This window comes from Mercenaria mercenaria, chromosome 3 (genome assembly GCF_021730395.1).
Source record: "Mercenaria mercenaria strain notata chromosome 3, MADL_Memer_1, whole genome shotgun sequence".
Taxonomy (NCBI): Eukaryota; Metazoa; Mollusca; class Bivalvia; order Venerida; family Veneridae; genus Mercenaria; species Mercenaria mercenaria.
Genome location: NC_069363.1, coordinates 56,423,802 through 56,674,654, shown reverse-complemented (window position 1 = coordinate 56,674,654; position 250,853 = coordinate 56,423,802). Strand labels below are relative to the sequence as shown.

At 35.8% G+C, this 250,853-nt stretch overlaps 6 protein-coding genes and 1 long non-coding RNA gene across 10 annotated transcripts; 3 read left to right on the top strand and 4 right to left on the bottom strand.

Moving 5' to 3' along the window:
• Positions 1-16,086: 16,086 nt before the first annotated feature.
• Positions 16,087-19,924, top strand: LOC123529156 (uncharacterized). Of its 2 annotated transcripts, XR_008370243.1 has the most exons (5): positions 16,087-17,675; positions 17,978-18,037; positions 18,841-18,900; positions 19,240-19,297; positions 19,519-19,924. It is a non-coding gene; the product is annotated as an uncharacterized LOC123529156 (long non-coding RNA). The 2 variants fall into 2 exon arrangements; XR_008370242.1 differs by having other exon boundaries at positions 16,106-18,037.
• An 11,030-nt stretch (positions 19,925-30,954) lies between these two features.
• On the top strand, positions 30,955-48,647 carry LOC123524693 (eukaryotic translation initiation factor 3 subunit E-B-like). Its single transcript, XM_045303054.2, has 11 exons — positions 30,955-31,112; positions 36,083-36,200; positions 39,630-39,672; positions 40,195-40,299; positions 40,751-40,876; positions 41,624-41,869; positions 45,137-45,238; positions 45,744-45,853; positions 46,744-46,846; positions 47,705-47,836; positions 48,357-48,647. Exons 1-11 carry the CDS (start codon positions 31,013-31,015, stop codon positions 48,381-48,383), a joined length of 1,212 nt encoding a protein of 403 aa, XP_045158989.2. The 5' UTR covers positions 30,955-31,012; the 3' UTR covers positions 48,384-48,647.
• Positions 48,648-65,678: 17,031 nt separating this feature from the next.
• LOC123523475 (catechol 1,2-dioxygenase-like) lies at positions 65,679-67,256 on the bottom strand. Its single transcript, XM_045301144.2, has one exon. The coding sequence runs from the start codon at positions 66,720-66,722 to the stop codon at positions 66,033-66,035; it is 690 nt and encodes a 229-aa protein (XP_045157079.2). The 5' UTR covers positions 66,723-67,256; the 3' UTR covers positions 65,679-66,032.
• Positions 67,257-79,715: 12,459 nt separating this feature from the next.
• LOC123558011 (E3 ubiquitin-protein ligase DZIP3-like) lies at positions 79,716-84,031 on the bottom strand. The gene is made up of 4 exons (XM_053539717.1): positions 83,575-84,031; positions 83,297-83,368; positions 80,486-80,909; positions 79,716-79,876 (listed from the first exon to the last, which is right to left on the bottom strand). Exons 1-4 carry the CDS (start codon positions 83,959-83,961, stop codon positions 79,716-79,718), a joined length of 1,044 nt encoding a protein of 347 aa, XP_053395692.1. The 5' UTR covers positions 83,962-84,031.
• Positions 84,032-131,128: 47,097 nt separating this feature from the next.
• LOC128556042 (E3 ubiquitin-protein ligase TRIM71-like) lies at positions 131,129-135,419 on the bottom strand. Its single transcript, XM_053539944.1, has 2 exons — positions 135,309-135,419; positions 131,129-133,348 (listed from the first exon to the last, which is right to left on the bottom strand). The coding sequence occupies exon 2, from the start codon at positions 133,341-133,343 to the stop codon at positions 131,403-131,405; it is 1,941 nt and encodes a 646-aa protein (XP_053395919.1). The 5' UTR covers positions 133,344-133,348; positions 135,309-135,419; the 3' UTR covers positions 131,129-131,402.
• A 7,731-nt stretch (positions 135,420-143,150) lies between these two features.
• Positions 143,151-230,273, top strand: LOC123524655 (protein zyg-11 homolog B-like). 3 transcript variants are annotated; one of them, XR_008370241.1, is made up of 14 exons: positions 143,151-143,270; positions 166,245-167,162; positions 188,378-188,489; positions 197,286-197,426; positions 200,503-200,679; positions 202,078-202,242; positions 203,515-203,656; positions 204,446-204,579; positions 207,981-208,048; positions 217,021-217,150; positions 221,770-221,822; positions 222,744-222,891; positions 223,211-223,308; positions 223,845-223,886. XR_008370241.1 is itself a non-coding variant. In XM_053538636.1 (13 exons), the coding sequence occupies exons 2-13, from the start codon at positions 166,264-166,266 to the stop codon at positions 224,012-224,014; spliced, it is 2,289 nt and encodes a 762-aa protein (XP_053394611.1). In that variant the 5' UTR covers positions 143,151-143,270; positions 166,245-166,263; the 3' UTR covers positions 224,015-230,273. The 3 variants fall into 3 exon arrangements, 1 of the variants encoding a protein (XP_053394611.1); XR_008370240.1 differs by having other exon boundaries at positions 222,744-223,308; positions 223,845-223,895; XM_053538636.1 differs by lacking the exon at positions 222,744-222,891 and having other exon boundaries at positions 223,845-230,273.
• Positions 230,274-232,382: 2,109 nt separating this feature from the next.
• LOC123524656 (proteasome subunit beta type-2-like) lies at positions 232,383-246,986 on the bottom strand. Its single transcript, XM_045302999.2, has 6 exons — positions 246,806-246,986; positions 240,633-240,755; positions 239,664-239,734; positions 237,281-237,443; positions 234,284-234,333; positions 232,383-233,267 (listed from the first exon to the last, which is right to left on the bottom strand). Exons 1-6 carry the CDS (start codon positions 246,894-246,896, stop codon positions 233,160-233,162), a joined length of 606 nt encoding a protein of 201 aa, XP_045158934.1. The 5' UTR covers positions 246,897-246,986; the 3' UTR covers positions 232,383-233,159.
• Between the last annotated feature and the right edge of the window lie 3,867 nt (positions 246,987-250,853).

Sequence of the window (250,853 nt, the reverse complement as noted above, 5' to 3'; positions counted from 1 at the left end):
TGAGCTAAAAATCTTACAGTTTAGATATGTGGTGCACACGAGTTTAAGCTATTTGCCCCAAAGTGTGACCTTGAGCTTGGTCATGGGTTGCGCGCTCTGCATGTCGTGTAGATGAAGTAATTGGTGAAGAACTTGATGGACAATAAAAGTTTAATGAAATTCATTCCAAAATGTGATTGGTAAAGATTTTCTATTATCTGACCAAATGACCTAGATTTTATGCCTAGGTGACAAAGTTTTGCAACTACCATTTAATTCATTTGACCAAACCTTCCAACAAGATTTCAGGTATATCAGACAACTGTTCCTGTAACTTTTTTAAGGATCCCCATTTGACAAAGTTTCATCATATAAAGAAAAACATTCTGACAAAATTTCATGTAGATCACTCAGACAATGTGGCCAGTGGATTGAAATCAGGTTTGTCCTACGATCTTATCCAGAGATGCATTTTTTTTATTATGGATTGCCAAGTTTCTAAAATAATCTTGATTTCTTATTAAAAGCAAACATTCTGACCAGGTTTCCTATGGATCATGTATGGTATCTGGAGTGCTAACAAGGTTTTTCTTTGACTTGACTAAGTGACCATTAAGACTAGCATCTACAGACCAAGTAAATGTCCTCTAGCCTATATACAAGATTTTTCTATTGCTTGAACAATTGATAACCAACGTTTTTCTAGATTTTTAAAGACAAACATTTGACAAGGTTTTATATTGTTCATGTAGAAAATTTGGTATCTTCAATGGTTCATGGATAAATAGTTTTTTTTATGATTTGAGTTAGTGGCCTTGTGCTTAACAGCTGATGACCTAGTTGTAAAATTGACCTAAACTTTGGTATGGACTGTTCTATATATACATGTAGATACAAGTACAAAGGGCTATAAATATTGGCTTCCTCAAATAATGCAACTGAAACTTGCAGGAACATATTTCTTTATAGCAGTTAACAGTACTACCACATTTTATACTACGAGAAATGACTATGGAAGGACGGCTGAAAAGATGGTCTGCCAAAGCCAAACTATATACTTCCGCCTTCGGCAGGGTATAACAAAAGAACCCATTATGAACTATGAAAAGGTTGTGTATGGAAAATGGTTGCCATCCTATCTTTATATACTGTCCCTATTTTTGTATTGTCATGTTATTCTCTTCCATGAATATCTCTGCCCATAATTTTTTGACTGTGGTGATTTTTCATTTGGAGGAACTGTTTCTCTAGAATCCGAAGACTGTTTGACACTGCTCAGTCAAAAAAAAACTTCAGAATGCCAAACATTTGAAAAGACATCAAAAAATATAAAATCATAAAAAATCGTATTATCATACTGTATATATACGTAAATATTTAATCAGTTTACAACTTTGAAATTCTATTTAAAATTTCCATTTAAACAACACAGTTATATTATTTGTATGGTGAAAAGCGCATATATTTAATTGAAAATGAAATTTGCCAAGATATTATGTCCATTAACATAGTGTCCAAGTTTAAGGATAGCACAGACCTTATGCAATATATATCAACAAGCCGCAATGCATTCATATCACAGCAAAAGAAAAGACCTAACCGCTTAACAAAAGCTGTCAGAGGACAGCAACGCTCGACTACTATGTTCAACAATCTTGTCAATTGAATATTGAAAACGAAAAAAGAGGCAAAATTTTGTAAAATTGCAAAACAGGGTTATGGAACCTGTGCAATGCATTTTCAGTTTTATAACAATGGAAATTTGTGTTAAGTTTCAATCCATGATTCCAACTAGTGGGTACGAAGAGACTAGTTTTAACTTTACATACAAAAACCCAAGAAACTGCAAAGTTGGAATAGGGGCATAATATTTTGAAAAATACAAAGTAGAGTTATGGAACCTGTGCACTGCATGTCAGATAAATCACAGTGACGTGTGTGAATTTCACATCCATTCCCTTGATGGGTACCGAGATACTGGCTTATGCATGGGTAAGTCCAAACAGCTCTACTATTCTTTGAATAGTCCAGCTAAAAAGATTGACAATTGTGGAATGTAATTTGCCAATAGAAAATTAAGCAAGGCCTTTTTACTAGCCAGATAGTTTTAACCCTGAATTCAGACTGACAGCCTGCACTATAATTCATTACCGGTATATTGTTTTTCACTGAAACATTTAGACTATTGTTTTGGTTTGCTCATTACCTGGTACTGATTCTCCAAAGGGTTATCAATGGTTTGTGCACTCACTCCACAACAGCATGCTTCTGTTTAAAGACATTACCCCTATAACCTATTGAAATAAAAAAATAATTTACAGGCATTGTTCCATATCATTAACAAAATTTTCATTGAAAACAGCCAAGTAGTGACCTAAACATCCTTCACATACACAATCATGAAAACTGTTGTTTTCAACTTAATTCAGCTAAAATACAGTGAAATAAAATGTTTGAAGTTATTTCTTATCACACTGATAATGTTAACAAACAGATAAATGCTTATTAATTTAAAGGTTTAGGAGTGTATCTTCAAAACACAGAAATTATTTGATAAAGGAACAACATCTTTACAATTAATCTACCTGACCATTACATGTTCTGCTGTGCTGTCCCATACGATGGATACCGTACTTAAAATATTCTCAACAAGAGGTCATGATGACCCTGTATTGTTCACCTGTTAAATATGCTAAATGCGATATATGTAAGGCCTGTGCCCTGTGGTTGTAGAAGATTTTAAGTTTACTACTACCTGGTACTTTATCTATGTGACCCCAGGGGTCATGATTTGAATAAACTTGTGATTTGAGCACTTGAACTAGTTTTTGACCCCACATGACCCAGGTTTGAACTTGACATAAAGGATCATCAAGATAAACATTCTGATCAACTTTCATGACAATAGGGTAATAAATGTTGCCCCTTGAATGTTATCAAGTGTTCCATTGATCCCAGTGTGTGACCTAGTTTTTTACCCCAAATGACCCTGTTTCAAACAATTGCCTGGCTTAAGGATCATCAAGATAAAAATTCTGACCAAGTGAATGAATGAAGATAGGGTCGTAAATGCTGCCTCTACAGTGTTAATAAGTCTTTCCTTTGAATGTGCAGGTGACCTAGTTTTGACCCCCACATGACCCGAAACTGGGTTAGGGATCATCAAGATAAACATTTTGAACAAGTTTAATGAATATATGGTCTTAAATGTGGACTCTAAAGTATAAACAAGCTTTTCCTTTGATTTGAATAAGTGACTTAGTTTTGAATCCACATCTTGGCCTTGGAATATTCAAGATAAACATTCTGACCAAGTTTCATGAAGATAAGGTCATAAATGTTGCCTCTACTGTGTTAACAAGCTTTTCCTTTGAGTGGTGACCTAGTTTTAGATCCCATATTACCCAGTTTCAAACTTGGCCTAGGGATCATCAAGATAAACATTCTTTCCAAGTTTCATGAAGATATGGTCATAAATATGGCCAAGCTTTTCCTTTGATTTGACTTAATTTTTTAACCCACATGACCCAGTTTCGAACTTGACCTAGAAATCATCAAGATTAAAATGATTGTGACCATGTTTCATGAAGAGAGCTCATAAATGTGGTCTCAAGATTGTTAACAAGCTTTTCCTTTGATTTGACTGGGTGACTTAGTTTTTGAACCCATATGACACAGTTTTTAACCTGGCCTAGAGATCATCAAGATCAACATTTTGTGCAAGTTTGTTTTGGGTTTAACGCCATTTTTTCAACAGTATTTCAGTCTTGTAACGACGGGCAGTTAACCTAACCAGTTTTTCTAGATTCTGTACCAGTACAAACTAGTTCTCCGCAAGTAACTGCCAACTTCCCCACATAAATCAGAGGTGTAGGACGAACGATCTTAGACACAATGTCTTCTATCAAATTGCCGCAAAGAAAATATGCCCCTCCTGAGGAACAAACTTACGACCCCAAGATCTGTAGACCAACGCATTACCTTCTGAGCTAAGCGGGCGTATCAAAAACCTTTATATGGCTAGAAGGGCCAAAATTTTAGAGGCATTAACTCTAGAACCAATGATGGAATCTAGTCGTTTTTTTTTTTTTTTTAAAAGAATTGAGATCTTATTTTGACAAGTTGTATATAAGTGTGGTTATAATTGAATGTAAAATGTCACTTCTATCGAGTTCATAAGGTAAAATTACAAATTTTGGTTCCTTCAAGGGCTGTTAGTCTGGAACCTATGATTGGACCTGACAGATTCATCATGGAATCTAAGATATATTGATGTGAAAAATATTTTGCAAGTTTGTATCAAATCAAAACATTAATGAAGTGACTATATGGCTGCAAAAGCAAAAATAGCAATTTTGGCCCTGTTCTAAGGGGTCATAACTTTGGAACCAATGATGGGGTCTGGCCAGTTTTCAAAACAAAGGAACCAAGATGTTATACTCACACAAATTATGTACGAGTTTAATTAAAATCAATTGCAAAAAAGTGGTTTTCTATCATGTTCAAAAGAAATTGTGGACAACGATGACAGACGAAGGGCGATCACAAAAGTTTACCTTGTCACTAGTGACAGATGAGCTAAAAAGTTGTTCCCTTATAAAAAATGAATACCATTTGTAAAGAAATAAAAATAAAACTATATTCCATCAAGTTTATGATGTGTAATTTCAGCAATGGGTGATTATTGCAAATGCATTGAAACAAAGATATGTAACAGTTCTTTATTATTGAATTTTCAAAGGTGCTGAACTGTTTGTAAGTGTGGCCCCTTTATGCTGCCCTTTTCCAGAATTCAAACTGTAAGCTGTCAGTTGTTGTGTCGAGTAACATACATGTTTTATAGGTTGTTCAATGGACAAGACAAGATACACATTTGACTTCTAAGTGTAACATTGACCTTGGAGCTAGGGGTCTGGGTCTTGTACATGGCACATCTTCTCATAAATAGGGAACATTTAAGCCAAGTAATTTCAAAATCCCTTCATCAATGGCAGAGTTATGGACTGGACAAGAAACAGACAATGTTTAACCTTTAACCTATAATTGTGACCTTGACCTTAGAACTAGGGGACTGACACTGACATGTCTCATTAAGGGAACATTTAAGCCAAGTTATTTTAAAATCCCTTGAGAATGTCAGAGTTATGGACCAGACACAAAACAGACCCCGTTGACCTTTGACTTCTGTGACCTTGACCCTTGGAGTATGGGCTGGGTCTTGTGCATGATACATTGTCTCATTATGGTAAACTTTTATGCCAAGTTATTCAAAAATCCCTTCATGGTTGGCAGAGTTATAGACTGCAGGGATATAAATTAGCAGGAGCCAAGTAGCCCATGGCCCCTTGATTTTGGGCTGGGCCCTAAATTGTTGAAGAAAATGCTCATATACCTAACGTTAAACAATTATTTTTGATAGTCGGCCTAAAAAACAAGAGCTGTCACAGGAGACAGCGCACTCTACTATTTCGCTGCTGGATAGTGAAACTGGGCAACATTTGTTGAAGCTGGAGCTGTCACTGGAGTGTTTAATGACTCCAACGTGGATGAAATATTGGATAATAGCTTGAGTCTGTGTCAAAAGAATTAAGTAATAAGAGAGATAAGGATCAAGTGTATCATAACATTAAATATTAAGTATAATTCTTAGCAAAAAGGGGGCGTAATTCATGAAATATTGGTGCAACAGTGATGCACCTTGTGTCATGTTAAATCAAATCCATTTTGTAATGACTTGAGATATAGTGAAAATGCATTGAAATTAACCTTTAAATCTAAGTAAAAGTGGCATAATTCATGAAAAATTGGTGCTAGAGTTATGAACCTTGTGTCATATGATGTGGGTGATAAGGTGGAACAACTATTTTAAGTTTGAATCAAATCCATTCAGTAATAACAAGAGTCAGAGTGAAAGTGCATCAAAACTTTAACCTAAAATTATAAGTAAAAAGGAGGGATAATTCATGAAATAATGGTGCAAGAGTTATGGCCATTGTGTAATATGATGTGACTGATGATGTTGAACAACTATTTTAAGTTTGAATCAAATCCATTTAGTAATAACTGAGATAAAGTGAAAATGCACCAAAACTTTAACCTGAAATTCTAAGTAAAAAGGGGGGATAATTCATGATATATTGGTGCAAGAGTTATGACCCTTGTGCCATATTATGTGGGTGATGATGAGGAACAACTATTTTAACTTTGAAATAAATCCATCAAGTAATAACAAAGATAAAGAGAAAGTGCATCAAAACTTTAACCAAAGTGCGGACGCGGAAGGATGCCGACGCCGGGTCGAGTAGGATAGCTCTCCATACTTCGTATAGTCGAGCTAAAAAAAGCTAGTTTATATCCCTAACTGGACACGAAACAGACCGTGTTAACTGTTGACCTCTAATTGTGACATTGTCCTTGGAGCTAGGGGTCTGAATCTTGCACATGACACATCATCTCATTATGGTGAACATTTATGCCAAGTTATTTCAAAATCCACGGGTGTTCACATTATACGCCCCGCTCTTCCAGAGACAGGCGTATAAAAAGCTGAAAACATAACACAAATTATGTCAGGCCCTATTTACCATAGAATAGTTTATGCTGCCAGGCCATCAGTCTTTGCGAGAGCACCTGTGACCTATCAAAAGTTCAGTCTTCATACACTGGCTGTAACATCTTTTCCTGAAAACACAAGCCAACAAATAATATTAAAAATAGAAGTACAACAACAGTAATAAACAAGAGCTGTCAGTGGACAGCGTGCTCGACTATTCTCAGTGCTTGATAGTATAATATAAGCTATGAGTAAAACTATAACATTACAATAAGCATATTCTAAGTCTAAAAGGGGCCATAATTCAGTCAAAATGCTTGATAGAGTTGCCTCCTCCTTTTTACAGACTGGGGTCATGATGGTAAACAAGTATGCAAAATATCAAAGCAATATCTCAATGGAATTTGAAAATATTTGGGGTGGTACGCAAACTTTAACATTTATTCTAAGTCGAAAAGGGGCCATAATTCAGTCAAAATGCTTGATAGAGTTGCCTCCTCCTTTTTACAGACTATTCTCAGTGCTTGATAGTATAATATAAGCTATGAGTAAAACTATAACATTACAATAAGCATATTCTAAGTCTAAAAGGGGCCATAATTCAGTCAAAATGCTTGATAGAGTTGCCTCCTCCTTTTTACAGACTGGGGTCATGATGGTAAACAAGTATGCAAAATATCAAAGCAATATCTCAATGGACTCTGAAAATATTTGGGGTGGTACGCAAACTTTAACATTAATTCCAAGTCAAAAAGGGGCCATAATTCAGTCAAAATGCTTGATAAGAGTTGCCTCCTCCTTTTTACATAGCTCGGTGTTTTTTCTTAACAAAATTGGTGTGCAGGTATTAGATACCCGCACGCTAGTTACCGCACTGTTGGATAGGAAAGTATGCCAGCGTGTATGGGCGTGTCTCTAACAGCAGACAGCGACGTGCATTTTATTGACTTTCTGCGCTCGCACTGGTTTATTTTACCTGAGCTTTACACATTTGTAAAGCAAGGATTTTAAGTACTCACTGAACTGCTGTATATGGCAATGTGGAACGCCTACTGAACTACCATATATGGATGGCTATGATACTAAACAGAAAGAACATCAAAACTCTCGGGTAAACGATTTATACTCGGGGGCTACGCCCCCTCGTACAAATCGTTTACCCTACGATACAAGGCGAATTTCACCTTAACTTAAAATCTTTTAACCAATAGTTTTTCAGGGGCATAAAATTGTCGTAAACACGAAGAACATTATCCACCAAGCTTTATGACTCTAATTAACCGTTCTCAGGACACTAGTCGGACAAGATTCACACTGATCTTGACCATTTATCTCATACCCCTATCATTTTGCTTACGACGACCGTGTCTAAAACTTTGAAGACTGTATATTTAACCATACTCTTGGTATTGGTAATACACTGTGATGTTCCCAGTGACCTTGCTCTACCACACATAGTAATTGTATTAATATTCACAAACATCCGTACCAGTTTGGTTGACTCCCATGTGCATCAACTGGTTTGGTAATAAGGTTTTGAGGATATGAAAATTCAAATAGCAATGTATATATTTCAGATAAAATTTGTTCTTAATGTATGTGATAAAATTAAATCTCTATTTGGTAATTTTGCCCTTATGGTCCTTTATACCCGTCGCGTCACATACTTCCATTAATGCAATGAAAACGGATCAAGGACTAACATAAGTATATCAACTATTATACTCATTAGCAATTACATAATTAAGCAGACATGTTTTTGTTTAGAAACAAATTAAAAGCCTAGATGTCCTTCTATATCTGTTTGACGTTACTTCAAACTATGTTTATACAGTCAAACCAAGTTATCACGGGCAGTTAAAATATAGATTTTCATCAGTCTCCAACAAAAAACTTGCAACATTCACATTAAAGTCAAACAATAAGCTTGAGCATTATAAAAGATTGCCATCCGCTCAAACACACGTTATTGAATTAAAAACTCGAACTTTATTTTGATAGAATAAATTCATGAGCAGTTTCGACTGCTGCGTGTCTCAAAGGATGACTTTCTGTAATGTTTTAATATAATACATTAAAATCAACGTATTACATATCTTAGGATAATACTTCGACCAAAATATGGTTGACTATGTCCAGTAATCTGCTAATAATAATTGAACTGTTTGTCAGAGCAAACGCTATTAGTTTAGTTAGTAATAAAAGAATATCATTTACTTTACAACTTGATAGGGGTGAAGATAATCATGTTGACTGGCTATCTTTCCAGAAAAAGGCAAAAAAATCATTGTAAGAGAATACTGACTAAATATACTAATTTATTTGTTTTATCTCCAGAAAGGTTTGCTGACAGGTACCGCAAGGCATTGCTACCATTTACGATAGACCGCCACACACCGCGTTACTTTATAGAATATATTAAATATCCGTCTTGATTGTTGCTGTTGTGCTGGTTGGTCGTTTTTGCTGATAAAAACCCTTACGATGTTTGACGAGATATCTTCGTTCAGCTTTATCATTAACTAAAACACTCATTAAAGACACAGAAAATCTGCAAAGGACCACTCGTCAATGCAGACTCTCACGAATGGTTGCAAGACAGTCCTTTCCGTTATCAAACGATATTTTATTTGGTGAATTGATATTCCTTCTCCATCGCATGCACAACGGTGTTTCCTGCGATTGCTATTGTTACAGTAAATATTTCTTATCTCCTTACCTTCAGTCTTGAATCCGACATTAAATTTACCGCTATTTAGCACAACTTTAACGTCACTTTTACCTCACACAAGGCGCGAGTACTGCCGATTGAACACGGTAAATGGAAACATCAAATATGCTTTTATTGGTACATTGAAATATGTTTCAAAGGAAAGTAAAGTACTCACAACTCATTATTACCTCCAACTTTCACAAACATAACAAAATAAACCTCACGAAATATCAGATGTTATCTATCAACATTGCAGGTCATGGAAGATTGGTCTGTTGATACATATATTATAGTCATATTTGATATGAACTGGCTGATAACATGTGAAGATTAAACGTAATTTCAATCCTAAAACATCTGGCTCAATAAGCGTTTTAACCGCTGACCGATATGCAAGAGGATTGCAAACAAACTATGTGTACCTGTATATATCAAACATACTATGATTATGTATAACGTATTGTCAAATTAAAAAAAAAAATGTTTAATGGTGTAGTGGTTTTAATGTCATTGTCAATTTCCAATATCAGTTTTCGCATGACATATCCAATACTCACAAGAGTAATTGTAGTTTAAAAGTTTGTAATCGTGCTAATTGTTCGATGCATGGAAACTTAGAAATAATGTAGGCACTGCAGACATTTACAACATCTGAGAGAAGAGAGAAACGCGCCCAGAACATGTTTCTTGACTGTGAAGAGTATAAAACTGTGCCTATTTCTTCCCTTGAACGTTTAAACAGTTAAAATTGGTGACATATAATTTACTTGTCCTCTTCATCACACAAATTTATAGGCCACTTGCTGATAACACATAAGGTTTCTGATAAGATTACGTTACTATAGTATTACTTTATATGTCAACAAATATGGTGGATAAAAGTCTGACATGATTAAATTGTTTTAAACTTGTTTCATTACAAACGGAATAAAATCATGATAATTAAGGTAGGTACATAGTTAGATTAAAAGTTCCTTTATTAAGGACAATTTAACCATTTTACTGACGTCGTTCTATTAAAGTACTGTTAATTATTTTTCACGAATCCTCAGTTGAATTACAGATGTTTTTTGTTGTCAAATTGTAATATACACCTCATCCAGGGATCAAACTAGCGGTCCCTCGATTGATAGTAGGTCGTGTTCAACATACAGTATCACACTGACAGAGTGGTTACTGAAATCATTATCAGAATATATCTTGGCATATACCTTTTTGTTAAACATTAATTATAAAACCATTACGCTTTAAAAAATGAAAAAAAGTGGTTAATAAATGTAACTGATAATTTATCTGACTTCAATCTTCACCTTTTCTGAAATGTTTTGAAATGTCGCTTGCGGACTTACTCTGAACAGTTTTGTTATCTATTCTAATACTATTACTTTCCTGATCGTTTTATTTTCTTCATAAATTCAGCATCATATCTTCCGTATTAGGCTTATGTGAAGGTATTGTGCTACATATAAAAACAGCTGCATATATGATGCACCCATTTACAAATAGTGTGTATTAGTATGTCACATGTTTTGTCTTGAATATATCTTTGTGACTAACAGATTCAATGCAAACTGGTATTACAACCGAACAATATTAAATGAGTAAAATATACTTACCAATGTTTGAGAAAGAAAGAGGCAAAACTACTTGTTTAAGTCTTTTGTATGAGGAAACTTCCCTCTTGGCTAGGGACAAAGGCCTGATCACGATAAACCTTGATCAGTATTAAACTTTGTATATAGATGTATCATCACTTTCGAGCTTAAAAACTGATTTGTTTCTGGACTGTATATGAAGCAACTGATGCCGAATGGATTTTCAAATGCACTCGATCCGGACGTGAAGCTACGAATTCACACGACCCATTTGCTGATTGTTTCTTATACATAATATACACGCTGGCATATGCATTGAAAGGAATAAATAAATGTATTATGGCCTATTTATTGTCATCATGTAATAAATGTAGATAAATGTGTGTATAAGAGTGTGTTCACGTGCGTATCTGCAAGTTATGTATATTTGTTTTGAAAGAACATGTTTTACAAGATGTGGGTTTTTAGCGTATCAAAGGTAATTATAGCTCGTGTCATTTTCGTCTTTCAGAAAGTACTAGAAAATATACGGGCACTCGGAGAAAATCCGTTTATTGAAGCTATATGGTTGTTTATCTTAGCATTGGTGACGGGACTGCTATCGCTATTTAAAGACAAACGACAAGGAAACGGTACATTTTTATTGTCATTCCCCTGTACTTCGTTTTACATTTTCTGGAACAGTTACTAACCTATTTTCTTTATATCTTTATCAACAGCTGATGGAAATGATGAAATATATATTATTGACATGTACGTTTTACAGTCAGTTTGGTGTACCATGTGACTTTTCATACGCCCGAAGGGACGAATTATGTTATACCCCTGGTGTCCGTCCGTACGTCCGTCCGTCCTTTAGCGATTTCGTCTCCGCCCTGTAACTCTTGAACCCCTTGAAGGATTTCAAAGAAACTTGACACAAACGTTCACCACACTGAGACGACGTGCAGAAGGCATGTTTTGGACGTCTCGCTTCAAGGTCAAATTCACATTTTGACCGCACTGTAACTCTTGAACTGCTTGAAGGATTTCAAAGATACTTGGCACAAATGTTCACCACACCAAGACGAAGTGCAGAGCGCATGTTTCGGATGACTCGCTCCAAGGTCAAGGTCATGCTAAGGGGTCAAATGTCATATATCACTTTGCTTTTTGTATATTGCTCTGTATTGCAGTGGTGCTCTTGTTTTTATTTGGCAGATCTCTTTTTTGTTCACTTACAATAAAATGAATTGAATTACTTCCCTTTTATTTTACTATAAATAGCTTATTTTGAAACTTTTTTTATTATTGGCCGTAGGGAAAAACCGAGACCACTTTTCTATGGTACAACATGGATGGTACCTCCAATTTTTAGGTGTATTTTAACATACCTGTACCTTGTAAAGATTTTTCTGTTGACTTAGATTTTATTTTTTTTTTGAATTTCCTCCCTTTGTTGTTCCTGCCCTTTGGGCTTTAAATTTTGCTCTCATCCTCGGATGTAACCCTTCGGGCGTATATTGCCCCTCTTGACGGAGTTCTTGTTTAGATTAATTAGCATTTTTTAAATATTAAAATACATATTATAATTTTGAAGTAAGGGATATTGAACTCTCTCTAAACAATGTGGGATAAAATTGAAGTAGCTATGTGTAAGTGAAGTCAAAAAGTTATATTGTTACAAAGAACAGCATCGCATAAACAGGACAAAAATCATTTAGCTTAATCATAAATGACTGTCTCTTGATACTTAACGTATTCTGTTTTCCTGGCGTTACACTTTGAATGGCAAGAGTTGTCTGAAAAAAAAGTAAATTTTATATCTAAGCCGTCCTCAAGCCTTGAATAACTCTGAAAAATGTTTAAAAACGACAACTACTGGAAAAAATATGGAAATTTCAGAAATTGGCTGATCACGGAGGCAGTCAGTTTAGTGTGTTTATGATGCCACTTACACACAACTAAATTCTTTATTTAGCAAGTAACCTTTTGAACAGATTATTTTAATACATTTCTTGAGCGTAAGATGCAAATCATGGTAATTTCTTTCATTATAGCTTGAAAAGGTAGAGAGATTTTTTTACAAAAATAAGTTAGAACATTTAAAAAAATTTGTACCCAAAAATTAATAAATCCGCCATTTTGGTTTTCTGGTTGCCATGGAAACAAATGGCCGCCATTATTATCAAATATTTAAATGCTCATAATTCCCTTTTAAGCCGGTTTTGAAAATTCTTTCACCTTTCTTAAATTAAATGATTCAAGAAGTACTAGGAGACTGAATTAACATAAGGACAACATTGCCTTTCTCTTTAACTTTAACGTTTTAGCGATGCGGGATTTATTATGTTTCAAATTTTTCTAAGAATAAAATGAAAAACTTAGAAAAGTTGAAAAGTAGGGAAGAGAGGGGTTGTTTTAGTTGTATATGTTTTAATTTTACCCATACGCTTTGTAAATGTTTTGACTTGAGAAGTTAGTGTGAAGTTATTTAGTAGCTAGTGGTAAAATGTAAAAATTCATACTTAACAATAATGGTTCTTTGCAAAATGATTTGTGTATAAACTATACATTTCAAAACTATTTCAGTCGAGATTTTAGAGACGAGCAAATTGGCCCCCTCGATTTCAGCTCCCAGAGATATTTTGGAAAAGTTAAAAGCGAAATGCCGTGCTACGAATACTCGAGTTGAATTTACAGATCAACGTATTAATGGGTCGCTACTTATTGTGATTTGTTTTAGCAATTATAGATTAGAGCACGATGTCGAATCATCTCTTCAAGCTATTCACGGTTAGAGGCAAGCTTTTTTACAACGACTTTCTCTTAACTGAAAAAAAGTATTTTATTCTTTCTACCCTATTATTTGAACGTGATTATAGGAATGAGACTCGATGAAAAAATCAGTCACTTTTAACGCCAAAAGAATAAATGACGGAAGGATTTCTTTTTGTTCTCGCATTTTTCATAGTCCTACAAGTAGGGATTTCGCTCTTGATTCTATTATCTAAATTACTTTATTCCATACGTACATTGTTGTAATGGTGCCACGGATTGTCCCAATTAGTATTTAAAAAACAAAGAAAAATATCAAACAGGGAATGCCACGTACCAAAAACGCAGCCTCCTCAAAACGAAACCCCCAGCACGCAGACGCGTGCACCACACACACACACACACACACACACACACACACACACACCCAAAGCCAACACATAAGGACAAAACGAACAACAAACACGCACACAAAGCCAACACATAAGACGAAACGAACAAACAAAGGAACACAGTGGGGCACCGCCTTGGAACGGTCAGTGGCAAAAACACCACTGGGGAGCTTAAACCGGTTTATGGTGCACCTAACCTCACTCTTACCCCCAAAGACATGGGACAGTGTAAATAAAAGTAATCGCCTCCAGGTGAATCTCTTACACACGTAATGGAAACAAAAAGGCATGGCATGTAAAACACAAAAATGCTCGTGTATAAATATATAAAAAATAAACCTTAAGGACCAAAAACGTATGTACTCAATGCCTTTTCAGAAGACAGAGCAACAAGAGAAACACCCTTAAGGGCCCGACGAAACAGGCCAGAAGACAAATATCAAAACAGTTCAGTCCTGGTAGGATTTAAAAACTGCTTATCATAGAGTCCTCCCCCTCTTCCGTCAGACGCAATCAAAGAGGGAAGCGTAGTGTCCAACTGTAAACGGGTTGAACACTAAACATGCGGTATGTCTCAAAACAGTTGGGTCGTAACCTCTTTAATAAAACGTTTGATAACCTTTCCAAATACATTTGGAAAATTACCGTGACCCAAGATCTTACGAAGTTTGTAAACCACATCCCCATAAAAAACGGGTTTAGAAATACCTTCTCGCAAAGTGTCTTTAAATTACTATTGAATTTTAAAACTAAATCAGAATTACGATAATAAAATTTAGCAAAATATTTGCGCAGTTTGTAATAACGGTAGCCTTGCTGAAGAAGTTTACCTGTAATATATTGATTACGTTCATTGAAATGCTTGACATGACTACACGCTCTGGCAAACCGAATTAATTGAGAAATATATACCCCATAAGATGTAGCCTGAGGTACATCCCCATCCAAATGGGAAAATTTACAATACTAAAATTAAAATCATCCATCTTGTCATAAATTTGGTATGTATAAAATTGTCATAAATAGAGAGATGTAAATCTAAAAATGAAGCATCAGTATCCGAATTGTTAGTTTTAATTAACTGAAGCTCCCTGGGATAAATAGTACCCACCAATTGACCAAAAAACGGATTATCCATATTAAGAATATCATCTAGATAGCGTGATGTATTATTAAATGCCGTTATAATATCTGCCTGCGTATCTGGAGAGAGGCTCAACATAAAGTCTCTTTCATAACAATATAAAAACAAATCTGCGACAACGGGTGCACAATTTGTTCCCATGGGAATACCAACAACTTGTCTAAAAACTGCATTCCCAAACCTGATGTAAATGTTGTTCAATAAAAAGGAAAGGGCTTTACAAACTTCGTCACAGGTCCACATTGTATAATGTTTAATAATATTGTTAGTAAAAAAAGCTTTATCAAAATTGCAAGCAATAAATGTAGCATTCTCTCTGGCAAAAGTCTTTTGAATTAGGGCAGTTAATTTGCCATTTATTAAGTTATGTGGTAAAGTGGTATATAAAGTAGAAAAATCGTATGTACTGACTGTAGATACCTTGTAATTATTAATTTTCAACTTATCCAGGATTTCACCAGAATTTAAAGCCATTATTTGGTATGTTCACTGTGACAAGTATTTAATATATGTATATTTCCCAGGAACGAAGCTATAACATAGAAAAAAGTTACAAGAAGAAAAAAAAATAGAGGATAAAAATATATTTCACTTGTGAGACACTATATCCTACATTTTTACTACTATGCACACTTGAAAACATTGTACTCGGTGTTTACTCTGTGAAAGATGTTTCAACAAAACACTGGAACAAACAGCTAGCCTCAATATGTTGTGTATAATGTCTCATATAACACGTTAAAATAGATAAAGTGATAGGTTGGCCAGCCTCGAACGGGTTTTAACCACTTTTTTATCGTTGCAAAGGTCTGTCCGTGAATTCACATTGCTCTTTATTTAACAATTTCACATATTAATACTGTTATTTTGTGTGTTTATGATGCTACGCCCACTTCTTATGTTTGACTGTATAATTTAAGGAGGTAGGTTACCTTCATATTTGTATGTGCGCATGTCCAACCGGAAGCTAACGTGACGATTTACGACGACGTTTACGACAAACTAAATGTGTTTGTATATTCATTCTTCTGAAAACAAATCCTGAACTTGTCTTCGATCTGATGCTTTATGGTTTAATAATGCAGAAATAATAAATAAATTGCCGCAGAAACGCTTCAAAACAATGTTGCCTTAAAATGACGTCATTGACGTCATGACGTTACGTGTCAGTTAACGCGCAAAATTAATAGCTTTTATCTTGAAAGTACGTAATTCTGTACAATTTCTTTATTTTAACTATTTTCAAATAACCATTATTTGCTGAAATATTTTTTATGAGTCTTTTGCTCTGAATAATAATCAATATTTTGCTTCTTTTATGTAGTTATATTGAAATGTTATGCGGAATGTAAGAAAATGGATGATGGCAACCAATGTTATTTGGAATATAGTTGGGTGAAAGGTTACTTGTTACGGCCATTTTCAAATAAAAAGTCTAGCAGTTTGATTTGTAATACCTATTTTTCAGGTTCCATTGATAATTTGTTACTTACATACTAAAACTAAGATCTAAAATTGTTCAAAGGCGTACGTAGGATTTATATAGGCAGATGGCCCCCGATTTTTGAAAAATAAAAAGATCGATGACAGTGTTAAAAATCGACAGTTTTCATTAAACAAAACTTTAAACTACCGAACTATGTCGTTTTTAATATTAACACATTCTCAGTATTGGTGTAAAATGAGTTCAAAGTACGAACGGTACTGGCATTTTGTGTTAAAATTGCTGAATTCGGCCATTTCAGACTCAAAATTCGCTTATTAGCAACCCTTGCTCCGGTTAACAATTTATAACAGCTATTAAAATTGTTAATTCCATTTAATATTTTCCTAACCAGAAACCGGAGCAAGGGTTGCTAATAAACGAATTTTGGAAAAAACGATAATATTTGTTTGGCCTTTTTCACGTATACGAGTAGCCTCCCTTGAAGCTAGGTGCTCGTTGCCAGGCAATATTATAGGTGGCGCCACTGTCAACATGTGGATGTGAAAACGAAAGTAGATTATTTATCGTGGAATAATTACAATTGTTTACCCTTCTACGTGGAATTTATATGGAAAGTAGATTAAATGCCATTTTGTTGTGTTAAATAAACCAAAAGAGTATTCATTCGATTCTCTTTCAATGGAAAGCAAGCAGAATTATTGACACACGAGTGTCACAACGATACAGTTATCTGTGACAGTGACACACAATAACTTGCAGTAGTGATTAGAGATATTCAACATTTCTGTATTTTCGAATGATTATTTTCAACACTTGATTATTAAATTTGACATCGTTAGAGCTTCGGACATACATAGTAACCGGACGATGTTTATGAAGTCCACAACAATAATGACATAATTTCATAAAAAGTTAAAATAAATGGACTGGGAAGGGATGTCTGTTAATTTATCACGCTTAAAACGGTGATGTTTTGGTCATAACTGTCCACCTTGATAAGACTGCAAAAGAAAAAAAAATCTACTGACATGTAGTGTTTACATTTTGCATTATTTTTCTGATTTGTTTATAACAGTAGATTCAACCTGATGAAAGGTGTGTAGACTCTACTCATTGAATTGCATACATGATCACTATATGAATATTTCATATTTACTGAATGTAATGAAGCAGTAATTTGACAAATACAAGCAAGCAGATATTGTTCACTGATTATTAAAATATGGAATATTTTTTTCTGATGTCCTTCACAAATGAGACAAACCCTTCAGGTATAAAAGAATGCTTCACTGTCTGCTTCATTGTCAACAGAATATGATTGAAATTGTAAAGGTCTTATCAACATTATTATTGTGATGTCTTGCACTAATCAGTATTTGTTTTGTATCATATTTCAGGTAATGGTATGAATTGAGATGATTTATTTAGTTACCTTCAACTGGTCAGTGGTCAACAAGGTATGTCTTTTTGATAATTGTAAAATTTTCATTACACAATTTTTCTTATGATATAGGCTTTCCAAGTTAATCTCCACAGTTCTTTAACCATCTATATACTTTGTTTCTACTGAAGGCATAAACACTTTAAAATAATTATTCTATATTCTGTATATCCAGGGTTGCAGTGTATTACAAGGTTCTTTTGAAATTTCATTGACCTGTATTTTCTAGAATAAAAGGAAATGTTTGTCATATTTATGCAAGAGTAACACCAGATCAACTATAAGACCCAAGATATAGTAGTGGTGTTATGACTTCTGCTCTCATGACACATTCTATACAGTGAAAGAGCAGCTGCTGTGGAATGCCAGTCTGATACATGTACCTGTCAGGACATTACCTTTTAATTCAAGAAAATTGCTTTGAAATTCATTTTGTGACTTTATATCTATAAACCTGAGGCCATATTCATAAAGCTTCTAAGATTATTTTCATTTAAGATATTCAATATTTTCTTGTATTTTCATCTTGTTCTATATTTTCATCTAAGATTGAATGTAAAATTTTATTTGATGAATATTAAAAGATGTTCAGTCAGTTTTTGCAAAACTGTTAATAATATTGCTATGAATTTGCCTTTGTAGTGTGATGAATGCTGGTTATATGAAGGCATTGTTTTTATTCTAAGCATTGAAAGTGTTAGAGACTTGAAGTTGAAATATTTTCTGAAACATTATTGATTATGACCTCTGTAATTAAATTAACACACAATTATGCATATTGGTTATGTCATTAATTATTCTTTGACTTTTTTATTTCAGATAGTATTACTGTGTGTCTTGAAACATTGAATGCCCCAAAACAACCAGTATGATAAGAAGGTAATTTAGAACTCTTCCTTGCCTTTCACAAAACACAAAACCTGTAACTGTGGAATTGAATTGAATTACCTAAGGAAGATCTGATAAATAAAACTTCCAAATACTAATTATGCTCTGATGTACACACAGATTGTACCTTGCATTTTTGTTTTTTGTAAAGATGAGAAGATAGTACAGGTATATATTTGTTTCTGAACAAGATTCAGAATCAATTTTCTATAAACTATGACAAAAGCAGACAGATTTCAATATATGTCCTAACAAAATTCAATATTTCAGTAACTCCTTTTCAAAAGGATATATTAAAAATTTATCAAGTTGCTTTATATTACATTACAGGCCAGAATATACAGCTTCCCAAAATGTTGAAAGACTAAGCTGTTTTTTCTAAGGACTTGTGAGTATTTTGATTTCTCTTTTTAACCCTATGATTGAATATTTCATTTCAATTAGTGATGGCACTTTTTCCAATAATTTGCATCTACCTTTCAACATGTTTACAAGGGACAGCAAAATAGAGATGTATCTTTTCTTAAAATTTTAGCATTTAACATTTTTTACACAGAAAGCAAAATATTTTAAATACTTTGAAAATTATTTTTATTTCTTTTATTCTAGGTATACTATCTAGGTTGAAATTAGCCATGGACAATGAATTTGGAGGTGCATGCTGGAGCATCAGAAATTACAGACTTGGAATAAATATTTGCATAATATACAAGTAACATTAACTGAAAAATGACTAATGTTTATGTTAATAAAGTGCAATATCCATGCTTGTAACATTTGCATGGGGGTAATAGTTACAGTGTTGAAAGAGACTGCCAGTGTTACATTTCAATCTAAGTTACAGTGTGGATGCTAATTCTAAATTCTTGATAGTCAAGTGTTTTTAGTAACTTATGGATACTAATTATTTATCAAACTGTTTAATTTATCACATTCCTACATCATTATTTTACATAAAATGTTTGTGGTTATATAATATATGTTTATATGGTAATAAATTTTGTTTCTGTGTAAATATCTTTGTTTTTGAAAAATGATAATGAAACATTCAGTGACCATCTTCTGTCAACAAGTTATTATAAATGCAACACAACTGATGAAAAGTTATCCAATTACTTTTCACAGGTTAATATTGAATAGCAGAATACACATAACATTGTGTAGTTTTCCTAACTAGTATCTGAGGCCATTATAAATTAATTGCTAGATTAAATTTTCTTCACAAGGGTAAGAATTTTTTTTTTCAGATATATTTTATTTTTGTTTAATGAAGAGTTAAATAGAAATAATGACATGTAATAGTTATTTTTGTCAAATAGATTTGATTATAAGGAATAACAACTGAAAGAAAATAATTTATTACATTCTTTATAGAAGTTTTCCATACTAAAAATGGTAAGGGGAGGCATAAAAATAGTGGGAGTGGATGATAATCTATCAATTAATATAGTATGGCCTTACATATATAAATCAATAAATATTTACTGGCAATAGTATTGATTAGGTATGATGCAGCTATATGTTAAATATATATATTTTTTTTTAAATGCTGCTTTGTTATGAGAAAATAAGCTGATATATACAGTCTAGAGCCTTCTAGTAAGCTGCATAATCATGCTTGGAACTAGCTCCATGTGTCCTTTCTTTTGAAATCATAAACTTTACTTCATATAAAATAGCCAAGTATCACAATTATATGAATGTGTACACAACTGAAAAAGCATTGCATTCATTTTCTTAAGTAATAGTTAGCATTTGGTTATTACTCATATTTGGCTTTCAATAACTGGAAAGGGAAATCAATAAAAGGAATTTATGATATACACAAAATATGGAGAAGACTGAAAGCAGTAACTGATCATTGCAATAATAGCAGAATACTTTAGCTTATGATTGTCAAAATTCATTGTAGACTAATAGATGAACTGTTTCTTTAAGGTGCCAGTAGGTTAAATGTCAATATCACAGTGACCCTATATAAGACTGAAATATTTTATTATCAAAAGCTGAATGATACTTAATTTTGCCCATTGTCATCAGGCTTTAAATGTAACAGATGAATAATTTGGGGTCAGTAGATCAAAGATAAAGGTCACAGTGACAATTAGATAAACAGTGATTCAGGTTATATAAGCTTGAGAACACTTTGATATACTATGTGCAGTAGATGACCACTATAATAATTTGGCACAAAGGTCAAAGTTCAAATTCAAACCATACTGAAAATAAATGTAAGTTACATGCCCAGTCACCACTGACAGGCCATCATGGGAGACATATAATTTTGTCTTTTTTTTTCTGTTGCCATTATGAGACCAGCTCTTCAATTGGCTCTCTTCGAACTTGTGCAGTTTCTACTTATTTTTCTCCAGTAATAGTACCTTAACCTTTGAAACCTACATTTTCTCTTCTGTTGCCATGGCAATGAATTTTTTTTATACCTTTTTCGCATGCAAAACAAAGTGAGTGGATTTAAATCCATTTTATCACTGCTAACAGTTTTATCTTTATAATTAAGTTGTGACAACAAATGATGAAAACTTACCTTATCCTACGGAAACATTATTAAACAGATTACCACATGACCTGTTACCATGGCAACTGAAAGGCTATTTTTTGTTTTCTTTACAGGAGCATTATGAATTGTCAGTTGTAACAATGATCAGCCCATAAATGTCCAAAAATCAAAATATTGAAGCCATAACATGCAAAAAGGTTAAAAAATGCTAAATTTTAGCCCCGTTGCCATGGCAGCTGAAAGGCTATTTTCTGTTTTCTTTACAGGAGCATTGTGAATTATCAATTGTAACAGTGATCAGCCCATAAATGTCCAAAAATCAAAATATTGAAGCCATAACATGCAAAAAAGTTAAAAAATGCTAAATTTTAGCCATGTTGCCATGGCAACCAACAGTAAAAGTACACCTTTTTTATTCACAAATATACCAGACCAAGAATTCTTCCTCTGAACATGATTTTAAATCATACTTTGAAACGTTAACAAAAATAAAACAATAAAATATTGTTTTTTAAGAAATTTTTAGTTTCAGGATTCCAAAGAGTTATTTCCCTTAGTTAGAACCGTTTCTATGACAATTCTGTTATCGGGTTATACATGTTTGAATAGCCTGATGGGTTAACATTAATATTTTAATTAAACATTTGTAACAGTAATCATTTATTATTTTGTTGTTTTCAATTTATTTAAGTATACCCCCAAGACACGCTAATGCTTTCTTTCACAACAGCACATAATGCAAACATTAAATTTTCCATAAACAATTGTCCTTGCAGATTTTAATGTTTATTTTTGGAAAATACATGCATTTAGGTAAAAAAGGGCATATACTTTATCATCATTTTCGTGGGGGCCAAAATCGGCCCAAATCCTACGTACCCCTTTCAGTAGAAAATTGTGGTTTCTTGAATTGAATTGATGTTACCATGGAAACGAAGCCCGTGACCTATGTATCTAAATGTAAAATTCAAAAGCGTTGGCACTGGTCTATTTAAGAAACACAGCTTCGATTTTTTATTTTCATTTCAACAATATCCATGAGAATAATAGCAGCACGCTGAACGATTTTTTCCATGAAAAATGGCAGACGATGGGTACTACTGTACGTATTCTAAGCTGTGAAATTTGTTTGAATAAATGCAAATAACACGAAAATGTTTCCTACGTTAGAAATAGTATGTTTTAAAGCTACATCAACTAGAAAGATAATCTTATTCAATATTTTTTAAAGAAATTACGACAAACAGCAAGATATAAGCTATTTTAAACATCTCTGTTGCCATGGTTACTTTAAAATTTAAGAAAAATAGGGTACCATGAAAAGTGCTTGGTATTTTGCTAATAATATTACCCAAATATTTCATGTTGGTCATTAACAGAATGGCACTGAAGCCGTCGAAAACCCCTATTTTTTATACATAGTTGTTTAAAAATGAGAGAAAATGCGTTACCATGGAAACACGAGCCCCGCGACATATACATTTTAAGCTTATATTAGAAAGATAACGTGCATACCAGTAAAATTATCAATTATGCAGACTTCTACGGATATCAATGAAACTAAAATACACTGAAAAGTGTTAAATATCCGTATTTTCCTTCTTCTTTCAATATGAAATACCTTTGGAGGGTCATGTTCTTCAAACCTGGATAAAAATTGAACTTTAAGGGACAGAGACAAACGAAATTGAGATTGTAGCAGTTAAAACTTCATATTACATGAAATACAAAAACATGCTGCGGTTCAACTAATTTGAATTTACCCTTGTAACAAGGTATCCTACCTCCTTAACGCATAGGTTTCAAAAAGTTCTGTGTTGACGAATACATAAGGAATAATTTGTCTTTACGTTCTTATTTCGTCTGTTCATAGTTTCAAGGAGTGTGTAGATGTTTTATTCTAAACCAGATATAACATTGATCTGCTAGTTTCAATTTAATACTATATATTTTTTTTCAGACACATCTTACGAAAATGTCGCTCTTGTAGTTGTGCATGGAAAGAGAAAAGATCTCTCAGTTTATGGTTCGTCTAAAGATGTACTGATTTGTAACGAAGAGTTCAGAAACCTCGGAGAAGTTGTCGACTGGTACTTGACTAGAAAAGATTACGATGTTGAAAACCGGGCTATCCAAGATTTACATTCGTTTATAGTTAAGAGAATGATGTGAAAGTAAACAATATTATCGAACTAAAATTGCAGATCAAGTTTTAAAACCTGTGATCACTCTGGTTTTTCGGGAGATACATTAATAAAAACTGAAAAGAAAATGAGCGCAATTACCAGCATTTGATCATGTCAAATAGAGGGAGGGAACACCTGAAGACAAGTACAATTGAATTGAAACCCCTCTTACTTTTAATCATCCTTGAAAAGTTATGAAAAATTGAATATTCCCATTTGCCATTTTAAAGTTTATGAGGTTATATTCATTTTTTTAGAAATATATGTATTTATCGACAGAACATTATTTTAAAAGAAATTTATAGCACCATCTTTTTGGTTTTAAATACATTTCATATTACTTTAATTTGCTGAATATTAAAAAAAAACTATTTTGTTGTTCAGCAACTCCTGCACTGCAGATATGCTGCAAATGCAAACCCATCAGATAATGCAAATTCAGTATGTACTTCAAACATACTTTCCAGTTTGTAATCATTTCAATTTGAACAGCTACATGTATGAAGTACGTTTCAAATATTAGAATTATGCTGTAAATATGCTTAATGTTTATATAATTATACAATAGCTATGGGATTTTTAGGTAGGAATCTCGACACACTGACAGAAGCACCAAATTTTCAATTATAGTACAACTTAAGAATTATGTTTTAAAGTTAACTGCATTGATATTTATGCACATTTCAGTAGACCGCCAAATATATGGCATTATACCTAGAATATGATTTCAGTTCTAGAAAAATGGTTTAAATCGTTAAGACAAAACATAAAAGACGGTCATTATTATGTAATTTGTATTTTAGCACTCCTCAAATTGACCGCTTTATTAAAAGATTGAAATGTATGGCATAATTAAGCTTGACATCTACGCGAATGAGACCTGCAAGTTTTTGTTTTACTTTAAAGACACATCTGACAGCTTCCTTTATGTATATAGGCAAAAATTTTCCTACGGACAGAATTCCCTTAAACTTTGTATACTGACTGAGAATTAAGATTAAAACGGAAATATATATTAAAAATCATAGGTACCGTTGGTTGATCTTGAATTATCTGCCCTTGAAAATAGAATTTTCCGTATTTTCCGACTTACAAAGGGTAGACAATTCATGACCAAGGCTGGGTACCTACATGTATGATTTGCTTTATTTCATATTTCTGTTTTTTATTTGATTCTCTGTCAGTAAACACAGTTTAAAGAAGAAATTCTGTCCGTAAGAAAAGTTTACCCCATGTCAATATAGACACTGTGGCAAATGTCCTTGACTATGAACATGACAAAATGATACCTCAAAGTTCTGGTCTTTCCCATGGACCGAATTTCTTTAAACTTTTTAAACTGAATGCAAATGATGACTAAAACAGAAATATAAATTAAAATGCACAGTTTGCTTGCTTTAATCTTGAATTGAATTATCTGCCCTTGAAAATTAGATTTTCAAAGTTGATTCTCAGTCAGTACACAAAAACAAAGAAAAATATCAAACAGGGAATGCCACGCACCAAAAGCGCAGCCTCCTCAAAACGAACCCCCCAGCACGCAAACGCGTGCACCACACACACACACACACACACTCAAAGCTTACACATCAGGACAAAACGAACAACACACACACACACACTCAAGACCAACACATAAGGACAAGACGAACAATAAGCATACACACACGCGCGCACACAAAGTCAACACACAAGGACAAAACGAACAAACAAAGGAACACAGTGGGGCACCGCCTTGGAACGGTCAGTGGCAAAAAAACACCACTGGGGAGCTTAAACCGGTTTATGGTGCGCACCCAACCTCACTCTTACCCCCACCATGTTCCAAAGACATGGGACAGTGTAAATAAAAGTAATCCCCTCCAGGTGAATCTCTAACACACGTAATGGAAACAAAAAGGCATGGCATGTAAAACACAAAAATGCTCGTGTATAAATATATAAAAAGCAAACCTTAAGAACCAAAAACGTATGTACTCGATGCCTTTTCAGAAGACAGAGCAACAAGAGAAACACCCTTAAGGGCCCGACGAAACAGGCCAGAAGACAAATATCAAAACAGTTCAGTCCTGGTAAGATTTAAAAACTGCTCATCATAGAGTCCTCCCCCTCTTCCGTCAGACGCAATCAAAGAGGGAAGCGTAGTGTCCAACTGTAAACGGGTTGAACACTAAACATGCGGTATGTTTCAAAACAGTTGGGTCGTAACCTCTTTTAATAAAACGTTTGATAATCTTTCCAAATACATTTGGAAAATTACCATGACCCAAGATCTTACGAAGTTTGTAAACCACATCCCCATAAAAACGGGTTTAGAAATACCTTCTCGCAGAAGTGTCTTTAAATTACTATTGAATTTTAAAACTAAATCAGAATTACGATAATAAAATTTAGTAAAATATTTACGCAATTTGTAATAACGGTAGCCTTGCTGAAGAAGTTTACTTGTAATATATTGATTACGTTCATTGAAATGTTTGACATGACTACACGCTCTGGCAAACCGAATTAATTGAGAAATATATCTTTTTTTAAGTTTTATGGCCCCTTTTGTATTTAGAAAATATCAGATTACTTGGTTAATTTTTTATGTTTAGGTCAACTTTTCTCCCAAACTGCAAAGCTATTGCTTTGAAACTTGGAATACTTGTTCACCATCATAAGCTGACCCTGTACAGCAAGAAACAAACTCCATCTTGCTTTTTGCAAGATTTATTGCCCCTTTTGGACTTAGAAAATCAGTTTTCTGGTTAAGTTTATGTTTAGGTCAGCTTTTATCCTAAACTATCAAAGCTTTTGCTTTAAAACTTGCAACACTTGTTCACCATCATAAGTTGACCCTGTACAGCAAGAAACATAACTCCATCCTGCTTTTTGCAAGATTTATGGCCCTTTTGGACTTAGAAAATATCAGATTTCTTGGTTAAGTTTTATGTTTAGGTCAACTTTTTCTCTTAAACTATCAAAGCTATTGCTTTGAAACTTGCAACACTTGTTCACCATCATAAGCTGACCCTGTACAGCAAGCAGCGTAACTCCATCCTGATTTTTGCAATAATTATTGCCCCTTTTGGACTTAGAAAATCATTTTCTTGGTTGAGTATTATGTTTAAGTCAACTTTTCTCATAAACTATCAAAGCTATTGCTTTAAAACTTGCAACAGTTTTTCACCATCATAAGTGGACACTGTACATCAAGAAACATAACTCTATCCTGCTTTTTGCAAGAATGATGGCCCTTTTTAGACTTAGAAAATCATGGGTAGGACAATATTTCTATTACACAAAAAAAAATCAGATGAGCGTCAGCACCCGCAAGGCGGTGCTCTTGTTAACACTTACGATTATGTGGGAGCTCTTTTTATTTAAAATACGCTGATAACGTGTCAAAATTTGACATGTGTTCAGGCAATTATATGAAAAAATCTTGTGAATGTAATCAACCTGTCATAATTTGATACAATGTGTGTGTAAAACATCCCTTCACACAATTGTTTACAAATTGGATATAATTATTGAAAAAGATATAATCGTCAATGGCAATCAACTAAAATCAAAACATTAAAATATCGGACGTAGATAACAAGGCCCGATAAAGGTAGATGAGTAAATTGAATAAATGAAATACATTGTATATTTATAATAAATACATTATAGATGATAAATTTAACAATTAAGTACTTCTTTATACTGTTAAAAAATTAATGTTAAAATAAAATGTTGACCGCGATGGTCCCTCGCGCGTGAACACTGCGAATCCTCGCGGCCGTCCACCGCGAACCGCTGTGTTCATGACCGCGAGGGCCGACGGGTGTCCGGCCATCGCAACTGAACACCCGAAAAATTTTTTACCCGCGAGGGTCGAAGGGTTTTTGAAGGTGCCGCGCTAGCTGTACTGTATACGATCGCAAATTCGACAAATAATAGCAATTTGTACGCCGTAATTGGAAGCTTTTATCAAAATCTTGTTTTTCTCGGGACTGATAAATAAAAATGTTAAACTAATTTTTAGCTCACCTGTCACAAAGTGACAAGGTGAGCTTTTGTGATCGCGCGGTGTCCGTCGTCCGTCGTCCGTGCGTCAGTGCGTCCGTGCGTCCGTGCGTCCGTAAACTTTTGCTTGTGACCACTCTAGAGGTCACATTTTTCATGGGATCTTTATGAAAGTTGGCCAGAATGTTCATCTTGATGATATCTAGGTCAAGTTCGAAACTGGGTCACGTGCCATCAAAAACTAGGTCAGTAGGTCTAAAAATAGAAAAACCTTGTGACCTCTCTAGAGGCCATATATTTCACAAGATCTTCATGAAAATTGGTCAGAACGTTCAACTTGATGATATCTAGGTCAAGTTCGAAACTGGGTCACGTGCCGTCAAAAACTAGGTCAGTAGGTCTAAAAATAGAAAAACCTTGTGACCTCTCTAGAGGTCATAATATTTCACAAGATCTTCATGAAAATTGGTCAGAACGTTCACCTTGATGATATCTAGGTCAAGTTTCGAAACTGGGTCACGTGCCATCAAAAACTAGGTCAGTAGGTCTAAAAATAGAAAAACCTTGTGACCTCTATAGAGGCCATATATTTCGCAAGATCTTCATGAAAATTGGTCAGAACGTTCACCTTGATGATATCTAGGTCAAGTTCGAAACTGGATCACGTGCCTTCAAAAACTAGGTCAGTAGGTCTAAAAATAGAAAAACCTTGTGACCTCTCTAGAGGCCATATATTTCACAAGATCGTCTTGAAAATTGGTCAGAACGTTCACCTTGATGATATTTAGGTCAAGTTCGAAACTGGGTCACGTGCCTTAAAAAACTAGGTCAGTAGGTCAAATAATAGAAAAACCTTGTGACCTCTCTAAAGGCCATGTTTTTCATGGGATCTGTATGAAAGTTGGTCTGAATGTTCGTCTTGATGATATCTAGGTCAAGTTCGAAACTGGGTCACGTGCGGTCAAAAACTAGGTCAGTAGGTCTAAAAATAGAAAAACCTTGTGACCTCTCTAGAGGCGATATATTTCATGAGATCTTCATGAAAATTGGTCAGAATGTTCACCTTGATGATATCTAGGTCAAGTTCGAAAGTGGTCACATGCCTTCAAAAACTAGGTCAGTAGGTCAATATAACAGAAAAACCTTGTGACCTCTCTAGAGGCCATATTTTTCATGGGATCTGTATTAAAGTTGGTCTGAATGTTCATCTTGATGATATCTAGGTCAAGTTCGAAAGTGGGTCACGTGCCATCAAAAACTAGGTCAGTAGGTCAAATAATAGAAAAACCTTGTGACCTCTCTAAAGGCCATATTTTTCATGGGATCTGTATGAAAGTTGGTCTGAATGTTCATCTTGATGATATCTAGGACAAGTTTGAAACAGGTCATGTGCGGTCAAAAACTAGGTCAGTAGGTCAAAAATAGGCCAGTAGGTATAAAAATAGAAAAACCTTGTGACCTCTCTAGAGGCCATATTTTTCATGAGATTTCATGAAAATTAGTGAGAATGTTCACCTTGAAGTTCAAAACAGGGTCACGTACCTTCGAAAACTAGATCAATAGGTCAAATAATAGAAAAACCTTGTGACCTCTCTAGAGGCCATATTTTTCATGGGATCTGTAATGAAAGTTGGTCTGAATGTTCATCTGATGATATCTAGGTCAAGTTTGAAACAGGGTCATGTGCGGTCAATAGAGACCATATTTTTCAATGGATCTTCATGAAAATTGGTCAGAATTTTTATCTTGATAATATCTAGGTAAAGTTCAAAACTGGGTCACATGAGCTCAAAAACTAGGTCACTACGTCAGATAATAGAAAAAACGACGTCATACTCAAAACTGGGTCATGTGGGAAGAGGTGAGCGATTCAGGACCATCATGGTCCTCTTGTTTCTTTAGTATTTAAGACATGTATGGATTGTGCTTAAGCCTTATGAATTGTTGAATTAGTTTTACTGCTTGAGTAAATAAATAACGGTAACCGGACCTCTAGACCCGGAGTCTGGAGATCCGGTAATCAATATACATGTACTGTTATGTATTGTAATACTAGTGTACAAGGAATTGCTGTTAAAAATTATGATTAGTTGTCATAAAGTTGCCATTATTACGTTTATTTTTGTAAATATTTTATGTATAATTAGCGTCACTCGGGTTTGAGGCATATTGAATATGAAATTTTAACAGCGATTTCCGGTAGTCACCGTTATTTATTTACTCAAGTAGTAAAAGGAATTCAACAATTCATGTAAATACAATTCTCAGTATTCATATGATTACCTGATATCTAGCCTGCCATGTACGGGTTGTCTAGAGGTCCAGTAACCGACCTCTAGACTCATAACAGGACCTCTAGACTTTGAGTTTAGAGGTCCAGTTACCGGATCCCTAGTCACTTCCTATGAAATAGGCAAAGCCTCAAAGCGTCAGCTCAAATTATGAATTCAGGATTAGCTAAAAAATATATATTTACAAAGAAACTATTCACTTCTCAAAAAGAAAGTGAATATTTGCTAGACCCATTTCACTTGAAAGGGCAAGTTTACATTTAGCGTCATCATACCTGTTACAGCGAATATCATACATTGCAAAATTTAAGGAAGCGGCGTCATGTTGACGTCATTTCCTATCCGCCGATTAGAGGATGGGCAGCTATAAAATATCAGATCATAAATTAAGCCATCCCATTATGCCAAATGTGTCAGGCTAACACCAAATATTTCCACTACCAGCACCAGTCACCCCCAAAACCCTTGAGTATCACACCTGCAGCTGCTGCCCCATCTGCAGCTAGTAGTAACTCTGCATCAGTTTCTTTTTTCCCCAACTCTAATTTACGACACATTTTCCCCATTTTACTGGAACTGGTACCAGCCCAAAAATCTGGGGGAAAAAATCCCTGGTATTTATTTAAATTCTGTTTTTTTTTCTTTTTTATGTAAGAAGCTACTTTCTTAGCATTTTGCATGCATTCTGCTTTTAGACTTCTTTTATACATCATTTCAAGAAGCAGGTGTTTCTGGCATAAATCTTAATACTATGATGAAAATTTTACAAGAATAATGTGTAAAGTCTGTGCAGGTTACTGTCAATTTTAGATGAAAAATAAGCTACAATGTTAAAAGATTTTTATTTCATTATACTCAAACTACATGTATGTCAACAGAAATAACTTTAATGTAAGTTTGTCATTTGTACTAGTCTATACTTCAGTGTTTTACTATTGTGTTTATAGTTTACAGCTTGAGTACCCAGGCTCACTGCTCCATAGTCATTTTCCATATATTATATGTTTACATTGATGGAAACCATGTCTAGGCATTATACTCAACCTCTTTTGACCTCAAAATGATTGGTATTTTACAGTGTTTCATTTATTCTACAGCTGTACGATGAGAAGGAAATGTTGAAAGGAAAACTGGATCTTCTGAGCAACACTAACATGGTGGATTTTGCTATGGATGTCCATAAAACATTGTATCCAGATCAGGAAGTTCCAGCAAGTCAGTAAAATTTGTTGTTTTTTTTGCTCCCCCCAGAGCTCCAGATAAGATTTTAGGTTAAAGGGTATTTTACCCCCTAGTTTTTTTTTTCAAAGGGTATTTTACTCCTAGATGTTTTTTCAAAAGGGTATTTTAGAATTCTAAATGGTTTTTCAGAATTCGAAATCATTTAAAAGGGTAATAATGGTAACTGTTTGTATAATTTTCTGATATTCATGTGCTCCGCTGAAGTGCCTTTGTCGACCAATGCTGTTTTCCTGAATATCTTGAGCCTTCATTCAAATAGTTTTAACATTTAGTTTACTGCATACATTACATCTTACACTACATCTTAATTTCAGTTACTGACCACTGCGATATATCAACAGCCAGTGATACTTTGACTGTCAATGTTTTTTTCAGAAACACCAACATGTATGTGCTTCGGCTTTTTCAACAGTTACCCATTATATATCATAGATCACGTGCTTAGCGATAGGCATTGTCCGAGTCATCTCTTGTCACACACTAATATACTTGAAGAAGAAAATGGCATTATTTTACGATATCGTTTGCGTTTGCTTTTATGAGACACCATTTTGTTTGTTGTACTCGATTACAAAAAGGATGTGCTTGATTTACGATAAAATTGGATTACGCTCTTAAATCGAGTAAAATACGTATCCCGTTTTTTCAATGCGTATCAGTACGCTTAGGTTTGATTTTAAATGCGTTTTTTGTAAATTTCAAAACGTATTTACGCAAATATGCATCTTATCTGGAGCTTTGCCCCCCCCCATGAGTGGTGGAGGCATATAGATTTGGTCTTGTCTGTGCGTCCGTCCGTCCGAGGTTCGTTACGCGCCTAGCTCAAAAAGTATTTGATATAAATTGATGAAACATTGCATGAGTCTTTATCATGATATGAACTTGTGCACCTCCTATTTTTCGTCTGGCTCCACCCCCTATTTTCCGAGTTATGGCCCCTGAAATAGTCAAAAATGCACATTTTCACCTTGTGACGCGCCTAGCTCAAAAAATATTTGATGTAAATTGATGAAACCTTGCATGAGTCTTTATCAATGATATGAACTTGGGCACCTCCTATTTTTTTATCTGGCTCCGCCCCTATTTTCAGAGATATGGCCCCTGAAATAGTCAAAAATGCACATTTTCACCTTGTGACACGCCTAGCTCAAAAAGTATTTGATATAGATCATGAAACCTTGCATAAGTACTTAATTCATGATATATGCATGTGCACCTCCTATTTTTTATTTTGGTCCGCCCCTATTTCAGAGTTATGGCCCCTGAAATAGTCAAAAATGTACATTTTCATCTTGTGATGCACCTAGCTCAAAAAGTATTTAATATAAATGTGTGAAAACTTGCATAAGTCTTTATCATGATATAAACTTGCACACCTTTTATTTTTTGGCTGGCTCCACCCCCTATTTTAAAGTTATGGGCCCTGAAATAGTATAAAAATGCACATTTTCACCTAATTATGTGCCTAGCTCAAAAAGTATTTGATGTAAATTCATGAAACTTTGTTTGAGTCTTGATGTGTCCTTGCACACTTGGCATTCTTCCTGAGAATCTTCGCATTTATTACAGAGTTATGGCCCTTGAAATAGCCAAAATTGTGGATTTTTTGTTCTTAATGATGTCACTGAGCTAAATTTATATACACAAATATAGCCTTATTATAGTTAATATAACATAAATATACAAGTAGCAATGTTACAATTCTCATAGTATAAATGAGCCGTGCCATGAGAAAACCAACTAAGGGGTTTGCGACCAGCATGGATCCAGACCAGCCTGCGCATCCGCGCAGTCTGGTCAGGCTCCATGCTGTTCGCTTTTAAAGCCTATTGGAATTGGAGAAACTGTAACGAACAGCATGGAGCCTGACCCAACTGCCGGATGCGCAGGCTGGTCTGGATCCAAAGCTGGTCGCAAACCCACTATGTTGGTTTTCTCATGGCATTTGGGTCAAATATTTCTGTATTGTAATTCCCATAGCAATGTTATTTTTCATGTTAGGGCCCAGCTGTCTTCTGCTGTACACAAAAACACTGAGGTGTTCATTTCATTACACAAGCAAGGGGAAAACTTATAATAATTTTAGCTCACCTGTCACAAAAGTGACAAGGGGAGCTTTTGTGATCACCAAACGTCCGTCGTCCGTCGTCCCTCCGTCCGTGCGTTAGTCCGTCCGTCCCTAAACTTTTGCTTGTGACCACTCTAGAGGTCACATTTTTTGTGGGATCTTTATGAAAGTTGGTCAAAGTTCATCTTGAATTATCTAGGTCAAGTTCGAAAGTGGGTCACGTGCCATCAAAAAAAATAGGTCAGTAGGTCTAAAAAAAGAAAAACCTTGTGACCTCTCTAGAGGGCCAAAATATTTCCCCCAAAACTTCATGAAAATTAGTCAGAATGTCATCTTGATGATATCTAGGTCAAGTTCGAAACTGGGTCACGTGCCATCAAAAACTAGTCAATAGGTCTAAAAAAGAAAAACCTTGTGACCTCTCTAGAGGCCATATATTACCCAAGATCTTCATGAAAAAATTTGGGCAGAATGTTTTACCTTGATGATATCTAGATCAAGTTCGAAACTGGGTCACGTGCCTTCCCAAAAAATAGGTCACTAGATCTAAAAATAGAAAAAACTTGTGACCTCTCTAAGGCCATATATTTCATGAGATCTTCATGAAAATTGGTCAGAATGTTCACCTTGATGATATTAAGGTCAAGTTTGAAAGTGGGTCACGTGCCATCAAAAACTAGGTCAGTAGGTCAAATAATAGAAAAACCTTGTGACCTCTCTAGAGGCCATATTTTTCATGGGATCTGTATGAAAATTGGTCAGAATGTTCATCTTGATGATATCTAGGTCAAGTTCGAAAGTGGGTCACGTGCCATCAAAAACTAGGTCAGTAGGTCAAATAATAGAAAAACCTTGTGACCTCTCTAGAGGCCATATTTTTCATGGGATCTGTATGAAAATTGGTCAGAATGTTCATCTTGATGATATCTAGGTCAAGTTCGAAAGTGGGTCACGTGCCATCAAAAACTAGGTCAGTAGGTCAAATAATAGAAAAACCTTGTGACCTCTCTAAAGGCCATATTTTTCATGGGATCTGTAGGAAAGTTGGTCTGAATGTTCATCTTGATGATATCTAGGTCAAGTTTGAAACAGGGTCATGTGCGGTCAAAAACTAGGTCAGTAGGTCTAAAAATAGAAATACCTTGTGACCTCTCTAGAGGCCATACTTATGAATGGATCTCTATAAAAATTGGTCAGAATGTTCATCTTGATGATATGTAGGTCAAGTTCGAAAGTGGGTCACGTGCCTTCAAAAAGTAGGTCAGTAGGTCAAATAATGAAAAAAACGTGACCTCTCTAGAGGCCATATTTTTCATGGGATCTGTATGAAAGTTGGTCTGAATGTTAATCTTGATGATGTATAGGTCAAGTTTGAAACTGGGTCAACTGCGATCAAAAACTAGGTCAGTAGGTCTTGAAATAGAAAAACCTTGTGACCTCTCTAGAGGCCATACCCTTGAATGGATCTTCATGAAAATTGGTCAGAGTGTTCACCTTGATGATATCTAGGTCAAGTTTGAAACTGGGTCACGTGCCTTAAAAAACTAGGTCAGTAGGTCAGATAATAAAAAAAACCTTGTGACCTCTTTAGAGGCCATACCTTTCATGGGATCTGTATGAAAGTTGATCTGAATGTTCATCTTGATGATATCTTGGTCAAGTTTGAAACTGGGTCAACTGCGGTCAAAAACTAGGTCAGTAGGTCTAAAATTATTAAAATCTTTTGACCCTCTCTAGAGGCCATATTTTTTCAATGGATCTTCATGAAAATTGATCTGAATGTTCACCTTGATGATATCTAGGTCAGTTTTCAAAACTGGTCACGTGCGATCAAAAACTAGGCCAGTAGATATAAAAATAGAGAAAACCTTGTGACCTCTCTAAAGGCCATATTTTTCACGAGATCTTCATGAAAATTTGTGAGAATGTTCACCTTGATGATATCTAGGTAAAGTTCAAAACAGGGTCACGTATCTTCGAAAACTAGGTCCATAGGTCAAATAATAGAAAAACCTTGTGACCTCTCTAGAGACCATATTTTTCAATGGATCTTCATGAAAATTGGTCAGAATTTTTATCTTGATAATATCTAGGTCAAGTTCAAAACTGGGTCACATGAGCTCAAAAACTAGGTCACTATGTCAAATAATAGAAAAAACGACGTCATTCTCAAAACTGGATCGTGTGGGAAGAGGTGAGCGATTCAGGACCATCATGGTCCTCTTGTTTGTACATGCCATGAAGTGTAACTTCTCCAGTGTTAACTAATTCACTCTTACTTTCATACCATTGAGCAATGCTAGGGTGAAATAGCTGCCTTGTACCTAGGGCTGTCATTGATTGGGTCTTAGGCGTATCGACGATACCGATATATCAGAAGACAAATATCGACGATACATCGATATATTGATATTTAAGTTAGGTTAACAGCCTATTTGTTCATATGCATACAATATACCTTCCTGTGAATGCTATTTTAAGTTTTATTGCCTACTTTCCATATTTCTGTTTGATTGTGTTGTATTTGTATTTATGAAATAAAAGAAATACATAAAAATTAATAAAATCTTTCATTTTTATTTTGCCTTCACTCCTTTTTTGCATTTATCCAAATTTACAACTTTGTGAACTTTAGTTGTTTTTTAGGGTCTGAGTGTTTTTTTGGGTAGTTTTTTCTCTCTGTAAAATATCGATTTTTGAAAATGGGAATCGATAATCGATCGACAAAAAAATATCGTTGATACATCGATATCGTTTCTATCGATGACAGCCCTACTTGTACCACAGTCTTTTAAAGGGCTGTAGAAGGGCTTGTGTTGTATGAGTTTTGAATTTATTGTTTTAATGTTCAAGAAAAAAATGTATTACTTTTCAGCATTCTTTGCAAAGAGAGGAAATGTAGTGACACAGCTAAAGTCTTTGCAAGCAGAGACAGAATTGATCACAAAAATCTTTGAAGATCCAGAGGTGATGAGACAAATGCAAAGTTCAAGGTAAAGTACATATACTGCAGGCCTTTTTTGCATTCTGAATGCTAACAAAGAAGCAAAACTAGTATACTGTAGAATAGCAAAAAAAACCTCAAAACTTAAAAAATCATAAAAAATGGGAACTTTAACTTAAGACATGGAGAAAAAACATGCTTTTTAGCTCGACTATTCATAGAATAGTGAGCTATTGCACTCGCCCATGCGTCGGCATCGGCGTCTGCGTCCGCGTCCGCGTCCCGATTTTGGTTAAGGTTTTGTATGTAAGCTGGTATCTCAGTAACCACTTGTGGGAATGGATTGAAACTTCACACACTTATTCACTGTGACAAACTGACTTACATTGCACAGGTTCCATAACTCTATTTTGCTTTTTTACAAAATTATGCCCCTTTTTCGACTTAGAAATTTTTGGTTAAGGTTTTGTATGTAAGCTGGTAACTCAGTAACCACTTGTGGGAATGGATTGAAACTTCACACACTTATTCACTGTGATGAACTGATCTACATTGCAACAGGTTCCATAACTCTATTTTGCTTTTTTACAAAATTATGCCCCTTTTTTCGACTTAGAAATTTTTGGTTAAGGTTTTGTATGTAAGCTGGTATCTCAGTACTTACTAATGGGAATGGATTGAAACTTCACATACTTGTTCACTATCATGATCTGACATGCACTAAGCAAGTCCCATAACTCTACTCTCTTTTTTTTCAAAATTATGCCCCTTTTTCGACTTAGCAGTTTTTGGTTAAATTTTTGTATGTAATCTGATATCTCAGTATCCACTAATTGGAATGGATTGAAACTTCACACACTTGTTCACTGTCATGATCTAACATGCACTGTGAAGGTCCCATAACTCTACTTGGCATTTTTACAAAATTATGCCCCTTTGACTTAGCAGTTTTTTGTTAAGTTTTTGTATGTAAGCTGGTATCTCAGTATCCACAAATTGGAAAGGATTGAAACTTCACACACTTGTTCACTGTCATGATATGACATGCAGTACAGAGGTTCAATACCTCTACTTTGCATTTTACAAAGTTATGCCCCTTTTTCAACTTTTGTATTCATTCAATTGACAAGGCTGTTGAATAGTCGAGCGTTGCTGTCCTCCGACAGCTCTTGTTTGGTTTGGGACAACTTCCTTTTATCAGAGATAACTTTACAGGTGGGAAAAGCCCGGTCACACATTAAAGCGGAATCCACCTAAAAACCGGAATACACTTTGCATAACCGGAATACACCTGTATTTTTTAATTAAAAGGTATTTTTGAAGTGTTTTAGAAATAATTCAATCATATTATTTATCATAAATAATTAACATGTCAAAGGAAAATAAAATACGTTCACGCAAAATGATTTTATACGAGATAGAAGTTCTGCGTCCGCATCGGAAATTTCCATAACCTTTTATAATTAAAGAAATACGGGTGTATATTAGACAATTTTAGGACTTGGAAATTCATTCACGAATGCGCGAATTTTCAATGCGCACGCCGATTTTCAATCATGTACAAGACGTAATGCGCAAAAGTATTTTAATATCCTTTTGAAAATTAATTATTTATGATAAATATGTTTGAATTCAGTCATAAACCACTTCAAAAATACCATTTGTTGAAGAAATACGGGTGTATTTTGGTTATGGTAATTTCCCAAGCGGTCGCCAAATTTCAATCACGTATAAATCGTTCTGTGTTAGGTATTTTATTTTCATTTTATAAACTTATTATTTACATTAAACATGAATGATTTCTAAAAAAAAAACAGGAAAAAAAACACTACAAAATACCATTTATTAATAAAATACGGGTGTAGTACGGTTGTGGAAATTTCCGGCGCGGTCGCCGCACTTCAGTCTCATATAAAATCATTTTGGGTGAACGGATTTTATTTTCCTTTGGTATGTTAATTATTTATGATAAATATGATTGAATTATATCTAAAACACTTCAAAAATCCGTTTAAATTAAAAAATACAGGTGTATTCCGGTTATGCAAAGTGTATTCCGGTGTATTCCGGTTTTTAGGTGGATTCCGGTTTAATGTGTGACCCGGAAAAGCCTAATACAAATGTACTGTTAAACTTTAATATTTTGTGGACTAAATTTTGTTGGTTTCATGGTAGCCTCAACTTTATTAAATCTGATGAGCGATCAGGATATGCATTTTATCTTAAATATTTGAAACCTGCAAGTTAATGTCACTGCAAAATAATGCATAGTCTAAAGCCAAACCACAGAATGAGAGATATGTATATAATTGATATAACAGTAATCGTGAAAATTGCTGAAGAAATGACTAACATGAATTCACATACTTCCATGAATGATGATGGAGTAATTTGAGCCATGCCATGAGAAAACCAACAAGGTGGGCTTGCGACCAGCATGGATCCAAACCCACTATGCTATGTTCGCTTTCAAAGCCTAATGGAATTAGAGAAACTGTTAGCGAACAGCATGGATCCTGACCAGACTGCACGGATGCGCAGGCTGGTCTGGATCCATGCTGGTTGCAAAGCCACTATGTTGGTTTTCCCATGGCGCGGCTCATTTAAAGTTTCAGGCAGTAATATAATTGAATAAACTAATAAGTGTTGTTCACCAACTCTGGCTGTTCTACATGACAAGACTACTGATAGATCTTATTAATTACTTGTAGATAGCCATAAATATCTACAGTAAATGAAAAGAGTGCACACAAGACAAGAATATAGTGATTGCAAAAAAGTGTAGTTAGATTATTTTATTAAAGACACTGACCTCCAGATCTGGCTTAAATAATCTTTCTTTCAAATTGAAGTTTGATCATTTTATGAACATTAGAATATGAGTTCTGCTTCAAATCAAGAAAAAAAGATGACTGGGTCGGGAATCGAACTCCGGACTGCTGAAGCAATAAAGACTTTTGCCCGTCGCCATAACAAATAGCACTGTGGTGGAATTAGTGAATTATGATTTCAAAATATAGATATTCATAATCGAGGCAGTTTACCTGGAGTAAAGCATCAAACGCTTTGTAATACAATTTTTATCGTAAAAAAGAATTAAAAACAGCAAATTCTCATGTGTTTCCATAACATATAGTTTGTCAGGAATTAAGTTTTAAAGCCTTGAGAAATGTAGCATTTATTTCCAGATATCTAAAAAATATTTTTTTTGTTGTTGTCGAACTATCTGGAAGCCAGTCCCTTTAAGAATTTTATATGTGGGTTTTGTTTATTCTGATTTTGGTCAAACTTAGAAGAAGAAAATTTGTGTTTCTTATATTTTCCGTGGTTTTTCTTATCAGTTCAGCTTCTGATTTGTTTTTGTTTTAAAAGGGAGAATGGCATGACCTCTGTGTGTTTAAAAGGGGAAGTAATGATGTAGATGGTCTGTGAGACTGACCAGGTCAAAGTATGTTGATGTATGTGTCTTTTATTTCAGAGATGGAAGACAGCTGTCTGATTACTTATACAAAGAACACGGGGTATGTTAAATTTGTTCATTCAAAACAAGGTAAAGCTACTGATACACACTTACAAGATTAAAGCACTTTTAGTGATGTAGAATGACTGACTTAGCAGAAAGATCCTGACATTCCGTGTAGTAGTCTAATGTTTGACCTTCAGTTTGGCTGTATGTCTTTCACAGTCTGATCTTACATTCTCATATCATCATATCATCAGTTACATGAAGACAAGAACTGAAATTTATCAGTAGAATGAAAAAACAATATTAAACTCAAGATAGTCACAGAAAAAATATTCAGCTGGTTTTGCTATTTATGGCTGCTTCAAGTTTCATTTTTGTGTACTACACACTGTTTAAAGACTGCGGGTACAAAACATGCAAGAGTAGAATAAACTTGTCTTTGATCAGTGATACTGACCATGAAAATAACTTTTAGATATGCATTAATGAAGAAATAATTAACTAAATCCTGATAATATTTTTCACTACAGAATTTTGTATTAATTTACAGTTTATTTGCAGTTTTTCTTTGTTTCAGTTTAAAGCAGAAATGATTGATACTCTGTACAACTATGCCAAGTTTCAGTATGAATGTGGTAATTATTCTGCAGCAGCTGAATATCTCTACTTTGTTAGAATCCTGGTACGTACCTCTTGTCCATTAGGATCCTAGTCTGTACCTCAAGTGTGTTAGAATCGCGCTATATACAATGTACCACTTGTTCATTAGAATCATAGTATTTACCTTTTGTTTGTTAGAATCCTAGAACATACTTCTTGTTTGTTAGAATTGCAGTATGTTTCGTCTAGAACTGATTTTTTCGTGGAGTCTTTGTTGAGTTACAGAGTCCCTTTTTGGCTTATTTTTGATGCTTAACCAGAATCTTGGGTTTCTTGAAAAATTCTGGAACTATGTTGTAAATATGCCGACTTAACAGCGTGGAAAAATACATGTTCTTTGCTGTGTATTTCAGGAATTTATTAAATAATAAGTATTTAAAAGATATTTCGAAAGTATCTTCAGAGTCCTGCATGATTTCATGTTCTCTTGTGATACATATAAAAGTAACAGATTAAATAATTGCTTTTTTCAGCTACCACCAAATGACAGAAATTACTTGAATGCATTATGGGGGAAGTTAGCTTCTGAGATTCTCATGCAAAACTGGGACACAGCGCTAGAAGATCTGAACAGACTCAAAGAAGTGATAGAGGCAAATGTAAGTTATCTATTTATGTAGTACTGGTACACGTTTTAGATTCCTGAGAAAGCTCAAAAAGTCAAATCTGTACGTTATTTTTAGTGTCCAGAGCATAACTTATTAACCATTCAAGGTATTGACTTCAAACTTGGGATGCAGGTAGGTGGTGATGAGGCGATGTGCAGAATGCATGAACCTGGGTGGTAGGTCAAAGGTCAAGGTCAAATTTGCCCATCATATTTTTTGGCCAGAGCATAACCTAAAAACAATAAAAGGTATTGACTTGAAATTTGGAAGATACGCAGGTGGTGATAAGACATTATGCTGCAACAATCTACATTTACAGCTCCCCCCCCCCCACCACCCCTCCCCCCCACCCCCCACCCCCCACCTTCATGCTTCCCACCAAAAAAGGAGCTGACAAAGCTCTTGTTTGGGAGGAGGGAGAGTGATGAGGGTTATATATTTGTTTATTATGCACAGTGCAGTCTTGAGGTCAATGAAGACTAGAACCACACAAATATACTGTTAAAGTATTACATATATGTTTGTTTCTAATAAGCTTTATTGTGGCTAATCCCTTTTCAAAATTTACAATAGAAATTCATAGCTGGTTAAGAGTTATACCGATATAACATACTTACTGAGGTTTTTGTAATGTTTGGTGAATAGCCAGTGTTTATACAGACCTTGAAGTTTTTGAATTGCGTGAATTTTTTCCTTGAAAGTCTGTCATAATCTTGAATATACCTGTTTTCATTGCAGACATTTGGAAGTGCTTTGTTATCCCTGCAACAACGTACCTGGCTGATCCACTGGAGTTTGTTTGTATTCTTCAATCATCCAAAAGGTCGTGACCTGATCATTGACATGTTTCTGTACTCACAACTGTATCTGAATGCTATACAGACCATGTGCCCTCACATACTCCGATACCTGACTACAGCTGTCATTACTAACAAAACTAGACGAAGAACTGTTCTCAAAGATCTGGTCAAAGTTATCCAGCAGGTTTGTATAGAGTGATTGTAGTTCACTTAAACATTTGTAACTGAAAACATGGGATCGTCGTACACAGTCATGTTATTATAGTTTCATTATGTTTTGTGTAGGACAGTAACATCAGTTTATTTATATGAATCCTGTTAACTTACTCAGAAGCCTCAGGGCCTCCGTGGCCGAGTGGTTAAGGTCGCTGACTTCAAATCACTTGCTCTTCACCAATGTGGGTTGAAGCCTCACTCAGGGCATTGAACTCTTCATGTGAGGAAGCCATCCAGCTGGCTTACGGAAGGTTGGTGGTTCTAACCAGGTGCCCGCTCATCATGAAATAATGTACGGAGGGGCACCTTGGGTCTTCCTCCACCATCAAAGCTGGGAAGTCGCCATATGATCTGTAATTGTGTCGGTGCGACGTTAAACCCAACAAAAACAAACAAAATACTCAGAAGCCTCAGTTACTGTAGATGGGTTAGAATGATAATTATTCTATTTTCTCCAGTAAAGTAGCAGTTCTGTGAAGGTGGATAATATTACTGTTCACCATCAAAATTCTCATCACATTCAGTTTTAAAGATTATTGTGTAGAAAATAACACTTGTAAGAAAGGAAAAGAAGATGTTTTTTAGCTCACCTGTCACAAAGTGACAAGGTGAGCTTTTGTGATCGCGCGGTGTCCGTCGTCCGTGCGTGCGTCTGTGCGTCCGTAAACTTTTGCTTGTGACCACTCTAGAGGTCACATTTTTCATGGGATCTTTATGAAAGTTGGTCAGAATGTTCATCTTGATGATATCTAGGTCAAGTTCGAAACTGGGTCACGTGCCATCAAAAACTAGGTCAGTAGGTCTAAAAATAGAAGAACCTTGTGACCTCTCTAGAGGCCATATATTTCACAAGATCTTCATGAAAATTGGTCAGAATGTTCACCTTGATGATATCTAGGTCAAGTTCGAAACTGGGTCATGTGCCGTCAAAAACTAGGTCAGTAGGTCTAAAAATAGAAAAACATTCTGACCTCTTTAGAGGCCATATACTTCAAAAGATCTTCATGAAAATTGGTCAGGACATTCACCTTGATGATATCTAGGTCAAGTTCGAAACTGGGTCAGAATGTTCATCTTGATGATATCTAGGTCAAGTTCGAAACTGGGTCATGTGCCTTCAAAAACTAGGTCAGTAGGTCAAATAATAGAAAAACTTTGTGACCTCTCTAAAGGCCATATTTTTCATGGGATCTGTATGAAAATTGGTCTGAATGTTCATCTTGATGATATCTAGGTCAAGTTCGAAACTGGGTCGCGTGCGGTCAAAAACTAGGTCAGTAGGTCTAAAAATAGAAAAACCTTGTGACCTCTCTAGAGGCCATATATTTCATGAGATCTTCCTGAAAATTGGTCAGAATGTTCATCTTGATGATATCTAGGTCAGTTTTGAAAGTGGGTCACATGCTGTCAAAAACTAGGTCAGTAGGTCAAATAATAGAAAAACCTTGTGACGTCTCTAGAGGCCATACTTTTCATGGGATCAATATGAAAGTTTGTCTGAATGTTCATCTTGATGATATCTAGGTCAAGTTCGAAACTGGGTCACGTGCCATCAAAAACTAGGTCAGTTGGTCAAATAATAGAAAAACCTTGTGACCTCTCTAAAGGCCATATTTTTTATGGGATCTGTATGAAAATTGGTCTGAATGTTCATCTTGATGATATCTAGTTCAAGTTCGAAACAGTGTCATGTGCAGTCAAAAAGTAGGTCAGTAGGTCTAAAAATAGAAAAACCTTGTGACCTCTCTAGAGGCCATATATTTCATGAGATCTTCCTGAAAATTGGTCAGAATGTTCATCTTGATGATATCTAGGTCAGTTTTGAAAGTGGGTCACATGCTGTCAAAAACTAGGTCAGTAGGTCAAATAATAGAAAAACCTTGTGACGTCTCTAGAGGCCATATTTTTCATGGGATCTATATGAAAGTTGGTCTGAATGTTCATCTTGATGATATCTAGGTCAAGTTCGAAACTGGGTCACGTGCCATCAAAAACTAGGTCAGTTGGTCAAATAATAGAAAAACCTTGTGACCTCTCTAAAGGCCATATTTTTTATGGGATCTGTATGAAAATTGGTGTGAATGTACATCTTGATGATATCTAGGTCAAGTTCGAAACAGTGTCATGTGCGGTCAAAAACTAGGACAGTAGGTCTAAAAATAGAAAAACCTTGTGATCTCTCTAGAGGCCATACTTGTGAATGGATCTCCATGAAAATTGGTCAGAATGTTCACCTTGATGATATCTAGATAAAATTTGAAACTGGGTCAACTGCGGTCAAAAACTAGGTCAGTAGGTCAAATAATAAAAAAACCTTGTGACCTCTCTAGAGGCCACACTTTTCATGGGATCTGTATGAAAGTTGGTCTGAATGTTCATCTTGATGATATCTAGATCAAGTTTCAAACTGGGTCAACTGCGGTCAAAAACAAGGTCAGTAGGTCTAAAATTATTAAAATCTTTTGACCTCTCTAGAGGCCATATTTTTCAATGGATCTTCATGAAACTTGATCTGAATGTTCACCTTGATGATATCTAGGTCAGTTTCGAAACTCGGTCACGTGCGGTCAAAAACTAGGCCAGTAGGTATAAAAATAGAAAAACCTTGTGACCTCTCTAGAGGCCATACTTTCCATGAGATCTTTATGAAAATTAGTGAGAATGTTCACCTTGATGATATCTAGGTAAAGTTCAAAACAGGGTCACGTACCTTCGAAAACTAGGTCAGTAGGTCAAATAATAGAAAAACGTTGTGACCTTTCTAGAGACCATATTTTTCAATGGATCTTTATGAAAATTGGTCAGAATTTTTATCTTGATAATATTTAGGTCAAGTTCAAAACTGGGTCACATGAGCTCAAAAACTAGGTCACTATGTCAAATAATAGAAAAAATGACTTCATACTCAAAACTGGGTCATGTGGGAAGAGGTGAGCGATTCAGGGCCATCATGGTCCTCTTGTTTTTTTTTTCTTAAATATGAGAAATGTAGAAAGATTTTAATTTAACTTTTTAGATTACTGATGTATTGAAAATGAATTTAATAATTTAAAAAAAACTCTTCATTTTACGTAACAGAAACCTTGTCATATAGTTACAAGAAGATTTATTTTGACATCAGGTCTGCAGCACGGTCATTAAAATGTGGTACAAATTGACAATAACAAAAATAAATGGAATATGTACAGGAGTAATAGTCTATGTCAGTCACGCCTTAGTTTAATAACTATTACAGGAGTCGTACACCTACAAAGATCCTATCACAGAGTTTGTAGAATGTCTGTATGTCCATTTTGACTTTGATGGAGCCCAGAAAAAGCTGAGAGAATGTGAATCAGTGAGTACAGCTTTATTGCATCTTAAAATTTTCTCTTTATTATTCAAAATGTTTTAAAAGTGAGACAACAGATTTGTAATGGAGCTTAAAACTAAGGCAAGTCTGCTAAAATCGCTAACCAGTTAAATTTTAGAAGTTCCATTTTGTGACCAGTTTGTTAACTTTAGAAAAACACTTTAATTCCAATCAAGGGTCCTAGAGTTTGACCCCATGACAAGGGCAAATGTTGAAAATTGATCTGACAGAAAAACAAGCCGAAGTCGTTTTAGTGTAGGTAGTATGTCAGAAAGTTCTGGAGAACTAGCTCTGGAAAAATAGAGACTTTTGGATCAAGAAACCAGTTGCAATGTTTTGTAGATTACCCATCATTAATTCAAAATTGCTTGAACTTATTCTTCTTGTTTCTAAGTTTTATGGAAAAGTTACTGAAATATACTAGTTTTTGCTAGAATATCTTTAAATGGAACAGTTTATAGATATTTATACTCAAAATGAAATGTTTCAGGTGCTGATGAATGATTTCTTCTTGGTGGCGTGTTTAGAAGATTTCATAGAGAATGCAAGATTGTTGATATTTGAGACTTTCTGTAGAATACATGAGTGCATCAGTATCAAGTAAGATTTACATACTCCATTTATTGAAGGTTTGCAGTATTTTGCAAGCTTTGACATATTTTCCGCTGATCAAAACCTTTGTGTGTGCATTTGATATATTCTTAAAAAATGACTCACAAGACAAGTGTATTATATTTTACAAAGAGATTATGAACACAAGGAGAAACCTCGCCGCTGGCTCCAAGATTACAAAACTGACCACCTGCCCGCTTAGGTCAATAGGGAGAGCGCAGATCTATGAATCTCTGGGTCGTGAGTTCGATCCTCGGTTAGGGTGAATTTTCTCTGTGACGATTTGATGGAAGGCATTGTGTCTGAAATCATTCGTCCTCCACCTCTGATTCATGTGGGCAAGTTGGCAGTTACTTGCAGAGAACAGGTTTGTACTGGTACAGAATCCAGGACAAATTGATACGTTAACTGCTCCCCCTCCCCCCCCCCACCCCCCATTACATAACTGAAATACTGTTATAAATGGCATTAAACCCAACACAACCAAACAAAACTGACCAGTCTCAGAATGGTCAATTTTCAGTTTGTACTCGGAAACAGCCAATCAGATCTGGAGTTTAGAGACTGGTCTCCTAATTAAGTTTTATAATCTTAATCCCAGGGGAAAATTTTATAATCTTAATCCCAGGGGAAAATAACACAAGCCATAGGTAAAAAATTAGCCAAGGACTTAAAATGAATCCTTGCTAAAAAAAAATGATCTTCAGATTTTTGAACAATATAAATATCCAAATACGAATTCTTTCCAAGAAAAAGATGTCTTCAAATTTTGCACAGTATTATCAGTATTCAGAATGTTTTGTTTTTTTGTAGAGGAGGTATGTAGAACACTTTTGATATCTATTGATAGTACTTACACTGATACTTGTATATTGCAGCATGTTGGCTAGCAAGTTAAACATGACTCCTGAAGATGCTGAAAGATGGATTGTAAACTTGATACGGAACGCTCGCTTAGATGCTAAAATAGATTCAAAACTGGTATGTCCAAATAGAAGTGTTTGAAGAAAAATGTACTTGTATTTTGTCTTTGAAATAATTGAAGGTTATGTTGTTCTGTCCAATTCCTATTCAAGTAAATACCAGCTGTCTTTATCATGTGGCACCCTGTCTCTTTTGAGATGTCCAACTTTAATTGGTCATTCTTTATAAGTCATACCATTGTCAGTCTGACATGATTTCAGTTAAATTGAAATATTAACCCTTACCCTGCTAAATTTCTATAAAGAACTTGTCTGTCTTTCAATTTGGACAGTACCATTAACTGTTAAAAGGGGTGCTTACCAAAAGATACTGACTTAATGGCAAACAGTGCCTGCACATCCAAGCAGTCTGATCATGATCTACACTGGTCACAAAGGCAGCATCAATTGTGTCCAGTATGATAAGGGTTGAACATAAACAATAAAAGTCATGATGGAACAGAGTGCACTACAAACATTTAAATGTAACTAAAGCTTGTTTAATACTGGTACTTATGCCTAGATTTGCATCTGTTTTGAACATGATTACTTTTAAATCATTTAAGTTCATGGCTTTGGTCAAAATGGTTATTTCCTAGAGATACAATTTCATGAATTGTAAATTCTGAATATATATCAAATAAATGGGAATTTTACATGTTCTGTAGGATTAAATTTTGTGTATTAACTGAACCAAGAAATCCATGAATATTCATGATTTCATAGTACTTATTGATGTTAAACTGAAGTGTACATATATGTTAAAGAGCAGTTTTGAATTTAGTATTATGTAAAGTAGTTTTCCCACAATTATAACATGGTATTATATACTAATTTACTATAGTGCGATATTTAAACCTAGGTATTGTGTTTTCAGGGACACGTCGTCATGGGAACACAGGCAGTGTCGCCATACCAGCAGGTTATAGAGAAAACTAAAAACCTGGCATTCAGGTCCCAGGTGCTGGCAATGAATATAGAGAAAAAAATAAGTGCTAAAAATACTGAGGTATTACTTGATTTATTCAACGGTCTGTAACCATTTGAATATAAAGTGACAACTGTTCTGATGTTGACAGAATATGAAAATCGTTGCTTTAATTATTATTATACTTTTAAGCTTGATTATTTGAAGAATAGGTAGAGCTTTTGGACTGTCTTGTGTGTCGGTGTCGGTTTCCAGAGTTTGTTTAAGATTTGTATGTAAGGTGGTATCTTAGTTACAATTTTTGTGAATGAATCGAAACTTAACACAATTGTTAACAATTTGGGAAAAGTGATATCAATCTCTGGCTATGTCCTGGGTCTATATCATATTTTTTCAGGCTGATAAAACTTTGAACATAAAAGGCAATACTTCTTTATGATATTACTTGTTGGCTTTAGATCAAAACATACTGCATGTATGATCAGTTTTATAATTTTACATAACTCTTAAGAGAAAATACATTACTACATTCTTCTGCACTATGTTAAAGACATAAATGTTGGACACTGTTATATGTAACAAATTGTCTTCTTGCTTTCAGGTTCCACAGTGGGGAGCACAGGAGTAGTTGTCACAGCGTTCAGCTAATACCCGTCCTTAAAAGTGGTCGAATCCCATCCTTTGAGGTCATATTAAGTGCTGAAAACATTCAAACTTTGATAGGAAAGAAATATTATAATGCCAAAACCGTGCTTATACTGTGAAAACTGTTTTTCTAAATTACATTCTGGAATTGACCCAACATATATTTATTTATTGCAGATAAACTTGTTTGTATTGTATAATTATTATCAAAGGAAAACAGTAGAATTAAATTTTAAGTACAAGAAAAGATGCGTCTGTTTAATGTTTAAGGGGAGATAAATGTGTGTATCATAAGTTGATTTATAGTCATCAGTGGTTACCCATTTAGGTGTCTCTATTATATTGGAGGAGATAGAAGGCTTCCACACACAATTCAGCCTCCATGTATACTTTTTGAATAGCCAGATATATATTTAAAATCCTGATGGTAGCTATATAATTGTCTTCATATGGAAAAACTTGGAGGCATATTGTGTATGAAGTTTCTGTTGTTCTGTTGCTCTTTCTTGTAAAGTTACATCCAGAACTTCGAAAGGGAACTTTGTATGCATCATCAGTATGAAGTGGACATTTACACATTCGATATTTTTAGCTCACCTGTCACTTAGTGACAAGGTGAGCTTTTGTGATCATGCAGCGTCCGTCGTCCGTCCGTCCGTAAACTTTTGCTTGTGACCACTCTAGAGGTTAAATTTTTTGTGGGATCTTTATGAAAGTTGGTCAGAATGTTCATCTTGATGATATCTAGGTCAAGTTCGAAACTGGGTCACGTGCCATCAAAAACTAGGTCAGTAGGTCTAAAAATAGAAAAACCATGTGACCTCTCTAGAGGCCATATATTTCACAAGATCTTCCTGAAAATTGGTCAGAATGTTCACCTTGATGATATCTAGGTCAGGTTTGAAACTGGGTCACGTGCCATCAAAAACTAGGTCAGTAGGTCTAAAAATAGAAAAACTTTGTGACCTCTCTAGAGGCCATATATTTCAATGGATCTTCATGAAAATTGGTCAGAACGTTCATCTTGATGATATCTAGGTCAAGTTCGAAACTGGGTCACATGCCATCAAAAACTAGGTCAGTAGGTCAAATAATAGAAAAACCTTGTGACCTCTCTAGAGGCCATATTTTTCATGGGATCTGTATGAAAGTTGGTCTGAATGTTCATCTTGATGATATCTAGGTCAAGTTCGAAACTGGGTCACGTGCGGTCAAAAACTAGGTCAGTAGGTCTAAAAATAGAAAAACCTTGTGACCTCTCTAGAGGCCATATATTTCATGAGATCTTCATGAAAGTTGGTCAGAATGTTCACCTTGATGATATCTAGGTCAAGTTTGAAACTGGGTCATGTGCGGTCAAAAACTAGGTCAGTAGGTCAAATAATAGAAAAACCTTGTGACCTCTCTAGAGGCCATATTTTTCATGGAATCTGTATGAAAGTTGGTCTGAATGTTCATCTTGATGCTATCTAGGTCAAGTTCGAAACTAGGTCATGTGCGGTCAAAAACTAGGTCAGTAGGTCTAAAAATAGAAAAACCTTGTCACCTCTCTAGAGGCCATACTTATGAATGGATCTCCATACAAATCGGTCAGAATGTTCATCTTGATGCTATCTAGGTCAAGTTTGAAACTGGGTCACGTGCCGTAAAAAACTAGGTCAGTAGGTCAAATAATAAAAAAACCTTGTGACCTCTCTAGAGGCCATACTTTTCAAGGGATCTGTATGAAAGTTGGTCTGAATGTTCATCTTGATGATATCTAGGTCAAGTTTGAAACTGGGTCAGCTGCGGTTAAAAACTAGGTCAGTAGGTCTAAAATTATTAAAATCTTTTGACCTCTCTAGAGGCCATATTTTTCAATGGATCTTCATGAAAGTTGATCTGAATGTTCACCTTGATGATATCTAGGTCAGTTTTGAAACTGGGTCATGTGCGGTCAAAAACTAGACCAGTAGGTATAAAAATAGAAAAACCTTGTGACCTCTCTAAAGGCCATATTTTTCATGAGATCTTCATGAAAATTAGTGAGAATGTTCACCTTGATTATATCTAGGTAAAATTCAAAACAGGGTCACATACCTTTGAAAACTAGGTCAATAGGTCAAATAATAGAAAAACCTTGTGACCTCTCTAGAGACCATATTTTTCAATGGATCTTCATGAAAATTGGTCAGAATTTTTATCTTGATAATATCTAGGTCAAGTTCAAAACTGGGTCACATGAGCTCAACAACTAGGTCACTATGTCAAATAATAGAAAAAAACGACGTCGTACTCAAAACTGGGTCATGTGGGAAGAGGTGAGCGATTCAGGACCATCATGGTCCTCTTGTTTTCTGTAGTTATGGTTCATTTTATATGCCTGTGAAAACTGGGCATATGTGATCACCTGTTGCAGAGGGTGGCATTCACTGAAGTTATCTGCTCTAAAACTTTGAACAGTTCTTACACAAACTTACAATATCTTATGGGCATAATATCTATGCCATATTCATAAACTAGATGGCTTGTCCCAGATGGTCTAGAGTTATGACCCTTAAATTTCTAAAAATTGTGAAAACTGACAGTGTCAGCTGTCTAACTAGAGTAGTTTTAATCCATTGTTCAACAGACTGGATCACCATGTTAATGGACATTATGTCTTGACCAACTTTGATAATCAGTAAGATCCAAGTCTCTGGATTTATGGCCTTTGAGTTGCTCAAAATCTGAAAAATTATCTGTCCCTGCTCTCTAACTTGAGCAGTTCTTTTCCATTAGACCATAGTGTTTATGGGATGGTATCTCAGTCAAGTTATAACCAAATTTTTATGGAGTTATGTCTCTAATTTGTTTGAGCAAAATATGTTGAACAAGTTCTGGAGTTATTTCCCTTGAATTACTTTGAATTGAGGTGCCCACTTAATAAGCAGTTCTAATCCAGTGTTCACCAAACATAGAATGCGTATGGGCATACTATCTTGGCCAAGTTTGTTAACCATGTGGATATTTGTCACATTGAAATTAGTTGAGATTAAAAAATTGACAACTAGGCTGCTCAATAAACATTTTTAACATCAAAAGTGATTTGGTGTACTTGGCATATAGTGTGACAGTTTGCTATTCTTGTTTGGACAGTTACATTTCTGAAAAGAGACTTGAACTTGTCCTGTAGTCTTTATCCAACTGAAATTAAAGTCATCAACATTTAAGTGGACATGTTCATATTGTTGTGACTTAAGTGTCGGAAATTGATTGTTGGAGACCTGGAAAGCATAATTACAGTGTTTGAACTGTCCATCACACTTTCTTGTCTACACAACTTCTACTGTTCCCATACAGTTGAGATGAAACTTTGTACGCATCATAAACATAAAGTTGACATGTGCCTATTTTCAAGACTTTCATGTACGAAGTTATTTTTAGCTCACCTGTCACAAAGTGACAAGGTGAGCTTTTGTGATCGCGCAGTGTCCGTCGTCAGTGCGTCCATGCTTGCGTCCGTAAACTTTTGCTTGTGACCACTCTAGAGGTCACATTTTTCATGGGATCTTTATGAAAGTTGGTCAGAATATTCATCTTGATGATATCTAGGTCAAGTTCGAAACTGGGTCACGTGCCATCAAAAACTAGGTCAGTAGGTCTAAAAATAGAAAAACCTTGTGACCTCTCTAGAGGCCATATATTTCACAAGATCTTCATGAAAATTGGTCAGAACGTTCACCTTGATGATATCTAGGTCAGGTTCGAAACTGGGTCATGTGCATTCAAAAACTAGGTCAGTAGGTCAAATAAAAGAAAAACCTTTTGACCTCTCTAAAGGCCATATTTTTCATGGGATCTGTATGAAAGTTGGTCCGAGTGTTCATCTTGATGATATCTAGGTCAAGTTCGAAAGTGGGTCACGTGCCATCAAAAACTAAGTCAGTAGGTCAAATAATAGAAAAACCTTGTGACCTCTCTTGAGGCCATATTTTTCATGGGATCTGTATGAAAGTTGGTCTGAATATTCATCTTGATGATATCTAGGTCAAATACGAAAGTGGGTCACATGCCTTCAAAAACTAGGTCAGTAGGTCAAATAATAGAAAAACCTTGTGACCTCTCTAAAGGCTGTATTTTTCATGGGATCTGTATGAAAATTGGTCTGAATGTTCATCTTGATGATATCTAGGTCACTTTCGAAACTGGGTCAACTGCGATCAAAAACTAGGTCAGTAGTTCTAAAAATAGAAAAACCTTGTGACCACTCTAGAGGCCATACTTGTGAATGGATCTTCATGAAAATTGGTTAGAATGTTCACCTTGATGATATCTAGGTCAAGTTTGAAACTGGGTCACATGCCTTAAAAATCTAGGTCAGTAGGTCAAATAATAAAAAAAAAACCTTGTGACCTCTCCAGAGGCCATATTTATCATGGGAACTGTATGAAAGTTGGTCTGAATGTTCATCTTGATGATATCTAGGTCAGGTTTGAAACTGGGTCAACTGCGTTAAAAAACTAGGTCAGTAGGTCTAAAATTGTTAAAATATTTTGACCTCTCTAGAGGCCATATTTTTCAATGGATCTTCATGAAAATTAATCTGAATGTTCACCTTGATGATATCTAGGTCAGTTTCGAAACCGGGTCACGTGCGGTCAAAAACTAGGCCAGTAGGTATAAAAATAGAAAAACCTTGTGACCTCTGTAGAGGCCATATTTTTCATGAGATCTTCATGAAAACTAGTGAGAATGTTCACCTTGATGATATCTAGATAAAGTTCAAAACAGGGTCACGTACCTTCGAAAACTAGGTCAGTAGGTCAAATAATAGAAAAACCTTGTTACCTCTCTAGAGACCATATTTTTCAATGGATCTTCATGAAAATTGGTCAGAATTTTTATCTTGATAATACCTAGGTCAAGTTCAAAACTAGGTCACTATGTCAAATAATAGAAAAAACGATGTCATACTCAAAACTGGGTCATGTGGGAAGAGGTGAGCGATTCAGGACCATCATGGTCCTCTTGTTTCTGGAGTTATGGTCCTTTTGGTATACTTTTATCAATATGAAGTGGACATGCACATATTTTTCAGGATTTTCATGTCGTATAATTTTTACTGGGTTATTTCCCCTTCTTTGGACATAGAAGTATTACATCAGACCATTTTGTACTCAACTCCTACAGTTTCCATGTGAATGAAATGAGCCGCACCATGAGAAAATCAACATAGTGGGTTTGCGACCAGCATGGATCCAGACCAGCCTGCGCATCCGCGCACTCTGGTCAGGATCCATGCTGTTCGCTAATGGTTTCTCTAATTACAGTAGGCTTTAAAAGTGAACAGCATGGATCCTGACCAGACTGCGCGGATGCGCAGGCTGGTCTGGATCCTTGCTGGTCGCATACCCACTATGTTGGTTTTCTCATGGCACGGCTCAAATGAAGCTTTGTATACTTCATCAACATGAAATGGACATTAGCAATGATTGAGGTTGCTGACTTCAAATCATTTGCACCTCAACAATAGGGGCTCGAAATCACACTTGGGGTGTAGAATTTTTCATGTGAGGAAGCCATCTAGCTGGCTTACGGAAGATTGGTGGTTCTACCAAGCTGCTTGCCCTTGATGAAATAATGCCCAGAGGGGCACCTGGAGTCTTCATTTACCATCAAAAGTTGCCATATGACATAAATAGTATAAACATCACTCTAAACTCAACAAAAACAAATCAAAATATTGCAACAACATCAGAACATTGTGAACTCAATGCTTACACTTTCCATCCAATTGAAACTTTGTATACATCATAAACATGAATTGGACATGTGCATATTATCCCCATAAGGACTGCAAGAGTCTGTCGTCTAGATCTAAAGCCAAGAACAATCTTAGGAGGTCTAAGATTTTAGGTAGTTTTTTATGTCCTGTCAATAACTGTTTTATACATTGATGGATATCTAGTGAACTTGGCTGTTTTAAAGATAATGCAAGACTTTCTCACAAAAGTTTAGGTCACACTACTGAGTTCAAATTTTGTGTGCCATTTTTGTTATGCCGTCTATAACTTTTGAGCTCAAATATATTCAGAGAATAGGGAAGGCTGTTGTACTTGCCTGTGTTTGCTTTCTTCCAAGTTTTAAGGCATATGCATTAATATCACAGTATTGTCTCACCTTTTGCCACAGTATCGTCTCACCTTTTGCCACACATATCAACAAACCTACCGCCCGCCCGCTTAGCTCAGTAGGTAGAGCGTTGGTCTACGGATCGCGGGGTCGTGAGTTCGATCCTCGGGCGGGGCGTATGTTCTCCGTGACTATTTGATAAACGACATTGTGTCTAAAATCATTAGTCCTCCACCTCTGATTCATGTGGGGAAGTTGGCAGTTACTTGCGGAGAACAGGTTTGTACTGGTACAGAATCCAGGAACACTGGTTAGGTTAACTGCCCACCGTTACATGACTGAAATACTGTTGGAAAACGGCATTAAACCCAAAACAAACAAACAACAAACCTACCATTAGGGTAAGTCTTGGTGAGGAGCAGACATTTTTATGCACCCCCACCCCACTTCTAAGAAGAGGGGTTTATTGTTTTACTCATTGTTGGTGGATCTGCAGACCATTCGGTTTCGGCTCAATAACTATAGAATGCTTGGTCTCAAAATGGTCAAACATAATGGTATGTTTGTCTGTGGTTATTAAATGACCCCTATTGTTTTGAGGGTTAGTAGCACAAAAGGTCAAGTTCTTATTAACCTTGAGACTGAAAACAATTCCCACTAAGTAACTTCATAGGATGATTGCCTATGGTCAGTAGATGAATTATATTTTTAGCTCACCTGAGCAATGCTCAGGTGAGTTTTTTCTGATCGCTCAAGTCCGGCGTCTGTCGTCTGTCATCCGTCGTCTGTCAACATTTAGCTTGTGTATGCGATAGAGGCTGTATTTTTCAATTAATCTTCATGAATGTTGGTCAGAATGATAACCTTGATGAAATCTAGGCCAAGTTCGGAAATGGGTCATCTCGGGTCAAACACTAGGTCACTAGGTCAAATCAAAGAAAAACCTTGTGTATGCGGTAGAGGCTGTATTTTTCAATTAATCTTCATGAATGTTGGTCAGAATGATAACCTTGATGAAATCTAGGCCGAGTTCAAAAATGGGTCATCTCGGGTCAAAAACTAGGTCACTAGGTCAAATCAAAGAAAAACCTTGTGTATGCGATAGAGGCTGTATTTTTCAATTGATCTTCATGAATATTGGTCAGAATGATTGCCTTGATGAATTCTAGGCCGAGTTCGAAAATGGGTCATCTCAGGTCAAAAACTAGGTCACTAGGTCAAATCAAAGAAAAACCTTGTGTATGCGATAGAGGCTGTGTTTTTCAATTATTCTTCATGAATATTGGTCAGAATGATAACCTTGATGAAATCTAGGCCGAGTTCGAAAATGGGACATCTCGGGTCAAAAACTAGGTCACTAGGTCAAATCAAAGAAAAACTATGTGTATGCGATAGAGGCGGTATTTTTCAATTGATCTTCATGAATGTTGGTCAGAATGATTACCTTGATGAAAGCTAGGCCGAGTTCGAAAATGGGTCATCTGGGGTCAAAAACTAGGTCACTAGGTCAAATCAAGGAAAAACCTTGTGTATGCGATAGAGGCTGTATTTTTCAACTGATCTTCATGAAATTTAGCCAGAATGATTACCTTGATAAAATCTAGGCCGAGTTCGAAAATGGGTCATCTGGGATCAAAAACTAGGTCACTAGGTCAAATCGAAGAAAAACATTGTGTATGCAATAGAGGATGTATTTTTCAATTGATCTTCATGAAATTTGGTCAGAGTGATTGCCTTGATGAAATCTAGGTCGAGCTTAAATATGGGTTATCTGAGATCAAAAACTAGGTCACTAGGTCAAATTAAAGAAAAATCTTGTGTATGCGATAGAGACTGTTTTTTTCAATTGATTTTTATGAAATTTGGTCAGGATGATGGCCTTAATGAAATCTAGGTCGAATTTGAATATGGGTCATCTGAGGTCAAAAACTAGGTCACTTGGTCAAATCAAAGAAAAAACTTGTGTATGTGATAGAGGCTGTATTTTTCAATTGATCTTCATGAATTTTGGTCTGAATGATTGCCTTGATAAAATCTAGGTCGAATTTGAACATGGGTCATCTAGGGTCAAAAACTAGGTCATATCTAAGAAAATGCTTGTTTTATCGCAAGAGACCAATTTTTTGGTCCAATCTTAATGAAAATTGGTCAGAATATTTGTTTCCATGAAATCACTAGGTCAAACATGTTTTACACTGTTATGGTGTGTTTCTTAGGTGAGCGACCTAGGGCCATCTTGACCCTCTTGTTTTAGGGTTTAGTGGGTCAAAGATCAAGGTCACAATGACCTTGAGACTGAAAATGGTCTCAACTCAAAACATAAAGAATGCTTTGGCCTACTGTACATAAACATCGTAAGATGATTGCCTCTGGTGAGCAGATGACCTCTATTGTTTTGGGGCTACTAGGTCAAAGTTCAAGGTCACATGACCTTGAGACCCTCAGTAACTTGTGACCCTTTTGCCTACAACCTTCAAACCTCATAGGATGATTGCCTGTTCAGTGGATGACCTCGACAGATTTTGGACTCAGAAGGTCAAAGGTCACAGTGAACTTGAGATACATCACAGTTTCAGCTCAGTAAGCTCAATAACGCTTTGGCCTACAGTTCACAAACTTTGTAGGATAAATGTCTGTGGTCAGTAGGTGACCATTACTCTTTCCTTTCAGTATGGCAAATGGCAAAGTCGTAGTGACCACTAGACTGAGAATAGGACATGCCACCATGCAATAAATAAATTGTACATAATATATTTTTCACAGATGAACAGTATTCTAAAAGGAATTTTTGTGCACACTAAAAAAGTCTTGTCCAGCTGATCTGTCAGTATTAATCAAGTTTTCATAATTATATGGCTGTTTATCCATGTAAAATATAAACGAATAAAGCTAATACACATCATGAGACCATAAATATTGTCACCATGTCATAATGCGAAGCTACGACACAAGATGTCTAGCAATCGAGATAACGTTGATCACAAGACATTTTATCTTGACAGCTTGTCAATCTTAATTCGAGCGCTCGACATTGACGCTGGATTCCGACGGGACTCATGCCAACAGGCTTATATCGCAAGTTTTACATAGACTTATATAGGGAAAAAAGTTTGAAAATCTTCTTGTCTGAAACCACAACTCTTAGACCTTTGATATTTGGTTTATAGCATTGTCTTATGGTCCTCAACCAAAATTGTTCAAATTATACCCCTGGGATGAAAAGAGGCCCTGCCCTGGGTGTCCCAAGTTTTATATAGACTTATATAGGAAAAAGCTGTAAAAATCTTCTTGTCAGAAACCATACAACCTAGGCTTTTGATATTTGGTATGATGCATTGTCTAGTAGTCCTATACCAAAATTGTTTAAATTATGCCCCTGGGGCTAAAAGAGGCCCCGTCCTGGGGTCACTTAGTTATTATGTGAGTTAAATAGGAAAAATACTTAAAAAATCATCTGATCCTATTTCCAAGACTATTTAATTATAATTACCTGATGACCCCAAGTAATATGATGTCACTTGATTGTGACCTTGACCTACTGACCTACTTTCTTGTTTTTTAAGATACAGCATCGTAAAACTGAATTTCATTGACCATGAATGTGACCTACTGACTTTCTTAATATTTTACCATCAGTTTTACATTTGAAACATGTAGCTCATATTACTCAGGTGAGCGATCCAGGGTCATCATGACCCTATTGTTTAATTGATCTTCATGAATTTTGGTCAGAATGATAAGCTTGATGAAATCTAGGCCAAGTTTAAAAAATGGGTCATCTGGTGTCAAAAACTAGGTCACTAGGTCAAATTAAAGAAAAACTATGTGTATGCGATAGAGGCTGTATTTTTAGCTCACCTGAGCAATGCTCAGGTGAGTTTTTCTGATCGCTCGATGTCCGGCGTCTGTCGTCCGTCGTCTGTCGTCTGTCGTCTGTCGTCTGTCAACATTTAGCTTGTGTATGCAATAGAGGCTGTATTTTTCAATTAATCTTCATGAATATTGGTCAGAATGATAACCTTGATGAAATCTAGGCCGAGTTCGAAAATGGGTCATCTCGGGTCAAAAACTAGGTCACTAGGTCAAATCAAAGAAAAACCTTGTGTATGCGATAGAGGCTGTATTTTTCATTTAATCTTCATGAATATTGGTCAGAATGATAACTTTGATGAAATCTAGGCCGAGTTCGAAAATGGGTCATCTCGGGTCAAAAACTAGGTCACTAGGTCAAATCAAAGAAAAACCTTGTGTATGCGATAGAGGCGGTATTTTTCAATTAATCTTCATGAATATTGGTCAGAATGATAACCTTGATGAAATCTAAGCCGAGTTCGAAAATGGGTCATCTCGGATCAAAAACTAGGTCACTAGGTCAAATCAAAGAAAAACCTTGTGTATGCGATAGAGGCTGTATTTTTCAATTCTTCTTCATGAATATTGGTCAGAATGATAACCTTGATGAAATCTAGGCCGAGTTCTAAAATGGGACATCTGGGGTCAAAAACTAGGTCACTAGGTCAAATCAAAGAAAAACCTTGTGTATGCGATAGAGGCTGTATTTTTCAATTCATCTTCATGAATTTTGGTCAGAATGATTGCCTTGATGAAATCTAGGCCGAGTTCGTAAATGGGTCATCTCGGGTCAAAAACTAGGTCACTAGGTCAAATCAAAGAAAAACCTTGTGTATGCGATAGAGGCGGTATTTTTCAATTGATCTTCATGAATTTTGGTCAGAATGATTGCCTTGATGAAATCTAGGCCAAGTTCGAAAATGGGTCATCTCGGGTCAAAAACTAGGTCACTAGGTTAAATCAAAGAAAAACCTTGTGTATGCGATAGAGGCGGTATTTTTCAATTGATCTTCATGAATTTTGGTCAGAATGATAACCTTGAAGAAATCTAGGCCGAGTTCGAAAATGGGTCATCTGGGGTCAAAAACTAGGTCACTAGGTCATATCACGTAAAAACCTTGTGTATGCAATAGAGGCGGTACTTTTCAATTGATCTTCATGAATTTTGGTCAGAATGATTACCTTGATGAAAGTTAGACCAAGTTCGAAAATGGGTCATCTCGGGTCAAAAACTAGGTCACTAGGTCAAATCAAAGAAAAACCTTGTGTATGCAATAGAGGCGGTATTTTTCAACTGATCTTCATGAAATTTAGCCAGAATGATTACCTTGATAAAATCTAGGCCGAGTTCGAAAATGGGTCATCTCGGATGAAAAACTAGGTCACTAGGTCAAATCGAAGAAAAACATTGTGTATGCAATAGAGGATGTATTTTTCAATTGATCTTCATGAAATTTGGTCAGAGTGATTGCCTTGATGAAATCTAGGTCGATTTTGAATATGGGTTATCTCAGGTCAAAAATTAGGTCACTAGGTCAAATTAAAGAAAAATCTTGTGTATGCGATAGAGACTGTTTTTTTCAATTGATTTTTATGAAATTTGGTCAGGTTGATTGCCTTAATAAAATCTAGGTCGAATTTGAATATGGGTCATCTGAGGTCAAAAACTAGGTCACTTGGTCAAATCAAAGAAAAAACATCTGTATGTGATAGAGGCTGTATTTTTCAGTTGATCTTCATGAATTTTGGTCAGAATGATTGCCTTGATAAAATCTAGGTCGAGTTTGAACATGGGTCATCTAGGGTCAAAAACTAGGTCATATCTAAGAAAATGCTTGTTTTATCGCAAGAGACCAATTTTTTGGTCCAATCTTAATGAAAATTGGTCAGAATATTTGTTTCCATGAAATCACTAGGTCAAACATGTTTTACACTGTTATGGAGTGTTTCTTAGGTGAGCGACCTAGGGCCATCTTGGCCCTCTTGTTCAATTGATCTTCATGAATTTTGGTCAGAATGATTACCTTGATGAAATCTAGGCCGAGTTCGAAAATGGGTCATCTGGGGTCAAAAACTAGGTCACTAGGTCAAATCAAAGAAAAACATTGTATATGCAATAGAGGCTGTATTTTTCCACTGATCTTCATGAAATTTTGTCAGAATGATTACCTTGATGAAATCTAGGCCATTTTCGAAAATGGGTCATCTGTGGTCAAAAACTAGGTCACTAGGTCAAATTAAAGAAAAACCTTGTATATGCGATAGAGGCTGTATTTTTCAATTGATCTTCATGAATTTTGGTCAGAACGATTGCCTTGATAAAATTTAGGTCAAGTTTGAATATGGGTCATCTTGGATCAAAAACTAGGTCATATCAAAGAAAAAGCTTGTGTATGCAATAGGGACTGCATTATATACTGAATCTTCATGAAATTTGATCAGAATGTTTGTCTGGATGAAATCTAGGTCAAGTTTGAATATGGGTTATCTGGGGTCAAAAATTAGGTCACCCAGTCAAATTAAAGAAAAACCTTGTGTAGGCAATAGGGGCTGCATATTACACTGGATATTTATAAAATTTAGTCAGAATGATTGCCTTGATGAAATCCAGGAGGATTATGATATGGGTCATCTGGGATCAAAAGCTAGGTCACTAGGTCAAATCAAAGAAAAACATTGTGTATGCCATAGAGGCTGTATTTTTCAATTGATCTTCATGCATTTTGGTCAGAATGATTTGATGAAATCTAAGTCAAGTTCGAATGTGGGTCATCTTGGATCAAAAACTAGATCACTAAGTCAAATCAAAGAAAAACATTGTGTATGCCATAGAGGCTGTATTTTTCAATTGATCTTCATGCATTTTAGTCAGAATGATTTGATGAAATCTAAGTAAAGTTCGAATGTGGGTCATCTTGGATCAAAAACTAGATCACTAAGTCAAATCAAAGAAAAATCTTGTGTATGCAGTAGGGGCTGCATTTTACACCAGATGTTCATGACATTTGATCAGTATTTGTTTGGATGAAATCAAGGTTGAGTTTGAATAACGGTTATCTAGGGTCAAAAACTAGGTCACCCGGTCAAATTAAAGAAAAACCTTGTGTATGCAATAGGGGCTGCATTTTACACTGGATATTCATAAAATTTAGTCAGAATGATTGCCTTGATGAAATCTAGGCCAAGTTCAAATATGGGTCATCTGGGAAACATGTTTACACTGTTATGATGTGTTTCTCAGGTGAGCGACCTAGGGCCATCTTGGCCCTCTTGTTGTTTAATACATCCAGTCAGAAAATGATCATACACATTGATTTTTTCCGTACGATCTGGTACAGGAGTAGGTGGATTTATTTTATAAATTATGCAACTTTTCCCAAAGATCTAGCAATACACTTCAGGTGTATTTAGGAATTGTAAGAACCACTGCATATTAAACTGAGTAATCTAATAAGACAAATTGTACGCTGATTTTGAATATGTCCACAAGAACACTAAACCGCGGACATCGCCATAATTATTGTGAATAGTTCGGCGTCTTTTTGCATTGGAAAAGTTACAATTGTTAACAATTTTGACCCAAAAGGTGAATTTCTTCTCTGAAATAAGAAATTAAAGATACACTTGTTTTCGAGTGAATGTTAATGCACATGTACCTCTAAAATGATGTTGGACAAACTTTACTTCCAGTTTGTTAAAGACATGTAGCTAAATATCTCCGTGCATCTCTGACAGTTAAATCAATGGGTACGTTGAATGTAATTTTAGATAAATATAGACCAACAGAAAATTAACAAAAACTACATTTGATCAAAATAATAACTACCTAATTATAGCTGGGTTTTGCACTGGAAATGAAAATGAGATATGATTAATATATAATATAATTTTATATATGTTAAAACTTTTTTTTTTACAATTTTACTACCCGCCGCTGCGCATTGTCGCCGGCAGAAATTCAGTGCATTAAAATCATATGGAATCTTGCGAATGTTATTCAAAATAAGTCCTGTGTCCAGTAAACCATAAACAGCCTTAAGATTAAAGGTATAACTAAGATCGTATATTGTCGCATATATAGATGACTAAAAATTATCCATTGTTCGTGAAGTAACTAAATTTTCCAAACTTTCGCATATTTATTTTGATGTTTTTCTTTTTTATCAATTCTAAAATAGTCCATCCATTGATCATAAATTGTTGGCGACGCAGTTTTGAGTTTTTAACACGGTCTTATCCCGGGTGACCCAGTTTCGAAGCACAGGTGGAATCTAGGTATCCAGGATACAGTATGGGACCATGAACCATTATACACTCAAATATATTTCAGTGATAATGTTTTCTGGGAAAAACGTTGCCAAAAAGTCATTTTGGATTATTTTTTTTTGCCCCTGTGACAATGAAACATTAATTGGGGGAAAAATCAAAATGACTTATTGGCAATGTTTTTCTTAGAAAACATTATCATTGTAATATATATTTAAGACTAGTATATGGCTCATGGTCCCATATGTATCCTAGATACGTAACTTCCTTCGAAACTGGGTCACCATGGATCAGATGGTAGGTCAATGTGACACATCTTGGAAAATAGAGGCCACAATTTCTGTTCTATCTGATTTAAATAAAATGTGGTCAGGATGTTTGTCTTTATAAAATCTATGACAGTTTTGAAACTGGCTCATCTTTGTAAAAACATTAGGTCAGTGTGTCTCATAAAACATCATTAACACTTTGACTTGGTGTTGCCCATCTAGAATTCTTGTATGGATATTCCAATAACTTGGCACAACTGTTACCATAGAAAGAGAACTACGGACGTGTCGTGTTTAAGACTAAGACCCTTATCCCAAATTCTTATTAGCATTTAGATAAATTAGCATTCATAGCTTTGGACTTATATATGAAATAAAGAGTTCTGTTACACGCTGTACAGACTTTCGCTTTGTCAACGGGAACAGTGGCACTCGGATGAGCGATATGGACCATCATGACATTTTGCTTGTCGACTTAATAGAGATGAAAATCCTGAAATTATATGAAGCTCTGTATTTAAAATTTAAGCAGCAAATTTCGCATACTATAGTACATAGAGCTGTTAGACATTGTCATTGTTTTTTGGCCTCTTGAACTGTTTATATAATAAGTTCATTGAATATCAACGTACATGCTAACAGGTTGTACAATATGTTATTTCGCACCCAAACTTAGTGTTGTATGTAAACAGCAAATTGGATACTGTTAATCTGCAAATATCATACAATCAGAATAAATTGGTTTTCTAAATATGAAGGTAGCTAGCTTGGATATCTTATTTAGAAAAACAGCATGCAGAATCCTGTTATATAACACATTATTTGTTGCAAATTGTCGCGTTTCGTTTGGTGGACGATGTATACGGTTAAATACTGCAAGCTGAAAAAGAAACATTTTCTATGCCCCCCCCCCCCCCCCCCCAAAAAAAAAAAGTGGGACATGTAATGGTGTATAGAATCAACGTTTTGAATCTTTATAAATGATGTGCAAAATTCCATTTTTTTTCGAAGTTTTAACTTGTTTTGGATGCAAACAAAATACTCTAATGCATTGGTGGCATTTGTTATTTGTAAGAAGTTCCTGTAACGAACAGTTAAAGATATCCAGTGAGCATAATTATTTTTAGATACTAAATTTGAATCTTAATTAAAGAATCCTCTTCAAATGAATTTTACTTGACTCATTATAATTGAGCCGCACCATGAGAAAGCCAATATAGTGCGTTTGCGACCAGCATGGATCCAGACCAGCCTGCGCATCCCCGCAGTCTGGTCAGGATCCATACTGTTCGCTTTCAAAGCCTATTGCAATTAGAGAAACTGTTAGCGAACAGCATGGATCCAGACCAGCCTGCGCGGATGCGCAGGCTGGTCTGGATCCATGCTGGTCGCAAATGCACTATGTTGGTTTTCTCATGGTGCGGCTCAATTATAAATTGTGTTTCATAGCTACGTTCACAATTAAATGTCATGTGAAACAGTTCTTTGTTTTAAAAACTTCTAGTTGTTCAGTGCTTATACGCATTTTTAGTTACATATACATGTATTAGGTGTGTACTATTTTAAATCTAAAACACATTTTACTGTTTATATACACACAAACATGTTAATTTTATGTTTAAGTTGATACTATGAAGTAATTGTTCATATTTTAAAATATGAATTTCGGTCTAACATATCTTTAATTAAGTTCTTGGGACTGGTGAATGATGTCAGAAAATGTTTAATGTGAATTATTTTGTGTAACAAAAGGCACGTTGTTTAGAAATATAACCGTTTCAAATGCAGCAAAAGACTAAATAAAATATACCGGGTAACCCGGATCTTCAAAAGTAACATAGAAGATTTAATCAAAAACATTCCTTAATGTAGTTTTGTTTAAGTTTTATCAAGCATTTTGAAAGTACAAGTATGGAAAATCGGAATAATCCATAAAACGTTTATCATATCCTCCTTAAAATGCAAAAAGTTGATATTTTGAGTTGCCAAAAAAAGCATCATTGACTTTTTTTTCTCTTTCAAACATTTTTTTTTGTTTGCAAAATGTTTCTTATATGATGGTGGTCACTGTAAGGTGTATGCAAAATAATGTTGTTTTGTTTTTGTTGTTTTTTTTGTGGCGGCACGCGATACGTTGTGGAATGAGGTACGACCACCAGAAAAAGCAAGTACATGTAGTAGAAAAACTACAATTTTCTTTGATAATAGGCTGAATTTTGAACGGTACATAATTATATAAGAGGACTTAAAGGACTGTATTGAAAACATTCTTTACTACACATTACATGCTAATGTGATTTACAGAGGCCGTTAGGAAGAAATGCAAAAATTGATTCCAAACGTCATAAAATTGCTGGAAACCATTCCTTTACTTTGAAACGTCGTAAGGAAATGTATGCAGATTGCAACTGAAAATGACACATCGAGTCACGGATACATTACATTATCAGCTTTCAACATTTTTGTCCACAATACAGAATGTTAAGTTTTATTTTGTGCCGCCACTTGCGAAAAGACCAGTCATTTTAACTTATTCTTTGTACATATCTTTTGTTTAACGTCGGGCAACAGGCATGAAGGCAAGCAGTAACCATTATTAAACATCCTTGGCCACTTACCAAGCGGCCATTGGAACGGATCCACCAGCGGTTCGAACCTTCGATTTCCCGTTCACGAAGCGGATTCCTAAACCACTACAGACCACTCTATACTGTTTACATGTGGATGTGTTTGCAATTATGAAAACGGCGTCAACTTACCACAGATGTTCCCTTTAATAAATAAAATTAATAAAAACATTTACACAAGTCATATTTATTGTTTTCACCTTAAAATACGACAATAAGAAATATTTAGATAGTTCCGAAGAGCTTGTAAAGCACGCACTAGAATTACAGAGCATCATATACAGTGTCACATGTTATACATCCGTCTCGTATTTCCCGTATAGTCATTTTTCCGTATGTTGCATTTTATTTCATTTTTTTGTGTGTGTCGTATGGTGACTAATGCCACAATCCACGTGCAGCAAAATCCTTCACAAATATTAATGTTTCCCGTTAGCTTACAAATGAGCTTAATGTTAAAATACACTAAAAACCTTTAAAGAAATTGTATTAACTCACGACATACTTCTTTGAATTACCTTTGTGTTATTTGCCAGTCTCAGCAATGTCCATCAATTCCATTGCAGAATCATCAATATCCGGCACAACCAACACATCACCACCACGCTTCAAGACGATATCAAAATGGGCTATGCTAAAACAAAACTTTCCTGTTTTGTCCGGACACATTTCCCTGGGCTCAACAATAAGGTCCGAGCGATCAGATGAGCACGCTGTGCACGAGTCATTCCGTCCTAAATTTGGATCACCTGCAAAATACATTTGCGTTACTAAAATATCGTAACCTGGCTTCAGAACGCGGAAATGGATATGCGCAGGTCGAAATAATCCTCCTTCAGGATCCGTAGAGTAAGTACCCGGATGAAGTGATAAAAATGCATAATGGCCGCCATTTTCAGAGAAAAAGTATCCTCGGCAGTTATCCCTGAATAAATAATGCCCTTCGTGATCCGCTTGCCATACTTCGATTCGAGCTCCACTGAGCGGTTGACAGGATTCGTCCATTACCCGCCCCTCAACTAAAAGATGACGCTGATCATGGTACGCTGGATCTCTGTCACATATCTGTCGTCTGCGCGGCGGATTGGGAAAGTAGTACGGACCAAGAACGTCCGGTGTCGTTGCTTTGCAAGACTGGATTCGTTGCTTTGCACAGTTTATGTTTACCAATGATGTCAGTAATACTAATGCAATATAAATCAATTTGTTTTCCATTGCAGCAATTTACAACTTAATTATACAATCCTTGTATCTTCTATTACTGTTTTAATAGCGTACGATTTCTTTATTTTTAGCTTCTTGTTGACAAATAAAAATGAATATTTTTAATAGATGTTTATTTGCACGCACAATCTGTATCAAATGTTCTTAAAGAAATTCCCTATATTCCAAAAGGACCGGGCAAATTATTCAGTTTGTAAGCACATCTGAAATTGGCATCCAACGCCTTAATCCCGTTCAAGATCAGTCTGTCGAAAAATGTAAATAGGCTCTTGCTTCCACGACAACGTCAAACGCTAAAACTGATTGGCTTGGTATGTCCAATTCTCTGTGCAAATTATTCTCGGCAGACGGCTTCGTCAAGCGTTTCAACATTAACAAATCATACACATCGACGATTTCCAGAAAATAAGATTCTTGAATTCTTAGCGTTCGACTTTTATTCCTTCTTATTCAAAGTCCTGCGGAGAACTAATTATATAAAACATCAACTAAATTTCCAGGCGAAATAAATTTGTTTGCTCTATGTATCATGTGTCCGTAAGTCGTATGCGGATTCCACGAGAGGTAATTACATATCATTTTACAATAATTAGTTGGCGGCTATGTTCCCGCATGTTTGCTAATGAGGAAATGTGAAGAATATAGTAAACAACCATCCCTGGTTTTTATCATTTTTTTTTAAAAAGTACTCAGTAACTTACTATAACATGTAATACATGAGGTCTGCTTATGGCAAACTTCACGGACTGTTATAAAACAGATTTAAAAATTATGAATTGCACTAGATCGAAAACAAATCTTCGAAACGATGATGGAGAAACAACGCCTATTTTTTTTTCAGACGTTCTACAGTTTATCCTTTCGAAAAAATTATATTTTCAAGTCTAATTTGAGATCTCGCTGGAAGAATCCAGATGCCTTAGTTCTAGACGAGCAGTGCCAGAACTCTCTCCGCTATATGCGATAGCAAAAATGGTAGAGCGACAATTAGGCCATTCAAAAAGTTGAACCCGGACCCAATTTTTAACAAGGCAAGTTATATACCAAAATGTTCGTAAAGGTCTGAAGTTTATCAGGTTGCCGGCATTAATAGGCATAAATGGTTCCAAAATGGCGTCCAAGATGGCCGTCACAAAACTAATGATGACTACAATGTTTAAACAAACCATCATGTCTACATTTTCATACGAATTTTGATTTTTTTTCTGTTTAATATTTTACTACATGTCAGACTTTATGAGTAACTTTTTAACATAAATTGCCTAAAAATATTATGCAGATTGAAGGTCAAGAGGTCAAATAATCATAAAACACAAATATCGGATAGATAAAAGTATATACTTAGCATATGATTTCAGGACAATTTTCAGACTTCAAAAGTATTTATGCTAAAACATGTCCGTTAGTTCATTCTCGGTGAACAGTAATCAGAGTACCGTGAATGCTACTAGGTAACTACTCAGTAAGCAGTACTCAGAGTACCGTGAAAACTACTGAGTGAGCAGTACTCATGGTAATGTGAACTCTATACTCAGAGAGCAGTACTCACAGTACCGTGAACACTAGTCAGTGAGCAGTACTCACAATACCATGAAAACTACTGAGTAAGCAGTACTCATGGTAATGTGAACACTATACTCAGAGAGCAGTACTCACAGTACCGTGAACACTACTCAGTGAGCAGTACTCACGGTAATGTGAACACTACTCTGTGAGCAGTTCTTACAGCACCGTGAACACTATTCAGTGAGCAGTACTCACAGTACCGTAAATAATACTCAATGAGCAGTACACACGGTAAAGTGAACACTACCCAGTGAGCAGTACTCACAGTACCGTGAATACTACTCAGTAAGCAGTACTCATGGTAATGTGAACACTACTCAGTGAGCAGTACTCACGGTGCCGTGAACACTACCCAGTGAGCAGTACTCACAGTGCAGTATCGTGAACACTACCCAGTAAGTAGTACTAACAGTGCTGTGAACACTACTAGATGATCAATGTTCTGTGAAAAGTACTCAGAGCTGTGATCACTCCACACTGATCATTAGCAATGATCACTAAGAGATTGTAACCCCAGCACACGTAGAGTCCTTCCCACTGAACATTTCTCACCAGACTAAAAAGGGACACCGTTGTAAAAAAAATGTGACCGTGCGACCACATACACGCATCACAGGATCGATGCCTCTTTCTCTAACGAAAAAGGGCGACATTTTTGTCAACCTACCATATCCACATTTGGGACAGGTTATCAGTCAACTATTAAACATGGGGTTTGAAGAAATAGTTTACATACCGAATATGATTATATATTATTTTGGAAAATATGACGATGTTTAATTTTTTCATCTGCTGTAAAACTGATTTATTAGATTTTTAATTATTTCAATGGCATCGTCGAAACGTTTTAAAAACGTTTCATAATGTTCTATCAAGGTGCATATATTTCAAGTTATGCAAAAATATACTCTATTTTTGTATGCAAATCTTTGCTTGAGGCAATATGCGCACAATAACTGAATAGCATTGAAAACCTGTCTATGGATAATACGACATTATCCGTGTCTATGATAACAAATATAAATAAATGTACCGTGCCATGGGAAAACCAACATAGTGGGTGTGCGACCAGCATGGATCCAGACCAGCCTGCGCATCCGCGCAGTCTGGTCAGGATCCATGCTGTTCGCTAACAGTTTCTCCAATTCCAATAGGCTTTAAAAGCGAACAGCATGGAGCCTGACCAGACTGCGCGGATGCGCAGGCTGGTCTGGATCCATGCTGGTCGCACACCCACTATGTTGGTTTTCCCATGGCACGGCTCAAATGTACTAATATAAAAGAATTTAGAACAATTGCCGTATGAACCAAATATTGTGCTATTGTTACTCTTATTGTTGTAGATACTGTGTTTTTACATTTATACAGAAGGCCAAATTAGAAATAAGTTGTATGTATACTATGTACTCTTAATATGTCACCTTCTTAAAATAAAGTTATTATTATTATTATTTTATTATTATTATTATTATTATTATTATTATATGTAACTTCTGATGTTCTGACCTCATAATGGATAAAAAAATCACTATCCTTGGGGGAATACAAAACATAAAATAGAACTAGAAACTGACCACAACATTTGTTTTTCATACCTGCATAACTTCAGGAAGATGTATGTAATAGCAAGAGCATTGAAACTCGAGGGTAAACGGTTTGTACGAGGGGGCGTATCCCCCGAGTATAAATCGTTTACCCGAGAGTTTTAATGTTCTTTCTGTTTTGTATCATAGCCATCCATATATGGTAGTTCAGTAGGCGTTCCACATTGCCATATACAGCAGTTCAGTCACTCTCTTGCACACCGGTTACATTAGCATTCAGTATGGTGAGGAACGAACGACAACTCTGCTTGGAGATTGGTTGCAGAGGTGTATGGTGAGGAACGAACGACAACTCTGCTTGGAGATTGCAGTTCAGTGAATACTTAAAATCCTTGCTTTACAAATGTGTAAAGTTCAGGTAAAATAAACCAATGCGAGCGCAGAAAATCAATAAAATGCACTTCGCTGTCTGCTGTTAGAGACACGCCCATACACGCTGGCATACTTTCCTATCTAACAGTGCGGTAACTAGCGTGCGGGTATTTAATACCTGCACACTTTTAGTTACCGCACCCTGCGCTCAGTGTATACGATTTACCTGCACCAAATTTGTTAAGAAAAAACACCGAGCTATGATACAACATTACTTGACTCATCCGCATATGAAAATGGGCCGCCGCTATTTTCGAATCACTCGCTACTCGTTATTCTGAGTTCTATGTTAAAGGTTTGCTAAGTTATAGATAGAATTTATGAAGTGAATTCTTAATGAAAAAAGAAACCGATAGGGAGGGAGAGTGACGAATTCTCTTCGTGGACTCTCTGACGTTGTGTGAAATCTACATTTGACCGATCAGAATGGCGGGGTCAATCCTGTTAATTTAATTGACGTTTACAAATCACGTGAACTGTATCGGATTCTCCGCCTACCTTTGACAGACACCTCGGAGTAACAAAAATGTGTCGGCTTCCTTTGAAATACGATATATGCTCCAGGCCCGGATCCAGGGCCCGGCCGAGGGGGCCCGTGCCCCCCCCCCCCAGTCGGCCGAGAAGTGACTTGTACTCAACAAAGATAAGATGCGCCTCAAAATTTAGACCCAGAAATGCACCAGAGGCCACTGTTATACCTGTAGTTCAAAATTTTCAAGGGGGAGATCCACCTGAGCCCCCAATCAAGACGGGAGTATCAAACTCCTCCAATACCTTAAAATTTAGACCTAAAATGCACCAGAGGCCACCATTGTATGCATCACACCCTATTACCTGATGTCCACCACGCCGAGGGATGCGGCTGCCACAGAGGTAGGAAATCAATAACGATGAGTAGTCGTGTTAGTCTTTTGAGCTGTATTTTGTCATTTCGACTTTCCATGAAAATATTCTGGTGCAAGCATATGTGCAAATGCCTTAACATATTATATAATTAATCCTGGTCGCCAACTTTGTGAAATAAAGAAGTATTCAGCTGTTTAAATTGGACGTTTATTAAAATTGATACGAAAATCATATTCAATGGCCCAATTCGAAGAGTTTACAAAATATTTTGATCGAATTTACCTCGCACGTCCAACGACCAATCATCTGGGGATAATCCTGGCAAGTTTCAAGTCTGTTTGTACGTCTACACCGACGTTATGACCCTCCAAAGGGACCCGGGTACAGTCACATATGATAAACTTTACCGCAGAGGGCATTTTTAAATGATGCCCATCCCACCGAGGAGTCAAAATATAGGATACCGTTTACGGCAGAGGGGAATTTGGTGTAAAAACGTCTATTTTGGCTGTTTGTTTCGCTTTTTAGTCTTGGGAGGTCATGGAATCATTTGCAGTATGCATTGTTTATATACTTATGTTTAATAATTGGCGATTTTCAATGGCGAACACCGCTGTAACACAGTGTTAATCAGTCTAAATTGTATTTCTATCTATCTCCGACATTGTATACTATCTGCTACATGTATAGATTGGTTCTGCTGCTGTAAATGTTCATTTTGTAAATTTATTTTTATTTCAATTTCTTTTATGATGAAATATACAGAAATAATGATATCTTAAGTCATGATACTTGCGTTCTTGCAGGATTCAGTGTTGAAGTTACAGTTAATATTAGATATTAAATCGTTTTGCATTTATTATATACAGCTTTCATTTAAATACACATCAGATCATATAGTTAAACACAGTTTGTCGAGTAGTATATTTAAGCATATATATTTGAAATGCATGAGAATTGTTTTAAAAAAAGCTAAGACACTGATTTGCAGCTTACGCTAGAGTGATTGACCATTTAAGTACATGGAACTGGAATAAGATGAAAACAATTGGAAATCTGGATATAGGACAGAAAATATATACCGCCGTGATTTCAAATGAAGATGAAATATTCATTCCTAGTGACCAGCGTGTGGGCATGTATTGAATTTATAGGGCAAAATATCAAAATTAAATACATCTTTAAAGTTTTCAAGAGAGATCGATCAGAATGAAATCTTCATTTCAGATAGTAACTCGGTAATAACAGATGGTTCAGTTATTTCCATTGCATTTTGATAGATCTCTCTTGACGTGACAATTAACTAAATAGTCAATCACTCCAGTGTTAACTTCAAAATCATTGTTACAGTAATAACACGTGTACGCATTCATCTTTGGTTCTGAAAATGAATGCAAAATAAATTGTTTAGAACATTTCTGTAAACGATTAATGAATAACAGCTTTATTTAAAACCGATCTCTTGACTTAGGCCACTGACAACAAATATATTTAAATTTTCTAGCCTAACGGATCTATCATGTAGAACTATGATACTATCAGTAGCCTCTTAGTATGAAAGCTTGATAATGCAAAACAATTTAATGTTAACCTATATTCAACACTGAAACCAGCAAGAACGCAAGTACCAGGACTTAGGATTTCATTGCTGGCAGCAAATGTCTGTATATTATGATAAAAAAGAAACAAAAGTGATTTTACAAAACGAAGACTTTCAGTGGTAAAACAACTCTATACATGTACAGTATCAGATTGTATGCAATGTATATACAATCTAGACTGATTGCAAAAACGATTTATCATTTAATATAAACCGTAAATTTAACACTGAATCCAGCAAGAACGCAAGTACCGATACCATCAGGACTTACGATATCATTATTTCTGTGTATTTCATTATAAAAGAAATTGAAACAAAATTGAGTTTACAAAACGAAGACTTATAGTAGCAAAACAACGTCGGAGATAGATAGAAGTTCAATCTAGACTGATTAACACCGTGTTACAGCGGTGTCCGCCATTGAAAATCGCCCATTATTAAACATAAGTATAAACAATGCATACTGCAAATAATTCCATGACCTCCAAGGTCTCAAAAGCAAAACAAACAGCCAAAATAGACATTTTTACACAAAGTTTCCCTCTGTCGTAAACGATATCCTATATTTTGACTCATCGGCGGGATGGGCATCATTTAAAAATGCCCTCTGCGGTAAAGTTTATCATACGTGACTGTACCGGGGTCCCTTTTGAGGGTCATAACGTCGGTGTAGACGTACGGACAGACTTGAAACTTGCCAAGATTATCCCCAGATGATTGGTCGTTTGACGTGTGAGGTAAACCCGATCAAAATATTTTGTAAACTCTTCGAATTGGGCCGTTGAATATGATTTTCGCATCAATTTTAATAAACGTCCAATTTAAACAGCTGAATACTTCTTTATTTCGCAAAGTTGGCGACCAGGATTAATCATATAATATGTTTAGGCATTTACATATATGCCTGCACCAGAATATCTTCATGGAAAGTCGAAATGAAAAAATACAGCGCAAAAAACTAACACCACTATTCACCGTTATTGATTTCCTACCTCTGTGGCAGTCGCATCCCTCGGCGTGGTGGACATCAGGTAATAGGGTGTGTGCATGCACTTCAAAAAAATACAGGGGGAGTCAATCTGATCCGCACCTGACCCCTGAATCCCTACCTAACATGGGCAAAGGCGCCCCCTCGAAAACCTTGCGCCTCGGCTTTGATGTCTTCGTCCAAGTCTGATCCCCTCCCCCCTCCCCCCAGTCAAAAATTTCTGGATCCGGCCCTGTGCTCTTATTTAGTAAGTAATTTTCTAGACACATTGTTTCAGCGACCTCGACTGATGCTAAACAGGGAAATAATGATTGTAACATAATCATTACATGAGCCGCGCCATGAGAAAACCAACATAGTGCGTTTTCGACCAGCATGGACGAACTAAAATTAAGGGAAAAAAATTGGATCCTCAGGTAAGACAGTTAATGACATATCTGTTTTAAACTCAAGGCTTTCTGTATAACACATTGTCTGATCAAAATATGTTTATCGTGGAAGTATTCAATTGTGTTTATTTTATATTTGAGAGGTCCTTCTGCCATGCCCAAAAAAGCGCAAAAAACATCTAGTAAAAATTGGACAACAAATGGTGTTGTTAGTTTGTCTAAACATCTTTGGAAAATATAATAATTTTAATTGTCGAAACAGATAAAACAGAACTGATAATAAAGTTTATGAAAACATAAGGAAAGTTTGAAATTTTGAAGTATTTTATCACGCACCTCAGGATTTCACTCTTCCTGAGTTCAGGTTATAAAACGTGAACTCGTGAAATACAAAATTATGAACCTTATGTTTCACATTTTATACCTTCAATGTTATCATAAAATATAATAAAACGTGAATCCTTAAAGCAGAAAAAATGTAACTTCAAAATTTCACACTACAAGACATCATGGTATTTTAAATTTCTTAAAACATGAAATCAAGAAGTTTGAAATCTTGAAGTATGAAGTCATGAACTTCACGACTTAACACTTCATAATGTTCAAAATTTCACAAAACGTAAAATGAGAAAAGTATGAACTTATGAACTTCATTATTTCATACCTTTAGGCTTCATAATTCTTTAACTTCTAATTAGAATCGTAAAATCTGAAATCGTTACCTATTAAATCCTAAATTTTATGATTTCACACATGGCGACTTCATGATTCCTTAAATATCATTAACTTAAGGTTTCTGTCAACGGTGGAAGAAGTGCACCGTTGCCCCTCGGGCACGACCTTGCATTGAACTCAATGGCCTCAATACAGACAGATCCTCTATATCTCTGGCAGAGATTCAAATCCACAGTTCCGTGCTACAAGTGCTTCAATGACAGCGACGTTAAGTAACTCAATATGAACGCCAAACCTTTCTAGAAAAATGCTGAATTAAGCTAGAAGATGCTTTTGCAAAAAAGCGCATGTCTCCCCCAATGCAAAGTGGTATAGGCAAGAAGTCAACAGGGGTCAGGAGTGAAAGTAAAAGAGACACTGATGGTTGGCTGCAATAGGGATCATCTACTTGGCATGTCCAGTCATCCCGCTAAGTTTCAACACTCTTGGCCTAGTGGTTCTCAAGTCACTGTTCAGGCTCCTGTGATCTTGACCTTTGATCAAGTGACCCCAAAATAAATAGCGGTTATCTACTCTGCATGTCAAATCATCCTATTAAGTTTCAACATTCTAGGTCAAGTGGTTCTAAAGTTATTTTCCGGAAATGATTTCACATGACCAAGCCCCTGTGACCTTGACCTTTAATAGACTGTTCCCAAAATCGATAGGCGTCATGTACTCTGCATGAGCAATCATCCTATGAAGTTTCAACATTCTGGATTAGGTGGTTCTCAAGTTACTGACCGGACATTGTTTTCCATGTTCGGACCCCTGACACCTTGACCTTTAATAGAGTGACCCCAAAATTAATTGGGGTCATTTACTCTGCATGTCCAATTATCCTATAAAGTTGTAACATTCTGGGTCAAGAGGTTCTCAAGTTATTGATCAGAAACGGTTTTCCATGTTCAGGCCCCTGTGACCTTCACCTTTAACAGAGTAATCCCAAACTCGATAGTGGTCATCTACTCTGCATGACCAATCATCCTATTAAGTTTCAACATTCTGGGTCAAGTTGTTCTCAAGTTACTGACCGGAAATGTTTTTCAATGTTCAGGCCTCTGTGACCTTGACCTTTAACAAAATGACACCAAGATCAATATGGGTTATCTACTTTGCATGACCAATCATCCTATTAAGTTTCAACATTCTGGGTCAAGTTGTTCTCAAGTTACTGACCGGAAATGTTTTTCAATGTTCAGGCCCCTGTGACCTTGACCTTTAACAAAATGACCCCAAGATCAATATGGGTCATCTACTTTGCATGTACAATCATCCTATGAAGTTTCAACATTCTGGTCAAGTGGTACTCAAGTTATTGATTGGAAATGGTTTTTAATGTTCAGGCCCCTGTGACCTTGACCTTTAACAGAGTGACCCTAAAAACAAAAGGGATCATCTACTCTACATGACCAATCATTCTATGAAGTTTCAACATTCTGGGGTCAAGTGGTTCTCTAGTTATTGATCGGAAATGGTTTTCAATGTTCAGGTCCCTGTGACCTTGACCTTTTACGGAGTAACCTCAAAAACAATAGGAGTCATCTATTCTTCATGATCAATCATCCTATTAAGTTTCAGCATTCTGGGTCAAGTGGTTCTCTAGTTATTGATCGGAAATTGTTTTCAATGTTCAGGCCCCTGTGACCTTGACCTTTGACGGAGTAATCCCAAAATTAATAGGGGTCATCTACTCTTCATGGCCAATCATCCTGTTAAGTTTCAACATTCTGCGTCAAGTGGTTCTCTAGTTATTGATCGGAAATTGTTTTCAATGTTCAGGCCCCTGTGACCTTGACCTTTGACGGAGTAATCCCAAAATTAATAGGTGTCATCTACTCTTCATGGCCAATCATCCTATTAAGTTTCAACATTCTGGGTCAAGTGGTTCTCTAGTTATTGGTCGGAAATTGTTTTCAATGTTCAGGCCCCTATGACCTTGACCTTTGACGGAGTAATCCCAAAATTAATAGGAGTCATCTACTCTTCATGGCCAATCATCCTATTAAGTTTCAACATTCTGGGTCAAGTGGTTCTCTAGTTATTGATCGGAAATTGTTTTCAATGTTCAGGCCCCTGTGACCTTGACCTTTGACGGAGTAATCCCAAAATTAATAGGAGTCATCTACTCTTCATGGCCAATCATCCTATTAAGTTTCAACATTCTGGGTCAAGTGGTTCTCTAGTTATTGATCGGAAATTGTTTTCAATGTTCAGGCCCCTATGACCTTGACCTTTGACGGAGTAATCCCAAAATTAATAGGAGTCATCTACTCTTCATGGCCAATCATCCTATTAAGTTCAACATTCTGGGTCAAGTGGTTCTCTAGTTATTGATCGGAAATTGTTTTCAATGTTCTGGCCCCTGTGACCTTGACCTTTGACGGAGTAATCCCAAAATTAATAGGGGTCATTCACTCTTCATGGCCAATCATCCTATTAAGTTTCAACATTCTGGATCAAGTGGTTCTCTAGTTATTGATCGGAAATTGTTTTCAATGTTCAGGCCCCTGTGACCTTGACCTTTGACGTAGTAATCCCAAAATTAATAGGGGTCATCTACTCTTCATGGCCAATCATCCTATTAAGTTTCAGCATTCTGAGTCAAGTGGTTCTCTAGTTATTGATCGGAAATTGTTTTCAATGTTCAGGCCCCTGTGACCTTGACCTTTGACGGAGTAATCCCAAAATTAATAGGGGTCATCTACTCTTCATGGCCAATCATCCTATTAAGTTTCAACATTCTGGGTCAAGTGGTTCTCTAGTTATTGATCGGAAATTGTTTTCAATGTTCAGGCCCTGTGACCTTGACCTTTGACGGAGTAATCCCAAAATTAATAGGAGTCATCTACTCTTCATGGCCAATCATCCTATTAAGTTTCAACATTCTGGGTCAAGTGGTTCTCTAGTTATTGATCGGAAATTGTTTTCAATGTTCAGGCCCCTGTGACCTTGACCTTTGACGGAGTAACCCCAAAATTAATAGGAGTCATCTACTCTTCATGGCCAATCATCCTATTAAGTTTCAACATTCTGGGTCAAGTGGTTCTCTAGTTATTGATCGGAAATTGTTTTCAATGTTCAGGCCCCTATGACCTTGACCTTTGACGGAGTAATCCCAAAATTAATAGGAGTCATCTACTCTTCATGGCCAATCATCCTATTAAGTTTCAACATTCTGGGTCAAGTGGTTCTCTAGTTATTGATCGGAAATGGTTTTCAATGTTCTGGCCCCTGTGACCTTGACCTTTGACGGAGTAATCCCAAAATTAATAGGGGTCATCTACTCTTCATGGCCAATCATCCTATTAAGTTTCAACATCCTGGATCAAGTGGTTCTCTAGTTATTGATCGGAAATTGTTTTCAATGTTCAGGCCCCTGTGACCTTGACCTTTGACGGAGTAATCCCAAAATTAATAGGGGTCATCTACTCTTCATGGCCAATCATCCTATTAAGTTTCAGCATTCTGGGTCAAGTGGTTCTCTAGTTATTGATCGGAAATTGTTTTCAATGTTCAGGACCCTGTGACCTTGACCTTTGACGGAGTAATCCCAAAATTAATAGGGGTCATCTACTCTTCATGGCCAATCATCCTATTAAGTTTCAACATTCTGGGTCAAGTGGTTCTCTAGTTATTGATCGGAAATTGTTTTCAATGTTCAGGCCCCTGTGACCTTGACCTTTGACGGAGTAATCCCAAAATTAATAGGAGTCATCTACTCTTCATGGCCAATCATCCTATAAGTTTCAACATTCTGGGTCAAGTGGTTCTCTAGTTATTGATCGGAAATTGTTTTCAATGTTCAGGCCCTGTGACCTTGACCTTTGACGGAGTAACCCCAAAATTAATAGGGGTCATCTACTCTTCATGGCCAATCATCCTATTAAGTTTCAACATTCTGGGTCAAGTGGTTCTCTAGTTATTGATCGGAAATTGTTTTCAATGTTCAGGCCCCTATGACCTTGACCTTTGACGGAGTAATCCCAAAATTAATAGGAGTCATCTACTCTTCATGGCCAATCATCCTATTAAGTTCAACATTCTGGGTCAAGTGGTTCTCTAGTTATTGATCGGAAATTGTTTTCAATGTTCTGGCCCCTGTGACCTTGACCTTTGACGGAGTAATCCCAAAATTAATAGGGGTCATCTACTCTTCATGGCCAATCATCCTATTAAGTTTCAACATTCTGGATCAAGTGGTTCTCTAGTTATTGATCGGAAATTGTTTTCAATGTTCAGGCCCCTGTGACCTTGACCTTTGACGGAGTAATCCCAAAATTAATAGGGGTCATCTACTCTTCATGGCCAATCATCCTATTAAGTTTCAACATTCTGGGTCAAGTGGTTCTCTAGTTACTGATCGGAAATTGTTTTCAATGTTCAGGCCCCTGTGACCTTGACCTTTGACGGAGTAATCCCAAAATTAATAGGGGTCATCTACTCTTCATGGCCAATCATCCTATTGAGTTTCAACATTCTGGGTCAAGTGGTTCCCTAGATATTGATCGGAAATTGTTTTCAATGTTCAGGCCCCGAGGACCTTAACCTTTGACAGAGTGACCACAAAAACAATACTAGCAGCCCTACAACCCTATGAAGGTTGAAGGTTCTAGGTCAAATGGTTCTCCAGTTATTGCTCGGAAATGAAGTGTGACGTACGGACGGACGGACGGACGGAAGGACCGGACGGACGGTCAGGGCAAAAACAATATGTCTCCCCCAGAGGTGGGGGGAGACATAATTATACTTTCTTTACAGTATTAGATCATGTATACATACATATAGAGAGAGCAATCATCAATTTGCAACGTCATAATTTTTTTAATTGGTAAATAAATTATGCACTAAAATATGTGCATTGTTTTTGAGCTTTTTCTATGATCTGGCCTTATTTAGTTGCAATCAGAAGCTAAACCAGAGGGACTCTCTACATACAGTGATACAATTATATTTTATAGAATGATCTAAAGCTAAATTACTTTTCTCTTCCCGGCGCCTGTCTCTTCTCTCGAAAAATCTTTGTATGAAGTTCGACGCCTTTCCAACTGCTTTCTTTGATCCTCCTGGAAAATTTCATCAAAAGATTGTAGTATTATTATATTTACTTTAACTTACTCCCTTTTTTGGAAAGAAACAGAATCTCGCTCTTTCAGATTAACATTTTTTATTCTAATATGGAATGAACAGTACAGTAAAACAGAGAGATAAAGGAAGTGATAAAGCAGCATAATGAGTATTAATAGATTCAATATTTCTTATTCGTACAGTATAGATGTAGATAAACTTCAAAAATGTTTAAACGTTAGTTTGTTACATGTATCATTATTTTTTTACTGAAAAGCAGCTGCTAATGCACCTGTCAATATTTTGCCCGCCCAAGGGGGCGGCGGGCTGACCCAGGGGAATTTGACATTTCAAAAAAATTGTTGTCTAAATCCCCACCCTAGAGACAACCTTTTTTGTCTAAATCCCACTCTAGAGCCTTGTTGGTACATCAAATGTTTGTCTAATTCCCGCCTGTCGGGAATGGCCTTCTGTCTAAAGTCCCGTGTATGCCCGCCGCTCCCCCGGGTGGGCAAAATAATGACAGGTGCATAAGTCCTTTATTAAGACTTACAAAAATATCTGTACCTTAAAAAATGTTTAAAGAAATATTAAAAATAAGGCTTTACCTTGAGCTCTCTTTTCATTTTCCAGTTCATCAATTTTTTCTTGAACAGCATCAACTTTTTCTGCAACATCATGTACCTCTTCTTTTACGTTGTCCACCTTCTCTTTGACTGCATGGACGTCTTCTTTTACGTTGTCCACCTTCTCTTTGACTGCATGAACGTCTTCTTTTACGTTGTCCACCTTCTCTTTGACTGCATGAACGTCTTCTTTTACGTTGCCAACCTCGTGTTTTACTTCTTGTACGTCTTTCTTTACAAGTTGCACTTCACTTTCTAATCCTTTCTCAAATTTTCGCCACTTCTTAATTTCCCCATCAATTCTTTTTTCAGCCTCTTCATCCAGAGGACTATTTTTGTATGCATTAAATTGTTGTTGTAGATTTTGAACAGGATTTTGAACGCATGTATTCAGTCGATTGAGTACCTACAGTAAGATAAGAATCAGATGCATTCCTTTACAAAATTTTGACATGACATTAATTGCTAAACGGTTGGCGTGATATTCCACATGCTGAATCGCATAGTTTAACAACTTATTTGTACGATTTAAATACGTTTGACAAAATAATGTGTCGTACCTATGATTCTGACACGATCCGCTGCAATTGCTATATAAATTCAGCGGTGACGTCATACATGTTTGACATAAAGTACTGTAAGACGTCATAATGATGTGAGGTCAAATTAAAGTTAATTGTAACTCGTAACACAGGGTCAACTCGCCTAATTTGATGATTATGTTTATAATAAGTTTGCGAGCTATTAGATTACTTATTTATAAATACTTCTCAAAATTCTGATAAAAAAGAAACAAATATCTGATGATCTATACGTTCCACCACAGGGGGTAAATTCAATTGTAACAATACATGACCCGAATGACGTATTACGCTGAGAATGTAGTACTGTAAAATGCGAATTATTTGCGTTGTTAGAATCGAAATAATAAACATGTCCCAATAATATTATCAATTGATAAAACATGGGCAGTCGTTTGGATGCGAATAATTAAATCACTTGTGCTACGCACTCGTGATTTAATTATTAGATCTACGCATCTTAGCTCCTACCCATATTTTATTATCTACCTGATAAAATATAGGAACAGATTATTATTTCTTAAGTAACTAAGTTGTCTGTATTTTAGCTCATGCTTGAGAGTTAGTAAGTCGTGCGTATGCTTTAGTAGGCCTAACTCATATGAATATAATGAGTTACTAAGCCATACGTACTTTTTCATATTATTGTGTATAGGCCTACTTCATATTTTATTGAAATGTCTGTCTCATGGATGTTGAATACTCTTAAATTTAAAAGCTTGCATGTCAAAAGTGTAGCAGATGATGATTATTTACCGCATTAATTACGACACACTAATTGTATTTTGCAATCATTTCTTTTGACAGTTAAGCCTTTGCGCAGTTATTGTTGGCTTCAGTAATCGCGGCAAAAATTAAACCTTGGAGCATGACAACAGGAAGCAGCCGGTTTCATAGACTGAAGATAGCTGAAAAGTTATGCATTGTTTCCTCACATGTTGTTACATGAAAAAAAATCATTAATCCTGTAATTTAGATGCCTCGATTTTATTGAAAGTTAAAGAAAGAAGATCAAGCGATACATAATGATCGGAACGCGGGTCTTGAGAGTATTATGACGTCAATTTTGACGTCAAATTGCTGCATGACATCATATAAGGATGTACTAGCATTTGATTCAGGAAATTTGCCACACTGAAATAAGCTGCTTAGAATATTTCTTTTCAACAAACTTTATGCCGAAAATAATAACTGAATAATCAAAATATGGCTTATAATGTACTACCTTTCACAACAGATTGTACTTGTTGCAAATAGATAATCTCTCTAATATTTGGCGAACATTTGCCTTAGTCTGATGTAAGGTTGGGTTGGGGTCGATTATTTCAAAAATCTATTTAAGTTCATGTTTACTTCTGATACTTTTCTGACTGACAAATAATAATAATAAGGTACAATTTATACAAAATATTCAAGATAGCCATTTATGTTATTTAGGAAGTATAATTTAGATCTAATGCAGAAAAGAAATAAAATCATCAGAATGAAACCAGTTTTAAAAGCATGTCATTTCTTTCTGAATATATCTCTTAGATGTACAGTTACCCATGTATTCTTTCCATTTTGAAGCATTTTTATGTGTCATTCAAACAGCATGTTTTGTGGACTAAAAGCATTTTTTTCATTGTAAAATGTTGGAAGTGCATTTATGTCAACGTGTAAGATGGAAGAGATTTGTAAGTGACATTTATGCTTTCATCATACTGATAGAGCCATATGTTCATAGTAATCTGTAAGACCTGAAATCCTTATAACATCAAATAGGATATAGTCTATTTTATAAAGTATCTCCGTCTTTTTTTTTTACACTTGACGAGATAAAATCAACCACTTGAACTATAACTATAACGTTTGTATGCTAACTTTCTAAACTATGACACTTTTTTCTAATTTGAAGATCAAGGTGTTAAACTTTATGTACCAACAGAGCTTTCGTCTTTAAGATTTATGCCTAATGCCATGCATAATTTGCATAGCATTATGCGACATGAAGCATAAATTTTAAAACTACTATGAAAACTGTTAAAGGCGTTGCTTTGTTTCATTGAACAGCGAAAACAATACAGATCATCTGCTGACCATAGGCATTCACCCTATGAAGTTTGACTGCAACAGACTAAAACCTCCCTAGATATTGAACTGAAAAAGTGCAAAATTATCTGATGATTTAATTCACATATTTACATTTGTTAACGTAAAATCTTAGTATTACCTGCTCAATTTCCAACCATTTGTGCGTGAAGGTGTTCTGCGTGATACTAGTCGTAGAGGAAATGTGAGCTATCTAGAAGAAACAAAAATGTATAGATAATCTATAACTGTAAAATGAAGTTTTCATGTAACTTCACTAACAAACAAATTGAGATTCGTGTTTAATCAACATAATGTTAGATATTTGAGAATTGATGTAGGAAATTAATCTGAGTGATCTTCTATTTCACAGATTAAGAACTTTTCTTGCATTTGAAAGGTTATAATAGTCATACTCACTTCATTTCTGAACATTCTCAATCGGCATATATCTGCTTCTAGTGAAGTATCTCCTGCCTGTGGTATCGCATTCCAAGCAAAATGTTTATTTAAACCGCAACATTTCAGGTTCCGTAGCAAACATATAGACAGAGTGATATCAAAGTCAGCTGAAGTTGGGGACTGACCGCTCTGTGGATACAGCAAATCAAATTGTGTCCGGGTTATTGTTTTACTCGCCCTAAGACGATTTATTGTGGCCTTTTCGTTATGAAGAAGAATATTAAGTTGAACATTTGCGCTCTTCTCATCAAATATATTCCTAACGACTGTAGTCCCTCCATCTATAATCAATGTTTGGAGTCGGAAGAGGTAAACTCGATTTTGTGATACTTGTGCTGTCGCCATATTCAAAATCCTTCAAACTGACATCTCATCAAACGAAGGTATGTTGCACCAAACCTGTGGAAATAAGTTTAAGTAGTTTGACTAATTTACAAAAAGATATTTGCAAACTATTCTGTTCATACATTTATATTTGTAAGCTATTATGCTTATATACTATTACTTGAAAACTATTGTTTATACATTGCTAGTTGTAAGTTATTATGTTGATACAATAATATTTGCAAGGTATTGCGCTCGTATATGATATCTGTAAGCTATTATTCTCGTACCGCACATTGATATGTGCAAGCTATTATGCTCGTTCACTGATATGTGTAAGCTATCATTTTTGTATTGAACATTGATATTTGCAAGCTATTATGCTTATATACTATTACTTGACTATTGTTTATACATTGCTAGTTGTAAGTTACTATGTTGATACAATAATATTTGCAAGGTATTAAGCTCGTATATGATATCTGTAAGCTATTATTCTCGTACCGCACATTGATATGTGCAAGCTATTATGCTCGTTCACTGATAAGTATAAGCTATCATTTTTATACTGAACATTGATATTTGCAAGCTATTATGCTCGTACATTGATATCTGTAAGCTATATTCTTGTACTGTTCATTGATATTTGCAAGTCACTTTGTTCTTGCATTGATATCTGTAAGCTATTATTCTCGTACTGAACATTAATATTTGTAAGCTATCATGCTCGTTCATTGATATCTGTAAGCTATATTCTTGTACTGTTCATTGATATTTGCAAGCCACTATGTTCATACATGATATCTGTAAGCTATTATTCTCGTACTGTTCATTGATATTTTCAATTTATCATGATTGAATATTGATTTGTGTAAGCTAATATTGTCGTACTGTAAATAGATATTTGCAAGTTATTATGCTCGTGCATTGATATTAGTAAGGTATTACACTCGTATATTGATATCTATAAGATATCGTACAATTCATTGATATTTGCAAGCTATTATTCTCCTTTGTTAATATGTGTAAGCTATCATTATCGTACTTACGTTGATGTTTGCAAGCCAAGCAATTATTCTCGTTCATTGATATTCGAAAGCTATTTTGCTCATACATTGATATCTATAAGGTATTATGCTTATGTATTGCTAGTTTAATCTTTAATGCTGATGCATTAATATTTGTAAGGTATTACGCTCGTATGTTGATATCTATAAGATATCGTACAATTCATTGATATTTGCAAGCTATTATTCTCCTTTGTTAATATGTGTAAGCTATTATTATCGTACTTACATTGATGTTTGCAAGCCAAGCTATTATTCTCGTTCATTGATATTCGTAAGCTATTTTGCTCATACATTGATATCTATAAGGTATTACGCTTTTGTATTGCTAGTTTAATCTTTTATGCTGATACCTTAATATTTGTAAGGTATTACGCTCGTATGTTGATATCTATAAGATATCGTACAATTCATTGATATTTGCAAGCTATTATTCTCCTTTGTTAATATGTGTAAGCTATTATTATCGTACTTACATTGATGTTTGCAAGCCAAGCTATTATTCTCGTTCATTGATATTCGTAAGCTATTTTGCTCATACATTGATATCTATAAGGTATTACGCTTTTGTATTGCTAGTTTAATCTTTTATGCTGATACCTTAATATTTGTAAGGTATTACGCTCGTATGTTGATATCTATAAGATATCGTACAATTCATTGATATTTGCAAGCTATTATTTTCCTTTGTTAATATGTGTAAGCTATTATTATCGTACTTACGTTGATGTTTGCAAGCCAAGCAATTATTCTCGTTCATTGATATTCGAAAGCTATTTTGCTCATACATTGATATCTATAAGGTATTATGCTTATGTATTGCTAGTTTAATCTTTAATGCTGATGCATTAATATTTGTAAGGTATTACGCTCGTATGTTGATATCTATAAGATATCGTACAATTCATTGATATTTGCAAGCTATTATTCTCCTTTGTTAATATGTGTAAGCTATTATTATCGTACTTACATTGATGTTTGCAAGCCAAGCTATTATTCTCGTTCATTGATATTCGTAAGCTATTTTGCTCATACATTGATATCTATAAGGTATTACGCTTTTGTATTGCTAGTTTAATCTTTTATGCTGATACCTTAATATTTGTAAGGTATTACGCTCGTATGTTGATATCTATAAGATATCGTACAATTCATTGATATTTGCAAGCTATTATTCTCCTTTGTTAATATGTGTAAGCTATTATTATCGTACTTACATTGATGTTTGCAAGCCAAGCTATTATTCTCGTTCATTGATATTCGTAAGCTATTTTGCTCATACATTGATATCTATAAGGTATTACGCTTTTGTATTGCTAGTTTAATCTTTTATGCTGATACCTTAATATTTGTAAGGTATTACGCTCGTATATTGATATATTGTTATCTCTAAGCTATTTCCCCTTACTAACCATTGATGTTTGCGAGCAACTATGCTCGTTCTTTGATTTGTGTTAGCTTTTATTAGCTCTCCTGAGTCAAAGGCTCATTGTGAGCTTTTAAGACCGGTAAATGTCCGTCGTCGGTCGTGTGTCCGTCAACATTTTCTAAAAAATCTTCTTCTTGAAAACCACTGGGCAGAATTACACCAAACTTCACAGGAATGATCCTTGGGTGGCCCCCTTTCAAAATTGTTCAAAGAATTGAATTCCATGCAGAACTCTGGTTGCCATGACAACCGAAATGAAAAACTTTAAAAAATCTTCTTGTCCAAAACCACAGGGCCTAGGGCTTTGATATCTAGTGTAGCATCATCTAATAGTCCTCTACCAAAATTGTTCAAATTATCCCTCTAGGGTCAAATATGGCCCCGCCCCGAGGGTCACATTGTTTATATAGACTTATATAGGGAAAACTTTGAAAATATTCTTGTACAAAACCACACCGCCTAGGGCTTTGATATTTGGTATGTAGCATCATCTAGTGGTCCTCTGCCAAGATTGTTCAAACGATCCCTCCTAGGGTGAAATATGGCTCCGCCCCGGGGGCCCCAAGTTTTACACAGACTTATATATGAAAAAAGTTTAAAAGTCTTCTTGCCTGAAACCACAAGACTTAGACCTTTGATATTTTGTTTGTAGCATCATCATATGGTCCTGAACCAGAATTGTTCAAATTGTACCCCTGGGATGAAAAGAGGGGGTCCCAAGTTTTATATAGACTTATATAGGAAATAACTTTAAAAAATTTCTTTTCTGAAACCACACGACGTAGGCCTTTGATACTTGGTACGATGCATTGCCTAGAAGTCCTCTACGAAAATTGTTCAAATTATGCCCCTTGGCTTAAAACAGGACATGCCCCGAGGCCACTTAATTATTATATGAGTTATATCGGAAACAATACTTAAAAGATTATCTGATCCTATTTCCAAGACTGTTTAATTACAATTACCTAATCACCCTAAGTAATATGATGTCACTTGACTCTGACCTTGACCTACTGACCTACTTTCTTCTTTTTTAAGATACAGCCTTTAAATTAGGATGACATACACAGTTTTGCACACCGATCGTAAAACTGAATTTCATTGACCATGAATGTGACCTACTGACTTTCTTAATATTTTAGCATCAGTTTGACATGTGAAACATGTAGCTCATATTACTCGGGTGAGCGATCCAGGGTCATCATGACCCTCTTGTTCTCGTACTGTTCATTTATATGTGTAAGGTAATATACTTGTTCATTGATACTGGCAAGCTATTATACTCATATATAGAAGTTTGTAAGCTATTATGCTCGTACATTGCAGCCATTCCAGAAAATATTTCATCTGATAAAAGAACAATGTTCTATTGCAGCCATTCCAGACAATATCTGATCTGATATATTAAAGTAAACATGCCCTATTGTAACCATTCAAGACAATATCTGATCTGATATATTGAAGCAAACATGCCCTATTGCAGCCATTATGCTCAAACATTGATACCTGCAAGTTATCATGCCCGTAAAGTGGTACATTGAAATTTGTAGGCAGTTATGCTCATACATTGAAATGTATGAGCTATCATACTCATACCTTGATATTTGTAAGCTATAATGCTCATATATAATTGATATTTATTAGCATTACGCTTATATACTGGTAATTGCAAGCAGTTATTCTTTGCAACCTATTATGCTCTTTTATTGATATTTGCAAGCTATTATGCTTTTAACGTGAAATTTGTAAGCTATTTTGCTCAAACATTGAAATTTTTAAACAGTTTTGCTCATACATTGGAAATTGTAAGCTATTTTGCTCAAACATTGGAAATTGTAAGCTATTTTGCACATACTTTGATATTTGTAAGCTATGGTGTTTAAGTATTGATATTTTTAAGTAATTGTGCTTGTATATTGGTATTTGCAAGCTATTATGCTCATAAAGTGATATTTGTAAGCTTTTATGCTGATACATTGATATTTGTAAGCTATTATGTACAGGTACTGAAATTTTTAGCTATTTTGCTCGTTCATTGATGTATAGATTTTTGCATTGCCTAGAAGTCCTCTACGAAAATTGTTCAAATTATGCCCCTTGGCTTAAAACAGGACATGCCCCGAGGCCACTTAATTATTATATGAGTTATATCGGAAACAATACTTAAAAGATTATCTGATCCTATTTCCAAGACTGTTTAATTACAATTACCTGATCACCCTAAGTAATATTCTTACATTTAGTTGCATTAAAGTTATTTCCCCTTTATGCAGTTACGCCATTTTCTTCAAATGTTTACCAAATTACATGCTAAAAAAATCGATTTATTTCACTGAAAAACATACTAATTTGTTTGATAACATCAATCTACATTATTTTGGTAAGGGTAAATACTTATAGATGCATGTCACTTATCTGTTTTCTCTGTCCAAATTATCAGCATTTGCATACGAAAGTTGGTGGGGTAAGAAATTTACGAGTTGTTTTCAGAACAGTTTCGATTTTCAAATTTTCCAATCATTTCATAGACTAATGTTAATGCACGTTAATCTCCATTTCAGACCTTAATTGAGACTTTGTTTCAACAAATTTAATGTGTTATGAAAGTTTAAAGTTAGAAAAAGGGCTGTACATAAGACATAATCTGATAATGCTCGACTTTTCTGAATCAGAGCTTTGCCAGTAAAAGGGGCATAATAGTCAGAAGCTTTGAAAGTAACAGAGCTATTGGTCATTATATGAAACTTAATTAAAAATATTCTATGTTAAAAAGGGACATAACTCTGTCTAGATTCAGACTGAAGAGTATGGTTTCTCCTGGTTTAGATTTGACAGTAAATAACTATTCTAATCAAGAGCTTTAATATCTAGAGACATTTGATGTATCAAAAACTTTGTAAAGTCAGCTAAAAATGCTACATTTTCATGGCAGTAAATATTCAAGTCACATATGTATGTGATAAGTATGGTGTAAGGGGATGCATTGTTGTTTATTACATATTTTCTAAGAGCATTGTCAAAAGCACGCATTTGATTACAGTGTACTGTATGACAATGTTATTACCCTTTTTTCACGAGTTCGCTTTGTTGTGCGTCTGCGGGTCAGATTTTCTCAATCCCTGGGGACTTACTTTTTAATTTGAAAGGGTTGTACATTCTATTTTAAGGTTTTTATCAGTCAGTCGAGAGCCAAATGAAGACAAATATATTTCTTCGCTCTTCGCTCGCTCCTGATTTTCTCAAAAACCAAAAAAAAATATTTAAATTATTTTTTCGCTCGCCGCCTCAATTTTTTCAGAAAAAAATCCGATGAACAACTTATCAATTTGGTGTGGCCTTATCTGAAGTATCCATGCATGAATGAAAAAAGCTGCAGACAGGATAAAAAAGTAATCTAAAATATTTCACATTTTCATTTTCAAGAAAGATTAATGGTGACTTTTTATTTCCACTCGGGGTCAGGGTGTTGTGCATGGCATATCGTCTCATTCAGGGAATATCTGTGCCAAGTAATATTAAAATCCCTTAATTTATGATAACGGTAAAGACCGGAAAAGAAAAATTCTTGACCTTGTCCGTTGAACTAGGGGTCTCACATTGCCTTAGTATGGAAAAAATTTAATGCAAATTTGTATTAAAATCCTGCAATATATTATAAATTATGGCTCGTAAAGAAAGCAAACTCCAAGTTTGTCCTTGACATTTGGCTAGGATTCTTTGTATTGTACACGACACGTTGTTTTTAGAGAAAACTTGCGGTAAGTAATTTTGTGATATCTCTGAAAATGGTAGAGCTCTGGACCACACAGGAAACAGACCTTGTTAGTGCAGTATCAACGTATAGCTCCATATGCGACCTTTGCCTTTAGCCAGATGTCTGCACTTTGTCTTGACATATTATCTTATATTGAAAGTGATTTCAAAATTCCTTCATAGATCTAGATGAGTTACAGATCAGACAGGAAAACATCTTGATGACCTTTGACCTCAGTGTAAAAATGCTGTTTGAGGTCAGGGTTTTGCGTATGGCACGTTGCCTTGTCACGGGGAAAGTATGTCCCCCTTGTTTGGTGACAGATATATAAATCGGTCTCGAAATTACTTATTGACGGACGGAATGACGTACCGAAAACGAAACTGGTTTTCAACCAGAAGGGGGATTACAAAGTACATTAAATACCGCATAAAATTCATTAACATGCGCATATATTGCCTGTACTATGTATCAATTGTTTCATTAAAAATTTATTTTGCATTCACATGGTTTGATGGAGATCGTGCCAAAGTAACATAGTCAATGTAGTCTTTATTTATGTTGATCCGTATCGATAAAAGTTTTTATTTAATGTAGAAAATGAAATGTTCAGTTAGTAATAATATGTAATGTCCATTCTCAGGGCAACGTCATGTGACGTTTCAGCCGGGTTTCTTCTCTTTCGCTAAAACATTACTTGCCACTTACATCTTTCTAAACCTGCGTTTTCTTAATTCGGACAAAAATTAATGCAACACGTTTAATAGCGTCCAGTTAATAACGTCAGATGAAACGTTACGTCATAAGATTTTAGCAGGCATATTGTTTTGGTCATTGTTTTGATATAAAGCTCTGAAGTAAGCATTTACGTTTTGTGTTTTGAAAAGAGAATCATGGATAGTAACAATTATCATGTTCCTTATGACCAAAATGACAAAATTCAGAAGAAAAAAATATTATATCAGTGGTAATGTCCATAACTATATCACAGAAGAATTGTGGTTCGTACATCAGAAAACAGTCGTCAAGACACGTAATGAAAATAATCAAGCTATATGACAGATAAGCGCAGCACAGTTAAGTGTTTCATCAATATTACAAGAATATTATATGATTTTTTGTTTGTTTTGCTGTTCGTAGGTTAGTGTTGAAAATGCATTTAATGCCCATGTGTATAACGAATAGTTTTGAGTAATTTATTTGACATGCAAACGTCATGATCACGGCCGATCGCTTTAGAAATAGAAACGATAAATAGATATTGCACAATTTACACATTCAATTCAATTTTTCTTATCTGCATACTTTAAAATGTCAACAAATTGGAACCAGAAATGAAAATTTAAGAGTCCTTTTGCTGATGTTTATAAACACGCCTCCCGATGATGGCGTAAAACGAAACGTTCAAGTGATAAAATTATATCAATAAACGTTGATAAATACCTACAACACTAAAGCATGAAAAATGAATGTATTTTTTTTGCGGATTGGCGGGGGGGGGGGGGGGGGGGGGTCAGCGGGTGTGACCGGGTGAGGGTATAAAACTTCACGTGTTGATTATAAATATTGATGGACAATTAAAAAATAAAAAAAAAGATAAGAGGGGATGCATGATCGGGGTGGTGGGCATGACTGGGTAGAGGAGTGAGGTGCGGGGGGGGGGGGGGGGGGACGAAACAACTTTGTATGTTGATAAATATTCATGGAAGGTTTGAAAAAAGAAATAATAAAAAAGGAATCAATGTTTGGAGGGGGGTTGTGCGACCAAGGCAAGGTGTTGACCAGGTGTTGGTACACAACTTCACATGTTTATAATAAATATTCATGGAAAAGAATGAAAGAAGTTTAATGAAATTTTACCAATTGGTTGGTTTGTTATGTACAAATCTGCGGTTTTCTAAACAATTAAAGAGCAATAACTCTAAGGAAAATTGACCAATTAAAAAAAATATAAAAACTTGACGGGCATCATCGCAGTATGTTGGTTCATGTTTATTTCAAGTTTTATGAAATTCTACTTGCTAAGTACTGAGAAATGGCGGACGGACGCATGGACAGGAGGACGCATGCACGGACGAAAGAAGAACGCCACTTCCGATTTTATCAGCAGGGGATAATAAGTTGAACCGTAAAAAATTATTGTATTTCATGTAAGTTAATGCTTTAGCTGCTACACTCGCAAGTTCGTTTATCTCTGTCCCTTTTAGTTCATGTTTTATCCATGTTTGACGTACATAACCCTCCAAAGACATCTTATACTGACGGAAGAAAAATACGGACGATTAAAAGTTTTCAATGTTTTTATCAGTTTCACTGTTATCCGTAGAAATCTGCGTTGATAATTTTATTAGTATGGTTAGCTTTCTATAATATGAATAAAATGTATACGTCGCGGAGCTCGCGTTTCTATGGTAAAGCGTTTTTTTTCTCTAACAACAATGTATGTTAGCAGGATTTGACATGTCACGACATCAGGGCAATTCTGTTACTAAACAAGATGGAATGTTAGGGACATATAATCAGCCGAAAACTCAACACTTTACATTGTACCCAATTTATCTTAACAGTTAAAAAACTGGAAACAGAGCTGTTTGAAATATCTTTTATCTTGCTGATCTGTCCTAATTTCTTTGAAAAGATTAAATGAAATTACCTTTCTCGTTAAATGTAGCTCCAAAATTTATTATTATTATCATTATTATTTCTAGATTAGTAATATGTTCGTGTTATTTGCATTTACCTAAACAAAGTTTAACCTTTAACCTGCTTGCGGCAAGATATTTTAGTTTATGTTCCTTTTGTAATTCTTTTGATTATAAGGGAGCGGTCGTTATAATCAGGGGATGGGGGTTACGAATATTCAAAATTTGTACCATTATAAACAAGAAATATCTTTAAAAAAGATGGTCAGCGAATTGTATTAAGACAAGAAGTTTATGAGGTTTTCATATCATTTGTGTTATTCTATCATCTATCTAACATTTTGAAAATAGCAAAACTAAACACAACACTTGAACAATTTAAATGTTCTCTTTTAATATTTCACAAAGGTCTCGTAACGGTGCAATATTGTTTCGTTTTTGTTTTTTTTCTATGTCGAATAATTACAGCAGTGGTCTTGAAGTCACTTCTCTACCTAGAAGACATTACTCGATCGGCTAATCACACCCTCATTCATGTGATACACAGACCGTATTCAGCTCTCCCTGTAAATTGATATATATTAGTATTTAAACAGGTTTCTGTTATTTTTATTAAACTTACTTATCATTTTAGATATATCAATATTCTAAATATACTGAGCGAAGCGTAGCTTTAAAACTGTAAACAGCGTCATTAAACACTCCTTGTCTGACATTTCACTTAGCGCTGCACACTCAGGAGAGTGAAAAACAAGAACAATCTTTAACAAGAAATATCTTTAAAAATGATAGTCGGCGAATTGTAATAAGGAAAGAAGTTTATCAATTTTTTTATCTAACATTCATCTTTCATCTAACATTTTTCAAATTGCAAAACTAAACACCGCACTTTAACAATTTAAATGGTTCTCTTTTAATTTTTCGCAAAGGTTTCGTAGGGTTGCAATTTTGTTTCGTTTATCCTTAGACGAATAATTACAGCAGTAGTTTGATGAAGATTCATGAAGCGGTTCATGAGAAGAGGTCATTAAACGTGTTTATATTTTTAGCTAAATTGGTCCCTATTCCCATTTGTAACAAAATAGCAGGAGACTTTACGATATTGTTACACATCGAGTTTGATAAAAATCCATTACATTTTAGTGGTTAATGCGAAGAAAGGCATATCTACTTTTAGCTATAGTGGTCCCTAATAGGGCCCAAGTTCCTATATAAATAAGTTTGGAAGAGGACCCTATAATGATGCTCCAGACCAAGTATGACAAAGATCCACCAAGCTGTTCATGAGACGCTGTATAAAGGCATTTCTAGTTTTAGCTCTAGCAGCCCCTAAAAGGGGTCAAATGTCCCAGCTGAACAAAGTTGGCTGCGGGCCTAATAAAGATGCTACAAATCAAGTTTGATTAGAATACATGAGAAAAAATCAAAGGATTTTTTTATTTATTATTTTTATTTATTTCTAAAATAGGCCAACTGATCCCGCTTTAACAAATGCATATTCGCTATTCGTGAATCTTTGGACAATGACGTCACACCTATAAAAAAAGTGAAGGTCAAGCAAAACATACAAATTGTAATTATTTCAATATTTCTGTTTCATAAGCAAAGTTTGACCGTAGTCATATCACATACTAGAGGCTATTGGTACTTTGCGAAACGGAACGAAACGAAACGAAACGGAACGAAGGGCACCATATGGGGGGAAATAAGAAATCAAATTTAAATTTTAAAAATCAAAATATTATAGTAAATTACATGAACCCTGTATAAACATCAGTTGTTGAATGATGTATAATGTCCGATGAAACTAATGATATGCAAAACATCAAGTATGAAACATGTTTTGTCTTGTTTCGTTCCGTTACGCAAAGTACCATTACCCACACAGGTATTGGTATTTTGCGAAACGGAACGAAACAAACATTAAAAGGGGTTAGATATATCGGTGAAAAGGAATAAAACCCTATCTTTTCTTTGATATACATTCATAGTAGTTAAAAGCATAACACTGAATGATTATAAATGCATACATCTGTTAACAAGCGCAATAGTATTTGATCTAGAGCAACCCTATATGATGTACCGGATATATATAAAGTCTTGTAAACATAAACTGTCGAATGATGTATAATGTCCGATGAAACTCATGATACGCAAAACATAAAGAAATGAAATAGATTTTGTCTTGTTTCGTTCCGTTTCGCAAAGTACTAATACCCACACAGGTATTGGTACTTTGCGAAACGGAACGAAACGAGAAAATTTTAATTTATTTACATGAAATATTTCAGGAATTCATGTCTAATAATCGTTTATGTTTGCGTGTACAATAATGGTCAAGCCTGGATCTGCAAGTCATTATTTTCAAGTAATTGGCGACTGCTTAACAAAGCCATATCCGGAAATCACTGGTACCATGCAACCAACTATAACTATGTACATAACCTATGTACCTTCATAGATGCATGTACCATTAAAAGATACATAGACATGCAATAGAGCCGGACATATGAAATACTCACTTATGGTTGTATGCATGTATAATTGCCGAGCCTGGATCTGCAAAATTAAGTCGCTTTTTTATGTTTAGAGATAATAGGACAGTTTGTATGTTTGTAAAGGAAATACTTTTTGCATATTTCCTTGCACGTAACTGCGTGTTATAAAATCTGATTCTCCTTCAAACTTTTTTTTTGATTTGTAGTTGTCAGCATCTTTAATTACATAATACATATATATAACCAAATTAGCATTTCCTCTCTCGTTTCGTTCCGTTTCGCAAAGTACCAATACCCACACAGGTATTGGTACTTTGCGAAACGGAACGAAACAAGAAAAGTTTAATTTGTTTACATGAAATATCTCAGGAATTCATATCTAATACTAGTAATCGTTTATGTTTACATGAACAATAATGGTCGAGCCTGGATCTGCAAGTCATTATTTTTCAAGTAATTGGCGACAGCTTAACAAAGCCATATCCGGAAATCACTGGTACCATGCAACGCACTATAATTAAGTGCATACCTACGTACCTTCATAGATACATGTACCATTAAAAGATACTTGACATGCAATAGAGCCGTACATATCAAATAATCATTTATGGTTGTTTGTATGTATAATTGCCGAGCCTGGATCTGCAAGTCGCCTTTTTATGTTTAGAGATGATAGGAGAATTTGTATGTTTGTGAAGGGAATACGTTTTACATGTAACTGCGTGTTATAAAATCTGATTCTCCTTCTAACTATTTTTTTTTAATTTGTAGTTGTCAGCATCTTTAATAACATAATACATATATATAACCAAATTAGCCTTTCCTCTCTCGTTTCGTTCCGTTTCGCAAAGTACCAATACCCACACAGGTATTGGTACTTTGCGAAACGGAACGAAACGAGAGAAATTTATTTACACGAAATATTTCAGGAATATTGGATAATTTATTTACATTTGTATATTTGTATAACTGTCGAACTTGGATCTGCAAGTTATTTTTTTATGTGTGAAGATTACAGGAGAATTTTCATGTTCCTGAAAGGAATATTTTTCGTATATTTCCTTGCATGTAACAGCGTGTAATGAAATTTGATTCTCCTTCTATTTATTTTTTAATTCTTAGTTGTCAGCATCTTGAATTACATAATCGTATCTAACCAAATTAGCTTTTTCTATCTCGTTTCGTTCCGTTTCGCAAAGTACCAATACCCACACAGGTATTGGTACTTTGCGAAACGGAACGAAACAAGACATTTTTTATTTATTTACATGATATATTTCAGCAATATCGGATAATCATTTACGTGTATAAGTTTGTATAACTGTCGAGCTTGGATCTGCAAGTTATCTGCAAGTTATCTTTTTATGTGTGGAAATTACAGACTTGTATGTTCGTGAAGGGAATACTTTTCGTATATTTCCTTGCATCCTTTATTTTTTAGTTCTTAGCTGTCAGCATCTTTTTATGTGTGAAGATTACAGGAGAATTTGTATGTTCGTAAAGGGAATACTTTTCGCATATTTCCTTGCATCTCCTTGCATCCTTGCATGTAACAAAATTTGATGCTCCTTCTATTTATTCTTAAGTTCTTACTTGTCAGAATCTTGAATTAAATGATGCATATATAACCAAATTAGCTTTTTCTATCTCGTTTCGTTCCGTTTCGCAAAGTACCAATACCCACACAGGTATTGGTACTTTGCGAAACGGAACGAAACGAGAAAATTTTAATATATTTACATGAAATATTTCAGGAATACATATCTAATAATCGTTTATGCTTGCATGTACAATAATGGTCGAGTCTAGATCTGCAAGTCATTGTTTTTCAAGTAATTGGCGACAGCTTAACCAAAACCATATCCGGAAATTACTTGTACCATACAGCACACTATATCTATGTACATACCTATGTACCTTCATAGATACATGTAGGCCTATCCTCATAAGATACCTCGACCTGCAATAGAGCCGCACATATCAAATAATCATTTATAGTTGTATGTATGTATAATTGCCGAGCCTGAATCTGCAAGTCTCCTTTTTATGTTTAGAGATGATAGGAGAAGTTGTATGTTTGTGAAGGGAATACTTTTTGCATATTTCCTTGCATATAACTGCGTGTTATAAAATTTGATTCTCCTTCTAACTATTTTTTTTAATTTGTATAATATATATATATAGTTGTCAGCATCTTTAATAACACATATACATATATATAACCAAATTGGCCTTTCCTCTCTCGTTTCGTTCCGTTTCGCAAAGTACCAATACCCACACAGGTATTGGTACTTTGCGAAACGGAACGAAACGAGAGAATTTTAATTTATTTACATGAAATATTTCAGGAATTCATATCGTTGTTTGTCAGTATAGTAAACCGTTTAAAGCTGTGTCAAAAGGTACAATCGCAAGATGGATCAGATACTAGATAGTGCAGGAATTGACACTAATCTGTTTAAATCTCACTGCATGAGATCTGCAGATCTCATGCTTCACGAATAAATGTTCCCATAAGTACTATAATGAGAACAGCAGGATGGTCAAAATAATTAACATTTAGGAAGTATTATAAAAAGCCTATCACAAATGATATGTCTTTTACAGACGCTGTACTGAATAAAGAAGTTCTTATATTATTAAGTCCATAATATTAAATGAAATGAGGCCATAAGGGCTAATGTGTCATATTTAAAGGTTCAAGCAATTTATTTTATGTCTGTGAACAGCGAATTTTAAGATCTGTTTCATATTATAAGCAGTTACCGTCATAATAATACTTCATGAAATATATTCATGTAGTAATCATAGTCAACACTTTGTATTTAGAAATAAAAGTAGTTTAGTCACAGCATTATTGTATTATATTTTTTAGCTGGATGTCCTCTAAAAGTCTCACATGTGGCGCTATGTGATTAAGTGGGAAGAAATGAAATTGATAAATTATACGATGCTTGATGAAGTATGATTTCAATTTCATGAAATCACACTTAAGCACATAGGTGTCACATACCCACCCATCCCAAACCCCGTATTAAATAAGCAACATGCTAGAATTCGACTACAAACATTTTGTGACATCCAACAATTTGCGCTGAAGCCTGAGCCTTCATCACTACCTAGCCATCTCACATGTGACACCTATGTGCTTAAGTGTGATTTCATGAAATTGAAATTATACTTCAGCAAACATCGTATAATTTATCAATTAAAGCAGAATTTGGAAAAAAAAAATTCATATTTCCTTGCATGTAACTGTAATAAGATTTAATAATTTTAATTATAATTTTCTCTTTCGTTTCGTTCCGTTTCGCAAAGTACCAATACCCACACAGGTATTGGTACTTTGCGAAACGGAACGGAACGAGAGAGAAAAAGATCATTAAAAATTAATTAAATTTTAACCGAAAGAGAAATCTTAATATATTTTCATGAAATATTTCAGGAATTCATATTTAATAATCGTTTATGCTTGCATGTACAATAATGGTCGAGCTTGGATCTGCAAGTAATTATTTTTCAGGAATTGGCGACAGCTTAACAACACCATACAGGAAACTACTGGTCTATAAAACCACACTATACCTATGCACAAATCTACGTACCTTTATAGATACATGTACCTTTATAAGATACCTCTACAAACAATAGAGCCGGACATATCGAATAATCATTTATGGTTGTATGTATGTATAATTGACGAGCCTGGATCAGCAAGTCGCCTTTTTCTGTTTTGAGATTTTAGGAGAATTTGGGAATATTTTTTTTTTCATATTTCCTTGCATGTAACTGCGTGTAATAAAACTTATTTATTTTGATTAGAATTTTCTCTTTCGTTTCGTTCCGTTTCGCAAAGTACCAATACCCACACAGGTATTGGTACTTTGCGAAACGGAACGAAACGAGAGAAAAAATAATAATTACGGAATGAGAAATTTTAATATATTTTCATGATATATTTCAGGAATTCATATCTAATAATCGTTTATGCTTGCATATACAAGTACTTTGCGAAACGGAACGAAACAAGAGATAAAAAGATAATTAAAATAATTAAGTTTTAACGGAATGAGAGATTTTAGTATATTTTCATGAAATATTTCAGGAATTCATATTTAATAATCCTTTATGCTTGCATGTACAATAATGGTCGAGCTTGGATCTGCAAGTCATTATTTTGCAGGAATTGGTGACAGCTTAACAACACCATACAGGAAATTACTGGTACCCCAAAACATACTATACCTATGCACAAACCTACGTACCTTCATAAATACATGTACCTTTATAAGATACCTCTACAAACAATAGAGCCGGACATATCGAATAATCATTTATGGTATTATGTATGTATAATTGACGAGCCTTGATCTGCAATTCGCCTTTTTATGTTTTGAGATTATAGGAGAATTTGGGAATTTTTTTTTGCATATTTCCTTGCATGTAACTGCGTGTAATAAAATTTAATTATTTTAATTATAATTTTCTCTTTCATTTCGTTCCGTTTCGCAAAGTACCAATACCCACACAAGTATTGGTACTTTGCGAAACGGAACGAAACGAGAGAAAAAATAATAATTACGGAATGAGAAATTTTAATATATTTTCATGATATATTTCAGGAATTCATATCTAATAATCGTTTATGCTTGCATATACAAGAATGGTCGAGCTTTTAACCGTACAGGATATTACTGGTGCCCCAAAACACACTATAACTGCACAAACCTACGTACCTTCATAGATACATGTACCTTTATAAGATACTTCGACATGCAATAGAGCCGGTGTAATGAAGTATTTCGACCCCCATAGAATAACGACCCCCCGGTCATTACTCTATAGAAAATGTGACTCCTTTCCTGTAAAATATTGACTCCCTTATAAAAACTGACTCCCTTTGAAAACTCTATAGAATAACGACCCCCGGTCATTATTCTATAGAAAAACTGACCCCTCCGAGTAAAATACTGACTCCCTAAAGATGACTCCTTCGAATCTCATAGAATAACGACCCCGGTTATTATTCTATAGAAAAAGTGACACCTTCCATGTAAAATACTCACTGCCGAAATTACTACATTCGAACTCTCATACAATATTGATTCCGGACATTATTCTATTTAAAAAAGTTACTCTTTCCGTGTAAAACACCGGCTCCTAAAAATACTTTCGACGATAATATCTATTAAAAAGTGATCCCCAACAAACCTAACGGACACTTTTTACTAGATCTACAACTCTAATACCCTCCATTGCCAATAGTTAACATTTTGATTGTACAACTACTACTGGTGCCACTACTTCTATTGCTATTACTACATGTACTTCTTCTACTACTACTACTACTACTACTACTTCTACTACTACTACTACAACTGCTACTACTGATACTACTATACCTGCTTCCACTAATACGTCTTGTACATCTACCTTTTCTTCTCCTGCTGCTGTTGTTGCTGTCACTTATTCCTCTGCTGCTGCTGCTGCTACTACTGCAACTGCCACTACCACTGCCACTACTACTACTACTACTACTACTACTGCTACTACTACTACTACTACTACTTTCTATTGTTGCCGCTACCGTACTTTACTGCCACTGCTAAGTATTGCAACTTCTATTAATACTAAGTTCTATGCTAGCAGTTTCTTGTGCAGTTTTTTTCTGAAGAATTACATCATACCGAAGTTTGCAGGGATTATTGACACTGGTGTGTTTTGTGAACGTATTGTGAATTGTTATTTTCCTGAAAAAAAATGTATACACCAAGATGCAGCGTCTAGAAATAGAATCCCTTTTCCCGTTGCGGAATGCTCTGATTTCTGTGTCAAGTGATGGTATCTGGAGCTAATGGTCAAACGGAAGGACGGACGGACGGACAAGGGCAAATCTATATGCCCCTCTCTCCCGAGTGGGGGCATAAAATGCAGAAATTAGGCCTTAGATACATGAGTTATCACTAAATTTGACCAAATGACCGGGGGTCGTTTTTTTATGGGAGTCAATATTCTTCGTGAGGTTCAGTTTACTTCACGTGGGGGAGTCATAGTACTATGATCTGGAGGTCATAATACTATGACCGGGGGGTCACTTTTTCTAGAGAATAATGACCGGGGGGTCATTATTCTATGGGGGTCGAAATACTTCATTATACCGGACATATCGGCTAATCATTTATGGTTGTATGTATGTATAATTGCCGAGCCTGGATCTGCACGTCGCTTTTTTAGCTCGACTATTCAAAGAAAAGTAGAGCTATTGGACTCGCCCGTGCGTCGGCGTCCTTTCCGATTTGGTTAAGTTCTTTTTTTTGTATGTAAGCTGGTATCTCAGTAACCACTTGTGGGAATGGATTTAAACTTCACACACTTATTCACTGTGATAAAATGACTTACACTGCACAGGTTCCATAACTCTATTTTGCTTTTTTACAAAATTATGCCCCTTTTTCGACTTAGAAATTTTTGGTTAAGGTTTGGTATGTAAACTGGTATCTCAGTACCCACTAATGGGAATAGATTGAAACTTCACACACTTGTTCACTGTCATCATCTGACATGCAATAAGCAGGTCCCATAACTCTACTTTGCATTTTTTTCAAAATTATGCCCCTTTTTCACATAGCAGTTTTTGGTTAAGTTTTTGTATGTAAGCTGGTATCTCAGTATCCACTAATGGGAATGGATTGAAACTTTACACACTTATTCACTACCTGTCATGATCTGACATGCACTGTGCAGATCCCATAACTCTATTTTACATTTTTTTAAATTATGCCCCTTTTTCGACTTAGCAGTTTTTGCTTAAATTCTTATAATGAAGCTGGTATCTCAGTACCCACTAATGGGAATGGATTGAAACTTCACACAAATTTCCACTGTCATGAGATGATAAGCACTGTGCAGGTTTCATAACTGTGTTTCCCATTTTTACAATATTATGCCCCTTTTTTGACTTTTATATTCATTCAATTGGTAAGGCTGTTGAATAGTCGAGCGTTGATGTCCTCCGACAGCTCTTGTTATATTTTGAAATTATAGGAGAATTTGTATGTTTGTGAAGTAATGAAGTAGATAAAGACCAAACACGCTGTCAATTTCAAAATTTACTATAGTTTCAACGTTTCAGCCACATGCCTTCTTCCAGGAATAATGATAATAATGTTTGTGAAGGGAATACTTTTTGCATATTTCCTTGCATGTAAGTTCTGCGTGTAATAGAATTTGATTCTCCTATTTTCTTTTAGTTTGTAGTTGTCAGCATCTTTAATTACATTATATATTTATGTTTAACCAATTAACATTTTATCTCTGGTTTCGTTCCGTTTCGCAAAGTACCAATACCTGTGTGGGAATTGGTACTTTGCGAAACGGAACGAAACCAGAGAGGAAAGGCTAAGTTTGTTATAGGCATGTATAATTTATGTAATGAAAGATGCTTACAACTACTGTAAAAACTAAAAAGATAAAAGGAGAAACAAATTTTATTACACGCAGTTACATGCAAGACAATATGCAAAAAGTATTTCCTTCACAAACATACAAATTCTCATATATCAAATCTCAAAACATAAAAAGGCGACTTGCAGATCCAGACTCGGCAATTATACATACATACAAATATGAATAATTATTCGGTATGTCCGGCTATATTGCATGTCCATGTATTTTATGAAGGTATATGTGTAGGTATGTACATAGTTACAGTGTGTTGCATGAAACCAGTAATTTCAGAATATAGCTTTGTTAAGTCGACGCCAATTATTTGAAAAACAACGACTTACAAATCCAGGCTCAACCATTATTGTACATGCAAGCAATAAACGATATATAGATATGAATTCATGAAATATTTCATGTAAATATATCAAAAATTTCTCGTTCCGTTTCGTTTCGCAAAGTACCAATACCTGTGTGGGTATTAGTATTTTGCGAAACGGAACGAAACGAGATCGGAAAAGTTAATTTGGTTATATATGCATTATGTAATTCAAGATGCTGACAATTAAGAATTAAAAAATAAATAGAAGGAGAACCAAATTTCATTACATGCAAGGAAATGTGCAAAATGTATTCCCTTCACGAACAAATTCTGTAATTTTCACAAGTAAAAGGGTAATTTGCAGATCAAGGCTTGGAAGTTAAACATACAAACACACATAAATGATTATCCTTGGAAGAGTCTACCGATATTTCTGAAATACTTTATGTAAATGAATTAAATTTTTCTCGTTTCGTTTCGTTTCGCAAAGTACCAATACCTGTGTGGGTATTGGTACTTTGCGAAACGGAACGAAAGAGAGAGGAAAGGCTAAGTTTGTTATAGACATGTATAATTTATGTAATTAAAGATGCTGACAACTACTGTAACAAATAAAAAGATAAAGTTTGTTATAACTTATATAATTTATTTTATAAAGATGTTGACAACTACAACTAAAAGATAAAAGGAGAATCAAATTTTATTACACGCAGTTACATGCAAAACAATATGCAAAAAGTATTTCCTTCACAAACATACAAATACTCGTACAATCTCAAAACATAAAAAAGGCAACTTGCAGATCCAGACTCGGCAATTATATAAACATACAAACATAAATGATTATTCGGTATGTCCGGCTATATTGCATACCTATGTACTTCACGAAAGTTCATATATATATGTGTGTGTAGGTATGTACATAGTTACAGTGTGATGCAGTAATTTCCGATTATTGCTTTGTTAAGTTGTCGCTAATGGGAACCAAATTCATTACAAGCAGTTACTTGCAAGACAATATGCAAAAAATATTCCCTTCTCGAACATACAAATTCTCCTGTAATCTTCATACTTAAAAGGATAACTTGCAGATCCAGGATCGACATTTATACATACATACACAAACGATTATTAGATATGAATTCCTGAAATATTTCATGCAAGTAGATTAAAATTTTCTCGTTTCGTTCCGTTTCGCAAAGTACCAATACCTGTGTGGGTAATGGTATTTTGCGTAACGGAACGAAACAAGACAAAACCTGTTTAATACTTAATGTTTTGCGTATCAGGAGTTTCATTTGATATTATACATCATTCCAAAACTGATGTTTATACAAGGTTCATGTAATTAAATATTATATATTGATTTTTATTATTTAAATTTGATTTTTTAATTCCCCCCATATAGTGCCCCTCGTTCCGTTTCGTTTCGTTTCGTTTCGTTTCGCAAAGTACCAATAGCCCATACTATTTAACTGTATGCAACCTACCTTCATTTCAGTGTAATGAGATTCATTCATTATATAGCATATATATATAATGAAACAGATTTCAGCTGAGTTCAATATTTGCATACCATACTAAAGAAAAATATTCATATATAATAAATCAGTTAAATAATCTATAACAAATATATCAAAGCAAACAAGTACTCATTTTAATATGCAATCTGAATAAGTCAAAAAAGCAAGAAACCTTTTCATCTACAGACGACAATTGTAACAAGGAAATTTTTTTAAAAAGCACTTCTCTACATAAAAGACTCTTATCACACCCTTATTCATGTGATACGCAGACCGTATTCAGCTCTTTCTTTAATTTGATATATGTTGGTATTTGAACAGGTTTTTATCATATTTATTAAACTTACTTATCATTTTGAGATATATCAATATTCTTGCTAAATGTACTGAGCCAAAGTTAGCTTTAAAACTGTGAACAGCGTCGTTTAGAATAAACGCTTTGTCTACATTTCATTCAGCGTAGCACAATCAACAGAGTGAAAGAAATTGACACTCTCGTCCAATCAGGCAGAGTGTTGCATAAATCTTCCATCTTGATAAATTATCTATAATGCATTATCAAGTAGTTTGATTTGCAAACTGAAGTCACGTGGCATAGGTAACGAAAACGAATTTAGACGGCGTCGCCGAAAAAAGATTGTCGCTAATTGTAGTAAGACAAGAAGTATATGAGGTTTACAAATCGTGTCATTCTATCATCTATCTAACATTTTGCAAATAGCAAAACCAAACACTACACTTAACAATGTGAATGGTTCTCTCTTTAAAATGTTCCCAAAAGTTTCCTAGATGTGCAATTTTGTTTCGTTATTCTACGAGAAATAATTACAGCAGCGGTCTGGAAGGCACTTCTCTACATAGAAGACTCTAATCACACCCTTATTCATGTGATACGCACACCGTATTCAGCCCCTTCTGTAAATTGATATCTGCTGGTATTTGAACAGGTTTTTATCATATTTATTAAACTTACTTATCATTCTTTAGATATATCAATATTCTTGCTAAATATACAGTGCGAAACTTAGCTTTAAAACTGTGAACAGCGTCATTTAGCATAAATGCTTTGTCTACATTTCACCCAGCGTAGCACAATCAGCAGAGTGAAACAAATAGACACTTTCGTCCAATCAGGCAGAGTGCTGCATAAATCGTTCATTTTGATAAATTATCTATAATACGTTATCGAGTAGTCTGATTTGCAAACTGTAATCACGTGGCATGGTCACGAATTCGTTCTTAATACGGCATTCGCCGAAAAAAAATCCAGTTGCTGCGTCTACGTGTATGTACACGACCCGCTTAGCTCGAATATACTTTAATATAATTCTACATGTATCTTTCTGAATTAGCGCACTCTTTTCTTTCTAGTGAACTCTTCTCTTGCTATTTAACACAGCTGGACATAACTGTAGGAAAAAGAGTATATTTTTATCTAATTCATCTTTCACAGTCAATTTAATAAGTTACTTTCTACTTTTCGTTGCTGTCGTTGTGATACTATTGACTACGGAATCCTGTTAGTGCCATGTGAAATGTCGTCTGTCGCCCCTCAAAGGCGACGCAAGATGTTGCGATTGACATCGCGGCAATGCGATACGACACACGACAATACGACATGACGCGCGACAATGCGATAGGACAGTCGTCAAAGTGACTTTGAGTGGCGACGGACGATATTTCACATGGCACTAACAAGATTCCGTAATTGACTCATTCAAATTGATGTGTCGTCGCCAAGCTCTTTAGCCATGAAATATCACTCTTCCGTAAAATATACACCCCATTCGGTGAAAACTGACATGATGTCCGTGGAGCATTTACAATCATTTCAGAAATGCTTAAGCCGTTGTATGAAACATCAATAAAATTAATTTGCTTCTAAAATATCCTTGACAATGTTTTAACATATGTTCGTTAATATCTTCTCTGTATTAGTTTATACCTGTAAATTTGTATCAATTGTCTGATCACAACGACACAAAGCTCCAGTAGCACAACTTTGTTCGATATGGAAATTATGGTAAAATGTGTCCTGGCCTCTTCTACCATTAGAGAATGCATTTAATATGATGATCGCGATTTCTCTGACATAGACTGATTTTGCATCTTGGCAGAGAGATTGAAATATAGCCGCGTAAGTAGGGACACAATTGATCGCGCTAAAATCAGATACGAAACGATTATTGTTGCAAAAGCTATAGGCACAAAAAAACGCCCTTAATACTAACTAGAAGTGTTATAATGATAATTCTTTTAGGAAACAAGAGCACCGCAGTGCTGAGCAATATACGCCAAAAGGTATGACATGTGACTAATAAGTGTGACCTAGACCTTGAAGCCAGTCATCCGAAACATGCATCCTGCGTGTCGCCTCAATGTGGTGAACATTTGTGCCAAGTGTCTTTAAAATCCTTCAAGCAGTTCAAGAGTTACAGAGCGGACACGAAACAAGAGTCATATTTGTGAGCATCTGTGTCAATTTCATCGAGATCCTTAGATGGGTTCAAGAGTTATTACAGAGCGGACACGGAATAGCTTACGGACGGACAGACGGACACCGGCGTCATAATATAATACGCCCCCCCCCCACACCTTTCGGACGAAGTAAAAGCTTGTTGTTTTTTTTGTCAAGACAGGCAATAGCAAATATTAATTGCTGAAAGTGGCCAATGCTCTGTGGGTAAAAAATTACAAACGGCGATCCAAAATGTCTTAAATATTTCCAATATGATTAATTTCGGCAATAAACACAGAACTTTTGTCGATGAAACGAATATATTGCAATTCAGTTTTCGGACGGAAAAGTTAACATACAATAACTTCCCTCTACAGCTAAATTCTTTAGGGAAAAATGATACTCATCCTTCAGGCTGGTACTTAAAGGACCATGATAATCAAGATCTTATTTGGAAGTCCATACCTATGTCATTGCATGTTATCTACGTTGGTTGATTCTGGGTCCTTCGGCGGAAAGCAAGAACGACAATTTTAATATGTCAAGGACAGTCATGTTCCCACCTCGTCACAGAATCTTATGTGTTCGACCCTTACATGTATGCATAATCCACAAACTTACTGCAACTTCATGGTTATAACTAATAACATTAGCAGGTTGCAGCTGATGTAATTAACATTAAAGATCAAGGAATATAGAACTAAAATACTTCTTACACGGGTTATATATTTATGTAGACTACTCTTAGCCCAGTAGAATCAGTCAGCTAATAGTAACCATTCTCTAATTAGATTGTCTATATTCCAAGACACTTTGTTAATGTTCGCCATATTGCTGTTGAAAATTATGATTGTTTAAACATCTGCATTGGTGGGGGTACATATTCATGACAAAATCACACAATTCTGCGAAGATCCTTATCCATAACATACCAATTGTTTTTTTTTTCGAAAATCTCCATTTATTTCTTAAGTTCAGTTTTAAACTACACAGATATTCGCTCACAAGCACGTCTCTCCAAAAAAAAACAAGGAAATTCATTGATGCAAGCATCAAAGACGCCGCCATGTGTTGTGTCTGAAGTACATTTATTGCAGTATGAGAAATCACCTAATCATTACTTTATTAGTCTGACTGGCTACAAGTTATCCACATTAGCACATAAAACAATATATATGTTATAAACTGTTTAAAACATGAAGAATAAACATGATAGAAAAGTATTACCATGCAATATAAATCCTCTACTTGCAGTGACATTGACATTGCGAGTAGGTGGTCCCTTTACATGCAAAACTAAAGTAATTATTTCACTAACTAAGGTCAGCACCTGTGAAAAGTTCTTATATGCAGGAGCGTGTGTTATGAAGTTTCACAGAAATGCAGTTTGTTGGGAAATGAGGAAATGTTGAAAGATAATTATTTCAAAGTTGTGGTTCACAGAAATCATTATTTTTATTATCATGTAATGTAATGAGTGTTTTCTATTTACTGATGAAGTTTCATGGACCTTAGTCACCTACATTATAGATTTCAGAATGCAGATTATACACAGCATTTTACTGTTTCCGTTGCCAAAACAACCAAAAATTTTGTCCAAGAAAAGAATGATATAACATGAGTAATATCTATATTGCTCCTATTCACAAAGCATGAATCTTTCTTATATAATTTTGGAATATCATAGAATTTATTTTTTTTCGGACGAACGATAAACTTGAAGTCCTCGTTGAACCGTAAGGTTACTAGGAATATGTCAGTGTCTAGATTCAAATATAATATTACAAGAAATTTAGCAAGCATAATAACCCACTGCCAAAGTGTAGAAAATATGTCAATGAAAATGTTTTTTTAAGTCAGGAATGGACAGATACAAAAACTATCTATTAAAGTAAAAAAAAAGAAAAAAGAAGCAAGTAACAAGATATAATACAACCACAGCAACTGACTAGTCATACAAAATCAATGAAAATATAAATTCAAGAAGGAATTCTATTTTAAAGTCACTGATGCTTTGATAGGTTTTTGATATTTCGATCTAACCACATTTAAAGAAGTATTAACTTGTCACTGACAAATTCAGCCAAATGATCTTTAACCTATTGCACACCTTAGTTGACAGTTTATATCTGTAATCAATGAGTATATGACACATAAGCAAAAAAAGAAAGAAAAAAACAAACAAAAAACAAATAGAAATAGGAATTTGCAAAATGTGCGCATTCTGAAATTACCACTGTACCTATCAACAAAGAAAATAAGACAAAAGGTTAAAAATAGGTTAACAGCGGCACTTTCTTCGTTCATTTCAACATATATATGCTTATTTATTTCTTTATTTAGTTTGTTAATGCGTTTTTTTTTTTCAAGGAATTTTATACAGGCAAATTGTAATTTTCCGTATTTTTATTTTTTAATATTCTCTTCGAAGTTTACTGTAAAATACATGAACGCTCCCTTGTCCAGGCGATTCACGCGTTGCAGTATGGTATATCTGCGGTGTGTTCTATTCATAGAAAATGAGATAGGTAAGTAGGTCATGCTAAGATCAGAATAGAAAACTTGACTTACAGAGTAACCTCCCTTATCAATCAATCGGATCAACATTTTGACGAAATTGTAAATAAAAAAGTATTTTCTGTTCTACAAATAAGGAGAGGAAAGACAGATAACATTGTTTTAAATCACATAATAAATTGCATTACATACATTTTTTATGTTTTCTTTTTGCCATTTTTTGTTTATTCACTAAAATCTATTGTGCAATATCGCTGATCCTTTTACCAACTATTCACTGTGTTCAGTTTATCACTCCGAAACTATTCATTACCATCTTTACAGGGTCCGAAATAAAAGTGTATCCCATATACTCGACGCCGCCTTCTGGGCGGCGTCGAACAAACCATAAAGCATTTGTTAAGACCGTTAATCTTATATCTGATTTTTCTAGTAGTAGCTTTGAACTACTTTACTTTACAAAACATCAGAAATTATTAGTTTACGAACAATATCTGGACACATTCTATGTTCAATACATGTTTTACTGTCCTGTCCTATAGAATTGGATAATTAAAGTATTCTAAAGGAGTTGCCCTCCTTAAAAATTGAATATCATTTGTAAAGAAATAAATGTTAACAATTGTAATAAACTATGTTTTACTTAGTTAAGTTTAAAACACTGGTAAATTGTTGCGAAGACATGTAACAGCTTTTTTAAAATGGTGAGTTTCTGGAATTCAATACATATAGTAGTAAAAGGGCAATGGTTCTGTAGAATAATATACATGTTTCATATGCTGTTTATTTTTCATGTAAAATAATGCTTTCTTTCTATGATTTGGTAATGTTTATTTTTTTCCGAAAGACGGACCCATAAGAATGGTTAATGAAACATGACCACTAACCTAATCAATAATAAATAATAAAAAATCCGAAACGCGAAAGGAATAGGTCTGCATGGTGCTTACAAAATGAAAACAAAATTCCTCACATGTTTATAAACCTAACTATGGTTAAGAAACCAGCATGGGAGCCGTCTGGTCTATCGCGTAATGGCGGGCAGGTACTTGACCACTAATTTTTTCACTTTGCATGTGCCAAAAAGGTCTTAATTAAAGTTGGTTTCTGTTTGAATTGTATTGTGGATGTATTTATGACATTTTGGTAGCAAAATTATATTTGATGAAGTGGATCTCCGTTTTAGTATGTGTAGTACTTCCAGGTCACAGCAGTGTGATTTTGATGTGATTTTACAGTAAGCAAATGTAACAAGAGAAAACTCTCTGAGAAGATATATGACCATTACTTTTTTTCTAGACTTTATATCATGCAGTTATATCAAAACTCTTTAAAATGAGGTGAGGATTTGGTCTCTAAAATGGGTCTAGTTTTGTTTGGTAGCTCATTAAAAATGTTATTGTAATTTATAACATATAGGGAATACTATTTACGCTAGTTTGATTTTAAATATCTGTATTATGGGTATAGCATAAAACTGCAGAAAAAAAATACACGATTTCTTTGTCCTTTTTTGTCAACACCAATATTGATCACTAATTTAAATATTTGTCATTCTGATTTAAATTATCTCTAAAATACTACGATTACCATATTGCGATCATGTATTTTAGTCAGATTGTAATATGAGCCATGCCATGTGAAAACCAACATAGTGGGTTTGCGATCAGCATGGATCCAGACCGGCCTGCGCATCCGCGCAGTCTGGTCAGGATCCATGCTGTTCGCTAACAGTTTCTCTAATTCCAATAGGCTTTGAAAGCGATTCCAATAGGCTTTGAACAACTATGTTGGTTTTCTCATGACGCGGCTCATATATGCTTTACTGCGGTTAGATACGCGCTAAATATACTTGTTCTGAAACAAAATTATATTTTGGGTAATCCCCACATTTTCCCATTAGTCAGTATAGCAGATCATTTTAGCTGTAACTTGATATGCAAACTAAGTGTATGCATTAAAATGCGATTAAAAACAGGGGCAGATATCTTGGAAGACCCAGTGACCCTTTGGAGCGGCAAGATTCCACAACAGTTAACTACAATGGTTCAAAATAAAGGCATATGCATATTATTGTTTTAATTAAACAAGAACTTGAGCATGAACATGTTTTTATGTATAATTCATTGTAGAACTGCATTGTATAATTTTTGTCGTAGGCATTGTTTAGACAATTGTAAGGAAACTGTTAATGTGAACATACTGAATTTTGTTTTGTTACGGTTCTACGTGTAGGTTGCACAAATTATTTCTAATATAGATTATATCGAGCAGAACGTTTCAGATCTTTTCTCGTGCATTGAAATGTTATCTCGTGCGCACGACTTGTTACCTCGTTTAAATGACATGTCATCTCGTGCGCTTGACATCTTATCTCTCACACACAACATCTTATTCCGTGCGCTTAACATCTTATCTCTCACACACAACATCTTATTCCGTGCACTCGACATCTTATCTCTCACACACGACATCTTATTCCGTGCACTCGACAGGTAAAAAACAGGTGAAAATTTTTCGGCAGATAAAAACTTGAATATAAATAATATTTCAAATCAGTACGGTTGGATTTTGATCGTATTTATTGGACTATTATGTGATTAAGGCTTGTTTTGTAATTTATGGGGAAAGGAATTAGAAATAGGAAAGATAAACGAAAGTGAGAACAATGACTCGATATGCAAAGCGGGACGTTTCACAAAATCACCGAAGGGAGTAAATGTTAGTGACATTCTTAGTCAAGCAAACCAGGTACTATTTTCTGACGATAATGAGTCTAGTACATTAGATAAAAGTAACTTATTTGAGGAGGTTTCAAGCCCTGAGATCGAGCATATTAACAGTAAAACCCTTAACCCCACCTCCCAAATATCACAAGACCCATTCAAAATGGCGAGTAGTGAGAGTAATAGTGGCTCGATGAAAAAGTCCAACGAACCTTCGAACGCTAACATTATGAACTGCTTATCACTTATTGAGACTAAACTCAGCAGCATGGATACCAGAATGAGCAATATGGAAAAACGGTTAGATACTTTGGAAACTCTGGAGCAGAAGGTTAACGCTTTCGACGGGGAGTTGAAAAAAAATTGGGTTTATATACATGAAGGTCGTAAAACTTCTGACGAAAGACTGTCCAAGGTGGAGGAGAAAACAGACAGTGTCGATTTTGCAGTGGGGCTAGTAAACGATAAAATTGTAAATCTGGAAAAGGAAAATTCTAGTCTTAAAGAATTGGTCGTGTACCTGCAATCACAATCGATGCGGAATAACCTAATTTTTGTAAATATTCCTGAGGCCCGGCAAAATGAAACAGAAAATTGTGAATTAAAAGTTAGAGAATTTATTGAAAAACAGTTGAAGGTCGCAAAAGATGTGGTGGACAAAATGTCATTTGAGAGAGTGCATCGTATAGGTCCGAAGGAAAACGGGAGACATCGCAAAATTGTTGCAAAATTCAGAGATTATCCAGAAAAGGAGTATGTGCGTAAGCAGTGAAAAGCTCTTGAAGGAACGCCATACTACATACACGAACAATTTCCCAAGGATATTGTTGATAAACGAAAAAAGTTATTCCCAGAGATGAAGGCGGCAAGACGGGAAGGGAAAACGGCATGGGTTGCATACGATACCCTATATATTGATGGGAAAAAGGTGGACGCATAGGAATACGACGGAGGTGAGCTGCATATCCTTTCATGGAATGTCCACGGTCTTTCGCGTGATAAAAGGGGCAGTGACGACTTTGTAAATATTATCCACAAGAATGATATTGTTTTCCTATATGAAACATGGACGAGTGCAAATAGTGATGTATCTTTAAACGGGTTCGTTTCGCATAATTTCCACCGTAAATTTCAACATCGGAACGCAAGAAGGGCTAGCGGTGGGATAGTTCTATATTATAGGGACCACCTTAAAGATGGAATTGAGGTTATTAGAAACCATTGTGATACTATAATTTGGATTAAACTTGACCGCCGTTTCTTTCAATTAGAAACAGATATTTACCTTTGTGGAACATACATATGGGGTGAAAATTCTCCAGCTTACAATATCACAAATGTTGAGTTATTCGATAATTTGGAAAATGATATAAACTGTTTTGAAAGTATAGGATCTGTATATGTGATGGGCGATTTTAATAGTCGTGTAGGGGCAAAAAGTGATTTCATTGTTTCTGATCGCAATAATTTTGACGCTGATGATCCCGAATATGTTCCCGATGTACCCATCAGTCGAGCCTCACTTGATAATAATTGTAACGGTCACGGTGAAAAACTTCTTGACCTTTGTAAATCTTCATGCATGAGAATTCTTAACGGTAGAATCGGCGACGATCACAGATTGGGTGCCTATACATTTGTGTCAACGCACGGGAATTCCGTTATCGATTATGTTCTTACAAAAGAAAGTAATTTTTCCAATATTGCACATTTTAGTATTGAATCGTTGAATGAATAGAGTGATCACACCCTTATTACCTTTTCAATTTTTAATAAAGTAAAGGGTCCCGATTACAAAGCGTATAATGAGGTCAAGGTCAAATGTATGTGGAACAGTGCTTTAAGAGACAATTTCCGATCGGGGCTTATTGCTAAGTTGCCAGAGTTTAATAGACTTATAAACGATATTGACTTGTCACAGCGTGCCTCGATTGAAGATGTGATGAGTTACTTTACAACAGCAGTCCGAGAAGTTGCCGATCCTTTGTTTTAAAAACATTTTAGGCGTAAAACACTTTCCCAGTTTAGTGACACTTCTGGTATAAGAAATAAAGTGGTTTGATCAAGACTGCTTAAATGCCAAAATGGTTTATTTAGATGCGCTTAGAGTATTTAATAATTGCAGATCAACAGACAGTAGAGTATATCTGTGTGAACGTAAAAAGGAATATAAAGACATTTGTCGAAAAAAGAAAAGGGTCTTTGAAATTAAACGAATCGACGAAATAGAAAATTTGAGAAAATGCAAACCAAAGCAATTTTGGAAGTATTTTAAAAGCAATAAGAAACAGAAAGAAAATGACATTTCAGTTGAGCAATTTTGTGACTTTTTTTCCTCTTTAGAAAGTTATTTGTTTCAAGTTAGAAATGATGAAGCTGAGAATTTCTGTAATGAACATAATTTTGATGACAGTAATTGTTGTTTTGAAGAACTTGACACGCCTATTACGGTTGCAGAAATTTTGGCTGCTATAAAATCTTTGAAAACAGGCAAATCAGTAGGGTCTGACTCCCTGCTGAACGAATATTTCATTGAATGTACTGATATATCAGTTATGTTCACATTTATGTGATATTTTTAATGCAATCCTGGAGTCTGGCTATTTTCCGGAACAATGGACTCAAGGTTTTATCATACATGTTCATAAAAAGGGCGATATCAATTGTGCAAATAATTATAGAGGCATAACTTTGCTGAGCTGCATGTCAAAGCTCTTTACAGTTATACTGAATAAAAGAATTGAAGCATTTTGTAGCAGTAACGGTAAAATTTCAGACGCTCAATTTGGATTTAGGAAAGGTCGATGTACTGTTGATGCCATGTTTTTATTACTGTCAGTTATTCAAAGATATTTAAACGAGAACAAACGTTTATATGTATGCTTTGTGGATTTGAAAAAAATGTTTTGACAGCATTTATAGAAATGCATTATGGTATAAACTGTACAAAACTGGTATTCAGGGGAAGTTATTACGAGTGATTAAAGATATGTACAGCAAAGTAAAATCATGTGTAAAGCAATGCAATACATACTCAGATTATTTTGAATGCGCAATCGGCTTGCGTCAAGGGGAGATAACCTCACCTGTATTATTTTCTCTATTTATAGAAGACCTAGAGTTATTCCTACAAGATAATGTTGATTCTGGGCTTCTTATAGATGACATCGTATTAATAGTGTTACTGTTTGCTGATGACATGGCCATTTTAGGCAACAGCCCGGAAGATCTGCAACATAGTTTAGATCTTTTATACACTTACTGCACTACTTGGGGCTTAGAAGTTAATACTGACAAAACTAAAATCGTGGTTTTTAGAAAAAGAGGAGGTTTACTCCCAAATGAATGCTGGTCCTATAATGGCCATGTTATCCAAGTTACCAATGATTTTAACTATCTTGGAACAATATTTAATCATACTGGCAACTTTTTGTTGAATCAGGAACATTTAATCGGTAATACTTTAAAAGCTCTATATACTTTGCTATTCAACTGTAGTAAGATTAGAATTAAACCTAAAATACTATATCAATTGTTTGATGCTTTTGTAGGATCAATACTTTGCTACGGCGCCGAAATATGGGGATTTTCCAAATCCAAACCAATAGAAAGAGTTCACATAAAATTTTGCAAGAGACTGCTTAAAGTTAGACAAAATACTTGTACCGCCGGGGTATATGGTGAACTTGGACGGTACCCAATGTATGTGTTGAGACACTTTAAAATCATAAAGTACTGGTGCAAATTAATAAAGACTGATAACATTTTATTACAAACAATGTATAAGCAAGGAGTTGAGGATTGTGAAAAGGGTCGTATTAACTGGGTATCGAAAGTTAAGAACCTATTGAATGAATATGGTTTCACGTATGTTTTTTATGATCATAACAACTTAAATGTTCAGGTGTTTCAGTCTTTGTTTAAACAGCGTGTTATTCATTGTTTTATTCAGCAGTGGCATGTGTCTGTTGAAAGTAGTCCTGTTCTGGAAACATATAAGTATTTTAAGAAGCAATTTAAATATGAAGATTATTTAGATGTATTAAATTGCGGCTCTAGACTAAATTTATCGCACCTTCGATTATCGTCTCTTTCGCTTAGAATCCAAACTGGCCGTTTCGGCAGAAACAGAATAGTAAGACATGAAAGATATTGTTTATGTTGTAATTCTCGTGATATTGAAGACGAGTTTCATTTTATTTGTATCTGTCCTTGTTTTGCTGATCTTAGAAAGAAGTATATTAAGAAATACTATTACCATAGACCATCTATGTTTAAGTTTATTGAACTAATGGAAAGTACAAATAAGACTATATTAAGAAAATTAGCAAAGTATCTTAGCGTCGCATCAACCGTTAGACGTTCTCTAATAAATGTTGAAACATAATTTATGTTCATCCTCTGCATATATTAATTGATATTAGGTATAAATAATTTGTCTTGTAACACGTGATTTGATTTTTACGTTGTATTATTATTGTATACACTATGTGTATTTGATTATGACGATGTACTATGTACAAGTCTAATAAAATATATGTTCTGTTCTGTTCATCTTATTCCGTGCAACAGCCATCTTATTTCGCACTGAAGACATCTTATCTACAGGGCTTAACAATTTATTCCAAGCATGAGGCACATATAGCATAAATAAATAGATCACTATTGAACATTTTCTGATCTTGTTTGAAAAAAAGATTAACTGAAATATACTGTAACCTTCAAGAACGATCATTACGATGAATATAGCATTCTCGTTATAAATATTAAGAAAAATATCGAAAACTAATTTTAGGTATATAAGATTAATGAGCACGTTTAAAATTTATAACTGATTTACATATCACATAAATGTAAATATAAACAAAACTAAAACAATGAGTATAACAGAAAAAGAAATCAATTAATTTGCAGTACTACAGCCTATTCATATAAAGTCACATTTAAAGTCCAATTACCATTTAGACAACTGTCCATAACATCAATAAAATATGAACATCTTTTCTATGATTTTAAAATATGGTATTACACCCCACCACAGGGAAAAGCATTCTAAGCTTTTATACCCTTACTCTTACGCATTAAGATTATGTGCAAAATGTGATTAGATAATATCTAATTTCACAAAATGCAGAAAAGACTAAGTATGAATGAATAATCTTGTGTGTCGAAATTTTATATTAGCAATACTGTCAACTGACCATCTCATTATTTTAGAAATCAATCAATTATTATCCGAGGTAGTTATTTGCGCACATAATGCATTTTGACAAATCCTTTTAAATAAGTAGGCAATGAAACTAGACGAGATATGAACGCAGGCACACTCACCGCGGGTGGCTTTTTACTTCCATAAATGCAGTTTTGTTAACTGTGTCTACTGGAAGTTTTAGTCTTGGTTAGGAAAATTAAACTAGATGAAAGTTATATTTATCGGGCTTGAAACTTATGTAATAGGGTTAATTCCCATTGACTGAGATTTGAAACGTTCAAATCCATTGTTGAGTTGTTTTATAAATGTCTTCAGGTATTCGCGAATTCAAAACACTAAAAAAACACTTTCACTTTGTATGAAGATGTTTAATTTTAACACCAGTGTTTAAACCGTAGATGTTTATGAGTACGAATTTCTTACGCTTTTACAAAAACAAAATGCAAACAAATACATGTATTAATTTATAACTTAACTATAGCAATCTTAAATTTTTTTAAAACTTTTTAAACACTCCCAGGCCAGGTTTCAAGTCATATAGATCGTTACCGCGTATATACCCTATTAGCGTATCGGTTTTATGTAAAAAGCAGATTTCTTGCTCAATTAGATATAGCACAGGGTGTTTCATAATATCTGTTATCATTTCGCTGTTTTACATTTTTCAAAATATGGAATTTACTTTTAAAGTTACTAAGCGATAGTAGATATAATAAAGTTTTATTTGATACATAACATCAGCAGGTTTACTTAAATTGCTCATCCCAATGTTCCTTGAAAGGAAAGGTTCTGTTGTACAATATGAACATCATTCTATACTTCATATTTTATTACACACATCATGTTTACTATTGGTAGATTTAGCATTGGTAGTATGCTTGATTACAATATAGATTCTATGGAAATAGTTTGTTTGCTATGTGTTTCATAAATTAAATCGTCTAGCTTAAAAGATGTCAATTAAGAATTCTAACACGATCCGATTTATTTTCCTGTCAAACAAAGAAGACTGAAAACAGTTAATTATTATACAACAATTCACTGTTCTGACGTCACAGTTATTACGTCATACCGTCAAACGGCATAGCAGCGCCCTGGAAAAGAAACCGATTGAAAACGGGCAAATATTTAATGATTACCGTCAAGGGTGTGCTTTAAAGTCCTTTGTAACAAGTTAGAATCGAAATAATATATCCTATTATATTATATGTTGTTCAGATGCGTATTATTATATCACTCGTGCTGCGCCCTCGTGCTAAAATTCCGTCATATCTGAACTCCAAACAATGATTTCAGTGTGCCCATACCACGTGACTTTGACGTCATTTTATGGCTAAGACGGCAAGCCAAATTCCGTCGATTCGATTCTTCAAAGTGGCGTAAGTTCTTTATTTCTTGATCAAATATGACCAAATCAAGCGCAGGCTAAGGAAAAAAGTGAGTACTTCACTCACAAGTAAACGGTTTTATCAACAGATGAACAGTTTTGGCCTGAAAACGGGAAAACTGTTTTGTTTAGAGAAAATGAGCATGGTAAGACGGCAAGCAAGGGCCCTTTTTGACAGAAAAACGGATGATTGTACACATCAGAGGTGTCGCACGTATTACCGATTCACAGGAATTTAATGCCGCTCTGTTGGAGGCCTTAATTGACAAAAATGTAGCCGAATTATTTAAAAAGTTTTTAAAAATCCAAAATATGCTAAGACGCAAGTCCGCTAAGACGGCAAGTCATTTTTATAGTAATATCGTCTATGGAGTCGCACTTCTCTATAAGTGGTCACTGATGTTTACCAATAGTAGATCATTCTACTTCTTGTCAAAACTATAGGTAAACATCAAAGAACCGTTATATAAGTGAAGCCATATGATGTTTTGAACTACCTTATATGCCTTTTTTTTTTTTTTTTTTTTTTGTACAGTTGCTAAATTGTGAGGCTTAATAGATAAATTAAACGAGAATTATGATTTGCTCTAGCAGGATTGGCATATAAGTGGAACTGTTCTAGAAAGGTTAAGAATTCAAAAGCTACACATGTATACCATCTTGGATGTACCTCTGCGTGTCGGTCTTTAAGATTAAAGTATGTTAAAGCGGTTCGAAAACTAAAGAACAAATATACAGTATGCAGCAGGCAACAACAAATAATACACATTTTTGACCTAATCAATACTACTTTATATGTTCACAAGTCTGTTGTACATATGTTGAGTGAATGTTTTCTTGACAAATCGTTACGTATTAAAAATAAGGCTACTTATTAAGAACAGCCATTCTGTCGACTTCCACAAATCAAAAACACAATTTTCAGATATATAGAATAATGATTTGACAAATAAGAATCTTATGCTTAACTCAGTCTATAAGCTAGAAGACATGCTTTAAAAAGTATTTCTATGTAGCTGTGTTCAAAGTATTGAGTAGAATAGAAAAATCTTGTTTTTTTCCCACAAAATTTAACACGATATCACATATTAAAATAGAAATGGAAACTCCACAGGTCGCTCAACACAACAAAAACGAAAATGTTGCAGGCTAGGTTTGATTGAGCCTGTTCGTGGATGGTAGTGGAAATGCATGCTACCGTCCACGCCCTCTAGCCCCGCTTGACCAGAGCTCAACATTTACACATGCTAAAAGTACAAAAGCAATAAGAGACATCCGCAGATGTATTCAAACGATGATGAACATGGAACCTTCACGTGATACACGTGTTGAGGCGTGTAATTCCATGAAGAGAGGCGTTTGGTCCCCAGATAAAATAAAGGGTTTGCCCCAAACGAGAAAACAATGGGCAGAACTAAACAAACTAGAATTTAGGAAGGGATCTGAGGTTATGGAACCTGCGTTTCACAGGAACAGTCAAAAGACAAAATTAAAAAGCAGACACCATATCCAAGGGGTGATTAAACAATACCCAAGGCTATGAAAGCGGGAGTATTTGAACCACCCACAAATACACCAACTTTCACAATTCTTGGAGAAAGGGTTGTATAATTCTACACATTCTGCAAAATCAACTACTTGTTTAGCCGAGCCTAATAAAATAAAATGTACTGATGTCACGACTTAACGACCTGTGAAGTTTCCACTTTTTTCTATTTTAAGTAATCTTGACACCAAACATAAAAAATGTTGCAACCCTACTTCTTTTAATTCATGGGTTGTTGTCTTTAAACTCCACTACCTTGTTAAAATGTTTGTACAAACGACCGACCCTGCTTCAACAACAGTAGAAGTCAGTGGGGTCCGCCAAACTGGAAACTACCCCAAGATCCTGCTGTTTCGACTTCCGTGCAGTTTTGAGATAAGAAAAAGAACCATACACATGAAAATCATCGGGAGAAGACGCAAATGCCCCGTTGATATGCTTTGATTCAATTTTGCTTAAAAGAAATCAAACAGTTTCATTTATCGGGCACACATACTTAGAAACTTCACATCAGGCAAACATCAACATTTGATATACTAAGATAAGATTTATTAATTGAGTCGGAAAGTCAAATTACAAGTAACATTAGCTCTGATGAGATTTTTAACCGACTAGGAATTCTCGTTATGTACTGTTATGATTCTATTTTGCTTCATAATCTATTTTAAAAACTCTGTAGCTTTTACTCTGTTTTATTAACGTTTATCAAAATGACAACTTTCGTGTAAATTTTTCAATTCAGTAACAATTATAATAATCCGGGACTGATGTAATGTGTTAAAAGTCATAGTAAAGTACCCCTAACATCTAAATGATTCAGTATTTGCAAGGAATGTCAATTTTATCTTGTAAGTATTAATATAGGTTATTACATTAAATATCGAGACAAATAGGTAAGTTAACCAAACGTGTACTTGCATCACGACCATTTTCCTTAAAGCCCTGCTCCCGTCCTACCTTTTAACTTGAATTGTCACTGAAAAAGCATGAAAATCCTGGCTATGAACAGTGACGTCTGTCAAAATAGAGTCTATTGTATATGAAATTCTATATGAAATACCTGTGGTTTTGCGTGCTAAAGGTTGGCACGTGGCCGTTAACTGTTACCTATTGTAATCATGGGTTGCATACACACAAAAGAAATGTGAATAGCCGCGGAGCAGGGCTTTTACCTGTAACGTGTAGCTTTCCATGTAACAGTGGAGCACTGTAGCAATTAATATACTACATATATAATTATTTATAAAAAGGAAATCTTAAACAAATATTTTGACTCAGCCTTACAGAGATTTTAAAACGATAAAGCAAAATGTTAAATAATAACTAATATGAATCAGTCGTTATAAAAGCTGTACAAAAATAAGGGTAAAATAAGAATAAAGGGAAGTAATTCAGAAAGAAAATCTATTTTTAAATTAAATAAAGCAGTTTATCATTTAACTTACTCATACACAGTGATTTCCCTTGTCATTCGAATCAGGACAGGTAGAAAAAATCGCATACAGATCTATATCCTATACAACTTGAAAAAATGATTCAGATCAAAATTATGCTGTTTTATTACTGACGAGTGCATTATGTATTAAGGATAAACTAGAGAAATCTTTCTTATACGTTTTGAACTATTTTTTTCATGGCATATTTTTATGCGCTTCGGTCCACGTCTGAGGTTTTTCTGAATTGTTTTTAAAGGAATACACCTTCGCTTTTCAACTTAGTCGTGCTCGATGGATCAACAGACTTAAAAACATAATTTAATACGAAATGACGCATTCTTTAACCTTATTGTATTTACATATGTATGAAAATATCAACCGACTGTAGAACAATGTTCAGAAAACATCAATAAGAATATCTGTCGATTAGCCCGAAAAAACGGGCAAAAATCTTACTGCGGATTAATCTGTCTTTCAGTGAAAATGGTTAGGCTGATATTTTTGCAAGTTCTGGAATACGGTATATTATAGGTCTCAACCACTTCGTGGGTTCAACCTAAAAATCAATTTAACAACATCCGATGATGTATTCATCCGGCAATGCAGATGGTAATTTCAATGATAGTGTGTAATTCCACCAAAACGGTGTATGGTCCAAAGTTAATTAAAATAATTGTTTTACCTTAATGAGAAAACAGTGAGGATAAACCGTTCATATCTCTTTTGCCCAGCACTAGTGATTTAAGGAGAAGATGAAAGATGATCAATGAATGTCACTGAACTTTTATGTAAGTGTTCATTGAAGGTTCCATGTTCACCGCCGTTTGAATACATCTGCGGATGTCTCTAAATTGCTTTTGTACTTTTAGCATGTGTAAATGTTGAGTTCTGCTCAACCCGGGGCTAGAGGGCGTGGACGGTAGCATGCATTTCCACTGCCGTCCATGAACAGGCTCAGTCAAACCGAGCCTGCAACATTTTCGTTTTTGTCGTATTGGGCGATCTGTAAAGTTTCCACTTTTCTCTATTTTATTTCACAAGCATTGATAAAACATAGTCAAAATGTTATTGACGGACGGATTGATAGAAGGATGGACGGCCTGTAACCACGGAAGTTTTGAATTACGTAAGTTGGTGCAACCAGGTATATCTAATAAAAATGACTTGCCGTCTTAGCGGACTTGCCGTCTTAGCATATTTTGGATTTTTAAAAAGTTTTTAAAAATTCGGCTACATTTTTGTCAATTAAGGCCTCCCACAGAGCCAGCATTAAATTCCTGTGAATCGGTAATACGTGCGACTTCTTTGATGTGTACAGTCATCCGTTTTTCTGTCAAAAAGGGCTCTTGCTTGCCGTCTTACCATGCTCATTTTCTCTAAACAAAACAGTTTTCCCGTTTTCAGGCCAAAACTGTTCATCTGTTGATAAAACCGTTTACTTGTGAGTGAAGTACTCACTTTTTTCCTTAGCCTGCACTTTATTTGGTCATATTTGATCAAGAAATAAAGAACTTACGCCACTTCGGAGAATCGAATCGACGGAATTTGGCTTGCCGTCTTAGCCATAAAATGACGTCAAAGTCACGTGGTATGGGCACACTGGATTTATTCAGCGAAAAACACTAAATGAGATATAATATTTCTTAAATTATATATCTCATCCAGTGATCAAGGTCATTTTCCGTAAGGGTTTCATATTATACGGAAAGATAGAGACACTTCCTGGTTGATAGTACTTTTTTGTCCCTGTGTCTATCAGCCTCTCCAATTAATTCATTTTATGCAAAACGTGGTGGAAATTAACATGTTGAAAAAAAAAGCTGTTGGCGAGTAGCTTGAAATAAAATGCAGTTGTTGCTTTTGGAAGATTCTTTCGATTGACGCCATTTGATGTAAATAACACCTGATCAGTTGAGGTCACCCATGGTATTGTCACCGGTCGAAAAAAATATGCAGTCAGTCCGGGGCTCGAACCCGGGACCCACGCTTACAGGGCGAGTGCTCTACCAATTGAGTTAATAGGCTGCCTGACACATCTTCTCCCCTTACGTGACCAAGTCCGTACCGTGTCATACACCCTCACAAATTGGAAATTCGTCCTCGAGGTACATAATAATGCAAGCGTCGTATGACTGACCAAGCAAGCATGCCACGGTCCCAAGTTGGGCGCCAAATGTCACAGATCGAAAAAAATGTGCAGTCGAACCCGGGACCCCTCGCATACACAGGGCGAGTACTCTACCGACTGAGCTAACCGGCTGCCTGACACACCTTCTCCCCTAACGTGAGCAAGTCCGCACCGTGACAGTATTATGCATTAATCTTGTCTATATGAAAATGCAATGTAAGTAAAGTTGTTTTATGCACATACATAATGAACGTAAATATTGGTTTGGAATAAACATATAGCCCTGTATTTGTAATTCGACTTTCAAAACTTTATTTCGCCCAAGAAATTCAAAGTTCCTTTTTTCAGAATTGAGTTTAATAAAAAGGTTTCAATTTATTACTCAAAGTAGAAGTTACAACATATGTACATATCAAATCATTGCAAGGTTTGCAAATAAAACGTAAACTTTGAAATGTCAAACTTGAACTTCAGAAATTGATTTTTCATAACAATGCTTTCCACTGAATAGCTAGAATAGTTAGTTTGATAACCATATATGGAGTTATTTTGTTTGATCCGTGGGTCATAAAAAACCGTCTGCCTTGAAAGGCGATATTGTCGTTCAAGGTCTGTCGACTTTGTTCAGCAATCTGTTATGTCGGTCAATAGCTATCTTATGTCGGTCAATAGCTATACATAGCTAATGTTGTCTGTATATTAACACCGACTTTAAATAAAATTTGTATCTTGTATCTTGTATCTGTACAAAATTGATATACCGTAAGTGCAAATATACTCGTTCAAATTCGAAGATCTTCACTTACATAGAACTGATGAAAAACGTATATCTAATTTTGATAAATACCTGGCGAAATTAACACTTTTGTTAAAAGTATTTGTAAAATATACTCAACAAGTTTTCTAATCTGTTATTTCACCTCTATCACATTTTGACAAAATCAAATAAAACTGGACACATTGAGTACTTAAATCTTGACCCGGCAATCATGAATATTTCGAATATTTCGGTAATCTAATCTAATGTCCGAACCTAAATAGCGTTAAAACTACGAAAATATGCATTTCTTAGCTGACATTATGCCAGATATGCAAATATCTATAAGGACAAAAACGTCCAGCTGCCTATAACGGGGTTGTGAGTTTGAGGCGGTAAAATTTCTACACTAACCATGACATTTTTATTCATTTATTTAAAGTAATGCACAGTGTTCAACAATATTCTATCTACTTGTCAGTGAACCATTCTAGAAATCTTCAAAACATCGTAGCTCTTAAGACAAACTATTTGATAGAAGAACTAGCTGCTTCAAGCCAATGAAAACAGTCATTTTCAGGTCGATGATGAATACATGTGAATGTGGTAGAAGCTATCTCGAACCGACGTACAATCTACTTGATAACAGAACTAGCTACTTCATGCCAATGAAGATCTTTGTGATGACGGAACAGTCGATTTCAGGCCGATAATGAATACATATAAATGAGGTAGAAGTTGTCAAATAAATTGGACGTCGGTTTGGGATTGCATGTCCCTTAATCACATATATTCATTACTTTTTTGTCCTCATATAGATTCATTATCTGCTTTTGTTTGCGTGACAGACGTTATTGTGATTTAAGGTAATTCTCACCAACCTGCTTATCATATATTGAAATTGATCTACATGGAACATAACAATACTTATATTGCTATTTTTAATATTTGCAATTAACGTAATTTCTAATATATCAGGCCTTTACTTTCAGCTATAGATTTAATAAAACTTTCTCTTTCTACAATTAAAAACTATATCAATTACAAGAGGAATTATTTAGACACAATTTTAAATTCCGTAAATCTCTTTTTTCAGATTTAACACAAGTACTTATTTAATCCGATATCTTAATCGACAGACCATATAATAAATAATAGCTGTATACAGCAATGGCATATTTCAAGGACATCATAAAAATTGAAAACAAAACATGCGAGTCATGCACTATTTGCTATTGTAAGCATAGTTGATATTTGTTCCATAAGTATGTTACAGGTACAAATGTATGGAGACAATCTGGTTCATTGTTTTGATGTTCGTTTCTTAATCTTACTTTCTTTCTATGCTTCATTGATGTTCAAACTTTTTTTCTCCGAAAAATGTACCTAACTCATAAGAATGCTTCGTGAATCATAAACACTAACATAATAAATAATGACAAATCATCGCAAAATGTACAAACAACAAAACATTGTCTGAATTCATTATCAATCTAATACTCGTGACAATTGGTTTCGTATAATTTACATGGAAATTAAAAATCAGACGTGTATTTTAGGAAAACCCCATTTTACTTTCAAGCTATATTAATACAAGGTTTTCGGGTTTAATTAAAAGAAAGAAGTTGAGTCTACTGTTTCCAAACATTTTATAGGCAGCATGCTCTTATATGGTGGCAGATTCCTTGTTTTCCATAATCTCGCTGAATATCTGTATAATGAATTATTGAATAAAAGATCCCAATACATTGAAATATAACACGGGTTATGGCGACCCTTATCTTGATGACATTTAAAGCCAAGTACATTTATCTCTGAAATCTTTAAGGTCTTCTGAAATATAATACATGTAATTTAGGCACCCATGATACTATTGAATGAAAAATATTATAAAGAAAGCCAATTATAAAGAAAGACCATAATTATCTCATTGTGAATTGGTTTTTAAATACAAAAGGTACTTGTATATCGCATGACTTTGTATCAGTTTTATTACCTCTGTATTATACTTAACTTCAAATGATTTCTGTTAGATTATATTTTCTACAACAATGTAATAACAATAAGATATACCTATGATACTTGAAAAAGTAGAATAATCATTACGAGAGACAAATTACGTCTGTAGTGTTATACTACTCGGTCTAATGTCCTATTCAAAAGTTTTTAAAGTTGAAAATGCAACTTTACCGATTTTCTCAAAAATATTAAATCAAATTGTGACATTGTTTTATATATGTAAAGTTTCTACAGTTAGGATAGACAATACATTGTATATAATTTTGATATTTCACATGCTCAAGAATATTACAAAATAAGCAATCAGATAGCAGGATAATGAAATAAGTGGCAAAAAAGTATCTTTTATAATACTGTAAGACAACTGGTGAATTTCAATGCTTGTTAAATCAATTAATTTTATAAATCAGTTGCTTTCCAAAATTACTTATAAAGAACATGTACAGAACACATTCCGGCTATAACAAACACATTTTTGTCCTGAGGAGTTCGCTATAAGCGGAGATTAATGTGTATGGAAATGTATATTTAAGTAGCAAACTTAAATAAATAAACTTACAGTTTCTTCAGTCATGTATACAAACAGAGATAAAATAACATATTGTATCAAACCGTAGTGTACTGATACTATAAAATAATATGTTTTACACGGGTGTTTCATGCAATATAAATGTCATACCCTTATTGTCGACAAACATATTACATGCCAGGTGGACGGATAGCTCAGTGGTTTGCACACTGGCCTTCCAATCCTGCGGTCGGGGTTCGATCCCCGGCAGCTACTCGGGAATTTTCAGAAACGCTTTTCAGTGTTTCCCACCCAGCTAGAGGTGTACTGGTCAGGAACCCAGGCAATCCTTGCGTGTATCAGTGCTATACACTGGGCACGTTAAAGAACCAGGCTGTCTATTCGCAACGAGCTAGGCTAAGTTAGCCGGACAAGCCTGTATCTGATTTCTAATCTCTCTGTGGGGGCTTTGTCTCACTCTGTCCCTCTGGTCAGATCGCTCTGTGTCTGTACTAGTAGAGGATGATTTCGCGCCCTGTGTGGCTGCAGTTGCTGTTAAGCTGAACGTGTTTATCATGAAAAGGGCGCTATATAAATCTGGTATAATAATAATGCCGTTGGGCATTTTGTTCTAGACACATTTTAGTAAGTGATGGTGTTCCTTTCTTTATATTTTGTTTTCAATCATACATATATACAATGAATGTTTTACAAACCCGAAAGCAATCTGGACTATCTGGTAATTTATCACTGCATGGTGTTTATTCTCGATATCGATCGACATAAATAAATCCAGTTTTCCGGTATTCCCCACCAATAAACACCCGTTCCCGATTTTACGGTGAGGAGTATCGGCCATTACGCTGTATAGCGGTAGTGTTAAATATTATCCCTTTTTCAAGGTTTAAACAAAGAATATGAACAAAAAGTATTGCAGATTATCATAAAACATTGTTGCCATTAATATTTAGCAAAAATATCCTCAAAATTTAATTTATTTTTGAAATTTTATCTTTTATTCTACACTGTCGCTTCCGTTGCTCGATACCAAAGGTGTGAAATTATTCGCATTTTTCGAGGTTAACAAATTATTTTTGCAAAAATGTTTTTTCCGAGGTCGTAAAATACTATTTTCATTGTGAGAAAGTAAGAATTTTCCTAAAACCTTATCTTTTGGCAAAAATAATCGCTGATATTGTACACGGTCCGTATATCGGCTAATCTCGCAGCCCCACTGGCCCTGTTTACGGAAATACCGGAACACGGGATTTGTCCTATAATGTCGATATGGTCGATAGATGGAAACAAAAATTATCACATGTTTATAAACATCATGCAAGGCCCAGTTGTTCGAAACTTTAATCAGCTGTTAAACTAACCGCCCGTTAAGTTCGATTCAAAATATTAGGCATGATGGAAACAACAAGAATGATGGTTTAATTTTACTGTAAAAACATTTTAGTTTTGATGATTTTTAGATTATGTTTTAATTAGTCTTATAAAATGTAACTCTAAAAGTTAATCGACCATTTGCTTAATCGCCTGTTAAAGTTTTGAACAAATGGGCACTGATCTATCTCTCAAACAATAACTATCACATAGATATCAGATTTAATTGTTTGAAATTTGGGCCTACATAACTTACTTGGCGTGATTTATGCAAATGTTGCATGATTGAATAACATTATTTTTATCTTTTATCTGCTTATATCATGGGGTGGAGGTATTTGTTATCTGCTGTTTTTTCCACATGCTACAGTCCAATTTATACAGGTATGGCATGGTAGTATTACAAACATGCCAAAGCTAGAATATTATTCAAGATTTAAAACGCTGTTTATGTTTGAACCATATCTCACAAATGTTGATACACAATCACAGAGACAAATAATAGTATTTACATGCTAAATCCGAGGAACAATTGCTAATTTCAAAATTAAAAGCTAATTAAAACTGGTCACAGGATCTTGGGGACTATCTATCTATCTATCTATCTATCTATCTTCCATAACCGTCAAACCCCTTGCGGGGACGTAGACGTTTTGCGCGTCAAAATCATAAAGAGAAAGAATATAGTGAAAAAAAATAGAGTGGAAGAAACTTAAAAATAACTTTGGTGAAATAAAAAGGTTAAAACTTGAGTTTGTCATGATAACTAGGGCGAGACATGTTCAAGGCTGCAAACTGCGACACTGAACTGCTCTAGGATGGGGAGGTGGGCGACACTGGTGGGGGGGGGGGGGGGGTTGGAGTTGGTTCCAATGGTACACAGTTCTCGGAAAATAAGAAAACTTGTAATAGTCAGTGGTTGCAGTAATTAATTAACCTATAACTTAGGGAGTGGCCATAGCAGACACATCGGGTCATTGGGGTAAGGTAATGTACGATTGGGATGGCAACCAGATCATGATGGATCTTATAGAAGAGTGATAACCTAGAATCTATACGCCTTAAATCCAGTCGACGAAAGTCTAGGGAGTGTGTAGCATATCTGTTACACTAGAAGTACGGCCGTAGTCAGTCTTATTTCTTCCTTTTTTGACAAGTGTTGTTTTATATGCTTTTTCAATTCACTGAATGAGTCAAAAGTGATGTTTACACACTCTCCTCTCGAGCAAAGTGGAGAAACATTCTGATTCAATTCCACCATCAAAGTGACACTTTGATGAGCAACTGTGTGGGTTCTAGAAATATGGACTTTCAACGAAGTAAAAAGGGTAAAATTGCGAGAACACCCATCAACAGGACACTCGAACACTACATTTGGCTGACTTCGGTGGAATTTACAGTGTGATAAAAATTTTGAAACCGACTCATTTTCACAGTCACAAATACTACACTTAAACACAGAAGCTGGCATGATTTGTACTTTAGTGTAATGAGCATTAACTGATTAATTAACCAGTACTGCCACGAGAGCAATCCGTGGACAAAATTCATAAAAATACTGTGCTAAAAATGTAGAAGCATGCCTAAACTAAAATATGTTGTTAGTGAAAAGGTACACTGGGTCTGCTTCTATTGTGGTATGGCATTTTCCGGGAAATGACATCACTTTCTTGCATTTCATGTGTCCTGGAATTCCATGGAAAGGGTACATACATCGTTAATGTGAAAATACAGCATTTAGGGAGTCAACGGCCATTATTGCTATCCAGGGACTGCTCTCGTGCCAGTATGTGTCATCTGATCATTAGCCATCAAAAATATTTACTGAACCTGGGTGCACACATTAAAAAAATACACAAAAACGGAATGCTGAAATTGGTTGAAAGATTGTGGGTGGGGTAAATATTATACTGGGTTCAATATTTACAAAAACCAATAACCTTCAGCAAGTAAAAGGAATGGCATTTAAAATGTAAACTTGCAACTTTGTTCTTTTTAAATAACAGATCAGCCGAAGTGAAAATAAACACCTTAGCTAGATTTTTGTTGTAAACACGTTTCTCGACTATTACAACATGGACGCTTTACAATCCCAGTGTGCAACGCAAATCAACGGTCTGTACCGTACAATTAGGTACGGATAATACCCGTAAGTCATAGCTGTAAGAGACAATAAATTTAACGCTAAATATTTACAGTGCAATCAAAATCCAGACAGATGCACCAGTATGTGACTGTCTTAAAATAGTTTTTTCCATTTAAACTTGCATTTTTCAAACTGTTTTGCAATAGGATGGCGACCGCGCTATCAGAGCATACACGCCGTTCTAACGGTCTTATACCGTAATCATATACTACGGTCGGTACCCGTTACTATTTAACCGTAAAACCCATTGAATTTTACGGTATTTTTTTACAGTGTACCTTTATGCCACTGTACATTTAATATAAGAAAAGATACATTTACATTTAAAAACTTAATTTGAAACTGAGTGATGTGATATATTGTTTTTTTTCTGAACTTATTTCTGCTTATGATGAAAAGGGCTGGAAAGGCTAGGTATCTTGTATAATGTAAAATGTTCTACTGATATTATCTACACGAATATAATGATAAAATCCATATATTAATTTTGACTACCGTCTTTTCAGTGTCTTAAAAACATTTTGATTTTACCAATACTTAATCTAAGCGACCATTTCAAATATACTGAATATTGTACATGTTGAGATATCCTCCCTTCCCCGAGACTAACAAACATCCGTTACCATCGGTTGTCATGCACCTTGGCCTGTCCAGGTAGTCCATCCGGGTCTCGTGCTCGAACATAAATTCTCCCTGGGGATTCAGTACAATTATCCTGCTTCTGCTAAAGTCTGACACATAGATATTATCGAAATGGTCACAACAGATACTACCGGGCAGCCATGCAGATTTTCCCATCTTCGCCTTGATTTTGAATTCCTTAATTGTCTTCCCTTGATCGTCCATTATAATCACGCAGTTTGAAAGCCAATCAGAGACGATGATATGACCTTTGCTGTTGCTTGTTATGAAGACTGGATTTCTGATCTTGGAACCTTTTGCTGGAACAACGTCATGTACCAGTTCCCCTCGTAAATCAAACATCAGGAAAGATGCTGTTTTGTTATTTACCACTATAAAGTTCTGGTCTGACAATGCGGCAACTGGGTACGATGAACCTGTACTCTCTAGTGATATTTTCTTTTTGATAGTTCTATCATTTGTGTACAAATGCAATGACATTGTATCAGTGACGCCGATGACGTCACAGCAAATGGCAAGTCCGGATGGTTTGACATTGGCCACTGTTTCTGTGTAATGACCCATTCGTGTAAAAATCTTTACTTTTCTGTTTTCTTGGTCACCTACGACGAAATGGTCTTCGTACAAGAAACCAAGCCCTGTTGCCCGGCACTCAAAGCTGTCTTCACGGGGAACTGTCGTGTTAATGCGTCTAATAAGCTGGAATCCAGTGACATGTCTTGCTCCGAACTTGAGGGGAGCTTCCGGTTTTCGAGAAAACCCCTTCGACAAAGTTAAATCGAATAATCCAATGCGGTCAACGGTCAGGAATACGTTTCTGAATCTTATATCAGGAGCATGCCATTTCATCGCGAGATCACTGACATTTTTTGACTGCAGCGCCATCAAACGACGACGAATGGGTTTCTCTTGATATAATACTTCTACGTCCTTTCCATTTTTAACGATTTCATTGCAGAAAGACACGTTACCAGCAAAAATGTCGGACAGGGTCTTGATCTGTTCTTTTCGCGCGGCACAGGCATCTCTTTGGTCATCCATAGTTTGCTTCAAACCTTTCAGTATTTCTGTCTTCTCCTTTTCGATTTGATCCATTAGTTTCTTAACCGTCTTTTCCACACCCTCGATAAGATCTTTTTCACGTTTGTTGATGTCATTTACTGTACTATCGACGTTTTCTGCAATTTGTTTCAGGGCCTGAATCTTCTGCTCGACATTGATGATCATGTTTGCAATAGCTTTGCGTCTAGATGCCTGTGAATCTTTGGCGGTAGCACATGTATGTCCAACGTGATCTTCCAATTGACATTCCCGGCAGATAGGCAATGAACAAGATTCGCAGTAATACTTCACTGATTCACCGTCATGAGTTTTACAAGTTATTATCTGTTTTTGTCGCATGTCTTTATCTCGTCTGCCATCTTGAAGCTCAGAAAGAGACTCGACTTGATGGTCCATAGTCATGCGCGTTAACGTATGTGCGTTCCCACAATCCTCGCAAAGAAAGTCCCCGCAGCTTAGACATTTTAATATAGCAAAATTGTCTTTCTTTTGAAACTCGCATATTTTACATTTGATGTCTTTTGATGTTTTTGCCTTGTAAACAGAAACTAAGCCATTCAGAAAATAGTTCGGTTGAAATTCATCCACGCCGTTGTCCGGTTTTTCAATGTCGTCATCACATTGTGGGCACTTGAAGACACGCTGGGATATGTTTTGTGTGTAACTGGTACTAAGGCACGTCTTGCAGAGTGAGTGTAAGCACGGTAGAAGGATTGGATCAGTTAGCACATCTTTACATGCAGGGCAGACATATTCTTCAACATCTTCATGCGGCTGGACGCTAGCAGACATTTTGACTGAAAAAGAATGAAAGTTGTATTTTTGTTACTATCAAAAAATAACTGGAGACACCGTGCTACCAAATATGAAGTTGGCTACAAAAATGAAATACCGAAATCGGCTGTTCGTGTATGTTATGATTTATCTAGTAAGTCCTTGTTAATCATTGTGCATTATTGTATTGAAACTTCAAGTTTCTTTGCAATTCATTGATTGTACATTATTGATAGGATTGTGTAAGATAAGACCCATATGTACATTGTGTATAAATACAGACCCAAAACACTTTTATCAAAAAATGTTCAGATAATGAGATCTTAATACGTTATTTATAAACGTTTAAGTGAGCCATTTTAAACAAATAGTTAGTAACCGTTTCAGTTCAAAACGTTGTGACGGAATCCATGCTCGCACATATTAGGATTTAAACCATCGTAAAAGCTGACTTAAACATATCTGTACGTTTACTGAAATAGTGCCATAACTTTAAAAGTACAAAAAATCCCTGTAAATATTACCTGGATACAAATCCGTCAAAAACACCTTGCCACCATTATAATTACGGTATCTTGTGTACTGATATGTCATTTTAGAAAATATCTGTATTTTCTGTATTTACTGACTAAAATTACTGTTATTTCAACTGCATTTCATTTACTCAAGCATTTATAAATATCTTCAGTGTTTCGTTGAATAAGTAATCGTATTAATGCATTCTCTGATCAAATATCTAAACTAGTTTTACTAATCCGTTTAAATATTCGATATTATAAATACAAATACGGTGGAACTTTTGACTGACATGGTCAAAAGAGCTTTGTTTTATCCGTCCTATACTCAGTAGAGACTACTTATTTCTTTTATTTACGCCTTTTGCTAACCTATTGATGTTCCTGAATATACTCGCAAAAGTGATTTTCCCTAAATAAATGAGAATCACATCAATCAATCAGATATGGAGAACGGTTACTGAAGAAAGAAAATTCAGTAGTCTGACTGAACATTCTTTTCGGCTATATTTCTAAGTTCAACATACCTAATTATTTTCCCCTTACATATTCTATATCAAATGGACAATGTTCACAGAGCTGTAATACATGGCTAGTCCCGTTTCAGACTACAAATCCTTATATATCATTTTGAAGATGATATAAAATGCAGAGAAACGAAAGGATCATTATCTTCTAAGAGAGATTTTTCCTGTACTTTCTTCACATCAAAATCACACTGCTGTGGCGTGGTATTACAACTCATATTAAAAATTTTACTTCACCAAATACCACCTCTCTAAATTTCTACCCAAATGTCAAAAAAAAAACATCTAATTTAGACATCTGTGATCACTCTAGGTGAAAAAAATAATGTTAAATAACTTGTCCGACATGCCCCGCGCTGGTAATTTTAGTTTTTTAAGCCTATACGAAAAACTGTGTCGATTTCATTTATTATAGTACCAATCATTTAAATGCACGAAAAAATACAAAGTTCCAGCTTCATAAAATCAGTTTTCAATGTCTGGTGGAATTTTCAGGTGTCACTGCGTTAACTTTCCTCCAGTGTAGCTGCTCTTTTTTCCACTGTTTTATCAATTTTTACTCTAATCTGCAAGCAAATGTACCCATTCTCACCTTTGACAACAATAAATATGCAAAATATAGTATGAATTTAAAAATTTATCCAAAACAGTGAAAATGCTATTTTTCTTTAAACACTTTTTGCAACAAAATAATTATTGTAAAGAAATGTTCCTTTTCAAACTCGAACCAAAATAAGTCATTTATATCTATCAATATCTGCACAAATGTCAATTTTAGCCCATGTCTTCTTATACATCTCTATTAAAAAAAACTACCCTCTGCTTACCTTCAAGCCGTTCGGGCTGATAATTGGTTATAAATAAAAATAATATATATGAACTATATTGTTGATCAGCCTTTTTCCAATCAAATGCTGACAGAAATAGGAAAATAAACTTACCTTAATTCAAAACATTCACAAGAACACTAAAATTCAACAATTTTTCGTACGAAGACTCCTATGACTCCTAAATTCATGATCAACAGTCACACTTACAGCAAATCAAATGCCAAATAGTTACAAGATAATTGTGAAATGCAAGCGATATATTAGAATTTTTTGACTGATAACACTGTATATAATGAAAAGGAACGGCAATGATATCTGCTTAAATTAAAGATACGAAGCTATAACTGTTTACATTTCTTAGAGAGTATACGTATTCTACTGTTAATGAACTATATATAGACTTTATCAACTGTTTAACTTAAAAATGACCAAAAACAGGTTACAGCGTATTTCAGTTTATATATGAGCCGTGCCATGAGAAAACCAACATAGTGGGTTTGCGACCAGCACGGATCCAGACCAGCCTGCGCATCCGCGCAGACTGGTCAGGATCCATGCTGTTCGCTAACAGTTTCTCTAATTGCAATAGGCTTTGAAAGCGAACAGCATGGATCCTGACCAGACTGCGCGGATGCGCAGGCTGGTCTGGATCCATGCTGGTCGCAAAGCCACTATGTTGGTTTTCCCATGGCGCGGCTCATATTTCATTCGCATTCAAATATCATGGCATCAGGATACAGTGAGACGCATGTGTGTCTCTCTCCTAAGACAGGCAGCTGCTCCTGTTCGGGATAACTTCAGAACCACCTATTTGGCAATCTTAATGAAGCTTTAGTTTCTGTTATAAACTTTTTTTACCTATTTCCTACCTACCATTTTTGCATATCATCAAAGCTATTAGGCATTGGCCAAGTTTATTTTATAGCGATATCTATTTAGTTAAAGAGACAGGTGAATTTATTCTTGAAGAGTTATCTCTGCTCTGCGTTTTTCTAGGAAGATGGGTTTTTGGTTGCGGGTTTACCCGCTACCAAAGTTAAGTGTAATTCTGACAATCATATGGGAGACCGGGGATAGTTGTTACATTTTTCATATTTTATATTGTATTGGATGAATTATTTAACCGATTTTGTCCAGCTTATAATCTTTGTAACGCTCATTCATTGCAATTTTAAAATTTGTACTCTTAATTCTAAAACGAAGAATATTTCTATCCGATAAAGATAGTTGTATCATGTTGGTGAAATGTAACAACTTACCCCACCGTTGGGGTAAATTGTTACTGCGTCTGGGGCAAATTGTTACAATAAGCAATTTTACAATTTTACAAAGAATTTACATTTTTACAACACAACAGTAAACATACAATGCTTTCCAATCTGTTTATAACATGTATAACACAGCATTTTCATTTCACAAATGAATCGTTTCATAGAGCCTTGGAAATTAAACAAAACCTTGCGAATTTCAAACCGTACAGGTCCATACTCCCTTTTTTCAGCATTAATGCAAGCCTGAATAATGCTATAGGCCCCTACTATTTACCGAAACTGCTTCTTGTATTTTTTTGTATCTATTTGCATGTATATAGGCAATACAATATGGTTAAATCAAAACATCTCTTCCATTTCTCCATCATATTCACAATGATGACAAATAGGACGATGTTTACATCTGTTTACATTTTTCTTTTGTTTTGTTGCTTTATGTTCTTTAGTTTTGAGTACTTGTTTTGTTCATTTTTAGAAAATTTTCAACAGTTTCATTCTTATTTTACTATGTTAGCACTCCTTTCGGGCGTATCTGTCAGAAGAGCTCTTTTACATTCTTTCGCCATCCAGCAGTCATTCTAAATTGGCATTTCTTATCTGGAGAAAACGCAGGACTGTTGTAGTTGTTCGCTGCTCTTAGTGCACTATTAGATTTTATTGACGCCACTGTAATGTTCATTTCTATTCACACCAACCAGGACAAGATATATATATCTCCACTGTATACGACATCTTCATAGACAAATTGCAATAATATTTTTATCGCCAGAGGAGCTCTTATGGTTTAAGATGGCAGAGGTGCCAAGGCAGCTACACAAAGTCGACAATATAAGGTATACAGCGTTTAATATCGTCAGTTACATTTTGGCCACTTGAAAAATCTATAAAGTAACTGTATTAGACCTTCCTGTTTGAGACAAGGGAAACCAGAACACTACTGTCATAGTAAATGCTTGATTGAACCAGGAAGCTGCTTATGGGGATGGACTTTTAAAACTAACAAACACGCATAATCTGTGACTTTATATGATGCGTCATCACTTCAATATTTGCAATGTAACAACCTACCCCATGTAACAACTATCCCCGGTCTCCCCTACAGCATCTTTATTTGATTCCAAAGGATGTTCATGTGCTACACAAAATAGTCCCATTCATGAACAATGCGGATTAATTATCAATGATCAAGCAGTTCTGATTCAATCTGTATACATTCATAAATTGTTTAAGATTAGGCCTATATAAGATCTATCAATGATAAGGTTTTCCAGCCCATAGTTACATCACAAGCTAGGTCAGACAGAGTTCATCTTAGATATGAGGCACATTTGTATTTGTTTTTCAATCATGTATATTTATAGATTGCTATTTAAATAGAAAATAAATCTAGCAAAACCCGCAACCACCAGACATCTCAAGGCTTTGATTTTCTTTGTTATAGATACAACATAAGATAATGAAGTATCATTCAGGCTTTGACTTATAGCTCTATTCAAAATAAAGATATCTCTTTGACTTACACGTAGGCCTATACTCTAACTTAAAATGTATCTTTTTTATAAAACTGCTGTCTCACTCTAACGACGTTTTGTTTAAGAAATAATATAGATCTATCTCATCGGTGATTTGTCGCTGAATAAATCACTGTTTGGAGTTCAGATGCGTAGGGAATTATATCACGAGGGCGACGCATCTGAACGACAAACAGTGATTTATTCAAGAGCAAATCACTGAATGAGATATATTATTTCGATTCTAACACGTTATCAAGAACTTTTAAGTACACCCTTGTCGGCATGCATTAAATATTTGCCCGTTTTCAGTCGGGTTCTTTTCCAGCGCGCCGCTACACCGCTTGACGCTATGACGTAATAGTTGTGACGTCAGAACAGTGAATTGTTGTTTAATAATTCACTGTTTCCAGCCTTCTTTGTTTAATAGGAAAATGAATCGGATCGTGTTAGAATTTCTCTTAAACAAAATATTACGAAGAATTAAACTCAAGCGCGATGTGACGGGGTAGGCAACAACAATAGTAAATATCGATGACCGATATTGATATTGCGATACCGGTGTTTAAAGCCGCCAGGTACATGTATTGTCAATTCAGTTGACTGGCGTGTTAAATTTCAAATATAATAAAGGTAGATGGTTTCGTAAGAAATTTAACATGTCTGATTGGAATGGCGTTTCACTTCAGTTACAAACGACATAAAAGTCGGGACATAAGAAGAAAGACAAGTTTTGTTTTGCTAAAACAACACTTAATATAACGGTTACTTGAATCATAGTAAGATGAAATTTAATACTTCTTTAATAAAAATACAATCCATTCCTTATTATCAAAAGAAAAAAATATTTGCAACAAGCCATAATTTCGTTTCATAATAAACATTTTATGTATTTTTATTTCAAAAGAATTTTTAAAACACACATGTAGAAAATTATAAATAACAAGAATTTGTCTAAATAACTTACTTTCTTGTGAAAAATATTGTACATGTACAAAGTTATACAAATATAACATATTCTCATTGTATGACACAAATACCCTACGTTTAAAATACCATTTTAACTTTATAAACATGATGTATGGGCCAACAGAATTATTTGCGTATCACTGTTATATTATATATAATTTTAAACTTTCCAGCCCTTTTATATCAACTGCTATCTCATTTGTCAAGACATCTTCATCTTCTGCCTCTCTTTATTTGTTAGCTTTCAAACATAAAGAGACATCACTTTTATCACTTTACTTTAGAAATATATTTCAAACGGTTTTCTTATAATTGTAGCTGTTTCAATATACAATGCTACAAAGATATCTCTTAAACTAATAGCCTTAAAATGTAAAGATTTAAATAATTCCCGTAGTCACAGAATAAATAGTAAAAAAAAATCTGTAAGACGATCCATTGGGGGCATAGAATGCAACCAAGCTAAATGACATCAGACTCGGTTTGATTGAGTCTGTTCATGAGGGGTAATTAAATGTGCAACACCTCTCATGTCCCCTAGCATCGGCTTCAGTGGAATTCTATCATAGTCAAATTGAATTCACTCCATGATCCGAGATGCTTAGGAAATATAACAACACTGAGTCGAAGTACGTAGAGAGTTTTGCAACCGCCACACGTCGCAAAAAAACCTGCTGTTGTGATAGTTAATGCAATCTGTTAGAGATCCTTTGGAAGCATACAAACCGTTAAGAAAAATCATATCATACTCGGTTTGATAGAGTCTTGTTTATGGAAGGCAGTTGAATGTGCAACATTCCTCACGCCCCCTAGCAACGGCTTAAGCGGAACTCTATTATAGTAAAACTGAATGGACTCCATGATCCCAAAAGAACAAACATATGAGCGACGTCATGAGAAAACCAACATAGTGGCTTTTCTACCAGCATGAATCCAGACCAGCCTGCGCATCCGCGCAGTCTGGTCAGGGTCCATGCTGTTCGCTTTCAAAGCCTATTGCAATTACAGAAACCGTTAGCGAACAGCATGGATCCTGACCAGACTGCCATGACATGATCCTACGCTGATAAATGGAAGCGAGGATACTTAATTATATAGTAAACTAGTGCGGCTTTTTAGAGAGGATCGAGATTAAGCAAAATCGACACACGACAGCCAACCATGCAGTCACGTGCATTTTCATTCTCATAAACAAATAGTCATTTATATACTAGGCGGTGGTCGTACATAAGTTATTTTTGATGTGAGCCGCTAAGTACACAAAATCTGTTATGTACCTTTTTACTGTTTCATTACTGACTAATATTACGAGCTTTTACAAATTTCTCCAATGCATTTCATGATATCGATTTATTTTTACTTTTTGTTGCTCTAACTAACAAGATACAATGTATATAAAATAAAAACTTTTTTACAAATTAAAAGAATACAGATGCCAGATGATTATATTAGTTCTTTCGATAAAGCAACCGGTCCAGATAACATCGAACCTCTAAGAATTAATTCATCAATATTTCCAGTATTGCAACTTATTTTTCAGAAATCACTTGATACTGAAATTCTTGCTAAACAATGACTCATATTTTGTTATATAATAAGTCTAAAATCGCAAACTGACACGAACAGTTCGACTTGTGAATATTTTCTATATTGCAGTTATAGAAAATGTTAGCGAACAGCATGGATCCTGACCAGACTGCGTGGATACCTGCTATGTTGGTGTTCTCATGGCACGGCTCATACATTTTTGAAAGAACATTACGAACTGAACATGTTGCGCTGACGGTCATCAAGTTGCACTGACGTCACGGGGATACGCGTGAAGCTAAATGTGTAAATTGTTGTAAAACAACTGAAAAGACATATGGCATAACATAAAAAGAAACTTCGTCTTTTTACACGTAAGATTGAAAATATCAATACGTCGTGAACACCATTGTGCATCCTGATACTTGTCATACAATGACAGGACTGAATAAAAAATATTATGCACATTCAAGATATTTGTTAAAAGATGTACATTATTTCTGACATTCTAGATATATGCTAAAAAATACATTTATGGTCAGAGACCACCAATTCAAAAGAGTACAGGGAAGTTACTGGGAATTAGTTAAAAAAGTGTATACCTGGGAATAAGGTAGCGTCTGTGCTTTCTGATTGGTAAGTCATGTAAACAAACACAAGAAGTGATTTTTTTTTTTCAAAATGAAATATTTTTACTGCATTTACAATATTTCATTATACATTTTGACGAAATTTGCTACGTTTTATGTGTATTGAAAAAAGTTTCTTCAAATGAATTTCTCCCGCCATGAAAACGATGTAAACAGGGGGTTATCTTATAGATAGATAGGTAGATTTATTGCTACATAACAATATCACAATATTCTATTTACATATAAAACATTACTATAAAATACTGACACTGGCCAAACATTGCACTATTAAGCAAGTTAAGTTAAAATTATCACAATTACGTTATCATAGATACATCAATCCAGCCCTATTACATTTTTCCAAAGATTTATGCTAAATTTTCCATGAATTGTTATGCAAAGGATAGCCCATAAAGTCATAAGACTTATTTCCAATGGAGTCCTTGTGCAAAAAAATACAAAAAAATACAACAAAACTGTTCAAAGGACAAGGTCAAGAATGGCGGCACATTTAGAAAATTACAAAGTGAAGCAATGAGTTTAGGACTGCATTGATAATACTATAAAAACATTATAATAAAATCTCTAAGACTAAATATATGTAGTTATTGATCTGAACTATACAATCCCAGAAAATATTTTTTTACCTCAATTTTAAATTGATGATACCTTTTATGGGATTTTATGACTTCAGGAAGGTTATTCCATACATTTATACTATTATAGTAAAATGTTGCTGCTGATGTAGAATTCACCATAGGTACAAAGAAATTGAAATACTTTTTCTGGTCTTGTATGAATGCAGATCAGCAACCCTATTAAAATTTTCTGACAGGTATGATGGACATTTTCCATGCACAATCTTGTGAACATGGTTCAGACTTAACTGTTTAACTCTGTCCTCAATCTTAAGAATGCCTAAATTCTTAAAATCTGAAGAGACGTTCTAGGCAAATAATTTAAAATAAATCTGACAACTTTATTCTGGGTTGTTTGCAGCCCAGTTTTGAGCTTCTTATTAATACTATTGTACCATGCTGAACAGGCATAATCAAACTGACATTGAATTAATGAATTACATAATGTTTTTCTCATACTTTGATTTAACACTTTGCTTTGTCTATAAAGAAATTTTAATCTACAGTTTACTTTCTATATAATGTCATTTATACAAGTTTCACCAGAAAGATCGCTGCCTAATACATGTCCTAAATACTTTACAGAATTTTGGGACTTGATTACTTTATCATAACAATTTACATTAAATTCATCTATCTTTTATAGTTTTCTTTTGCTGCCAAATAAAATACAGTCTGTTTTCCCAAGATGTAAAGACACTTTATTATCTACAAGCCATTTGCTACATGATTCCAATTCCTGGCCTAATTTACACTAGATACTTGATATATTTCTATGTGAGTAGATAATAGCACTGTCATCAGCATATAATAAAAGTTTACAGTCTTTGCTAATACTAATAGGCATGTCATTGACATAGCATACAAACATAAGGGGTCCCAAAATACTACCTTGGGGAACACCACAGATAATATTTTCTTCATTCACGAAAATTACTTAAATAAAGTATCACTATTCATATGTTTTTCGTCCGATATTTTGGTGGAACTAAGCTATAGTTCTTGATAAAAATGTGATTGTATACACATGGAATATACATATATATATATGGAAGGCCATACACGCCGTAATGGAAGTCTGTGGGAAACAATTGGTGTTCTATAACCTTATTTCTAAAGTTCACAAATTATGCGACGCCAGCCAAGAGCGTCACCCTTATCGAAAATATTTGAAAGAACAATTTAGGCGGAAAAGACCGACATTACCGAACATGACTGGGTTTTCTGGTCGAATAGGCAGCGTTTTATTTTATACTATTTTTTACCTTTATTTTTTTATTTATTGTTAAAATCAATATGCATAAATAATTCGATAATTCACAATAATAAACGTATGGCAAACGCTTTCCGATTATGCAAAGCTCTTTCCGCGGAAAGGGCCTTTTACCGCCACGACGATGGAGATCTTTCATCTTTCACATTCGTACTTATGTTAACTTCCTGTAAAAATCCAAGATGTCAACATATTTTGACTTTCGTTCCTGATTGCTCGTAAATTAGTTGATATATTGTGTTTAATTGTTCGGTAAGTTGTATAGTGTGTCGTGTATTTGCAGTAAAATGCCATTCAAATCATATGAAAACTGCCTGTTTTACCAGATATGTGCAAATCGACCGTTGGACGTGAAGTTTGTTTTTTTATTCCATCTCGTGCTAAAGCAACGCTCAGTTTTAAAAACATACATTTCGTGTATGTTTGCTCTACAGTAAAGTATGTATCCACTGCGTGGTACACTTAAAAGCCCCACCAGCAGGGCTCAAATTTTGCACTCGCTAAATGGAGTAGTAAAGAAAACCCACCTGTAAAAGAAAATAACAAACGTCCATACGGACTCTGACACCCGAACATCTTTGTAAGTGGAAATTAACCCATCATCTACCAAAGCAAGGCTGTGAAGTGGTCCTACAAAGCCTACTATCAACAGCAACCTCCCTTTACTTATTCGAGCTATCAGATCTCCTGATGACACTCCAGCAAAAAACCTGCATTGTCCGTCATTCACCTTCTGACATATTTAATGTAAACCTAAAAAAATACAAAGGTCCCTACTGGGAATTTTCCCAATTCGACAGTGTTTTTTTTGCCTACAATTGCCCAATCAAAAGCATGGGCTTCCAAAAGAACAAAAATTCATTTCCGACCAAGTAATCTGTAAAAATTTCCTAAAGGTGTTTTCCCAATAAGAATGAACTTGTGAAAGTGGACTAAAACGATCAAATAATTCACAAATTCAGTAGATTAAATTCAATGGTATTTTCGACAATATATTGTTGCCGGATTTGATGTTGCGTTTGTTTCATAAAACGGGTGACGGATTTTGTATGCGAATTCAGATTAACATTGTCAGGGTTGCTAATTTTTTGAATGGTTCCGATAATGAGGAAAAAACTTGAATAATCTAGAACCTTACCATAAACTTTACCGAAAAGATGTCACATAATTCCAAATATTATAAATTAATAAGAAAATAAAACTTAAACACGCCATCGGTACTCCTGACATTCAAACATCTTTTGGTAAAGTTAAAGAGAAATTAAATTCAAATCAAACATCAGATAAGCAAAGAGATCTGTCCAAGAAATCTGAGTCCCCACAAAATGACCCTCAGAAATCAACAGAAGCTCATGGTGACCTTAAGCTATCTGAGCCATCAGATCCTGTGACATCAGAAAATAACCTGTCTGTCCTGTCTGTTCAACCTCAGTGCATATTTGAATGAAATAAATTTACCTTAAAATAAAACTTTTCAAAATGATTTCTTTATTAAGGTTTGTTAATTTTTCCCAGTTTTGAAGTTTATTGCGCTAAAAATTCCCAATTGAAAAGGCATGGGCTGTTGCCAAAAAAAGTAAAAAAATCACTGCCGGACCTCGTGATCTGTAGGCAGACACTCTAACCACGTCGCTAAAGGGTTAACCCAACAGCAAGGCTGTTGGAAGTGGCCTATAAACCTACTATCACTACAGTAGATTTCACAGAATGCGAGTAGATAAAAATGTCAAACGAATATTTTTACGAGTACAAATAATAGTTGAAATTGCCGGGATTTTTGTTGTTTGCAGATTCTATTTCGTTTTCGATTGAGAACGAAGCAGTGACAGGGTTTTTGTCACATGCAAAATACAGAAAACACATTGTCTTACGTTGGTGAGTCATTTTTGTTGAATGGTTTACCGTATAATGAGACAAAGAGATCTTTCCGATAATAAATCTAGAACGCAGTCTACCATACTACTTTGTACCTAAGAACGATCAGTACTTACTTACAATTGGGTACCAAAATTCGTGTAGCCGTAATTGCGGCCAAAAGTCAGATTGATGCGTTCAGAATTATTTTGAGCGACATTTTGAAAATCAGTGTGTTAAAACGCACAAATTTGTGCGTCAAGGAAAACCGTGTAAACAATATTAATGCTGTAACACAATTTTTAAGGATATTGTAACATTTTTAATTGAAAGTCTAAATTTGCAAGTAGATTTTCAGATTTAGCAAGTAAGAAAAAAAGCTACTTGCTAGAATTTGCAAGTGGTCAAAAAAGTTAATTTGAGTCTGACCAGTGCCAGTCAATGGGAGATGTATATCATTTCGACGCAGCAATGTTTCGATGCCATATTTGATTTGGCCTCGTATTCAGTTATTGGGAATTTCCATTACGTCATTACATTTGCATTTGTCGGTGTCACCAGCACCTGTCAATCATGCTAAAATAAAGCCTGATGCTGATTGCTAGATTAATTTTGTTGCGTTTGTGTAAGAATGTTAAAAATAAATGTGTTTCTCTTATTACCATTTCTTTGACTCTCAGTCATAAGCATATTTGCAATTTAGGCCGATTAGTTTTGTATAATTCCTCTGTTCTATTTTTATCAGGTCACGAGGCATCCGAGCAATAAGGTCATCATTGTGATTAGAAATCCACTATTAAGTATGGTGTAATCGCTACAGTAAATTATTGATGTTTCAAAGCACATGACAAACATCGTGATTTAGATTTGATACAATTAACAAAACTAAAAACAGTTATATTTCAATTTATTATTGACTCGCATTGTATAAATTGAGCAAGTATACTGCAAAACTCATTAAAATAAAAAAAATGATCCGGGTTGAATGAATTAAGATTAAAGATAATGGAATTTTTGTTTACGAAAATATAGATTTCTATATCTCTTCTTCTTCTTCTCGTTCGCGACTACACTGTCAGACCAGTAGCCTCGATGAAACTTGTGGTTTGCCGCAGATCCTACATGCCTCCATACAGTTTCTGGTGGATTGAGGTATCTATCGACCAAGTCGCAGCTCGCTCCTGGTCATGCCTTTTACATCTCTGAAGTATATGCTCCTGAGCGGAGCCTGACCATCATCACTTGTTCAGACTGATGAAGGAGATGAAAAGCATAGATCTTCCTCCATCCTTGATCTCGTTAGTGCTTTGATGATGGTGACTATCTCCTTGTAACTCACAGGTTCTGTTGGTTGTTCTGACTGAGCTCCTAGCTTAGCCAGTTTGTCTGCCTCTTCATTGCCTGCAAGTCCACAATGGGATGGAATCCACTGAAATGCTACTTTGCAGGTTATACTCAGGCTCTGCATTCTCCTGGCTGGCTGCGGAGCTTTATTGTTGATCAGAGGTTCCATGACAGACAGTGCATCTGTGAGAAAGATGACTGAGGAGCTTTCTTCTGCCGAGTCTTCAGCCATTGAGATGGCCTTCATGAGTGCTTCAGTCTCTGCCTTGTAATTGCTGCAGTGTTTTCCTGTTGCTGCATGTAGTGTTTCTCTCTTGCCAGATGGGTATTGAATGAAAACTTCTGCTCCTCCATCTTTGACGGCGCATGTGGCTGTATAGACCTTAGTCCATGATTCCGGAGGATAGTCTTTGTTGATCATAGCAAGTGTGAGGCTCTTCCGAATGCCTTCATCCTCTTGCTTCCCGCGGTCAAGACAAGGAACAGCAAGTCTCACAGTCACTGAGGACAGATCATTCGCCAGTGGGTTTATAATGTCTTCACTACCTAGGGGAGTCGTTGGTATGCTCAGCTCAGTTTTGAACTCTCGGTTGAGTTTCTTTGCCTCATGAACGAGTTGGTTAGTTTTGGCAGTAATGGACCAGGCAGTTGAGCTATACTCTAAATGGGGTCTCACTGTTCCCTGATATACTGTCTTGAGTATTTGCTCCCCGCGTTGTTCCAGCAAGTTTGTGCATCATGGTAAGCTTCCTACAGGCCTTTCTTTCTGTTTGACTTATGAGGGGCTTCCAGGTTAGCCGTTTGTCAAAGGTCACTCCAAGGTATTTTGCCTCGTCTGCTTCAATCAGCGAAGTATTTCCCATCTTGATTTTACCCGCCCTCTGCTTTGACGACAGGGAGAATAGTGTGGTGGATGATTTCTCTGTATTGTCTTCAGCTCAAGCTGAAAGCTTGTTGATGGCTTCTTACATCCTGTATGTGGCTGTAGTGGCATGTTCTTCCTTACACCATAACACCAGATCGTCAGCATAGAGAGCAGCTTTAACTCCTTTCGGTAGTTTAGACACCAGATCATTGATGAAAACAAGAAGAGTGTAGGTGATAAGACTCTGCCTTGTGGGACACCATGACGCAACAGGAACTTCCTACTGCTGGCATGTTCTAAACTGACTCTTGCTCTCCTGTTGTGGAGGTATGACTTAATCCACCTCAGCATGTGACCTCCTACTCCAGTCCTCATCAGTTTGGCGAGGAGTCCATCAGTCAAGACTTTGTCAAACGCTCTCTGCAGATCAATCCATGCTGTAAGCACGACTTTCTGCTCTTAGAAGGCGTTCTCTATCTCTTGCGATAGATAAGTGGTCTGGTCCTCAGTGGAGCGGAATTGTCTGAAGCCAGCTTGTTGCATTGCAAATAGGTTGTTAGTCTCCATGTACCACTTCAGGCGTGCATTCACAATCCTCTCCATGGTCTTTGCAACACAGCTGCTTAGGCTGATTGGGCGATAGCTTGCAGCCTTCTTTGGATCCTTCCCTTTCTTGTGGATGGGGATCATGACTGCCTCTTTCCATATCTGTGGAAGCAGTCCTTGTGTCCAGCTGTAGTTGTAAATTTCCAGGAGTTTGTAAATTGCTGCAGTGCCTAGATGGGTTAGCATTTCATTTGTGACTCCATCTGGTCCAGGAGACTTCTTTGTCTTCAACTGCTTAAGAGCTGTCTGTAGCTCATGCAGTTTAAGACTCTGCTTCATGCATTCTGGTGTCACTTGGCTTGTCTGCCTATCCCTTTTTTCTCTTAGGGCTTTCCTTTGCCGTTCCCTGTTGATGGGGATGTTGGAAACATCTTTGTAGTTAGAGGCAAAAGTGTTTGCCACTTGTTTACCCGTCAACAGTTCACCATTCTCTTCCAAAGTTACTGAGCCTCTTCCTGTTTCTTCATCATTCAGCTGTCTCGTCAATCTCAACAGCTTTTGGCCATCTCACTCTAGGTTGAGCGAGGCTGTTTTGTTTCTCCAGCTCTTCCTCTGTGCTTCCCGTTTGTGCCTGAGGAATTCGGCCTTGGCTCGCTGTAGAGATAGGTTACTTTCTTGTAAGGGATTGTTTTCTGCTTCCTCCCTGGCTTCTGATAACTTTGCCTGTAGATTCTCCAACTCGTCACTCCAGTAGGGCTTATAGTCCTTTCTTGCTTCCCTTGGAATGGCGCTGTAAGCAGCCTTAAGTATACTGGCGTTGAAGTCTTTGACAACCAGGTTGATGTCTCTACCTTCCCCATCTTTTATATGACTCAAAAATTGTTGAAAAAGACGTTAAACCCGAACACACACACTCTGATGTCTTTACAGAGCTCATCACTCAGACTTTGGTAAAAGGTCCACCTGGCCTTCTTGTAGTTCCATCTGGGGATGTTAGGTGAAGTAGAGGCTATACGGTCCATAGTAAGTTGGACTGGGCGATGATCGCTACCTCCAGTTTGTTCATCGACTTCCCGCTTGACATGTCCATGTATGTCATCAGTACATAAAGCAAGATCAGGGGTTGATGTCGTTTGCCAGCTTCTGGAGTAAAAAGTTGGGAGGATCATCTGGCTTGTTGATGAGGTTTAGCTTGTTATCATCTTGCCAGGTCTCCACTTCCTCTCCATGTTTATCCAGCTGGTCATATCCCCAGCTTTGTGAGTGACTGTTTAAGTCTCCTACAATGAACCTGGTTTCATCAGTTGTAACTTTGTCAAGGGACAGAACATTTGTCACTTGGAGAGTAATTATTATATTCACAAGTTTCAAGTTGAACTCGTTCTTTCTGAGGCTCAGAACTTGGAACTTTGAGTCATCCATATGCGTGTTGGTCTGGACAGCGCTGATGTTGTTCCTGACCAATGTCATGATGCCTCCTTTTCGTCTGCCAATTCTGTCACAGCGAAAACACTGGTATCCTCTGACTTTGAAGGATTTCTCTGGCTGTAGGTGAGTTTCTTGAATGCAACAGACATTGATGTCTTTCTCATGGAGGATATGCTCAAGTTCAGCTTTCTTGTTGAAGACACCCTCCGCATTCCAATGCATCAGCCTGAAAGGTTGATGCGGATTGGTTCTTCTCCATGGTATGTTCCTCCTTCTCTTTGCATGTTGTGGATTGAAGGAGGGACCCCCAGTAGCTGTGGGTGGACTCTGTCGAGGCTCAGAGCCCGGCACTGAATTCTATATCTCCTAAACAACATTTCATTCTATAGATGTATGTCATATAGATTGATATTTGCTGTTATGACTACTAAAGTGCATTGAGGAAAGCTTTTTCACAATTTTCGATGTACTGGTTACACGAGGAGTGAAAATAAACAAACCAATCAAGTGCGTTGTTTCATTGTACTCCCGTTTCTGCCATATTTGTTTACCTGCATATGTCCAGAAGCTGTTTTAGAAAATATTGACAGAAAGTTAATCGTATAAATATATCAGAATGATGAAAGATGCATGAAATATAAGAAAACCAGGGCTTGAGCTAGGGGGCAACCTGAGTGAAATAGTCGCTTTAGAGCTCCCCACTTCACTCTAATCTAACGTCAAAGTGAAATTCAAGTAGCCCGATTCTTTATTCACACTCCGTTAATTATTCACTACCAGTCTGTTGACACTTGACTCGAATACACTTGGCACACCGAGAAGTGCAAAGGCGACTATGGTCTCTGACACTTGTTTTGTAAATTGATTGTTGATAAATTAAACATAAGGAATTTATATTACAGTAACTTATACATTCAAAAAGTATCTTACCTTGAATGATGTCCTTAAATCCATGTAATTTTAATCAAATTGTATTTAACTCGTATTTAACCCAGACTTTAGAAACACATCACTGACACTTAACTTAAACTTAAAAATAACTTAACTGAAATCATCTAGGGTCAAAAACTAGGTCACCAGGTCAAATCAAAGGAAAAGCTTTTTAACACTCTAAAGGTCACAATTTTGGCCCAATCTTAATGAAACTTGGTCAGAATGTTACCTCGATAAAGTCTTGGATGAGTTTGATATTGGGTCATCTTGGGTCAAAAACTAGGTTTCCAGGTCAAATCAAAGGAAAAGCTTGTTAACACTCTAGAGGCCACATTTATAACTATATCTTCATGAAACTTGGTCAGAATGTTAATCTTGATGATCTCAAGGTCCAGTTTGAATCTGGGTCATGTAGGATCAAAAATTAGGTCACCAGGTCAAATCAAAGGAAAAGCTTGTTTACACTGTAGAGGCCACATTTATGGCCATATCTTAATGAATCTGGGTCAGAATGTTAATCTTGAGGCTCTATAGGTCAAGTTCAAATCTGGGTCAAGTGGGATAAAAAACTAGGTCACTAGTTCAAATCAAAGAAAAAGCTTGTTACCACTCTAGAGGCCACATTTATGACTGTATCTTCATGAAACTTAGTCAGAATGTTAATCTTGATGATCTTTAGGTCAAATTCGAACCTGGGTCATGTCAGGTCAAAAACTAGGTCACCGGGTCAAATCAAAGGTAAAGCTTGTGAACACTGTAGAGGCCACATTTATGACTGTATCTTCATGAAACTTGGTCAGAATGGTAATTTTGATGATTTCAAGGTCCAGTTTGAATCTGGGTCATGTAGGATCAAAAACTAGGTCACCAGGTCACATCAAAGGAAAAGCTAGTTTACACTGTAGAGGCCACATTTATGACCATATCTTAATGAAACTTGGTCAGAATGTTAAGTTCAAGTTAAGGTCAAGTTCAAATCTTGGTCAGGTGGGGTCAAAAACTAGGTCACTAGGTCAAATCAAAGGAAAAGCTTGTCAACACTGTAGAGGCCACATTTATGACTGTATCTTCATGAAACTTGGTCAGAATGGTAATCTTGATGATCTCAAGGTCCAGTTTGAAGCTGGATCATGTAGGGTAAAAAATTAGGTCACTAGGTCAAATTAAAAGAAGAGCTAGTTTACACTTTAGAGGCCACATTTATGACCATATCTTAATGAAACTTGGTCAGAATGTTAATCTTGATGATCTTTAGGTCAATAGGTCAGGTGAGCGATACAGGGCGTTCATGGCCCTCTTTTTTTTGATGTGTGCTCACACTAGTGGAGCTTGATGTGTTTTTGCTGAGCCAATTTTAAGAGACTGAAATTAACTTTTTTGAAATTGTATTTATAATTAAAGGGTTTTTGGTTTGGGCAGTGATTAGGAAAGACTGAAAAAATACTTTGAATTACAGTTCAATCACATTAGATTCACAAGTATAAAAAATTAGATTCGCAAGGATAAGAAAACAGATTCATTTATATTTTCAGTGGAACTGTCATTTACTTTAATTTAATAGACTTAAACAAAGACAAGAAATTATTTCAGGGCTTTTTTTTAGGAGTTGGGGAAGACGCTGGGCGCTGGTCAAATGGGGAAAAATCACACGAAAGAGGCCAATTTGGGGAAAATTCACAATATTATATCCATCATGTAATACTGCTTTTACAGTGTATATACATTAGTCATTAGATTTTTTACAGCAATTCAGATTTTAAGTTATCCTATTTCAGGGATCAATTTAATTTTTCCCCCACTAACAATGCAGTGCCATTTTGTCCGCTAGCAACATGGTTGGTTCCACTTGGTTATTTGGTTTCATAATAAATGTTCAGCTCTGTTTCCAACGTTTTCACGGTTCGGACAGGCCGGGACTTTTTAGTTTCGGAAGAACAAACCAAAGTACTCAATGATTCTTTGGACTTTGGCTGGACGTGGAAGTTTTAAGTTCTTTTAGGTCACTGCCCATGGTGTCGCTAGAATTTTAAATATCCCTTGTCCTTTTTCGCCTAAAGAAACTTGTGATTTTCCTCTCAATTTTCGCATTTTCGAATCACTGACCAAAACGAAAGTAAATTTCATCTAGACGCTTGCTTAGATATCTGAAAATTTCATTTATAATAGCGACAAGCATCTACAAGCGGTCACATGTTTATCGGTAAAATAACTACCCCAAAGGAGCTTTCAGAGAGCAAAGGACATTTTGAGCGAATTCGTTGATAATCAAACGTGATCGCGAAAATATTTGAGTGCCATGATTTCCTACTCGCATTTTTTTATTCTCACTTTAATTTCGCGAGTTAGTGACCGCTAAATTCGATCCCTGAAACATAAGAATTGGAGATAGATTTGGAAAAATTGATTTTTTGGGGGAAAATTGATCTTTTGGGGACAAATTTTCTGAGGGGAAGACGCCGACTATCAGTGTCACTTTCTTAGTAAATAAAAAAACCTGTATTTAAACACACTTGTAAGTATTATTTAGCTTCTTTTTTCGACTTACATGTCATGGCACTAAAATCTCTCCTATTTCCCTAAAAATCTTCACTTCTCCCTAAAACCTCTTCACTTCTCCCTAATCTTAGCTGAGGGAGGTGACTTCTCCCTAAAATCTTAGCCTAGCTAACAAGTGAAAAGTTTTAATTATTTTCATTTAATGACTGTGGGCATTCATAGGTGAGTCGTTACTGTGTACTCCAGGATAAACATTGGATTGGACAACTTTAGCTAAACAATTTCAGCTTTAGAGACGTTTATATGCTGTTATCGATATTTGAGCTGAAACGAACACTGTATTGCAACCCAACCAGACATCGTGCCAAAAGTCTGCCACGCTATAATTTAATCAAATCAAATGCCACAAACTCACCTTTTACTAAAATTACTTTAGTATTTTAAACTTAAAAACGGTCACCATCCCCACTAGAGGAAATAACATCGTTGACCTCTTTCTCACAAACATGCCCACTCAAGTGCATAACACCACAACTCTACCCCCATCACAACATAGTCTTTCATGAGATAAAGGTTAAAGAACAGAGGCCGCCCTATACAATAGGTCATTGAAATGAAATGCTACAAGAAAGCAAACTGGAATGGCCTAAAAAAAAAAAAATTTGAAACGTTTTCAAAGCACTTTCTCCCAGCAAATCTGGAATGGCCTCAAAAAACATTGAAACGTTTTCAAAGCACTTTCTCCCAGCAAATCTGGAATGGCCTCAAAAAACATTGAAACGTTTTCAAAGCACTTTCTTCCAGCAAATCATACAGATCCCAATACTGCCTGGTCATCATTTAAGGGTGAGTAAAACCATCCATGGAAAATATTAACTGTTTTGATCCAGGGGCCACCAGGGCTCCTAACTTTTCAAATTTAGGGGCCCAGAACAATTTTTAGGGGACCAACATATTGAAAGTATTTTTAGCTCACCTGAGCCAAAGGCTTATGGTGAGCTTTTGTGACCGATCAATGACCATCATCAGTCGTGCGACGTCTGTCGGTCAACATTTTCTAAAAAAATCTTCTTCTTGAAAACCTCTGGGCAGAATTACACCAAACTTCACAGGAATGATCCTTGGGTGCCCCCCTTTCAAAACTGTTCAAAGAATTGAATTCCATGCAGATTGCAAATTGGCAACCAAAAGGAAAAACTTTAAAAATCTTCTTGTCCAAAACTGCAAGGCGTAGAGCCTTGATATTTGGCGTGTAACATCATCTAATGGTCCTCTAGTAAGATTGTTCAAATTGTGCCCCTGGGGTGAAAAGAGGCCCCGCTCTGGGGGTCACAAGTTTTACATAGACTTATATAGGGAAAAACTTTAAAAATCTTCTTGTCTAAAACCACAAGACCTAGGCCTTTTGATATTTGGTATGTAGCATTGCCTTGTGGTCCTCTACCAAAATTGTTCAAATTATAACCCTGGGGTGAAAAGAGGCCCTGCCCCGGGTATGGTGTCAAGTGTTACATAGACTTATACAGAAAAAACTTTAAAAATCTTCTTGTCTGAAACTGCAAGGCCTAGGCTTTTGAGATTTGGTTTGTTGCATTGCCTTGTGGTCCTCTACCAAAATTGCTCAAATTATGCCCCTAGATTGAAAAGAGGCCCTGTCCCGGGGGGGTCTGACTCTCAAGTTTTACATAGACTTATATAGGAAAAAACTTTAAAAATCTTCTTGCCTGAAACTGCAAAGCCTAGGCTTTTGATATTTGGTATGTTGCCTTGCCTAGTGTTCCGCTACCAAAATTGTTCAAATTATGCCTCTGGGGTGAAAAGAGGTCCAGCCCTAGGGGTCCCAAATTTAACATAGACATATGTTTATACGGAAAAAAATCTTCTTGTCTGAAAGTTCAAAGCCTAGGCCTTTGATATTTGGTATGTAGCATTGCCTAGTGGATCTCTAACAAGATTGTTCAAATTATGCCACTGGGGTGAAGAGGCCCCGCCCTGGGGGTCACTTGTTATAATGAGTTTTATAGGAATAAATACTTCAAAAATTATCGGATCATATTACCTGATGACCCCAAGTGATTAGGGGTCACTTGACTGTGACCTTGACCTACATCCATGTTTTTTAAGATACAGCCTTGAAAATTGGATGACATGTACACTTTTTGCACACCAATTGTAAAACTGACTCTCAGTGACCATGAATGTGACCTACTGACCTATTTCAAAAAGCTTTACAAACTTTAACCTCTCGTTGTAAAGCCATTTAAGCCTCTGTATTTACACTGTTATCGTATACCATGATGAAATGAATATTTTAAATCAATGAATTTAAAAAATAAATGAACTTCTGTTTTATTTTACCCAAATTCAGCAATATTTTATTTAATGATACAGTGTTGAAACCTAGCGTAATCTAAACGAGCCAAGTTGCTGATTCCTGCAAATCAGCAAGTCGTGTCCAAGGTCAACATATCCCAATATATTGAATTGTAAAATTATTATTAATGAAAATGACAAGATATTTCTTTAATGTGACTAACTTAGTACCTTTTAAAAATGGGGATCAGTTGTAAAATGTATACAGTTTGGTGTTCTGGTTAAAGTTTTGCATTCAAGTTACTATATCCAAAACTGGTGTAGATACTGGATTGAACTCTATAGATATTTTAACATTTATGGTAATAATTAGTATTCCTGCTTCTGGGACAACAATTCAAGAAGTCGAGCATTGGCTGTCTTATGAACAGCTCTCGTATGTTTTTAGCTCACCTGTCACATAGTGACAGGGTGAGCTTTTGTGATTGCCCTTCGTCCGTTGTCCGTCCGTCGTCCATCCACAATTTCTTGTCTGCACGATAGAGATTTCATTTATGATTTTATTTTAACCAAACTTGTACACAACTTGTATCACCATAAGATCTCGGTTCCTTTCTTGAACTGGCCAGATCCCATTATGGGTTCCAGAGTTATGTCCCCTGAAAGGGCCAAAATTAGCTATTTTGACCTTGTCTGCACAATAGCAGTTTCATTTATGATTTGATTTTTACCAAACTTGCTCACAACTTGTATCACCATAAGATCTCGGTTCCTTTCTTGAACTGGCCAGATTTGATTATGGGTTCCAGAGTAATGGCCCCTGAAAAGGCCTAAATTGGCTATTTTGACCTTGTCTGCACAATTGCAGCTTCATTTATGATTTGATTTTTACCAAACTGGCATACAACTTGTATCACCATAAGATCTTGGTTCCTTTCTTGAACTGGCGAGATTCGATTATGGTTCCAGAGTTATGGCCCCTGAAAGGGCCAAAATTAGCTATTTTGACCTTGTCTGCACATAGCAGCTTTATTTATGATTTGATTTTAACCAAACTGCAACAACTGGTATCAACATAAGATCTTGGTTCCTTTCTTGAACTGGCGAGATTCGATTATGGTTCCAGAGTTATTGCCCCTGAAAGGCCAAATGTAGCTATTTTGACCTTGTCTGCACAATAGCAGCTTCATTTATGATTTGATTTTAACAAACTTGCACAGAACTTGATCACACAAGATCTTGGATCCTTCTTGACTGCCAGAATTCTTCATGGATTCCAAGTTTAGGCCCCTTAAAGTTCAAAAATTGGTATTTTGGCTTATGCAGCCGATATAGAACTTCATTTATGGTATTTATTTATACAAACTTCAAAATAACTTCACAACAATAATTCTTGGATTCCATGACAATATCATATCCAACGTAGGTTCAAGTTATTTATACTGATTACCTCCCTATTGTAACAAAATGGATTTATATCAGAAGTACTAAGTACTTATTAAATTTCATATTGTCATTAGTGACTGACCAATCAGGGTAGATAACTATGACTGATTTATGTCAAATTACCTCCCTTTATTTCAAATTAAAATGGTATATCTCCGTAACTAATGAAGATACTGATCTGAAATTTCATTTATGTCAACAGATTTATTTGGCAGATCCTTCTTTTCTTCACTTACAATAATTTTTTTTTTTAATTACTTCCCTTTTACGTTACTATAAATAGCTTATTTTTAGTAACTTTTTTATTATTGGCCGTAGGGAAAAGCCGAGACCACTTTTCTTTGGTACAACATGGATGGTACCTCCAATATGTAGGTGTATTTTGACATATCTGTACCTTGTATGAATTTTTTTTTCTTTTTGGTTAAATTTCTTCCCTTTGTTGTTACTGTCCTTTGGACTTAGATATTTTTTCTGAGGACCTTCTTGTCCTCAAGTGCAATGATAACAGGTGAGCGATATAGGGCCATCATGGCCCTCTTGTTGTTATTTCTTTTGATGAACAGAAGTCATAATTAAAATGATGGAAATCAAGTTACTAACAAAAAGTTGTGTTATAGAAATTCTCATTTGAATTTTTTGTCATTTTCCATTTATCATGCAAATTTGCCAATTTTCAGACAATCAAAATCAATTGTAGTGAGATTTTCTAGCTAAATCATCTTAACAAGCATATAAAAATCTACAGGAAGCAAATAAATTTGATAAACGTTTTAATTAGAGTTGTACTTTGAAACATTTCTTGATGGTCTACACATGGAGACTGCATCTGTTTTGAAATACTGTTTGGTTCACCATATTATAAATGTTTTTATGCCCCACTTCGAAGAAGGAAGGGTATATTGTTTTGCAGATGTCGGTCGGTCTGTCGGTCGGTCTGTATGTAGACCAATCCGTTTCCGAATGATAACTCAAGAATGCTTGGGCCTAGGATCATGAAAGTTGATAGGAAGGTTGGTCATCACCATCAGATGACCCCTTTGAGGTCTGTATGTCAAAGGTCAAGGTCACATTGACCCTGAACAGTTAAAAAACTTTCCGGATGATAACTCAAGAATGCTTGGGCCTAGGATCATGAAAATTGATCAGGGTTCTCACTACCAATTTGAAGTTTCAGTCCTGGGACTCCCAAAGCTGAAAAAGTTGCAGTCCCAACTACTGACTAGACTGACGGACAGACTTAAACTTTCGCCAAAACACAGGCCTCTATCGTACTGTCAAATTAAGTAAATTAAGTGTAGACTGACAGACATTTTGTAATCACAATTCTTCACCCAAATATTGTTAAGGTGAGATAAAAAGGTAAATGTAAAATAGGTAAAATGTTGTAAAAATTAATGTAGCACAAAATCACCCCTGGACCCCCCACCCCCACTGTTTCTGGTCTTCCTGGATGAAGTCCTCCTGTGAAATTATCAAGGTGGACAAAATCCCCCTTGTGAAAATACCAAGTTGGACAAAATCCCTCGTGATAATTTGTTTCTTTACCTTTTCATTTCAGGAAATGGAAAATGTATATAAACATACAGTGAAAAGAAAATATATGAACAATTACACTTTTACAGTAAACCTCACTTATAAGGAACTCGGATATAAGGAACACTCGGTTATAAGGAACAGTTTTCAATTCCCCGATCTAATTCCTTCTTTATTCAATGTAAAAATCCTCGGTTATAGGGAACTCGGTTATAAGGAACACTCGGTTATAAGGAACACCTTTTCCAGCCCCAAAGTACGAAATTCAATGGAAAACACATCGGTTATAGCGAACAGACATAAAGAATAAAAATAATTGAAAACCGGAAATAAACAGCAGAACCGCTGATGACGTCAGGGTAACGCCAGCCCTAGCTCGCTCTCATTTCTATGATATTCATGGATACGATAAAAAGAAAATATATAATAGCATCATTAATATTTACCAAATACTAGAAGATAGTAGACTTAGATTATGTACTAGAGCTACATGTATATTAGTGTATTTCATGTTACAATAGTGAACGAAAATCAGTCACGGTCACGGTCATACTATCCTAAACAAAAGTGCTAATTACGGGTGATTAACAATGGCAAACAGTCCAGTTTACCAAATTTCCAATTGTAAAACATAGATTGACAGTAGGAAACTATAGGTATAATTTACACTTTAATCGGTATGTATGGCGCAACAGTTTTCTAGTCGCAATACACTGTATGCCATCAACACCCTACTTTTGAATCTTAATGGGTAGTCTGATTTAACATTTTTGTAATAAAAAATTGAACATATATTTTATATTAGTATTGGTGCCTATTCACACAACATACAGTTGAGCAAGGTAAGGGGAGTAACTGCAACATATCTTATAGTCATAATGAAGCGCTCTCTTAAAACAGAAAATAGAAATAACCGATAAAAAATAAACACAAATTACGGTCATTCTTACCGATGTACATTTTGGATTAGGGTTTAACACCATATTTGAACAGTATCGATCTCAGCCATATTCATGCAGACCTTACCTTACCATCCCTCCAGGTTACAAGGAACTAGTTCGCTATACGGATATAAGGAACCTCGGTTATAAGGAACAATTTTTAGAGGTCCCAAGCTGTTCCTTATAAGCGAGGTTTACTGTATTTTGATACTTATTAAAAGCATAACGTTAAAACATTCGGTCTAAAATACATTAAGAATGCACAGTATGTCTATGATCAACATATTAATAAATGCTTCTTCAGTAACATCAGCGATTTTGCAGAAAAATAATCACGTTACTAAGACCGACATCGACAGCATCTTAAAATTACTCGGACACTCATAATTAAGCCTAATTATCACTTTTTCTAAAAACATCTTGAAAACTGCCTGGCAATTAGTACGTGAGAAAACAATCGAAGTTACTTCAAACACCACGTAATCCGTCGTTAACATTTTTGAATTAGAAATTGTCACCTATGCAATCATGCCGACAATCACATGTATTCGAGTTGATCATGCATATGCCGCCTGTCTCGCAGTGTATTGGAAACGGGTAATGCTGATCAAAGAGCTATAAAAATAAATAGATCGGCAACTTGAAAGGCATATAGAGCAAATCTCTCCAACATCCCGTGACAACTGAATGAGATCTCGTTGTAAGCGTCGGCAAACGCTTTTAAATAAGGTTACTTTCGGATCGATTGTTTATAATGATAATCGTGCTCTTTTAATGTTATTAGTATTTCCTACACGGGGAACGAATGAATTTATGATTGGAAGTCTAAGAAATCAACAGTTTTCGTTTGAAAAAAGGACTCGATTGGGTTTATTACGTGCCGGGCGTACCGCCAATTTTATACTTCAGTAAGCGTCTGTTGATTTGATCATGATTGATCAAGTCGGCAAACGCTTTGAAATAAGATAACGCTCTAACATGAGATGACACAGGATTATCCCCAGTTGCCATTCTGTGTATTTTTAGTTCTTTGCGCTGATTGACTATATGCGGCTATCGGTGACAAGCGAGTAACTCCGCCCACATGTTTTGCTCTCGAGTCAAACCTTGTGTATTCGCAGATTTACCTAATCAATTAATTTTTATTGCGTCTCACTGCAGAAACGTGCGTCTGGGGACTCCCAAGCTGCAATAAACATGCGTATACCGGGACCAATTATGCGTACAGGGATGCTGATTTCGGCGTTTCCGAGAACCCTGTTGATAGGGAGGTTGGTCATGACCAGCAGATGACCCCTATTGATTTTGAGGTCAGTATGTCAAAGATCAAGGTCACTGACCAGGAACAGTTAAACGGTTTCCGGATGATAACTCAAGATTGCTTGGGCCTAGGATCGTGAAAGTTGATAGGGAGGTTGGTCATCACCAGCAGATGACCCCTATTGATTTTGAGATCAGTAGGTCAAAGGTCAAGGTCACAGTGACCGGGAACAGTAAAACGGTTTCCGGGCGGTAACTCAAGAACGCTTGGGCCTAGGATCATGAAAATTGATAAGAAGATTGGTCATGGCCAGCAGATGACCCCTTTTGATTTTGAGGTCATTAGATCAAAGTTCAACATCACATTGGCCAGGAACAGTTAAACGGTTTCTGGACAATAACTCGAGAATGCTTGGGCCAAGGGTCATGAAAGATGATAGAGAGGTTCATTATGACCAGCAGATGACCTCTATTTATTTTGAGGTCAGTAGGTCAAAGGTCAAGGTTACTGGAACATTTAAACTGTTTCCAGACAGTTACTTGAGAATGCTTGGGCCTAGGATCATGAAACTTGATAGTGAGGTTGATCATGACCAGTAGATGACCGCTATAGATTTTGAGGTCAGTATGCCAAAGGTCAAGGTCACACTGACCGGGAACAGTTAAACCCTTTCTGGACAATACCTTTAGAATGCTTGGGCCTAGGATCACGAAAGTTAATAGGGAGGTTGATTATGACCAGCAGATGACCACTGTTGATTTTAAGGTCAATAGGTCAAAGTCACATTGAACCAGAACAGTAGAACTTTTGTTTACAGTGAGTGAGTGAGCAAATAATTTCTGTTCCTTGTACAGTTACTGAATGCATCAAGGGGGGCATTTCGTGTTCAACGAGCTCTAATGTTTCCCCTGAATTTTGGTTTTTAGCTTACCTAACTAAAAAGTTCAGAATGAGCTGTTAGTATAGGCAGATGAGGCCATCACCTGTCGTCATAATTGATTATCTTCTCCTCTGAAACTACAGGCCAGAATTTCACCAAACTTGGTTGATAGCATCCTGGTATGGTCCCTGTTTTAGTCTGTTCAGGTGATTCTCCTTGATCCCTATTAAGGGCTGCCAGAGCTGAAAACAGAAAAAAAAAATAAAAAAATTTACTGACTGAATAGCGAACAGTGCAGACCATGATCAGCCTGCATAGATGTGCATCTGCACTGGTCGCAAAAGCAAAATCACTTGCTGCCAGCAGGTTTAAAGGTTTTGGGATTCATGGGGAATTTCAATGCACAGCATTTAAATTTTATGCATTTATTATTTGAATTATTTGAATTTAGAAACATATATATATATATATTAACATCCAACAGTTTGTCATTGTAAAGAATATAATTTTACAATCTGGGAGAAAGTGTGGAGAAAGTGTGTAAGTAACGTGGTCTGATCAGTCAGAAAAGCACAGGATCGATCTTCACGATTTTGTCTGTGGTATCCTTGTACATATCCTTGTACAGATCTCTTTCAGGTTCTGGTCGGGCTGCCAGGGCTAAAAATAAAAAAAAAACTTCACATGAACTGGCATTTGCTGAGTCTTCTGTAGTTTTTAGCTCACCTGTCACAAAGTGACAAGGTAAGCTTTTGTGATCGTGTGGCGTCTGTCGTCCGTCCGTCCGTAAACTTTTGCTTGTGACCACTCTAGAGGTCACATTTTTATGGGATCTTTATGAAAGTTGGTCTGAATGTTCATCTTGATGGTATCTAGGTCAAGTTCGAAACTGGGTCACGTGCGGTCGAAAACGAGGTCAGTAGGTCAAATAATAGAAAAACCTTGTGACCTCTCTGGAGGCCGTATTTTTCATGGGATCTGTATGAAAATTGGTCTGAATATTCATCTTGATGATATCTAGGTCAAGTTCCAAACTGGGTCAACTGAGGTCAAAAACTAGGTCAGTAGGTCTAAAAATAGAAAAACCTTGTGACCTCTCTAGAGGCCGTACTTTTCAATGGATCTTCATGAAAATTGGTCAGAATGTTCACCTTGATGATATCTAGGTCAAGTTCGAAACTGGGTCACGTGCCATCAAAAACTAGGTCAGTAGGTCAGATAATAGAAAAACCTTGTGACCTCTCTAGAGGCCATATTTTTCATGGGATCTGTATGAAAGTTAGTCTGAATGTTCATCTTGATGATATCTAGGTCAAGTTTGAAACTGGGTCAACTGCACTTAAAAACTAGGTCAGTATATCTAAAAATAGAAAAACCTTGTGACCTCTCTAGAGGCCATACTTTTCAATGGATCTGTATGAAAATTGGTCAGAATGTTCACCTTGATGATATCTAGGTCAAGTTCAAAACTGGGTCACTTGCCGTCAAAAACTAGGTCAGTAAGTCAAATAATAAAAAAACCTTGTGACCTCTCTAGAGGCCATATTTTTCATGGGATCTGTATGAAAGTTGGTCTTCATCTTGATGATATCTAGGTCAAGTTCAAAACTGGGTCAACTGCGGTCAAAAACTAGGTCAGTAGGTCTAAAAATAGAAAAACCTTTTGACCACTCTAGAGGCCCTATTTTTCAATGGATCTTCATGAAAATTTTTCTGAATGTTCACCTTGATGATATCTAGATAAAGTTTGAACTGGGTCACGTGTGGTCAAAACTAGGTCAGTAGGTATAAAAATAGAAAAACCTTGTGACATCTCTAGAGGCCATACTCTTCATGAGATGTTCATGAAAATTGGTGAGAATGTTCACCTTGATAATATCTAGGTCAAGTTCAAAACTGGGTCATGTGCCTTCAAAAACAAGGTCATTAGGTCAGATAATAGAAAAATCTTTTGACCTCTCTAGAAGCCATATTTTTTCAATGGATCTTCATAAAAATTGGGTCATGTGGAGACAGGTGAGCGATTCAGGACCATCATGGTCCTCTTGTTTCTGTGGAAGCCTCTTGTTTGATTTTTAGCTCACCTGTCACAAAGTGAAAAGGTGAGCTTTTGTGATCGCGCAGCATCCGTCGTCCGTCCGTGCGTCCTTCCGTCCGTCTGTGCGCAAACTTTTGCTTGTGACCACTCTAGAGGTCACATTTTTCATGGGATCTTTATGAAAGTTGGTCAGAATGTTCACCTTGATGATATCTAGGTCAAGTTCGAAACTGGATCACGTGCGGTCAAAAACTAGGTCAGTAGGTATAAAAATAGAAAAACCTTGTGACCTCTCTAGAGGCCATACTTGTGAATTGATCTTCATAAAAATTGTTCAGAATGTTCATCTTGATGATACCTAGGTCAAGTTCGAAAGTGGGTCACATGTCATCAAAAAGTAGGTCAGTAGGTCAAATAATGAAAAAACCTTTTGACCTCTCTAGAGGTCATATTTTTTATGGGATCTGTATGAAAGTTGGTCTGAATGTTTATCTTGATGATATATAGGTCAGGTTTGAAACTGGGTCGACTGCGATCAAAAACTAGGTCAGTAGGTCTTAAGATCGAAAAACCTTGTGACCTCTCTAGAGGCCATACCCTTGAATGGATCTTCATGAAAATTGGTCAGAATGTTCACCTTGGTGATATCTAGGTCAAGTTTGAAACTGGGTCACGTGCCATCAAAAACTAGGTCAGTAGGTCGAAAATAAAAAACCTTGTGACCTCTCTAGAGGCCATACTTTTCATGGGATCTGTATGAAAGTTGGTCTGAATGTTCATCTTGATGATACCTAGGTCAAGTTTGAAACTGGGTCAACTGCGGTCAAAAACTAGGTCATTAGGTCTAAAATTTGAAAAATCTTTTGACCTCTCTAGAGGCCATATTTTTCAATGGATCTTCATGAAAATTGGTCAGAATTTTTATCTTGATGATATCTAGATCAAGCTCAAAACTGGGTCACATGAGCTCAAAAACTAGATCACTTTGTCAAATAATAGAAAAAACGACGTCATACTCAAAACTGGGTCATGCGGGAACAGGTGAGCGATTCAGGACCATCATGGTCCTCTTGTTTATATTAGTTGGTATTGCATTTAGCATCATTTGAGAGGAAATTTCTATGACTCTTCTTTACATTTAAGCAGAGTTGTTGCCCTTGTTTTCTACTTGTTTATTTCAGTATACTCTTTCAGATATCTTTTTTGTGACAAGACTTTTGAATAGTTGAGACAGCTTTGTTTGTTTGCTATGATGAGGCCAAGGTCATTGTTTCTAAAACTAGAATTTTGTGTTTCTTTATAAAGTTTAGGTTATAACTTTTGGGCTGGTTGTTATTTTGCCCTTGCGACCAGTGCAGACCAAGATACATGCAGGCTGATCATGGTCTGCACTGTTTGCTATTCAGTCGGTAAATTTTCAGTCAACACCCCTTCAAATAATAAATGGTATTGCTTAAATTGAATGATGGACCAGTCCATTTTAGGAATTTAGCAGGGTAAAGGTTAAGGTAATAGACCTGTAATGACAGTCGGAAATATCCGTTTGTTTACGTATTCTCCTTATAAATGCAAATTCGGCATTTTCCGGATGTTATGAAAAATAATTTCTGTTATAGCCAAATGCCACTGAAATCTCATACAGAGGATATCTGGTAGCATGGAAATTGCCATGTCATTCTGGGTCCTCTACTGGAGGTGTTGAAAAGATCTTGTTACTGAGGGAGAGAGAAACAAATACTATTTAATAGACTTTGGTTTAGACAGACAATCATTTACTGAAATTACTGGTTGTTTTTAAACTCCTAAACTGTGTCATTTGTTTCCAATACAAATATATATACATGTGTGCTACATAGTGCCACCATGCTGACCTTTGACCTGTCATCATGTTGACCTTTGGAGACTGGTACTGTACTTGTATCACAATGCGCAGTTTAATACAGGATTGTCTTTTAGTGTGAAGAATGTTTAGAAAGATGTGTAAAACTTTGTAAAATGTGATAACTATTTCTGTCAGGAAATCTCTCACAAATACATTCAGATCAATATCTGTTTGCTTTAATGCTTTGTGCTACTGTCATTACATGTAGCAAGGCAGTGTAACGTTCAGAAAAAGAAGAATTGTTTCATTTTGAAAAGGTAATTCTTTTATTTGATTAAAGAACTTCTTATTCACTTATGCTATAGTTTTCTTGATTTTTACAGTGTACATTAACGTATTTCCAGATTTATGCCAAAATTTTTCAAAATTAGGATATTACGTAGTGAGCAATAAAATGTAAAAAAATGGAGTTAAGATATTACTGGTAGTGTTAAGTATTTATTCTTTAGATAAATTTTGTGTTTTCTGTAACATGTACATAAAGAAATTGGATACAAGGCCATAATAAATTAGTTGCTACAGATATAAATTAATACAACAAAAAAGGATGAGGAAAATACACGAAAAAAAATATTTAAGGTAATATTGTGTAAGCAAAAACATGTTTTTCTGTAGACTATCGAAAATATTGTTTAGGGAACTATTGATAAAAGTAACTGAATAGATAAATTTACTATTAATGCATACTCTCTGAGCACTTCAGTTGCTAAGTAAGGATAATTTGATTTATTATTACATCTTTATTGAGGACAAAGTTTTCAAAAATGCAGTTGCAGTTTTAAGAAACAAACAAACATAGATCAAAGTGGCTGCAATTTGCACTGGAAAAAATATTGTGTATTTTACTTTGTTTTGATTTTCCCATGTACCCTGCTGGTAAAGTCATATATATTTTATAACCTGTTTCAATACAGAAATATATTTGGCTTCAGTGCAATAATTGTCTTGGCAGGGTTGAAAGAAAGTTTAAGAGCATACCATCAGTCCTGTCTCTTTTAGTATTTTTGCCTTGAATGCTTTACATGTTGGAACAAATTCAACTTCAGCATTTAATTTACCTGTTTGAAAGCAAAGAAGGGGCCTCCATGGCCGAATGGTTAATGTCGCTGACTTCAAATCACTTGCCCCTCGCAGATGTGTGTCCAAGTCTCACACGGGCGTTGAATTCTTCATATGAGGAAGCCATCCAGGTCGGCGGTTCTACCTGCATGCCCGCCCATTATGAAATGATGCACGGAGGGGCACCTTGGGTCTTCCTCCACCATCAAAGCTGGAAAGTCGCCATATGACCCAAATTATGTTGTTGTCGCGTTAAACACAACAAAACAAAAGATGAATGCAGAGAAGGTCTACGTGCACATATATGGAAAGTATCAGGTTTTTTTTGCACTGTTTATAAGATATTAAACTGGAAAACAAGAAGTTGTAATATAAATTTTAGTGTTTTTTTTCTTCTGTTTTAGTTACTCAGGGCTGGTATGAATGAGGGAGGTCATTGAGGAGTTGCACGAGTTTGACACCATGTACGACACACCAGTCAGTCTCCATAACTGCTGTATTGACTTCATCTGTGACAATTTGAGCCAGCTATGCGAACCAGGAATAACGGAGCTTGGCGATCCCAAGCTTATGTTCAAGGAGCAAGATATGTATTTCCAACACCATCTGTCGGAGAAACTTTTGGAAACTCTGTGCGAAAAAGGGAAACTGACAGATGAGACTCTGACACTATTTGATCCAAATGTTATGAATCTTAGACAGGTTTGTATACGTGATGCACAATTGAGTACCAAAGGTTTACGGACGTTGAAACAGCATAAGATTTCTGACCTTGAAATAACTGGTTTGAAAAGTGTTACAATAAACGATGTGATAGGTTGTCTCGGAGAATGGACTCTGACGAATTTACGCTCACTCAATGTTAGCAATAGCACCTTTCTGAACAGTACGACAAAATTCTGTGTTATGGTATCGCTGTCCAAGCTGCGTAACTTAGTCAGTCTGAACGTAAGTCGAACACAGTTCAACAAACATGGCTTGGAAATAATCGCCGAGGATCTGCCAAAGCTTGAAAATCTGGATATCTCTGACACTCATATAGACGATATATCAGCTTTACGAAAATGCAAAGATAGGTTAAGATATTTATCAATGTACTGTCTTCGAGCGGCGCAGACTTGTGATATGGTACCTGTGCTGTGTGAACTCACGAAACTTGTGCATCTAGATGTGTCTGATGACTCAAGTGTACAAACTATTCTCTCGACAAATCCATCGCCAAAGTTCAAAATTTTCGACCTGTTGTCTCGTTCTGCTTGTCTACCTCACCTAACATCTCTTGACATGTCGGGAAAAGATGGAGCAACAGAGGAGGTGCTACTGTAAGTCATCGTTGATCCTTTTTAGCTCGACTATTCGAAGAATAGGGGAGCTATCCTACTCGCCCTGGCGTCGACGTAAGCGTTAGCTTTACACAAATGTTAAAGTTTGCTAACCACCCCAAATATTTTCAAACTCCATTGAGATATTGCTATTATATTTTGCATACTAGTTTACCATCATGACCCCAATCTGTAAACAGGAGGAGGCAACTCTATTAAGCATTTTGACTGAATTATGGCCCCTTTTCGACTTAGAATAAATGTTAAAGTTTGCGTACCACCCCAAATATTTTCAAAGTCCGTTGAGATATTGCTTTCATATTTTGCATACTTGTTTACCACCATGACCCCAGTCTGTAAAAAGGAGGAGGCAACTCTATCAAGCATTTTGACTGAATTATGGCCCCTTTTCGACTTAGAATATGCTTATTGTAATGTTAAAGTTTTACTCATTGCTTATATTATACAATCAAGCACTGAGAATAGTCGAGCGCGCTGTCCACTGACAGCTCTTGTTATATTTCTCAGACTAACACACATCCTCCATTCAACTAGCAATATTTTTTTCTTACACTTACTCAGCTAAATATAGTTTCTTAATATTTCTTGTCCACATTTCCCTACTGGATTCTTTGTACCTGTCATACAATCCCCACATTTTTTTGAAAAATTCTTTACAGTCATTTACTTGTATTTTATTTTGTAAGAGGTATAGGTTAGTGTGAGAAATGTAAAAAAAATGTTTGTTATACATTTTTTAAAAGACAAGCTCTCTGTCCTCCTAGCAGCTCTTGGTCTTAAGATGTTATGTCTGTGTTGTAGGATTTTTTGCTTGGAGTAGGAAGTTTACAATTCGTCAACCTTTTACCATTTTAATATCACAATATTACTAGCTCCCCAGAAACTGAAACAAAGTAATTGCAGCCTGCAGAAAATGTCATTCAATTTGTGGAGGAATCAATAAGAAATATTCCTTTGTTACTACACACTTTTCCCATCGGTGCTTTTACATACTCTTTCTCCTTTATTGTGGTGCTAAATTTAAAGGCAATGAGCATAAAAATAAAATAGCAGTTTCAGTTTATTATTGTTAATTGAGGGACAAGAGCCAGATCGTAAAAACATATGAAACCAGAAAGCAGTTACTTTTGGCACTTAAACCCATCGGTTTGTACTTAAAGGCATATACATAGGGAAAAATTTTTATGAAAAATTCTAACACGACCCCAGTTCATTTTCCTATTAAACAAAGAAGGCTGAAAATTGTATGTTATTATACAACAATTCATTTTTAGCTCACCTGTCACATAGTGACAAGGTGAGCTTTTGTGATCACCCTTCGTCCGTCGTCTGTACGTCCGTGCGTCCGTCCGTGCGTCAAACAATTTCTTGTCTGCACAATAGTGGTTTCATTTATGATTTTATTTTAACCAAACTTGCACGCAACTTGTATCACCATAAGATCTCGGTTCCTTTCTTGAACTGGCCAGATCCCATTATGGGTTTCAGAGTTATGGCCCCTGAAAGGGCCAAAATTAGCTATTTTGACCTTGTCTGCACAATAGCAGCTTCATTTATGATTTGATTTTACCAAACTTGCACACAACTTATATCACCACAAGGTCTTGGTTCCTTTCTTGAACTGGCCAAATTCCATCATGGGTTCCAGAGTTATGGCCCCTTAAAGGTCCAAAATTGGCTATTTTGGCTTTTGCAGCCATATAGAGACTTCATTTATGGTTTTATTTGATACAAACTTCCAAAATATCTTCAGCAACAATAAATCTTAGATTCCATGACAAATCAGATCCAATCGTAGATTCCAGAGTTATTATACCCCCACCAAACATGTTTGAGGGGGGTATATAGGAGTCAGTTTTGTCGCGTCCCGTTGCGTCCCGAAATCTATTATCTCAGTTATTACCAAATGGATTTGATTCAAACTTAAAATACATGTTCCACCTTATCACCCACATCATGTGACACAAGGTGCATAACTCTGACACCAAGTTTTCATGAATTATGTCCCCTTTTACTTAGAATTTAAGGTTAATTTTGTTGTATTTTCACTATATCTCAGTTATTACTAAATGGATTTGATTCAAACTTAAAACAGATGTTCCACCTCATCACCCACATCATGTGACACAAGGTGCATAACTCTGACACCAATTTTTTATGAATTATGCCCCTTTTTACTTAGAATTTAAGGTTGATTTTGATGTATTTTCACTATATCTCAGTTACTACTGAATGGATTTGATTCAAACTTAAAATAGATGTTCCACCTCATCACCCACATCATGTGCCCACATCATGTGACACAAGGTGCATAACTCTGACACCAAGTTTTCATGAATTATGTCCCCTTTTACTTAGAATTTAAGGTTAATTTTGTTGTATTTTCACTATATCTCAGATATTACTAAATGGATTTGATTCAGACTTAAAATAGTTGTTCCACCTCATCACCCAGATCATGTGACATATGGTGCTTAACTCTGACATAAATTTTTTATGAATTATGTCCCCTTTTACTTTAAATTTAAGGTTGATTTTGATGTTTTTTCACTATATCTCAGTTATTACAAAATGGATTTGATTCAAACTTAAAATAGATGTTCCACCTAATCACCCACATCATGTGACACAAGGTGCATAACTCTGTCACAAATTTTTCATGAATTATGCCCCTTTTTACTTAGAATTTAAGGTTAATTTTGATGTATTTTCACTATATCTGAGTTACTACTGAATAGATTTGATTCAGACTTAAAAAAGATGTTCCACCTCATCACCCACATCATGTGACACAAGGTGCATAACTCTGACACCAATTTTTCTTGAATTGTGTCCCCTTTTACCTAGAATTTAAGGTGAATTTTGATGTATTTTCACTATATCTCATTCTGATTGGCTTAGAGTCAAAGGGAAGTAACCTTTTTAGCTCACCTGTAGCATAGTGACAAGGTGAGCTTTTGTGATCACCCTATGTCCGTTGTCCGTCGTCCGTGCGTGCGTGCGTCAACAATTTCTTGTCTGCATGATAGTGGTTTCATTATTGATTTTATTTTAACCAAACTTGCACACAACTTGTATCACCATAAGATGTCGGTTCCTTTCTTGAACTGGCCAGATCCCATTATGGGTTCCAGAGTTATGGCCCCTGAAAGGGCCAAAAATAGCTATTTTGACCTTGTCTGCACAATAGCAGTTTTATTTATGATTTGATTTTAACCAAACTTGCACAAAACTTGTGTCACCATAAGATCTTAGTTCCTTTCTTGAACTAGACAGATCCCATTATGGGTTTCAGAGTTATGGCCCCTGAAAGGGCCAGAATTAGCTATTTTGACCTTGTCTGCACAATAGCAGCTTCATTTATTTCATTACTCAAAATAAAAACCAATTATCTCATACAACACTCTTTATTCATCAAGAATATGCATTGATACTTACAACGATAGTTAAACATACGCATGATACATTTTGTAATAATTTAATTAAATTCAGTAAAAGTATATTGACAATATTGGGAGTTGATCGGCCGCTCATGACTCAACAAGGGTCTCACCGTGTAGAGTCGTTAAAAGCACAGCAAAATCTGTCGACCGAGAGGAGAACAGACGCACCAACCCAAGGCTTGCAAAAACAACGCAACTGCGCAATCCATCGAACTTCGAATTGTGAATCCAACCCAGCCCGGGTGTCACCGGGATGCGGTCAAATGCACAACCCTAGCCAATGTAAAGCGAGGCAATATAACACAACGGACCACAAGGCAAAGCAATGCAAGACACTTTGTACTTTGTAACAAGTATCACTCAAACAACGCAAAGTAACGCAAGACACTAGTGTTGTAAAATCGGTTTCAAAACAAAATCGATAATCGAATCGAATCTGAACAGCTATTTCGATTCACAATCGATTATATAATCGAAAGTAAAAGCATTCAGACTTACCTATAATTATACTCTTATTATAGATTCCACTTAGGCAATACTGTCAATACATTTCAGATAATTTCATAAAACAAATATACTATGCTTTTATCATTACTTGGGACTAGGGATGTTTATTAAAATTGTACTAGTACCGGTAAATACTTTTCTTGACAAGTAAATTAAACCAATAACAAGTGTCAAGTGATCATGGTGAATACATTTAATGTATTTAGGGAATGCATTTTTACTTTTAACTATAAATTTCTATAAGTATAAAATTGGTTAATTTAATTTCAATCTCGTTGGCTTGATAAGATAAATATAAAACAAGCAGTTCAAGACTATTTCAAAATAAGGTTGACAAATTGACAGACACAGAGAGGCACATCGGGATCATTGTTTAATAATTCACAAAGTCCATACGAATTACGAAGGGTTCGAATAGTTTGGGTACGAAAAGATACCTTTGTTCACATATGATTTTCGGCAGAGTTTGCAAATAACAGATTGCATGTTGAGGTATTCTTTAATAGGTGGTCCTTGTTTTGTTTTTTCGAAGCCAAAATAAGCCCACACAGTCGACCAAACTTTTCCTGGACACCTTTTTTCTGCCATTTTAACGTGTGAGAGTGACGTCCCTTGCAGTTTAATTAACGAAATGTATGAAAATAACGGATATATGGAATGAACGGAAAGGGATCAATTGCGCGAAAAGCGCTAGCGACATCGATTTCAGAACTCCAACATCGATAGTCGGCGACCTGCGGCTGCCGGCGACGATTATTCGATTTAACTCGATCATTGTTTCATCACTACAAGACACTTTGTACTTTGTAACAGGTGTCACTCAAAGGCAAAGCAACACAAGACACTTTGCACTTTATAACAGGTATCACTCAAATGCAAACACACAACAATTTCAATTGAACGTCGAGCTACCATTCCACCCATTTCGGGTTTCACCGAGAATGAGCGAAACCGCAACACGAGTCAATGAAAGGCAAGGCAAGGCAAAGTGACACCACTGAGAGCAACGCAACATACGCAACACACGCAACACTAGGAATTGCCAAGTACTAGGGCAAAACCTTTTACTATCCAGTTAACACAAACTGGTAAGCATATGATACCCCAAAGTACGCAACTTGAATGCAAACATACAGACACCGTATCCGCTCACCTCACGGCCGACAGAATTTTACCGTCACAATAAATTTATAATTTATGCGCCAAAATTCTATGGCCTTTCAAACTCTGCTTTAAAAAATCGCATCTTTTATCGTACGTCGCACGCTATTTTACACATAGGCGATTTCGAGATACATGTTGATGTGTATGCAGCTATTTAAATTATGAGTAACTGACGTCCGTGTATGTTTTTACTACAGTGATTAAAAAATTTTAATTACAATTTTCCCCGTTTAATTTTTAGAGAATTTATAATCGTAAAATACATAAAAAATCGAATTATCATCAACAAAAATGACGAAAAATGTAACGTTACGCGTAACAAGATGTTAGTACGGCAGTCGGTTTTTTTACGATAAATCTGTCAATTTTAAAGATATCTGGACAAAATAACCAGCAGACGACATTGAATTTTGCCGCGCATCATTCAATGCGTTTATTTCACGTCATTTCCGTATTTATTTGCTTAAACAAAACCTTGACGGCTTTTCCTACAAGCGTTACGCTCGTCATCCTGGTGCGAATTTATTCATTATACCGTAATAATTTATCGGAAAAAATACCAAAAACTTATACTTTCATAAAATGCATACATTAACAAGTATGTACATGTTTAAATCAATAATCATTAACAAGTATTAAACGACTACGGTATATTTTAAAAATTACATACTAAAATTTACGTCAAAAGTCCATTTCAAAAGTGGTTTCCCCATTTTATGCGAGTTATTATTGAAAGTTGGCATTGATCTTTACAGATGGCTAAAAGTGCATTGTATGAACTTTCTAAAGATATCTGACTTATCTTGTTAGTATAAAACTTTCATGAACCATCATTCTGTGAAAAAATTACATCGTTTACAGTAAAGCTGCAAATATTAGATTGCATAACGTTACGTCGTATAATTTCACTTTGCTGTACATAAAAACGCAAAGTTTTTGATAATTTTGTTAGCTCGATTTCCATTAAATAACTTTAAAGTATTTGGTTCATTTTACAAATTTGTGACGCATATTATAGATATTATTATCTGTCTTCTATATTGTCAGTATCTTCGAAATAATTTATTCTGAACATTGTACCTAGAAGTAAACTTAAAGTATGAACGTCTAATCTATGATATATGATGGCATATTTCTGCATACGATAACCAGATGTTTCGCGAAAATGTACCGACATTTCACGAAAAACAGAAATATTTTCGCGAAAACATAAAGCTTTTCACAAAAAGAACTGCAAATATTAAATGGAAAAAGATTGCGTTAGTGCCCACTACTGCATAGGGAAACCAGATAAGTTTCGCGAAAATGGACTAAACGTTCATGAAAAACGGTAAAGTTTTCGTGAAAATAAAATGTTTTCGCGAAAATATTTTATTTTTCGCGAAAACTTTACCGTTTTCATGAAAATTTGGTCCATTTTCGCAAAACTTATCTGGTTTTCTTATGCAGAAATGGGCACTAACACAACTTCATCCACTTAATATTTGCAGTTTCCTTTCGAAAAAACTTTTATGTTTTCGCGAAAAGCTTATATGTTTTTGCGAAATTGTTTATGTTTTCCTTGAAAACTCGATACATTTTCGCGAAACTTATCTGATTATCATATGCAGAAATATGCCACCATAATGATAATTTGAACAAATCACTTTTACATTTAAATCTAAGGTCCAGTCCCCCGCCCCCCCCCCCCCCCCCCCCCAAAAAAAAAAAAAAAAAAAAAAAAATGTTCTGTAAGAAAATTGTACTGGACCTATAAAGAAAGAGAAAATTGCATGGCAAGCGTCATTTTATTTGATGTGCCACGAAAATGGAAGTATTTTTAAATTACTTTCTCAACGAATTTATATTACATATTCATACAGACCTACCATCTATGAACTAATCAAATGTTCCGTTTCCCGTTTACCAGTGTTACAGGTCTATATGAATGCATTACATTCGAGGAATTGTAATACCGTGATAAAATTAAGGCGATCAGTTAGCCTACGAAGTTTAAATGAATAAAAGTAATACTTTTATCTACACTTAGTTAGGACAATTTTGCAGTTTTGCTCGGAGTCGAATTAACATGATTTTATCATATCATAAACGCATATGCATGTATGTATCATAATTATACAGCTTTCAAAGTAGAACAGTCACTCTTGGATACTTTTCTAATATAATAAATCAAAGAGGGGGAAATATACTTTTATGTTCTAATGAGCACACAAAAAGAATAAAAATCATTAGGCACAGTCATGGTGTCTTAATTGATAATTTCAAATGAAAAGAAGTCTGCTTCGTCCGCAGTCCCTCACTCACATAGTCACACAATAACTGCTCCCTCGCGTAGGTCGTTTTGCTGGGGTTTTTTTTTTTTTTTTTTTTTTCTTTTTTTTTTGATGTTATACAGCATAATTCCGGTCAAAAATACGCTTCCGCAGTGTAGCGCAGTCGTAAAGATCTCTAATACATGGAGTTTTTTTGTTGTTTTTTTTTTTCATTTTAGCGCATTTGCGAGTAATCCCGGGAACAAAAAAAGAGGATACCTTTCATTATTGTTTTTTTTTTTCTTTTTAATTTTTTATTACCCCAAAAATGAAAGTACGGTGTTTATTCTGCGGATCGCTTTCTGAAATGCGGCAATATGAGGGTACTTATCTTCAGTTGACTTGTATTCCACTGCAAACTTATCAACACCCTTTTTTCTTTTCGCTTTCTTAAAGCATATTCATAAATGTCTTTTTGGATATAGGTCTTTAACGGAGTGAAAAACTAGAAACTGTATCAAAAAGGACCTGAAGCAGCTAAATTGTATATTAAATTTCTTTCATAAGCATATAACCTAGATTAATGTATGTTTTGACATACTTATCTTTATATATCATTCCATTGTTGTATATTTCGTTTGCTAATGTAAAATTCGAAAAAGTTCGTACACAGCTTAGTGTCCGAATTTTAACTATAGCCGTCCAATTTTTAGTGTTTCGTTTTTTTCGCTCTATTTTTCCCGAATAAATGTGCAAATTGTGTATTATTTACTGCGGTAATAATAATAGATATAAATGAATATACGTAACAAATAATGAAACGCAACATTCAATCGACCATTCAATCCATCCGCGTGTCTTTTGGCAGTTGAATAGCCGATAAGTATGCACGAATTCATGACCAGTTGGTAATTATTTACTTGATCATTCATTTAGTCAGCCTGAAAGATTTGTTCCTTCAGCATGTCTGTTTATCTGTCTGTCTTACTAGAGATTATGTCGGTCAGTGTCTGTACGTAGTAGATATTCAAATGTTATGAATTTTGTCAATGATTACTCTATCTTATTGATATTTACACAAATGAAGTGTGATACACCCTCCCCACATCCCCCACCCCACCCTTGTCTGAGCATTGCGGAGAGGCGAGAGTGGTACCGCCAAAAGAAAAAAAAAACGGCCACTTGAACAGAAACGTGAACGCCAGATGCAGAACTGTGACTAATATCGATGTGAAGTTTCAAGGTTTTCCGCACAAATATAAAATATAAAAAGCTGATTTGACATTTTGATGCTTTACATGTATTTTGAATAGATATAAAGAAATCATCAAACTTAGATACCGAACTATGTTTTTTTCCTGCTTATAATACTCGGTCCTTAATAAAGACAATAAACAAAATTTAATCGATAACGCCGTTATTTATTTATTTATTATGATAGTGCACACTATGTCTATAGATCTATGTAAGTTTGCCCAAAGCACTGAGATTATTAAACTTTTTTTTAACATTTTATTTCATTTTGAGCACGAAACATTTTTCATTTGTAGTGTCGCACATGATGTGAATAAAAAAGGTGTTATTTAAACGGTACTTAAGCTGGTTGAGAACTGGTTATAGGCCTAAATAATTTCTTTATGAAATAATAACTTCCCAATCGTTGTTTAACGTAAGATAACACGTCTTTTGATTTCTTATGCATAAGAATATAAGAGCCGCGCCACGAGAAAAACAAACATAGTGCGGTTGCAACCAGCATGAATCCAGACCAGCCTGCGCATCAGGATCCATTCTGTTCGCTAACAGTTTCTCTAATTCCAATAGGCTTTGAAAGCGAAGAGTATGGATCCCGACCAGACTGAGCGGAGGTGCAGGCTGGTCTGGATTCATGCTGGTCGCAAACGCACTATGCTGGTTTTCTCATGGCACAGTTCATACTGAGTGATATATTGTTTCGCATAAGAAAGAAAAAATCGGGTTATCCTATGATAAATCACACTTGCGAATTTGTTATTTCGATTCTAACAAGACATACTAGTATTAACAGTGTTAGAAAAAAAGGTAACTACGTTTAACGACCGTGCTACGCACCTGGATCGGATGACGTCACTGCACGCACAGTATTATCGCAAAATAACCGTTGTCTGAGTTTCTTCCTGTTTGTAGGGTTATTTGTTGGTCGTGTTAGAATTAAATTTTTGGTGTTGTTTTAAACAAAAGTCAGAGTACAAAACTGAATTTAGCATGAAAAAGTTTTAAACCCACAGGACCTGTTATATACTTAAATGCATAAAAAGTTCTAAAATTAACTGCTTTACGATTTAATGAAACTATTTTTTTTTTTTCAAATATTTTCGTGCGACAGCACTGCCTCTTTGTCGGTTATAATCATCCTGATCACTGTTGATGCTAGGTTTGTTAACGTCCGGAAGTTGATATTTATGTTTGCGATCAACACGGTACAGCATGATAAAATTAATTGCAGTTTAAAATGCATATATATTTAATTTGAAGAAACGGGCGGTAATAATTAATGATAAAAACATAAATAACAAAAAAGATAAATAACAATAACAATGTGTTCAAAGCAATAACTGTAAATTACGATACCATCAAAGAATATGCAGATTTATCTCAACGCATTTTTTGCTATTTATTTTCTCAATTAGTAATTTGTACGTCAAACTGACGTCAAAATAACGTTACGCATTTGTGCAAAATAGCGTGCGACGTACGTTATGTAATCACCAAAAAACTGTAGTCCTACTTTCTTATACTGTATTTCATCTGACCGAAACAAAATGTGGCATAGCATCAATATCGAGCCTAATTATAATGAATTTGCCACCTGAATAAACTAACTTGCGGTAGGCCATATATTACTAAATCTAATCTTACCACTTCCAAAGCTATGATTTTGATATAACTTGCATCAACAATTAGACAGTACAAGCTCCCCTTTTAAAGATTTGGCTGAAACGGCAGAAAAAAGAAAAAACTGACATTTTACTCCAGATTAACGAGTAGAAGTCCTGAATTTACGATCATTTCTCTATTAATTGAGATAATTAATGCACATACAGAAGACATTTTGTCTGTGCCTATAGAAAAATTTATGTGACCCGATTTCTACTCCTTAATTCTGAAATAACGGGTTTTGATAGATACATATTTCATTGTTTTGAAATTTTATATACACATATTTGTTCTCAACTACGGACAAGTCTGAAACTTGAACAATTTGTATGTTAATCGTTTGCTCACATAAACAAACCAAAGTATGATACAATAAACAAAGTCTAACATATTTTCAACTCGTATTCCTCGTATATCGTGCACGGGAAGCAGTCGCATGTGAAATTAATTTAAAGCCCTGCTCCCGTCCTACATTTTAACCTTGAATCTTAACTGAAAAAGCAAGAAAATCCCGACTATGAACAGTGACACCTGTCAAAATAGAGTCTATTTTATATATAATTCTATATGAAATACCATTAGTTTTGCGTGCAACAGTGTGGTACGTGCCTATTATAATCATGGTTGCATACACACAACAGAATTAATTGAATAGCAGCGGGGTAGGATTTTAAGCCTGTAATGCAAGTTAAATTCGTCTTTCACAAAACAACATACACTATAAGAAAATAATGTGGTGGGTTGATATCGGTCATTGTTAAGGTAAACGGTAAGTGATTTTTTTATTTTTTATTTTTTTTTTTTTTATAATGATTTAATAGCTGTATTGTATGTAACCGAGGTATAAGTGCTACTTTTATTTAAGATTGTAACAATGTTCGAACTCTATGGATCTACATCAGGAGCTGCTTATCTGAATCTGAATAACTTAAACCAAAAATGTCATCGTGACGACCTGGTACATGTTCAGCGTATATAGGAAAGCAATAAAATCTGACAACTACAGGATAGTTTGTATAAGATACTTATAACTGCCCTATTGAGGCAAAAGAGTTTTTAGATTTATTACTTATTATTCAGCAGTTGTTTAATAAGTCTGATCCCCAAACCACAATCGCCGCTAAGATTGGAAACAATTCCGTCAATGTTATGTTTGCTGTAAATCCAAGTCTGTATCATAAATCAAGTCATCAGTGACGGTGAAAATAAATACCAAAATCGGAATATTCACCCGGGTACTATCAAAAGACAAAATTATAAAACTTAGTTTGTAACAGAAAAAACTGAAATCCAACTGATTTTTTTTTTTTTTTGTAAAAATCATAACATTGTTAAATATCCTAATTCTTGTATGATGATATAGTTTTGTCAGACCAAAAACGGCGAGTAAAGATTGACCGGTAAAAATTGTCATCGTGACGAACCGGTACAATCTTAGAAATGTGACAATTTATTAGTGTTCAACTTTGATTTATGCAGATTCTAAAATCTAGCAAACTATTCAAATGTTATGTACCTGGTTAAGTTACAAATGAAAGCGACTTTAATTGATATGTCAACGTCCTCGTGTATCTACAAATAAGTTTTAATTTGTGTTCGCCTGTGAATTTAATGTTTTGACATACTTCTATGCTACATAACGTAAACTATTTATAAATGGTTAAATTGAACCTGCTGCGCATGAATGACGTAAACTGAGATCCGAAGTGACCTATTTATTGAACCCATTTATATTAACCGTTAATAAGATAGTTCATTGTATGATAAATGGTGAGTTCCTCTATATTCACCTGAAATATTTTTGTGAAATGAAACATTTTACTGAAATCTTGAAATTTAGCAGTGGGACCGGCTACTCGGTCAGTTTCAATATTATTTTAAATTTGCGTATTGATTATTCTGATTTCAGTGAAACGTATTTAACTATTACTGTTAAAGTGAACATAGCAATTCAATGAAATTAGAAGACAGTTTGTGTAAGAGATTAAGATGTTCCAACTGTTATGTTTCCTAAACTGACAGAATCTGAGAAGTGATCCTTTATGAAATGAAGCTCGAACAAAAAGACGAAAACTTTTGATTACTTAAAGACTTTATATGCGCGTTGAAATTTGTACACTTTACATCGTAAGCAAATTTGCGAATAAACCACGTACGATTACAGAAATTACAGTCATAATACATATGCATAAAAACTGATGTTAACTGGTTTAACCAGCATGTAATGGCCCATAAATTATTGTTTGACTTAGACCATGAGGCTGAAGTGCTTTGACGTAAAAGAAATTGATCGTCATAACTCGTGAATGAATAAGTTCTTCTAACGCAATGCGGGATCTCTGAAGTTATACATATAATGCAATATCTCATCAATTTTGTAAGAATACCTGGTATACTGAAATGTAAGTGATGAATTCATTAGTAGATTTCTCAAAAAAAAAAAATTAATATTTTTCTGTACATTCAATGCGCTAATAACTATTCAGATTAACTACCAAACCCTTGCAAAATACGGACTTTTGACTGTGCATTTCGGTTGTAATACCTAATTTATCTACTCGCCTTAACATTTAATTAAAGCTGACCCGGAATCGCTAAGTAAACATCTGTCGAGCGTAAAGTTTGTAAAGAAATGTCAAATACAGTTCTATTACTAGGTCATTCGTACCACAAGTTTTCAAAACAAATATTTCTCTACATGCAAAATTCTTATAAATATCAAAATATGAAAATCGTAGCTAGGATACAAAAACTACATCTAATTTTACAAACATGATGTTTACAAAAACGAACTGTTGTTAGACACCTGCTCCAGTTCTACCTTATAACCTTAAATTGACGCTGAAAAAGCATGGAAATCATGACTATGAACAGAGACGCCTGTCAAAATAGCGACTATTAAATCAAATTATACATTTGTGTATATAAAACACCTTTGATTTTGCGAGCTAAGTGTAGTACATTTTGCCTTATGTCATCAAAAGTTATATACACAGTAAAATTTGAATAACCGTGGAACCGAGTTTACTGATATTGTATGCCAAAATAGAGTCAAAAGGATAGCCTGTAGACGCGTACGTAGATATATATTTGCGTCACCACACCCCATTCGTGAATATTATGAAAAAACCTAAGGCTCTATGTTTGAACAACAAACAATCTACTAAATCTGTGATATTATTTTTCGACATACCGGCAGAAGATTGGTAACACCGTCAACAACATTCTCTTCTAAAGCATCTGCACCTAGCATCCCTCTTGCCATTGTCCTGAGGAGCATACTGCAGAATATTTCTGTTGCAAGGATTCCTCCGAAATATCAGTTCCCGCCTTTGACCACGAGGCATTGCAATGATAAATCAAAACATGTAAATAGTTTTGACGTTACCGACGGTGTAGCTAGCAAAATGTGAGAGAACTGCACGAGATATTGGTATTTATATTATATCGACTGGGTACCAGTATCAATAGGAACCAGTTCAGATCAGCCAAGTGTAACAATATCGATGACACGTTTATCTACGAAAACAGACGACAATTTAATAAACTAGCAGACGGTAACTAAGGAGCAACAATTTGAGAAAAAATAAATTAAATTATTTTAATTCTAAAATAATTTCCATTATGATTTTATTTTAACCAAACTTGCACACAACTTGTATCACCATAAGATCTTGGTTCCTTTCTTGAAGTGGCGAGATTCCATTATGGGTTCCAGAGTTATGGCCCCTGAAAGGGCTAGAATTAGCTATTTTGACCTTGTCTGCACAATAGCAGCTTCATTTATGATTTGACTTTAATCAAACTTGCACAAAACTTGTATCCCCATAAGATCTTGGTTCCTTTCTTGAACTGGCCAGATCCCATAATGGGGTCAAGAGTTATGGCCCCTGAATGGGCCAAAATTAGCTATTTTGACCTTGTCTGTACAATAGCAGCTTCGTTTATGATTTGATTTTAACCAAACTTGCACACAACTTGTATCAGCACAAGATCTTGCTTCCTTTCTTGAACTGGCCAGATTCTATCTTGGGTTCAAGAGTTATGGCCCCTTAAAGGTCCAAAATCGGCTATTTTGGCTTTTGCAGCCATGTAGAGACTTCATTTATGGTTTTATTTGATACAAACTTCCAAAATATCTTCAACAACAATAAATCTTGGATTCCATGACAAATCAGATCCAGTCGTAGGTTCCAGAGTTATTTTATATCTGATTACCTCCCCTGATTGTAATCAAAATGGATTTACATCAGTAAGTCCTTATAGGACTTATTTGAAATTTCATTATTGTTATTAGTTGGACTGAAACAATCAGGGTAGATAACTATGGACTGATTTTATGTCAAATTACCTCCCTTTATTTCAAATTAAAATTGATATATCTCCGTAACTAATGAAGATACTGATCTGAAATTTCATTTATGCCAACATATTTATTTGGCAGATCCTTCTTTTGTTCATTTACAATATTTTTTTTTAATTACTTCCCTTTAACATTACTATAAATAGCTTATTTTTAGCAACTTTTTTATTATTGGCCATAGGGAAAAAGCGAGACCACTTTTTTGTGGTACAACATGGATGGTACCTCCAATTTTTAGGTGTTTTTTGACATATCTATACCTTGTAACAATTTTTTTCTTCTTTTTGGTTAAATTTCTTCCCTTTGTTGTTCCTGTCCTTTGGATTTAGATATTTTTTCTGAGGACCTTCTTGTCCTTCAAGTGCAATGATAACAGGTGAGCGATATAGGGCCATCATGGCCCTCTTGTTAGCTCATCTGATTTTTTGGAAAAAAATGATGAGTTATTGTCATCACTTGAGCAGTTGTCGGCGTCGGCGTTGCCTGGTTAAGTTTTATGTTTAGGTCAGCTTTTCTCCTAAACTGTCAAAGCTATTGCTTTGAAACTTGGAATACTTGTTCACCATCATAAGCTGACCCTGTATAGCAAGAAACATAACTCCATCTTGCTTTTTGCAAGATTTATGGCCCCTTTTGTACTTAGAAAATATCAAATTTCTTGCTTAAGTTTTATGTTTAGGTCAACCTTTCTCCTAAACTATCAAAGCTATTGCTTTGAAACTTGGAATACTTGTTCACCATCATAAGCAGACCCTGTACATCAAGAAACATAACTCCATCTTGCTTTTTGCAAGAATTATTGCCCCTTTTGGACTTAGAAAATCAGTTTTCTTGGTTAAGTTTTATGTTTAGGTCAGCTTTTATCCTAAACTATCAAAGCTATTGCTTTAAAACTTGCAACACTTGTTCACCATCATAAGCTGACCCTGTACAGCAAGAAACATAACTCCATCCTGCTTTTTGCAAGATTTATGGCCCCTTTTGGACTTAGAAAATATCAGATTTCTTGGTTAAGTTTTATGTTTAGGTCAACTTTTTCTCTTAAACTATCAAAGCTATTGCTTTGAAACTTGCAACACTTGTTCATCATTGCTGACCCTGTACAGCAAGCAACATAACTCCATCCTGCTTTTTGCAATAATTATTGCCCCTTTTGGACTTACATAATCATTTTCTTGGTTGAGTATTATGTTTAAGGCAACTTTTCTCATAAACTATCAAAGCTATTGCTTTAAAACTTGCAACAGTTTTTCACCATCATAAGTGGACACTGTACATCAAGAAACATAACTCTATCCTGCTTTTTGCAAGAATGATGGCCCTTTTTAGACTTAGAAAATCATGGGTAGGACAATATTTCTATTATACAAAAAAATCAGATGAGCGTCAGCACCCACAAGGCGGTGCTGTTGTTTAGCTCACCTGTCACATAGTGACAAGGTGAGCTTTTGTGATCACCCTTTGTTCGTCGTCAGTCCGTCAGTGCGTGCGTCCGTCCGTCCGTCAACAATTTCTTGTCTGCACGATAGTGGTTTCATTTATGATTTTATTTTAACCAAACTTGCACACAACTTGTATCACCATAAGATCTCGGTTCCTTTCTTGAACTGGCCAGATCCCATTATGGGTTCTAGAGTTATGGCCCCTGAAAGGGCCAAAATTAGCTATTTTGACATTGTCTGCACAATAGCAGCTTCATTTATGATTTGATTTTAACCAAACTTGCACACAACTTGTATCACCATAAGATCTTGGTTCCTTTCTTGAACTGGCGAGATTCCCTTATGGGTTCCAGAGTTATGGCCCCTGAAAGGGCCAGAATGAGCTATTTTGACCTTGTCTGCACAATAGCAGCTTCATTTATGATTTGAATTTAATCAAACTTGCACAAAACTTGTATCACCATAAGATCTTGATTCCTTAGTTGAACCAGCTAGATCCCTTAATGGGTTCCAAAGTTATTGCCCCTGAAAGGGCCAAAATTAGCTATTTTGACCTTGTCTGCACAATAGCAGCTTCATTTATGATTTGATTTTAACCAAACTTGCACACAACTTGTATCACCACAAGATCTTGGTTCCTTTTCTTGAACTGGCCAGATTTCTTTATTGGTTCCAGTGTTATGGCCCCTGAAAGGTCCAAAATTGGCTATTTTGGCTTTTGCAGCCATATAGAGACTTCATTTATGGTTTTATTTGATAGAAACTTCCAAAATATCTTCAACAACAATAATTCTTGGATTCCATGACAAATCAGATTCAAGCGTAGGTTCAGAATTATTTTATATCTGATTACCTCCCGTGATTGTAATCAAAATGGATTTATATCAGTAAGTACTTATAGGACTTATTTGAAATTTCATTATTGTCATTAGTTGGACTGAGCCAATCAGGGTAGATAACTATGGACTGATTTTACCTCCCTTTATTTCAAATTAAAATGGATATATCTCCGTAACTAATGAAGATACTGATCTGAAATTTCATTTATGTCAACAGATTTATTCGGCAGATCCTTCTTTTGTTCACTTACAATAAAAAAAATTTTCAATTACTTCCCTTTTACGTTACTATAAATAGCTTATTTTTAGTAACTTTTTTGTTACTGGGCGTAGGGAAAAACCGAGACCACTTTTCTGTGGTACAACATGGATGGTACCTCCAATTTTTAGGTGTATTTTGACATATCTGTACCTTGTAAGAATTTTTATTTTCTTTTTGGTTAAATTTCTTCCCTTTGTTGTTCCTGTCCTTTGGACTTAGATATTTTTTCTGAGGACCTACTTGTCCTCAAGTGCAATGATAACAGGTGAGCGATATAGGGCCATCATGGCCCTCTTGTTTAACTTTTGTACTGAGTTTCTTCCCCTTAAATTCCAGGAATTAGTCTGTTTTTAGAAATCCTATTTTTAGATTTTCAGTATTTTAGGTATTTTTCTAACTTTTTTATTATAAGTCCTATGTAAAAAGTAAATACATTTTTCTGTGGTAACATGGGTCGGTTTGACACTTTTTTGTATTCACTTTTAGTGTATCTCAAATATTAGAGATTTTTTATATTTACTAGTATTACTATACTAGTATTACTTATATGTGGAAGCCCAGGATGAAGTACTCCAAAGACTAAGTATTTTTAAGATTTCTTATGGTTGCCATTCTTCTGTGACAAGACCGTAGGATGGGGGTATGAGTCACTCCTGTGACAGTTCTAGTTTACTATCTGATTACCTCCCCTGATTGTAATCAGAATGGATTTATATCAGTAAGTCCTTATAGGACTTATTTGAAATTTCATTATTGTCATTAGTTGGACTGAGACAATCAGGGTAGATAACTATGGACTGATTTTATGTCAAATTACCTCCCATTATTTCAAATTAAAATGGGTATATCTGCGTAACTAATGAAGATACTGATCTGAAATTTCATTTATGTCAACAGATTTATTTGGCAGAGCCTTCTTTTGTTCACTTACAATATTTTTTTTTAATTACTTCCCTTTTACGTTACTATAAATAGCTTATTTTTAGTAACTTTTTTATTATTGGCCGTAGGGAAAAACCGAGACCACTTTTCTGTGGTACAACATGGATGGTACCTCCAATTTTTAGGTGCATTTTGACATATCTGTACCTTGTAAGAATTGTTTTTTCTTTTTGGTTAAATTTCTTCCCATTGTTGTTCCTGTCCTTTGGACTTAAATGATTTTACTGAGGACCTTCTTGTCCTCAAGTGCAATGATAACAGGTGAGCGATATAGGGCCATCATGGCCCTCTTGTTCTGGATGTAGTCAAGGACATACTTAAAAATCCGTAATAATGTTTTAGGATCGAAATAATTGATTTGTTTTGAATAAAATCATTGTTTGTAGTTCAGAAGCGTATTATTAGATCACTGTGGCTGCAGTCTCTTGACATAATTCCTTCGCATCTGAACTCCAAACAATGATTTTATTCAGCGACTTATCACAAAATGAGATATATATTATTTCTTAAATAAAATCCTATGAACATGATGAATCATTTCCATATTTTACTGATATATACTTTAAAGTTAAAATAGATACAAAAAATTCTTACTTTGACAATGTGGGTGTGCAGTTTTCATGACCAGGTGAGCATAACACCTTAAAATTTCTGTTAAATGCCACATTTCATTTTTTAGCTCATCTGATTTTTTGAAAAAAAAATATGAGTTATTGTCATCACTTGATTGGCGTCAGTGTTGGCATTGCCTGGTTAAGTTTTATGTTTAGGTCAGCTTTTCTCCTAAACTATCAAAGCTATTGCTTAAAACTAGCAGCACTTGTTTACCATCAATAGCTGACTCTGTACAGCAAGAAACATAACTCCATCCTGCTTTTTGCAAGAATTATGGACCCTTTTGGACTTGGAAAATATCAGATTTTTTGGATAAGTTTTACATTTAGGTCAACTTTTCTCCTTAACGGTCAAAGCTATTGCTAAAGTACTTTGAGAAGTTATTCGCCATTAAAAGCTGACTCTGTACAACAAGTACCATAACTCTACATTGCTTTTTGCAAGAATTACATGTATGGCCATTTTTGGACTTAGAAAATCAGATTTCTTGGTTTTCTGTTTAGGTCAGCTTTTCTCTTAAACTATCAAAGCTATTGCTTTAAAGCTTGCAACACTTGTTCACCATCAAAAGCTGACTCTGTACAGCAAGACACATAACTCCATCCTGTTTTTTGCAAGAATTATGGTTCCTTTTGGACTTGGAAAATATTATACAGAGACCAAAAAATCAGATGAGTGTCTGCACCCACAAGGCAGTGCTCTTGTCTTTTTTTTTGACGTCGCTCATTATTTTAGTCTATATGTAGAAGGCAAGGTAATTTGAGTTAAGTATGCAGATTCTTGATTAGCCAATTTGTCAAATGTTTTCACGATTTCATATATATATATAGCCGCAGCAAGATCTAATTCCACAAAGCAACCTACACGTATTTCTGTTCCCTTTGATTATTAAAGTAAAATGGAACAGATCAATCATGGATCTGGTTCTTCAAAGAAATACCTGACTATCTCTTCATTAAGTGTCTCAAAATAAAAGATTATCATTAACTTTTATAGGGGCCTCCGTGGCCGAGTGGTTAAGGTCGCTGACTTCAAATCACTTGCCCCTCATCAATGTGGGTTCGAGCCTCACTCGGGGTGTTGAATTCTTCATGTGAGGAAGCCATCCAGCTGGCTTACGGAAGGTCGGTGGTTCTACCCAGGTGCCTGCTCGTGATGAAATAATGCACGAAGGGGCACCTGGGGTCTTCCCCCACCATTAAAAAGCTGGAAAGTCACTATATGACCTATCACGTGTCGGTGCGACGTTTAATCCAACAAAAAAAAAAAAAATAACAAACAAAAAAACTTTTATAATCTGTATATTAACCTTTACCCTTCTAAATTTCTAAAATGGACTGGTCTGTCATTCAGTTTGGGCAGTACCATTTATCATTCAAAGGGGTTTCACTAAAAATTTACTGACTGAATAGCAAACAGTGCAGACCATGATCAACATAATCACTTGCCGGCAGCAGGCTGAAGGTTAAAACACACTGATTGAAGACATAAATATTTCAAAATTTGCTCTTGATTACTGGCTGTCCTATAAACTCTACTGATTTCTTCATTGTCTTGCAGGTTTAACACTGTTAAAAAGACTGTTCTCATGTAATTGCTAGACACTTCTAGGTCATCAGAAGTCTTTTAACTGATACAGATAGGTGATTAAATCATTTGTAGTCAGGCACTGCAGTCTTTATTGCAGGTTTCGAATTGATTAGATAGGTCTTAGGCCTTAGTGCTAATGGTAGTCATTGATTTTTCCAGAATTTCTTGCACTTGGCACTTGTTTGTCCATTACTCTTTGTAAAGAAAACAGTACAGTTAGAGTGCAGATAAGAAAGCAAGGAGTGCTTATTTGTGACTAACGGCAGGAATATTGTTTCAAATACATTATAAATACAGACAAACTTGTATAATAAAGACCTTCACTAAGGCTATTATTAAAAAAGACATTTGTTTGCGGTAACACGACCTACAGCTGAAAATGACTGCGACCCAACTTTTTTTTCTGGCCAGTCAGATGAATTTTTTCCCCCTATATGATTAAATGCAAAAAAAAATTACCTTCCTACCTACCCATGCTAAAAACTTCGGGTAGCATTACTGCAAACAAACTATTTTTTGATTACGGCCTAAACAGAACACTTGGTTCTTTTCCTGTTTATCTAGATAATAGTACTATTCTACTTAAGAGAGACATGTCCAAGAAGAACAATATATTTTACCTGAACAAAGGTAGAAGTTTGTCTGCTGGTCTAGTAGTAACAGGGAATTTTACTTGTTCGATCGGATTAAATTTCATGGATTGACTCAACCGAAATCCACGAAAATTAGTCCCCCACGAATATTAATGATTTCACAGTAATTTGTTTATTCATGTGAGCAATATAGAGCCATAATGGCCCTCTTGTTGGCATTTTTATCAAGTAATCTCTTTTCAGTTTTATTTGTTTTTACATTACAGAGAGTTTATACAGAGTCACAATCTGAGATTCATAGGCCTGTCCCTTACTCAAGCTTGCAAGTTCTGCATATTTATGGACACAGACAGTTCAGTGTTCCAGCAGGAACTTGTGGTAAGTTTTATTTCTTATTTGTCACAATCTCTGATTTGACTGGCCTGCCCCTTAATAATTGCAACTCATTTTGCAATGACCTTGCAATGACCTTAACAAGTTAACAGACCATGTGGTGTTAGAAAGATAGATTTTGCTCTTCTTACAGAGACTTGGTTTTCAGACGACAAACAACACCAATATGAAACGTCTGATCTAAATCAAAATGGCTACAAACTGAGTGTTACGAACAGGCAAAATAGGGTGGGTGGTGGTGTTGCACTGACGTGTAGATTAGCTGTAAACATGCGCAAACTTTCGGCAGGAAATTCTCACAGTTTTGAATATGGTATTTGACAGTTGATTTTCAAGAACATTACTATGCATGTAGTTGGGATTTACAGACCTCCGTCTTTATCCACTTGTTCCCAGTTCGTCACAGACTTCTTTCAATATATGGAGGGAGTACTATCACAGTACTCAAATGTAATGGTCATGGGTGACTTAAATCTTCACATCCACGATGACACAAATGCAGTAACAGATTTCAATAATTCTTTGTACGCCATGGGTTTACAACAACATGTACAATTTAGTACACACACTGGTGGTGACATTCTTGATTTGGTCCTTACGGAAGTTGTAAATGGTGTTGAAGTAGTTTCTTGTGAACAGGGTCCATATATTTCTGATCACTGTGCAGTCAAAATTGTGACAAATGTTAGAAAGGAAAATATAACAAGTGAGGTGGTGCTCTTTAGAAATTTCAAAGACATGGATACGAACACATTTTCAAGCGATCTGAGAAAAATGACAGTCGAAAGTGATAATGTCGACCTTTTTGTTGAAGAATTTCAGAGTAGTAGAAAAGATTATGAACTCACACGCACCATTAATAGAAAAAACAATCATCCATCGCGCTCCAAAACCCTGGTTCACAGAAGAACTTCTTCACCTTAAAAGAGTGGCTCGCAAATCGGAACGTTTGTGGAAGAAACATAGACAATCACATCTGCATGAAGCCTTCAAAACAGCACGTAAAAACTACGAAAAAGAACTCAAACATGAGAAAAAATCATCTCTGAGTGAAAAAGTTCTTAATGCAAAAGGTGACTCGAAAAAGCTTTATCAATTTGTATCTGAGACAACAGGCACTAGGTCTGAGAACCCTATGCCAACTGGACATGACAGTACACTGGCTGAGAAATTTGCAGACCATTTCATGAATAAAATCGAAAAAATTCGAGAATCGTTGAAACATTTCGATAAGTTTCAACCATGCGAAAAAGATATTCCTTGTTTTGACAATTTTAAAGATCTGAGCGAGGAAGAAGTTAGAAAACTTATAAACCAACTACAGACAAAATCATGTGAACTTGATATTCTACCAACAAAAGTGCTAAAATCATACTTGGATGAGCTGTTGCCTGTTATTACCAAATTGGTTAATTTGTCGTTGCGCGACGGCATCTTTCCAACAAAATGGAAACAGGCAATTGTAAGACCTTTGTTGAAGAAAATGGGACTGGAACTTGAATTCGCAAACTACAGGCCTGTTAGTAATCTATCGTTTCTGTCAAAATTAAGTGAAAAAGCAGCTCTGTTCAGACTCAATGATCATGTAAACAAACACAATCTTCTGCCAAAAAACCAATCTGCTTACAGGAAAAACCATTCTTGCGAATCAGCACTGTTACGTCTTGTAAATGATTTACTGGATGCTATGGAGAAGAAAGAAGTTACGGCGCTATTTGCCATCGATCTCAGTGCCGCTTTTGATACTGTAGATCGTGACATTCTTGTTGATGTGTTAAACAAGCAGTATGGCGTTCGTGGAACAGCACTGAGCTGGATTGATTCCTATCTGTGCCCCAGAAGTTGTCGTGTAAATGTCAATTCAGTCATGTCATTTCCACGCCAATTAAATTGTAGTGTTCCACAAGGGAGCTGCTTAGGAACGTGGCTATATTTGACATATGCGGGGACACTGTTTGATGTTATTCCGCCGTCGATTTCAGTTTACGGCTTTGCGGATGACCACACTGCTAATAAACGCTTTAAACCATCATCTCCAACAGTAGAATCCCAGGCAATACGAGAACTTGAACAATGTGCTAAAACAATCAACAACTGGATGAATGAAAATAAGCTTAAAATGAACACTTCCAAAACCGAGTTCATCATGTTTGGTAGTAGGCAACAGCTCTCTAAGTGTTCAACTGACAAAGTATGCATTGTAGGTGATGAAGTGAAATCAGTGAGCTTTATTCGATATCTAGGTGCATTCCTGGATGAAAACTTGAATCTAAAAGAGCATGTAAAACGAAAGTGTAGAACAGCCATTTAGATTATTGTAATGTCATTCTGTATGGTATTGCTCAAAGCGAAGTAACATAAAGCAACGAATTCAGACAGTGTCAAAACTTGTCCTAAATCGAAGAAAATATGACAGTTTCAAGCAAGCGCTGTATGACCTTCACTGGCTACCAATCAAAGCCAGAATCACATTCAAAATGCTCACCTACATGTATAATTGTTCAGTTGGAAACTCTCCAGCATATCTTTCTGAACTTCTCATAAAACAAACACAGACAAGAAACTTGCGTTCTTCAAACTCTGTTACTGGGTGTTTCGTTGTTCCTTTCAACAAGCGCAAAACGTTCAGCGACAGAAGTTTTGGTACTGTTGGACCTAAACTCTGGAATGAATTGCCTCTCGAAATAAGGAACTCGGACTCAATAGATGTTTTCAAAAAGAAGTTGAAAACTCATTATTTTGGAGATTACTTTGCACTCTTTTAGAGACTGTGACTGTAATTTTTAAGAAACTGAAGTAACGTGAACTGGATGATTTTATTGTGTAAATACATTCGAAAATGAACTATATTATAACAAATACAAAATACAGTTGTTTGTAATAACTTCTGGACATGTCGCAATAACCCACTTATTTTTACTTAATAACAAACAGCTGTCTTACTGTATCTTAATATTCTAATATTTTATTAATCTTACCTGATGTCTGATCATTTTGTTTTTGTTTTTTTTTTTGTTTTTTTTTAATGCTTACTAAATAGTTTATTCACAATGGTATTTATGCTCATTTATGTTATATGTCATTAAATATCTTAATTTTTGTCGTACTTTTATGTATTTGTAAAACGCCATTGAATACGTTTTGCGTAAAAATAGGCGTTTAATCAAATGAAACAGTTTCAGTTTCAGTGTTAATTTTCAAGGTTGGAAGACTCTCGTTCATCAGCGTCATCTCAAATTGGTAAAGTTTTTGTATGTACATGTAAGCTTGTATCTCAGTTATCACTAGTGAGAAAGGATCGAAACATCTGTTAACTGTGACGATCTTTCCATTTTTGGCATTTTCATTCAGAAATAGCTGCATATTTTAAACTGTTTTTAACTCACCTGAGCTTTTGTTATCGCATTTTGTCAGTGGTCCGTCCGTCCGTTGTCCGTTTACAATTTCTTGTGAACACGATAGAGACAACATTTGCAGTCAATTTTAATCAGACTTGCACAATATCTCGGTTCCTTTCAAAAACTGGCCAGATCCCATCATGGGTCCCAGATTATGATTTGAAATCTGGGTCAGGTGGGGTCAAAAACTAGGTCACTAGGTCAAATCAAAGGAAAAGCTTGTATACACTCTAGAGGCCACTTTTTTGCTCCAATCTTCCCGAAACTTTGTCAGAATGTTTGTTTTCATGAAATTTTGGACAAGTTCGAATCTGGGTCATGTGGGGTAAAAAACTAGGTCACTAGGTCAAATCAAAGAAAATGCTTGTTTCCACTCTAGAGGTCACAATTTTTGGTTCAATCTTAATGAAAATTGGTCAGAATATTAGTCTTCATGAAATCACTAGGTAAAACATGTTTACACTGTTAAGGTGTGTTACTTAAATGACCTAGGGCCATCTTGGCCCTCTTGTTCTAAAACTTCAAGAGATTTTAAAAATAACAACATTACCATGATTTGTAAAAAAAAAAAAACAAGCATGTGCAATAGAAGAAATGGTAGACCATTGAATACCAGTCATATAACCAGCTGGATCCTCCAAGTCCCTCTCACAGTTCTTGAATTACTCAAAGTCATGAGATTGACAGTGTCCACTGTGTACATTAAGCAGTTCTTATCCAGTTTTCACCAAACTTGTTTATAATGTTTTAAAGCATAATAGGCTGCAAAGGAATGATAGTCAGCTAGATAGTCCAAATCCCTCTAGAGTTATAGCTCTTTAATTACTAAAAATTGCAGTGCTGCCTCGTTAGCCTACTGGTAGACCCTCAAGTGCAGGAGGCCATGTGTTCGCTCCCTAGCCATGTGATACCAAAAATGTGAAAAATGGTTCTAGTAGCTTCCTTGCTTGGCGCTCTGCATTTAGAGGATAGTACTAGGACTAGTCAGTCAGGTGTTGGTATAATGTGTCTTGATGGGGTATCCTGTCATGTGGCTATTGCCTGATGTTCCATTTAGGCTGCACTATAAAGTTGGGCATTGTGCTTACTACTGCAAATGTCACCATCCTTTATATGACTAAAAAATTGATTTCTTTGTACTATAGATAATTGCGGTACGTAAGGTATTCATGTGAAATCAAGCAAATGCAATGCTAGAAAAACAGCCAAAGCAGTTGAATGATCCAGAAAATAAATACTTTCTGCAGGGCAGTAAAATGAATTCAGTTGAATAATCTTGAGAAAATAAATGCTTTTCTGCAGGACAATATGAATTCAGCATTGAAAAGTCCTTCCACAATAAATGTCTTAGATACACATATAACAGTAGTTACAAATAGATACTCAAAACATACCCGAAAGCTAAATTTCTAACCACAAATAATATTACTGCCAACGAAAAACAAAAATGGAGGCAGACTACAACAGCCATCAGGGTACCGTTCTGTTTTGAGGTACTGTATTTTCCCCAAGTGATTGGACACCCTTAAAATTGAGACACCCTCAAAATTGTTGTAACCCAATTATTTCTGAGGTATTTAATTACTATTTCGGTGGACTGACGTATTGTTAAAATAGCTGTTTACACTTATTAAACAGCAGTGGTAGGCCTGAAGTGGTTATTACCACAACTAAACATCTTTTGCATGAGGGCTTTGCCTGAGTACCAATAGTTAAGGGATGCTAAAAACCACATAAGGAACTTCATTGCTGTTTATTGAGTTGTGTATTATATACCCCAACACATGAAAGATTATTCAGTTTATTTAATCATATAATATATCAACTTTAAGGAATTTAACAACACTGGGTAAAAGTGACGTCACTTATCCATGGCAGGCCGGTAACGCGTGATAATGCCCGCTTCCAGTTATAATGCCTGCCCTGGTTATTTGGCCTTGGTAAAAAAAATTTTTTGTCCTCTGCAGTTTTGTTACTATTTCTAGTAAAGTATGTTATAATTTCCAAAGAATGCGCAGTTTTCTATACTAGGGCGCATTACTCTTTATTCTTACTCTTTATTCTGTTGCACATTATTTTGCAATTTTATACTTGCATAAAACCAAGAAAACAATTATCTTTTCTGTCACCCAAGTCTGCAAATTCTGCATATTTATTGACACAGACAGTTTATTGTTGTTGTGAAGTGCAGCGTTAATCTAGTTACAATCTGAGATGTCAAGGATATTTCTAATACTGTTGTCTTTCATTTGGACTCGATAAATGTCAAGAAAACTAAAATGGTAATGAAATTAAACTGCTAATTTGTGGGAATGTTGATTTGTGGAATTTCAATATATAAAGATTAGAAAAAATGTAACCAAGAAAACACATCCTTTACTACCATTTTAGACTTTTAAATCTTCATAACAAAGTACATATTCATAAATGATATCATAGGATACCAACGTCCATATGATTTAACCTTTAACCTGCTAAATTTCAAAAATGGACTGGTCCATCATTCAATTTGGGCAGTACCACTTATAACTTGAAGGAGTGTTCAATGAAAATTTATCTAGAGGGATATACGAGGAGAAATAATGATAAACGCAAAATTATAAAGATAAAATTCATGTATGTTGGAATTTAATTTGTTTATTGAAATTTCAGGTATAGGTCTGCAAGATATAACAGTATATTGCATTACATGTATTTTAGCTCACTTGAGTACAAGGTAGTTGGGGTGAGCTATTGTGGTCACTCACTGTCTTTCCTTTCCCGTTATATATAAGTTGATAAAACATTGCGTAGATGTTCTTCCAAATTTGTTTACCATTTCACTTAATAGCTGTCTATTTGGGCAATCAGAGCTATGTGAGGACTTCACAGGACTGTTTCATAACTGTAGCTAACATTTTGTCAAAGTTATTCCCCATTTTAACTTAGATATTTTAAGAGAAAGTTTTACTCGTCAGCAAATTTCTCAGAAACTGTATAGCTGTATGCACCATCTTAGCTTCATGAAATAAATGTTTTTAGCTAGGTCCCATAACGCTTTAACTTTTCAAAATTATGCTTACTTTTTATAAGCCCATCTCTGAAAGAGCAGGGCGTACTATGTGAACACCCACAGCGGGTGGGTGACGGGCGGGCAGGCGGTTGGCGTCCAAAAGTATGTCCGCTCTCTTAAGTCGAACAGTTTTCATCCAATCTTCACCAAACTTGTTGACAGTGTTTGTGGGTATAATATCACGGCCAGGTTTGATAACAAGCAAAATCGCCCCAGGCACTCCTGGGTTATGGCCCTTGATTTACTCAAAATCTGCAAATTTAGCCTTGTCCACCCTCTTAAGTCAAACAGTTTCATCCGATCTTCACCAAACTTGGTGACAATGTTTGTTGGCATAATATCTCAGCCAAGTTCGATAACCAGCTAAATCGCCCTAGGCACTCTTGGATTATGGCCGTTGAATTACTTGAAAAACTGTGAATTTAGCATTGTCCGCTCTCTAAGTCAAACAGTTTTCATCCAGTCTTCACCAAACTTGGTGACAATGTTTGTGGGCATAATATCTTGGCCAAGTTTGATAACCAGCCAAATCGCCCTAGGCACTCTTGGATTATGGCCCTTGAATTACCCTAAAAACTGCAAATTTAGCCTTGTCCGCTGTCTTTAGTCGAACAGTTTTCATCCGATCTTCCACAAACTTGCAGATAATGTTTGTGGTCAAAATATCACGGCCAGGTTCGATAACCAGCTAAATCGCCCCAGGCACCCTTGGATTATGGCCCTTGAATTACTTGAAAAACTGTGAATTTAGCATTGTCTGCTCTCTAAGTCAACAGTTTTCATCCGAACTTCACCAAACTTGGTGACCATGTTTGTGGGCATAATATCTTGGCCAAGTTCGATAACCAGCTAAATCGCCCCAGACACTCTTGGATTATGGCCCGTGAATTACTCGAAATCTGCGAATTTAGCCTTGTCTGCTTTCGAAGTCAAACAGTTCTCATCCGATCTTCACCAAACTTGCTGACAATGTTTGTGGGCGTAATATCTCGGCCAAGTTAGATAACCAGCAAAATTGCCCCAGGCACTCGTGGATTATGGCCCTCGAATTAAGCCAAGTTTGATAACGGGCGTATTTTGTGACAGTCTTCCACTCTTGTTATGTCTCCCACCACACAGTGGTGTGGGAGACATATTGATTTACTCCAGTCTGTGTGTGTGTCTGTCACAAAGCTTGTCCGCACTCTAAGTCGAACATTTCTCATCCGATCTTCACCAAACTTCAACAAAATGTGTCTGCCAATAAGTGCTCGGCCAAGTTCGATAACTAGCCAAATCGGCCTAGGCACTTTATAATTATGGCCCGCGAATTACCGAAAAATGCTCAGATTTTAGGCGCATTCCTGGAGCCAAAAATTTACCCTATACTACTCATGAGTAGTATAGGGGTCCTTTTGGCATGAGTAGTATAGGGGTCCTTTTGGCTCCAGGAATGCGCATGCAGTCTGAGTAGTATAGGAGTCCTTTTGACTTGATGAATATGCATGCACTCTAGTAGGGCAAGTTTGATAATGAGCCAAATCGGTCCAGGCACTTCGGAGTTGTGGCCCTTGAATTACCGAAAATCGGCCTTTTTACTCTTGTCCGTGCTCTAAGTCGAACATTTCTCATCTGATCATCACCAAACTTTAACAAAATGTGTTTGACCATAGGTCCTTGGCCAAGTTTTATAACTAGCCAAATCGGCCCAGGCACTTTGGAATTATGGCCCTTGAATTACCGAAAATCGGCCTTTTTATTCTCGTCCGCACTATAAGTCCAACATTTCTCACCCGATCTTCACCAAACTTAAACCAAATGTTTTTGATCATAACTCCTCGACCAGGTTCATTAACTAGCCAAATCGCTCGAGGCACTCCAGAATTATGGCCCTTGAATTACCCAAAATCGGCCTTTTTACTCTTCAAAGGTATATTTGTAGTGAGTAAACAGTATATAAAGACTGACTTGCTATTTAGATGATTAGGCAGTTGTGGGAGACATGCGCTTTTCTCAAAAGCAACTCTAGTTAACTATTTGTTCTTAAGCTAATACAGTAGAATTTTGTTTGCTTGAACTCAGATAATTTGAATGCCACCCAATGGCTCGAACTCTTCGTCAGGTCCTGGTAAAACCTCAGTATAATGTAATATCATAATTTTTTATGGCTCGAACTACCGATATCTCAAACAAATTTTGCCAGTCCCATCAAGATCGAGTGAACACAGTTTGACTGTATTATACTGAACTATTTCAAATTGTTTAACTTGCTGTCATTAGACAGCTCTTGTTCTTAATATTGCGCTCTTTTTCTTACCGCATATTCAGAAATTCTTTGTTCTTATGTTACAGGTGACAGGAGAAGCCAGTGAAAAACAAGTAACAGAGTCATTGAAACGTTACACAACACGGCAACTTTATATGCAGAAATCTTTGTACACATTGTTCAGTCTAACTCAAGAAATGTATATACCTAGAGAAGACATTATCAAGGTAAAATATCCAATGATTTAGTTCTAAGCTTTGTCAAACATAATTACATGTAGGGTTTTCCCTAACCCCAAAAAAGGTGGTAAATTTACCACTTTTCAAGGTCCATGTCCCCCTTTTCTTAGCAAAGTGTGGCATAAGTTTTCCCCAAAAAACAATTTTCCAAATTAATTAAAAGTTAATTTCAATCAATTTAAACTACTAAAAGCCCAAAAGAGTATCAAAGTATTCAAGCAAATCCAAACATGTCCCCAAAAATAGTCACTTTTTTTCCAGAAAAATAGATTTGGGGGGACATGATGTCCCTCAAAATAAATTTCCTAGGGAAAACCCTGATTACATGTATACAGGTTGTAAATTAGTTTTCTTTACTGTAGGAGTAAGTTGTGTTGTCTTACCAAACTCTTGATACTGAAATCGTCAAAGGCCCAAATTCACATTTCTTTAAAACTAAGAGTTAAACATAAGGTTGCTGCAGTTCAGTTTATTATGCATCTATTATTATGCACCCCCTTCGAAGAATGTGGGGAATATTGTTAACTTGAGAACACTTGTGTCTAAGGACATTAAAGTTGACAGGGAGGTTGGTGATGACCAGCAGATGACCCCTATTGATTTTGAGGTCAGTAGGTCAAAGGTCAAGGTCGCAGTGACCTGGAACAATTAAACTGTTTCTGGACGATAACTTGAAAACACTTGGGCCTAGGACCAGCAGATGACCCTATTAATTTTGAGGTCAAAGGTCAAGGTCACAGTGACCCGGAACAGTTAAACCGTTTCCAGATGATAACTTGAGAACGATTGTGCCTAGGATCACAAAACTTAATAGGGAGGTTGATCATGACCAGCAGAGGACCCCTACTGATTTTGAGGTCAGTAGGTCAAGGTCACAGTGACCTGGAACAGTAGAACTTTTTTTGCCGAATAACTAGAGAATGCTTTGGTCTAAGATCATATTTGATACAGATTTTACTTATGACTGGTAAATGACCCATAGCTGTTGATTTGAAGACTGAGTATGTCAAACGTCCAGTGCACAGTGATCAAATGAGCCGTGCCATGGGAAAACCAACATAGTGGGTTTGCGACCAGCATGGATCCAGACCAGCCTGCGCATCCGCGCAGTCTGGTCAGGATCCATGCTGTTCGCTAACGGTTTCTCTAATTGCAGTAGACTTTTAAAGCGAACAGCATGGATCCTGACCAGACTGCGCGGATGCGCAGGCTGGTCTGGATCCATGCTGGTCACAAACCCACTATGTTGGTTTTCTCATGGCGCGGCTCATTAATAATTTCTGTTCCTTGTGCAATTACTGAATGCATCAATGGGGGCATTTCATGTTCTATGAACTCTTGTGTTACTGTTAGAAGTTATCATAGCTGTATTTGAACAAAGGTTCAGTGAAAATTGTAGCTTTACTAAAATACAGTGCAACATCCCTTTAGTAAGTGCCATTGACTTGTTGTAGAGGCTGTTAATCTGCAGAGGTTAATTTAAGAAATTTTACTAATGGTAAGGAAAATATTTGCAACTGTAGGAAGGGTGTTACTTCTTAGAGGTGTCAAAGTTTACACTATGTGTTGATACAATGTTCAGCATTTTAAAGTCTAATCTAGAGTCTAAATTTCAGACTCACAGTGTTGATGAGTATGTGCTCTTTGTGCTGTATGTGAGACTGACTGTTTGCTCTGTGACTGTGTCCTGTGTTACTGTGTCTGTTGTGACTCTGTGACTGTTTCCTGTGTGACTGTCTAGTGTGACTTTTTGACTGTGTCCTGTGCGACTCTGTGACTGTGTCCTGTGTGACTGTGTCTAGTGTGACTCTGTGATTGTGTCCTGTGTGACTCTGTGACTGTATCCTGTGTGACTCTGTGACTGTGTCCTTTGTGACTCTGTGACTGTGTTCTGTGTGACTCTCTGTGACTGTGTCCTGTGTGACTCTGTGACTGTGTCCTTTGCGACTCTGTGACTGTGTCCTTTGTGACTCTGTGACTGTGTCCTTTGCGACTCTGTGACTGTGTCCTGTGTGACTGTGTGACTGTGTCCTCTGTGACTGTGTCCTGTGCGACTCTGTGACTGTGTCCTTTGTGACTGTGTCCTGTGCGACTCTGTGACTGTGTCCTTTGTGACTCTGTGACAGTGTCCTATGTGACTCTGTGACTGTGTCCTGTGTGACTGTGTCTAGTGTGACTCTGTTGCTGTGTGACTGTGTCCTGTGCGACTCTGTGACTGTGTCCTGTGTGACTGTGTCTAGTGTGACTCTGTGACTGTGTCCTGTGCGACTCTGTGACTGTGTCCTGTGTGACTGTGTCTAGTGTGACTCTGTGACTGTGTCCTTTGCGACTCTGTGACTGTGTCCTGTGGGACTCTGTGACTGTGTCCTGTGTGACTGTGTCTAGTGCGACTCTATGACTGTATCCTGTGTGACTGTATCTAGTGCGACTCTGTGACTGCATGACTGTGTCCTGTGCGACTCTGTGACTGTGTCTAGTGTGACTCTGTGTCTAGTGTGACTCTGTGACTGTGTCCTGTGCGACTCTGTGACTGTGTCCTGTGTGACTGTGTCTAGTGTGACTCTGTGACTGTGTCCTGTGCGACTCTGTGACTGTGAGACTGTGTCAAGTGTGACTCTGTGACTGTGTCCTGTGTGACTGTCTAGTGTGACTCTGTGACTGTGTCCTATTTGACTGTGTCCTGGCTGACTCTATGAATGTGTACTGTGTAGCTCTGTGCTGTGTCAATGTGCTTTGTGGCTTTGTGCTATGTGTCTGTATGCTGTGTGTTTATGTCCTCTTAGACTGTGTGTTCTGTATCCATGTGCTCTGCGACTATGAACTCTGTGCTCTTAGAAGTAGAATCTGTGCTCTTTGACTATGTTCTTTGTGTCTGTGTGCTTTCGCCTTTGAGCTCTGTAGTCAAGGTCATGTATGTACCAAGTCCAATAATGACAGTTTGGAAAAGAGCATTTTCTTTGTTGGGGTCGGGAGTGTGGAGGGGGTGGGGGAGGGATAAATAATCCAATGCTGATGCTGTGCCTTAGTCCATGACTATATGTTATGAAGGTTATGTTTATTACAGTTAGTTCTACCGGCAATGAAGTTACATCCTCGCACACTGGGAGTACAGATGGCAGCAACAGCTTGTCTATATAACCTGTCAAAAGCTGAACTTGGTCAGAAAATACATCCACGTTGTTTAAAAGAGATTATTGAACTGACGCTGTTGGCTATGGAAAACTTTCCCAATCATCAACAGGTATCTCATACATAATATCTATTGTATTTTTGTGCTTCTTTTATCTGTCAATAATACAGGAACATGTAAAGAAATGCGAGGCAGAAACTTCTAGAGTCATCTTCGGAATACTGTTTACAGATTTTTATGCCCCTGAAGGGAGGCATATAGTTTTTGAACCGTCTGTCTGTCGGTCTGTCAGTCTGTCGGTCTGTCCGCAATTTTCGTGTCCGGTCCATATCTTTGTCACCGATGGATGGATTTTCAAATAACTTGGCATGAATGTGTACCACAGTAAGACGACGTGCAGTGCGCAAGACCCAGGTCCGTAGCTCAAAGGTCAAGGTCACACTTAGACGTTAAAGGATAGTGCATTGATGGGCGTGTCCGGTCCATATCTTTGTCATCGATGGATGGATTTTCAAATAACTTGGCATGAATTGTACCACAGTAAGACGACATGCAGTGCGCAAGACCCAGGTCCGTAGCTCAAAGGTCAAGGTCACACTTAGACGTTAAAGGATAGTGCATTAATGGGCGTGTCCGGTCCATATCTTTGTCATCGATGGATGGATTTTCAAATAACTTGGCATGAATGTGTACCACAGTAAGACGACGTGCAGTGCGCAAGACCCAGGTCCGTAGCTCAAAGGTCAAGGTCACACTTAGACGTTAAAGGATAGTGCATGAATGGGCGTGTCCGGTCCATATCTTTGTCATCGATGGATGGATTTTCAAATAACTTGGCATGAATGTGTACCACAATAAGACGACCTGTCACACGCAAGACCCAGGTCCGTAGCTCAAAGGTCAAGGTCACACTTAGACGTTAAAGGTCATTTTTCATGATAGTGCATTGATGGGCATGTCCGGTCCATATCTTTGTCATTCATGCATGGATTTTAAAATAACTATGCATGAATGTGTGACACAGTAAGACGATGTGTCGCGCGCAAGACCCAGCTCCGTAGGTCAAAGGTCCTAAACTCTAACATCGGCCATAACTATTCATTCAAAGTGCCATCGGGGGCATGTGTCATCCTACGGAGACAGCTCTTGTTTCAAGCTTTTTTTGAAACAAAGACTAGGGTAACTGCCTTCATGTACTTCTGGGTAGCTAAGTCATTGAGAAGAGGTACTCCTGCAAACGGCATACACAACAAAATTTTATATCAGGAAAACCTTTCTTTTTTTCTTGTCAGTGATCATAATATACATAGTCACTTTCTTACATAGTCACAAAAATGTGACAAGTTAATAATTTGTAATTTTACTGGAGTGATGCATCAAAATTGTTGTTGTCTAAGTAAAGATCAGATTTCTATTGTAATGATGTGTAATAAAGCAAGACTATCATTAGTTGATACAAGAAGATACCACCATTCCATAAACTAAACTATAAAGATACTTTTGTTTCAGTTGCAAAAGAATGCTCTGCTGACATTATGCAGTGACCGTATATTACAAGATGTACAGTTTGACCGCTACCGGTGTGCTAGACTGGTTATGGAATGTTTATGTTTGTTTGACGACCCTTCCATGAACAGGATGTCAGTAGCCATATGCTCTATACTAGCAGCAAAAGTATGTTCACATAGTTCTTGGCTTTTGTCATGCCTTTGCCATTAAAAAATGGGGCATTGAATGTTTTTCGTCTGTTTGTGTGTATGTGTGTGCACAAGATTGTGTCTGGCCAATACTTTTGTTGGGCATTTTAGGATGCTGAAGTAGTTTGGAAAAATTAACCACCATAGTGAATGATGATTACCTGCAAAATCCAGACCCCCTAGCTCATAGGTCAAGGTCACAGACTTTGACAAGAGTATGGCAAGATTACTTGTTGTGTAAGAGTTACTTGTTTCTTGGGTAATTAATTTGTAGATTGCAACTTTTTAACTAAAAATGGAATTTCCTATTGGGATTAAATTTAATGGATTGTCTCAATCATGAAATCCATGAAAATTAGCCCCACATGAATATTAATGATTATACAGTTCTTCCCACACAGGCAAAATTGTTAGATACAAGTATCAGTGTTTTTAACTAAAGTTGGATTTGTTTAACTCTGCTCTGTTTTAAAAGAAAACTTGTTTTGTAAAATATAATTACTTAATGTTGTATTTGTCTAGAATTCTCCTGTAGTTCATTATTTATTCATAAAGTTTGCTTGCATCAGTAGAAATGTGCCAGTAAATATCTGACAGATCAGGATAAATATTTCCTTTGAGGAATTGGTGGAAAAAAAACACCAAAATGTTCAGTACTATTATCCAGGAAGACTGGTTTCAGTGTAAATTGACTGTCCTTCATATATAAGTGAAATACTGTGGGAGAAATGATGAAAAAGAAAACAAAATGTTCAATACTATCATCCAGGAAGACTGGTTTCACTGTAAATTAACTGGCCTTCATATATAAATGAAACACTAATGGAGATTATAACAGCAAAAAATGTTAAAGACTCTTATTAAACTGAAATGTTCATATGAGCCTTGTCGTGAGAAAACCAACATAGTGCGTTTGCGACCAGCATGGATCCAGACCAGCCTGCGCATCCGCGCAGTCTTGTCAGGATCCATGCTGTTCCCTTTCAAAGCCTATTGCAATAATTATTGTAAAAATCGTTAGCAAAAAGCATGGATCCTGACCAGACTGCACAGATGTGTAGGCTGGTCTGGATCCATGCTGGTTGCAAATGCACTATGTTGGTTTTCTCATGGCGCGGCTCAATTATGGTTTTATTTAGCTGAAGCACTATCTGTTTCAATTTCTGTTAAAAGCTTTTTTTGAGTTTCGATATTTCCTGGTAGCAGTCCTCAAGAGAATCTTTTTAAATGTATGACTGTATAATTATAGATTTCTACTCAGAAAACCTCTCAGCTAGGTGCTAAGACACGCTACATGAAGAAAATGCTGCAGCTTGTTCGTCAGAAGATTGAAAACAACATTGTTGACATTACTCTGAAGTTCACACTCAGTGCCCTGTGGAATCTAACAGGTAATTAGCATGCTTCTGCTTGTTTAATGGACTTCTTTTCGCAGTATTTTACCAGAAAAAAAAGTAATTGTGTCCATTAACCTTCCATACTACATTGAAGTAACATAGTCAGCGACTTGTCTGGCCTTGTTTTAAGACAAAAGGCTCTTTCCTTGATATGTTGAGAATGGGTGCATTTTCATGTTGTAACATCTGAAGAATCCCTCTTGTAACAAAAAAAAAATTTGGTCATGTTATTCTAGCATAAAATGTGTACAAAGTGGAAAAACTGAATATATTGTCCGACAACATCATTAACCCTTAGCCTGCTGGCGGCAAGTGATTCTGCCTTTGCGGCCACTGCATACCAAGACCAGCCTGCACATTGGTGCAGTCTGCTGAAAGATGGGCAGGTTCATTATAGAAATTTAGCAGGGTATAGGTTAAATGTTCATGAAATGTATTGAAATGTCTATATTGTTTGATCACAGTATCATAAGAGGCGATTCCTGATGTATTTATCCTATTGTGTATAAAAGTCTGTAAAAGTGCAGTGTGGGTAATTTAACCTTTACCGTGCTAAATTTCTAAAATGGACTGGTCCATCATTCAATTCGGGCAGTGCCATTTAATTGAAGGGGTGTTCACAGAAAAATTACTGACTGAATAGCGAACAGTGCAGACCATGATCAGACTGCACGGATGTGCAGGCTGATCTTGGTCTGCACTGGTCGCAAAGACAAAATCACTTGCTGCGAGCAGGCTAAGGGTTAAGGAATGAACCTCAGTGTCATTATTTTCACACTACAGATGAATCTCCTGCGACATGTAAGGTGTTCCTGAGTGAAGGTGGACTTGACCTCTTCATGACCACATTACAAGTTGTCAGCACCATGGAAGTGGACACGAGGGTACAAGTGGAAACTAAAATCCTAGGCCTCTTGGTAAGTGATACAACCATTTATTATCAAATGTGACAGGGTATTTCTTTAAGAAACAAGAGCTGTCTCCATAGGATGACACATGCCCCCGATGGCACTCTGAATGAATAGTTATGGCCGATGTTAGAGTTTAGGACCTTTGACCTATGGATCTGGGTCTTGCACGCGACACGTCGTCTTACTGTGGTACACATTCATGCCAAGTTATTTGAAAATCCATCTATCGATGACAAAGATATGGACCGGACACGAAAATTGCGGACAGACAGACTGACAGACCGACAGACTGACAGACGGTTCAAAAACTATATGCCTCCCTTCGGGTGCATAAAAACTGATTTAGGAATATCCAGATGTTTTGTTTGTCTTTTGATTTTGTTGACTTGTTTCTGAAGAAAAGGCTGGGCCTCACACATTTACTGGTTGATTTGCATATTCTCTAAAATAAAAAATATGGCATTTTCTTTTTAATTTTGCAAAAATTAGACATAATATTTATAATAGTCATTTTTAGCTCGACTATACAAAGTGTAAGGAGAGCTATCCTACTCGTCCCGGCGTCGGCGTCTTTCTGCGTCCCCACCTTGGTTAAAGTTTTTTAACACTTTCTCTTTTTAGCTCATCTGATTTTTGAAAAAAAATGATGAGTTATTGTCATCACTTGAGCGGTTGTCGGCGTCGGCGTCTGCGTCGGCGTTGCCTGGTTAAGTTTTATGTTTAGGTCAGCTTTTCTCCTAAACTATCAAAGCTATTGCTTTGAAACTTGGAATACTTGTTCACCATCATAAGCTGACCCTGTATAGCAAGAAACATAACTCCATCTTGCTTTTTGCAAGATTTATGGCCCCTTTTGTACTTAGAAAATATCAGATTTCTTGGTTAAGTTTTTTGTTTAGGTCAACTTTTCTCCTAAACTATCAAAGCTTTTGCTTTGAAACTTGGAATACTTGTTCACCATCATAAGCAGACCCTGTACATCAAGAAACTTAACTCCATCTTGCTTTTTGCAAGAATTATTGCCCCTTTGGGACTTAGAAAATCAGTTTTCTTGGTTAAGTTTTATGTTTAGGTCAGCTTTTATCCTAAACTATCAAAGGTATTCCTTTAAAACTTGCAACACTTGTTCACCATCATAAGCTGACCCTGTACAGCAAGAAACATAACTCTATCCTGCTTTTTGCAAGATTTATGGCCCCTTTTGGACTTAGAAAATATCAGATTTCTTGGTTAAGTTTTATGTTTAGGTCAACTTTTTCTCTTAAACTATCAAAGCTGTTGCTTTAAAACTTGCAACTCTTGTTCACCATCATAAGCTGACCCTGTACAGCAAGCAACATAACTCTATCCTGCTTTTTGCAATAATTATTGCCCCTTTTGGACTTAGAAAAATCATTTTCTTGGTTGAATATTATGTTTAAGTCAACTTTTCTCATAAACTATCAAAGCTATTGCTTTAAAACTTGCAACAGTTTTTCACCATCATAAGTGGACACTGTACATCAAGAAACATAACTCTATCCTGCTTTTTGCAAGAGTGATGGCCCTTTTTAGACTTAGAAAATCATGGGTAGGACAATATTTCTATTATACAAAAAAAATCAGATGAGCGTCAGCACCCGCAAGGCGGTGCTCTTGTTTCAACTTATCTCTGTAATTACTTGATGGATTTGATTCAGACTTGAAATACTTATTCCTCATCATCATCCACATCATCTGACATAAGGGCCATAACTCTGGCACCAATATTTCATGAATTATTCCCCCTTTTCACTTAGATTTTCAGGTTAAAGTTTTGATGCACTTTCACTCTATCTCTGTTATTACTGAATGGATCTGATTCAAACTTAAACAATTGTTCAACATCATAACCCTTATCATATGACACAAGGTGCATAACTCTGGGACCAATTTTTCATGAATTATTTCCCCTTTTTACTTAGAATTTTAGGTTAAAGTTTTGATGCACTTTCACTCTGTCTCTGTTATTACTGAATGGATTTGATTCAAACTTAAAAAAGTTGTTCAACATCATCACCCACACCATATGATGCAAGGTGCATAACTCTGGCACCAATTTTTCATTAATTATTCCCCCTTTTTACTTAGAATTTTAGGTTAAAGTTTTGATGCACTTTCACTCTGTCTATTACTGAATGGATTTGATTCAAACTTAGAATAGTTGTTCAGGCTATTGTGCAATATCTTCATCCAATATTGGAGTCATTAAACACTCCATTGGCACTCTAGTTTCCTCAGATGTGCCCAGTTTCACTATCCAGCATCAAAATAGTCGAGCGCGCTGTCTCCTGTGACAGCTCTTGTTATACACCCAAGGTGACGTGTTATGTGATGGCGCCGGTCATCCATTTGTCTGTTAGCAGTTTGCTTTCTGCTCAGTAACACTTTGATCTATGATCTTCAGATTTAATACTCACATTGCTCAAAGGCAATAAATGCCCCCTATTGAATTTGAGGTCAATGGGTTAATAGTCAAGGTCACAGTTACTTAGTACAAAAACAGTTTCCACACAAAAATCTTGAGAATGCTTTGACTTACGATTCACAAACTTAATAGGCACACTGCTTTCGAGTTTTGGATGACCCCTATTGATTTGGAGGTCAGTAGATCAAAGATAAAGCTCTCAGTGACTGTTGATATAAAAGTATCTTGAGAATTCCTTAACCTGCTAATTTCAAATTTGGCAGGCATATTGCTCATGTACATTAGATTTCCCCTATCTGTTTTGAAATCATAGGGCGAAAGGTGAAGGTCATAGCGACTTTTAGTACAAAAACTGTTTCCTCAGTACTTTGAGAATGATTGAACTGTTGCCCTCAAGCTTGGCGGCACATTGCTAAAGGGAAATGAATGACTCTTAACGACTTTGAGGGCTTTTGGTCAAGGTCACTGTGACTGTTAGTACAAAAAGAATAGTCACCATGGATCACTTTTGATTTTGAGGTTTCTTAGTCAAGAGTTCATGGTCACTGTCAATCTAAGTGTTAAGATGGATGTCTAATGTGATGATACTGGTTGCCTGTCAGTCATTCCACTCAGTAACCTCAGAATGCTTTAACCTATGATCCTGAAGCTTGAAAGACACATTGCTTTCAATGTATTTTGCTCTGCACAACAGTGCTCTTAGGTGTTAACAGGAAGTGCAGTAAGGATAAAACAAATAATGAAAATGATAAACAGTGGCTCAAAATGGCTCACGTCTACAATGGAAAATGTGCAAGTCAAATGGATTTTTCACAAAACTAATAGAATTGATGTAGATATGTAAAGATTCTGAGAACTGCTTAAAAGTCAAAGGAAAATTTTCAACAAGACAGGTATGACATGCTGGTTTACTTATTTTCATATGGGTATGAAATGGTGTTATTGTTGTTGTTTTTTTCAGAACAATATTGCCGAGGTGAAGTCGTTTAGAATGGCTCTGATGAGGGAAGATTTTCTCATGATTGCAAAGTATGTTCACTTTCTGTTTATTTAGATTACTAGCTCGACTATTCGAAGAATAGTCTAGCTATTCTACTCACCCTGGCATCGGCGTCGGCGTCACACCTTGGTTAAGTTTTTGCATGCAAGTACATACAGCTATCATTTAAAGGCATATAGCTTTGAAACTTATTTGTTCTTTTTCTAGATCAATTACCTACCTCACTGGGTCAAGTCCCATAACTTTGACATGTATTTTGAGCAAATTATGCCCCCTTTTGGACTTAGAAAATTCTGGTTAAAGTTTTACATGCAAATTACTATCTCCAAAACTAGTGCAGATATTGAATTGAAACTTCACATGTGTCTTGGGGGTTATAAAACTAGTTGATAGCAGCAAGTCCCATAACTTTGACTTTCATTTTGGCCAAATTATGCCCCCTTTTGGACTTAGAAAATCCTGGTTAAAGTTTTGCGTGCATGTACATGCAGCTATTACTAAAAGGCATATAGATTTGAAACTTATTTTTTCTTTTTCTAGATCAATTACCAACCTCACTGGGTCAAGTCCCATAACTCTGACATGTATTTTGGGCAAATTATGCCCCCTTTTGGACTTAGAAAATCCTGGTTAAAGTTTTGCGTGCAAGTACATACAGCTATTACTAAAAAGCATATAGATTTGAAACTTATTTTTCTTTTTCTAGATCAATTACCAACCTCACTGGGTCAAGTCCCATAACTCTGACATGTATTTTGGGCAAATTATGCCCCCTTTTGGACTTAGAAAATCCTGGTAAAAGTTTTGCGTGCAAGTACATAAAGCTAATACTAAAAGGCATATAGATTTGAAACTTTTTTTTCTTTTTCTAGATCAATTACCAACCACACTGGGTCAAGTCCCATAACTCTGACATGTATTTTGGGCAAATTATGCCCTTTTTATGCCCCCGAAGGGAGGCATATAGTTTTTGAACCGTCTGTCCGTCTGTCGGTCTGTCAGTCTGTCTGCAATTTTCGTGTCCGGTCCTTATCTTTGTCATCGATGGATGGATTTTCAAATAACTTGGCATGAATGTGTACCACAGTAAGACGACGTGTCGCGCGCAAGACCCAGATCCGTAGCTCAAAGGTCAAGGTCACACTTAGACATTAAAGGATAGTGCATTGATGGGCGTGTCCGGTCCATATCTTTGTCATCGATCGATGGATTTTCAAATAACTTGGCATGAATGTGTACCACAGTAAGACGAAGTGTCGCGCGCAAGACCCAGGTCCGTAGCTCAAAGGTCAAGGTCACACTTAGACATTAAAGGATAGTGCATTGATGGGCGTGTCCGGTCCATATCTTTGTCATCGATGGATGGATTTTCAAATAACTTGGCATGAATGTGTACCACAGTAAGACGACGTGTCGCGCGCAAGACCCAGGTCCGTAGCTCAAAGGTCAAGGTCACACTTAGACATTAAAGGATAGTGCATCGATGGGCGTGTCCGGTCCATATCTTTGTCAACCATGGATGGATTTTCAAATAACTTGACATGAATGTGTACCACAGTAAGATGACGTGTCGCGCGCAAGACCCAGGTCCGTAGCTCAAAGGTCAAGGTCACACTTAGACGTTAAAGGTCATTTTTCATGATAGTGCATTGAAGGGCGTGTCCGGTCCATATCTTTGTCATTCATGCATGGATTTTAAAATAACTACACATGAATGTGGGGCACAGTAAGACGACGTGTCGCGCGCAAGACCCAGCTCCGTAGGTCAAAGGTCCTAAACTCTAACATCGGCCATAACTACTCATTCAAAGTGCCATCGGGGGCATATGTCATCCTATGGAGACAGCTCTTGTTTGGACTTAGAAAATTCTGGTTAAAGTTTTACATGCAAGTTATTATCTCCAAAACTAATGCAGATATTGAATTGAAACTTCACATGTGCCTTCGGAGTTATAAAACTAATTGATAGCAGCAAGCCCCATAACTCTGACCTTCATTTTGGTCAAATTAGTTACCTCTTTTGAACTTAAAACTCTTTTGATATTTAACCTTTTTGGGTTATATTTTCCTGCTTCTGGGACAATATTTCAAATTGTCGAGCTTGGCTGTCTTACGAACAGCTCTTGTGTAGTTATATAATGTTGTTTTCACAATTATTACTTGAGGGAAAGTTGGGAACAGAGTCTGCTTTTGATTTGCATAGTCATAGACTAGTTTTCAGGGGTTTCGTTAAGGGCCTGGGGATAGGGATTTCCCCCAGCTTTGGTCTGAAGCCCCAGCTACTTTACCTGTAACAAGTAAAGTTCTAACAGGGAGGACCTCCAGGGCCCCCCTCTACATTGCAACCTTTACCTTCTACTTCAGTAATTAGATCCCTGGTTTTGTGCCGAGTCCTTGAACTACATAATGATAGACTGTAATAAGAAACAAGTAATCTAGATTATCCCATTGATCCATGGTAGAAACATTGTGAACTACAAAACGATACACTGTAACAGTAACCCAGTGAACCAGTGATCTAACCCATTGAGCCAGTTAGCTTCTTCTTGTTTGTCTTGAAGAGCTCAGTCTGCTCACAGTATTGACATCTGCACAGAACTGATTAATACGAAAAAAGCCATGTCTCTTTAACCTTTAACAGTACAAGTCTAACCTTATTTTTCAGAAGCCAATAAGGACTTCAGGCTTTTAATTAGCACAACTGCGATATATCTTACAACTCAATGGTTCTACACTTTTCAAGGCTCCCCCCTTAATCCTAGGCCACAAACTGCGTAATGGTCAATATCTATCAAAGTCTACAAATATGGTTCACATAAACTTTACTCTCATTAGCCGTTTACATCTCCGATGCACTCTCCCTTATAACCTCAGTCAAGTTCGAAACTGCGGTCCACGTGCCGTCAAAAACTAGGTCAGAAGGTCAAAAATAGAAAAACCTTGTGACCTCTCTAAAGGCCATATTTTCACAAGATCTGTCATGAAATTGGTCGAACGTTCACCTTGATGATATCTAGGTCAGTTCGAAACTGGGTCCTCGGCCTTCAAAAACTAGGTCAGTAGGTCAAATAATAGAAAAACCTGTGACCTCTCTAAAGGCCATATTTCATGGATCTGTATGAAAATTGGTCGAATGTTCACTTGATGATATCTATGTCAGTTTCGAAACTGGGTCACGTGCGGTCAAAAGCTAGGTCAGTAGGTCTAAAAATAGAAAAACCTTGTGACCTCTCTAGAGGCCATACATTTCATGAGATCTTCATGAAAATTGGTCAGAATGTTCACCTTGATGATATCTAGGTCAAGTTCGAAAGTGGGTCACGTGCCATCAAAAACTAGGTCAGTAGGTCAAATAATAGAAAAACCTTGTGACCTCTCTAGAGGCCATATTTTTCAAAAGATCTTCATGAAAATTGGTCAGAATGTTCACCTTGATGATATCTAGGTCAAGTTCGAAACTGGGTCACGTGCCCTCAAAAACTAGGTCAGTAGATCTAAAAATAGAAAAACCTTGTGACCTCTCTAGAGGCCATATATTTCAAAAGATCTTCATGAAAATTGGTCAGAATGTTCATCCTTGATGATATCTAGGTCAAGTTCGAAAGTGGTCAGTGCATCAAAAACTAGGTCAGTGGTCAAAAATAGAAAAACCTTGTGACCTCTCTAAGGCCATATTTTCATGGGATCGTATAAAATTGGTCTGAATTTTCATCTTGATGATATCTAGGTCAAGTTCGAAACAGGGTCATGTGCGGTCAAAAACTAGGTCAGTAGGTCTAAAAATAGAAAAACCTTGTGACCTCTCTAGAGGCCATAATTGTGAATGGATCTCCATAAAAATTGGTCAGAATGTTCACCTTGATGATATCTAGGTCAAGTTTGAAACTGGGTCATGTGCCTTAAAAAACTAGGTCAGTAGGTCAAATAATAAAAAAACCTTGTGACCTCTCTAGAGGCCATACTTTTCATGGGATCTGTATGAAAGTTGGTCTGAATGTTCATCTTGATGATATCTAGGCCAAGTTTGAAACTGGGTCAACTGCGGTCAAAAACTAGGTCAGTAGGTCTAAAATTATTAAAATCTTTTGACCTCTCTAGAGGTCATATTTTTCAATGGATCTTCATGAAAATTGATCTGAATTTTCACCTTGATGATATCTAGGTAAAGCTCAAAACAGGGTCACGTACCTTCGAAAACTAGGTCAAAAGGTCAAATAATAGAAAAACCTTGTGACCTCTCTAGAGACCATATTTTTCAATGGATCTTCATGAAAATTGGTCAGAATTTTTATCTTGATAATATCTAGGTCAAGTTCAAAACTGGGTCACATGAGCTCAAAATCTAGGTCACTATGTCAAATAATAGAAAAAACGACGTCATACTCAAAACTAGGTCATGTGGGAAGAGGTGAGCGATTCAGGACCATCATGGTCCTCTTGTTTCATTGCCCATTCTCGTTCAAAATTTTGACTCCTTATTGTTTTTATTACATGTCCAACTCAACATTACCCCCTCCCCCTCACATTCACAGAGATAAAACAAGAGGACCATGATGGTCCTGAATCGCTCACCTCTTCCCACATGACCCAGTTTTGAGTATGACGTCGTTTTTTCTATTATTTTACATAGTGACCTAGTTTTTCAGCTCATGTGACCCAGTTTTGAACTTGACCTAGATATTATCAAGATAAAAATTCTGACCAATTTTCATGAAGATCCATTGAAAAATATGGTCTCTAGAGAGGTCACAAGGTTTTTCTATTATTTGACCTATTGACCTAGTTTTCGAAGGTACGTGACCCTGTTTTGACCTTTATCTAGATATCATCAAGATGAACATTCTCACTATTTTCATGAAGATCTCATGAAAAACATGGCCTCTAGAGAGGTCACAATGTTTTTCTATCTTTATACCTACTGACCTAGTTTTTTAAGGCACGTGACCCAGTTTCAAACTTGATCTAGATATCATCAAGGTGAACATTCTGACCAATTTTTATAGAGATCCATTCACAAGTATGGCCTCTAGAGGGGTCACAAGGTTTTTCTATTTTTAGACCTACTGACCTAGTTTTTGACCGCACATGACCCTGTTTCGAACTTGACCTAGATATCATCAAGATGAACATTCAGACCAATTTTCATACAGATCCCATGAAAAATATGGCCTTTAGAGAGGTCACAAGGTTTTTCCATTATCTGACCTACTGACCTAGTTTTTGACGGCACGTGACCCACTTTCGAACTTGACCTAGATATCATCAAGACGAACATTCAGACCAACTTTCATACAGATCCCATGAAAAATATGGCTCTAGAGAGGTCACAAGGTTTTTCTATTATTTGACCTACTGACCTAGTTTTTGAAGGCACGTGACCCACTTCGAACTTGACCTAGATATCATCAAGGTGAACATTCTGACCAATTTTCATGAAGATCTCATGAAATATATGGCCTCTAGAGAGGTCACAAACTTTTTCTATTTTTAGACCTACTGACCTAGTTTTTGACCGGAAGTGACCCAGTTTCAAACTTGCCCTAGATATCATCAAGATGAACGTTCAGACCAACTTTCATACAGATCCCATGAAAAATATGGCCTTTAGAGAGGTCACAAGGTTTTTCTATTATTTGACCTACTGAACTAGTTTTTGACGGCATGTGACCCAGTTTCGAACTTGATCTAGATATCATCATGGTGAATGTTCTGATCAATTTTCATGAAGATCCCATGAAAAATATGGCCTCTAGAGAGGTCACAAGGTTTTTCTATTTTTAGACCTACTGACCTAGTTTTTGATGGCATGTGATCCAGTTTCGAACTTCGACCTAGATATCATCAAGGTGAATGTTCTGACCAATTTTCATGAAGATTTTGTGAAATATATGGCCTCTAGAGAGGTCACAAGGTTTTTCTATTTTTAGACCTTCTGACCTAGTTTTTTACTGCACGTGACCCAGTTTCAAACTTGACCTAGATATCATCAAGGTGAACATTCTGAGCAATTTTCATGAAGATCTTATGAAATATATGGCCTCTAGAGAGGTCACAAGGTTTTTCTATTTTTAGCTCACCTGTCACATAGTGACAAGGTGAGCTTTTGTGATCACCCTTCGTCCGTCGTCCGTCGTCAGTCCGTGCGTCCGTGCGTGCGTCCGTCAACAATTTCGTGTCTGCACGATAGTGGTTTCATTTATGATTTTATTTTAACCAAACTTGCACACAACTTGTATCACCATAAGATCTCGGTTCCTTTCTTGAACTGGCTAGATCCCGTTATGGGTTCCAGAGTTATGGCCCCTGAAAGGGCCAAAATTAGCTATTTTGACCTTGTCTGCACAATATCAGCTTCATTTATAATTTGAATTTAATCAAACTTACACAAAACTTGTGTCACCATAAGATCTTGGTTCCTTTCTTGAACCAGCCAGATCCCATTATGGGTTCCAGAGTTATGGCCCCTGAAAGGGCCAAAATTAGCTATTTTGACCTTGTCTGCACAATAGCAGCTTCATTTATGATTTTATTTTAACCAAACTTGCACACAACTTGTATCACCGTAAGATCTTGGTTCCTTTCTTCAACTGGCGAAATTCTATTATGGGTTCAAGAGTTATGGCCCCTGAAAGGGCCAGAATTAGCTATTTTGACCTTGTCTGCACAATAGCAGCTTCATTTATGATTTGAATTTAATCAAACTTGCACAAAACTTGTGTCACCATAAGATCTCGGTTCCTTTCTTAAACCGGCCAGATCCTTTAATGGGTTCCAGAGTTATGGCCCCTGAAAGGGCCAAAATTAGCTATTTTGACCTTGTCTGCACAATAGCAGCTTCATTTATGATTTGATTTTAACCAAACTTGCACACAACTTGTATTACCACAAGATCTTGGTTCCTTTCTTGAACTGACCTGATTCCATCATGGGTCATAGAGTTATGGCCCCTTAAAGGTCCAAAATTGCCTATTTTGGGGTTTGCAGCCATATAGATACTTCATTTATGGTTTTATTTGATACACACTTCCAAAATATCTTCAACAACAATAAATCTTGGATTCCATGACAAATCAGATCCAATCGTAGGTTCCAGAGTTATTTTATGTCTGATTACCTCCCCTGATTGTAATCAAAATGGATTTATATCAGTAAGTACTTATAGGACTTACTTGAAATTTCATTATTGTCATTAGTTGGACTGAGTCAATCAGGGTAGATAACTATGGACTGATTTTATGTCAAATTACCTCCCTTTATTTCAAATTAAAACGGGTATATCTTCGTAACTAATGAAGATACTGATCTGAAATTTCATTTATGTCAACAGATTTATTTGGCAGATCCTTCTTTTGTTCACTTACAATAATTTTTTTTTTTAATTACTTCCCTTTTACATTACTATAAATAGCTTATTTTTAGTAACTTTTTTATTATTGGCCATAGGGAAAAACCGAGACCACTTTTCTGTGGTACAACATGGATGGCACCTCCAATTTTTAGGTGTATTTTGACATATCTGTGCCTTGTAAGAATTTTTTTTTCTTTTTGGTTAAATTTCTTCCCTTTGTTGTTCCTGTCCTTTGGACTTAGATATTTTTTCTGAGGACCTTCTTGTCCACAAGTGCAATGATAACAGGTGAGCGATATAGGGCCATCATGGCCCTCTTGTTAGACCTACTGACCTAGTTTTTGATGGCACGTGACCCAGTTTCGAACTTGACCTAGATATCATCAAGATGAACATTCTGACCAATTTTCATAAAGATCCCATGAAAAATGTGACCTCTAGAGTGGTCACAAGCAAAAGTTTACTGACGGACGCACGCACGGACGGACGGACGACGGACACCGCGCGATCACAAAAGCTCACCTTGTCACTTTGTGACAGGTGAGCTAATAATCTGTACAAGTTTTCTGTTGCATTCAATATTTTCTGTCATTTTTAGCTCGACAATACGAAGTATAAGGAGAGCTATCCTACTCGCCCCGGCGTCGGCGTCTTTCCACGTCCCAACCTTGGTTTAAAGTTTTGGTGCACTTTCTCTTTTTTCAACTTATCTCTGTAATTACTTGATGGATTTGATTCAAACTTGAAATACTTATTCCTCATCATCATCCACATCATCTGACATAAGGGCCATAACTCTAGCACCAATATTTCATGAATTATCCCCCCTTTTCACTTAGATTTTCAGGTTAAAGTTTTGATGCACTTTCACTCTGTCTCTGTTATTACTGAATGGATTTGATTCAAACTTAAAATAGTTGTTCAACATCATCACCCACACCATATGACGCAAGGTGCATAATTCTGGCACCAATTTTTCATTAATTATTCCCCCTTTTTACTTAGAATTTTAGGTTAAAGTTTTGATGCACTTTCACTCTGTCTCTCTTATTACTGAATGGATTTGATTCAAACTTAAAATAGTTGTTCAACATCATCACCCACACGATAGGACACAAGATGCATAACTCTGGCACCAATATTTAATGAATTATGCCCCTTTTTGCTTAGGATATACTTATATAGTGTTTTGATACATTTTATCTTTACCTCTCTTATTACTTTAAGTTGATATTTTTGACATAGACTCAGGCTATAGTGCAATATCTTCATCCACAATTGGAGTCATTAAACACTCCAGTGACAGCTCGTGCCCAGTTTCACCATCCAGCATCGATATAGTCGAGCGCGCTGTGTCCTGTGACAGCTCTTGTTATTCCTCTATTGACAAACATTTTCGAATAGACAAGTGCACTATCCTTTCCGCCAGCTCGTATTAAAGTTGAAGAGATAGTGGAAATGTAATCCAGCTGTAATTTTGCAGAAATTCATGTAAACTAATATTCTAGTCTTCTTCTGAATGCTGAATCCATTAAAATTTAATAAGCCTATTTAAAAAAACTGTGAAATCATTATTCAAGAGGGAAATGTTCATGTTTTATCGGTTGAATTTGTTAAGTTTTAGATACATGTCTTGAAAATTCTTTTCTGCAGGCGTCTGTTACAAGCAGAGCAGATTGATGTGAGTTATTTTGCTGCTGGTATAGTTGCTCATCTAGCAAGTGACGGAGCTCAAAACTGGTTAATTGCTGGTACAGACAGGGCGGACATACTTCAGGAATTGGTAGGGGAATGTGTCACAGTATTACTGTATTTAGTTAAATGTTTCTTAGTTCTGTCATTTACGCTTTTTCAAATGCCTCAAGGTTTTTTTTAACCAAATTTTTATACCCCCACCAAACATGTTTGAGGGGGGTATATAGGAGTCAGTTTTGTCGCGTCCCGTCGCATCCCGTCCCGTCCCGTCGCGTCCCGAAATCTATTATCTCAGTTATTACCAAATGGATTTGATTCGAACTTAAAATACATGTTCCACCTTATCACCCACATCATGTGACACAAGGTGCATAACTCTTGACACCAAGTTTTCATGAATTATGTCCCCTTTTACTTAGAATTTAAGGTTAATTTTGTTGTATTTTCACTATATCTCAGTTATTACTAAATGGATTTGATTCAAACTTAAAATAGATGTTCCACCTCATCACCCACATCATGTGACATAAGGTGCATAACTCTGACACCATTTTTAGCTCATCTGATTTTTTGAAAAAAAATGATGAGTTATTGTCATCACTTGAGCGGTTGTCGGCGTCGGCGTCTGCGTCGGCGTTGCCTGGTTAAGTTTTATGTTTAGGTCAGCTTTTCTCCTAAACTATCAAAGCTATTGCTTTGAAACTTGGAATACTTGTTCACCATCATAAGCTGACCCTGTATAGCAAGAAACATAACTCCATCTTGCTTTTTGCAAGATTTATGGCCCCTTTTGTACTTAGAAAATATCAGATTTCTTGGTTAAGTTTTATGTTTAGGTCAACTTTTCTCCTAAACTATCAAAGCTATTGCTTTGAAACTTGGAATACTTGTTCACCATCATAAGCAGACCCTGTACATCAAGAAACATAACTCCATCTTGCTTTTTGCAAGATTTATTGCCCCTTTTGGACTTAGAAAATCAGTTTTCTTGGTTAAGTTTTATGTTTAGGTCAGCTTTTATCCTAAACTATCAAAGCTATTGCTTTAAAACTTGCAACACTTGTTCACCATCATAAGTTGACCCTGTACAGCAAGAAACATAACTGTGTCCTGCTTTTTGCAAGATTTATGGCCCCTTTTGGACTTAGAAAATATCAGATTTCTTGGTTAAGTTTTATGTTTAGGTCAACTTTTTCTCTTAAACTATCAAAGCTATTGCTTTGAAACTTGCAACACTTGTTCACCATCATAAGCTGACCCTGTACAGCAAGCAACATAACTCCATCCTGCTTTTTGCAATAATTATTGCCCCTTTTGGACTTAGAAAATCATTTTCTTGGTTGAGTATTATGTTTAAGTCAACTTTTCTCATAAACTATCAAAGCTATTGCTTTAAAACTTGCAACAGTTTTTCACCATCATAAGTGGACACTGTACATCAAGAAACATAACTCTATCCTGCTTTTTGCAAGAATGATGGCCCTTTTTAGACTTAGAAAATCATGGGTAGGACAATATTTCTATTACACAAAAAAAATCAGATGAGCGTCAGCACCCGCAAGGCGGTGCTCTTGTTAGCTCATCTGATTTTTTGAAAAAAATGATGAGTTATTGTCATCACTTGAGCGGTTGTCGGCGTCGGCGTCGGCGTTGGCGTCGGCGTCGGCGTCTGCGTCGGCGTTGCCTGGTTAAGTTTTATGTTTAGGTCAGCTTTTCTCCTAAACTATCAAAGCTATTGCTTTGAAACTTGGAAGACTTGTTCACCATCATAAGCTGACCCTGTATAGCAAGAAACATAACTCCATCTTGCTTTTTGCAAGATTTATGGCCCCTTTTGTACTTAGAAAATATCAGATTTCTTGGTTAAGTTTTATGTTTAGGTCAACTTTTCTCCTAAACTATCAAAGCAATTGCTTTGAAACTTGGAATACTTGTTCACCATCATAAGCAGACCCTGTACATCAAGAAACATAACTCCATCTTGCTTTTTGCAAGAATTATTGCCCCTTTTGGACTTAGAAAATCAGTTTTCTTGGTTAAGTTTTATGTTTAGGTCAGCTTTTATCCTAAACTATCAAAGCTATTGCTTTAAAACTTGCAACACTTGTTCACCATCATAAGCTGACCCTGTACAGCAAGAAACATAACTCCATCCTGCTTTTTGTAAGATTTATGGCCCCTTTTGGACTTAGAAAATATCAGATTTCTTGGTTAAGTTTTATGTTTAGGTCAACTTTTTCTCTTAAACTATCAAAGCTATTGCTTTGAAACTTGCAACACTTGTTCACCATCATAAGCTGACCCTGTACAGCAAGCACATAACTCCATCCTGCTTTTTGCAATAATTATTGCCCCTTTTGGACTTAGAAAATCATTTTCTTAGTTGAGTATTATGTTTAAGGCAACTTTTCTCATAAACTATCAAAGCTATTGCTTTAAAACTTGCAACAGTTTTTCACAATCATAAGTGGACACTGTTCATCAAGAAACATAACTCTATCCTGCTTTTTGCAAGAATGATGGCCCTTTTTAGACTTAGAAAATCATGGGTAGGACAATATTTCTATTATACAAAAAAAATCAGATGAGCATCAGCACCCGCAAGGCGGTGCTCTTGTTTTTATGAATTATGCCCCTTTTTACTTAGAATTTAAGGTTGATTTTGATGTATTTTCACTTTATCTCAGTTACTACTGAATGGATTTGATTCAAACTTAAAATAGATGTTCCACCTCATCACCCACATCATGTGCCCACATCATGTGACACAAGGTGCATAACTCTGACACCAAGTTTTCATGAATTATGTCCCCTTTTACTTAGAATTTAAGGTTAATTTTGTTGTATTTTCACTATATCTCAGTTATTACTAAATGGATTTGATTCAAACTTAAAATAGTTGTTCCACCTCATCACCCAGATGATGTGACATATGGTGCTTAACTCTGACATAAATTTTTTATGAATTATGTCCCCTTTTACTTTAAATTTAAGGTTGATTTTGATGTATTTTCACTATATCTCAATTATTACAAAATGGATTTGATTCAAACTTAAAATAGATGTTCCACCTCATCACCCACATCATGTGACACAAGGTGCATAACTCTGACACCAATTTTTCATGAATTATGCCCCTTTTTACTTAGAATTTAAGGTTAATTTTGATGTATTTTCACTATATCTCAATTACTACTGAATGGATTTGATTCAAACTTAAAATAGATGTTCCACCTCATCACCCACATCATGTGACACAAGGTGCATAACTCTGACACTATTTTTCTTGAATTGTGTCCCCTTTTACCTAGAATTTAAGGTTAATTTTGATGTATTTTCACTATATCTCATTCTGATTGGCTTAGAGCCAAAGGGAAGTAACCTTTTTTTAACCTTTGTACTGAGTTTCTTCCTCTTAAATTCCAGGAATTAGTCTATTTTTAGAAATCCTATTTTTAGATTTTCAATATTTTAGGTATTTTTCTAACTTTTTTATTATAAGTCCTATGTAAAAAGTAAAAACATTTTTCCGTGGTAACATGGGTCGGTAAGACACTTTTTTGTATTCACTTTTAGTGTATCTCTAATATTAGAGATTTAATATATTTACTAGTATTACTATACTAGTATTATACTAGTATTACTTATATGTGGAAGCCCAGGATGAAGTACTCCAAAGTATTTTTAAGATTCCTTATGGTTGCCATTCTTCTGTGACAAGACCGTATGGTGGGGGTATGAGTCACTTCTGTGACAGTTCTAGTTTATTTTATGGACAACTTTCTAATGCATTAGTACTTTGTATTATGCCCTGCATTGAAAAAGAGGGGATACATTGTTTGCTCATTGTCTGCGGATCTGTCTGTCCATTGGTCAGGACACCATTGGTCTATGTTGAATAACTATAGAATGCTTTGGTCACAAAATAGTCAAACTTTGTAGGATGGTTACCTGTGATCAGTAGATGTCCCTATTCCTTTTGTGTTCAGTAGGTCCAAGGTCAAGGTCACATTGCCTTCAGGACTGAAACTATTTCTGATCAATAACTAAAGAACATTTTGGCCTACAGTCTGCAAACTTCATAGGATGACTGCCTGTGGGGATGACCCATATTGTCTTGTAGATCAGTGGGTCAAAGGTCAAGGTCAAAGTGATGTCAAGACTGAAAAAGGTCTCAGCTCAATTACTAAAGAAGAAGGATTGTCTGTGGTTGATAGATGACCCCAATTATGTTGAGGATCAATATGTCAAAAGTCAAGATTATAATGATCTTGAGGCTGAAAATAGGACAGTCCATCAAGGGGGCATATGTGTTTTACAAGTAGCTATTGTAGTCAAAAGGGAATTGAACTCGGCATCTCCATATTTTGGAAAGAAAATGTCTGTAATATCGCTTTTCCATGTGTTTTTATTATGCTTGAGTAGGTATGTAATATTTTTATTACTTTTTGAACAGTTTTAAGGGAAAAGCAGAGGTCTTTATGGGGCAGATGTTTTACTTGGTTATTTGACTGCATTCAAGTCATATATCTTGTACAATGCAATTAAACAGTGTCAAGTTGAATGAGTATTTTTTATTTAACTGAAATACTGTTGAAGAATGACTAAAACCATGTAAGCAGTTGTTCAGTAAGACTGACATTTAGTTGTGTATCTAACAAGATTGCAGTAAGATCAGGTTCACAAAAATTAATGTCTTGTTTTCAGTATAATGTGGTGTTAAAATGGAAGCAGCCCAGTGGAGAAATGGTGGCATACAGGTATGCTTGATTCATGACAAAATTTTATAAGGGTCTTACGTATCCTCCCAAATCTCCCAAATCGGGGACAGCAAGGGAATTAGATACCAAGCCTTATCAGTGTTCTCTGTCTCTGTCTGTTTCTCCAGAGGGTAGGGCAAACTCTGGTCTTACATAGACAGACATGTAAAATCACATTTTTTGCCTACCACTTTTAATGTCAGTGCAACCCTTGCATATGTAAATTGAAATGGCTTGCAGCCCTTGTTGTCGCTTTATTGTAGAGTAACAATATAATAGGGTTATTATAACAGTAGCTTGATCTTGGATGCAGTATTCGGCTCGAGTGGATTTTGCTAGATTGGATCTCATGAGGCGCGCAAGCACCGAGTATGATCCGACCTTGCAAAATCCACGAGATCCGAATACAAAATCCCAGATCTGGCTACTGTTATAATGACCCTTTTATTATATACCTTTACCATTTTGATTCTTGTTTTGTTCTTGAACGAAATCTTCAATGTTTATCGATATTAAATGGAACTTAGTGATGTTTTTATGTGCGCTATTTATAGTTATGTGTCGGATGCATATTAATGAAAATAGTCCGGCAGCATGCAATACAGAAGGTACAATACGGAATTTAAAAGGTACAATACGGAATTTTTGTCTGTCTCTTCATATTTAATTGTGAAATACAAGCCGATTTTTTACAGAATTTATATAGGTATATAATAAAAGGAAAAACCATGGGTTACATCAGATTACTCACATAAAATATAACTCAGAATGTTGTACTTACTGTACTTATTGAATGTCATGCCAGTCAGTATTCAAATTTTTGACGGAGATCCATAGGACGGTCAATAGGTTTTGACTGTTGATTGGCATAACATTCATTGCTTTATTTTGTGATATAAGAAATTTGTTTTTAAATTTTAGACTTATCGAATTTGGAACAGTCATATGGTGAAACTATAGACTGGCGATTTTTGTAAGGAGTCGTGCAAAAAAGTACACTGTCCAGACCTTCAAATTCGGAGAGTCCTGTTCATCAGTTAAACCAAACATCCATTGTCATTCAGCACATGTGAGCATGTAACACACTGAGAGTCAGCATAAAGAGTTAGCCAAATAGTTCTGCCCCATGTGTTTGTGTTTGCTTTAAAACAAAATTGCTCTGTTAAAATACATGCCCATCATAATAATTACCGGTACTGCACTGATATTCAGTTTGTATAATCTGGTGTTTTGGTTCCTGGTCCTACAGGAATCTGCTTTCATTCTGTTACCACTTCATATGTTAACAGCTGGTTCTCTGCTCGAGTCGCAGCTTAATGTTTTGTCTATGTTTTCACACAGTTTACCTACCAGTATGTTGAGATGAAGTATGAATTTATATATTACAGGTCATTCAGCCCATTTGTTCCATTACTGAGGTCTAGAGATATGCCTGCAGTTCAGCTGTGGGCAGTGTGGGCTATTCTGCATGTCTGTACAAAGAATGGTACGTAATATTGTTTTAAGCTGTTGTAAATGAGATTCTTTGATCACATGACATCGACAGGAGTTGTATTACTGAAAGAATGGCACTTTCACAACTTTCACTTGATACAAAGTGCTTAAAAGTTTGTGTTGCATATGTCTTTTTCACCTACAGTCATGAAACCATGTCCTACGGATACACATCTAGTTAATTATAAAACATCTATATATATATATATGACCTATAATTGTGTTGATGCTATGTTAAACACAACAAAAACAAAACAAGATAAAACAATAGAAAAGCCTTCTAATTGTTAGATATTAAGCACTACATATTCAAGTCTCTTCCATTTTAGTCAGTTTATAATCATACAGGAGTAAAACATTTGGTGTAGTAAAATACTGATCATTGAAAACAATGCGGTACTAAATCTTAGGACAAAAAAAAAATCCCATGAATATACTTCATTTTGTAAGTGAAAATGTATTTACCCAAATTTTTACCTGCATATTTGACAGTTTCTACAAATACATTTATCATTTTATTTATTTCAGCGGAGAAATACTGTGCAATGTTACAGGAAGAGAATGTAAATGAGATACTCGAGACAGTTATATGTGAACCTGGCGTAGATATGAATGTCAAAAATATAGGCCAGAAAGTTGTTTCCCTTGTTGTCACCGGCAACAGCACAGTCGCAGCAACAGATAGTATTAAAAACTGATTGTTGGATTATTTCATTAGTTAGTTCATACAATAGGGATGTTTAGATTAATAGTAACATCAACGAATCATGAACAGATCGTTCACAATGTGATCATCAACGCAAATTTTCATAGTGAATTCTTCTGTCGTAAAAATTTACCTAGATTTTGCTTAATCCAGTGTTATATATCCATTTCCTGGACAGAATTGACATTCTTTACTTGTTTATTAATATGCATGGAAAAAATGGTATAGTCGTACTTCGTTCACTCGAACTTGACAGGACCGTCTGAATTTCTTCGAAGTATCAGCAGTTCGAGCTATCGAACAATATACATTATACAGGGATTTTGCTGGGACCTGGTGATTTCAAGTGAAGGGTAGTGCTTGAATTATACGAGTTCATAGAAAGAAGTGTGACTGTATAATGTTATTAGAATTTGACCAGTCATGGGCATTATAGTCCAGATTAGAAAATACCGAGTTGTTTTGGTGTCCAGAGCCATTGTTAAAAAGGGTATAGAGTAAATGCAGAGCTCCAGATAAGATGCGTATTAGCGTAAATTACACTTTGAAATAATGCATATATGCATGTCTGCTAATTTTTTAGCGTATAAAAACGTACATGAAATTACAGAAACGCATGCAGTGACTTTTTACTAGCGTAAACAAAATCTTAATCGTCTGGATGCTTTACATAACAGAGTTCGATCGGCATTCATTCTGCCACATTGAAAGTACACAGGCATTGAATGGTACTCTATAAACCTAGGTTAAACTATATTATTCACTCAGTGCGTGAAAAATCAAATTGTTGGGAATTAGCATTGATGGTAAGGTAGTGTATTTTAAAGCGGTGTCAATTTAAAATATCAACTTCGGTGTGGAGTAAACAACAACATGTCTCTTTCTAAGAATGTATGAAGTGAACAAATGTGCTACGCATTCTTTAAACCAACAAAAAATGATTCCCAAAACATGGTTAAAGGTATATTGAATAATCTATTGGATTTGGCAGTGAGTGTGAAGCCAAAGCAAGCCAATGGAGAAAAAAAAGCAAAAACTTGAATGCTGAATTGAAACTGAACTGCAAACAAAGTCATGGGTGTTACACCCAATAGATATGTTATAAAACTGATTTCTGTTTTTTTCTCATTTACAAATTTTCAGGAGTAAAATTACTCCTAGTCAGTTTCAGATTTTACCATTTTACTCATTCGCAAGAGTTATGAGTAAATACTCTTAGGCCAAAAAAATTATCTGGAGCTCTGTAAATGTGGTATTAATTTGGGATTTTGTGACATATGTTGATGTTAGAAAATGGGAAGCGTACTATAGCTTTTTGTGGGGTTGAAACTGGTTAAATATGGTATCAAGAGTAAAGATATAAAAAAGTGAAAGATCTCTTATTGATTATAACTTTTATAATGCATGTATGTGAAAATTTTGACAGTATGATTGTTCAGCAATTTATTTATATAAACACTTGTGTAGCCAGACAGATATACAATGTATAAAAAAGCCGTTTTCTGTGTTTGAAAAAAAAAGAAACATGACATAAACTAGAAGAAACTTAGCTTTATTCTACAGCTGATCCAAAAATATTGACTTAAATATTACAGATTTCTATTTTGAAGATGTTGCTATCCATTTAAAATATATATATATATATATATTGATTTCCTTGCTTTAATACTCTTTTTGTTTTGAGCAGTTTTGCTTCAATAATGAAAGGATGTCTGATAAGTTCCATTATGTAGGTGTAGGCAGGTTAGTTAGTAGATGACGCTATTGAATGCAGTTTGACCCAGTTACTGCAGTGATACACAAGGCTTCATATCTGGCTCATAGACTTATTTAGTGATGATTTTAAAGTCTGAAACTTCAACAATGACAGAGCAAGTTAAAGTCAAGTCTAAATTTCTGATTGATAATTTAATAAATATGATCGAAGTTTAGAGATTAGATCACAAGCATTGAAAAGAACCTGATCACATGTCTATTATTATCGAATGTAAATATGTGAAATGCTAAGTCTTGAAATTAAGTTTGCAAGAATCAGCTGTTTATATTGTTTGACATGAAATACCCATAGCTTCTGTAAAAAGTTGCCTATATATTTATCACTGAGTATTTACCAAAGTCATTTTTTCTTCCACAACATTTCAATATGCTGCATTCATTTCTTTTCATTATAAACCATTTTAGTTTGCAACCTTCTTAGACGATCACATTTATCAGTTTTCTGTATCATATAGCTTGTTTGTTCTATACATGTATTTAATTGTATCATTTGTTGAAACATCCAGATTTGTTTTTTAGAATGTAATAAATTCAGCATTAAGTATTTAACAATGCAATATATGTATCAGATATCTGAAATGATTATGGCATGCAGATATACGATGCTGGAAATAATTTTTCTACATTTTTGCGAATTATTATGTGACCAGAAAGTGTTTGTTTTCTAAGAGAAAAATGGGGTTATTATAACAGTAGCTTGATCTGGGATGCAGTATTCGGCTTGAGTGAATTTTGCCAGATCGGATCTCACGAGACGCGCAAGCGCCGAGTGTGATCCAACCTTGCAAAATCCACGAGAGCCGAATACAAAGTCCCAGATCAAGCTACTGTTATAATGACCCTTTTATTATATACCTTTACCATTTTGATTCTTGTTTTGTTCTTGAACGAAATTGTCAGTGTTTATCGATATTAAATGGAACTTAGTGAAGTTTTTATGTGCGCTATTTATAGAACTGTGTCAGGTTATGCATATTAATGAAAAAAGTCCGGCAGCATATAATACGGAAGATACAATACGGAATTCAAAAGGTACAATACAGAATTTTTGTCTGTCTGCTCATATTTAATTGTGAAATACAAGCCGATTTTTTACAGAATTTATATAGATATATAATAAAAGCGAATACTGTCTGTTTAAGTTAAATATTTAACATGAAAATATTACATTTAGTGGTTATAAAATTCCGTGGTTTTTACCTAAACGGCAGTCTTGTTGCAATCTGAACTCATTGATTTCAAGTTTTGAAGATAAAATGGATAGAAATTGTACATGTTCGTTTGGATTAATTTCGTAGATTGACACAACCCCGAAATCATCAAAAATTAGTCATCCACAAATATTAATGATTTCACAGTATAGATTATTTGCTTGGTACTGGGAAATATGTGCGAGTTCTAAAGTACACAATATTACTCTGAAAAGGAGAAGAGCATATTTCTTGATGTGTAACTAATAGACCTTTTTTAACCTACTAATATACACCTGTATATCATTCTTTATTTGTCTTTTAGACCGAGTTAAGTTGAAATTTTCATTGCTGATTAATTTTTTAACATGAAAAAAAAACCAAAAAAACATAAATTTAAGTGACATCTTACTTTTTTCATGCATACAGTACAAAATTTACAAATGTCAATAAAAAATTCAGGCTGTCTAGCGTCCCTAAAATTCCTGCTTTTTCCTATTTTTTTTTTCAATTTGGCTAAAATTCCTATTTTTTTAAAAAAATCAAAGGAAATTCCTAAAAAGGCCCTATTTTTTCACAAAAATTCCTAATTTTTTAATGTTTTTGCAATGATCAAAAAGAGAAAATGTTTTAAATGTTGTTTAAAAGTTCTTCTAATTCAGAAAAAAACAGTTTAGCACAGTTCAAAGCAGTTTACCAGTGGTAGACGTCTTTTCTGTAAATAAAGCACTATTTGTAAGTTATTTTATGTCAATCACATAAAGGTAAGCACATTACATGGTCTTTAAAGTCCATATTTTAATTTGAAAATTCCTAAATTTAGCCCTAAAATTGTACCAAAGTCCTAATTTTAGCCCTATTTTTTTGTACAAATTGCCCTAAAATTAGCCCTAATTTTTTGTCAGGGTATGCTAGACAGCCTGAAAATTTCCACCTCAACCTCGTATTATCCCCTACATCAATAAAAAAAAAGAGGTTTTTATTGATCTGGGGATGATATAGGAGTGTGATGGAATTCATCCAGCACCTGTGTCAGTGCTGATAAATACACATGTAAGGGGTTCTACTGTAAAAATGCATATGTAATAATGAGCTTGTCAAGTACATGTAGTATGCAAACTTGTACTTAAGAAAGATTTTTGATAGAAACCCCACTTTAATTATTGTTCAATTTAGTATGATGGTGTGACATAAGAAGGTGAATTTTGCAATTCTTATAAATGAAAGAAAGAAAACTGTACAGTTATATGTCAGTTGAATCTAATCTATAGGTTTACAGATTTCTTGAATAATTAGTGTGTTGATTTTTCAACTAAGTATAGACTTACCGTAGATACCCATGTATAATGCGCAGTTTTTTTACCCCCGGGACCACCCGCGAATCGTGGGTGCGCATAATATACAGGTATAGACAATTTTCTAACTTCAAAACAAGTTTGTTACCGATGTCCGCCATTTTTGTAAAGGGAAACTACTCCCCGCGCTTACTGTCACCGCTAAAATCTAAGATTGCCGTTACGTTCCGTAAAAGATCGATGGTTTATTTTTCTTTCAAACAAAATTAATTTCATATAAATTTAGAAGTATTTTGATGAAAGAAATGTTTATAAATCACAAAAATTATGATACTAATTAAAGATTGAGAATTATCTTTAACCGAGATCAAACTGTGAACAACATAATTGACACGAGGTGACACGTTAATTGCCGGTAATTATTGGCTATTTGTTTGTGACAAAAAGACTATCACACCTTTTGTTATTGGTCTGAATTGAGAAGCTCATGTCATTTTGAAAAATACCATTACGAAATATTAAATCAGCTGCTGTTTATTTATTCAAAATAGTTAATTAAAAAGGTAAAACAACAAATAAAACAATATTTTATTGGTTTTATTTTCGAGAAAACAAAAATCGATAGTACCGTGAGACCGATACTGCTCTCCACCGCGGAGATAAAATTTATTACCAGTGTCGATGTAAACTCTACTTTCGTTTTCCATCCACCTCAAAATTGACCAAAAAATTATTTTTTTTTTCCCAGGATTTCGGGCCAAAATCGGGGATGCGCATAATACACGGGTGCGCATTATACATGGGTATCTACGGTATGTTAGATTACAAAATACAATAAAACTTATTTATAACAGACTTCGCTGTAGCAAATATTCAGATATAAACAAGACAGGTCAATATCTAGTTTTGCTTTTCGCTAATCTGTATTTGATTGATAAAATGAAGTCGGATTTAGTAAAGTCGCAAAATGAAATTTCAAGTATCGGAGTAGGAGAGTTCAAACTATATTTACCAGGTTTGTTATCTCTTCAGTGATTTATGAATTGTTCATTACATGAACTTCGGTTATAAAAATAAATTTGCTGTCCCGATGAGTTCACTAGATCCAAGTTTTACTGTATTAATATTCACTTATTTAGCTTTACAGCTGAATTTCTCTTTTCTGGTTAAACTTGAAAGTGGATATACAGTTACTATTAATATATATAGTTTTTTGTTGTAAATGTGATATGAAATTATGATGAAATTTGTTAATTTGTTTGTAGACTCATCTTCTGCAATAAGTGCTGATAAAAATGCCCACAGAAATAAGTATCTATGCACAGTACAAGATTTTCAGGTTAATGTTACGTACAGTAGCAGTCTTGTTGGGTCATGTGCTTGGTTCATGCAGTGTGATAGGTTCTTATGTTGATTTGGGATTTATGGTGCACCACCCTGGTACAGGTTAATTTGGCACCAAACAGGACTAAAATTTTGGTTTCAGATCTTATTTACTATGAAAGTAAAGTACGTATTATAGAATCAATATATTTATACCTGCTGGCAGCAACCCCAAGTGTTAAAGCGTATTAGTCTCCCATCATGCATCATCTCTGATCATGCAAGGGTAAGACAGTGGTTTCAATTCTTTTCATACCAAAGTTATCCTCAAACCACATGGAATGATAAATGCCTGATTGCAGTACAATTTCTATTACTTTTTTTTAGCCAAGGCTAAAATTCAATATTCATAAATGTACCCTTATATAAAGATAATGCCAGATTTCTTTGTTTTTGTTACTGATGAAAGGTCTTCTAGAGAAGCTTAAGAAACTTGTTTTTAGTGGGCATTTTGCATGTTTGTTATGTTACCATAGTAACAGTAGTATTTCTGTGGTAACCCTGTTGTAAATGAAGTTTCTTCTGTGCATGAATTTTATCATTGTTGAAATATCAAAAGTATGTTATGATAATGTACACATACTTGAATAAATTCAATGTTGATTGACATTTTTCTTTTGTTTTTTAGCTCGCACGAGCACAAAGTGCTAGGGGTGAGCTATTGTGATCGTTCACTGTCTGTAGTCCGTCCGCCCTCACTTTCCTTTAAACAACATCTCCTCCTAAACCATCAGGCCAGTTTTGATGAAAACTACACAGGGATGTTACTTGGATGGTCTGCTTTAAAAATTGTTTAAAGAATTGAATTCCATACAGAACTCTGGTTGCCATAGAACCAAATGGAAAAACTTTAAAAATCTTCTTGTCCAAAACCACAGGTCATAGGGCTTTGCTATGTAACATCATCTAGTGGTCCTCTACAAAGATTGTTCAAATTATCCCACTAGGGTCAAGTATGGCCCTGCCCTGGTGGTCACATGGTTATATAGACTTATATAGGGATAACTTTGAAAAACTACATGGCTTAGGGCTTTGATATTTGGTGTGTAGCATTGTATAGTAGTCCTTTACAAAAATTGTCCAAATTATCTCCCTGGGGTTAAAGATGGCCCACTCTCCTCTGAACCCATTAGGTGGAAGTTGATGAAACTTGGTCTGGATATTCTTTGGGTGATCCTCTTTCAAAGTTGTTCAAACGGTTCTGCTTGGTTGCACTTAGGGGCTGCCAGAGCTAAAAATAGAAAAAGCTTCTAACAACATCTATTAAACCGCTGGTCAGACTTCAAAAAAAATTCACACAAATGGTCCTTATATAACCTTCTGTCAAGGTTGTTCAAATTATTAGGATTTGTCAAAAACATGGCTGCCAGGGGGCGTGGTCACTTTTCTTGGAGCCTCCGTGGCCCAGTGGTTAGGGTCGCTGACTTCAAATCACTTGCCCCTCACCATTGTGGGTTCGAGCCTCAGTCCTGGTGTTGAATTCTTCATGTGAGGAAGTCATCCAGCTGGCTTACAGAAGGTTGGTGGTTCTACCCAGGTGCCGGCCCCTTGATGAAATAATGCACGGAGGGGCACCTGGGGTCTTTCTCCACCATCAAAGCTGGAAAGTCGCCATATGACCTATCATTGTAAGGGGGTGCATTATACATAAGCTAAGGACATAAAAACTGGTCTGAAAACTTTAATGAACAATAAAACCTAAAACTAAGATCTTTTAACTACCTAAATCCAATGGGGTTTGAACTGAACTCGTTATTTCATATCAACTAGTTAAACAAGAGTTGTCGGAGGACAGCAACGCTCGACTATTCAACAGCCATGTCAACTGAAAGAATACAAAAGTCGAAAAAGGGGCATAATTTAGTAAAAAGGCAAAACAGGGTTATGGAACCTGCATAGTGCTTATCAGCTCATGACAGTGGACAGGTGTGTAAAGTTTCAATCCATTCCCATTAGTGGGTACCAAGATACCAACTTACATATAAGAATTTAACCAAATAGTTGAAAAAGAGGCATAATTTTGTAAAATGCAAATGGCGTTATTGACCCTTTGCACTGCATGTCATATCATGACAGTGAACAAGTGTGTGAAGTTTTAATCCTTTCCCATTAGTGGATACTGAGATACCAGCTTACATACAAAAACTTATCCAAAAACTGCTAAGTCGAAAAAGGGGCATAATTTTGAAAAAAAAATGAATAGAGTTATGGGACCTGCTTTGTGCATGTCAGATCATGACAGTGAACAAGTATGTGAAATTTCAATTCATTCCCATTAGTGAGTACTGAAATACCAACTTTCATACAAAACCTTAACCAAAAGTTTCTAAGTCGATAAAGGGGAATAATTTTGTAAAAAAGCAAAATAGAGTTATGGAACCTGTGCAATGTAAGTCAGTTTATCACAGTAAATAAGTGTGTGAAGTTTCAATCCATTCTCATTAGTGAGTACTGAGATACCAGCTTACATACAAAACCTTAACTAAATCTGGACGCCAACGCATGGACGAGTCCAATAGCTCTACTATTTTATGAAAAGTCGAGCTAAAAATGCCACCAATATATGTTTTACAACGCATGGAAATGTCGGTTATCATGTGCAAACACGCTCTTGTAACTTCACTGCAGCATATGCAGCACGTTTTTCTTCTTAGGGAAGGGTGTTTTCGTCCAGCCAGTCTTTCTCCGTTATTTGTGTTGGTGAAAAAAGAAACAATTTGGAAAGTTCAATAATTTATTAAAAGATTGAAATTGTCAGCACATACAACAATACAGCACTTTTTGTGTTTTAACAACAGATTTATATCAGTCAAGAAACTGCTTTTGTAAATATTGTTCCCATAATATTCCAATACACTTTTATAATTACACCAGCTGTGTAGAAATGAACAGAAATAAACTGATGAAATTATTTCAATCCTGCAGAAACTCGGCCTTTCGTGCATTTAAACAAAAACATACTGAGGTGCTTGATCTAAAGTTACTCTGAAACGATAGTCAATCAGTAAATTCCTGTTTCCTTTATCAATTCACAGATGTCTACTCTAAAATGACATCTCAAATTCATTTCTAAGTTGAATTCAATTGATCTAAGACATCCTCCACACCTAGATGGTCACTGAAAATAATGTGGTGAAAATTCAGACTTTTCCTGTTAATTTTTCAGCAAATTTGCTGTGTATAAGCAGTAAAGAAGTATGTGCTTTAATTTTTTTTAAAATGGCATTTGTTTATTGTTTTGTAACAGTTACATTATCAAATTAAAATAATTCATAGTGGGCTTCGCATGTCGGCAATTCGTAACCAAAAAGTGTTAATTCCTTCTCACTAATATCTTAAAAGAAACATACTAGTACATTTAACAAACTATATCTTCAGAGAAAGTACACTTATTTTCAGTGACTAAACTGGTGTGGGAAGTTTTTTCGCATGTCAGATGTCAGTGCGGCGATGATAGAAAAAAATGCTTTTTAATAATGAATAATGAGATTTGTTATGAGGGTGTTGTCGTTGCAACTATATCGGGAAGATCACGAACTCCATCTTTATCTACGCAGCGAACCTTGAATGTCGGCATGTTTACAATAAACCTCTGTCGAATCTGAAATTACAACATTATGTTGGTTGTCAAGCAGATCTAAACATTTTTTAACAAATGTGAAACACAAAATTTCAACATAAATTACGAATATAACTACAGTTTGATCCTTTTCCATAAGTTTTTCCTTAATTTCTCTGTAAGGGAATACAATCAACGTTATATATCATTCTACGAACTCTAAGGGTGGTAATAAGACCTTATGTTTTCAAAATATGTTGATTAGATTTCAATTTATAATCAACAAATTTCCATTGTAAATTTCAGCCATTTTTCATTATTTTTTTAGAAATTCAACTTTGATTTTATTTGTAAATGACTGTTATAAAACATTTAGGATATCTAATTAAATTAACATAAAATATATAAACAAGAGCACCAGAATGCGGAGCAATATACACCCGAAGGCATGACCTTTGACCTTGATGTTGAAGCAAGCCATTCGAAACATGCGCTCTGCACGTCGTCTCGATGTGGTGAATATTTGTGCCAAGTTTCTTTAAAATCCTTCAAGCAGTTCAAGAGTTACAGAGCAGACACAAAACAAACTCATATGACCTTTGAACCGTGTGACCTTGACCTTGAAGTTAGCCATCCAAAACATGTGCTCTGCACATTGTCTTGATGTGGTGAACATTTCTGTCAAGTTTCTTTGTAATCCTTCAAGGGGTTACAGAGTTACAAAGCGGACACTAAATTGCTAAGAGATGAACATCAGAGGTATAACATAATACATTCCTTCGGGCGTATTAAAATTCTTTACAATTTTTACCATGGGAAAAATACATCTTTGGTCATAAATTAACAATAGCTCCCAGTTAGGTTGTGTCAATTTGGTGATTTATCAACCTGAGAAAAGGCCGTAACTGTATAGTTCTAATAAATAATCATTTAATAGAAATGAAGTAAGCAGTACTTTAGGTAAACCACAGCTGTCAATCTGGGATCTATCTTATCACCAATATGATATCTGAACTGAAATAAACTTTTTCAGAAAAATATGATTTCAACAACATTACCTCATTTACACACTTTGATAAGAGTTCCTTGGCTTCCTCAAGTGTTATATCTGAAATGAAATATTTACTAACTAAATTCTTGTTCCCATAGAAGGAAAGGTTAATCATCTGTCACTGACTGTTAAGGCCTAACAAAAAAAATGTTTGTTTCCGGTAAAATGCTAAAAAAAATTATGGAGGTAGGTCAGTAAATTTTTTTTTGATCTTTTTTTAGCTCACCTGTCACAGAGTGACAATGTGAGCTTTTGTGATTGCGTGGCGTCTGTTGTCCTTTGTGCATGCGTCCGTCTGTAAACTTTTGCTTGTGACCACTCTAGAGGTCACATTTTTCATGGGATCTTTATGAAAGTTGGTCAGAATATTCATCTTGATGGTATCTAGGTCAAGTTCGAAACTGGGTCACTTGCGGTCGAAAACTAGGTCAGCAGGTCTAAAAATAGAAAAACCTTGTGACCTCTCTAGAGGCCATACTTTTCAATGGATCTTCATGAAAATTGGTCAGAATGTTTATCTTGATGATATCTAGGTCAAGTTCGAAACTGGGCCAAGTGCCATCAAAAACTAGGTCAGTAGGTCAAATAATAGAAAAACCTTGTGACCTCTCTAGAGGCCATATTTTTCAGGGGATCTGTATGAAAGTTGGTTTGAATGTACTTCTTAATGATATCTAGGTCAAGTTCAAAACTGGGTCAACTGCGGTCAAAAAGTAGGTCAGTAGGTCTAAAAATAGAAAAACCTTGTGACCTCTCTAGAGGCCGTATTTTTCAGGATCTTCATGAAAATTGGTCAGAATGTTCACCTTGATGATATCTAGGTCCAGTTCGAAACTGGGTCACTTGCCTTCAAAAACTAGGTCAGTAGGTCAAATAATAGAAAAACCTTGTGACCTCTCTAGAGGCCATATTTTTCATGGGATCTGTATGAAAAATGGTCTGAATGTTCATCTTGATGATATCTAGGTCAAGTTTGAAACTGGGTCTACTGCGGTCAAAAACTAGGTCAGTAGGTCTAAAAATAGAAAAACCTTGTGACCTCTCTAGAGGCCATACTTTTCAATGGATTTTCATGAAAATTGGTCAGAATGTTCATCTTGATGATGTCTAGGTCAAGTTCAAAACTGGGTCATGTGCCATCAAAAACTAGGTCAGTAGGTCTAAAAATAGAAAAGCCTTGTGACCACTCTAGAGGCCATATTTTTCAATGGATCTTCATGAAAATTTGTCTGAATGTTCACCTTGATGATATCTTGATAAAGTTTGAAACTTGGTCACATGTGGTCAAAACTAGGTCAGTAGGTATAAAAATAGAAAAACCTTGTGACCTCTCTAGAGGCCATACTCTTCATGAGATCTTCATGAAAATTGGTGAGAATGTTTACCTTGATAATATCTAGGTCAAGTTCAAAACTGGGTCATGTGCCTTCAAAAACTAGGTCATTAGGTCAAATAATAGAAAAACCTTGTGACCGCTCTAGAAGCCATATTTTTCAATGGATCTTCATGAAAATTGGGTCATGTGGAGACAGGTGAGCGATTGGTCCTCTTGTTTTTTAAGTGGGTCTTTTCAGTAATTATTTTTGTGTCAAAAAATGAATACAAACAGGGGTTATGCCTTTAGAGCATCAGTAAGTTGATTTCTAACATCACTGACCATGTTTAAAGCATAAAAAATGCAGTTTTGCCACTTTTTGTTAAAAAGTTGAAAAAAAACCCTCCAAGGCCATAAAAACATTTAGGGTCAGGCCAAAAATTTAGGGTAGGTCAAAGGTCAGGATACCAGAAACAACACTTTTTTTTTTACACCCACTGCAGATGGTTATACCTGGTTCTAGGTTAACTGTTTTGGCAGGTACTGAGGATCTGTAAAGTTACTGTTAAAACAGTTACCGGAGAACCGGAAATTCCCATCTGTATCTACTAACAGTGGTAGATTATTTTTGGCATACCATATCTTACCAAATAATAGAATAAATAAAGCAAAACTAAATACTTTCTTTGTTTCACATAAACAGTATATAATCAATGCAGGAATCGTTAATTGTCATTAACAGCATGGGAGTCATATGGCCTAGTGGGTGCCAGATGGGTTTAGCTTGCATGGGTAATATCACTGGAAATGTCAGTTTCTGTGCAAGAAAAATACTGTCAGGCAATTCAACTTTATTGTGTAATCTTATCTTATGTTTTAGTATGTACTGGCTCTAAGTAGTTAAAATGACTTTGGATACCAGTCTACCTTGCTGACTAGCCATTGGTCTACTTCAAAAATGTGTGCAGAAACAGCCAATCAAATGTCTAAGTTTTGAGACTGGTCTTAATTCTCTATAACCTTAAATCTGAGACTGGTTTTTAACTTCAGTTTTATAACCAAAGACCACAGCCCAATACATTACATGTACTTTGAGTATGCTGGAACGAACTGAAACTGTAATGTTACAAATTTGAAACAATTTAAATATTTAGTAAATTACAATAAAAACCCATAAAAGACCAACACATATCAATATATCGCATGAAATAAAGTTTTTATCAACTTTTTATATGAAAACCAGTTTCATCAAGAAAAATTTGGATGCAACAAAATTTACTTTAATATCACTGCAGTGCAGTTTTCTAATTCAACACATCTGTACTATGCTTGCACCATGCCATTATAAATATTGTATATCTGTATTGTACTGTACGGATAACAGACTAAATACTGCATTATATAACCCTTACACTGCTAAATTTCTAAAATGGACTGATCCATTATTCAATTTGGAGAGTACCATTAACTGTTAACAACTTCAAGGGTGCATACCAAAAAGATACTGACAGAAAGGCGAACAGTGCAGATCAAAATCAGACTGCATGGATGTGCAGGCTGATCATGATCTACACGTGGTCTTAATGGCAGAATCAATTATGTCCAGCATGATAAGGGTTAACTTAGCAGAGGCAACTCGCAGTAATATAATTATATCCAAAATATTCCAGAAAGCACACAATGCAATACCTTCATAGTAGTGTCTATCCATGATACTCATTGTGAAAAGAGCTCCATAACCATGGGCAGCAAATGGCAGTTTGTTGAGAGAGGCTAGATAGTCCATGAAGTATAGGGACGGTCCCTCATCCTTATCATAGCCCGCCAACAACAGGTTTACCATGTATGGTGTCTGAAATATCACAATCAAAATCACAAATATGCCTTTGTTCAAGGCACTGGCATGAGTTTAAAATTATTAAGACTAATAAGAGATAGGTACATGTACATATACTACATCATGTCAATCACATAACGAGTGAACTACATGAAATCTGCATCTTTTAATCTTAAATAGTGACTGTGCGTTAAAATTTATTGAAGTACCGGTATTTAACCTACACACAAGATACTAGTAACAATAAGAAGGAAAACAAGAGCTGTCAGTGGACAGCGCGCTTGACTATTCTCAGTGCTTGATAGTATAATATAAGCAATGAGTAAAACTTTAACATTACAATAAGCATATTCTAAGTCAAAAAGGGGCCATAATTCAGTCAAAATGCTTGATAGAGTTGCCTCCTCTTTTTCACAGACTGGGGTCATGATGGTAAACAATTGTGCAAAATATGAAAGCAATATCTCAATGGACTTTGAAAATATTTGGGGTGGTACGCAAACTTTAACATTTGTGTGACGCTCACGCCGACGCCAGGGTGAGTAGGATAGCTCCCCTATTCTTCGAATAGTCGAGCTAAAAACTAAACAGCTTTTGGTTCAGAAACCAGTAAGTGCCGACTGTTACATGACTGAAATACTGATGAAAAACAGTGATAACCTGAAAGCAAACGAACATTTTTGATACAACCAATTTACTTCATCTAAGGTCTTTATGACAAAAACAGTTTTTGTTTGTTTGTTTGTTTTGGGTTTAACGCCGTTTTTCAACAGTATTTCAGTCATGTAACGGCGGGCAGTTAACCTAACCAGTGTTCCTGGATTCTGTACCAGTACAAACCCTGTTCTCCGCAGGTAACTGCCAACTTCCCCACATGAATTATCAGAGGTGGAGGACGAATGATTTCAGACACAATGTCTTTTATCAAATCGTCACGGAGAACATACGCCCTGCCTGGGGATCGAACTCGCGACCCCGCGATCGGTAGACCAACGCTCTCCCTACTGAGCTAAGCGGGCGGGTACAGTGCATTCGCGATGCTATGAATCACAATCTAACGGAATACCGGTATACTACGAAAAGGTTTTGTGGTCCCGGCTGCTTTCCTTCTTATTTCTATGTTACAAATTGGCGGTTTTACGAAAATGCAATTTTACGAAAAATGCGCTCCTACGAATGTATTGTTATGTCCTTAAAGCATGTTTTCAACTTGTTTAAGTTGCGATTTTACAAATATCTGTATCGTCTAAATTTTCACACCTTCCATAACGGCGTGAAAACGCTTTAGAGTGGAAAGTGTCACTATCATTTAGCTGGGCGTAAACAGTAATTAAAGTGTGAAAACTTAGTAATCAAATTCGAAACACATACGCTGTACACTATGACAAAAGTTAGTGGTTAATTTTTTCTCTTATAACTATCAGATCGGATGGCAAACCAGTCACACTTGCTTCGATATCTATACGTCTCAAACAATCACTGCATAAAGAAAAAAAAATATTTAAGTCCTGATCGTCTGTTTATTGTCGTTTTATTATTCCAAACAATTCAGTAAAGGGTAGCTGAGGGTATCGGAATATGCAATTGCGATTTTTTGTTCTCGTGCAACATTGTACCCTATATATGTTTAATGTACAGTGAATAAAAAGTGAAGAAAAAAAAAACGTTTTACATTCCAGATACCATCTGAGTTCAGATTCGAATAAGATTTGTAGTAAACCTAGATGTACATATAAAATTGGTATACATGTACTCCTATAGAAAATCACGTTTAAATATCACGGGTTACGACGTGTAGATATTAAGGTGCTGTATAGCGAAATTTCCTATGCTACGCTCGAACGAAGATGCGATATTACGAAAACAACGGCCGGTCCCTTGGCTTTTCATAGGATCGCGGTTGTACTGTAGTTTGCTATGTCCATCAGAATAACTTGAGTAAAGTGAGAGAAGTTACTATTATCAACAAGAATTTTACGAACTGCATCTCTTAAAAATCTTGTTATCATTTCAAAACACAATCACTGAATCCTGATTCTGTTTGAAAATCTTGTTTTACCCTGTACCTTTCTTAAGAGATTTTAATATAAACTTCCAATTAACAAACTCTGTATAACTATATGATACGATATAAGTCTCTATTGTTACCAGATGCTTATTATGCAAAGGACTGCTACATGTACACCTTTGAAATAACAAACTCTCTAATAATTCAGATAATAATTCAGAAATTACCTGACTCCTGAGATAATCTGCAAGATTCTTTCTTGTAAAATTGGCGGCTGCACTGGGAGACAGTTCATAACCTGAAAAATATGTGAAAGCATAAAGTTACAGGTAATTAACCTTTAGCCTGCTGGCAGCAAGTGATTTTGCCTTTGAGACCAGTGCAGACCAAGATCAGCTTGCACATCCATATAGGCTGATAATGGTCTGCACTGTTCGCTACTCAGTCTGTAAATTTTCAGTGAACATCCCTTTGAATAATAAATTGTATTGCCCAAATCGAATGATGGAGCAGTCCATTTTAGAAATTTAGCAGGCTACATGTAAGGGTTAAATTCAGTTAAATGCAGAAGACATTATTTTCATAGAAAACAAGAGCTGTCACTAATGGTGACAAATGCCCCTGCAGCACCTTGACCTTTGACCTGGTGACCCCGAAGTCAGTAGGGGTGGTTTACTCAATAAGTACTATCAGCATGTGAAGTTTGAAGGTTGTGCAGTGGTTCGCATGTAAAGTGCCTTCATGCAAAAAGTTAACGTTGGCCCGTGACCTTGACCTTTGACCTGGTGACCCCAAACTCAGTAGGGGTGGTGTACTCAATAAGTACTATCAGCACGTGAAGTTTGAAGGTCCTGGGTGCAGTGGTTCGTGAGTAAAGTGCCTTCATGCAAAAAGTTAACATTGGCCCCTGTGACCTTGACCTTTGACCTGGTGACCCCAAAGTCAGTAGGGATGGTGTACTCAATAAGTACTATCAGCATGTGAAGTTTGAAGGTCCTGGGTGCAGTGGTTCACGAGTAAAGTGCCTTCATGCAAAAAGTTAACGTTGTGACGAACTAACGAACGAACGGACAGACAGTTGAAAACTAATATGCCTCCCTTCGGGGGGCATAAAAAGGTTTACTATATTTCTGATTTCTTTAATACTCAATATTCATGACCATACATTAAAGCAAGACTAAAAACAGTTTTCTTACCATTTCTCATCTTGTACAGTTGTATATTTTTGCCAATGTACTCTGCAAATTGGACTGTGTCTCCAGATTCTCCAGTTACCAACATCAACAAATTATCATTTAATTTGAACATTTTATCATAATCTGAAATCAAACAAAAACTGTAAATAGCAGACACAATATTATATACACTATGAGATGAGTTGTTCAAATTCAAATACAATTTTAACATAAATAGAAAAATTCAAATACTACCCAATTTTGAACCTCTCAAGAATACAAAATGTATTTCAAGTTCTAAAGATTTACTTAGCAAAATACAGATACAGAGTACCAGTACATTTAAATAGAGTTTCAAGTATTTTGTAGACAATTATTTTGCCAAAAGAAATTTATCACATGAATTACAAAGTAAAGAGCAGAAACTTTTGATATGCGCAGTGTCAATGTGCCAAAAGGTGAGTGCAGTTTTTTTGCAAGACTTTAATTAGCATTATTAGGACAGTGATGTATAATTTAAAACTATTTCTGATAGATGAAAACACCCGCGCATGCCAGAAACGTTCTTTTTTACCTATATCACAGATTATTTCATTTTCATTGCCAAGCCAGACTCAATCCATTTCTGTTGTTGAAAAAATTTCATGAGAACTACAAAATGTATCTTGTCATTTTTTGGCTTGAATGCACTTTATCCATCTGCACTTCCTGCTAGGATTTCAAAAGGCAGGGTGTGCTTGTTACAATCGATTAAATAAATTTATTGTATCAATTATTTATTCAATAAACAAAGAAAACATGAGAGTGTAGGGGAGGTAGCCCCCAAAAGAATAAAGAGAGAGTACTTACTGAAAGTGCATACTGGTAAATTGCAGGCTTTCCCATTTTTTTTTTATTACCGGCAAATTACGATTATTTTAAAGAAACAATTAAATCGAAAGTAACTTTAGTTATGGGTTTTTTGGTAACTATATTATGTAAAGAATTTCAAATGGGAGAAATATGGGTCAAATCATAGTGGACAATCACAGGTACTCTGCAGCTGGACACAAAGCTGCTGTGTTGACTACCCGCTGTGAACTGACCGTTATTTCTCCTATCTGAAATTCTTTATATTTACTGTAGTCACCAAATACATTTTTGTAACCCACAACTTTCAATTAACTTATCCAGAATTTGGCGAGGATATTAAAAGAATGACAAGGCAGTTCTCACGCCATTTTTTCAACCAATGGAAGTGGATTGAATCTGGCTTGGCAATGAAAACTACAAAAAATTTGACAGGACAGGTAAAAAGAGCAAGTCTCCCGGCGTATACATGCGTTTTCACTGTCAAGCCAAACTCAATCCACTTCTGTTGGTTGAAAAAAATGGCGTAAGTGCTACCTTGTCTTTATTTTAATATCATCGGCAATATATGTAAATAATTTCAAATAGGAGAAATAACTTCTGTATGTCCAGCCACAAGGTACCTGTGTGGCAATCAACATGATCGCTATATGTCCAGCAGCAGGGTACCTGTGTTTATCTTGCCTCCTACAAGTTTTTTGCATTTCTATTGGTCAATAGACGTCACGTGGAGACAGGATATATTCCATATCCTGCTAGTACATTTCAGATATGAATTTTGATTTTAAAACAAGAGCTGTCTCCATAGGATGACACATGCCCCCGATGGCACTTTGAATGAATAGTTATGGCCGATGTTAGAGTTTAGGACCTTTGACCTACGGAGCTGGGTCTTGCGCGCGACATGTCGTCTTACTGTGTCACACATTCATGCGTAGTTATTTTAAAATCCATGCATGAATGACAAAGATATGGACCGGACACGCCCATCAATGCACTATCATGAAAAATGACCTTTAACGTCTAAGTGTGACCTTGACCTTTGAGCTACGGACCTGGGTCTTGTGCACGACACGTCGTCTTACTGTGGTACACATTCATGCCAAGTTATTTGAAAATCCATCCATGGATGACAAAGATATGGACCGGACACTCCCATCAATGCACTATCCTTTAACGTCTAAGTGTGACCTTGACCTTTGAGCTACGGACCTGGGTCTTGCGCGCGACACGTCGTCTTACTGTGGTACACATTCATGCCAAGTTATTTGAAAATCCATCCATGGATGACAAAGATATGGACCGGACACGCCCATCAATGCACTATCCTTTAAAGTCTAAGTGTGACATTGACCTTTGAGCTACGGACCTGGGTCTTGCGCGCGACACGTCATCTTACTGTGGTTCACATTCATGCCAAGTTATTTGAAAATCCATCCATCGATGACAAAGATATGGACCGGACACGCCCATCAATGCACTATCCTTTAATGTCTAAGTGTGACCTTGACCTTTGAGCTACGGACCTGGGTCTTGCACGCGACATGTCGTCTTACTGTGGTACACATTCATGCCAAGTTATTTGAAAATCCATCCATCGATGACAAAGATATGGACCGGACACGAAAATTGCGGACAGACTGACAGACCGACAGACTGACGGACCGACAGACGGTTCAAAAACTATATGCCTCCCTTCGGGGGCATAAAAATGGCTGCCGCTTTGTTAATTTACAAAATATTAGATAATAGCGTGTAAGTAAAGGGTAGTCAGCAAGATAAAATCGTTACACAGCTTGTTGGTGACAGGATACGGGATATACGCTGTCTCGAAAATCCGTATCAGACGAGAGCTTTGCTCTCGCCCGATGTGGATTTCCTCGACAGCGTATATCCCGTCTCCTGTCACCAACAAGCAGTGTAACTAATAATATTGCCATGTAGTCCAAATAATGACGTTTCAAAACAGTGTGATAACTTTTGACTGTGGCTGTCCCGTCACATCCAAACTTAATCTGCATATTTCTGTTAAGAAATCCCAAATGAAATCCATTGGGAATGTTTTCTGGTACATGTACAGTGTATTTGTAATGATTACATCTCTAATAATGAATTTTTGTTGACATTAAAGCATAAAATTGCCATGCTGTCATTTTTTAATGTACATTTTGTGTTTTGTTTCTGCAATTTAGTGTCATCGGCAGTCCGCTGTGGATTGAAACCGGTGTCGGGGTAAATATCTCCTCGCACAGGTCAGTTCACATCCTATTTCCAAAGATTTAAGTCTCTTATTTTAAATTATGAGTTATAGTCAACCCATTTGAAGTTTCTACATGAATATTAATGTTTAATTTACTGGAGCAAGTAAGTTTGACCAGTATTTTATGACTTTTTTGTATTTTTTTTAGTCTTTGTTTTCCTAACAGTAAAATGCAGATACGGGTAAGGCTTAGAGGGATGACAACTTTAAAATATCAGACCATAAAATAAGTCATCCCGATAAGCCAAATGAGTAAGGCTAACTGCCGCATAGTCCAACTAATTTGACGCAATTCTAGGAAATATTGAGTTTTTTTTTATGGGCAATATCTTCACTCAGGTCAAACACTCGTAAAACCAAAATAGTGCAGGAAATTTCCAATGAAATTGCCATCGCTGCCGATTTGGGTTAAAATGTTGATTTTGTTGCGAATATGAGATAAATTCAATTAAAACTTACATGTATCAAAAGGGGATTTAATTCCTCATTGATTTCTGTAAAAATCGTCAAATAATTTCCAAAATTACGATTTTTCTGGTGTTTTAAACAGTATAAACTTAATATGTATGTACTGTACGCTATTGAGGTTTATCGCATCTACACGGCAATATGCAGGGATCACTTTTGGCAGATACCTTTATGAGATTAATTCCCATTTGCCATGAATCAATGAGATTTTGACAAAATGAATGGGATTTTTTCTTTTTATAATGAGATTTTACATTGGCAGACAGCGTTTATTACACTGAAAAGCAAACATCTGCTTATTTGTAAGAACAATTTATCTCACAGAGACACTTTTAACATAACTCTAAAATTCAGTGCCTGAAACTGCTGAGTAGGTTGATGGAAGTTGTAGCTAAGTGTAGGGTTCACATGCATTTTTCCTTTCAGTAAGGAGTTAACTTTGAGCTTTTACTTCAAAACTGCTCTGTCCAAGTGGAAGTTCAGTTATATTTTAATCTTTCTGGATTTGATACACTTCCATTAGGCCAAAACAGCTTTGAAATCAAACTCATTAATGACCCTCGATTACAACCATTTTGTTTGGAATTTCAGGTGTTCAGCATTTTTTTTGTGTTGTTGTTTTTTTTCATGAAGGGACATCATCAGGGGTTTCTCCACCTTGTTGTTATTCTCATGGCTACTCATAGCCTTCCAAACACTTCAATTTCTGCTTCGGTGGTGTTTTGACACTTCGCGAAAATGGATGATTTTTGCCTGGTAGTCATCACCATATGCTCTAAGGAGATAGAAGCAAAAATCAAGCACCTAATGAACATCATATGATCAATGGCTGCACGGATGCAACTTTCACATGCATTTGATCAAAATTTATGAGATTTTCGACAAAATAATGCGAGAATATTGCCAAATTCCGGCCAAAAATGATCCCTGATATGTGCAAGTGATAAAACAAATAACCTAACAGGACTGTGTACTGTGATTTATCCTCCATTATTTAGGTCCTTCCAAGTTTTGATGGTTAGATCGACCGTCACAAAATTGAAACATAAAACAATTTGACCGTCAAATTGTTTTGACTAATTGCCATGTAGCCTGGCAGAATAGTTAATTTTTATGGGTGTGTCTCTTCTCCATATGCTAGCCTTTCTCATTTGGCTTATCGGGATGACTTATTTTATGATCTGATATTTTATAGTTGTCATCCCTCTAAGCCTTGCCCGTATCTGCATTTTACTGTTAGGAAAACGAAGACATTAAAAAAAAAAAAAAAACATAATATACTGGTCAGACTTACTTGCTCTCATAAATTAAGACATTAATATTCATGTAGAAACTTCAAATGAGTTGAACATAACTCATAGTTTGAAATAAGAGACTTAAATCTTCGAAAATATGAAGTGACAGGTGTGAGGTGATAGCTACCGACACCGGTTTCAGTACATACCAAACTGCCGATAACACTAAACTGCAGAAACAAAATACAAAATGTACATTCATAAAATATCAGCAAGGTAAGTTTATGCTTTAATGTCAACATAAATTCATTATACAGGTCCCAGAAAAGTCACAAATTAGCTATATAGCTAAATGTAGCTATATATAGCTAGAAGTAGCTATAAAACCAATACCAATAATGCAAAATATGTCAAAATAAGATGCAAAATGGTCATAATCACGTCCAAAAGGTTTATAAGATGAAAGACAATAACACAAAACTACGATCTTTGTAGTCACATTTTCAATAACTGCGGCAGTATTTTGCGATAAATCATCACTGAATTTTTCACTTGTGATATCATCGTAGTATAAGAAAAATTTATAAATGACTAATCGCAGAAATTCGCAACATGTATTGAAACTGAAACTGCATATATCTCCATTCTTTGTGTTTGTCTTTTGTCTCATAAACCACTTGAACGGGATAATAACTATTTTATATTTGATATTCACATATTTTTAACAACTGTTATTGGTTTTATAGCTATTTCTAGCTATATATAGCTGGATTTAGCTATATAGCTAATTTGTGACTTTTCTGGGACCTGTTATAGATCAGAGATGTAATCATTACAAATACTTTGTACATGTACCAGAAAATGTTCCCAATGGATTTCTATTAGGGATTTCCTAACAGAAATATGCAGAATAAGTTTGGACGTGACAGTCACAGCGACCGTCAAAAGTTATCACGCTGTCACGCAACGTCCTATTATTTGGACTACCGAAATGCTGCCGCCATAGAGATGGTTTAAAACAAATTTTTGAAGCTAGGTTAAACCTAACCCTAACCTTTAGTCAGTATATTTTTGTGGTGTGTAGGTCATTTTGACTTTTTTTGAGTACATTTTGACTTTACCATGTGGGTACATTTTGGTTTGGGTATGTTTTGACCTACCAGTTCTACTGTTTCATATGGAAGTGTTTCCCAATTTTTATATCCACAAATCATATGTTTTCAATGATGCTATCAACAATTTAAACTTGGGATTGGTGACTGAGTGGCTGTCACTTACTGACCTAGATTTTTAAGGTGCAAAACAACTCAGGAAAGCCTGTGAGTTTAAAAAGTAATGTGGGTGGGGTAAGAAAGTATAGAAAACATAAAATATCTGATCACCTTGTTTCATAGAAACGATACTTCTTGCTGAAACAGTGTCAGCAGCGACTAATACAAAGTCTTTTCCTTGAATACCAATCAAACATTCCATCTTGAACTGATTATTTTACTTATTTTCCGAGAAAACAAAGTTTGCCGGTCATGCAGGCGAAAAGTACTCTCACACCGTTTACATTTCTTAAAGACCATACCATACCATACCATGTTCTATCTATCTGCATCGGTACAACCAACAATCGATTTCCGATTATGACTGGTCGGCCCTGTTAGAGAAACAGTTGTTAAAGAAATTTAATATGTTACAGTTTTGTATGTGCGCTGTTGAAGTTAACAAAACACCGACACAATTATATACAACTACACCCAACTACAAGAACAGAGATAGAGCAATACTGTAACCGTGGATGCTTGGAATCTGTACTGAAATTGGTTTAAACAATGTTTATTTCCAAACATGCGTTACATACAAACATATATTAATGACATAGGTTTGGGGAGAAAAGCTTAATTTAAGCTTGTATTAAAACCTCTTTCCTAGACCGGTACCTTTTGAAAACTGTACTTCAGACATTCTTTTGATGAAGAATTTAAAATGGCAAACATCTAAGGCAGTTTTGATTCTGGATTTTGATCTCAGTGCTGATGTCAATGTATCTATAAATGTTCTTGAAAAGAAGTGTCAGCTTCAGCTAATTTAGTCAGTCTTCTAGTGTTTCCCAACCATTCTTTTGATGAAGAAATTGGCAAACATCTAAGGCAGTGGGATTCTGGATTTTGATCTCAGTTCTGATGTCAACGTATATAATTATAATTATCTTGAAAAGTAGTGTCAGCCTCAGCTAGCTTCGCCTGTCTTCGAGTGTTTCATAACACCAATTTTTACATTTGTTTCCGGATTCATCAAAACAGAAAATAAATATTTTGCAATGTTCCAGCATCATCATCGTCATACACACCTCCTGATCTATAGACAAATCCATACAGTTTCCTATTAATACAAAGTTTCCTCTTTTCCATGTACTCTGGTCTTATGGAACAATCTCTCATCTGAAACTGTTCTCCTGCATACGCTTGAATCTTTCAAGCAGGCAGTATACCAACATGCATACATGCAATTAGTTGTAGCAAAGAGCGTTTATAACACACTTTTAACTGTTTTCAATCTCCCTTTATCACTTTGACATCTCACTGTCAATACTTTTGTAAAACTCTTTCTCTTGCACTGACTTCGCATCTGCTAATAATATCCGAAATGGGAGTTGAGCCGTATACGACGATAGACATGTAGATAGATAGCAATGAACGCTACACGCCCTGCATATGACATAATCTAAACCAATAATTAAACAATACACCCATATGTTTCACTGATGTGGGTTACTATCCCATTTCTCCAGATACTGCAGCCGACGAGGTGAGTTTGAGGTACAAATCTCTTGTGCGACAAACTAGATATCCATTAATAGATACTTAATTACCTGGGCTCATTTTATCTCCTGGTACAATCCTTAAATACTGAAAGCCAAGCGAGGGAGCTATCAGTATCATTCTCACGCCTTTGGTATGACACAGCCATGGGTAGAACCCGCGACCTCCCCATTCAAAGCAAACACTTCACTATTGAGCTATTGAGATAGTCTAAGATCATTTCTATCTTTGTTACATTATCTATAATATCTAATACCATTTTGTATGCCTGTATTGTCCATACTATTTTTACTTTCTACATGCAATTAGATCTCACATTACATGTGTTCTGGGAAACTTTAAAATAATAGATAAATAACTGTTTCATTTATATTGTTAGGCGTGAAATCTTATCCTTTTTGGAGGTATCTGAGACAAAGAGGCGAGAATAAATAAAGCGGACTTTGCCTTCATTACGGTGGCAAAGAAGTTTCTTTGTTTTGTTTATGGAAGTAGGATTTTTTTACATAAGTAACACGCTTCTTAAAATGAGACTAAATGACATACGATGAGAAAAATGTGCTGTCAGTTTACGACTTGAATCTGTCATATCCTTATTACGTTAGTGTCGGAGCATTTCATTCAGCATCACGGAATAGGTGTCGGTAGCAATGCTTTGAAAGCGCAACATCTCGGACAAATTCTAAGAGCAATTTGAAGAAGTGAATTTGTATTTTTATAAGAAACTATTTTTTTTGACAACCTTTAAACATACAAAATATTTTTGCATAGCTTTGTATTTTCGTTTGCCTGTTCTTTTATGAACGCACGCTGGGTGGCAAACACACTGCTAAAGCCGCATGTTAATTCATATATGTAATAGCCGTTTTTTTCTACAGCTTATTAGCAAAACAAGCCTTATACACTTACGAAAGAGATGATTAAGTCACGAGTTGGACAACACATTCACATACCTAGTACTATTCTAATTCCTTTTGTCCTAGAACAATCAACATCAGTTCAGTGAAGACCTAGTGGGATTTCCTGGGGTCTGCCTTAATACAATAATGTACTGTAATGTAGCAAAATGATGCGTAATGGCGGAAAATGGGGCGTAATGAATATATATTTTTACCAGAGCTAAAATACTGGAAAAGAGGCATGTTTTCTTGCATATAAAACATTTTCTGTCCTAAATTGATGACAAATATTATTTCATAAATGGTACCTAAAACACATTATCTTGCATTCAAAACTTTAATTCGGCGTAATGATGCCCCGTAAGACTGGTAGAAGCGTAATGTATGTATAAATTCAATACCAGTGACAAAATACTTGCACAAGGACATCATTTATGGAATATGAATCATTATTTTTCATAAATTGATGAGAAATAATATTTTATATGCGGTGTAAACACATTATATCGATCGTACTCAGCGTAATGGTCATCATTCAGGCTAGTAGAGGGGTAATGTATGTATAAATTTTATACCAAAAGCTTAAATACTCGCAGAGTGACATTAAATATTGAGTATTTTAGATTTTCTATGGTAAATTGATACTAGATAGAAAAAGTGGAAACTTCACAGGTCGCTCAACACAACAAAAACGAAAATGTTGCAGGCTCGGTTTGATTGAGCCTGTTCATGGACGGTAGGTGCTATTTTATGTGTGGTAAACTTGATAGCACTCGTAGTGTTTTATCGAGCCTTTTTGCAATGCTGTCTCGTTGTCGCTCCCAAACACAATTTTCTGGATTTCTTCATTGGTAAAATGACTTGCTATATTTGCAAAGAAAACGTTAAAAGTGTAAAATTCTGATTTACGATGTGGGAATGAAGGGCCCGTGAAAGCAGGCGGTTCATCAGAGTCTGTTTTAATTACGGAAAAAAATGAACACCATTGTAGTGAGATATGTAACTGTCCTAAGTTGTATTTTTTGTCAACATCTAAAATGGCTGGCTCTTCGCGGCATCAAAACCTTTTTCATGTCTTTTATTTGTTTATCGATGTAAATAACGACGGACGGACCTGTATTCAAATGATTCACGGACCTCATGAAATGTTCCCCCAAGTAAACTTTATTTTTAGGTGTATTAAATGGTCAGCAAGATTATTTAGGTAGACATCTTTTTTGGTTCCTGCTTTATATTTCTTCACCTTGGTGAATTTAATATTCTGAACTTGTTTCAAATTACGTGGCATAGTCACTCCCTTCATTCAATTCATCATGAACGTCTTAGCAGACTCTTGTTTCAACATCTCACCAATCTACGTTTTTACTGAGTATTTAGTGTTTGAATACGGCAGTTTGTTGTCCAGGGTTTTCACTTTACCGGGCAAATGTCTGCCTGGAAAGTTCAGCCAAGTTGTTTTGTACAGAAGAAAAGGATTCAGAGACGCTCCTTCTATAAAGTGAGTTAGCTTTAAGTTTGCTGTATGATCTATGAATGACAAAGATTTCAGATAGTTCAGGCTGAGGTTCCAGTTCTTCCTATTTCCTTCCATATTTTTCAATGCAATAAACACCATTCCTCTTTATGAGGTAAACAAGTCTGTCTTCCATGGGTACGAGGTATGCTGATGGAAATGAACTGTTCTCCCACGCCCCACAGTCACCCTAGAATTCTCGCCTAAA

Bases quoted from the DNA above. Each gene is read 5' to 3' on its own strand.
- LOC123524693 (XM_045303054.2), top strand. From the start codon at position 31,013: ATGTTGAAAGGAAAACTGGATCTTCTGAGCAACACTAACATGGTGGAT. The intron at 31,113-36,082 runs GTCAGTAAAATT...ATTACTTTTCAG, and splicing joins AGATCAGGAAGTTCCAGCAA to CATTCTTTGCAAAGAGAGGA. The intron at 40,300-40,750 runs GTACGTACCTCT...TGCTTTTTTCAG, and splicing joins TCTACTTTGTTAGAATCCTG to CTACCACCAAATGACAGAAA.
- LOC123523475 (XM_045301144.2), bottom strand. From the start codon at position 66,722: ATGGAAAACAAATTGATTTATATTGCATTAGTATTACTGACATCATTG.
- LOC123558011 (XM_053539717.1), bottom strand. From the start codon at position 83,961: ATGGCGACAGCACAAGTATCACAAAATCGAGTTTACCTCTTCCGACTC. The intron at 83,369-83,574 runs GTGAGTATGACT...TGTTTCTTCTAG, and splicing joins TGAGAATGTTCAGAAATGAA to ATAGCTCACATTTCCTCTAC. The intron at 79,877-80,485 runs GTAAAGCCTTAT...GAAATTTTCCAG, and splicing joins AAATGAAAAGAGAGCTCAAG to GAGGATCAAAGAAAGCAGTT.
- LOC128556042 (XM_053539944.1), bottom strand. From the start codon at position 133,343: ATGTCTGCTAGCGTCCAGCCGCATGAAGATGTTGAAGAATATGTCTGC.
- LOC123524655 (XM_053538636.1), top strand. From the start codon at position 166,264: ATGAGGGAGGTCATTGAGGAGTTGCACGAGTTTGACACCATGTACGAC. The intron at 203,657-204,445 runs GTAATTAGCATG...TTCACACTACAG, and splicing joins TGCCCTGTGGAATCTAACAG to ATGAATCTCCTGCGACATGT. The intron at 221,823-223,210 runs GTATGCTTGATT...TATATATTACAG, and splicing joins GGAGAAATGGTGGCATACAG to GTCATTCAGCCCATTTGTTC.
- LOC123524656 (XM_045302999.2), bottom strand. From the start codon at position 246,896: ATGGAATGTTTGATTGGTATTCAAGGAAAAGACTTTGTATTAGTCGCT. The intron at 239,735-240,632 runs GTAAGAAAACTG...CATATTTTTCAG, and splicing joins ACTGTACAAGATGAGAAATG to GTTATGAACTGTCTCCCAGT. The intron at 233,268-234,283 runs GTAATGTTGTTG...TTGTAATTTCAG, and splicing joins TATCAAAGTGTGTAAATGAG to ATTCGACAGAGGTTTATTGT.